Source organism: Talpa occidentalis, unplaced genomic scaffold, assembly GCF_014898055.3.
Source record: "Talpa occidentalis isolate TD23 unplaced genomic scaffold, MPIMG_talOcc4v2.1 talOcc4.4, whole genome shotgun sequence".
In the NCBI taxonomy this organism is placed as follows: Eukaryota; Metazoa; Chordata; class Mammalia; order Eulipotyphla; family Talpidae; genus Talpa; species Talpa occidentalis.
In genome coordinates this window covers 123,324,746-123,613,103 of record NW_023604295.1, presented here as the reverse complement: position 1 = coordinate 123,613,103, position 288,358 = coordinate 123,324,746, and the positions used below count along the sequence as shown (strand labels likewise).

The 288,358-nt window shown below is 41.7% G+C and overlaps 2 protein-coding genes across 16 annotated transcripts; both read right to left on the bottom strand.

The window, feature by feature from the left end:
* Positions 1–77,321: 77,321 nt before the first annotated feature.
* On the bottom strand, positions 77,322–260,210 carry PLCH1 (phospholipase C eta 1). 14 transcript variants are annotated; one of them, XM_037526246.2, is made up of 25 exons: positions 259,159–259,391; positions 257,371–257,467; positions 253,733–253,947; positions 240,926–241,044; positions 154,854–155,000; positions 152,798–153,041; positions 144,617–144,746; positions 140,689–140,859; positions 127,251–127,344; positions 125,496–125,699; positions 117,712–117,832; positions 114,128–114,299; positions 108,237–108,344; positions 100,286–100,447; positions 99,117–99,188; positions 96,747–96,838; positions 94,750–94,847; positions 90,825–91,004; positions 90,634–90,741; positions 89,481–89,605; positions 87,493–87,577; positions 85,236–85,382; positions 84,904–84,983; positions 82,705–83,059; positions 77,322–80,093 (listed from the first exon to the last, which is right to left on the bottom strand). In XM_037526246.2, the coding sequence occupies exons 4-25, from the start codon at positions 241,002–241,004 to the stop codon at positions 78,016–78,018; spliced, it is 5,052 nt and encodes a 1,683-aa protein (XP_037382143.1). In that variant the 5' UTR covers positions 241,005–241,044; positions 253,733–253,947; positions 257,371–257,467; positions 259,159–259,391; the 3' UTR covers positions 77,322–78,015. The 14 variants fall into 14 exon arrangements, with proteins under 14 accessions (XP_037382143.1, XP_054556974.1, XP_054556965.1 ...); XM_054700999.1 differs by having other exon boundaries at positions 77,322–80,090; XM_054700990.1 differs by having other exon boundaries at positions 253,733–253,856.
* Positions 260,211–273,163: 12,953 nt separating this feature from the next.
* Positions 273,164–286,434, bottom strand: CUNH3orf33 (chromosome unknown C3orf33 homolog). Of its 2 annotated transcripts, none has more exons than XM_037526244.2 (5): positions 286,324–286,434; positions 284,212–284,271; positions 281,005–281,152; positions 277,606–277,766; positions 273,164–273,879 (listed from the first exon to the last, which is right to left on the bottom strand). In XM_037526244.2, exons 1-5 carry the CDS (start codon positions 286,432–286,434, stop codon positions 273,478–273,480), a joined length of 882 nt encoding a protein of 293 aa, XP_037382141.1. In that variant the 3' UTR covers positions 273,164–273,477. The 2 variants fall into 2 exon arrangements, with proteins under 2 accessions (XP_037382141.1, XP_037382142.1); XM_037526245.2 differs by lacking the exon at positions 286,324–286,434 and adding an exon at positions 285,662–286,077 and having other exon boundaries at positions 273,165–273,879.
* Positions 286,435–288,358: the final 1,924 nt, after the last annotated feature.

Below are 288,358 nucleotides of genomic sequence, written 5' to 3'. Positions count from 1 at the left end.
GTATTACAACTTTTGAACATCAACTCCCCAATTTGTTCCTGAGCACTGAGAAAGATGGAATGTTGGACCATGAACCCCCAGCAACCATCATCTGAAACCTCTTTTCAGGAGCTTGGTCTTATCAGACATAACAAGTCAAAATGCCTTGTGGGCCCGGAGCAAGATGGAGATGATATATCTGGAGTGCAAAAACACGCAAGATCAGGGACATAAGCAAGTTGCCTGAGCAGGTATGCAGACCCCTTGTCCATCCCAGCCACCCCCTTAACTCAAATTTAGGCCATTTAGAACATCGTTTATGAGCAGCTGACAACCACCATTTAGGCTCCAGAAATCGTCCAAGCTGAGAATGGATGACAACTGCTTTTAGTCTCACTCTCATGTGGCCTTGAAAAAACAGTTTCAAGACCTCTGAACGCTCACACCAGAACCAGAAAATAATCTCATCTGTGGAAGTTAAACACCACCAACTTCTGACCCTGCCAAAATCATTTACTTTTCAGTTGGGCATTACCCAGGACACACTCACTGTCACATGTTTTCATTATCCAGCAGATGCCAACTATTTCGTGTCAACTGACATCCTGAAAGCCAGGGAGCCGAGCTACCCTCTTGTTAATAGCAAATCAAGTTTTCCTGAGTCCCAGATCTCTTCAGCTGCTAACATCATATTTACCTGTGGAGGGTATGAGGCTTTGATTCTGGGTCCCCTCAAATCAGAATTCAAAACAAATCAGAAGCCCACCACAGCTCACACGTGCACACAATTCAGAGAAAAAAAGCAAAGCTTCACCAAGTTAATTACTTAAGATCAAGGGAACCAAGTTGCCACTAGTAACAACAGACTCACAACAGAAAAGAGGCTGGCTCTTTGAGCAGTGGTAATTGAACAAAACTTTATTCCTTTTTGTATAACTTATTCAGAAAACGTATCATATTTTCCTTACAGGCAGCCAAATGCCAAAGTCATTTTAATGACATCATATACAGGAATCCAGCCTAGTGCCCACTTTTATAACATCCCAGCAATTTAACTAGCTTTCTGGTTATAATTTTGTTTTCTTCCCCATTCTGGTCTATCTACTTTTCAAACACAATCACACTGACATGTAACAGGTTGCTCTGAGACATGGTGTTGCTACATGGTGACGCTTTTGGCCAGATCGTCCCTGTGCTGCTGTCCCTGCCAATTTCTCTTATCTGAGCTTGACAGCAACTGTACAAAACCTTTTTGTTATCTGTCCAGGAGGCAGTACATGCCACCAGGCCAAATCATTCTGCTTTTTTAATCCTGTCTTTCCTTAGCATAGGGAAAGAAACTTGATAGCTTTTCTGAACTGACCCCAGGCAAAATTGTCTACTAGTTCAAGAGAAAGTTAGAGCTGGAAGAAAGCTTAGAATTCATCTAGGTTAATCCTCACATTTTGCAAACTGAAAATACATGTTCAAGTAGTAGATGAGACTTCTGCAAGGCCACTCAGCTCGTGAGCGGGAAAAGCCCATCAGAATATCATGATGCTCCCTGCCAGAAAGAAGTCATCAGCTGAATTAGTTGCATTGCCCTAGAAATCCACCCCAGTTCCTGCAGCCCGTGCAGCCTCAGCTCTTTCCTCTAGTTTCTGACACTTTGCAGTATCTTTTGCATCTCCCGCGTTGGTACCTGCTATTTCTGCTGGGGTACGGTATCAGTTGGGGGTCTACTCAAGAAAATAGTTAAACTAGGTATTAAAAACAAAGGGGATTTCATTCAGGGACCTGATTAGGTGGTGGTTGGAATCGACAGAGCAAAAATTGGCACATTGAACTAATCCAGAGATCAGAAAGTACAGGGAACAGCTACTACCACTGGTGGGGGAGCAACAGGAATGAACGGTGTCAAAGTGGTGAGGACTCACAGGAGGACCCTCCTCCCTCAGGATGCAGGGGTCCAAACAGTCAAGGTCTCAGCCTTCAGTTGGTACCTCACAGGCTGGATCTATGAAGGAATTGCCACGTGGTCGGTACTGGTCAAATCATTCCAGGAATTGTATTTGTGCTAAAGAAAACACTGTTCGATCCCCGGTCGGCCAGGGAGCTACCCACATGGCGCAGCTGACCTCGCCTGTCTCCCCACTGCTCCCCTCAGCAGTGTATTTCAGTCAATCTGTCTGTTCTGCTCCCCACTCTGTCTCTGGTGAATCCTTTCACCCCCCGGAATCTCTGGCCTATACCCCAGTTCTTGTATGCATAAATAAATAAAACTTATTTTAAAAAATGAGACTGTTTTACAGCAACTGAAGTTCTTGTTTTCTAATGAAAGATCATTTTATGTAATCATTAAAACCATCCCTAGCCTGGTTCTAATTACTGCATGTAGCCAAAAGTAATCAAACCCATTTCTTCAAAAATACACTGTAATTAAAACTGCTCATTCAGATTCGACTTTTTCCTCATCCCAACTTGTCTGAATTAGTAAAGTTCTGACCAAGAACAATAAATCAAAATCGCTATAATTATACTGATTGTATTCAGCTTCATCCATCACAGGGCTGCAGTAATTTGATCTGTAATTGCTTTTGTCATTGCTTGCATTTAATAACAATAATAATTACTACTATTTATTAAGTCAATTATGTACCAAGTAAGTTATAAAAATTCCATTTAATCATCACCACTTATCTCTAAGGTAGGTATTGGTATTTCCACTTCAGAGATGAGCAAGCAGTTCTAATAATTTCTGATAATCACTTTCACAGAAATTTTTTAAAGGGTTACTTTATAATTTATAATTTTTATCTCTGTCCTTTTTGCCATTACAGAATTAAATGGAATTACATTAAAAAAATCCAAAAGAACATATGGCCATTAAAAACTATCCAAAATGAAGCATATAGAGCATTTTTATTGAAACTGAGTTAGCACATAACAGAGTCACCCCAGGACTCCCAACTTTGCACACTCTAAAGGGATCTGGTCATCCATGTGCAAAAAAAGGCTAAGCAAACCCATAGCACAAAAGATCTTTAACAGAATTACTGTGCATAGAGAGAAAAGAGAAGAAAGGATATTTTTCCTAATAAAACCCCCCAAATTATCCATCCCCTGACGGGCAAATGCCTAGGTAGATTTGACCCAAAGCAGGACTGCTAAGCCTGAAAGCTTGCCGCAGGTCTAAGCCACCTTGTGGTGGGGAAGCACTGGAAAGGAATTCTGAACCAGGTCCCAGAAAGCTGGGGCAAAAAGGGGGATACCACATAAGATCTCGGCTGCCATTTGTCAGCCTCCCAAGTCTCACTCACCCACATGTGGCTTCCAAGTGTCTCCTCCCATCTGATTCCCAGCAGTACCAGGGTGCAAGTCGGGCCAGAGAAGCAAGAGCACTCTCTTCTTCCCCAGAGCCCACCTGTACTCTGTGTTACATGGCTTCACCTGGTGCATAGCTCCGCCCAGAGTTAAGTGGGGTAGGGAAGCTGGCATTTCCCCTAATAGTTGTAGCATCTGTGTCTGTTAATTCTGTTATCTCAGTTTCTACTTTGTTTCTATTGATGGACTTTTCTCCTAATTATAGGTCTTATTTTCCTGCTTTTTTGAGTCCATAGGGCTGTGGTTAAGTTTTGTCCCCCCAGGGCCTCCCTGGTGGCACAAGGGGTTAAGTCTCAGCATTATGAAGCTATCAGCAGCCACTGCAGCACAAGTTCAACTCCTGACCAGGGATCTGACTCACATGGCGCAGCAGACCTCTCCTGTCTCATCCGCTGCTCCCCTCAGCAGTGTGTTTCAGTAGATCTGCCTGTTCTGCTTCCCACTCTGTCTCTGGTGAATCTTCTCCGCCCCTACTCCCACCACAACTCTGGCCTACACCCCAGCTCTTGTACGATAAAGTAAACCTTTTTTAAAAAACGAGTCTTGTCCCCCCAAAAGATATGTTGATGTTGAAATACTAAGCTCCTGGGCCTCCCTGGTGGTGCACGGGGTTGAGATACAACCTATGAAGCTGTCTGCAGCCACGGCAGCAAGAGTTTGATCCCCGGCCAGGGAGCTACACACATGGCGCAGCAGACCTCTCCTGACTCGCCCGCTGCTCCCCTCAGCAGTGTATTTCAGTCAATCTGCCTGTTCTGTTCCCTACTCTGTCTCTGGTGAATCCTCTCACCCCCCGCATCTCTGGCCTATGCCCCAGTTCTTGTATACATAAATAAATCTTTAAGAAAAAAAAAAGAAAAAAAATACTAACCCAGGAATGTAGCCCTAACTAAAATAAGGGCATTAGAGATATAATTAAAATAAAGCCACACTGGAGGAAAATGGGCCCTTAATCCAGCGTGACTGGAGTCCTCATACAAAGAAGAAAGATCAGAGACACACAGGAGAGCACCGGGTGAGGACAGCAGCAGGGTTTGGAGTGATGTAGCTGTGAGCACAGGGACACGGCTGACATCCGCCACCACCAGAAGCAGGAAGAAGCAGAGGGAAAGCCGCAGAAGGAGCACAGCCCTGGGGCACCCTGACTTCTAGCCTTGAGACTGTGAAAATCGTTTCTGTTGTCTTAAACCACCTCATTTATGTTACTTGGTTTCAGCTGCCCTAGGAACTAAGCCTGATTTTGGATTGGAGGCAGCTACTATATTCTAGTAGCTAATTACCCCCGTAGCATGGAGGTAATTCTCTGCCCCTAGATATAAAACTTTAATTAAGCAGCACATACAGCAGTAAAGTAGACTCGAATTTTGTAACACATGGTAACGGAGTTAACCGGCACCTCCATGGACAAAGGTTCAGTGGTTCAGTGCCTACTATTTTCACTATAACAAGCACCAAAAGAGAGTGTGTTTCCTTTTTCTTTTTCTTCTTTGCACAGAACAACTATTGATTCATTCCTGGCCATGTAACCTGCCTGTAGCAGAAACTGAAAATCAATCATAAATCATAAAGAAAGAGTTAGAAGAGCATGTACTTTACATCAAAATTTCTTACGTTATCAGTAACTATCCCCTCCCCACCAAAAGCATTTTATGCCTGTAGGAAGACCAATAGGTAAGAAAAAAATAGTAGCACAAAATAGACTTGGGTTGAATTTTGCTAATGTTATACTTTATGTGGTTTGGGACAGGCTATCCTGGCTTAATTTCTTCATTTCTACAAATAAAAAAAAAATGTCCATCTTACAGTACTGCTCTTACTATTATTTTTTAAAAGATTTATTTATTTATACATACAAGAACTGGGGCACAGGCCAGAGGTGTGGAGGGGTGAGAGGATCCACAAGAGACAGAGCGGGGAACAGAACAGGCAGACTGACTGAAATACACTGCTGAGGGGAGCAGCGGGTGAGTCAGGAGAGGTCTGCTGCGCCATGTGGATTTCTCTCTGGCCGGGAATCGAACTATTGCTGCAGTGGCTGCGGATTGCCTCATAGATTGCGACTTTACCCCTTGTGCCACCAGGGAGGCCCCACTGCTCTTATTATTTAAAAAAGAAGAAAGGAAAACATGTATGCTACAGTGAGACACAAAATATTCCCACAAGATTCATGTACTTTTAATTCAGGCTGTCCTTTATACTCTGTATTGAAAAGACAGTGTAAAAAAAGCTCAATTTTGCCTTATCTAACTTAAAATCAATTGGTTTAATTTTACCTACCTTTAAAACCTAGATATACACCTAGATATAGAATTTACTATGACCAAGCTTCAGCATAACAGAGGTATTAAAGATTAAAATCTAAAAAAATTAAAAATAACACCTAGATATAATTTTGAAAAATGACCTTGTGTCACTAAAAAACATATTTAGGGAATAATCTGCTACGGGATTTTCTGTCTGATATTCTCCAGGGTGCAGAGACTATTCAAATTACACATTTAGCAATTTCCAAAAATGACAGGCAGTTCTCATTTTATGCCACTAGATGGAGCACCAACATATAAATGAACCAAAGATTTTGTCTAAGAGAGGACCTGAATCCCAGTTAAAGCAAACTTTGTCAAATCAATGTCACTGACATCTGAAATGGGGAAAGATGAAGAATGACTGAAAACCAATCTCTTTTTGAATATTAAGAAATATTTGGGAAGTTAACATTTCATCACAGTACTGTGTCTCAGTTTCCTAAAGCTCTCATCACAAAATATCACAAACTGGGAGGCTCAAAACAACAGAAATGTACTATCTCATAGTTGTGGAGGCTAGGAATCTAAAACCAAAGGGTCCACAAGGTTGGTTCTGCTTTGATGCTGATGGAGAATCTATTCCAAGTCCCTTCCTCCCTCCCCGTGGTTGGAAGCAAGTCAAGGTTCCTTGACTTACTGACACATCAGTCGAATCGCCTATGTGTCTTTGTCTTCAATTCTTAAATGGACGCAAGTCACTGGAGTTAGGGCTGCCCTAATCCTTACTGTGTGACCTCATCTCAAATAATTACATTCCCAAAGAACTTATTTCCAAATAAGCACATTTTGAGGTTCCAGGTGGACATAAATTGGGGGAGACAAAAGCAAATTATTCATACAGTAATGGAAAGTTGAGATAAAATGGGACATATTTGCTCATTTAATCTAAATTCTAGGCCTCAGTGACACCTACAATCTGGGTGGAATTCTTGCCTGCGTTCTCACATTCAGCCACCAGGGGTCGCGATTGAGCCGCTGTCGGAGGACAGAGCGAGGCTGTGACGGGAATGTCTAATGGGATTTTTCCTGGTGTCCCAGAATTCCCGCAAAGCCTGAAGCCAAAAACAAAGGTACTAAAAAAGACCCTTGCTCACAGAGCTGACAACATCTGCCTGCAGCTAGAGCGACAGTGGCCCTGAAACCTCACGAAGAAGCTCCTGAATTCTGAGCTCCCAGGGCATTCCACTTGCACTTCAGCTAGACAAGAGGGAGGGAGTCTGTCACTTGGGAGCCCGGGCCTCCAAGGAGAGAGCTTAGGTCTTCTGTGTGGGGACACAGGTAGCGCTTAACCCCCCAAAATCTAACAAAGGGATGGAGTTCAGAGAATTTCTCCTTAAGATGAGGTGTCTGCAAAAAATAAAGAGGGAAAGGCAGCTCAGACCTGGACGGCCAGTGCTGAGTTCCTGACTTGCTGATTGGCCCAGCAGAGGACAAGAGAAGTGAGGCCAGGGAGGGCAGAGAGCTGCAGAGGAGCAGCCACACAACTCTGATGGCCCCAGGGTGCGAGGTCTGCCGGGAGAGGTCATCTCAGATGGTGCCTGAGCTCATTCTGCCAACACCTCACCCTCACATCCCCTGCTAGGTGGGAACCCAGCACAGGGCCCTGCATAGGTGGCCTGGAGGGTTGAGATTGTAATTGCTGGAGGCCCAGGTGAGGCTGGTTCTATTGAGCAGGGAAGGGCACTCCAGGCTGGGAGGATGCACAGTGCCCACGGGAGAGGCATACTGCTGCCAGCCAGCAGCCAGGGGTGTGGGGGTGCAGGGGTGTGGGGGTGCAGCCCAGGCTGCCTCACTTCTGTGGTCTCCCTGTGCCCTGGCCTTACTCTGCCTGCCCTCCCTCTCCACTTGCCCCCAACTCTTCCAAACTTAACAAGAATATTCTTTGTTAAGCTAGATATTCTTTTCCTGAGAGCAAATCATCTGAATTCTACCATAATGTCTTGCTCTTAGGAACCAACCTCATTTTACAAACGGGGGCAGGGGGACCCTGAAAGGGGGACGAAGAACCTCCCAGGACAAGGCTGGTAAATGCTAGAAGTGAGAATGCATTCGGGTCTTTGCCCACCCATCTTCTATGGTTTTGTTCCATAACCTTGATCAGTGTCTCACACTTAGAGAGGGTTGAAGAACTATTAATGGAATGAGTGAATATACCAACAAGTATAAAAACCCAGTTTAGCCTCTTTGAGAGTTAGAAACGTAGTTGAAGGCATCCTCCTGTGTAAAGCAATTAGGTAAAAATATGAGTCTAATAGATTAAAACCTTTCAACCAAATGAGAATTTTGATTTTTGTTGAAAATCCTATTCTTTTATTTCCCCCTTCCCCAAGGCATTGCTAGGAGTGCCAAGGAGATGCCCCTCCTAATAGCAGTCTGAAGGAGAGGGGAGAACCTAGGAGTTTGTGAATGTTTCAGTGTGTGCATGCATGCGTGTTTCCCTTTGCACACATCATAAATTAGTGACAGAGAGAGAGAGACAGTGATAGATAAGCAAGAAAGGGGGGTGAGGACTCCAATAAATGGGCTTCCATCTCTTTGCCAGCTAAAGAAGTTGATAGGAAAGTAAATGCACTCAGAATATTTTACTTCCACCATCAGGGGGATGGATTCCAGGATGACAAGGAAGAATCTCAGAAGGTAGAACTCCGAGAAGCCACTGTCTGGATACTTGAATTTAACAAAAAGCTCTCATCTGGAACCACAGCCTCCAGTGTCTCTCTGCATATCACATAAGCAATTACTCTAAGGTTGTCACATAAATTGATTCAGGGGCAAAACTTCTCAGAGCATTGCATTGCTGATTCTTCATGAAGCTTAAACAAAAGCCTCTTGGCTTCAGAGATATTTACAAAAATCACTTCTATAGCATGGGGCTCAATGGACTGGAAATGAATGAAGCAGACTGAATTTTAAAATCATTTGATAAAAATAAATGGATTTCAATACAGCTGTGGTGTTCCACCCTAGTCATTCCTTTGTTGGGTATGATCTAATTTGGAAATGGGTTATTTATTTCCCATCCTTTTCCCCACCCATGCCAACTCTGGAGTTGAAGGACAATGATATGCAAGTGAAAAGAACACCTGGCTTCTGCCACCGGCTGACCAAGGGCACCCTGGGCTTGTCTCTTGGAACACATCCAACCCCTGGGCTAAGAGGTTGACACCACTGCCTACCAGAGGCTGCCTTCCAGCAAAGGTCACCTTGGAGACCTTAGCTGAGCTTTGGTAGAGTGGAATAATTCCCCATTTTTAAATCACTGAAAGGCATAGTTATAACGCAAAGAATTATTTTTGAAAAATATTGAAATAGCATTCATCATAAAATGTAGTATCTACATAGCACCTACCAGCCATTAGTCCAAATACCAAATTGGGCCAATTGCCAGGCTTTTTTTGAACCTATCCTGTGTGTTTGTTCACTGACTTTGTCATCACACTTAATATTTGGAAAATACTACATTAAAAGAATGGTTTTCCAATTTCTCTTAAGAAACAATAAAATCTGGGGCCTCCCCAGTGGCTCAAGGATTACGACGCAGCACTATAACACTATCAGCAGCCATTGCAGCACCGGTTCAATCCCTGGCTGGCCAGGGAGCTACCCACATGGCGCAGGAGACCTCTCCTGACTCGCCCGCTGCTCCCCTCAACAGTGTATTTCAGTAGATCTGCCTGTTCTGCTCCCCACTCTGTCTCTGGTGAATCCTCTCACCCCCTGCATCTCTGAGCTGTACCCCAGTTCTTGTATGCATAAATAAGTAAATCTTTAAAAAAAAATAAAATCTTCTGATTTAGGTAAAAATTTCATTAAAAAGAAGGCATGGGGTTGAGTGGCAGCTGTCTTTTTTAGACAGGACCTGGAATCTCTAGTTCACCATATTCCTCATTACTCCCTTTTGCTCACACACAACCCGTTTCCCCATATCCTTTACATCTGCTTAAACCACTTGAATTTACAACTTCTGCTTTTCACTCAATAAAGTGCTTTTAAAAAAATTTTATTGCTGATTAGAAATCTATGTGTACTTGTTATTAATTTGAGTCATTATATAACTATAATTTGTTGGTTAAAATATTTTCACAATAACATGTACCTGTAGTTTTGAGACTTATAGTAGAACATAGAATGTACTTTTCTGCTGGTCTCAGAATTTTTTATTTAAATCCTAGTGCTGAGGGTAACCCATGTTACCCTTCTCATGTCCCCACTGAAGACAAACTGCTGACACATTCCATGAGAATTACTGAAAGATACACAGGTCATTCCTGACTTTCATTTACCTTTGTCCTATAAAAAGAAATGAATAGGAATCCAGAAAGAAGTCATCAATGTAAAAGGGCCTGGGAAAGAACTTTGGCTACCCCGCCCTGAACCAAGGAAGAGGGACACCAAAGAGGCTTTCCTGCGGCATTTCAGGGTACTGGCCAGAGGCAGATCCTACCATCAATCTCCTCAATGGTGCAGCTGAGCGGCAGAACCTCACTGGCTCACACCTCTGAGAGGAGCATGGGGAGGGGGCATCTGGAGAACCTGCCCCTCTTCCTGTTAAGTTGGGGGCACCATAAACACAAAGATTGGGTTGCTTCTCACCTAGGGTTGCCTTCAGGCAGGGGGCAAAGGAGGTCAAGAAGGAAGAGCAGCAGGAGCCACCCACACTCTCCTCAAGAAGGCTCAAATCCCCAGGGAGTGTGAGAAGAGGTGGGCCTATAGCAGTTTGCCTTATAACTCAGCAGCTCATCAGGTCGTGAAGGTCTCAGGTTCTTTCTCTGTACTCTACTTTCTGAAGGAGTAGCTTCTCCCAAGACCAACACCCACCCTGGTGCCAAGATGCCCAAATTTCCTCTAGTTGCATCCGCCCAGCTCATCATGAAAATGTGTCTGGGCCTGAGCCTTCCAATAAAGGGTCCTGAGATGCACCTCAGTCTCCAGCTCATGCACACTCAGCCCTGCGGCCCCAATGGGGGGGAGGAGTGGACCTGGAAGGAGGCCATGGAAGAGGTCATGGAGGCAGCGTCTGTCTTTGGGGACACAGCTTTTGAGCTTGCAGGGGAGAGACGTCCAGCTGAATGAAAAGCAACGGAAGAAGGAAATAAATTGGGTGGACAACCGATATTTGTTCTCTCCAGAAGCAATTAAAGATATTTAAGCGGGGAATAAAGAAACCAGTCATGAGGTTGAGGTCATTTTGGGAGAGTGAAGTTTGAAAGGGAGGAAGGTCACACTACAATGGTGTCTTGTTTATTGTTGAAAGTAAAACCTTGGCCATCAATATGCATCATGGTCTATATATATCAAAATTTAGTACTTATATCAAAATTTGCTTTCAGTTAAGGAATGAAGACAAACATTTTCTTGAAATGTCAAACATCCTTAAATATTGTTGAGGTGCCCTCAACCTATTAAATTCAGTCTTCTGGAAATTGTACTGTCAACATGAACACAGCTTCCCACCTGACCAGCCCTGAGCATAAACAGGCGTGCACCACTGCTGGAGCTACAGGAGTTTGTCTTCTTTACAAAAGTAGAAAATAACTTGGCTTCTATCAGCACCTGAATGCATATATATTCACACCTACTCTCACACCCGCACATAGTTGTGCATGTACTTGAGACACACTCATTATCACACATGCATACACATCCACTCATACACATATACACACACTCACTCATTCACATGTGTTTTCACACCCTCATCATCACATAGAGTCACACACTCATATACACATAATCACAGGCACATTCTCACACACACTTATAATCATACACTCACTATACTGATACACACAACTACACATTCACAGTCTCACGTGCACACTCACACTCACACGGGTGCTCCCACATGGTTTCTCTCAAATACACACTTTGATATGTGACACACAATGCAAAGAGTACCATGAGGTCCTCTGTAGAACGCAGAACAGAAGTAGAAAAATGATGAATATTATTTGAGTTCAATTTTTAAATCTTTCCAGTTTACTTTCATTTTTCAAGGAGAGAGGGGAGATCAGTCTGGGTTTGGGGAAATGGGCCTTGGAAATTTCCTTCTTTATTAGATATTCTGTCTGGGGAGAAGCAGTTCGCCCCAGTTCACCTCCGCCTGCTCAGTTTGCAGCTGCTCTTGTCTCCCAGACAAAGGCCGTTGCCAGCTTGCTTGGATTCCAAACCGAAGAAAATCTTAAACCTACCTTGATGCCACTATATTAAAAGAGGAAAGGGTGAGAATGGTATCAAATTACAGAAGAAATAACAGAACTATGGTGAAGTAGAGGTGTCGGCATCTCAAGTTCATCAAGGGGGGAACTAAGGAAACCTTTTAGCCTTGACGGTGCTGCTGACTAGCTAATTATGAGACTAGGGCTTAGTCCCTTAAACTTTTTGAGTCCTGGTTTTTCATCTGGGGATAACAGAAGTTCTTTTCAGATAATCAAACTTCTGAAAATTTAATGGCCTAAGAGCAGGAGGGACCATTTTCTTTGCAGAGGCAACTCTCAGCAGCCCTGGCCAGTGGACTCTGGCTTCTCATGTGCGAAGCACATGGCTGGGGGGCTAGAGGCCCAGATCTGGTCTCTGACCACCAGTGAGAATCCAGACCTCCCTGCTGTGCAACAGATTTTTTTCTCAGGGAAGCTGGTGATTGTCCCCACAAGCCAAGGACAAGGTGGGGGTGAGGAAGTGTGGCCTCTTGGTTGGGATTTCCTGGAGTGGAAGCAAGAAGTTGCAGCCCACCTGTCCTCCCAGACTAACACATCCTGCCCTCCGCAGGTCATGAAAGGTTTTGTGTAAACAAAGAAGACACACTCTTCTCTCTGTCAGACAGAATTTGTTGTTTTGGGTCTTGTTTTTTGCCTTTTACCATTTTTTTGTGTTTTGCACTGGCTTGAATAAAATCTCACAGATTAGACATGCTGATGTCAAATAGCAAGGTAGCTTCCATTAGTGATCTAGAAAGCCTAGTTGGCAGTGTGTGTGTGTGTGTGTGTATGTGTGTGAAAAGGAGAGAGAGAGACAGAGGAGACAGAGAGAGGAGTCAGAGGTATGTATGTGAGAACAGGCATAATTTCTGAATGCTACAATTGAAGAGTCTAGAAAACCGACCTGTGGATTTAAAGACAGAATACCTAAAATTCATTAATTCAGCAAGTATTGCCCAGCACCTACTAAGTGCTAGGCGACATGGTTAGAAAGATAAAAAATAAATGAGCTCACATTCTGGTGGAAAAGATGCTCAGACATCTGAATATTACATACTGTCAGTGGCACTGTGCTAGAGTTATATACGAAGTGATGGAGAAATCCGGAATGGAAAGTCACCAGCACTGAGGAGTGAGTTACAGATGACACCCGAGCTGGGACTTGAAGGGTAAGTGGGAGTTGGCAGGCAGGGAACAGAGGAAGAGATGAGACAGGCAGGTGACAACATAATGACAGCAGAGATGCAGAAAGTGCATTTGAACAGCACATTTTCACAGTGAAAACCAGAAGCAATTTAGATGCCCCACACCCCAGGGGAATGCTAAGGACCTCACTAAGTATTCCCACACCAGGCTATCACCTAACCATTTTAAATTATGGTTACAAAGATATTTTGCTATCTTTGATATCAGGGTAAGTGTCTATTCTATAAATATTAAGAAAGGGCCTCCCTGGTGGTGCAAGAGGTAAAGATGCAACCTATGAGGCTATCCGCAGCCAATGAACATGAGTTCAATCCCTGGCCGGCCAGGAGAGACACACATGGCGAGGCAGACCTACCCTGACTCCCCCGCTGCTCTCCTCAGCAGTGTGTTTCGGTCCTTCTGCCTCTTCTGTTCCCTACTCTGTCTCTGGTGAACCCTTTCAACCCCCGCACCTCTGGCCTGTACCCCAGTTCTTATATGCATAAATAAATCTTTTTTTAAAAAAGTAAATGTTAAGAGAAAAGTAAGAGTATTCTAGATGGTGTCATCTTTTATGTACATAAGAAAGTATAGATGAAAACTGTTCATTACTGTGCTGATTTATATATTTTTTTACTGTCTTGTTTCTTTTTTTAAATTTTATTTTTATATTCCCCATACAATTGCAACCCCCTTATTTTCACCCCAATCGCTCCTTTCCCCGCCCCGCCCCCCCATAGAGTGTCTCTGGTTCATAGTTGTTTCTTGATTTTGATTTTTTCTTTCTTATAGTTATTCTTTTTCCTGGTCCCTTATTTAGGTTTTCTAGATTCCTGCTATGAGTGAGACCATCCGGTATTTTTCTTTTGCTCCCATATGATCCAGTAATTCCACTCCTAGGTATTTACTCAAAGGACACAGAAACATCAATTCCAAAGAGCACCTGCACCCCTATGTTTATAGCAGCACTATTTACAATAGCTAAGCTTTGGAAACAACCCAAATGCCCAAAAATAGATGACTGGATCAAGAAGATGTGGTACATATACACCATGGAATATTACTCAGCATTCAAAAAAGATAAACGCATGCAATTTGCAGCAATATGGATGGAGCTGGAAGGGATCATGCTCAGCGAAAAAAGCCTGATTTATATTTTTTTAACTCAACTTTTTGTGAGTTTGCATTGTTATGCTAGAAATACATGAAGTCAGAAGATTTTTTAAAAGGCAGGGTGACGTGTAAGAGGCTGACCTGAGACCTGGGGGTTGGGACTCACATTTCTGTCTGGGGCTTCCTGATCCTCCTGTGGGTAAGGGAAAGCACAGTAACTAGTATACCGAACGTGAGGAGCCTTGTTAAAGTAGAAAGATGATTCCTAAGAGGCAAAATATGACATTTTTATAGACCGTTATTTCTGTACCTTGGGTTACAGTGTCGCGGCTCACGGGCTAGATTTTCTGTGGATTCTGTTGTTTCTCGATAAGCCCACACTGCAGTTCCTTGCAAGCTGGAACAGGTGACAGCTTCTTTTATTGAACCCAAGGAGAAGGAGGAGTACTTGGCTTGTGCCTGTGTAAACATATATTCTATTTTGTTTTTCTGTGTATGCTTCAGTCTGCACAAGTTAAATATGCATACGTGCATGCTGTCACGGCTTTTCTGGCAAAGACCTGTGTACTAACAGAGGAGAACAGAGGATACTTAGATTTTGAAGAAAACTAAAGGGCTAAGCCTTTAGATGCTTTCTGCCATTATGGAGTAAAAGGGTGGAAACCCTGAGAATATGGGGGTCAGTGGGGAGACCTTCAGGTTGTGGTTGAAGGCTCAAGGAATAAAAGTGGAGGGACTGTAAGCTTGAATTTTGCTCTCTGAAGGTTTTTAATTGTGTTCTATTCATATTTTCCATGCTGTCACCCAAAGCTGATGTTTTACAGTCAATATTAATTGCCAATATTTACAAAATAATTATCTCTGACTTTAATGTGAATAATCCTAAATTCACTTGTTAGAAGTTCAGTATGGGAATTCTCACAAATAGAAAACTATCATTTTTACTTAAATCAGACACACTGTTTCCATATAAATTTTAGATATGCAGGGCCTCCCTGGTTAAGGGGTTAAGACATAACCAATGAAGGGCCTCCCCGGTGGCGCAGCGGTTGAACGCTGGGTTGCGAAGCTGCCCGCAGCCTCTGCAGCGCCGGTTCGATCCCCGGCTGCTCCCCGGCCACCGGAGGAGGGTCCCACATGGCGGCAGACCTCTCCTGCCGCCCGCTGCTCCCCTCAGCAGTGTACTTCGGTCCTTCTGCCTGCTCTGCTCCCCGCTCTGGCTCTGGTGAATTCTCTCACCCTCCCGCGCTTCTGACTGTACCCAGTGCATGTATAAACAAAACAAACAAATAAATAAATAAAATAAAACATGCCTCTATTAAAAAAAAAAAAAAGACATAACCTATGAAGCTGTTTGCAGCTACTGCACCATGAGTTTGATCCCCAGCCAGGGAGCTACCCACTTGGTGCAGCAGACCTCTCCTGACTCAGCAGTGTATTTCAGTCAATCCGCCTGCTCTGTTCCCCACTCTGTCTCTGGTGAATCCTCTCACCCCCTGCATCTCTTGCTTGTACCCCAGTTCTTGTATGAATAAATAAATAAATAAATCTTTAAATAAATAAATAGGGGCTTCCCTGGTGGTGCAAGGGGTTTAGCACCGCACTATGGAGCAGTCCGCAGCCTCTGCAGCATGAGTTCGATCCCCAGCCAGCTGGGAAGCAATCTACATGGCACAGTAGACCTCTCCTGACACTGAGGGGAGCAGTGTATTTCAGTCAACCTGCCTGTTCTGTTCCCCACTCTGTCTCTGGTGAATCCTCTCACCCCCACCCCGCATCTCTGGCCTGTACCCCAGCTCTTGTATGCATAAATAAATAAATCTTTTAAAATAAATAAATAAATAATTTTAGATATGCAGATAAATTTCCATTCTACTGATGAGAATAATGTATATACTTCTAGTTACAAGTGTTATGAGAGTAGCTTTTATACCATTTCTCTGATAGAAAGAAAAAGAGGTACAAACAATATAAATTACAACAAAAGGAAACAGAGGAAGGAAAAAGAGGCCCAAACTTCCCTCCCACCATAGTGGAGGGACATAAAACCAGCAGGTCTTTGCCCTTATGTTCAAACAAACCATCAGGGAACGTAGAATGTGGGACTGGCCAGTTTGAGAGAGAAGCAGGAAAGTGAAGATGGCATCTTATCTGTATTCCTGCTAAAAATCTCTTTTCCAGGGCCTCCCTGGTGGCGCAGAGGTTGAGCGCTGGGCTGCGAAGCTGCCCGCAGCCTCTGCAGCGCCGGTTCGATCCCCGGTCGCAGGGCAAGGGTCCCACATGGCGCGTAGACCTCCCCTGCTGCACCCACTGCTCCCCTCAGCAGTGCACCTTGGTCCTTCTGCCTGTTCTGCTCCCTGCTCTGGCTCTGGTGAATTCTCTCACCCTCCCGCGCTTCTGACTGTACCCAGTGCTTGTACAAATAAATACATAAATCTTTAAAAAAAAATCTCTTTTCCATACTATCTGCCTTAAAATTCCAAACCGCCTGATTCTCTCCTCTATGACAACTAGCTTTTATTTCAACAAGTTATTATAAACTGTTTTTCTCACTTTCACATTTTTTAGGTTACTTCTATCTTCCAATTCATTTTAATTTTCGAAAAAGACTCCAGTTCCTCCACTTGGGTCCCATATTGGAGCTAGCCAGATTCTGGACACACACATTATAGGAACTTAGAAAACTTTTAATGGACTGTCTAGCCACAGAGAATATGTATAATTTTAGAATTTCCAGGAAAAAAAAATCTCATGAAGATGAACTAAAATGTACACCCCCCAAGATTCATAAATTGAAGTCCAAGAATGCCACACATGAAAATCTAAGAAAATGACTGTAATTTGAAGACAGGCTTTTAATAGAAGTGATTTTGTTTAGATGAGAGGGTGGGGCCTAATCCAAATTGACTTGAATCCTTATTAGAAGAGACTGGGACACAGGCACCCAAAAGAAACACTACATGAAGATACCGGGAGAAAACAGCCATGTGCAAGCCAAGCAGGAGCCACCCTGCTGACATCTTGACCTTGGACTTCTAGCCTCCAAAACAGAGACAATAATCTCTGTTATTTCACAAGTCCATGGTACATTGTTACAGCAGCTCTAGCCAACTAATACAGACTTTCTCTGCCATTTATTTGATAGTGAGTTTTTAAATTTGTGATTAAGATAAACTGACAAGATGTGAAATTTCTTTTTTGCTTTATTTTTTCTTCCATATATAAAGAAAATGTTCTGAAATTCAAAATTTGCACCCCAAACCTCAGTCTGCCTAATGTTTAAGTATTAATTATACATAAAATCTCACTTGTTTTGGGGCCTCCCCAGTGGCGCAGCGGGTTGAGCACTGCACTGTGAAGCTGTCCGCGGCCTCTGCAGCCCGGGTTCGATTCCCGGCTGGCCAAGGAGAGACCTAGATGGCGCAGCAGACCTCTTCTGTCTCGTCCACTGCTCCCCTCAGCAGTGTCTTTGATCCATCTGCCTGTTCTGTGCCCCACTCTCTCTGGTGAATTCTCTCACCCTCCCGTGCCTCTGACCTGCACCCCAGTTCTTGTATAAATAAATAAATCTTTAAAAAAAAAATCTAACTTGTTTTAACATAGCTTTAGTTTTCATAATACTCTTCATTGTGTTTCTAAAAGCCAGACGACTCCCTGGTGGTGCAAGGGGTTAATCGTCAGCACTATGAAGCAATCCACAGCCACTGCAGCATGAGTTCGATCCCCGGCCAGGGACCCATGGCACACATGGCACAGGGGACCTCTCTTCTCTCCCCGCTGCTCCCCTCAGCAGTGTATTTCAGTCAGTCTACCCGTTCTGCTCCCCACTCTGTCTCTGGTGAATCCTCTCATCCTCCTGCACATCTGGTCTGTACCCCAGTTCTTGTATGCATAAATAAATAAATCTTAAAAAAAAAAAAAAAACAAAGCCAGAAGGTGAGGGACATGCAACGAAAGAGATAGAAAGTGAATCTTTTGTGAGAAAGGTGCCTCTTGGGGCTTTCAGCTTCTTTCCTCCAGATGGACAAAAGAAAGTTCAGAATCTATGAAGTTTTTATTGCCAGAGTGTTGGAGTGAGAAAGAAATTCCCTTGCCCCTCTGGGCTCTTTTCAGGCTGGATGAGTAATCAAAACAGCATCAGCTGAGTCAGAAAGGAAAGACAATAAATGCAGTAAGGTGCACAGGGGATAGACCATGATTCTGCATGGTTAGGGAGACAGGGGAGTCAATTCAATGTTGAGGGGCCCAAGGGGTCTAGAAGAAGGCAGAGGACTTCCTCCTTACACAAGACAAGGAGAAATGACCTCATCCTTACTCAAGTGAAAATGAGGTTCTCAGATGGAGAGGCTGCGTTTCAGAGATAAACCTACAACTGGATCAAACCCCTGATTACATTCTTCTAGTTGGTAAAAGGGGGGTAGTAACTGCTTCTTCAATTAGGAAAAGAACCAGAAGCCGCTTAGATTAGGGAAAGGCAAAGACGTGGCCAAGGACACTTGAAGAGTCCCCTCTGCAACAGGAATTCCGTTGCTCTTGGCCCAAAATGCTAGAGAGTCTGGGGTCTAAAGGAGACCCATTCTGAGGTCTTTGGGGAGATCTCATGGGAGCTCTTTCAAGAGCTAGGTGTGGCCCTACTGCAGTGGGGGAGGCGGGGGGCTAGTTTCTCAGGCAATGACTTCTTGGCTTTGCCAACACTTCTCCTGCTCTTGGGTTTTCCTGGAAACTCAGAACAGCTGCTGTTACCTTGACCTTGAGCTCACACTGTGTCTGCCCAGGGAACCTACAAAGAGATTGTCTGCACAGGCTTTGCCCTGTAAATTCAACACGATGATCAAGCAAATGACTTCACTCTGTGTTGTTATCTGAAGAGAAAATTGAATTTATCCCCAAACTTCTCTAAAACAACAGCACAGACAGCAAAGGGATCTGGCCAACCCATAGGGACTAAAGTAAATATCACACATAAAGACTCAAATGTGCTAAAGTAAATCCCAAGTTGCCTTATTTTCCAATCACATGATATTCTCCATGCTCACCTCTGTTTTCACAGAAACTCAACAAAAAGCCCCAAGAAGAGGACCCATGTCAGAGGTGTTCACCTCTCTGCCCTGACATACACACCTGGCAACGTGGAAAACAACGCCTCCTAGCTCCCACAACAAGGAAATATTTCAAGACTATCAGGTCCAGTCAGCTTTTGTCATGTCCCATTATCAATGAAACCTAGTAAAAGGCAAAATAAATTTAAATTCCTTGATTCGTAATCCCACTCATTTGATTTTAAACTTAAGAGTTAAGTTTCATTAATTAAGAAAAATAATCCAAGAGAAAAGACTACAAATGTTTATTTCAGCATTATTTGGGATGACAACACAACTATTCAATCATAGAAAAAAAACTAAACAGACTGATTTCTGGGCCATACAGATCAAATAAAATGAATACATTACCTTAGAGAAAATCAAATCATAAGAAGATTTGATAGAACTTTCCATGCACACACTAGGAAGAAGAGGCTGCTGCACCCCACACCACACTTACCCACCCCCACAAAAAAAAACCTCTAACATGTAAATAAGCAACCTTGTTAGATAAAAGCAGAACCTGGAACGCTTGGAGGTGGAAGTTGTCAGGATCCCATAAGATAAGGAATGCGGCCTTAAGTCCTCTAGGAAGAATGCTGAGACTATAAAGCGTTTTATAAATGGTGAAGGAGGGCTGTGGTGACAATGTGGGGCCAGCAGAGGCACATTAGGGCCAAATAACAGAGCTTTCAGGAACTGTCTCTGGTCCTTGCATGTGGAAAAGAGCTGGGATGAAACAGGGAACATAAAACAATTCACTTCTAAGCGTGATAAGATTATGGATAAGCTTTTCCTTTAGAATGTCTCTGTACACTCCCTTTAGACGATCACTGTATAATAAATATTTCAAACATTTTTCAGGCCTTTTTTTCAGACATATATTTCAATAGACTTTTAAAGAGTGACATGCAGCAGTTCATGGGAATACCCTGCATCTTATTTGTGAGAAGGATCAGAAAGAGATTCACTACAGCAGGGGTGTTCCAGATATTCCATGGGAAACAGGAAAGTCCTATTTTCACTTATCCTATTTTCATTATCCTGCCTCCCTTCCTTTCTGAAACATGAGGTAAGGGGAAATGTCGACCCACCTCCTACATCTTGTCCTCTTCTCCTGCTACTTTTTGTTGATTATCATCATCCTTCCTTCCTCCACTGCTACCCTCTCATTCTCCCCACACCTGACCCATCTCATATTAATGTTGCAAAGAGGTGAAAGGAAACTTCCCCCCACCCCTTTGGATTCTTCTCCAGCTGGCCAAACAATGAAATTAACATAAGGAAGATTAGTAGAAGAAAAGAAATTTAGTTTCATTACATATGTATGGAGATCTACATAGATGTAGATTCTAAAGCAATGGGGCAAAATGGGGTTATATATCCTGAGCTAAGGAACATGGGGCCTGGGGCTTCAATGAAAAAGCAGGAGTACTGACATGATGAGAAAAGGTGATTCATACGATGAATTAAATGTTTGCCCTGCATTAGACAGGTTGCTCCCATAGAAAGGTTATTTCTGCTGCAAACCTTAATTCTTCAAATCCTAATACCTCCAGTTTTCATTCTTCTAGGTAGTTAAGGGAATGGCAAAACTTTCTCATGGGGCTTCAAGACCTCAATTGACCTCAGATTGAAATAATTCACATTCCAAAATGCAAGTGATACATCTTGGGAAGGCTTGTTCTGAACTTCTTGGGAACGGCCATCCTTCATGGTCCCTTAGCAAATCCAAATGGCTGTCTCTGCACAGTCTTCAGGTCATCCTGAGAGGTAGAAGTTCTTTTTGATACCTTTCCTTTAGTGAAGTTCTTTGGTCATGTCCAAGTCATACCTAATGATGATGGCATCAAATGTTGGTTCTTACTAATTTACATGTCTCCCTCCCCTTTAAAAATATCTGGGGCCTCCCTGGTGGTGCAGGGGTTAAACTCTCAGCACTATCAAGCTATTGCCAGCCACTGTGGCATGAGTTTGATCCCCAGACTGGAAGCTGACCCACATGGCACAGCAGACCTCTCCTGTCTTGCCGGCTGCTCCCCTCAGCAGTGTATTTCAGTAGATCAAACTGTTCTGCTCCCCATTCTGTCTCTGTTGAATCCTCTCACCCCAGTTCTTGTATGCATAAATAAATAAAAATAAATCTTTGAAAAATAAAATAAAATAAATATATCTGACATGAAATGAGAAAAAATTCAGTTAGGTTCCTCCTGTATTTATGCTAATAAACCTGAGCTTCAGAAGAATGGTCATTCTGCTAGGACCTTCATTGCCTTAGAGCATTTAATAAAAACATTAATATTAATGAATTACATGCAAATTATTCTTTCAATAAGTATTCATTGAAACTTGCCATGGGTACCGAGAAGTGAAAGAGCTGGGGCATGGATGAAGTCACCTGCTCAGTAGATCCTGCTCTAGGTCAAGGTGCCCTTGTGAGCTGACTTGGAGCCATTCTGTCTTCTAAAAATAGAACAGCACTCTGCAAACTTACTGTCAATTTGGTTGCTTAAAATTTCCTGTTATTCTTCAAAACAGTAGCCTATACCCTTAAATCATACCCAGTGTTTGTTGTAAACCAATGTTACTGCAATAGAAAATTAATACAATTTAAAACAAAACATAACAAAAAGCCATTAGCCTCGCAACCCTCCCTGGGCACTGTACTTCCCACAACCATCATCTGCCCCCCCTTTCCTCACACGCGTACCCATACTTCCATTTCCTTTTTATTTCCATATTCTTAAATACATCCATAAAGCTATCTTTCTGAGAGAATGTTTTCAGCGATGTACTACCTACTTTGAACTTGTTTCTCCTAAGCCATCAGTCTCTTTCTCTTCCCCAGTGTGAAATTGACTAAAAACAGCATGATATTGACAGGTTTTTGTATAGAGACCAAACATACCATAAGAAAGTGTCTGAATTTTTTTCCTCTTTTAACACAGAACATCTTCCAGTGCATCTCTTTTTGTTATGATAATTATCATTATTTACCAAAAAGATCATTCAGAACTGGGGACTTTATTCAACCAATTGTTCTCCAGTAGAACTCTCCTGGGGAATGACTTAAGCCCTCAACACAACTCTAAAATGCATTGATAAAGAATAGAGTAAATAAAAGTGTTTTCTTCTGATTTTCTATGCTAGTTTACTCTTACTCAACCCCTAGTACTTTTCTTGGGGGGTAAGGCATGGCAGAATATTTACCCTTTTGCTCAGAGAGAAAGTAAAAGGAAGGTACGCAAAGCTATAAAAATAGCATCAACGACAGAAAAATATACATCCTTATTCAACCTCATATTGGCTAAGCTAAGCACAGAGTCTGGTACTCAAAAGATACTCAGTAAGTGTTTGTCAGATAAATAAATGAGTGAAAGGCTACTGAGCCCCAGCACCAGCTCCTTCATGGAAGAACGGCTGGACAGATGCACTCACCAATGTCCTCACCATTTCAGGGGGTTGGCCAGCTGACAATAAATAGCAGAAGGGTCATTTAAAAGGCATTTCACTGAAACCATGGGGCATCATGCAATTTAGCAAGAGAAAAGGATCAATTTATGTATGGAGACTCTACATAGGCTATATACCCAATTCAGGTATATTCTCTCATTTCAGTAAGGGAAATGAGGGCATATATGCTGAGCTAAGGAATGGGATAAGGCCCTGGGGCTTCAGTGGGAGAGGAGAGGGCCTTACATGATGAGGAGAGGGTGAAACATATGATGAAGACCAAATTTTTTGTAAGGGCATTTTGCCCTACCATTTAGTTTTCTCTATAGACAGGTTATTCTGCTGAAAATTCTATTTCTGGGAAGTAACTCCAATTTTCATTCTTCTAGATAGTAAAGAGTAGTGAAAACTTCTCATGAGCCTGAGAGTCTCAATTGTCCTTAGTTTGAAATAATTCCTGTTCCAAGATGAGATATCTTGGGGAGGACTATTCTGAACACCTTGGGGGTGCTGTTGTGAGCACCTGCAATACATTTCGCACCCACTGCAGAGTCAACTCTACCTAGACATAGAGAGTTTCTGTAGGTGCTATGTCCAAAGAGGGTTCCCAGGCCCCTCTAGAGTTTAGGAGGCCTGGGGTCACCAGAGCTAGCTCTGTGATCTGGGCTGGAGCCTGCACCGGCCCTGCAGCTCTCAGAGCTGCCCCCAGGGTTGCTGCACAGATGCCAGGCAGCTTCCTCTCTAACCAGATGCTTGGATTTCCAAAATTGTCCCAATCAGATCACTTCCCTAGATCTCAAACACCTTTCACATTTTCTCTTGAACAACACTCAGGGCGCCTTAGAGAAACTTCCAACTCAAGCCATTGACTTTGCCTTGAAACATGCTCTACCTCTCATGTGTCTCAATACCAGACATTACTTTGTGTCCCATGGATATCCCATCTTCAGCACTGAACAATCTCCTGAACACTTCAGTGCTTTTGTGAGTGTCATTTCCAGTGGTTGGAGTCTCTCTGCACCAACATTTTGTTGGGAAAATTACTCATCCTTCCAGAACCTGCCACCACATGCCCTCCTCTGATTACTTTTCCCCCACTCCTCCTGAATGGATTGAACTTTTAGGGAACTTTGTTCAGGCATCCACTTGTAATTTTTTGACTAGCATTTCTGTCACCTCTTAACTGTGACCACGTCCCCCCAAGCAGTTCTCAAACCCCAGTAAATGTCAGAATCACCTAGAAGCTTTAAAAACAAAGACTCAGGGGCCTCCCTGGAGGTGGGGGTTACAGAATGCTATCAGGCTACAACCGGCCACTGCAGCACAAGTTCCATCCCCCTACAGGGAGCTAACCCAAATGGCCTGGCAGACCTCTCCTGTCTCACCTGCTGCTCCCCTCAGCAGTGTATTTCAGTAGATCTACCTGTTCTGCTCCCCACTCTTTCTGGTGAATCCTCTCAACTATCCCCCTCGCACCTCTGGCTTATACCCCAGTTCTTATATGCATAAGTAAATACAATCTTAAAAAAAATAAAAACAGAGACTCTGGGCCTTGCACCTAAACATTCGGACTCCACAGGTCTGAAGTAGAAACAAGATCCTGAGTTTCTAAAAGCTGTTCATTGGAGAAGCAACACAGGATCCTCATCTTAGCTCAGGGCTACAGAGTTTTGTTCAGCCTCGTCATCCAGCGCAGCATTGATATTAATAGAAAATCCATCTGTTTGTGAGAGGAAGGGTAGGTGAGGGGATGGGATCCACTGGAGAGATGTCCATGGATGCTGAAGGAAAGTGAAATATGGGGAATGCCTACATGATGAGAGGAGTGGAGCCTGAAAGAGAAGATCCTTTTCATTCAGGTCCTCTGGGCACAGGCGTCAGCTCCAAAGAACAGCCAGCTCCAACCTGCCTCAACCACTGCTGGAGGCAGTCTGTCTGCCTTTCCTTTCTGGCAGTCTCCTCCCTCTGTGCATTTCCTTCTCATCAGCCCCTCCTCTGAAGCTTCCCTTTTTTTTAAAGATTTATTTATTTATGCATACAAGAACCGGGGTACAGGCCAGAGGTGTGGGGGGAGAGAGGATTCACCAGAGACAGAGTGGGGAACAGACAGGCAGATTGACTGAAAAACGCTGCTGAGGGGAACAGGGGGTGAATCAGGAGAGGTCTGCTGTGCCATGTGGGTAGCTCCCTGGTGGGGACCGAACTTGTGCTGCAGAGGCTGCAGACAGTGTCATAGTGCTGAGCCTTAACCTCTTGTACCACCAGGGAGGCCCCTCTTCCGAAGCTTTTCTAAGCCAGGAGCTTCTCTAGCCTTTCCGGGCTACTGGTCAGGTGTTTCCAAACTGGAGGTAAAGGGTAGCAGGAAGCAAGCCACAGACCTAAGTCACCTGATATGTGCCCCAAATAGTGTCCAGCTGCCCAAATGCCTCAGTAGATCTAAGCCAGTCCTGAGCAGAGATGCTGACCAAACGCAAAGGCCCAAAGGCCAGTGTTAGGGCGCTGAGGGAAGCCTTGCGCTGGGGGCTGTGCGCCTGGTTTTCTGCCCCTCCTGAGTATTATCCCTGTCAGCAGCAGCCTGAGCTTCCCTGGCTCCCCTCCGCACTTCCCTTGCCATCTGGCAGCATTTGGAGCCCCTGGGGTGCTCTCTTTAAGAGCCATTTGAATCCATAATTCAAAAACTCAAGAGCATTTTCAGTGTAGAAAGAGGAATGCTTGATTTAATTTTACTGCCTTGGGCTTTACTAGGAAGAGGGAAGTGGGAAGGAGAGGAGGCTGTCCTATTTCCCACAGGCTGACATCTGCTGCTGGTGGGGTGCAGGCCAGGGCTGCCTTTCCACGCAATTACTCCTGGGCACGGAAATAAAACAACCCACATTTTCTCCCCAATTTGCCAGCCTCTTTGCATGTCCGGAAATCAGCTCTTGGCCACTGTGCAACAGTTATCCTGCTACAAACATCGGTGTCAGACAAGTGCAAGGAGAAGGAATCGTGTCCAGCTCACCTGTGGCCCCCAAATGGACCCTCAGTATAAGCTCGAGAGAACATGTGGTAGATTCGTGCCCAGCAAATGGCCTCCGGGGTTTACCTTCGCTCCAGGATCTGTTTTCACAGAATTTATGGTCAATTTGTAGACACAAATCTCACCTCCTTTGAAAAACAATAAGATGTGGTTTAGGGCCTCCCCTGGTGGCGCAGCGGTTGAGCGCTGGGCTGCGAAGCTGCCCGCTGCTTGTGCAGCGCCGGTGCCATTCCCGGATGCCAGCGAGGGTCCCACATGGCGCGCAGACCTTTCCTGCTGCCCGCTGCTCCCCTCAGCAGTGTATTTCTTTGTCAGTCTGCCTGTTCTGTTCCCCGCTGTGGCTCTGGTGAATGCTCTCACCCTCCTGCGCTTCTGACTATAACCAGTGGCTTGTATAAATAAATAAATGAATGAATGAATGAATAAATAAATAAATCTTTAAAAAAAAAAAAAAGAACGTGGTTTAAGGGGCCTCCCTGGCAGCACAGGGGTTAAACACACAGAGCTTATCAAACTATCCCAGTTCTTGTGTGCATAAATAAATAAATAAGTAAATCTTAAAAAAAAAAAGAAAAGAATGTGGTTTAAAAAAGGCATCTAAACTGGTGCCATTGATATCTGTAATCAACATTAAGTTAAAGGGATCCCAGTACCCTCAAATTTTCAAGAGGAGGGCCTCCCCAGTGGCGCAGCGGGTTGAGCGCAGCGCTGTGAAACTGTCCACAGCCTCTGCAGCGCAGGTTCGATTCCCAGCCGGCCAGGGAGAATCCCCATGGCACACTGCTCCCCTCAGCAGTACTTTTGGTCTGTCTGCCTGTTCTGCTCCCTGCTCTGTCTCTGGTGAATCCTCTCGCCCTCCCGCGCCTCTGGCCTATACCCTGGTTTTTGTATAAATAAATAAAATCTTAAAAAAAAGGTTCGAGAAGAGCCCTGGGAGGATGCTGTCTCTGGAAAGTGGAGAGCCAGCTGGCTCCTCCCTGCCCCTTGCCACCTGCAGACCCAAAATGGTCTGGCCAATGCCAACTGGTCGGTGAAGACAGTATCCCCTAGCAAGGTTGGAGACATGACTCAGTTTGGACTTTGATGAGTGCATCACATTTCACGTGGAGGACTGAATCCGGGTGGAGAAGGTGCAGGGAGTCACACTTAGGCATCTGTACACATAAATGTAATGGCCATGGGATCCCCCTGCCATCACTTCTTCAGGATTTCAGCCACCATTACATTTGGTACCACAGAGCCCTGCAGCCTGGACACAGCTGGTTGAACCAAAGAGGCTTGCCTGATTGAAGAGCAGCCTCTGAAGTGGCCTGGCTCAGGAATCCTGACCAAGACGCACAATTGTCACCTAATAGAGCTGATCAGATCTCTTTGTTTAGAGCATTTGTGATCCCAGCATTAAAAAAAAATTATGATTAGCAGATGTTGGAAGGAATAACAACACTCTGCTTACTGAATAGGGAAAGTTCATAGCTATCACCAGCATCATCAACACCAGGTCTACCGGGGAGTAAAAAGTCAGAATTTGTTCTAGACTTATTTCTATTTCTCTTAAAACTTCATATGCTTTTGGGAGGAGAGGAAGAGGTAGGGAGGAGAGAGAGTTACCTACACATATCCTGTCTAAATGTTTTAACCTGGAATACCACACAAAGAAGGAGAAAGTTGTAGCCCCAAAGCCAGGAGTAGGGAGTGAGAATTACAAAAGGTGGAGAAGGCAGGAGGAAGGGATGCAAAGTGAGATATAAGCCAACCCTCACGTGCCTGGGTGGCAAAGATAGAAGAGACAAGAGCATGAACCCCCAAAATGTGCCACTTTTGCATGTGGATTGAGTTGAACATGATCCAGTCCCAACAGACTCAGGAAAAGCTTTTTATCACTCCCTTAACTACCTAAAAGAATTTAGATGGGGCCTGTACCAGAAAAAGCTATTACTGTTCAGGATTATTCCTTTCTCCTCCTTTATCAGGACCTGTGTGAATTTAAAAAGAATAAAGACATCCAGTCCCAAGAAGTATAATTGGAATTGGGCCATCACTTAGATAAGTATTTTGGAGGGTCCCGCATATGTCTGGCCTGTACAGACACAACAAACACAACAGAAGAAATCACTTGCTCCAGGAGCTGACATCGGTTAGGGAAGCAAATAGAGGGGTGGATGCGGGAAATAAACAGAGGCTGTGATGGTTGTTGGAGGGGCATGTCTGCATTGGCCTCCTTGGGAAGGGACAGGGTCTTTACTCCCTGGGAAAAGATCCAACAGCTAAAGCAAATCCTCATTACCACAAAAAAAAGGGAATTGAATATCTAATGTCCCAGGTGCTTTACTAAAAATCCAAAAAGGCTGGCCATTTTTTACAGGCAAGAGAAGCCATTGCAGTATGTTAGGCCTGTAGCCTCAATTTAATGGCTTTTATCTAGTCTATTTCTCTGCAGCCTCCTTAAAAATTAAATTTCTAACTTTTCTGATAGTCAATTCTGCTTCAGAGTAATAAGATCACATCGATAACTGAAACTAATACATAAACTGAAAATTTCATTTTAGCCCAAAATATCCAATTTCCTCAGCAAATCTTTAGCAGCCAGCATGTCTTCTGGTGACCTGGAATGAAAGGAAGCCAGAGATCAAAAGAGACATAAAGAGTCTGAATCACACCCCTCTTGGGCTTTTATATCCCACCTAATAAAGTCTTCTGGGTAGGTGGTTTATTAGTGAAAATAAGCCGGACCATTCTAACAAAGTATCACCAACTTCCAAATCTCGGTGGTTTAATACGACAGCAATTTTTTTTTTCTCATTAGAAGTCTAATATGGGGCCTCCCTGGTGGCACAAGGGGTTAAGATGCACCCTATGAAGCAATCCGCAGCCACTGCAGCATGAGTTCGATCCCGGCCAGAGAGCAGCCCATACAGCCCAGTAGACCTCTCCTGACTCACCTGCTGCTCCTCTCAGCAGTGTGTTTCAGTTGGTCTGCCTATTCTGTTCCCCACTCTGTCTCTGATGGATCCTCCTACCCCCCATGCCTCTGGCCTGTACCCCAGTTCTTGTATGCATAAATAAATAAATCTTTTTTTAAAAAAAAGAAGTCTAATGTGAAAAAAGACTGTGCCTTTTCTCTACATGGTAACTGAGAAATACAGGCTCCCTCCCTCTTGATTTCTGGACTGTATGTGGCAGGATGGGAGAGAGTGTGAAGGCTTCATACTTCCTCTTAAGAGCCTCCAATCAAAAAACAGAACCTGTTGGCCAAAACCAGGCACATGACTTCAACTTCCCTGCAAGAAGGCTGGGAAAAGTGGAGGAGCCCATGAAATATTTAGAGAGCTGGCAGATGCACTGCTTACCAAAATGAAAAGTAGGCTGAGGGTAGGTAGGTGCCTTGAAAGTTCAACTTCAGGAAGATTGTTTTACCCCAGCTTTGAAAATTTAAGAATTCCTGCTTAAAATAAATGTTAAATTTTTCCACAAGGAGAGAGCACCTTGGCACTTGAATAAAGTATAACAGAAAGCAAACCAAAGCTCACTTTTGCAGAAGATAGAACTTTAGATAGGCAGAAAATAACACTGTTCTTGTCACACTTAGTCCAAGATTTAATTTTTTCTGTAAAAAATTTCTCAGCTATTACAGTTTATTATATGTGTATTCATTATATGTGTATGTATACACACATAGATGTTTATATATTATATATAGATACATAGAAATATATATGATGTGATAGCTATATAATAGCTAGCATGTTATCTAAACCATAATCAATGTTATATAGTATATAATATATTGTATATATTAATGATTTTTATGTACATAATTATAGCCATAGACTATATGTTATATATCTCTATGTAAATATCTATATATATAAATATCATCATCTCAATTTTTGGCTTCTAAAACCCTTGGAATTTCCTAAGTAATAAAAGTGATCAGGTGTCTTAATATTTAGAACAAACCTCTATCAACCACACCTAAGTTTATATTAATGAGGTGACTTTAGAAGGGAAGGGGCAGGGGAGCCAACCAGGGTGATTGAAGGGTGCAGCTTTCTGTCCCACCCCTCCGACCTTGGAAGAAGGAAGAAGGACTGGAGACTTTGAATCAACAGCATTGGCCAATGAAATGAATCCTTTCTAAAAATCAAAAGGAAAGCGTTCAGAGAGCTTCTGGCTCGGGAAACGTGGAGATTTGGGGAGCATGATATGCAGAGAGCATGAAAGTGCCAGGTCCTTGTGTCCTATTTTGCCTTATACTTCTGTAAAATATTTCTCTGGTGTCTGTGAACCACTCTAGCAAATTAATAGAAGCCAAGGAGAGGGTTATTGGCACATAGATCCATAACCTATAGGCCAGAAGTCCAAACAACAACTAGCATGTAAAGTGAGAGACAAGGGGATTGAACCTTAATCTGTAGGTTCTGATGCTATCTCCAAGTAAATAGTCTCCAAATTGAGCTGAATTGTAGGGCACCCTGCTGGTGTCAGAGAATCACTTGATTGCATAGGAAAAATCCCTCTACACATTGTAAAATCAATTAAAGGATATTTTATGCATCAAGGAATGTCTCAGACTTTGATTACCAATTGATTCTAGAATGCTAGAGGAGAAATCCATGGACAATCTATTACGACCATCTAATTTTTTTTTCTTCTGGGAACTAAAGGATGTTAATAGACTGAAACTATTGTTTGTATGCAAATTGAAAGATCTATTTGCTTCTTTTCCAGAAGATAAATACATTAGAGAGGGAAAATATAATTGTGCTGTCTTGCTTTCTGTAGTTCTTCTAGAAGAGAAAGAATTTCATCTTCCTTTGTCCTGAGTGAGCTAAGACAACTACTATTGAGATACACAGTGGACCCAAAAGTCATGTTCTGAAGACAGTCTAAAAAAAGGCAGACATCTCCCCATTATTGCTATTTTCTACTGTAACCCATAACTTCATTTCTGTCAAAGACATGAGAATTTTAAGTAAAACCTTTCTACTCCAGCCCATCACCAAGCAATCTCTGCCACCTTGGTTCCAGGGCTGTTTAGGTCTTTAAATCTTACTTCTGGCAGAAAGCTGGAAGCACAGTAAACAACATAAGACTGTATCCTATCAATACATATGCTATCGGAGAAAGGGATGATAAAACCATTTGTCTGAAGTCTTGCTAGTTTCAAGGAAGAGTATCAACAACTAAACCCAGTTACAGAGACAGCCTCAAAATTTGAAACTGTCCTATGATATTTTATTCAAAAGTAGACTGGACAATTATTTCTTACAGCTCTAAAGTGTTAAGTGCATGTACATGTGGCCAGCTTTATATATTGTCACTGAAATATCTCATGCAAATATTCAAAGGATAGGGAAAGAAATGCAATGAGAACAGCTTTAGCATCTCCACAAAGGGATATTTATCATCTGATGTGCATTCAGATACTGAACTGAATTATTCCATTTATTAACTTTCCAGCAGGAATCCTAACTAAATGTTTAAGGGTCTCCTCCATTGTGGTGGTTTTATTTTTTTTTTTTTACAGATTTATTTATTTATGCATACAAGAGCTGGGGCACAAGCCAGAGATGCAGGGGGTGCAAGGATTCACCAGAGACAGAGTGGGGAACAGAAGAGGCAGATTGACCAAAGTACACTTTTGAGGGAGCAGTGGGCGAGTCAGGAGAGATCTACTGTGCCATGTGGGTTACTCCCTGGCCTGCGGCCCCGGTGAACAAACTCATGCTGTGGAGGCTGCAAATTGCTTCATAGTCTGCAAATTGCTTCATAAAGCGGTGCTTAACCCCTTGAGGCACCTGGGAGGACCCCATTGTGGTGGTTTTAGTCCATCTTTTAGGTAATTTAAAGTTGCAAACATTTGGAAAATAGTTGTTTGTATGTTTTGGAATATTAAGTAGATACAAAACTGTTCAAATGAAGTAGATAAGGGAGGTGTATCCAGCTCTTTATTCAGCCAATCCCCTGATGGTCAATAATTATTCAGAAAAATAATATAATACAAGACAAAAAACCAATTTGAAACTAATGTCACAGAAGGAAATGTTTCTAGCCCCTAAATAAGTTCGGTTTTAAAGGAAAATAATAAAACCACTACCTTAGAAGTAAAACAAAGATAGAAAAGCAGTAGGGACTCTTCTGCTAAAAATGATTGATTTATTTCATCTCATGCAAGTCAGGTATGTAAATCATTAGAAGTTGCTGGAATGTATGAAATTCCACATGCTGTGTGATAAATCATAGCACTTTTTTGAATATAAAATAACAGCAACAACACAAATTTGAGATTTGAAATTTTTAACAATGAGATTTGACATCTTTGATAGAAGCTCTTTTACTAATAATGACATTTTGAAATATATATTAAAAAGAAAATAAGCAAACCCATGTTCTTTTGGATAATATATGCCTATCCAAGAGAACCTAACAAGATGACTGCATCAAATGGTGTGTAAATGGTGATTGTCGAAAGCCAAGCTGGGAGGAATCTAGTGCTAATACTTCTTGGTCAGATACCAAACATTAAAATAAGAGATGTTCTTGGTGCCCTTTCACTTACCAGACTTACCAGCGTGTGAGGCATTCTGTGCCAGGAGTATTTGGCATTCTTCATCAATCAATATGCCAGAGAGGATTCACCAGAGACAGCGTGGGGAACAGAACAGGCAGACTGACTGAAATATACTGCTGAGGGGAGCAGTGGATATCTCCCTGGCCAGAGATCAAACTCTTGCTGCAGTGGCTGCACCGAGCATCATAGGTTGCATATGAATCTCTTGCACCACCAGGGAGGACCAGAGGTCATTGCTTATAAATATAAATAATCCATTAAAATAAATCCCTCTTTAAACAAGTAAGATTATCTCATTCTCTCTTTGCTTCCTCTCTATATTTGAATTTCAAACTGATATTAAAGACTAACTTGGTCTCATTGATCTGTCCACAGATATAAGTGGGGTGTTAAAATTCTCTACCATTATTGTGTTGTTTTCAATGCTACTCTAGTTTCATAAGTAATTGTTTAATGTATTTTGATCCTCCTTACATCATATATATTAATAAATGTTAAATCTTATTGTATTGAGCCTGTAATCATTATATGATGCCCATCCCTATATCTTTAACTTCAGACCCAACTGAAAATCTATTGTATCTAAATGTAGATTAACTTGCCTTTCTTTTAATTACTATTTGCTTATAGTGTTGTTTTTCAACCATTTACTTTAAGTTTATATGCGCCTTTAAAGCTAAGATTGGTTTTGTGTAGACAACACAAAACTAATTTTATTTTTGGATTTTATTTTTTGATCAGTAAGCCACTCCATGTATTATAATTAGTGAATTCAAATGAATTATATTGAAGGTAATTATTGAAATATAAATACTTATTGACCTTTTGCTATTTATTATCTTGGTGTTTTTATAGTTTATTTTGTTCTTTTCTTGTTCTCTCTTTTTTTTTTAAGATCCATCTACCCACACAAGAACCAGGGTACAGGCCAGATGTGTGGGAGGGTGAGAGGATTCACCAGAGACAGAGTGAGAAGCAGAACAGGTAGACCAACCAAAACACACCACTGAGGAGTGATCCCCGGCCAGCCAGGGAGTAACTCACATGGCACAGTAGATCTCTCCTGACTCACCCGCTGCTCCCTCAGCAGTGTACTTAGGTTGATCTGCCTGTTCTGTTCCCCACTCTGTCTCTGGTGAATCCTCTCACCCCCCACATCTCTGGCCTGTACCCCAGCTCTTGTATGCATAAATACATAAATCTTTTTTAAAAAGAAAGAAAAAAAGAAAATCGTTTTCTTTCAGCACTTTAAATACATTGTGCCATTTCCTTCTATCAGCAAGGTTTCTACTAAGAAATTCATGTATAATCTCATAGAGATTCCCTTAAGTATAACTTGCTTTTCTCTAGAAATTTTTCATATTCTGCCCTTATCATTAGTTTTTAGCAGTTTAATTATAGTAAGTTTTGAGGTGTATCTGTTTAAATTTACTTTATTTTAAACTTTTCATGCCTCTTTGACCAAGCTATCTGTTCTTTTGTCCCCCAAAGTTTCTACCCTTTTTCTCACTGTTGTCTTTCTGGGACCCCTATAATATGGATAACATTTCTCTTCATATTGCCCCATAAGCATCTTATACTGTTTTCATTGTTTTAAAATCTTTTTCAGATTTCCATTCCCATGTCTTCAACCTCACTGATTCTGTCAGCTGCTTCTTGTTCTCTACTAATAAATCCCTCTATTGTACTTTTTTACTTTCACAAGACAACACATTCAATAAAGGGGGAAAGTTATTTAATTCCACCCACAAAAGCTAAAAGCCAAGATATAGAGGACTATGCCTCAAACTATGGAGCAAAATTTCCTGGGAAAAGCTAAATTCATCAGAAATAGGTAACTTACTGAAGAGAAGTTCAAAGTAGTAGTCTCAAGTATGCTTATTAACATAAGAAAAACAATTGATGAATAAAATGAGAAATTTAAGAAGGATAAAGGAAATGTGAGAATGCTACAAATGGAAATAATGGACTTAAAGGACCCTATTACTGAAATTCACAGTTGGGAAGAATTCTACTTCAGAATGAACATACCTCAAGTCTCCCCTGATTTAGACTTTGAACCTTAGACTTTATAGTTAATACCGAAATGAGTTAAGAATTTGGGGGCTTACTGGGATGGAATGAATGTCTTTTGTATGCAAGAAGAACATGAAGAAGAGACACCAGAAAGCTTGTTCAGGGCCTGCCCTGGTGGTGCAGCAGTTGAGCGCTGGGCTGCAAAGCTGTCCTCAGCCTCTGCAGCACCGGTTTGATCCCTGGCCACCGGCAAGGATCCCACATGGCACGCAGACCTTTCCTGCCACGCCTGCTGCTTCCCTCAGCAGTGTGTTTCATTGATCTGTCTGCTCTGTTCCCCGCGCTGGCTCTGGTGAATTCTCTCACCCTCCCATGCTTCTGACTTGTATAAATAAATAAATAAATCCCAGTGCTTGTATAAATAAATAAATAAATCTTTAAAAAAAAAAGAAAGCTTGTTCATGTATACTCTTCTCCATTAGAGGACAAAAGGCAGCTACAAGATTCTCTGCAAGCAGAAAAAGAGTCTCATCAATAATTCAATCAGCTGGCATCTTGATCTTGGACTTTGAACCTCAAGAAATGTGGAAAAATAAATGTCTAATGTTTTAACCTCCCAGTTTATGGTATTTTGTTATAGCAGCCCACGGAGACTAATACAAGTACCAGCCGCAGACTTTTTAGATATGCAAATTCTTAGACCCCCCTCCCTTAGAAGAGTCTGATGTTTGCTTCTACTGCTCAAAGTACCATTTTTATGCTTTTATGTTCCTCCATCAAGAACAACTTGGAGAATATTTTTTTACAAAATTTCAGCTTTGGACTCTTTAGAACTGAAAGTTTCCTCGTTCCATTATCAGCAGGATCTCTGTTCCCCGTCAAGTTCATGAATACAAATAAGACACCTGATGGACTGTGTGTTGTTGTTGTACCTGGTTAAAAGTATCCAAAAGAAGCCCATAAATATATTCTCTCTTAAAGAATTTTCAGATATATCTTTTTGTCTCAAATAAAATTTTTTTTCATATTTTCATGTTCTTTAACATTATGCTGGTCAGGACTTAAACAATGGCTGCGAAAAAGCACATTTTTAGAAAGATATCTCTCTTTGGTTTATCAAATTTATATTCATATAGACATAAAAACATAGACTGTGTGAGGGCATAGGACACTACTTATTGCTTCAACTTCTTTCCTAAGCAGAAAAAGTCATGTTTCAAGAATCCTGCTTAAGTAGGAAGAGATGAGAAGGAATTTGATGTAAAAATAATAATAATAATTTTGGTGACCAAGGATTGTCAAGTTTTCATATGTGGCCCACCAGACAAGTAGGAAAGGAAGTCACAAGTCTTCATCTACTTGTGTTTGTTTGTTTTTGTTTCTGTTTTTTAGATTTATTTATTTATTTATACAAGAACCAGGGTACAGGCCAGATGTGTGGGCAGGTGAGAGCATTCACCAGAGACAGAGCAGGGAACAGAACAGGCAGACTGACGAAACACACCACTGAGGGGAACAGCAGGCGAGACAGGAGAGGTCTGCTGCATCATGTTTGACCCTCCCCGGCTGGCCGGGATCGAACCAATGCTGCAGAGGCTGCGGATGGCTTGACAGCTTCACAGCGTGGTACTCAACTGCCTGCGCCACCAGGGGAGGCTCTTCATCTACTTGTGAACAGCACTTTACACACCTCACAGCACCTTGAGATTGGTACCAAGATTCCCACTTTATAAATGGAGAAAATGAAGTCAGTCGCCTGGCATATGTGTCTTACTGAGGCAATTTGGTCAGTAAATGGAGGCCTTGGGATTTGAACCCAAGATAACTGTCCTCCTGCACACATAGGCTGGATGGCCTCTGAGACCACAGTCCAATCTGCAGCTTGTCCTTGATCGAAAAACTGTTAAGCTAAGCAGGAGCGTATTATACTCAACGCCTTCCCAGAAAGAAAAAATCCAGACCCACCAGAGCCCCTTTTTTTGGTAAGAAAAAAACCAAAAAACTCTGTTTGTTCATGGTTCTTCACAGACGTTGGCCCTAGCCTTGGCTTTCATCGATTGTCTTGCTTTTCCCGGCCAGGCAGTCCAGGCTGCAGAGGCACCGGATGATAATAGGGCTGAGAAAGTCATCTCTGAGCACTGTGAGGCACTGTGCTGGTCTGACAGGCTTAAACTTCTCAGGGGAACAAAGTTTTATACATAATCTGAGTTGGCCGGTAACCTCAAATAGCTAAAAATCCCTCTTAGACTGCTTACTTTTTAGCAGACTGATTTGGTTTCCTTGAAAAGACAGATGAGAATTTAGGTAATGGCTTTCAAATAAATCTGTTTTTTCAGAAAGGGATGTGTGTCATCAAATTCCTTTCTTCCCCTTCAGAAGTGGCATTTTGTGAGAAACAGGGCATCCTAGCCTGAGAGCGGCTACCTAGGGAAGTCCCAGCCCAAAAGGTCTACCTGTTGTATAAAGCCACAGTGTTTCTAGTACTTCCAATTGGAAGTACTCATTGTCAGGTAACCAGAGGTTAAAGTGAGGCTAGAGTGTTCTGGGGCAGGACTCAGGAAAGAGAAGGCTTATTTTCCCCAAAATTGGAAGACTAATGCCTGAGTCTTAGAAAAAAATAAAAAAGAATACATCCGTGGTGCTAGGAGAGTAGCCGTTGCCATGGCACCCTTCTGACCAAAGCTTCAGATGCCGCAGCTGCTCCACAGAGACCAGGTCGTCAATGCTGACAGCAACAGTAAGATGCAGAATTTATTCTTTATTAATGCAACGAGAAAACCCCTCTGACATGCTTCAGGTGGTGTCATGCTCTGAGGTAAGCTCTTGGCAAAAGCAGAGCAACTGTGGATAAATGCCTTGTATGCCCTTTATCAACAAGCACAATGCTGGGTCATGTCTTGGGCAACTAGAGCCAATCTGTGAATCACTGAGACTATATGCACTCTTTGACTCTATCCCAACAGTATGCACTGTAAACGTGCCCCTTTTATTTTTCTGTTATTTTGAGCACAATAGGATACCTTTTAAAATTATATTCACAACATGGTCTTAACATCCATTTTTTCTGATCCCTCATTGAATACCTGGGGAAATTCATGTTCCGAGACATCTATATTACCTTGCCTTTACGTAGTCGTAAATGATGAAGTCAGGATTTGAACCCAGTATGTGTGATTCCAAATCCACAGTTTTCCTCATCTATCCACATTGCTTGCCTAGATTGGTGGAAACTAACAATTAGGAATGATTTTGGTTGCAAGTAACAATAGCAACATTAACAAAATCCTGAGTATCTTAAATTATGAAGAGATTAAATCTGGACGTGAGTAGTTCTAAAACTGGTTCAAAAATAACACAAGGTCAGGATCCTGGGTCAGTGTCTCTACAGTTTTCACGACTCTTCGCATGATCACAGGAAGCTCATCCAGGCATCAGGTCCACACCAGCATGTCCAAAGCCAAGGTCAGTGGACAGCTATCTATTAGGAAGAAGTGGATGAAAGAGAACCATCACGATGGTCTCCTCTGCATTTATCAGATTTATCAAGCAGTAAAATCCTTTCCAGAATCCCTCCGGTGGACTTTCTCTCACATCATCTCTGGACAGAACCAGGTTATGTGGCAACTGTAGCTGCAAAAAAGGCTGGAGAGTAAGTTTTCTAAGCTATAGGGGAGATGGTTAATAGAAGTGCATTGGAGGGCCTCCCTGGTGGTGCAAAGGATTGAGCACCACACTGTGGGGCAGTCCACAGCCTCTGCAGCACGAGTTTAATCCCCGGCTGGCCAGGGGGCAACCCACATGGCGCAACAGACCTCTCCTGCCTCGCCCACTGCTCCCCTCAGCAGTGTGTTTCAGTCATTCTGACTGTTCCATTCCCCACTCTGTCTCTGGTGAATCCTCTCACCCCACACATCTCTGGCCTGTACCCCAGTTCTTGTATGCATAAATAAATATTTAGAAAAAAAAAAAAGAAGTGCATTGGAGTAGCCACTAAAGGGCCATCAAAGTTCAATCAGGTAGCATCAGAGCCTCCAGGGCACCCTAGCTGTATGGAAATTCCCTGGTTCAGTGCTCATAATCTTCTTCTCAGGTTATTCTATGAGTTTAACTCATGTTCCTATCCATGACTAACCCCTCTGATGGAAGGGTCTGACTGAGTCCCAAACTGTCTTATTCATAACTTGGTGCCATTTTTATCACAGGACCTAACCACCAACCACACACTAAATACTCAAGCACTTTGAGACAGTTGTTTAGATTTTCCATGCACATGTGGAATTATTTCCAACAAAAATATGGCAGAAGAGCCCACTCTCCTTCTCTTCCTTTCCATCACCCAACCTCACCCTGCTTAGTACCCGGGTCATTTCCACAGATTTTTCGCAAGATCCTAATCTCATATTTGAACATGTCTACAGGAAGAAAGAAACAGACACACACTCTGATGCTAAAACCAAGCCTAAAAATCCTTACAGACATACAAACTGGCCTCATGGAAACTGGGAGCTTTCTTTCTTTTTAATATAATCATTTCGGTCTGGTTTCTGGCTTTCAGATTTACTGACTTGGAAAATTAAGACACTCAATGGAGTATTTTTTTTTAACTTTGTCACTTAATAAAGTCACTGCCTGTTTGATTGAAAACCCCAGACTTGTACAGCTTCATCCTAAAAGTTACAGAGCAGCTTTAATCTATAAACAAGAGAGGGAATGACACAGCAATAAGAATGATAACAGGACTCCCTAAGCAGGCAGACGCCAGGAGTCACCATCACATTAGAGCCTAAATAAATGGGAACCATCCCTCCTCCCCAAGTTCCAAAGCTTTATTGCTGCAGCAGTCTTTTTTTTTTTAAGATTTATTTATTTATGCATATAAGAGCTGGCTTCAGGCCAGAGGTGTGGGGGGTGAGAGGACTCACCAGAGACAGAGTGGGGAACAGAACAGGCAGACTGACTGAAAAGCACTGCTGAGGGGAGAGCAGACAAGACAGGAGGGGTCTGACGCACCACGTGGGTTGCTCCTTGGCAGGCCGGGGATCGAACCTGTGCTGCAGAGGCTGTGGATTGCTTCATAGTGCTGTGCTTAACCCCTTGTACCACCAGGGAGGCCGCAGCAGCGTTCTTAACAGCAGCTTGCTCTGGGCAACAGCAAGCATTGCCCTATTGGCCTAGCTCATCATCAGCAACCAAACAAGTTTTTTCTGCCATTATCTGAAGGTAACATGTGAAATGCTTGTCCTCCTCAGAGCTCAGTTTGATTGCACCTAGACTGGGGCTGTGTCTGCTTCAGTCTTTATAAAGTCATACAGAGTTCCTGTTTTTAAATGACAAAAGGAAGGAAACTCTGGTGTTGGAAGTCCTACCTCTTCCTCTCAGTGAAGGTTGGGGGAGAGTCAGGGGCAAGGAGCTGTACTGAGGGTACTAGTGAATCTCAGAGAGAAATATGCAGGTTATTTTCTGGCAAAAAAGAAGGCTAATTTGAGGGAATTTGAATACAATGTGTTGGAACAGAGAAGAGAAAGGCAGGTAGATTAATCCATGGGGAATCAGATTTAGCAGAAAAGAGCAAGCACAGAATCTTTATTATGCTTGTCGATCATTTAATAAAGGCATTATATCAGACCCATTTCTAGGCCAGGAACTGGGGCTGGGGTTCAGTAGGAGAGGCAGACATGGTCCTTGCACACAGGAATCTTACAGCCAGTGGGTAATGAAGACATTGTGAATAATCACACGAATAAATAAGCAGGCAACTTGAATTATGATAACTGATAAGGTTTAGGACACACAGCCCCAAATACAGCATCTTCACACACTGAATGTCTCAAACGGAAAGGACTTGAAATAGCAGGTGCAGGCAAGACTTCCAGACTTTTCCCTAAAGCAGGACATGAAGCCCTCATGTTCTGAGGTACCTTCCCTCTATCAGAAGGAGAATTTTTATCTTCAAAGATAAACAAATCTGGGGCTTCCCTGGTGGCACAAGGGTTAAGGCGCAGCCTGTGACGCTGTTTTCAGCCTCTGCAGCATGAGATGGATCCCTGGCCGACCATAGAGCAACCCACATGGCGGACAGACCTCTCCTGACTCACCCGCCGCTCCCCTCAGCAGTGTACTTCAGTTGATCTGCCTGTTTTGTTCCCCACTCTGTCTCTGGTGAATCCTCTCACCCCCCCCATACCTCTGTCCTATACCCCAGCTCTTGTATGCATAATAAACAAATCTTAAAAAAAAAAAAGTAAACAAACCTAGAGAAATCTGAGCAACCAGGCCTTATGAAGTTTCCCACATTTTACTACATTAAAGTCACCTTTGTCTTGTCACCTCTTTCCACAACTTCCCACTTTTCATCAAATCTCACATAAAAACACTTCAATTTAACTGTTCCTTTGGGTCTTTCTGCCTTTAAGTCTCTGCCAGAACATATGTGACATTGAGGGACTCCTTGCTTAAGTAACTTGAATAAATAGCCTCTGTTTGTTTCATTTGCTTGGTCTTCACTTGTCTCCACAGGAATTTCCATCACTTGTTGCATGCCTGATACATCCCTGATCACCATCTCTGGACCTCAGTTTCCTTCTCTATAAAATGGAGTTTCATACTGCTAACGCTGGGTCACCCTGGTGGTACAAGGGGTTAAGACGCAACCTATGAAGCAATCCGCAGCCTCTGCAGCACGAGTTCGATCCCTGGCCGGCCAGGGAGCAACCCACACAGAGAGGCGGATCTCTCCTGTCTCACCCACTGCTCCCCTCAGCAGTGTATTTCAGTCAATCCGCCTGTTTGTTCTGTTCCCTGCTCTGTCTCTGGTGAATCCTCTCACCCCCTGCATCTCTGGCCTGTACCCCGGCTCTTGTATGCATAAATAAATAAATCTTAAAAAAAAAACATATTGTTAACCCTGCCTCCTCCATGAGATTGTGTGGAAGAGGTAAGTGTTTTTAAACTAAAGCTCTGGAAGAACAAATCTGCTATTTGGATGTCAAAACACTCTTTCCTTTCTCCTCTCATTCTTATATATCTCATGGTCTTAGTTCATTTTTCTATTTTTAATATATAAAACAGAGAGAAGTCTATGTTTTCTTTTCCTTTTTTCTCTTCTGTCCTCTATCCTTCATTTGGGTTTCTCTCCTCAAGTTACCCCATTTGTATTGTGAGCTTCTCTGCCTTTTCCTTTTTTGCTCCTTTTTGTTGATGGTTTCATTTGCTAATGCTAGATTCAAGGATTTTCAAAATCATAAAATCCTGCAAGTTTTCCCTATTTGAGGACAAATATCTGTCTGGTGGGCTCAGAGCATTTTAAAAGATGTACAGTTTCATTACTTCCAGGACAGAAAGATAATACTGGTTGAAAAGGGAATAAGAAAGCCTTATACACGAAAGGATCAGAGTTGTAATTAGCCTATTCATTGTTTGAATGCAAATTCAGGCTCACAAATAGATGAGCATTTCCCTGGTTTGTACTCAATTCCATTAGCAAATTCTATTCTCTTAGATGCATAAAATCCCAATACAGAGTAATATTCATAACAAAATTAATCCCAGAGTCTCCCATAATCACAACTATTAATCCCAGATTGGACCAGTGCTTTCTTCACATAATGACAAGAAATTTTCCACACATAATGACTTTGTACAATTGATGCTATCAAAATAGCTGGGCCTGCCTTGCTTATGTGGGTCAAGAGGTAATTTTCAGGACAGACATTCTCAAGCCTAAGGGTGACTCTATGTTGCTATCTCTCCCCCTTACCTTTTTTGAGTTTCTGAGTTAGTAGATCTGCTATGAAATAGATGTGAGTCTTTCTAAGAAGATCCTGAATCCTGTGGCTGCTGCTGATCCAGGGAACACACAATGACAGTTACTACTTTAAGTGCTTTGGGGATTGGGACAAACTTGAGCCCAGCCAAAGCAGCCTTATGTCAAATCCATTGACATATGACCAAGTTATGAAATTTCCAACTGATATGAAGTCTCTTGTCCTTAGGAAAGAAAAGATAAGCCAGGACTTCCACTCATGCCAAGGTACAAATGACTGCATCAGCTCTTACATCACCTCTCAAGTAGTTGAGAGGAGATTGGAAGGAGGGAGGGGACAGGGGGTCAACTGAAATGGCCAGAGAGAGAGATGGGGAGACGCTGTTCATGAGTATAAAGTGCAACATAATGAGTATATTTTAAACTAAGGTATAATGCACCAAAGAATTTGTTAAAGAAGTAGGTCTTGGGGCCTCCCTTGTAGTGCAGCAGGTTGAGCACAGCGCTGTGAAGCTGTCCGCAGCCTCCGCAGTGTTGGTTCAATTCCCAGCCAGCCAGAGAGATGACCACAAGGTGCAGCAGAACTCTCCTGTCTTGCCCACTGCTCCCCTCAGCAGTGTCTTCGGTCCGTGGGCCTGTTCTGCTCCCTGCTCTGTCTCTGGTGAATCCTCTCACCCTCCCACAACTCTGGTCTGTACCGCAGCTCTTGTATAAATAAAAATAAAATCTTTTAAAAAAAGAAGAAGAAGAAGAAGAAGAAGTAGATTTTGTGTTGTTTTCTTATCCCCAAAAAATGGAACATGAAATTCTTGGAGATGATAAATATGTTTATTACTTTAACTGTAATCTAAGTGCATATACATATGTTCAAACTCATCAAAGTTCATATTAATTATGTACAGTGTTTTCTTTTAAATACTAACTATGCTTCAGTAATATCATCTACTGCCACTGCCAAACAACAGCACCTAACTTAGGAAAATGCAGTTCATTCTGAGGAGAATCTAAAATTTGTCCCCAAAATTAGAGGGAGAGCTGGCAGGAGAAGTAGAATTAGAAATTCACAGAAACGTCCTCCCTGGTGGCTCAGGAGTTAAAGTCTCAGCACTATCAAGCTATTGCAGCCACAGCAGTATGAGTTCGATCCCGGGCCAGGGAGATGACCCACATGGCGCAGCAGACCTCTCCTCTCTTGCCCACTTTCTCCTCAGCAGTGTGTTTCAGTAGATCTGCCTTTTCTGCTCCCCACTCTGTCTCTGGTGAATCGTCTCAACCCCTACACCTCTGGCCTCCCTCCATACACCCCAGTGCTTGATTGTGTAAATAAAAATAAATCTTTTTAAAAAAAGAAATTTCAATATAGAGAAATATATGAGTAAATATAGTACAATTTTCTCGGCATTGGCTCATCAAGAACCAAAAATAATTCATCACTGCCTCCCTTTATGGTTAATCTTAATAGTAGATGGCATGACCCCTTGCATATTAATACTACTTATCTCCTTCGATTTTATATATATATTAAATAACTAATATATTATATATAATATGTGTATCATAGATTAAATAACTAATTAAATAAATAATAGATTATGTATATATGTTAAATAACTGATTTAAAATCTGCTCCAGATTTCCTAGGCAAATTCTCTGGGTTTTGGGCCTCCCCGGTGGCGCAGTGCTTGAGTGCTGGGCTGCGAAGCTCTGCAGCACTGGTTCGATCCTCGGCTGCCGGGCGAGGGTCCCACATGGCGCGCTGACCTCTCCTGCTGCCTGCTGCTCCCCTCAGCAGTGTACTTCGTCACTCTGCCTGTTCTGCTTCTGCTCTGGCTCTGGTTAATTCTCTCACCTTCCCGCCTTCTGACTGTACCCAGTGCTTGTATAAATAAATAAATAAATAAATATTTTAAAAAAAATTCTCTGGGTTTCATAGCTCTCAGGTGTCACTAGCTGTATTCATTGCTTTCTGCCACTACACAAAACATGCTAAGCATTAACAGAAATGAGAAGAGTTCCCTCCTATAGTCTCAACATAGTGTTATGACCAAGCACAGCTCTGTAAGACACACTAGGCTCAGAGACTTTCACAAGTTCAAAAGATTGTCAGTCTCTCCACTTATATAAATGGTCAGTGTTTACTCTAAAAAGAAAAAAATTTACTGAGAGCCAGCATATTAAATCTGTTCATAAGCACAACACAAAATGGAGAAGCTAAGAAGCTCTAATCTCCTTATCAAACACAAGCAAGAATGGACAGACTCAATGTTTCCCTGTGAGGAAAGACCTCTGAGCCAGCAACATTTTCAAAGGTTTTGTTTATCGCTGTTTCCTACTGGAGACTGAAAATTACAGTCTTCCAAACATACCAAATGGCACAATATCAACTCCATCATCCATAGCCATTGAATTTCAGTTTTAACTAAAGGCTATTTCATGTTCCTCCACCCCACCCCACCAAGACAGACCTGGTGCCTTCACAGCATTTTCTTTGTGCTTTGGTGTAATGAAATTAGTTGTTTCCCCAGTACTTTCCATGACTAGGAAGAAAGGGATTGAATAAAATATTATAATTTAAAAATCCCACTTCGAGGCTTCCCTGGTGGCGCAAGGGGTTAAGAGGTAACTTATGAAGCTATCCGCAGCCACTGCAGCACATGTTCGATCCCTGGCCAGGGAGCAACACACATGGCACAGCAGGCCTCTCCTGACTCGCCCACTGTTCCCCTTAGCAGTGTATTTCAGTAGATCTGCCTGTTCTGTTCCCCACTCTGTCTCTGGTGAATCCTCTCACCCCCCATACCTCTGGCCTGTACCCTAGTTCTTGTCTGCATAAATAAATAAATCTTAAATAATAAAAGGCATCATCAATAGATACTAATGATGTCATTTAAAAAGTTAATAAAAATCCCACTTAGTAAAATAGGTGCTTATAAATTACCATCTTAGTGAAAGCCTCAAATTCTTTTAGTCTCCCACTGAATTCACTCAGTGTTCCACATGTGAATACATTCAGAGAAATAATACATTTTGAAAGAGACTCACTTGGTAAACATGGTTAAAAAATAATTTAACTGGATGATTCCAGCCTTCAAGATGGGCCTCAGTCATAACTGCTTTGCCCTAAAGCTCCCAAGGAAAAGAACTAAGGAAGAAAGGCATGTAAGGAGTACATTTCTACTCCAAAAAAGGGACACTTTATACACATACACACACACACACATGCATGAACGTCCTTGGAGACAGTGTAGTAAAATGAACAGAACTGGAACAGGACTTAAGAGAAATCCACGAAACCATTCTTTGCCTTAAACAATTTAACTTTGTTGAGTTTCAAGTCCTTCACCTGGAAAATTAAGGTAATAATATCTACTTCCCAGAGTTTTGTGAGGATTAATAATGTATTATGTGACTAATAAATTGGCACATGGTGGTCACTCCCCCTTTTACCTCCCCACCCCCAGCTATAACAAGCTGGTAAGGCAAAATATAACAACTATAACTGAAGTAATGGTTCTCAAACTATACCTAGTTTTTAAAGCTGTATTTCCTCTACCTAGGAAAAAAAATCACTTTTATTCCTGAAACTCTAGTCTTATTGGCTTATCATGGTAGTGAAGTCTAGATCTAAGTCGTCTTACTATTAGCCAACCAGATGAATAAGTGTCCAAAAGAATAAATAAATAAAGCAGTTCATCTCCATAGATTTGAAATCTTACTACAATATATTGGAAACTTAGCTCTTAACCTTTAACACACCCACATAGCCACCACCCAGAGTGAGCAGAGACACTTCTCTCATATTCCACCATCGTCTTCCATAAGATTCCTAGGACACTAGAGATTCCTCTGTAATTTTGCACCTTTAGAATATTCTCTTTTTGTCTGCAGGAAACCATCCCTTCATTCCACCAAATGAATGTCATCTAGATGGTTCTTGAGCAGAGCATTCTGAGAACAGAGAAGCACGAAGCAAGGAAGGCATCATAGGAGCCTTAATCTAAAATATGAGCATCACAGAAGTGAGCCCTTGCGCACTGCCCAGAAAATCCTGTGGACATCTTTGTGTTCTCACCAATGAGAACAGTAATATAAGAAAAAGACCCATCCTGCTATGCCCCCTCCATGGAAACTACTCAGTCCTCTCAAAGGCGGACCACCCCACATGTAGATGAATAGGTGCTGAGGTTTCTCCATACCGACCTTGCCTACACCACTCAGTCTCTAGACTGGCTGCAGCTGGTCTCCCAGGACCTCCAGCTTAAGCAAAACTGCCCACTTTCAGCCCCCCAGTCATACCCGTACTCACTGTAGGTCATTCTGCCTCCAGTCCCCTTCTGGACACTGCTGGCTTCAGATTAAATTCTTTAGAAGACATGTAGTTTCTCCCTGTTGAGGAAATTTCCCGAGACACTTAAGGGGAGGAATCACCAAGCCCCTTGCCTTCAAGTGTCCCCTCCTACCCTACTTGTCTCTCTATCCCTAGACTAGGACTAGGGGGAGACTTCTTGACTTTGGAATCAAAGACGACTTATTAACTTCCCCAAGGGACTTAAGGTCACCATCCTGAGAAGCAGCAGTTTCTCTCTCCGCTGGCTCCCAGATAAGCAGACAAGCCCTGGGTAATCCAGACTTCAAATACACTTTATAAGCTTGAAGTCATCCTAGCTGGCCTTTTATTGACAGGGATGTTGGCCTCAAATGCTGTTCAGCCCTCCTCTATGAAGTGTCCCGGGCGGCTGATGCCTCTATTGGTAACTACAGATGAGTCCTAGACTTTTTTTTTTAAGATTTATTTATGCATACAAGAGCTGGAGTACAGACCAGAGATGCGGGGGATGAGAGGATTCACCAGAGACAGAGTGGGGAACAGCACATGCAGATCTACTGAAATACACTGCTGAGGGGAGCAGTGGGCAAGACAGGAGAGGTCTGCCTCGTCATGTGGGTTTCTCCCTGGCTGGCCGGGGATCGAACCTGTGCTGCAGAGGCTGCAGATTGCTTCACAGTGTGGTGCTTAACCCCTTGTGCCCCCAGGGAGGCTGAGTCCTAGACTTTTTAATTCTAACCCTTTGCACTCCGAACCATTTTACGATATTTTGATTTAATTTCTTGTGCTATTTCAAGATAAAACTTCAGGGAAACATGCATGTCTCAAAAAGTTGCGTTGAAGTAACTCAATTCCCCGTAATCACTAATAAATTGCAATGTCCCCTGAGAGGGGACATCCGAGTGATATGCTAGAATTCCGATGTCCCCTGAGAGGGGACAGCGGAGTGCAAAGGGCTAAATAATTGAAACACTTTTGATGATAAACAGTTATCAAAGTTTCTTCTGTGATAAGGACCAAAGAGAGAAACCTTTTTTGTTTAGTTTGGAACATTATAATGTGGCTAACCACAGACTGATTTTTTCACTTTCTCAAGGAGCTCTCTTTCTCTCGTACATGTACACCTACACACATATTCAGGAGTGCGTGGAAATTAAGGTGTCTGACCTCAGTGCTTGAAAGTATTTCGTCCAAGAGAGAATCTTTAAATTACTATTTTTTATCCTGAGCTCGTGCTGCACGTCTAGGAGAAATAAGTGGAAAACAGCCCACTGTCATCACTTTGTCACCAAGGATTCAGGTGTTTAGCCCACAAACAAAAGAGTTCATTCTAAGGGGTTGATGGTTGAATAACTTATCAATGGGCTAGAAGACACTCTTTTTGAATGCCCCCGCACTTGAATGTCACTCTTTGTCACCACGTTCTCCACCATTAGAGGCAGCAGTCCCGCCCTAAGGACCCTCAGGATTTCTTTCCTCTCCAAGTTGCTCGAGCCATCTGTGAAGATGCCCACAGCCCGTCCATGGCACACTCACTGACTTTGTGTGACACTCCATTTCTGGAACAGAGCCCCTGTGATTCTGGGAAAGCCACGCAACTTCCCTGCTACTAGGCAGGGAGACCCTCAAGCCCCCAGCTTTGAGGCTGCTCAGGGAAGGTTTACTGGATTTATCCCACATAGGCAGTGATGAGAAACCTCGTCTGACAAAACTTCACAGCAGGGCCTCCCCAGTGGCACAGCGGTTGAGCGCTGGGCTGTGAAGCTGCCCACAGCCTCTGCAGTGCCAGTTCGATCCCCAGCCACCGGGTAAGGGTCCCACATGGCGTGCAGACCTCTCCTGCTGCCCGCTGCTCCCCTCAGCAGTGTACTTCGTCAGTCTGCCTGCTCTGCTCTCCGCTCTGACTCTGGTGAATTCTCTCACCCTCCCGTGCTTCTGACTGTACCCAGTGCTTATATAAATTAAAAAAAAAAAAAAAAACTCCATAGCAGAATGTGGTCATATCTCCAGGGCTTACATTATCATAGTCAGGAGTCTTCAATAACAACCACTTGATCAACATGAAACTGAAAAATGACTCCTTTCTCTCTCAATTGTCTGAGGAATTCGGGATCTGCAGCACAGTGTGTTGATGCATTCTTGTTGGCATTATACATTATTATGCTTTCTTAAAGATTCTGTGTCCTTCGACTTACCTGGCCCTTTATATGATCAATGCTGAGGAAAGAGAAAGGAGGAAAAGTATGTCCTTCCACTCACAAACACACAAAGTCTTATACACAAGTTTAAGATACCCAGTAGCCACATGTATTAATTCACTAGGGCTGCCACACCTAATTACTACAAACTGGCTGATGTACACAACACAACCAAAGTGTAGAAGCTCACAGTTTCAGAAGCTATAAATCCAAAATCGGGTGTCAGATTTGGTACCTTCTGCTAGCTCTGAGGAAAGGATCTGTTTTTCAGAACTCTCTTCTTGGTTTGTGGATAGCCATCCTCTATGTCTATCCTGGGTCCAAATTCCCCTTTTTATCAACACAGCAGTCACGTTCAATTAAGATTCACCCTAATGATCTCATTTTAACTTGATTACCTCTGCAAAGCCCTTAGATAGATTGCTGAGGGGTGCAGAGTGAGAAGGGGTTAACACAATTCAACCAGCATGACAGCCCATTCACAGACTGTTCAAGAACCCCTGGAATAAAGCAAATCCTGGCCCAGGATTAAGATTCTAGTGGCAATCAGGAAAGAATTCTGGCCAGGTCTTATGCTAGTGCTCACTCAACAATACAACAGCACTCCCACCTGCTGATTGATCAATCTCTTCAATTACATAGAGTCTATAAACGTTTCTGTTCCAAGTTTGTTTATATTTGTAAACTAACATTGCATTATGACATTATATAAATTTCAGGTGTGCATCACTGAGAATTAACATGTACATATACTACATGAGCTTCACCACTAACAGTCCAATTCTATCCTTCACCTCATCACTGTACCCTTTGACTCAATTTATGTGTCTTCCTCCCCTCTCCTCTGGTAACCATTAATTGGTCTTAAAGTCTAAAAGTTTATTTTTGTTTTATTTAGTTCATTCATTTGTTACTTTTCTCTATATATTGCATATGAGTGAAATCCAATGGTGTTTGTCTTTCTCTGTCTGGCTTATTTCACTAAGCATAATACCTTCTAGGTCCATTCCTTCTGTTGCAAACAGAATATCATCTTTTTTGACTGCTAAATAGTATTCTGATGTGTGTGTATTTTTTTATCCACTCCTCAATTAATGAGCACTTAGGTTGTTTCAAGTTCTTCTCTATTGTAAATAATGCTACAACAAACATTCATCTCTCTCAGTAGAGTGTTCCTCTGTTAATTGCTAAATGTTTCTCTTGGGAGCAAAGCAAGGCAACTCTTCTATCACCTTCTTGGTGACATCATCAATCCCAAGTTTACATATTTGTTACAAACTCTGGCATCTTAAAACTCAACTTTCAAATTGGAAGTTTTTAAAGTGCTCTTGGTAATTTTTGATTAAGTTTGTTCATAACAGTGTGCATGATTATGTAAATTGCTTTTGAAATTTATTAATTCGAATGAATTAACAATATGCACTGAACATGTTGCCAAGTGAATAAAGCTGCATAGAAAATTAGTTGTCCTCTTGCCAGATTTTCTAGTTTTGCATTGCCTGGGCAATTGCCAGTGTGCTTGTGTACTCAAGCAAGACCAGGAAGTAAGCATTCACATATTTACCCATTTTAGTTCAGGGCACTTAAATGAAACAGTTGATGAAATTTGAAATTTTTCACTTACTTTAAAAGTTTATTCTTCATTATACTTACTCCAGCAAACATGAGTACCACATGACAAATTAACTCAGACAAGCAATAAAGCTTTTAGGAATACTGATTTTACAGATTTGAAATTTCAAAATTATACCTATTCCAGAGTCCATTTCAAAAACTAAAATCACTTTTTGCTTTCAACTTTCAAGTTTTGATAAAACCCAAATCCAATTTTTTCTCAAAAATCCCCTGTCTTAGAAGAATACTGTCATTTCATAAGGGTCAAATACTGTTCTATTTTCCCATACACACCCAAAAATAATTCTGCAGAATCTCTGAACTAAAACCCCAATGAGAAGAATCAATGTGAACTTTTTTCTATTATTATTCCTTTAACATTTAGGTGAAGACTTTGAAGCAATTAGTGAATCCAAGTTTCCAAGTACTGAGCCTTCAGTACTTGAATCAGGCCAATTCTAGATAATAAAACTGGGAATGGGGTAGAGTAATGTGAGGGGGGGAAGGCCATACTCTACTCAGATGAATGTCACGTTGAACATTCAATAACTGAGACAACTTGTTAATGTCCAATATTACTTATTGGTACAGATATTTAATACCCTCTACACTGTTGGGCTCACAGCAGGTATAACTATGCCTGCCATGTCAGGTGAAAGACAGAGAAACTGACAGTCCATCTCACCTGCTTCTTAAACAGTAACCCACAGTTCTGTCCCAAGATGCTAGTATCTCCTGTTAACCTTCCTGTGTTAACCCAGTTCACACACTACTAGCATCGCCAGAGTTTAGAATTTTTTTTAAAGATTTATTTATTTATTTATACAAGCGCTGGGTACAGTCAGAAGCACAGGAGGGTGAGAAAATTCACCAGAGCCAGAGCAGGGAGCAGAACAGGCAGACTGAAGAAATACACTGCTGAGGGGAGCAGCAGACACGGCAGGAGAGGTCTGCATGCCATGTGGGACCCTCACCAGCGGCCGGGGATCGAACTGGCGCTGCAGAGGCTGTGAGCAGCTATGCAGCCCAGCACTCAAACGCTGCGCCACCAGGGGAGGCCCAGAGTTTAGAATTTGTGAATGAATTTGCATCTCAGTCTTCTGGGAAATTGTGGGTGATTCATTAGTATTTAGCAGTTATATATTAATCACTTAGATTTGTGACTCCCTGTCAAGGAGTTTCAACAGGAAAAAAGATATCTCCTTTTGGATCATGGCTCAAATATTTTGGGCTCCCACTTCAGCTTCTGATTTAGTGAAAGATGGGAAATGAAATTGGATATTGGAGCATTTCCTAAATGAGCAGATTACTTTGGGCTTTTAGTCAAGTCGGTTATTAGAAATTGAGTATTGGTTCTCAGTGGCTCATGGATTAGAGTTCTTCAGTGAAACAGAATATCTATCTATCTGAGAGATTTGTTACGCTGTATTATTTCATATTATTATAGAGGCTGAGAAGTCCCATAATTTCCCATCTGTAAGCTGAAAACCCAACAAAGTTGGTGAGGTATTTCAAAGGATTGAGAGCTGGAGAGCCCTGGCATAATTTCTAGTCCAAGTCTGAATGCCTGAGGACCAGGAACTCTGAAGAGAAAGATATGCCAAAAGAAGAGAGATATCCCAGCTCACGCAGTGAGGCAGAGAGCAAATTCAACCTCCCGCCACCATTTTGTTTCATTCAGGCCCTCGATGGATTGGCTGAGACCCACCCTCATTGGGAGGACCACCTGCTATATTTCAACCACCAACTCAAATGTGAATGTCTACCAGAAGCACCCTCACAGACACACCCAGAAATATTTAATCAAGTATTTGGGCATCCTGTGATCCAGGAAACTTGACACATAAAATTAACCATCAAAAGCCATGTTCCCTGGGCTTGCTTCCCATTGACTTTCTCTTAGTAAATCATAAAAATGAGGGATTTATTTCTCGCTCTGTTTTTTAAAATACCCTTGTTCATTTTTTCATAATATAGTTTTTCTTCCCCCAGGTACAGTCACCATAGTTATCCCACTAGTAAAGTGGCCACAGTCCTCTACCACACTCCACCATGCTCTCCTCCCCCACCTATTCTCCACGTTCCCCCTAGGGGTTAAGTCTCAGCACTCAGCACTATGGCTATGAAGGCCTGAGTTTAGTCTCTGACCAAGGAGCTAACCCACATGGCGCAGCAGACCTCTCCTGTCTTGCCCACTTTTTCCTTTTATAAATTGGGAAGTTTTATAAAACCAACTTCTATGCTCCCAGAGTTTTATTTTATTTTTTTTTTTTTTAATAGAGGCATGTTTTTATTTATTTATTTGTTTGTTTTTTTTGTTTATACATGCACTGGGTACAGTCAGAAGCACGGGAGGGTGAGAGAATTCACCAGAGCCAGAGCAGGGAGCAGAGCAGGCAGAAGGACCGAAGTACACTGCTGAGGGGAGCAGCGGGCGGCAGGAGAGGTCTGCGCGCCATGTGGGACCCTCCTCCGGTGGCCGGGGAGCAGCCGGGGATCGAACCGGCGCCGCAGAGGCCGCGGGCTGCTTTGCAACCCAGCGCTCAACCGCTGCGCCACCGGGGAGGCCCACTCCCAGAGTTTTAAAATACAGAAGAGCTTACATTTTTCTATCATTGTTTCTGTCATTTTCTATCAGTGTTATTCTATCATTGTTACTATCAACAATTACTTAAAATCTAAAACCAAAAATAAATATAGGTATATTTCAAAGGATATTTGTTTCCCTTCGCACATTTACACCCCAAAGAAGAGACTAGAGAAAAGTAAAGGGTGGGAGAAGGCCTATCACTGATCTTCTGGTCTTGGCCTTAAGGGGTAGAGCACATACCACTGAGAGAATTCATTTTCCTACATTTCTTCACGGATGACAAATAGGGAAGCCCTTTAAAGAATTCTGAATTAGAAGCAGCCCATGAACGTTACTTCTTCTTGAAGTTGCTTACTTAAGACTGTATGCTATCAACTAGGTATAATCAAAGCAGGCATGGACAGAAGTGTGTCCACCAGCTACAGCGCTGCATTGTCTTTTACCCATGGTCTGTCTCGCCATCTGGGTCACCTCATTTATTTTTCTGTGTTTTCGGGCCCCTGCCTTTAAAAATGGATTTTCCTCATAATATATTGCTCCCACCTCCTCCTCCTTGCACCATATTATCACCAACTTACAAGAAAATTAATTTGTCATCATCTCGATCAATTGATGACCTATTCAAATACACACACTTATACAAATAACTTTTTTTTAAGATTTATTTATTTACACTACAAGAACTGGGGTACAGGCCAGATGTGGCGGGGGGAGGGTGGTGAGAGAATTCACCAGAGACAGCATGGAGAACAGAACACGCAGTCTGACTGAAATACACTGCTGAGGGGAGCAGCAGGCGAGTCAGGAGAGGTCTGCTGCGCCATATGGGTAGCTCCCTGGTCGGGGATCAAACTCATGCTGCAGTGGTCGCGGATTGCTTCATAGTGTGGTGCTTAACCACCTGCACCACCAGGGAGGCCCTAAGATTTATTTTATTTATTCAAGAGCTGGGGTACAGGCCAGAGACATGGAAGGGTGAGAGAATTCACCAGAGACAGAGTGGGGGGCAGAATAGGCAAATAGACTGAAGTACACTGCTGAGGAGAGCCCCAGGCAAGACAGGAGAAGTCTGCCACACCATGTGGAAATCTCCCTGGCCATCTGGGAATTGAACTGGCACTGGAGAGGCTGTGGACAGTTTCACAGCGCGGTGCTCAACCCGCTGCACCACCAGGGAGGCCCTTAGTGAGTTTCTACCCAACTTACTACAGTCATTTTTAAGTTTTAGTTTTTGATGGCATCACAACTTTTCTTTCCTTTTGCTGCCATCATAAGCAATTTAACTGGAAGCTACTAAATAATTGTCATATGAAACAGGAGTCTCTGCTATTCTCGCATCTATATTTTAACTGCTATTAAAGTCCCAGATAGTGTGTATAATTCTAAAACAGAAGTAACAGGTTATTTAGTGCTGCTCATTTATCTGCCTAGAGTCTGAGAAATTGATTCTTTGAAATATAAAGCAATAGAAGTTTGTCTTTCAGGAGGGAAAAGTTTCACAATCAAGCCATAGTTTCCGTCTCATTGTAGTCTACTATTTTGAGTCCTTTTAAACTCTGTGTAAGAAAACCTTCTTGTACATTGCTCTGAGTTATCAGTCAAGAATTCATTTCTCATCGGATCAATCAGACACACTTGTTCCCTGGAGGTTGTTTGATATTGGATCTCAAGAAATACACAATTTTCTAAGGAACAGTGGTGATTGAAGACAACTCTGCCATCAGCACCTGTGACTCTGAGTCCCACATGGCGACTTGAGTTTCTACAGTGCAATGATCTGGGGAAACACTTCAGAAGGGAGTCACTGTGCATGGCTGACACAGGGCATCCTGTAGACTTTGAACCCAACAGCCATTCCACAACCTCTTTCCTAAGCCAGCAGAGCCGATCTCTGATGATAGAGGCAGACAACGTCAGATACTTGCTTTCTCATCCTTCCCCACACAGCTGCAGCACTGTGGCCCGGTTCTGACGACAGGGACAGTGGGAAGTCTGCTGTGAGAAAGATTTCCTGCAGAAAGAAAGAGAAAGCAGAGCAGGAGGGAGAGGAAGAGAGACCCCATTCCACTCAGAAAAGAAACAAAGAGATTCAACTCTCTCTTCCTGCCTTTGGATATTGGCATTGGGGAATATTATTTAGAGGTGCTATGATCATCTGTGACAAATGTTCTGACAATCAGGGATAAAGACTGGAAATGCGGGAAGTGCCTGAGTCTTCAATGACAGTTGAGCCACTGACAAAACTGGGGACTACCTACCTCCAGATTTTTTTTTAAATTTATTTATTATGTATACAAGAGCTGGGATACAGGCCAGAGATGCAGGGGGTGACAGGATTCACCAGAGACAGAGTGGGGAGCAGAACAGGCAGGCAGACTGAAATACACTGCTGAGGGGAGCAGCAGGTGAGGCAGGAGAGTTCTGCTGTGCCATGTGAGTCACCTCCCTGGCTGGGGATCGAACTCGTGCTGCAGTGGCTGGCAATAGCTTGATAGTGCTGTCTTTAACCTCTGCGCCACCAGGGAGACCCCCCAGCCTCCAGGTTTTCTATTGGAAAACAAAATGCACCTTTGTGGATGCTTACTATATCTCACTGCGTGTTTTCACTTTCATGCCGTTTTCACTCTCGTTTCCTCAGAGCGTGGCTCTGTGATTTGCTTTGACCAGTGAAATGTGAGCAGCGGTGTAGTATGCTATGTTGGACTCCCTGCCAGCCTTCCTGCAGGTTGATTGTGGGAGCATGTAGAGCTATGGAGGTGCCATAATGTCCAAGCAGCCTGAGCGACAAGTCCATGTTTAACAACCGCTGCTGTGGAGAGCTGCCTGAAGCTCAGCTGACTACGTGAGGAACTTATGTTGTGTTAAGCCACAACGGAGGATGTTTATCACCACAGCATAATATAACCTTTGGTGCCTGATGCAGTCTCTACTCTTCAAGTCCCTTTTAACTTGATAGACTCCTGCTTGTATCAGAAAGCATCCTAACTGATACAACAGATACAGCAATTTCACCTAAAAATAACTGTTTCTGTAAAACGAGAGAGTTGCAGTTGTGGTGAATTAGATATCTACCATTTTCACCTGTCCAGCCTCTCATCTCGTAGTAACAACACCCCAGTTTTGCCTAAGGAAACCACGTAAGACAAATTCCACCCTGACCCGGTCTCATCAGCATTTGCTTCTACTCAGAGAAGGTTGCTCACTGCAAACTAGGATGAATCTGCTCATTACTTTTGTCTGGTTGTGACAGAATATTCAATTCAAATGCAGAACAAGGTAAAAGTATCCAGGAGGTAATGGCCCAGAAGCTCTCAACAAACCATATAAGGAGATCTAGCTTCTTCATCTCTTGGTTGACATACCTGTGATGTGTATTTTAATCTGTCTCGCTGTGAGATTAAGCTTCCATTGCCCAGAGTGGGAACTGAACTGCTTTGATAACATCTTTTATTGGCTTCTTTCCCTCCTCTGCCTCTCTTCCCCACTCCCAAATAAACCTCCCTGAGATCAGCTCCCAAGTGAACTACTGCTCTTAAATTGTTGTCTCAGAGTCAGATGCTGGGGAAACTACCAAGATACTCACCCCCAATTTGGGGGGAAGGTGAACTGTCAATCAAAGTATATTACTTGTTCTGCCTTTGCCATATGGACCTGGAATGGAATCACATAGACTATTTTCTGGGAAGTAGAGGCTCTTCATGTGTCTACTCATCAGCACTTTCTTTATGGATTCCAGCAGTTCCTCTGACACCTGTCTGTTTTGAGCCAGACTTCTTAGTTATTTCTCCCAATTCTGAGTTACCCCATATGCTTTCAATAAATTCATTTTGGGATGAGATAGCTGGAACTGCTTTCTGTGACTTGAAGTCAAAGAAACCAATGAATATAGATGATATATTAGGCCCCTAACAGCTATAAAGATTTTGTGATAAAAATGAGTCATAAGAAGCATAAGAGCACTACATGCTACAGATTTATTATTCATAAAATTAAATCCATAGAAGTCACTTTAAAATGTCAATGTTTTTGTGTTTCTTCACGTTTTACTTGAAATAGCATCTCTAGTTGGTGAAAATGTCTTTCTAACACTACAACCTGAACCGTTAATTGATCTGGAAGAGTAAAATTATTTGGTGGTAGAGAGGGGTCATTGTAGCAGCTGTAACAGGTTTGTTTTGATCTGGGGTGGCTATTAACTTGCCATTATTTAGTGTAGAACCTTTAATTAGATGTTTCTCAGAGTGAAACATTCTTAAGAGATTTTTTTTATGGTTAACTTTTAATTCTTTTTTTTAATTTTGGGGGTCTCATTTTTGCTTTCCCATATGGGCACATTCTATTCACCTTCCACCAAACCACCAGTGCCAATACCCCATCTGCCTCCCTCCCCCTCTTTAGAGATTTCTATACAAATCCATAATGCCATAAGCACAGAGAAACCTCTTTTACTTATGCAAATCTTACATAACTGAGCATGAGGATTCATAGAGCAAAGTATTTAATTATTAAAAATAGGGTCCTCATTATTAAAGATAGAGTCCTAATACCCAGAGGTAGGACAAGTTGAGAAACAAAATAAATGAGAGTAATAAATTATAACCTAGAATATAAAACATTTACATTCATGAGTACACAATTGATACGTTGGAAAATAAATGGGAGAGTAGAATTCAAATTAATAAATGTAGGAGGAATGATTGCACCATAAAGTCATCATTTGGTAACATTACAGTAGTAATTCAGCTAAGAATCGTTAATCGACACTAAAATTAGCAGATGAAAGTGTGATGAGAAACAGAATATTTACCTCATCTCAAGTATCTCTCCACAAGCTACTTAACAAATACAGAAACAGTAATGGAACAATGGAGAAACTTGGAAAAGTCTCTTATCCACATGACCTAAGTTAGTATCACTGGTAATGAGACAAAATGGTATCAGGTGCGCACAACTTGATGCGTCAACTTGACTGCACCATGGGGTTCCCAGATATTTGTTATTTTATTTTTTAAAATATAGTTTTTAAGATTTTTATTTATTTGTACAAGAACTGGGGTACAGGCCAGATGTGTGGGAGGGTGAGAAGATTCAGCAAAGATAGAGCAGGGAACAGAACAGGCAGATTGACTGAAATACATGTTGAGAGGAGCAGCAGGCGAGACAGGAGAGGTCTGCTCGCCATGTGGGTATCTCCAAGGCCATCGGGGATCGAACCGGCACTACAGAGGCTGCGGACAGCTTCACAGCACTGTGCTCAACCGCCTGTGCCATCAGGTAGGTCCATTCCCAGATATTTGGTTAAGCATTATTTAGGAGTGCATGACAGATAATGTTCCTGTATGAAATTAACATTTGAATTAATAAACTGAGTAAAGCAGACTGCCCTCCCTAATGTGGATGGACTTCATCAAATCTGTTGAAGGCCCTAGCAGAATAAACTGGTTAAGGAAGAATTCTCTCTGCCTTACTATCTTTAAACTGGGGCATCAGTCTTCTGCTCCCTTAGGGCTCAGACTTGGGCTGAAATTTGTATCATCAGTTCTTGGATTTAGACTGAAACTACATCATTGGCACTCCTGGGTCTGAGCCAATTCCTCTATACGCATGTGTCTCTGTGCATGTGTGTGTGGAGACACTATTGGTTCCATTTCTCTGGAAAACCTTAACACAGATATTTTGGTATTGAAAGTGGTTCTAAAGAAACAGAATTTTTGGGCCTCCCGGTGGTGCAGTGATTGAGCGCTGCGCTGCGAGGCTCTTCGCAGCCTCTGCAGAGCTGGTTCGATTCCCCACCGGCCAGGGAGAACCCCACATGGCAAAGCAGACCTCTCCTGTCTCGCCCGCTGCTCCCCTCAGCAGTGTCTTTGCTCCGTCTGCCTGTTCTGCTCCCCGCTCTGGCTCTGGTGAATTCTCTCACCCTCCCGCGCTTCTGACCTCAGTTCTTGTATAAAATAAATAAATCCTTTAAAAAAACACCAGAATTTTAAGGATGAATTTTATAAATTGTTTCTCTGATCTATTTAGACTCAAAGATACTAAGGACTATTTCCAGTAGTAAAGGGTGTGTTCATAATCCATGACATGATCTGGCAATCAAGTTATGCCAAGTACCTGAATTGGTTATGTATAAGAAGCAAAGAACTAGGCAACTGAGTCTGTCTAATATTCAAATATTTGTTTGAAAAATATTAAGTATGGGGCCTCCCTGGTGGTGCAAGGGGCTAAGACGCAACCTATGAAGCACTACGCAGCCACTGCATCGTGAGTTCGACCCCCGGACAGGGAGCAACCCACATGGCTTGCTGACTCACCCGCTGCTCCCCTTAGCAGTGTATTTCAGTCCATCTGTCTGTTCTGTTCCCCACTCTGTCTCTGGTGAATCCTCTCACCCACCATACCTCTGGCCTGTACCCCAGTTCTTGTATGCATAAATAGATAAAAAAAAAATCTTTAAAAAAAAGAAAAGAAAAATATCAAGTATATGAGGTTGGTTAGTTGCTCCTAGTGTTGCTGGAAACGGTGGTAAGAAAATAAAGTTATGAGTGCATGGATTTAAATTCCTAGGTAAGGAACCACATAAATGGCTCAAAAGCTCCCATGTGTACCTGAAGGGGCCTTACCTCCTATAACTACAGGACTGAGATTGCTAAAAAAACAAAGTAAAATGCCATCCTATGATTAACTGAATTACAAGGTAAGTTGAATTCTTCGCCTTAGAGAGTGTACAGTTTCAATGAGGGCACTGATAGGGAAAGAATGCGATCCTATATACTAGCATGGGGTTATGTGGGAAGACCCCAATTCAGCTGAAGATGTTGAGCTCCTAAATTCTGAGTCTTCTTTGCCAGTGGAAGAGAACTCCCTACCCCAGTGGAATTAGTATTGACCAGGCATGCTGTGTTTTTGCCAACAGTGCCTAACCTGAATTAATTCATGAGAAAATATCAGATAGACCAAACCAGAGAGACATTTTACAAAATTATTGGTATTCATCAAAAATTACTTTTCAGGGGCCTCCCTAGTGGTGCAAGGGTTTAAGATGCAGCCTATGAAGCTTCCACCGCCACTGCAGCATGAGTTCTATCCCCAGCCGGGGAGCAACCCACATGGCCCAGCAGACCTCTCCTGACTCACCTGCTGCTCCCCTCAGCAGTGCGTTTCAGTTGATCTGCCTGTTCTGTTCCCCACTCTGTCTCTGGTGAATCCTCTCACCCCCTGCACCTCTGTACCCCAGCTCTTGTATGCATATGTGAATAAATATTAAAAATTTAAAAGCTTAAAAAAAATTACTCTTCAGTAAAGACAAAGACTAAGGAAATTTTGCAGATTGGGGGAACCTAAAAGGCCATCTCAGCTACATGCAAAGTGGGATTCTGGGTTGGAATCTGGTCCAGAAAAAGGTCATTAGTGAGAAAATTGATAAAAGTTTAAATAAAGACTGTAGATTCGTCAGTAGTACTACATCAACATTGACTTCCTGTTCTGGTCTTTGTACTGTGGTTATGTAAGATGTTAACATTTGGGGCAGCTGGATAAAGGGTATACAGGAATTCTGTGTGCTATTTTTGTGACTACTTTAAGTCTTAAATGACCTAAAAATAAAACATTCAAAAATAAAGATGTTCAAAACATAAATTACATAGACATGCACTGAAATAGTAACTAGACGTGAAGGATAAATAGAGGGGAGATATTCAGAAAATTGATTAGGCCCTCTGAAATGATTCTCTGTTCAGAGCAAGCTGAGTTCTCACTGTGAAAAAAAGCAAAAATGGAAATAAGAAACTAGATGTAAAAGAAAATCACCCAACATCATGAAGAACAACATAAACTGGCCAGTTATTCAATGCATAAATGTCAAATGAATTCAGAGTAAAGAACTAATGGGAGAAAAAAGATCTGATGGCTAGAAGTATTGAGAAAAATGTGGAAACAAGGATTTTGACATATATAAGTGTTTTCCTTCCTTTGTTAGCCTCTTATAATTATGAACATGTATTTCTCTATAGATGACTCATTTGTTTTCTTATAAAGATGCAAGTGTTTATAAATTATAGAAAATTTTTCTATACATAAAAGAAGAGGGGCGGACTAGGGCCTGAGATGAGAAGTTGAAGGTAGGGAAGGGGTGTAGAGATGCACCCCATATGATACAAAGCCCACACTATTGCCCTGTCATTGAGGTCAGATGGGGCACCCTAGAGACCAGGGCCCAGGGCCAAAGTGTACTCTCCTGCCACACTGGCACTGCTGAATTCCCAAGACGGTCTCCTGCATGTGGTCTTTCAGGTTGAATTTGAACTGTCAATGTTGGGTCACTGCTCCATATTGGCAACTGACAAGGACGACAGCGAACAGATATTCTTAGCGTTCATTTAGACTTTAACATCTGTCATATATTCCCTGTTCAAAAAAAACAGACCAATAGGACTCACTGAGGTTAACTAAAAAGGAAAAACATGGTGAAAATGTTTGAGAAATATTTACAAATTACAGAATTTACAAATGAATTGAGAGTAAGGTTGACTCACAGATCAAAGAGATAATGGATTATAATCAAGTAACACAGAACTGTTGCTTTTGAAGTGGATTTTTTTTCCTCATTAAACACAAACTATTTCACAAAGAAATATGCTCTCTTCCATTTTGCTTTTCAACAAATGGTTCTTTTGGGCTATCTTTTGTTTCCCTGGCTTTGATGGAGAGACATATGCACAGAGAAATATTCGTCTCCTGCAGAACATTCCAATGGTGTGAACATGATAATAAATGAGAACTGACAAACCCTAATAATCAGGGAGAAAAGAAAGTGGGTGGGAGGATAGGAAGCTAGCCTGCCCCTGGCTTTCACCATGCATAATGTGGGCCCCAAGAATCCCGAACAGCTCCCGATTAAAAAAAGGGAGAAGGGCCTCCCTGGTGGTGCAAGGGGTTAAGCACCACACTATGAAGCAATCCGCAGTCACTGCAGCACGAGTTCAATTCCCAGCTGGCCAGGGAGCAGCCCACATGTTGCAGCAGACCTCTCCTGTCTCGCCCGCTGCTCCCCTCAGCAGTGTATTTCATCAGTCTGCCTGTTCTGTTCCCCACTTTCTCTGGTGAATCCTCTCACCTTCCCCCATCTCTGGCCTGTCCTCCAGCTCTTGTGTGCATAAATAAATCTATAAAAAATAAATAATAAGGGGCCTCCCCGGTGGCGCAGCGGTTGAGCGCTGGGTTGCAAAGCTGCCCGCAGCCTCTGCGGCGCCGGTTCGATCCCCGGCTGCTCCCCGGCCACCGGAGGAGGGTCCCACATGGCGTGCAGACCTCTCCTGCCGCCCGCTGCTCCCCTCAGCAGTGTACTTCGGTCCTTCTGCCTGCTCTGCTCCCCGCTCTGGCTCTGGTGAATTCTCTCACCCTCCCGCGCTTCTGACTGTACCCAGTGCATGTATAAACAAAACAAACAAACAAATAAATAAATAAATAAAACGTGCCTCTATTAAAAAAAAAAAAAATCTTAAAAAAAAAAATAAAAAAAAATAAATAATAAAAAAGGCTGAATATCTACATTTTTATATGAAATCTTGACCTTCTGATATTTACTTAAAACTATATGCAGTTTCCTTAAAACACTTTCCTCTTTTTCTCCTATGACACTGTCTTGATTTTTTTCCCACTTTATAGGATGTTTATCTCCTTTTCTGGATCTTCTGTCATCATCAGAACCAAGGTGCACAGATCCCCTTTCCTGCTCTATCTAGATCCTCTACCTGGGCATCATCTGAGCCCGTGGCTTTCGGCCACCTCTGCCAGAGAGTCCCAAAGTGTCATTCAGTCCTGACCTTCTGCCTGACAATCCACAGCCAACTGACTCTCCACATGAATGTCTAAGAGGAATCTCTACCATGGCCTAGGGGGACTCTCCCCTGACCCGCCCATACATTCTTCTCCCTCCTCTTCTCATATCAGGAACTGGAAATGCCATTTAAGAAAACAGTTTAAGAAGGCTATCGGCATTCATTCTGTTTAAGACAGAGAAAAAAGCAGTTTCTACACATACAGTGAAAATTTATACATCAAGGCTTGCCTCCTATTGTTCCCTCTTCCTGGGAGACCTCTTCAGCTTCTTCCCTACCGTTTTCACCTGGAAAAATCCTACTGATCCTTCAAGAATCAATTCCAGCATCGTCATCTCTCGGTAGAGTAGATGAGATAATTTTCTGGACCTGGCGCCAAATTAAAATGTACACAGGAAAGTATCTACCCATCACGTGGGCCGCCCATCCCGACCCAAGGGATCATAGCCTTGTGAGGACACATTTGGTACCTAAATTGAGGACGGTGGAGAAATTCCAAGTTGCCTATCAAAGCTGCCTGCAGCCTAGGCTGAGGAAAGTAGCCACCTGGCCCCACCGAGACATGCAGGACACAAGCCGACTTCCACTCTCTTTGCTTCCCAGCTCTGGTTTCTGCTGAGGAAGGAGGAGGATGGAAGATGCAGGATCCCCCTGCCAGGTTCACTGCTGGAAGGCTCCTGCAGACTGATGGAGCTGAGGAGCCTGGCAGAGATGACAGGGAGCAGTGGAAGGCAGGACAGCACTGTACTGAGTCCCCAAGTCCCTGGTGTTGCTCCATTGTCCCCCTGGCCAGTACTTGTGCATTCCCCAGCCTCCTTTGTTCTCGGGGTATTGTCTTAGCACCCACAGTTTCTGCTGGTCAAGCTAAAGTGTAGATTCAGGAAGGGGGCCTCTCACAGGGGAAAAAAAGCCTTGGTATGAGGAACATACTGGGAAGCCAGTATCCGCTGAAAACAATAGCAGACATTATGGCCAGATTAGCATAACCAGCTAGACTGCCTTGACAGAAAGCTAAGTGAGAATGGGAACTATGGATAGGATGTTTTGATCAGCTGGAACAAGGGAGCCACCCAGGCAATAGCCCCAATTCATTCCACCCTAGCTTGTGCCAGACAATTATTCACCCCCAATACACATCCCCACCACATACAGACTATTATGCATCCCCAATACACATCCCCAACCACTACATTCCTCCACATACTTTTCCCCTATTAGTCCCCCAAACTGAGCTATTTGTCCCTTTCTATGCTATTTATCCCATGTTTGCATTTATCACCACATTTAGCACATTATATTAATATTCCCAGCTATGTGCCACAAAATTTTTATAAACATCATTAGGTCAAAGATTTTGGCTATTTCTTATTTCTAGGTTTTGGTATTCAGACTGCATCTCAATAGGCCATAGATATGTGTTAAAATAACCTGATAGGTCAAATTAAAGAGCTTCTGCACAGCAAAAGAGACAATAACCAAAACAAAGAGAAACCCCACCAACTGGGAGAACATTTTTGCACACAACACTAATGAGAAAGGACTGATCACAAAAATCTGCAAAGAGCTGATGAGACTCAGCAACAACAAAGAAAATAATCCAGTCAAAAAATGGGCAGAAGAGCTAAAAAGAAACTTCTCTGAAGAGGAAATGCGAATGGCCAACAGGCATATGAAAAAATGTTCAACATCACTTGTCATCAGGGAAATGCAAATCAAAACTACCATGAGATACCATCTTACACCAGTGAGAATGGCACATATTAAAAAAACTAGCAACAGCAAATGTTGGTGAGGGTGTGGAGAAAAAGCAACTCTCCTGCACTGTTGGTGGGAGTGCAAACTGGTCCAACTGTAACAGGGTGGTCCCCAGGAAAGGGGGAGGTTCCCTGCCCCACCCAAGGGAGGGTGGAGCTGAGCAGGGAGAGGAGAAGCTGCAGAAGAGACTGAGGAAGGAAGGAAGCAGGATGGAGCCAGAAGGAGACCTGGAGGAGGCACATGGAGCCTAGAGACACGTGAAGAAACTGCGCTTGTCTTTTGGTCGTGGACGGGGTGACACAGATGTGGGTGAGACCCATGGGGAGGTGACAATGGCAGCTTTTATCTTGATGTTTGTGAGACTTAGCCACTATTCCTCCATCTTGTGTATAACCGCCATCTTAGTATTTCAAGTTTTGCTTACTCAAGACTAATTAGCCTGCATTCCAAAGAGGGTTTATGACCCCCACCCCACTGTGGTCTTATCTCTGATGGCCAGCCACAGTGGAGCCCAGTAATGGGTCTAATTGGCCATAAAATAGAACTGAGCAATGCAGGCCACTGATGGGGTCAAACTAGCCATAAAATAACTGTGTACCCACCATTATTAAGAAATGCACCTGTGTAATCAATGAATGATGAACCTATGTAACTAATGAATGACTGCCAACATGATTTAATTTTTAGAAATCTACTTGTATCCCTATATAAGATCCCTGTCTCCTTTGTTCAGGGCTCCCGACCTCCACCGTTACATCGGTGCGTGTCGAGGGCCCGGTCTCGAGCCCGTAATAAACTCCTTTGTGTTTTTACAGCGGTTGTCTGTGTGTCCTTGGGGGCTGCACTAGTCGACGCTGGGCACAACAATGTTGATTTTGCTCTTTTCCTTCTGGGCCTGTCTGGTTGTTTCTGACCCTTTTCTGTGGGTCCCCACTGGAAGATGCTTTAGACTTGTGGCAGGCTTTGGGGCCTTGCTCTGCACCATTCCCATATGGATGGACTTTTACCCACGAGGGGATGGGTAACTTTGGGTGCTTCATTTAGAAGCTAGACTCTTTGCCTCACCTTTATTATTTCCTAGTTTTATTAAAGTTCCTTCCCATTAAAGTCTCATATGTTTTGTGTTGATGCGGCGGATGGCAGAACCCATTTAGAATAGGCAGGTTTGCGGGGTTTGGGCTGCCCCTCTCCCTGTCCTATAACAGATTTGACGACCATGAAGATTTAGGACAGAGCCATCCGTGGTTAGTCAGCCCCATGGGGAAATTGGGCTTCCCTATGGCACTGGCTACCATAAGCGCAAATGTGATTTTTGGTTTCTCTAGTGTGTTTGTTTCATGTCGATTTGCTGTTGAAAAACTGGCTTGGGCTTTGTGAAGATTCTGTGTGTTTGTGTGTAATTTGTTTGTAGTGACTTGCTAAGAGATTTTAATTTGTGGAAATTTTTTCTGTGCCAGTTTTACTCAAAAGATTAGGCAGTACATTGGACCATGTGGCCAGATCAAAGATGGCGTCTGAGGCCACTTGGAGTGCTCTTGTAAAATTCAGAGGTTCTTGTTGCTAGGACTTTGGAACTTTTTTTTTCTTTCTTTTTGTAATCTCTGCTATCTCATTAGCATTTCTAAAGGCAATAATGGTTCTTCTGTGGTATGTTGCTTTGTCTTTGGCTACTTCCTGCTCTCTGCCTGATGGATTTTGCAAGCCAATTGTGGAGCAGTGGTGTTTAAATTAGCAAATGTATGCCTGGGTGTTAAGGAAAGAGTAGCCTTAAGCAGTAACTGGTAATTGCTGGTATCCTTGATGGATTCTTGGAGATAACTTGAATTTTTGCAAAGTCTGGATCAGAAAAATTAACAAGATTTTGTCTGAGTCTGAAAGGATTTGCTGCTGTGAATTTTGTCTACACAATTTGTTTTGGGCATGTTTGCCATTTTGACTCCTGGATTTGTTCAATTGCTGGTGTAAGACAAGATTCTAAGTTTCTGCTTCCTACTGAGGAAGATCTGTTATGGAAAGCACTCTTTAGGGTGCATCATGTAACTGTACCAGGTTTTCATACCTGTGTTGTTGTTGTCCCTCCCTAGTGTGGGGGAGGTGTAATCTGTGCTTAGATGTTTAATCTGCTCTTTCAGCTTCTGTCCCAGAGTGGCTAACAGAAGTAAGATGACTCCTTTTAATTGAAAGTTAATTACTGATATTTTGATTTTGCCTTTTCAGGTTCTATTCCAGGAAACCCAAGGAGTGCCTGCTTGGTGGCTAATGAGAGAGGACTCCTTTTGCTTAAAAGTTTACTTTTATTCTTTCAGTTGCTGTACATAATACCCCAGGATTGACTTCTAATAAAAAGTCTTCAACACTGAAAACCCTAAGGTGATAAACAAGGTCATGTAACTCTTGTGATTAATAAAACTTTTCCTTCCTATTTCCAAAGTCTTAAGTTTGTAGGATGACAACTGGAAATTAATTTCTGCCAGCAACACTCCACATTTTTTTTGGACTTTGACTTTTTTTTTCTGAGCCTATGGAGAAAAACTGCAGTTACATAACATATTCTACGTGGCATAACTAAAAAAAAACTGTCTTTGTCTATATGTTGTATGTCTGTATGTCCTTGTGTCTGTCTTGGCCTAGAGAGGTTGAAAAATTGGTATACGTGGTGCCCATAGACGTTGAAAAAAAAAAAGTCTCCGGTTATGACAAAAACAAAAAGTTATGGTTTGATTGTCAACATTGTGCTACTGAACTAAGCCGGTGCCTTCATAGAGATTGAATATTGTTGTTTCTGTTAATTTTCTGATATTTATGGCAAAGCTTCCCAGAAATCTAAATTCAAGTACAAATTTGGTAGCCTGTCATTTGACTGATACAAGGAAATTTTGTGGAACCTCAGTAGAGCTCCTGAGACAGGTTTGCGGGTTTTGGGCTGCCCCTCTCCCTGTCCTGTAACAAAAGGACTGATCACAAAAATCTACAAAGAGCTGATGAGACTCACCAAAAACAAAGAAAATCATCCAGTCAAAAAATGGGCAGAAGAGCTAAAAAGAAACTTCTCTGAAGAGGAAATGCAAATGGCCAACAGGCATATGAAAAAATGTTCAACATCACTTGTCATCAGGGAAATGCAAATCAAAACTACCATGAGATACCATCTTACACCAGTGAGAATGGCACATATTAAAAAAACTAGCAACAACAAATTTTGGCAAGGGTGTGGAGAAAAAGGAACTCCCCTGCACTGTTGGTGGGAGTGCAAACTGGTCCAACCACTATGGAGAGCTGTGTGGAGATTTCTGGACCTACTAAACATAGAGCTTCCATATGATCCAGCAATTCCACTCCTAGGTATTTACCCAAAGGACACAGAAACATCAATTCCAAAGAGCACCTGCACCCCTATGTTTATAGCAGCACTGTTTACAATAGCTAAGCTTTGGAAACAGCCCAAATGCCCAAAAATAGATGACTAGATCAAGAAGATGTGGTACATATACACCATGGAATATTACTCAGCATTCAAAAAGATAAACACATGCAACTTGCAGCAACATGGATGGCGCTGGAAGGGATCATGCTCAGCGAAATAAGCCAGAAAGAAAAAGAAAAATACTGGATGGTCTCACTCATAGCAGGAATCTAGAAAACTGAAATAAGGGACCAGGAAAAAGAATAACTATAAGAAAGTAAAAATCAAAATCAACAAACAACTATGAACCAGAGACACTCTATGGGGGGTGGGGCGCGGGGAGGGGAAGGATTGGGGTCAAAATAAGGGGGTCGCAATTGTATGGGGAATATAAAAATAAAAAATAAAATAAATAAATAACCTGATAGGGCCTCCCTGGTGGTGCAAGGGTTTAAGTCTCAGCACAATGAAGCTATCAGCAGCCACTATATCATTAGTTCAATCCCTGGCCAGGGAGCCTAACCAGCATGGAGCAGCAGACCTCTCCTTTTTCGCCCACTGCTCCCCTCAGCAGTGTATTTCAGTAGATCTGTCTGTTCTGTTCCCCACTCTCTCTGGTGGGTCCTCTCACCCCAACACCTCTGGCCTACACCCCAGCTCTTTTATGCATAATTAAATCTTTAAAGAAAAAATAACCTGATAAATATACTAAGTGGCTGCACAGGAACTATTTATGCACTGCCCCTTGGACTTGCTGCCACACCAGCACATGGCTATCCCCTGCGCCCAGCCAGGCGGCCCCAGCAGTGGAGCACACCCAGCCCACAGTATTATCCTCCAGCTGGGCTGCAGCAGCCACCACCACCACCTCTGACCAAGGAGTTCCCAAGTACAGCTCTGACAAGGAGAGATCACTGTGTCGAAACACTGGCTAGACAGGATTGTGGAGGCACTCGCTTCCTCAGGAGAGGCTGGGAACAGCTGGGAAACACAATGAAAAGATGGGAAAGTTAATACCCTATGGAGTCAGATTTCAATGATAAAAACAACAAAGGAATTAGGAGATATTTGTTCTTCCTTCTCCCTAATGGAATTTTCTAAAAATACAATTATTTTTATTTGACCACCCTAGAAATGTGCCACAAAAGTGAGCGATCAGCCATGCTTGTCCTGAAGCCATGGCAAGCTTGATAACTATTCTGTATTGTCTCTCCTGCACCTTCCTTCTTCCCTCCCTTGAGGTAAAGCACAAAAGCTCTCCCCTTGTACTGTCTTCTCTAAGAGTCCCAGCTGAGTCCACTGGATCAGACAGGGGTAGTAATAATGCCTGTGTGTGCTGTGGCATCAGAACTACTAAAGCTCTCCCTTGTGGTAGATTGGGTTAAGTGGAAGTCTGGGGGCTGCCTTGGGGCATCAAGCTGCCATTGCAATTGATCGGTATGGGGGTAATAATGGTCATGGGACTTTTGTCGTGGTTGGTTACTTAAGATGGCATTGAAATCCTCAACAGGCTTGGAGTAGCTAATTGCCACTGTATGGTACTCTATGAAAGCAAGAGTTGGCTCAAAGGTAGGTAGAAAAAGAAAATCATGAATATGTCAAGCAGCAACCAAAGAAACATCTGTGTGTTTGCTTATGAGTTTGTGTTTGGGGTTGAGGTGGGGGGAGGGCACAAAAGGGGGCATCTTAAAGACCAGAGAAGGGGCCTACCTGGTGGTGCAGGGGTTAAAGTCTCAGCATTATCAAGGTATATAGCCAGCCACTGCAACAAGAGTTCACTCCTCAGCCAGGGAGTTAACCCACATGGCACAGCAGACCTCTTCTGTCTCTCCCACTGCTCCCCTCAGCAGTGTATTTCTCTAGATTTGCCTGTTTTGCTCTCCATTCTATCTCTGGTGAATCCTCATCCCCCCCGCCCACCTCTAGCCTACATCCCAGTTCTTGTATACATGAATAAATTTAAAAAATAAAGTGAACCTTGAGGTTGAACGAGAGAGAATTCATTGAAATGTGCAACTCATCAATTACCTGGAATTTGATATCCAGCAAGGATTATCAGTCTTAGTATTACCTGGGAAGACTCCTTAAAGCCTGGAGTCATGATAGCTCAATAAATTGAGGTGAATATGTTCGAATTTACTTGACAGAGTAATGAGGGAGGTGTCAGAAGGCTCAGGAAAAAGGGATTTTAGAACAAAGCCATGAAAACCCACAACCTAAATACATTCCCCAGGAGGGCCCAGGGGTTGCCCTTTCACTAAGAAATGCATTGATGCTGGCAGCACCAGCATCACTAAGAAACTGCTGGTTGTCCTTTTCAGGCCAAGACTGACAGATAAAGGCCCTGGCAAAGACCCTGGTTTAATATCAATGAGGATATTGGACTTGGGAAAGACAGAGGTCAATCAATCCACAATTACCATAATGGCCAGAATGTTGTCAAAGTTTAGGCTTAGATCAGCAGCATTATCATCCTCTAATTCTAACACAGGAACTTGTTTGAAATGAAAATTCTCAGACCTACCAAGGCAGAAATTCTGAGGATAGAGTCCAGCAATTTGTTTTAACTAGTCCTTTAGGTGAACTGAATACATGCTAAGGTTTGAGAACCAGTGAACTAGGAATTTGCTTGATTTTTACAACCAAAAAGAAAACTGAAGAGCATGAGGCTAATGTTATGAACAGTGATGGAAACTGCAATCCAGTTACTATTGGAAAGTCACTGAAGGGAGAGCCCACAAAGCTATCATAAGCAAATATTTCTCAAACCCTTCCTCAAATTTCCCAGGGTGGTTATATACTGTAGAAGAGGGAATAACCAACTTTTTTTTTAAAAAAGATTTTATTTATTCATGCATACAAGAACTGGTTGGTTAAATGATGCCCCAGCTGATGTAATATCAGAGGACCCATGGTACTTCAGTAAAACAAAACTTTATACATAAAATTCTAAATGGGGTTTTGTTTCAAGTCTGACATTGGATCCAATAAACCCATTACTTTGCTATCTCTCTATCTTGAAAACTTAATAGAATCGCTGTAATTGGAAGTTAACCCTTGTTTTCCCAACCTATGAATTAAGGGACATTATTATAATACAAAGGTCCACTTTCCCAGGTAGTAAATCCCAAGATAGTAAATTAGAAGCAGTGTTCTCAGCAGGAATTGCAGAAACTAGTAGTAACAAGGATCTAGAGATAGAAGGGATACTGATTCCCCTAGTATTCCTAATCATTTCACCTATCTGGCCACTGTAAATAAGTCATAGAGATCACAGTGGGAACTAACGGACTACTATAAATTCAAAAGTGGTATCCCTAATTACAGTCTGTGCTAGATATTAGAGCAAAACACTCAACTTTTGGTACTAATTTGTGTTGTTTTGCTGAATGTTTTATTCCCAATTCTTCTCAATAAAGAAGATCAAAAGCAGCTCACTTTTACATCGCAAGGACAGCAGTGAGTCTGTCTTGCCTTAGGTCTTTGTTAATTTCCCAGCTGTCATGGCCCATTTTGGAATGATCTCAATCATCCTGATAGCCTGTAGTGCATCATGCTAGTCTTCTATACTGATTGATATTTCACTAATTGGACCTAATAAGGAGAATGTGTGGAGTGTTTTGAATGTGCTAATAAAATACATTGTTATGGGTAGCAGTAAGTTCCTTACAACAAAGAAGCCTACATCAGTGAAATTTTTAAAGTTTCAGTGGTCTGCTGCATCCAAGGACACATCTGCTGGAGTAAAACCTGAGAACCTCACTGTGGTATCAAATAAGTGCAACTGGAGCTGCCCATCATGAGCTTGATGTGAGCAGAAATTCCAAGAAGTTGAAAGGGATAGAAACAAACTATAGTATAAAAGACATGGACTATTTAGAAAAAGACTCAAGTAGCCCAGAATATGCAAAAACATGACTTGTTGACCTAGAGCTTTATCACCTACCTGTTGCACTGTTCTACTCCCTCAGCTACCGATGGCCTCATGGGAAATTCCCTATAACCAACTGATGGAAAAGAGATCTTCAATCCACCTCAAAGACAGTGTAATGTGATATATTGTGGTTGTATAGAAATGGACCACTGACACTATACATCACCCCAGAAGTAATGCAAAGAATAGGCAGAGCCATAAGTAGGCTTTTGACAGCCAGGTAGATAGCAGAACCTATTTTCTCGGTGTCAACCACCTCCTTTCTTTGTCAATCCACCTTTCTCCTTTGTCAATCCACTCCTTGCACAATGGGCTGGTAAACAGTGTCAGGCTCAGAACATGTTCAGGGATCCTAAAGTAGGATCTTTGGGTACCAAGGGGTGGGACTAGGATTAATCCTCTCACCCTCACTGTCAAGGACCCATTGGCAGAATTTCTACTTTTCTGTCCCTATAATCTTATTTATTATCTGCTCAGTCGGAGCTCCTGTTTCCCACGGTAGGATGGCTTTCTAGAAAACACATCATTTCCCTGAACTAGAAGTTCAGCTACTTTGAACTCTTCATTCAATGGATAAGCAAGAGAAATATTGTACTGATTGGTTTAACTGACCCTTGTTCTCATGAGAAATGAGTTCATTGCAAATGCAAGTGCATCTGGACTCAGGTCTCACCGAGGCACTTCTTAGTGATTAAATGCACAGTGACCAGTAAATGGTACTCATAGCAACCATTGCCTGACAAAGGAAAACAACCCAGGGTCACATCTATCAGGGGTGAGGAAGTGAGTCAACCTACCAGGCAAGCAACCTTAAGTAGTTAAAATGCTAGAGGTGAGAAAAATTAGACCACCAATAAACAAGGGAATTGATAAGTAGCAGCTATGACCCTGGGGCCCACTGCAGCTGTAAGGACTACAGCTTGGTTTGCTAATCCTCTTTAAATCTTGTTTAGGGGATTGAAACTGACCACTGCTTGGAAAGGTGTGCTTGCACTTCCTTTCCTGAAGTAGAGAGAAAATCTTCTTCTCATACAAAATCTAGGATATCACAGGATGCAAGTAAATCTGTTTGGTCCTAAAGGTGGCCCAGATTGTGTATCATCCTAGGCACACACATCCCCACCTGTCCTCCATTATACCCAAGTATCAATCATTTGCACTGCTTTTAGCTATTCTGAATATTCCTGCACTGGTTATGTCCCAGTCATTGCCATTATACATTGAGTTCTCCCCTGTAAAGGCAGGACTGGGCACAGTGCAGGTTTTCTGATCCCATGCAGACCGGGTAAAGGAGGAGTCAGAGTCCTCAATGGTTTTTTGCAGGTCTTTTATTGGGGTTCACCAGGCATATGGCAGGCAGGGGTGCTGGGGAGCCAGGAGGCTGGCAGACCTCCCAGCCCCCAGCAAGTCCTCACTCTATCTGGGCTCCCTGGCGTTCTCTGCTTCTGCTTCTTTGCTTCTCTCATCGGCTTCTTTCTCAGCTTCTCCTGGCGTCCCTGTGACACCGCCCTTAAAAGCACAGTCTTAGCTCAGCTGAATCTCATCTACCTATGCCCACACCCTATTCCAGGTGCCCGCCATCAGGCATGCATTCAGGACAAAGATCCATCATCTATCCTGATGGCAGGAGGGCAGAAAAGCCTGACATTTTCTTTACCCTACATCCCCCAAGCTCCACGCAGCACCAACAACCCAGGAAGACCACCACACTGCAGCCCAAAGGCTCTGGACCACACTACCTGGACACACAAGAAGCGAATGCTTTGAGGGGTAAACTTAAATACCGAATAGAAATAGGTGGGAAAAACACCAGGAAACACTTTACTCATGCTTCCTTCTCTACAGTGGACTGCTCTGAGATTCAGTCTTCCCCTGTGGTTTCTCTAGAGACAGTATGAAAATCTAGGCATCTGTTAAACTCTGGCTATCTTGATTACTCATCCCCTTGAATTTTTTTCCCTTCCTGTAGGGTAAGGAAAAATGTTAGACTTTTCTGCCCTCCCGCCATCAGGATAGATGATGGATCCTTGTGGTCCTGAATGCATGCCTTGTGGCGGGCACCTGGAGTAAGGTGTGAGCATATGTAGATGGGATTCACCTGGGCTAAGACTGGGCTTTTAAGGGCGGTGTCACGGGGACACCAGCAGAAGCCGAGAAAGAAGGCAAGAATAAACAGAAGCTGAGAGAAGAAGAAGAGAAGCAGAGAGAACGCCAGAGAGCCCAGATAGAGTGAGGATTTGCTGGGGGCTGGGAGGCCTGCCAGCCACCCAGCCCCCCAGCACTCCTGCCTGCCATGTGCCTGGTAAATCCCAATAAAAAGCCTGCAAAAGCCACTGAGAGCTCCAGGACTCCTCCTTTACCCGGTCTGCATGGGATCCTAGAAAACCTGCACTGTGTCCTGTCCTGCCCCTACACTTCCTTTATTGCCTCATTACCTCACTTTCATTATTGCTTCCCTGGGAATGCACCCAAATAAGCTGCCTTTTAAAATTTTGCTGTAGGTAATTTTCCAGTGATCCTGAGCTGACTAAGTGTAGGGTAAGGAAAAAGTATCAGGCTTTTCTGCCCTCCAGCCATTAGGATAGATGACAGAACGCTGTGGTCCCGAATGCATGCCTGATGGCGGGCACCTGGAGTAGGGTGTGGGCGTATGTAGATGGGATTCACCTGGGCTAAGACTGGGCTTTTAAGGGCGGCGTCACGGGGACGCCAGCAGAAGCTGATGAGAAGCAGAACGAGAAGCAGAGGAGAAGCCGAGAGAAGAAGAGAAGCAGAGAGCACGCCAGAGAGAGCCCAGATAGAGCCCAGATAGAGTGAAGACTTGCTGGGGGCTGGGAGGACTGCCAGCTTCCCGGCCCCCCAGCACCCTGCCTGCCATGTGCCTGGTAAATCTAAATAAAAAGACCTGCAAAAGCCACCGAGGTCTCCAGGACTCTTTCCTCCTTTACCCGGTCTGCATGGGATCTTAGAAAACCTGCTCAGTGCCCATTCCTGCCCCTTACACTAAGATAACTCACTTCAGTCAAAAAAAGAGTAGGAAACTTTCCAGTTCAATATGTAAGGAGTTTAGAAGTCACCACTCCATCCTAACAATGAGTAAAATACTGAACTGAAAAATCTACTTTTCTTAGCTCTTTCAGAGAAGTGAGGTCCCAGGACAAACTGCTGCCCCCCCAAAAATTGGAGACAGGGGAATAAAGGAAATCACATCAGAGCTGAAGTCCATGAGCAGAAACTTCCATGGAACCAATACCAGGATAAAAATATCTGAACTATAATTGGCAATTTGCTGGAATTCAGTGTGAACAAGCTAAATGTTAAAAACTCCAGGAGGACACAGTCATAGAGGGAGCCTACATGTTTGTGAGTTTTATCTCCAGGAACTCTACCAGGTCCTCAAAGTGAATACTGTAAGAAAATCTTCCTGAGCTTCCAGGAATGGCAGGGCAAAGGAATTATGTTGAAATGTCAGAGGATTCTGTTCTTAACAACATCTGCTCTCAGGAGCAATCATTTTACCAGAATTAACCTGCTGGGGGTTTTATCAGGAACTAAACCACCTGACACTGGGGAAATCCCCAACCCCAGGCCCATCTAACCATCCTGTTTCACCTAGAAAAAAAATACTGACAAGCATTGGTGAAGTGCATGGTTCAGGGGCATACACCAAGATGGAGATTAATCATAGGACCATAGAATGATTGCCCTCCCCTCCCTACTCATCACCACCACATGACTAAAGGTTTATGTACTGCAACTCCTTTCATCCTATAAGAAAAAATATATATAGTTTAAAAAGAAATTAACAAGAACCACAATCGTAGTCACACATAGCGAGGATATTAGATATACCAGAACAGATATCTTAAAATATACACATAATTAATATATGATAGGGTATGAGACCAACATCCCAGGTGCCAGCAGGTATCTGTTGACCCATCATTTGGCACCAACCATTTATGTTACTACTAGAGCACACAGAGGCAGGGTTGACATCCAAATGTAAATTGAATTTTTAAATAAGAATACATATTTAGGGCCTCCCGGGTGGTGCAGCAGGTTGAGCACCGTGCTGTGAAGCTGTCCACAGCCTCTGCAGCACGGGTTCGATTCCAGGCCGGCCAGGGAGCAACCCACATGGCGCAGCAGACCTCTCCTCTCTCGCCTGCTGCTCCCCTCAGCAGTGTATTTCAGTCAGTCTGCCTGTTCTGCTCCCCACTCTGTCTCTGGTAAATCCTCTCATCCTCCCGCGCCTCTGGCCTGTACCCCAGCTCTTGTGTAAAAATAAACAAATCTTAAAAAAAAAAATACGTATTCCATCGAATCATAAAAAGCAGCTGGATTTTACCCAATTGCAAATGAATTTCAACAGCATTACAGCATGTCAATCTCTTTTTAGACAAAGGTACTTTAAAAATAAGCAAAGATGGGCCTCCCTGGTGGCGCAAGGGGTTAAGATGCCATCTATAAAGCTATCCTCAGCCACTGCAGCACGAGTTCAGTCCCCAAGGGAGCTACCCACATGGCGCAGCAGACCTCTCCTGACTCACCTCCTGCTCCCCTCAGCAGCGTTTTTCAGTCAATCTGCCTGTCTGTTCCCCACTCTGTCTCTGGTGAATCCTCTCACCCCCACACCTCTTGTCTGTACCCCAGTTATTGCATGCATAAATAAGTCTTTTAAAAAAAAATAAGCCAAGGTGTAAGAATAAAACTTTTTGGTTTCAGAACACCCAAGAAGACAAAATGCTTTAGATTCACTAAGGGGATGAAAACAGATCTCTTTTCCTATTACCATTACGCTCCTACCCCAACCAGCAAGAAAAGGAAGCAGCAAAAAATAGAAAACACCTCAGTATTAAGGAAAAATTCAGAGTTGGGGACTGAGAGTAACTGGGATTTGAGCGCTTTCATCCCCACGTTGCCCCCACACAAGAAAGCCTCAGTCTTTGCCAAACACAACATCCTACCTATCTTTTCCAGCACATTCCTCCTCACTATCACCACCAAGACAGGAATTGGGATTTTAAATTAGAAATATACCAAAATGCAAAGAAACTCATTACAATGATTTCAAGTTACCTTACAAATATCTTTCGAGCATAAACACTCAGCCATAAATTGCTGCTGAAAACTAGAATGCTGTAGAACTCCTCTCTTCTGCTGTGAAAAGATGAAAAGAGAAATATTTCCAAAGGCTCTGAGTCCCTTACTCAATCATCATCTGATGCGCTTCAACTGAAAAAAATAATAAAAATCAGCCAGTGTTTAAAAATCTGCTTTAATTATATTTCCATGAATTCCAGAAGAACATCATTGCAGTTAATGTTACAAAAAAGCAAAGAGGGACATCTGAACATGCAATAAAAAGTGGATTTGCTGTGAAAATAATGCATGTTGATACTAAAATAGAGTTACTTATCTCCCTGAAAGGAAAGGGTTTCTTCTAATTATCTAGTCACTTGGATTTTATTATGAGAAAATATTTTTTTTCTTGAAAGCTCTGGGGAAGTTTCCAATTTGTGCTATTCTTACTGTTAGGGTCTGATGGAAGTCTCTCATTTTGAAAACCATCATTTGCAGTCTATCATTTGATCTGAAAATTCAAAAGCACAACAATAGCTTGGCAACTCTGTTCTTGTTACATACAAAGCCATTAGCAAAAATATGTAACAAAATGTATCTAAAACAAACAATTTTGTCCTTATATACAGAAGTTTGTTTTATTCCTTACAACCTCAGCCTACTCTAAAATTAATGGTGCAGAAGGATCAACTACCAATCTCCTTGGAAGTCTCATTCTGAATGGATTGGAAAAGTCTTAAGAGGTAAGGTACTTTAATCTTCATTTAACGGAGTTGTAAAAATGCATCTGGGCTTCTCAACAGAGAAGGCAAACTAGGAAAGGTGATAAAGGCTTTAAAGTAAATTCATCCCTTTGTTATTTGCAAAGTCTCTTAATTAGCTCAACAGAGAGTAGAAATGAATACATTTGTGACTATAATCTGAGGACAGAGTAAAGAGCATCCTGGCAAAACACATACATTATAACCCAAGCTGCTAGAAGTTTCACATCTAGGGCATGCACACATTTCATACCAGTAGGTTTACAACTCAGGAGAGAAAGGTGATAGTAGGTGGGAAATGTCACAGAATCTATATACAAATGCAGAAACACGTGGAACCAAAGGGAGACCAAAATCCAAGTTTAAAAATACATTTTAAAATCATTTCAAATCCAAGGGCCATAATTACTGAAAACTGACAATCTACAGGTTACCTGTAAACATTGAAAATGCAGCTTTTATGTAATTCACAGTCTCAAAAGAAAATAAATTTCTGGTTTATCATCACTACATGGCTCAGTCTGCAAAACCGAGTTATCGGAACAGAATTGGTCCAAGTGGCCGGAGCGCAGGGCGGCGCAGCCCTCGGGGATGCCACGGCCCTCCACACCTTTGGAGCCCAGGTAGCCCGCGATGTAGGAGCCGGTGGAGTGCCGAATGCCCAGGGGTGGGGGTGCGCTGGGCTTGCTCCGGAGAACCACTCCCCCTATATTGCTGGGGTTCACACCTTTTTGCTTGTTGGCTTCCTGCTTTTCCTTGGCACGGCTGGCAATATTGCGCACTCTGCTCTGACTTCTGGATGACAACTTTCTGACAAGCGCCCTGGGGAGCTGATTGGCATCCTGCTTTGAATACAGCATTGGGCAGCCCTCTTCCTGGTCAAAGGACACAAGCTTCCGCAGCTGCTCCGTGAGAGCATCTATAGGCTCCAATGAATCTGTCTTTACACTCATGGCCACCTTCTCTCGAATGCCAGGTGTAACAAAACTCTTACTAATACACTGGTACTTGCTTTCAAAATTGCAAGCGATGTCCTCTGAAGTTAAGTCTCCCAGACTTTTGGATTTGCAAGGACTGGGTAGCTTCAGAGCAGGTGGAGGCGGCCGTGGGGACCATGGGGACTGTGTGGGTGCAGGTACATGCATGTCTTTAGCACTAGACAGGGGCACACAGGTCTGGTTCATTTTTGCATCTGAGTTTGAGACACGATTATGCACAAAGTCAGCACCCTGATAGGCTAGGGGAGAAACACTTTGATTTTTGACATCTTCAACACTGTTGAACATTTCAGGGACAGAAGGGTGGAGAGTATCTTTACAGTAGCCATTTCTCAAACCTCTTGGATAATGTTCCAGCACATCCTGAGCATACTTCAGTTTTAAGGGAGAAGCCAGATGGCTGGTGCCCTCTCTCCGATATTCACAGGTTGTTAGGGACAGATTTTCTGAATCTCCATCCATCTCCACGAGGCTACTTTCCCCAGAATTTAAACAGAGAGTGGCACCAGCTATGACATCCTCCATTGTCAAGTTGGTGGAAGTGGCAGGGCTGTGCTTCCTCAGCCTTTCCCAGTCTTTTCCATTAGTGGGAGTTTTTGGTGACCAGCAGTGAGGAGCATGAGAAATCGGAGGCAGCTTATCTTCCACAGCCCCCGTCTTGGCCTTACCAGAATGTTCATCTTCTGGTTTCACTTTAGAGGCAGTAGTACAGGCAGTTTCTCGAACAACTGTATGTGTAGATTGTTCCAAGATCTCGGGACCTGAGAAAGCAGTCCGCTTAGGAGATAAACACAGCAGGGATGCCGTGGTTTTTCTCTGGGGAAAACTATGCTTGAGGGGTAGGTCTAGGTCCCTGGTGGGCAAGGGATGGTGTGGTAGCACTCCAGACTTTGGGAGAGGAGAAAGAACGGGGAGATCAGCCTGAGCACCTGTCTCATCAAACTGGCCAATCAACGCTGAGATGGAGCTACCCACCTCATTCTCCTGTGTTAAAGTGACATCATCAATTAGATGGGAAAGGTCACTCTCCTGCAGAATTGCAGTAGAATGCAAGTCAGGCACGTCAGGACAGAGCGCGGAGACGTCTGACAGCGAGAAGGATGTTGCAGCTCTGCCCTTACCCCAATTTCCTCCTAAGTTCTTGATCTCCAGGTTGCTTTGAGAAAGGATGCTCCCCGATGTGCTTTTCTCCTCCACAAAGCCTCCAGTATTCCCATTTTCTTTGGCTTTCATACCACAGAAGTCTTGGGTTGGGTTAGCTGCAGAATCAGGAGCCAAATGCTGCCTTGGTGGGACGGATTGGTTGGGGCTCTGGTTATCCTGGTAATCACTTGGTACATTTGATTTGGGTCCCCCGCCCTTAGCACCTGGCACTCCTGACTGTTCTCCCATGACTGACATTCTGGCAAGAGAAGTAGCAGAGTCCTGTTGGCTGGTGTCTTCATGGTGGAGCGCGCTTGAGGAAGAGAATAACTTTTTGCTGAAATTTGGAAAATGTTGGTCTTTTATACTTGCTTTCTCTTTTCTTCTGCCATCCTTATCTTCTGCTGAATGAAACAAACAACATTTTAGGAGACTTTATGGAGGACCTGCAACACTCATGTTTGTCTTGAGACAGACAAATGGAGAATGTAAAATCTGTTACACTGTGATAGCATATAATTATGGGCTGCATAGATTTGCAACGAAGTGTCTGAGTGATGAATAAATGGTAAAATATATTGATAGGAATTTCACTGAGCTTCTCTTTGAATATCTATTACATCAGCTAAGGATGTAATATTCATTGTCAAAAAAAATGTCAATGAGTCATCATACTTTTACAGTGAGGATTACCTTAAGTTGTTTCCTATTCAGATTTGTACTACACAGAAGCATGGCAATAAAAACAGAATAAAACAGCTCTGTTAAACAAAGCATTGTGGTACCTGTAAGCAAAATACTATAAGCTTTCAAAGTTACATGCGTATTAGCAAAAGAAAAACAAGACAAAAAAACCCCACACATATCATTTTAAAAAACATTTTGCCATAGGCTCTAATTTAACCAACAAATTTCTAAGACAAATTTGGAAGGCACAACAAATGCATTAAAAATATCATTATCTGTTGACTTAAAGATATAAAGAATGGTTCACCAACCTATGCCATTGCCATTAGCTTATTTTTTGTTAATCATATTTTTGCTTTATATGTACAAAGGTCATATTGCATTTCCCACTAGAAGAGGCAGTAAGTAAAAAAAACTATTTAAAAAACACAATTCACAGTCATCTGGGGCATTCCATCATGCTTTTGTACAGTGCCTACACAAATGTGGTGTTCAATTATTCACAATCAGGATAATGTAAGTCTTTAAGTGCTTTTAGGCATGATATAAAAAAAATTATCCTCTGATTAAATATCCTAACCTCTGATTAAATTTTTCCTGAAAAAATTTCTTCATCAGAAATAACTGATTAGCCCAAAAATTATAAAGAAAAAATTAAATATTCTCATTACTCAGAGATAGAAAGCTCTGTAAGCTTTCAAAGATAGAATTTTAGATGCTGCCTTTTCTCCACTTAATGTTTTTTCCTACATTATAACATAAATCAATGCAAGATTAAATATACTGCTCCTTGTGCACTATAAATATTTTATGATTTACTTATATGGCAGCTTTTTAAAGGGAGGAAAGAATCATCTCAGTAATGCTTTCTAACTCACCTTACTGGTATTAACATCTTAACTGTGGTTGGTATTAACAGAATTATTACCAATCCCTATTGATTATAGCTTTATTTTCTTCAGAACGGGATTTTAAAATAGATTTTAAAGCACATATTTCATCTCCTCTCTGACACTCTTAGCAGAATTTCAAACTTTATACTCCCTTCTTCAATGAGCCCTTCAAAATAGGTTTTTCTCTCAAGAATATCTTACAAAATCAGTATCAGCAAAATGACGTTTGTGAGAAAAATCACTGAAATCAGGTCACATGATAGAAAAGAATTGTGCTAAAGGAAACAACTATTACATTTTACTTGTCTGAAATCTGATTTAATGAAAACAGTATTAGTTGCTAAGGCATCAAATGCACAGTTTTGGTACTTAAGTCAACTGAATAAGGCAGGGGAAGGAGGCAACCACATTAGTCAAGAAGTTTTTGGTGGGCCTCCCCAGTGGCGCAGCGGTTGAGCGCTGGGTTGCGAAGTTGCCCGCAGCCTCTGTGGCGCCGGTTCGATCCCCGGCTGCTCCCCGGCCACCGGAGGAGGGTCCCACATGGCGTGCAGACCTCTCCTGCCACCCGCTGCTCCCCTCAGCAGTGTACTTCGGTCCTTCTGCCTGTTCTGCTCCCCGCTCTGGCTCTGGTGAATTCTCTCACCCTCCCTCGCTTCTGACTGTACCCAGTGCATGTATAAACAAAACAAACAAACAAACAAATAAATAAAACATGCCTTTATAAAAAAAAAAAAAAAGAAGTTTTTGGTACTCGGCAAAGTTGGTATAACTCTGCATCAAGTTCTTGGTATGAATGAAGCACTATGTTCCAATTGGGGGGAAAGGTTGGTATTGTTGTTCTCTATTTTTGAGGAGCCTATAACTAAACATGCTGCTTTCCCTGCCAACACTCAGGGATCACAGAATGAGGCCACAGGAAACATCACCTGAGCTACCTCTTGAGAATGCACAGATTTCTCAAGCAAGGAAGGTGACATGCTTTTACCATCTGACTTTTCCCCTTTCTCCAAAAACATATTCAATTGTGGAAATATATTTTATGACGGAGAAAGAAATACAACTATATTCAACCTCAGAACAATTTGGAAATGTGGTAAATGTGCAGAAAACAAAACTCTCAGCTTTTATGTTGTGAGTTTCAATTCCATGGGTTGTACCTTGTGGAATCACAGTCTCCATGCCATCTTACCTGAAGACTCCCTTTACTCTTCACTGTTCATTTCAGACTTGAGTCTGAAACCAAATGTTTTAAGTGACTAGGATATAGCTCTTTGGCCACCCTCCCTTCAAAATGTAAACTCTGATCTAAAAGATGACATTAACATTATTTTTCATTATATTTTACTCTGAGTACAAAATGTCAACCACATCATAATGTTAACCAGTGATGACTGGTTAGAAGGATTTAATCTTACAGAAACTGAAAGTGTCTTACCCAGGGAGTTTTCTTTGCCTTCAGTGTCTCTTTCTGTTACAGATATAGGCAGCGACAAAGCCCCTAGAAGACTTTTGTCCACAGGCATAGAGACAGGGCGTGCTTGCAAACTCCGTGGGGTCCTCCTCAGGACCCCATCTTGGTCTCTTGTGGCCTCTGACACTGAATCCTTTATCTCTACCATTTCCTGGAAGCCCATTTTGCTCTTCTTTCTGCCTTTGGCTGGAGCACTGGCAGTGCGTCTCAGAATTTTATCTCCAATTGACCGTTTCCGAATATAATGGGAATTGCTCTCTGAGGAACCATGCCTGGGATTCTTGTTGAACAGTCCCTTCAGACCTTGGAGTTGTCTGTTCTGAAGACACAAAAGAACCAACCACAAGTTAAGCAAATGCCCTTATGTCAACAACTTGCCTTTAAAATGACAGCTGCATGAAATATGGATACAAAACAAAAGTTTGCAGCCATTGGAGTGTATCCAAACCACAGCACCTTGGCACAAGGTCATGCACATCCTATCAGTCTTATTACTTCGTGAGGAAGGCAGTCTTCCACTTTTACCAACAAGCTTTCCCAGAACACTCCTACTCAGAGATGACAAAGTGGCAGGAAAAGTTTCCACAGTATATACACGGTTACAAACTTCAGCCACCTTGAAGCAACAGATGCATGTGTCAAAGTGGTAAGCAAGAACATGGAGTGATGGAGAGCATGCTGCCATGACCATTTAAAGAGGAAAATGCCAGCCAGAAGAAAGCACCATGCTGAGAAACTACCTTGGTAGCTCCTAGAAAGTGCAATATAGTATAACTGGGGTTGAGTATTAAGGGGCTCCACTGCAAGGGAAAAAACAAAACACAATTTGGGCTCATTCAAGAAAGTGACACAGATAAATACAAAAGAGAAAAACTGTATACATGTCTAGCAACCTTTTCTTTCATTGTGTATGATTTGTATGCATCCCAACCCAATACCCCTTTGAAAGCAACAGATTATATGATTTATATGTGGACATTTGTTTAGGAGAAAGAAGCCCTATAGAACCCTTTCTTTTACATATTTCATTGCCAGCTTAAGTTTTAATCTAATTCTGTATTGTTTCACTTAAGCATGATAAATGGCAGAGATATTAGTTAACTGACATTCCTAGAAATTCCAGAATCTTTTTTTTTAATCACTTATATTTGAATGTATTTAGAGGAAAGATCTCAACAAGTAGCAGAAACAGAAACTCAGGACTAAACATGGAAAGTCATGGGATAAACTTCGTAACTCTTAGAAATTAGGATCCTTACACCCCCACCCCTATAGAATGATGTCAGGATAAACACGTACCTCCGAATTCAGGTTGAATAGGGCTACTAACAACTGAACTGCAGTCAAAATGATATTAATATTTGCCACCATTTTTGCGCATTTTCTCTGTGCCAGGCAGCTTTCTAAATATTAATATTTATTTCTTTACTAAGCAGGTACTATTTTTATCCACATTTCCAGATGAGGAAGCTGAGTCAGAGGGAATGCATATACTCTAGGAGGGAAAGTCTCAGGTACACAGACTTTCTACTAAAGAACACTGGACCTTCCTTGACCCCATGCCATGCTCTTCCAAATCATATCTGGTCCTAAAAATTCATTCCAGTGACCCAGTCTCAATCACTTGGCATGAGCAGCGGAGAGCCTACTGATCTGTAATCCTCAAAGGAACTTTATAGAGAAGAGAGCATTAGGAGAGAACTAAAGCACATTTTTGTGGTCTCTTTCTTTTAAGTCCTGTGGCTGGTTTTAAATTCATTCATGAGTTTTAGGTTTGCGGTTAAACACAATGGCACAGACTGAATGCATCCTTCGAGAACTGGCTGGGCTCAAAGACTGGTGGGAACAGGTAATTCACAATGCAGCCAGCTGGGTCCTTTTAAGAATAGAAATAAAATTCATCATTTAACTCTATCTTCATTGCTTTACCAAACAAATGACTGCCAGGGAAAATAACAGTTCCTGCAATTCTCTTTAGCCCAGGGAAGGTAAAAGGAAGCAGTGCACAGCCCCACATGGGGAAGGCACACAAGGCGCCTGCTCACTTTGTAAAAAGACAGCTTGTCACAACTGATATTCCTTAATCACAGCTAGTCAGAAAATACCTTTGCTAAGGCCCATGTCATTGTTGTATGTAGCTTTAAGTCCTATAATCTTTCTCACCTTTCCATAGATTTCATTGATTGTTATGTGGACAAATATGGATGCTTCTGTCAATCCTTCCAAATAGACATGCCGGTAGCCTGATATAAGTAGAGAGAGCAGTTTCCTTTTAGTTGGAATTGCATTTGGCTTTCACATGGGTGCAACAAAATTAAGTATCTGACTTTTTTACTATAGTTCTTTACATTTTACATGGCACACTTTGTAAACAAACAAAAAAAAGCACATTTTTTATAACATTTTATAAATCATGTATTTGATATCTCCTATAGTAAGTCTTCCTAAGAAAAATAAATGATTGACTCTAGAGAGGAAAGCTCACCCATACCTACCTGGCACCAGGCTGCTAAAGGTCACCGTTCGTTGCCCAACAAAGTCTCGTCCAATAGGATCGTGATCCCACACAAGGAACCGAACCAAAGCTATTTCTGGCATGTGCACTGTAAATGTCAGGGTTTCTTCCCACACAGGGTTAAATCCTCAAAGAAACAGGAAAAGAAAAGCAAATGACTTGGCTAAAAATGAAATGACAGCAACATCTGCAAACCAGACAGTGAAAATTACTTGCAATGGTTATTAAACTTGCCAAGATGACCGAGCAATTCCAGGATGCCTTACTGAAATAAAGCTTTGGAATTTACCCCGATGCTAGAAAATAATTACTAAGAAAATTGCCTGTAAATTATAATATTGGTTCAAATAATCTTTGATGCCAAATTGCATTGCAGACTAACCTCTTTTAGATGATATCTGGGATGTTTCAGTGGGCTGGAAAATTATCTATAGTGGTGATCTAAGAATAATATTTAGCAAAAACCATACTCTCTCCCCACCTACAGAGTCATGCTTCTCACCCACCATATACCCCACTACTCTAATAATCACCAGCAGCCATTTTCTATGCTGCTTTGCAATCCTCTAATTAAGAAGTATATATTACTGGCTTTCAAGAGCATACCACTTTTAAAAATTACATAAGCCACACAAGCTCATTTTTAAGTAGAAAATATAAATATGTATAACTCATTTTATAGTTGAGGAAACTGGAGTTCAGAGAAAATAATATACCCAAATTCATGCAATTAGTCACCAAGCCAAATCAGCTACCACACTATTAATTTCCGGTAGCTTCTCATGAAGCAAAACCTTAAAATATGAAAGATGATACATTTTCATAGCTACTAAAAATAAATAGAAGAGATATATAATTCAACTCAAATTCTAAAAAGCACAAAATACATTTATTTCTTGTTTAACTTCTCTAAGATAAAGTGATTATATACAGTGATAAAAATGCAAGACTGTGAATTTGATTTTCCTTTCTAAAAATGAAAATGTTGTATTAAATGTATGCACTCAGAAAGTACTGGCCACTTAATCCTATTAAACAACTTAGCTAATGAAATAATTATGGACTGAAAATCACTGAGACACAATGGTGCCCCATGAGAAAAGAGATTATCTTTTAGTTAACTAAGTGATAACCTCTCTAATACTTCTGAGATTTAAAAAAAAAAATCTATTGTGCACTAGTGGGGACACATTATATTGGAGGGTACCTTCTTAAAGTATATTATTTCCTAAGTATCAGATTTGTGTTATTCACAAAATTACTTTCCAAGCACTTAGAAAAAGTCCTCTGCAGGTCTCTCTCTGAGCCTCACATTTCTCAAGGTCTGTGGTTTATGTTATTTTATAACATTAATGTCTAGAGAAAAATAAGTATGCAAGTATGCTTGTAGAAGGAATGAAAAAATACAGTTTTGAAAGATTACCAAGAAAAGGACCTGCGGACTTATGCAAAGAAAGTTTTCTTTACATTTTGGTCAAAAACAATTAAGAACACGGGCCTTCCTGGTGGCGCAAGGGGTTAAGCATCAGCACTATGAAGCTATCAGCAGCCACTGAAGCATTAGTTCAATCCCCGGCCAGGGAGGCGACCCACATGGCACAACAGACCTCTCCTACCTCGCCCACTGCTCCCCTCAGCAATGTATTTCAGTAGATCTGCCTGTCCTGCTCCCCATTCTGTCTCTGGTGAATGCTCTCACCCTCTGCATCTGGCCTGCAGCTCTTGTATGCATAAATAAATAAATCTTTTTAAAATAAAAAAGCAGTAAGAATGCTGCTGGTCTACCACATGTCCATGTAAAGAAGGAAACTAGCATGAGTGGGCTGCACTTGCCTTTAGAGTTTTACATGATCCAGGCAAAATGGAATCATTTTTAAGACATGAAAAGCTTTATGAATAAGCACCATGAGGGACTAGTGTCATGAAAACACATATGAAATTATAATGGAGGCATTTTCCTAAGTGGAGTTTTAACCCGGCTCCTTAAAATAACATTCATTCTTTTCACTAGAAAAAAAATGCGTCTCCGAAGGGAAAGTCTTGGAAGCCGACATTACCATGCCCATGAAAACATACCATGGATCAGTCTAATGTTTATTTCATTTTATGTGTTGAAAAAATCTTAACAAATTCAGATGGCAATTACAGACTTGAGGGATTTGTTTCTATTCTTTTCCAGTGGAAATACTATTTCCAGAGTGTCCTGATTAAAAAGCAAATTCAGATTGTCCCCTTACCATTGTCATCCACCACACGGGTTTGCTCTTTACAACAATCTACAGGCAATCCAATAATTTCAACTTCAACAAAAGGATCAATGATCTGTATACACAAAGGGAGAAAATTATTATAATGGATACATTTCTATACATGTGCTAATTAATTTGAGAATATTGGCCAAAATGCTCACACTTTAACAGCAACCCATTTATGACTTGCCTACTAAAGAAAGAGAAACTGTACAGGGTGCAACAGATTCAGATAGATGTGGCAAGAATAAAAGCTGAAATTTTTTCACCACTATCTACTATAGCTATGCAAACTTTACTCAGTGAACTTACAACTCCAGTTGAGGGTATACACCCAACAGAAATGAAAGCTGTTATCCACACATAAATGTTTAGTGCAACTGTATTCACAATTATCAAGCACTGGTTAAAAAACTGAATGTCTGTCATGAACATGATAGAGAAGTGATGGAATATTCATTTAATGAATATTGTACAACAATTCAAAGGAACAAAGCTCTGCTTCATAGCCATAATGTTGAGCTATCCAAATATAAGAGTCCAGACCTTAAAGTCAATTGATATAAAGTTTAAAAATAGACATATCACATTTATATGTACAGTTGTTGCAGAAATCTCAATATATCATCTATATTCATCATGACTTCAAAACACTAGTAATATTAGACCTTCCTCTAAATCTTGCTATTTCTGTGTTAATAGTAATGGGTATACATTTGTAAGTCACATTTGTTTTGAATATTTTGATAAGTGAACTTCAATATAATTAGTTCACTAAGTAGCCCATTTTATTTTATTTTAGGCACTTGAAAACATTAGGCTAAAAGGGTCCACAGGCCTTATCAGACACCAAAGAATCCATGGCTTAAAAAGTCATAATCTGATAGTAAATTTATAAGCCAAGATAGAGTTGGATTTTATTTTGATTATAAGACAGGCATTCCTTATACATTTAAAAGATCATTCTAACTTCACAGACTGTGTATTAATTACAAAAGTTGATAAATACCAATACAATGAAAACTATCTGGAAGAAAGCCCCTTGTCCATGATAAGTGACATGCAGCTCCTGAGGGGATCCCTGGGAAGGCCAGGACAGTTCCCCTGTAGGATTCCTACCAAGCACTTTTATTCTGATTTTAGTCATTTAGAGAAACACAAAGACAGGAAGCAAATGTCACAAAATTTTATAGTTTCATTGGTGAATTGAGGTACTAGGGATACGGTGTTTATTTTACTATTCTTAATAATTTTTCTGAGGTTTAAAAATTTTTTAAATATAAAGTTTGAGAGGAAAACTTAGTCTCCATTTTTTCAGGCCACAAAGATCCTTAATCAATTATTCTTGCTTCTGAGAGAACAGAATGGAGGTAGGGAGAATGGTTGGGAGGTCGCTGCAGCAGAACTGACCAGAGAGGCCGGTGGCTTAGCTTAGGCTGGAGGCAGAAATGTCAGAATCAGTCACGCCTGCAGCTCATGCTTGCAGAGGCACAGGACAGTGCCATGTATTGCAGATGAGAGAGGACACAGGTTTGAGGAGCAAAACTTGGAAATGGCCACTGCAGAGAAAGGCATGGAAGCTGACATGGGGTGGTCGTGAACACAACAGGTCAGTGAAGTGGTGAGACCAAGAGTTTCTGGTGGCACCAAACTGCAGACCTGCACAGTGCGCCCATCTACACTCATGATCTGGAAATGAATGTCTAACAGGTGGGGACAGCAAAGAGCCTGAAGTGAAATGGCCACTCTAGAGAAAGAGGTCAGGAACACAGGAGGGGCTGACAGGCAGGGTAAAAAGAAGCCAACACCTCAGTTCACACACCTGTCTCAAGTATCACAGGAATGATAGAATCAAAGCTCTGGCAAAGAGAGGAAGCTGTGGTCACAGGAGACATTTTAAAATCATGTTACAGAGTGGGGAGCAAGTGGTAACAACACATAATTACACAATTAACCAATTGTCACACACAGCTTACCTCGCCTCGATCTCCAAACATGGAATCTGGAGGTTTGGGGAGCTGTTGTCCACTGATCACTTTGAGGATGAGCTGCTTTTTGGGGTTGGCAGGAAGCGGATCACCAGAGAAAGGGTTGAAAGTACCTAAGCAGAGTAAAGCAGGGGTTAAATTCTAAGTTTGGGTAGCATGGGAAAACACACAGGTGCACAGTTTAAGCTTGTGGAATAAAGAAACAGCAAATGTTGAATACCCACAACGTTTCTTAGAACAAAGTAATTATCACATAACTATGGGCCTGGCTTTTGCCTAAAGGCACCACTAGCTGGCAACTCTGTAGCTGTGGTCTTCCTTAGAAACTATGGTTCCAAAGGCCAGGGGAAAAGGCTAATTTGAAGTGTCTGCAGTGTGATTATCAACCCTGGTAGGGAGAAGAGGAGCATTTGATTTTAATGCCAATCGTGTAGAGAAGCAGTGCTGTCAGATTCACGCACTTGTCTAACCTAATCCACCTCAGGTACTAAACAAATCTAACAGAAAGCTCAAGTGAAGGAAATGCAGAGCGAGAAAGACGCAAAGCACAAAATCATGAAGAACACATCCATCAACACTGTTTTTACCTGAATTGTCAAAAATCCAATTTGGAAGCTTTTTTGGAGAATTATAACGAGCAAAAGCAAAAGGAAGCATTTCTTTTGATCTAGCACTATATTTTCTTTGCTTTTTTTGTTATCACTCTTCTAACTGGAATACACTGACTAAGAGGACTTGATAAAGTTGTTACAGGTGACATTTTAAGTTTCCCAGCACATTTCAGACTCACACTCCCTAGGAGAGATTATATATTCCCTTTATATATATTCTGAAAGGCAGGGCTAGGAACTTAGAAGGCCCATTTTAAGTCATGCCCAGAAAATATCAACCAGGGCCTCTGGGTATCTGGTGTCAATTCATTGCTTTCCATGTCCCTCTATAATCACAATGCAATGAGAGAAAATTCTAAGCTACCCATGTATTAAACAGCAGCGACAAGAGTTCTAATTACCATTCCCACACCTTAACCTAGCTTTTATTTAAAAAGTCACAATACAAAACACAAAGGCATCACGCTTCCCGGAGAACCCCTTCAAGGCGGTCCCCTGCACTCGGAGACAACTGTGAATTGAACACGCACCTTTGCACATCGGCTGGGGTTTCAGGACGTAGCCACAATTGCCATTTGTCTTGAATTTGGCTCGATTTAACTGCATCATTCGCCCTTCAGACTGGTAGTTGAGCGCCACTGTGCCAATGCAAAGCTTGAGAATTAGGGAAAGCAACAACAGTCGGGACCCCCGAGCACCCTCCGAGGCGGGGCTTACGCACCCAGCTGGCAGCCTGCGTTCCAGTAGGGCAGGGGGTTGAAGTTACTGGAATCAATGCGGTAAGCGGAGGGGTAAATCCTCGTGAGCTGCCTTTGGTTATAAACCATGAACTGTTCCGATTTCTGCTGAACCACCTGATGTGCTCTGGTCTCACTGAATGATAACACATTGCCTGTGGTTCCTGGTAGTTAAAAATAAAATAGTGAGAAGTACAACAGCACCACTCACACAAGACTTTATCTCAGATTATAGCAAGGGTAAGAGAGAGCAAAAGAGTAAATGCAATCGGAGATCAGAGTAGGGGCAGCTCCTGGCCAAGAAAGACCCACAACATTCTTGGGACTCTTTTTGCCATTTTGAGGCCAAATCAGAGCTGTGTGTTTTGCTAGATAACTGCCTATTTCTGGGCCCCATGTTCTCCCAGGAATTCAATAATCTGACTAACTCATGTTTATCTGACTATAATGAAGAGGGGTGTTGGGGAAATTATTTTCTTTTTTTAAAGATTTAGTTATTTATGCACATAAGAGCTGGGGTACAGGCCAGAGATGTGGGGGTGGGGGTGTGTGTGAGAGGATTCACCAGAGACAGTGTGGGGAACAGAACAGGCAGACTGACTGAAATACACTGCTGAGGGGAGTAGCAGGTGAGAGAGGAAAGGTCTGCTGTGCCATGTGGGTTGCTCCCTGGCCAGCCGGGGTTCCAACTCATGCTACAGAGGCTGCGGATTTTTTCATAGTGTGGTACTTAACCCCTTGCACCACCAGGGAGGCCCTATTTTCTAAGGACATAATTCAAACAATACCTCTGCCAAAGATCTAGACAGCTATAGATAAGTAAAACTATCTTTGGGATTTATTCCATTCCTAGATGAATGGAAGTCATTCATCTAAAAGCACACATGAGGCACATTATCCAGTAGCATTCAAGGTCCAGGAAAATGAAGAGAAAAGATCAATTACTAAAAAAGAAAATTTGAGTTTTAAAGTTGACTTGAATAGAATTATAAGACTAGTCAAACCCTGTTTGGGAGAAAGAAGTAATAATGGAGAAAAAGAATTTTAAAAAAGAGTTTTTTTTCTGTTTTGTTTTGTTTTTAAGTTTTAGACACAGGTTAAGCATCCACCTAGCTAGGCTTATAAAAACGGAGGGAAATATAGAAAACTGAAAAAAGAAAATACGAACAGGAGCCTCTGCCAGAGTTTTTGTTTGGACCATCTTAAGGAGGGGTCAACCAAGGGTCAAGGAAACTGCATGTTTGGGGGTCATGATGGAGTAAACCTTCAAACATTTAATCTCCTACTCTCCTCTCCAAACCCAAACTACAATGCTCCTACCCATCCTGCTATTACACTAAACATCCATATACCACCCCCAAAACAACCAACCGTATGCCCCCTGGACCTGCTGGAAGATCCTTGCTGAAGACCCAAACTTCCCCCAGACCCTCACTCCCTCTCTGATGTGCACTCAGACAAACTGGGCACATCTGACCCCAAGGAGGTCGGCTATAGTCTCCAGACTGTGTATGCTTGTTAGTGCCCCCTGTCTCAACATCATATGCCTTCACTGTTAAATACTTGTCAAGTGACTAACAATTACAGTCCAGAGCTGGAATTAGAAAGTCATAAATCTAAGTGGAAGACAAAAAAAAAAATGAGAATTACAGGTTTTAATCTGATTATTTCCTTCACCTAGATGTGTTCCTTAACATATTTTATTGCCATAACTTATTAGCATAGTTTACTTATCTGAAGAATACTAAAAATTGTCTTATTTGCAGATTTCAATGCAGAATGCTTTGAATTATTTACAACAGCTAGGACAGGAAGCAGCTAAATGTCCATCAGCAAGTGACTGGATCATGATGGTGTGATATATATACACCATGGGATATTATATATCCTTAAAAAGGAAGAAACACAGCCATTTTCAACAAAATGAGGGAAATCTGAGAAATATGTGCAGAAAAGTTAGAAAGATAAAAACAAATATTGGACATTTACATAGCAGACAATTTGATAATGTAAAACACCCTCCAAAACTGTAGACATCAATAAACATCCTGAGGGCTGTTGGGTGGGTGGGGAGGGAAATATCTTAAAGATACTAGTAAAAAACTATAGATGACCTTGCTAATTAGACACATAGTTAGCATATTAATAGAATTGGTTTGCTTTGCATTAGGATAAGTCATGCATTATCTACTACTTATTTTACTTAAAAAAAAAAAAAAAAAAGACAGGGCCTCCCCTGGTGGCGCAGGGGTTGAGCAGCTGGGCTGCAAAGCTGCCCACAGCCTCTGCAGTGCCGGCTCGATCCCCGGCCTCCGCGACGGACGCACATGGCACCCAGACCTCTCCTGCCACCCACTGCTCTCCTCAGCAGTGTATTTCGTCAGTCTGTCTGTTCTGTTCCCCGCTCTGGCTCTGGTGAATTCTCTCACCCTCCCGTGCTTCTGACTGTACCAGTGCTTGTATAAATAAATAAATAAATCTTAAAAAAAAAAAAAAAAAAAAAAAAACCCGAAAGACAAACATCTGAAGTTCAAAAGCTAACCAGTACTCAATATTATTTTCCATTAATCTAATATGACTATGATTTCCCAAGGCATTTATTAGAATTTACATCCCTCTAAACCAAAAACAGTTTTAATGTCATTAAACACATTTCTGCTTTTATTTTCAAGCTGTGGACAGTTAATATAAGAATGCGTTGCTCATTTGCTATATGAATCCTACAGTTTCTTATATTCTCACTTGCAAAATAAGTTTAAATTTTTTATAATTGTTACCATTTGAAGAAGGAATCTGCACCAAAGGGAAGTAAATCTGCAGATATAAAGATACAAGTGTAAAATAAAAGAGAGATCTGAGGGAAGAATCTTGGCGGTTTGTGAGGACATAAGATTCACTATCATGTTGCTTTGTTTTCACTATACTTGTTGGAAAGAAAAAGAGATTTTGGTTTATATTTTGCTTCCACTAAAATTAAAATTAGGGCCTCCCCTGGTGGTGCAGCAGTTGAGCGCTGGGCTGCGAAGCTGCCCGCAGCCTCTGCAGCGCCAGTTTGATCCCCAGCCACTGGCGAGGGTCCCACATGGCGTGTAGACCTCTCCTGTAGTGCCCACTGCTCCCCTCAGCAGTGTATTTCGTCAGTCTGCCTGTTCTGTTCCCTGCTCTGGCTCTGGTAAATTCTCTCACCCTCCTGCGCTTCTGACTGTACCCAGTGCTTGTATAAATAAATAATCTTTAAAAAAAAAATTAAATTAAAATTAGATTGAAAAGCCACATGACCATAGTTTATTTCTTTAATAAGTCATCACTGAACAACAGAAATGAGGAGGGAAAAGGATAATGGGAGGAGGGAAAGCAACTAGCAGAAAAGTCCAGGATAAGAACAGTTGTGATGAGAATTTCTCAACCCAATATATGGCAATTGAGAGGTGAAAAATGAAGAAGGCGTCAATATTTCTGAAATCTCTGCTCTTTTTGTTAAAACTTCATTCTGCTCAATGACTTTCATCAAAGGTGACGTTTCCTTTTATGGATCATTTCAAGGTGTCTTTTGACCCAGTTAATTTCTTCTTTCTTCAGGGCATTTCCATTTGGATCAGCCATCTGTGACTCACCCATGTGGTCAGATGAGGTCTCCACAGCTAAGCATTGGGCAAGACTTCACACTGATACATTTGTCTTTCTGTGATAATCAAGCCCTCTGCCCCTTTGGAAATGTCACTGATCTCCACAGTGACAACCACAGTAATCAACAGAGTCCTCATGACCTAAGCATATACCACCAGTCAATTTCCTGACACTCGAGTTGTTTTCTACACAGTTCCAGAAATATGTGTTAGTGACCTGATTAACAAGAGACCATTTAACATTTGTCAAAGAAGAGGCCATTGAAAAGCACTCAGTGCTTACCATCATCCACAACATCCTGGGCTGCCACGGAGTTTGTGTACACAACCAAGTCAGACAGCTCCCGGCACAGCTTCATGGTTTTCCTTCTGCGACCCAACCTGTGGAGACACACCCAGACTTGTGACATTTTAGGGCTGCAAGAGACAGGTTTTGGTTATTCTCATTTCCCTACCTGCCTGCAATGAAGCCAGGATCAAAAACCCAAGGGTGATGTTCCACCATCACACCCTACTTATATGGTTTTATTCACTGCTCAGCCAGGAATCAGTCTCTTGACATGTACTTGTGAGCTCAGTTGTGAAGGGCTTGATTCTCAGTTACCCAGCAAAGAAGCTGCGCCAGAGTTCACCAGAGAACTACTCCCTTACAGCAAGAGAAAAACCGGGACTGAAATGGATCAGACACAAGGCCCTGTGAGTGAGGAGAATTACTGTATATCTGAAAGGAAATACACCAAAATGTCCACAGTGATTCTCTTTTAGAGGTATAATTTTTTAAAAAAATATTTTTATTTATACAAGAACTGGGGTACAGGCTAGAGGAACGGGAAGGTGAGAGGATTCACCAGAGACAGAGTGGGGAACAGAACAGGCAGATCGACTGAAATACACTGCTGAGGGGAGCAGCGGGCGAGACAGGAGAGGTTGGCTGCACCATGTGGGTATCTCCCCAGCCGGCCGGGAATCAAACTGGTGCTGCAGAGGCTGCGGACAGCTTCACAGCACGGTGCTCAACCCACTGCACCACCAGGGAGGCCCTTGAGGTATAATTAAAGTGATTTTTATTTTCTCCTTTATATTATTTCTATATTCAACTTTCTTAAACCACTCCTGAGATCCCTTCCACAACTTTATAAATTCTACCAAAGGCTTACCACAGTTAAATGTTCTATAGATAACTACATTCCTCTTACATGTGTACTTTTCTCCTCCAAGGCGACATCTATCTATCAAAATCTCCAATTCTCACCAAGGAAGACATATATTAAGAACAGGATAATGACGATAGATTTATTCCCTCAATGAATATTTATTCAGTGCCAATTGAAGATAAAACAGAGAACAAATCAGACAAAAATCCTTACCCTAATCATACTTAAATACATTCAATAAATGGAGTAAGGCCAAAATAAGACAAGTCATTTTCTCATGAATATGGACAGGTATAAAAAATTATGGGTAACAACTGGTGAGGGGGGTTGGAGGAAGGATGAGAGAGCACAACAGACTATGGTGGAGGACTGTGGGTGCTCTTGTGGAGGGAGAGCTATGGTGACCACAGCTGAAGGGAGAAATCCTATACTGTCAAAATATGAACAGGATGTAAAACAATAGTACTTCATAAATTAATTAATTTAGTGGGAAGATATGCATGTGCCTTCTTTACCGTATGGTTAGGAAATTCTATAACCCCTGGTGAAAATCAAATTTTGTGAAGGCGAATGATTATAAATCAGGGTGAGGTGAAGTGACAGTCATTTTACCATTCTAAATTCTATTGGCAATAATGGAAAAAACAGCAGCCAACATTTTTGAGCACTTAGTTAATTGGGGTAAGGTTTACCAGACTGAATAGATAAGTCCCTTTCATCCTTACAAAGACCCAAAGAAATTGACAGAAATGAGGTGTCTAACTTATTCCTTGTTAAAGGTGGTAAGTGGAGGAACAGGAGTTTAAAGTCTGGCTGATTTCTGATCCCTGGCTCTTAATATCATTAGCACATATTTTCTCCTTTAGTCTCCTGGGAGCATGCTCTGTACTAGCTCATGTGGCTCCTGCCTCTCTGAAGATGCCTTTACCTGACAACTGTTACAGCTGGCAGGTAAGAGCCCTTTAGCTGCATTATCATCTCACCTCCAGTTATCTGCACATGCCCCACTACACTGAACAAGACCTCGTGCTCTGAGTTTTTTGGCAGGGTCAACTGGAACAGCCACACTGGTGGAAATGGAGTGGTCCCAGGCATCTGAGCAAGAATCAAGGAGAGGCTTTCTTACCTGTAGAGCTGGCTGGTCTCCTTGCCATGATTCTGCTGCACCTCCTCCTCCTCATCAGTACTGTAAGATTTAGACCGTGATTTTGTGGTTTTCTGCAAGAAAAATCCCAGTAAAGAAAACAACAGAGTCAGTGCATCAAGTACATCTACAACATTCACAGAATGGACTGGACTTTGAATGAACACACACACACACATACATACATACATACACACACACACTAACTTGAAGAGGGGAAATTGACCAAATTTTATAGCTTGCCTCTTCAAAGATAACAGGTATCTAGGCATAATTATATTAAAATATAAAACATCTGAAGGCTTCATGCTCTAAAACAGATCTCTAAGTCACTAAATAAAGCAAGTCTTCATTAGTGAGCATTTAAGGTTTCTATGAAGGTTTGGTCAAAATTGTGATTATCTGTTTAAAAGATTATAAGGGATAAAATGTCCTCATATTGGAAGCTCACTAATCCTATTGACTTATATATAAAAGGTAGATTTAATTTAAAAAGTAGCAATTTTTTAATGAATATCTACCAGCCCTGCTTTTGATCAGTAAGCTCTCAAATGACTATGTAATTTAAAATGTTATTTTGAGATTTTGGCCTATGTTAATTTCTAGCAGCAGAATAAAAATTGTTTCCCATAGGATCAAGCTGAAAGCCTACCAGACAAACCTGCTATCTTCTGGAAGGATTAGCTGTTAGACAGAAAACCTTTTTGGAAAGATGTGATTTCATCCCCTCTATACTGGATATAATCCCAATATTTTGCAACTACATACTAACAGAAAACCTTACCATCAGAAATAAAGCTTTCACAAACAAAGGTAAGATCTTTAAACAGAGACCCCTGGACATTTGGGGAATGTGGCTTAGAAAAGGAAAAGGACCCATCCTCCCCACATTGCCACAGGTCATGTCACCCTCCACAAGTTCTCATACTTAGAAATAAAAAAAAAGTTACACTTTAAAAAGTGAGTCAACAGGAGCCTCCCTGGTGGTGCAAGGGGTTAAGTCTCAGCACTATGAAGCTATCCACAGCCACTGCAGCTACCCACATGGCACAGCAGACCTCTCCTGACTCGCCCACTGCTTCCCTCAGCAGTGTATTTCAGTCAACCCGACAGCGTTCTGTTTCCCACTCTGTCTCTGGTGAATCCTCTCACCCGCCCCCACACCTCTTGCCTATGCCCCAGTTCGTGTATGCATATAATATAAAATAAATCTTAAAAAAAATCAGTGGACATCAATAGACATCTTGAGAGCTTTGACATTAGGAGGTATGGGAGAGGAAAAAGACTAAGCAGCTATAATGGATATAAGGGATGATAAAAAACATATCAAATTATTACATGTCACTAAATTACATGTCACTACTCTCATTTTCTTGATCTCTCATGACATTTTATTCACTTATTTTATTGATCATCTTTATTTGTTAGGCAATGTATTTGGTTACTAGTATGCGATGGTTACCAAAATTATCTGTAATCTTACCCTAATTAAACTCACAGCTTAGAAACAAGGAAATACATTAATCAAGTGATCACAATGTTTAAATTTATCACAGAAATATTACAGATTAAATTATGAGTATAAAATAAGGTTAGGTAAAAGTCTAAGAGCTGATATCTGAAGAAGAATTAGGATCACAAGCAAAGAGGATAGTATTCCAGGCAGAGGAAAAACTGCTACAATAGCCAGGATGTTGGGAAAAAATAAAAATGTAACTCAAGAACTGCCATTGAGCAATGATTCAATTCAAAAATATATCTAACAGTTGTCACTTACCATTGAAAAGCAATTAATTAGCACATTAAAAACAAGAAAAACTTCCACCCAGATTGATGAAACACAATTACTGACAATAAACACTTTCTTTTTTAGATTTATTTATTTATACAAGAACCGGGGCACAGGCCAGATACACGGGAGGGTGAGAGGATTCACCAGAGACAGAGAGGGGAACAGAACAGGCAGACTGATGAAATACACTGCTGAGGGGAGCAGTGGGCAAGAGAGGAGAGGTCTGCTTTGCCATGTGGGATTCTCACCAGCTGGGATTGAACCCGCGCTGCAGAGGCTATGGTCAGCTTCACAGTGTGGGCTCAACTGCCTACGCCACTGGAGAGGCCCAATAAACCCTTTCTTAAGGCAAAAATTTTTTCACAGTATGCTACTTGCTTTCTGATACTTTGATGAACAGAAGTTCTTAAATTTTAAAACACAATTATCAACTATTTCCTTTCCTGGGGTCCTACTAAAGGCATCATTAGCTATTCAAGATCATGAAGATATTTTCTTTTGTTTCCTTCCAGAATCATTTCATCATTGAATTATGCACATTTATCATTCTTAATTCATACCTTATGTTTTCCAAAGTTGGTCATGAGGGATCGTCCATGTGATTTCTTTACACTTTCCTTCACATCCGGATGCTGAGTAAATAAAGAATAATTATTCTTCATTTGGGTTTTCCTTAGGTCTGGAGGAACAGCAGAGGGACATTATCCCCATCTGCTGCTAGGTGGGAACCAGGCTGATCCCACTCATTTCCTCCTATTTCACTCCACCATTGCCCCAAAGGTGGCTGAGACTACCTTGAGAGGTGGGAGGGAGGACACTGGCACAGAGAGATTTGGGTACCTGCCAGGAGACATAGCTGCCAACAGCTTCCCAAAGCTGGGGTCAGGTGCCTCTTGGTAAAGCCTGGCTGGGCAGGACCCTCTGTGCCTGCTCACAGGCTATCCACAGTACAGGTTGTATTAATTAGAAATTGCTGTAGTGATAGGCCATTTTCAGTTAAAGGTAGATTTAATTTAAAAATGGAAGGAATGTTGCGGGCAAAAGAAACAGAATGAGGCTTCTGTGATAACCACGGGAGTGGGCGTGTCAGGGTGTGTGGGGGAATTTGAGGGTAGAGGTGTAGCGAGAATGCAATGATTCAGATCCCTGAAAGTGTGGTCCAAGAGTATAATTTATCCCAAGTGTCATGGGAAGCCACTGAAGAATTTTCAATTGTGGAATGAAGTGGTCTGCTTTGCACTTTTAAAACATCATACTGATTTCAGAGCGGAGATTAGACTGAAGGAGGGCAGGAGAAGTGGAGGTAAGAATAACACTGGCCTAGACTAGGACACAGAGGTAGAGGGGGAAAGTGGACACATAGGAGCCGACACAGGAGCCATATGTAGGAAATATGGTCACCCCACGAGGCTGACTGAATATTGGGGGAGGGGCTCATGGTGGCTCTTCCCGTACCTGAGCTAACATGGGGAAGACAGGTGGTGGGGAGGGCACTGCATTTTGTCCTGGTGGTTCCCAGTAAAGCAGTATTTAAGTTATTTCTGCCCCCAACCATCACTTTTAACTATTTCTCACATTGTTTTGCTATAGATTTATCTTTCTCAATTAATACGAGAATAGAAATAGAAGAAACTTGGAGAAGCATTTCACAGTTGAAAAGTGATCAAAAACAAAGCATTAGGTGCTTTCCTCTCCTACCAAAGGACAACTACAAGAGAGAGTTGGATACCTGTTTCAGGTGTGCATTTAAGCCCTCATGTGTGGCCTTCAATAGCGCCCTCACTGTGAAACTATCAGGATCTTCTTTGTCTCGAATCTGAGATTCTTTTAACAGTGACTCCAGTTTTTTCCTTATGAAAGATTCCACCTGATGCTCAGTGGTCCCATTATTCTGCAAGGAATTAAACAAAGGAAGTCATTTCCCTAGAGAAACACAGAATCACTAGAACACATCATTTCTTTAAGTCAACATAGCTTCTATTTTTTTTTTTTTTTTCAAAACACCCTGACTATTTTTTATATATTTTTTACAAGAACTGCGGAACAAGGCCAGAGTTGTGTGTTGGGGGATGGGGGGGCGGGGAGAGGGGGAGTGAGAGGAATCATCAGAGACAGAGTAGGGAACAGAACAGGCAAACTGGCTGAAATACACTGCTGAGGGGAGCAGCAGGCAAGTCAGGAGAGGTCTGCTGTACCATGTGGGCAGCTCCCTGGCAGGGGACAGAACTTGTGCTGCAGCAGCTATGGATAGGTCCAAAGGCTGGAGCCACCAGGGAGGCCCTAGCTTCTATAATTTGATTATCTCTCAATTACTTGTAAGAAGTGTACTGTTTTGCATCCCCCAGGCACATTCCCCAAACCCATATGATGATCATGATCACTATACTGAGTTCAACCCTCAAGAACCTTGAAAAGTCTACATTATCTCTGCTTCAGAGATGCAGAAACTGAAGCTACAGAATTAAGTTGCTCAAGGTTAAAAAAAGCCAGAAAGTAACTGAAACTGGATTCAAACATCCTTCCCGCTGTGCCATTTGCCATTTCAACAAAAGGAAGGTCAGAGAAAGACTTTGGAGACTAAGTTTTCTAGAACTACAAAGGTAAATCTGGGCAAAAAATAAACTCTTTTATAAAACCACTTTCTTCACTAAGGGGAAAAGAAAGCTGTGGGGGAATAAAAAATGTGGGAATCTCTCTCTGGGCTGAGGCTCATTCTGAGATAAAATTTCTTTCTTGTCTCCAGCCCCACAGTGTAATTAGAGGGCACTCACTGCAGACCTGTGCCATGAGTTACCATTATCGTTACTTCAAGATCACAACTCATTTCAAATGTTTGGGATAACAAAGCTATGCCCTGATGAGATGATGACTTACGCAATTTTCAGATGATGAAGGGAGACAGATTTCCTTGCATTCTGGCTTAGCACAGCCTTTTGGCCACCATGTTCTGCCTGCAACAAAGTGGCCAAGCTCTGCACTGCCTCTCGGTTTCTCGACTTCATTTGCATCTCCCTGGGTCCAACCCTCTTCCAACATCCTTCCACCACTTGCAGAAGGCCTACCTCGCTCACAGATAGGGACAAAGGTATCTTCCACAATCACAGTTTCCATATACCTCCCGGAAAGTCTAAGCCCACTTTCTACTGATTGTTGCTGAGAGTTCTTTATATTTAAACCTTATAAACAGGGAGTTTTCCAGTAATGCATTCTCACCCTATTTTGTAAGAGCACAGCATATAAATGCCCAAAGGGAAATTTGAAGGAGGAAAAAGAAGCTACCACAAGCTAAGCTGTTGAATTTCCCTATGTTAATAGCCTGCACACAAACATCTTTACTCGCTTCACCAGAGCCCTCAGTCCTGGAGGAGCTACCAAGGTAGAAAAGACCCCATGCATGACATCGGGAGCAAATGCCCCATTATACTAATAAAGTTGTGGCTACACAGATTCCCACTGGCCACCGATGGCCAGTACAACAGGATTGGGAGGAATGTAGTCTTCCTGCCTAAGTGACCAGGAAAATGACAAGGTCTGCATGGGAAATTAAGGCTTAAGAAGCAATGAGAAAGGCTTTTCTGTCACTGTTAGGGGGAAAGGATGTCTTGAGCAAACTCCATACAGGCTTTGTGGACCCCATCCTCACTCTATCAAGACGCAGGGAACTACAAATCCCATGATCACCAAAGGGAGGGTTGCGAGGACCTGAGGGTGGAGTTAAGCAGTTATGTTCTCTGTTTGAGTATTTAACCGTCCATGTGGGTGGGGATGAGAGGGGGGTGGGGGGTTCTTTCTTTGGCCACACGGCGCGTGGTTTTTCACCAGCTCGGCGGGTCATTGGGATTCCAGGTCAGCGGAACAGGTAGGGTGCATTTACAAACTTATCTCCCTCTTTTTTTCCCTGAGTTATTCATTTCCCCATCTTCCCTTCCCTTGTAAATAAACCTTTTATTAACCTTTTTGTGTGAGTCTGCAGTTTAGCATTAATAAGTCCCCTTAAATGTATGGGTGAGGACCCACAGTCAGGCAACACGTTTTATATGGGGATTGCTCTGTAACATCACCACCATTTTGGCAAAGATTTTATATGAGCAAAGCATCTCTGCAAACAACAGCCACAGAATAACTTTCCTGAAGCAGAAGCCCATGGAGGAGGGGAGTGGCAATAAAACTGGAATACACTTGGTCACCTGGGCTGGAAAAGGGACTAGGGGAAGATCCTCCCTTGCTTCTTCCAATTTATGGTGGCTGTGAGCACTCTCTGTCTTTCTGCAGCAAAACTCAAGCCCTGTCTCTCTCTTCACATGGCCATCTCCTGTGTGTGCCCCTTCTTCTGTCTGCGTCTTTGCCTCTTCTATTGGGACGCTTGCTATTGGATTTGTATGGCCCACTTGGTTAACCAGTTCCAGGCTGGGAGACAGTGAGGAGATTAGCTGTGGCCATTAAACCCAGACACTTCCCTGGTCAGCTAAGCAGGACTGAAAATACCAGCCCAAGGCCAACTGGTGCTGCTGAAGGAATGAATGCTTAATACCAAGGCTCTAATTATTGACTTCACACCCTCTAAACTTGGGGTTGCTGAAGGAATGATAATTCTGCCTGTTGATCTTTTTCTCCTCTGTGATTTACAGCACAAGAAAATTAGCCGCTAAATAAATGGAGGTGGAGGTTACATTAATATATTATCATTCAGAGCTGGAATCCAATAACACTATGAAAGAAAGATGAGACAGACACTTGACCTTGCGACCTGCCAGCCACTGAGCAGCTGTGCAGGGGACGGCATTCGAAGGCCACCTGCGGGTGTTCTTTTGTTCCCTGAGCCAGTGGGAGAATAAGATGCTACTGCGGGTGGGGGAGGGCAGTGCAGCCTCTCCAAAGGTCAGGAAGTTTCCACCATAGAATAATCAGGATTCCCAATTCTTTTTCTGAGAGGTAAATATGATCTAGAAACATTTATGGCACAGAAAAATAAATTAACATGCAAGCACGTTCTTGACTTGTCTCCAACGTGCAGTGAAAGGCTGACTGCAAAGCCAGCCAGCCACCCAGAACAGAAGGGCCATGGCTCCCAGGTAGGAAGCAGCAGGAGGAGAGAGGACCTGGTCGGAGGGGCTATCCCTAAAAATGGGAGCCTCTCAAATAGTAGAGATATGCTCTGCCACACACTGAAATCACTGGAGAGTGTTAACTCTCATACCCCTGACCCACTATATGGGACTTTCTGGGTTGGGAGCCAGGGATGTTTGAGCGCCTTCCTGCCATTCTACGATGGAGGGAAAGTTGAAGACCTTAGTTTTAAAAAATAAACTTGGAGTATCTCACCATCTCAAAGCGTCTCTTTTTCCCTCAAGGTTATAGTCTGTCAACAGGAAGGATAATGTATAAGTTGCCGTTGGTGCATGGCATAGAGCTTTCCACACTTGTTACCTGAAGATTTTAGCTGACGAGCAGCTGCTTCTCAGTCTTCAAGTCCTGTATTTACTACTGTCCTCTTCTGTCTCCTGCCTGCAACCCTAGCTTTCTTAACTCCCAGTGCAGGAGTTAGACATGTGATAGTCATGTGGCTATCGGGGTGCTTCCATTGGTCGTCACTTTCCCCTCCCTGCACCCTGTTGCCAGGACACAACAGCACAACTAGCAGGTGAGCTTACTGTCTGAGTGAACACTCAGTAGCAAGACTTCACACCTGATCAGGTGAATCAACCAATCAATCAACGATTACTGACAAGTCTTAAACCAAGATTCATAATCCTTCTTGAAATGATTCATATCATAAAATGAGTACCTTAGGGAAAAAAAGATCAATCTGTAGTAAAGGTAGTTGGAAGGGAGGAAAACGATTAAAATATTTAGTGCAAGACACACAAATTAAATGACAGTCTTAGGGAATCAGCATAACAAAGACATTCCATGCTGCATGCTCCATGCTGCTCTACTAGAACTCATTAAAACTTGTTGGAAGCCTTGGTGTTTATGGACTGAAATTTGTGCAAGAGATAAAGAAATTTGTTCAAGAGATAAAAAAAATTGGTGCTGCTATTTTGCAAAAGAGGTTGGTTAAACACTGGCTTAGAGAGCACTGGAAAACGACAGTGACTAGCTGAACACAACAGGGGAAAAAACAGCGAAGTTGAAAATGGGGGTTGAAAGTCTGTAAGACCCACAGACATTAGAGGGTCCCATAAAAATGAATAATGGTGAGTTGACCTTACTGAATCAAATCTGTAAGATTACCCTACTGTAACTGAAAGGAAATTGTCTCCTCTGTCTTTGAACTATATGATTCTTGGTTAACTGAACACACCAGTTTTACCTTCTGCTCGATCCATCTAATCAGATTTTCTCTATGACCAAAGTCACAAAATGAGGCAAAAGTTAAAAGGATTTAATTAATTCAATAAAAGTAAGCACTTACTACATGAACAAAAATATTCAGTGTAATTAGAATCCCATAGTTAGAAGTAACAGCAGACTACTAGCAGTTAGAGGTCCTGGTGAGAATCTAGCCCCTATTCTGCTTTAACACCAGGGAACTGGGGGGTGTTCCTCAGATCTTAGCATTTTCTCTTCCCTCTGCCTGAAACATCCTTCCCCATAAGTCAGCATATCTAACTCCTTGTTTCTTTCACGTCTTTACTCAGATGTTAACTTTTCTGTGAAATCTTTCAATCCCATCTACAAGTTCAATAGACCCTTCGCACACCCATGCTTATATGTAGGCACATGCACATACTCACTCAAAAGTGTGCGCCCACACACACCCTTCTTCCCTTACTTCCCTTTTCTTTTAGCACTACCACTAGCACTCTAACTATGTTACTTATTTGCTTTGTTCCCTGCCTATCCTTCCCCTCTGTGACTGTATAAACTCCACAAAGGCAAAGATCTTTGCTGCTTTGACTACTGATATAGTCCCCAACACCTGTGGCATGGTGGTCACATCCCAACAGACAATGCTCAGTAATAGTTTGTTGTATGTGCAAATGATCTTCTAAAAGCTTCATGAGAATTACTGTTCCTGTGTTCATGAATGTGAAACAAAAATCTTTATTTAATGCAATAAACTTATAAATCTAACCACATTTTGTTAACTTAAAACTGAGATTAAGAATGTCCTCCAAATCAGCAAGATGAGAAAGCATACATTGTACAAAAACAGAATTATGATGTAAAAAATATATTAAAAATAATTAAAAAAAGAGGGCCTCGGGCCTCCCCTGGTGGCGCAGAGGTTGAGTGCTGGGCTGCAAGGCTGCCAGCAGCCTCTGCAGTGCCGGTTCGTTCCCCAGCTGCAGGCGAGGGTCCCACACACACACACAAAAAAAAGAGGGCCTCCCCTGATGGTGCAGGCAGTTGAGCACCACACTGTGAAGCTGTCCACAGCCTCTGCAGTGCTGGTTCGATCCCGGCTGGCCAGCGAGGGTCCCACATGGTGCGGCAGACCTCTCCTGTCTCGCCTGCTGCTCCCCTCAGCAGTGTATTTCGTCAGTCTGCCTGTTCTGTTCCCTGCTCCGTCACTGGTGAATCCTCTCATCCTCCCACGCATCTGGCCTGTACCCCAGTTCTTATATAAACAAATAAATCTTTAAAAAAAAAAGAAAAAAAAGAATGTCCTCCAAGGTAATTATTAGGTTGACTTAAACAATGTACTTTTGCAGAAACATGACCAGGGATTCGGGTGGGATCAGGCAATTTACCTTCAACACTGAGAAAAGGCATTTGAGCCCTCTGCTGACAATTACATTATAAACTGAGTGATCATAGGATAACACATTGTTTTCCTAAATACAGTATTGTCTTTTCTCAAAAAAAAAAAAAAAATAGAAAGTAGAGAAAAAAGGCCTGAGAAAGTTGAGTAAAACTTTTACATATTTCCATTAAATTTTGGTTCCTTTTTACACCTTCTCACCTATGTCCAACAAAGAGAGCACTACAACTTTACAATTAAAGTGCCCTCTACTTTCACTTAGGCCAGAATCCAAGAATTCAAGTGAAAGATCATTTCGATCTTTACAGAATAATGTTCTGAACTATCAGCCTGCATGAGTTCCTATTAATCAACGGAGACACTTTAAAGATGAGAAGAACTTGGTCGAATATTTTCACAGGCAAAGTGACTGTCAAGCTGTAGCTAACAAACCTTATAATTACAGAGATTTCACTGTGGAAGTTAGAAGGCTCACTGACCTTTGAAGAAAAATTATATAGGTGGATAGATTTAGAAAATTCTGGGTTTTTCTCAGAACAATAAATGAATCCATTGTGATAGTTAAATTTCCACCACTCCTTTGCACTAAAATCAGTCCCTAAACTCGTAACTTAGTCAAACCTCTCTGTTCCCTGCTTTCAAATGATAGACTCCTCTGAGGCTGACAACCAACAGATTTGGAAAGCAAGATGCAAAGAAAATAAAAGCCAGAGGCAAAAATCTGGTTTATAAAATAAAGTTAAAAATACAGAGCTAAATTATCCATAATCTCACACAATTATAAAAAATAGCAAGTATCTGGAAACACAGAAAGGAAACTACTTAAAATATTATGTTTTCACTTATAGGAATCTAATGAAATTAATTTTTTGCAAACCTGATTTGTTAGTGGTATTTGAGCTCCTATAAACTATTAAAAGGCAAAAGATTAATACACAATTAATTCAGTTCAAGCTGAATCTTATCCACTTCATTCCTTTTTGGTGCACTGAAGCCAAGATAGCAGTGTCTGCTGAGATTTCAGTTTTCGTTAAGCTCTTGGCCCTTTGAAAATAATGCTGGGTCCCTCTGGTATCTACAGGAGCCATCACTTAACCATTATCAAGAAGAAATAAGACCATTTTTAATAATGTGATGATTAAATTCAAGTTAATGATGTAAATTAGAAGATTTTATATAAAATGTTTGCTTTTTAGGGCACAGTAACAGTCCTAATGCCTAGAGGAATACCGTTTTTCTGTAAAAATGAAATTGCAAACCCTAAAACTGACATGAACAGTACCACTCTGGGGTTGTGAGGTATTTCTTGCAATCACGTGAGTTGTATTAGAGAGGCTAGGCAAGAAATCCTAGCCCCCACTCCCCTCACTCCCACAAAGGAGGGTGTCTCTTTAACTTGCATTTCCCTGGGATAACCTGGCTACAAAGCTCCTTGATTTGCAACAGGGGTTGAAGCATCAAGCAGGTAAACTATTCTATATCTTTTTAACTAAGGTATGGCAAATTAATGATTTATCCACGAGTCCAACATCTGGAAGAGCCTGGAAATGATGCACTGGTCCAGGTGCACTTTATTAGGGCAGGTGTGGGCATCCAACAGAAGAAGCCTGGGCAGGCAGCAGTGTTGGGGGCTACTAACACAGGCAAAGGAGACAATGCTAAAGCCAGCTTATTTCATCAAAGACAGTGACATTTCCTGCATTTTGAGTCTTGACTAATCTGTATTAGAAAGGACTTTATCCCTGATAAGGGGGTCAGGTGGGTTTATCACTAACATTCCTTCCAACCCTAAGACACAAGAATCCTTATCCCATTCTTTCAACAAATATCCCTGTGCCTGTGTGCTAGCAAACAGGTAATTTTCAATAAATGTTACTTTTTACTCTGCTGTCACCATATTCATAAAAATTCCAACGCATCAGCAACTTTTACTGCAGTACATTGACAGAAAAACTCATGCTTTGTAACTCACATAATGGAGTTTGAACTTGCACTCATCTTCAATTTCATCTGCACTGTCTTCATCAGAAACTTCCCCTTCCTCTGCATCATCCCCAAGGTGATAAGGCAACTTCTTGCCCTGAAATGAAACAAAACACCTGATTTTAAAATGACTATAAATTCATAATCAGAGGAGGAAGCAACCCAGACTATGCTGACAGATGAATGGATTAACAAAATGTGGTCCATGTGTATAATGGAATACTACACAGCCATAAAAGGGAAGGGCATGACACATGCTATAACATGGATGAACCTTGAGGACATTAGGGTAAGTGAAAAAAAGACAAATACCGTGCAATTCCAATATTATGAGGTCCCCTGGAGTCAAATGCACATAGACAGCAAATAGAATGGTAGTTTCCAGGGCATGGGCAGAGAGGACTATGAAGAGTGGGTATAGAGTTTTGGTTTCACAACACACAGAGTTCTGGAGGTGGGTCATGTGCAATGTCAATGTACTTACCAGCTCTGAACTGAAAACGTAAAGTAAGATGGTAGGCAAATTTTATCTTATGTGTATCTTATGTGTATAAAAACAGTGGAAACTGGAAATAAAATGCGATATCCCTTGACCAATCGTGACCTCAAACTAACTAGAAGGCATATAATTTGGGTTGGGGCAAAGTCAGGGAGAAGAGTCTGTCAAATGGCAGGTTTATTACTTTCAATAGAATATAATGACTGAGGGACAATATATTTACAAATAAACAATCAGATCAGGCTTCTTTTCAAGGCTAAATGATTCATCACAACAAGCATGGCCTATGCCCTGCCCTCCGAGCATAGCAGCTGTGCCCTGCCCTCCACTCCCTCTGCAGTGACAGGTCTCTCTTTCAGAGATAAGGCCAAAGACCCCAGATGGAGCGTGCCCTCACCACCACACCACATTTTAGGAATCAGGAACTTGATGACATCAGGAAACACAATAAAATAAGAAACTCAAGCTATATAATTACAGACACAAAATGACCCCAATGATGTGCAAAAATGCAGGCACCAAACATGGCCTTCAGAGTATCTCAGGGTAAACATCGCAATGGCTGATAGTTATGCTTTCCTTTTCCCAATTTATATTCAGGAAAAGTAAAAGTAAATAAAAAGCAGCCGCAGAGGGTAAGTTCAGGGCCTGATAAGGGCTCCCAGGGCAGCTAACCATCTGTATCAGTACGGCTTCTTATTTGCAGGCAGAAATAGTAATAGGAAATTGAATTGTTCCCAGAATCTTCTAAAGAAAGTGAGGGAGGGTGGAAGCCTCTAAAATAGCCCTAGCAGTTCCAGGCTCTGGGTGTTTGTGCCCTTCTGTACTCCCACCCCACGAGTGTGGACTGGACCCAGGGACCCACCTCTGACAAGTGAAATACAGCAGAAGTGATGGATGTCACTTCTGGACTGGATCACAGATGACCATCAGGCTCACCTGCCTTCACCCCTCTCCCCTCTAGAACACCTTGATTGCAGCCTCCTGAGACCTTGACAGAAGAGTGGACCTGCTCAGCCAAAGAAACTGTAGAATAATGTGTGTTGTCTTAAGATGCTAAGTTTGGGGATAAACTGACATGCAGCTACAGCTAACATGATCACCAACCAAGTCCTGGGGCAGAAGTAATCTTCAGAAGATGCTGTTTCCAACACAAATAAGCACAGAGCTCACTGCTTTTGATTCTATTATCCACATAATAGACACCAGGAACTACCACCAGAAATGCTGTCCTTAGGCCTAAATGCAGCTGCCACCGCCTCTGCCACCCCTCACCAGGATGGAGTTGGCTTGGGCTCATCTCCCCTACTTCCACTTTGATGGCTGAGTCACACTGACTCAAAATGGTGGCATCTGGACCATGTGCCCACACCACCTCTAAGAGAGGCAAGTGTCTGGCATTTTTAGTGCCAACGAGGGAATTCAATAGAACATTGGGAAGGGAAAGAATTCCTTCGACATAGGACATTCATATGCCTGACAACCAAAAATAGAGGTACATTTCTAAATAACCCAAATTGTTATGCAGTCCAGTTTTCTCTGAAGTCGAGCTCCTGTGTCATCCAATACTCCTACTCCCACACTATTACGGGCCCCTCTTCAGCATTCTGGATCTTCCCCTAAACTCACTTCCTCCCTCCACAGAACTACAGACTAGGAAATATTTTCTGAAAAATCCCACTCCCAGTGTTCCTGCACCTTTCTAATACACAAAGCTCTTGACCTTGGGTCCTTAGCACAGGGATGGTGTCAAGGTTGACTAAATCATGAATTTGATGAAAATAAAATCTACATTAAGAATGCAAACTCTTGGGGTTTGAAGGCTTAAACACTGTCTTAAGTTTTCAAAGGGCTGTTAATAGGATTAAAAAGGTGGGAATTCATTTGCATCTGTATTAGTATTATATTTATTCCTTATAGGTATCTGCTATCTGCAAAGTGAAAACTATACTCTTCCTTTTCAGGAAGAATATGTGTGTGTGTGTATGTGTGTGTATCCCATGTATATTATATAATATGATCTATGTATACATATATCACATGTGCATACATGAAACATATTCATTAATCTTATTTAAAAGGGCAAAACTTTTTTAACTTCCACCTGTGCATCATTAATTACAAGATAGTTCTGAATTGAGGCATTCATGTCCATATATTATTTTAAGTCTTATTGCCATAGAAGGCGCCAGTAGAATGAGCTTTGTTTTCTTCATTTTAGGGGTCATTGGAGAGTAGCGCTGATAAAATAGCAGCACCAGAAATAAGGTCATTTGGGCCTCCCCGGTGGCGCAGCGGTTGAGCGCTGGTCTGCGAAGCTATCTGCCGCCTCTGCAGAGCCGGTTCGATCCCCGGCCACTGGCGAGGGTTCCCACATGGCACGCAGACCTCTCCTGCTGCCCGCTGCTCCCCTCAGCAGTGTATTTCATCAGTCTGCCTGTTTCTCTTCCCCACTATGGCTCTGGTGAATTCTCTCACCCTCCCGCGCTTCTGACTGTACCCAGTGCTTGTATAAATAAATAAATAAATCTTAAAAAAAAAAAAAAGAAAAAAAATAAGGTCATTTAAGTAAGTGGTGACCAGACACATTCAGGAATGTAGAGACATCAAGATAAAATTTTCTTTACTTATTCACCACCAACTATTCTGAGTGAACTGTTTTTGGCCACAATGGCAGACAAGGACCTGAACACCAGATGGCGAGCACAATTCCCTCTTCTGAAATCCCATCAAAGTCAATATATTTTTTAAATGTCCAGCAGAACAAAGCTAACAAACATGAGAAAAAGCATCACCAAGTAAGCAATAAACCTGATACATATGACCAGCAGGTGGTAAAGGGAGGGGACAGCTGTACTAAGCACCAGTTCAGCTCTGGGTGTGCCAGGCAGTGGGTGAGAGCAGGGAGCAAAGGCTGCCTGCCCAGGGGGCGTCTACAAGGTGCCCTCCCTATCTTCAGTCCTTTTAAAATCTAATTAAAAGACATGATGGCATATTTTCTGCAGGTATTGTCTAAATTTTTGGTTCTCAAAAGAGACTCTATTCAGGGAAATATTAATAGTAAGAAAAGCAATGCAACAGAACATTGCTTCTTAATGCCTCTCGTCAACAGTGTTGTTCCTAAGGAAAACCATCAATTGAGGGAGACTACAATGTGACTTACAGAACTTAGATGGGATCCAATGTAGATGAAACCGAAGATCCACCCAGGGGGTTTCTAGCATTCCCTTTCTTTTTTTTTTTTTTTTTAAGATTTATTTATTTATGCATTCAAGAACTGGAGTACAGGCCAGAGGTCTGGGGCAGGGCTGGGGTGGGTGGATGGTGAGAGGATTCACCAGAGACAGAGCAGGGAGCAGAACAGGCAGACTGACTGAAATACACTGCTGAGGGGAGCAGTGAGCGAGTCAGGAGAGGTCTGCTGTACCATGTGGGAAGCTCCCTGGCCAGGGATCAAACTCGCACTGCAGTGGCTGCTGACAGCTTCATAGAGTGTATCCCAACCCCTTGTGCCACCAGGGAGGCCCTCTAGGGTTCCCTTTCTGATATACAGACTATTTTAGACAGGCATTACACTCCAAAATTAGATTAACTCGCCCATGGTGTATGGAAATATTGCTAGAAACTGGGACCACCACTACCCTCAATGTTACCTGCACAGTCTGATCCACAACTATAAACAGAGGAGAGTGAAGACATGTGGTTAAGGTTTCTTTCAGCAGAAAGAGCCTATGAAAAGTGACTAAGGTATTACTTTAGTTCAAAAGCAATTTTTTGCTTACTTTCCTAGATAGACTCATATATGCACACACCGTTGGAAAGTGTGTAGGATGTAGCTGTAATAAAAAACACCTCACCAATCTCCAAAATGGTAAATAGCCATTTAAATGCTGCCTCTGGGTAGAAACTGCTCTGATGCTAAAGGAACACAGGAAAATTAGTTCCCTTGTTTTTGCCTCAAATGGGAATGCACTAGTGATAAATCCAGGACATCTCCTTAAAGTCTGAAGAATGTTATTACTTGCAAATGGACCTCCGATGTCTTGGCTGTTCACAGTCCCCCAGCCCGTTTCTGATAGGCGGCTAACACCTTCTGGCTATGACTGGTCCATGCACATGCATGAGCCCTGGGACATTCTGCACAATGACCTAACATCTAGATACGCAGAAGGGCAAAATATGCAGTGTAAGTTCCACTGTCCAAAAGAGAAGATTTTCAATCAAAGTCACTTTTTCTGTATTTAACCTCCTGCCTGCTGGCTACAGACCATTTAAGAAACAAGAAAATATTTACACAGTTGTCACCGTGACATTTAGCTTTCTAACCCACAGGAGTTTGCTTTAGCAAAACTTAAAATCCACCTCTTGCATTATGTGAAGCTTTTATTCAAAATGCTTACACACACACAAATGTCTGACAATGCCTCTTGGATGGATTCAGTCTACAATTCTCATCGGATAGAAAAACAGGTTGAGACTAATTTCAAAGATGAAAGTTTTACAACTTTCCCACTTGTTGCCCTCCCTTCAAGCCTCCACCAAAGTCTTGCTATGAAATCACACGATTTCAATGACATTCCTATGTCTCCTATGTGATAATTGGGTTTATGCACACACCCCTTTTAAGATAAAATAGAATACAGCTTGAATGTTAATACCCTACTGCTCTTCCTAGAGCTTCTTTTCTCAAAACAATCCAACTACTTAAGTGGGTTTTAGTCCAAATGCACAAAATTAATTGGAATTAAGTAAAATTACAAAGCCAGTTACCTGAAATTTCAGGGAACAATCTTTCTGGCTATTCCTTGAATTAATAGTGTTCACAGCAGGTAGGAAGTTTCCTCTCTCAGAAAATCTGTTATGAAATACCATTCTGTTCACCTCCCCCTTCTTCACAGGCACAAAGTCCTGTGGGGCATTATGTCTGCACCTCTGCTCCTCTTTGAAGCCAGCTCTTCTCACTTACATAACCAAAGCTGCTCAACTGTGAAGATTTTTTTTTTTTTTTTGACAGACAGACAATTATTGGAGCTTGAAATGGGAGAGAAGACTCTGAAAGAAATGCTTTCAGATATGGACAATGGGACTTTTTCCTACTCTTGTACCCCAGGCTCCTATACACACATTTCTCCCCCCTGTGAACTATCACAGACTGAAATATTAAACATTGGGCTTATTGCACGTCATAACATCCAGCTGCAGAGTATGTGCTCAATCAAAAATAAGCTTTTTCTGAAGGTGTGACTATAAATAAACTGGAAAAACGTGCATACCTGAACCAAGGTAACCATCGGACACTAATAATTCTCCTTCTGATTCTTATAAGAGGGAGGGCTCAGAAGGTCATTAATACCTTTTATCGTGTTCCTTCAGTTAATTACCTTCACTAGGATTTTGCCTTTCAAGCTCTGAGGGCTTGGGAGCTGCTTGGTGTCTCCTGTGTCTACAGCTGACAGATCCAGCTTGTCTTGGAATATTCCTTTCAGGTACTTTGCAATCTTCCTCTGCTGCTGGACGCTGCAGTGATTCTCAATGGACAGGATAACCGGGTACCTGGGAGAACAAAAATACCCTCTGAAGGTGTCAAGCACAGTCAACTCAAACAGGGTTTTGAGAATCATTCTGTTCCATATTCATTACGCTTGTACTATCCTAGTGACAGAGATGTGGCAATTAAAATGCTTCTAACATGAGACAGAGGAGAGATATACTTTTGAAAAATTTCTCTGACCAAGAATACTTTGCCAGGTGTGATGGTTGAACAAAATACCAATCCATGTGGGGTGCCTTAGTGTAAAATTTCACATCACACACACACATACACACAGAGAGTACACAGGTTATGTCTCTTAAAAAAAAAAAAAAGACAACTTTAAGAGCAGTAAGAAACTTAAAGAAAACTCATACAATGTAAGTTTGTCTTATTTATCCAAAATCCTGGAGACATCTAAGAGACCAATGAATATTATTAAATATAGATATTTACACTAAAAATACATGCCCAGCCCCAAGTTTGAAAAGTACTATTGGGGATAACATAAAGGAATTTTTTTTAAGCTTTATTTATTTATTTATACAAGCACTGGGTACAGTCAGAAGCACAGGAGGGTGAGAGAATTCACCAGAGCCAGAGAGGGGAACAGAACAGGCAGACTGACGAAATACACTGCTGACAGGAGCAGCGGGCGTGGCAGGAGAGGTCTGTTGGGCCATGTGGGACCCTCGCCGGTGGCCAGGGATCGAACCAGCACTGCAGAGGCTGCAAGCAGCTTTGCAGCCCAGCACTCAACCACTGCGCCACCAGGGGAGGCCCTAACAAAAAGGAATTTTATTTCCATTATGCTTCAAATCATTTATGTAGAATTTTAGACTTGTCTTGATTTTCAGAAAGGGAAAAAAAAAGTTAAGCATTCACTCTGCCTCACTCATGTTTCTGCACAGAGAGTGAGACCCAAGTAAAGTGATTTCCCAAGACAGCCCAAGGAGGTAGGGGCCAGGCAGAAAGGGAGCCAGGACTGATGACATGATCCTACTTCTCTGACTTGGTTTTTCCCTCTGATTAAGAAAGTGTTTCAAATTCAGGTTTATTTTGAATTTTTTCTAATCTTCCATCACCTATCTTCCAAATTAAGAGAATATACAAACCATTATTTAAATTGCTTTAATCTATTCATGTGGAGAAAAAAATTGTTATTTCTGGGCTTGTACTTGTATGACAAGCACAAACTCCCCAATTCCGGGGGTCAGACAAGAGCTAAACCAACGCGACTGAAGCAGTTCTGTTTATCTGACTATAATCCATTTGCTCTTCTATCTTCATGTGGTTTTTACCCCGGAGTGTCAGAGAGAAAAACAACAACAAACTAGCAGACCTGAGTCGTCTATGTGATCACATCAGGGAGTGCTAACAATGAATTTTTAAATTATCCATCTGTTTATAAAAAGTCCCTATCTAAATGTTAGTTGTAACTCAATAAGAACACCTATCTGTGTCAAATGATGGTTAGTGTAAAGAAGAGCTTTTCAATAGGAGAGGGGGCAACTGTGTGCCCTACCCCAAAGGGCCATTTGTCAATATCTGAACACCTATTTGGTGGTCACAATATGAAGAGTGCTAATGGGTTGTAGGGGCAGAGTGAAGGCTGCTGCTAACCTCCTACAGTGCACAAGACAGTTCCAACACCAGTTATTTGACCCAAAATACCAATAGTACCAAGGCTGAGAAGCTGTGGCATAAGATGCAACTGAAGTTCAAGAAAGAAAAGGAAAAGCTGAACTCAAACTGTGCTAAACAAACTTAGCAAGTGTTTTGATTTGAAGTGCTTTTCTCCCAAGAATTCCCAAACTTGAAACTCTACCAAGTGACCAGAGGATCCTCCAAGGCACAGAGGAGGCAGGTCTTCTTAACACCCCACCTCACATACTGGGAAACAGTGGCCAAATTACTTCATCAGTTTGCTTAGACTAATAGCAATCGGGGTAGTAACAACCTATCAGAAACCAGGTCTTGAAATTCTCCCACATGGAAGACACCATAGACCTGATTGCTATACAGCAAATGTCTCATATTACAGCAATATATTTCATTTTCATGGTTAATTAATATGACCAAGTATTAAAAATTTTAAAAGCCGCTAATTTTTATAAAATTAATTTTATGAAATTGTCATTTAAATTTGCTCCTGTAATTCAAAATCACTTCAGTAATATCTGGTATAATAGAAGTACTTGTTGAGCAATAAAGAATGAATAAGTCATAGTCCATGTTTTCAATGAGTTCACAATCTCAAGGACTTACAAGGAGGCACACAGCCAACAATTTTAATAGGATACTATAAATGATATAGTAGAAATATGCTCAAGGTGCTAAGAACAAAGGGGGATTTAAATCAACTACCTGTGTCGATACATTTGCCAGAGTAACAATGCTCTAGCAGACTTGTAGACTGAGCAAGAATCAGCAACGAGGAATAATGGGATGTTCCAGGCAGAAAAATAGCATATGTGTGAGGAGGGAGTTGTGAACGAGCTGGGATCAATGAGGAACATGAAAGACAGATGATGAAGGCAGAAGGAGCAACAGTGGTAGAAGAAGGAAGAGGCCAGGCCTCGAAGGTCATGGAAGATATTTCCGCTCTACAAAGGGTTTGAAGGACTTAGGATTTCAACATCATGCTCATGTTTTCAGAAGGGAAAATACTCTATCAGTGCAGAATGAACCAAAGCAGGAGTGAAAATGGAGAGAAGGCATTAGTCAAAACATAATTTAAAAAGTAGAATTAACAGGGACTGAATCTAGAATGATTCCCAGCCTCTGGCTGAAGCCTCTGGTAGACAGTGCTGACAAAAAGGAAACACAGCAAGAAGAGGTGGCAGAATGAGGTGGCATGTTCAGTTTGGGGTGTAAGGCCCTGGTACCAGAGCTCGTATTTTTTGCTCAGAACTGTATCTCCCTGCACCTGTTACAATGTTTCTACTGGGAGTAGGCATCAAGAAATGTATGAATAATGACATTACTGATTTTGAGGTACTGAGGGGACACGCATAAGATTTTTTACCAAGAATTTTTCCATATAGGTCCAAACCTTAAGGGGAAAATTTGGACTTATAAATAGACAAATAATGAAAAAGTAGATCAAAGGCAACAAGTAAGGAAATAGTGACTATTAAAGGAGAAGAAAATGGAATAGAAGAATTTTATCTCGGGCTTAGAAATTTTGAGGTCACATTTTCAAGAACATGCTTCAGGGAGGCATGTCCTAAGAGATAAATTAAGAAATAAATGGAGCATGAGAAAGTACACACTTGGATTCCACATTATTTGTTCCCAGTGTTTCTTATTTGAGAAGGAAGGAGAGGACTAAGGAAATGCACACTCCAAGAGAGGGTGTGTGGTTGTGTGGCCTGGAGGCATCCGGAAACAGCCCTGCGCTCAGGCAGCTGAGCCCTGGTGCCGCTCACTTACTCGTTCTTCACAAAGGCGTGCTTGTTGATGGTCTCCACAACGTCTCTGAAGAGAATCTTGGAAGTGAGAGTGTAGCCATGGTGTACTACCGGCTCTCCATCTGGGCCATCCCAGCAGTCAACTGCCAAAAACAGAACTTCACATCAACAACCCAAAGGTCTCTTGGTGCTCACTAACATTTCTGGAAATATCAGACAAACATTATTTTAGGTTCATTATTTAAAATTATACATACTATGATCACAACAAAGATGTCAGACAGAGAAATGGATGCTCTGGCCTATTTGTCAGAAGATTTCAGAGTGCTTGTCAAGATGTCATATGACAAGCAGCCTAGCATTCATCAAAAGCTCTCATTAGAAACTGATCTAACACCAATCAAATGTACCCAAGAAGAGTGATATTTCTTAGCAGGTTGTTTCCCTACTAATTTCACTTCTTCAGTTATTAAGGTTTCAAGTCTCTAACGGGATTTCTCATTATTGCACACTTAAACTCATTATATTTTAATTAGGTATATTATATTAGTTCCACAGTAATATAAAATAACATTGACTTCATAAGTTCAAATTCTCTATCTCTGCCAAGACATATGTCTATAGGGTAATGATTTAATGATTTAAAACCTCGTATCCACTATCTATAAAAGGAAAATAGTACTTACATCACAGGTGTAAGTGATGATTAAAAAATGTAAGGTTGATAATTTTACAGTGTGAAACATAATTAACTATTGTTATTTTTGATAATATTGATGGACTATGTGTATAGATGACCCCACTGACTCTCAACAAGAGAAAAAACATCTTCCTCACCATCCTCCCTGACAGAGATTGCCTTCCCCCTTTTTGTACTCTGCCACCTGATTAATTTTTCAAAATTAGTCTATTTAAAATAACTTCTGTCATCATATTTCTCCTTTGTTTTCGAAGTTCTCTCAGAGCATAACACAGGACTCAACAGAGATGTATTTAGCAGATGTATGCTCAATTGACTAATAGACATCCCAGCATCTCTGCCCCCTCACCCCTGACATCCCAGGCTCTTATGCTAGAGACTTGGTGGCCATCCCTCAACCTGTCCCTCTTTTTCGCTGGCACATGGCTGGTCACCCCTGCAGAAGGACAGTCATTAAATGTGGGCAGAAATAACGCACTCCATTTCCAGGATGGTCTATGACAACCTACCCTACACCATCACCGTTGCTTTTTCCTGTCTGCTGTGACTTTAGAAGCCATGTGCTACTACCGATGCACAGCCACATGACAGAAAGAGCCTGGACCCCTACGACACTGTTTGACAGAGTCAACCATTATGTGTGGTGTGGTGACATACATCTGAGGAGGTGTGTATCTATTCCCCTAAATCATACAGTGCTGTAAGCCAATAAATAAAAAGTAAAAATAAAAAGATACACCCGTTAGTAACATCCATTTTTGACTTAAGAAAAACTTCAATTGTTTTAAGACAGAGATTTCAGGTTTTATCGTTAAAAGGACCTAGTGCTGCCTTAATTCATATCCCAGTTGCTATCTAATAAATTTACCTATTTTCTCCAACACCCAGCTCACAGACATCCAGGTAAGCAAGTCTCCTCACATACAATCTGACCTCCAATGCCTTTGCTTCTTTCTTTTAAGGACTGACATGCCCCATTCACTTTGCTTACATAAATCTCTCTGGAGGCTAAGCTAGGATCCCCCATAGAAACCTGCCAGCTCGAATGCAAACAAGAGTCTAGCAGGTAACAAATGATGCTTGAAAGGACCTTTGCTTTGGAGATACACAGTATATAGAGTTAAATTGCTCCCGTGGGCCTGCAAATGAGGTCAAATGTATCAAAAGCATCTTCTCAAAGAAGTTCCGGTCATCTTTTGATATGTCCTCGACATTCATTGTCTCTGGATATAGGTATAGAAAGTGTTAACAGATATTTCAAAAATAAGTAATTTCAGCCATTTATATCATTTTGTAGTCCCATATTGGAGGGAAAGGGCAGACAGGATTTCTCAAAATGAATTAGTAACTTTACAAGAAGATTGCCAAGTAGCAAAGATAATGTCACATATGATTTGATTATCACACACACAAACATGGTGCACTTCTGCTCGTATCACAACACAGGCAGAATACCCATGGTTGAGGATGGATCCCCTGATGTTTAGCTTTCAGGATTGATTCCATCATTTGTCTGTTAAATGAGTATAATAACAATGTCAAATACTACCAGCATTCACAGCCAAGTCTAAATGATAGTGAATTTTCCTGTAAGATTTAACGGTGTAATGGGAAAGCTGGCAAGGTAGAGATCCTCGAAACCAATTCCCCTCATTTCAAAAGAGCCCAGGTCTGTTTTTCAATCTGGTCATGCATTAATCATCCCCAAAAGCAATCTATAAAGAGTTGATCACTTCTAAGGGCCAACCAAGCAGCTAACATAACAGCTTTCCATAACGGAACTTAACAATGTTCCACCCTGACAGAGCTCCCAGATGTAACAGAAAAGGTTGTAAACCGATTAGAACTGTGATGCAACATCAATTCCATAATGAGAGTGAAAATCCCCTGGACAGAACAACCATATTTACTAAGCAACTCGGACTGAAAATCAAGGGAATGAAAGGTCTCGTAAAAAATGCCATCAAGATGGTTTCCTGACAAATCCACTTCACCGGAATAGACTTACTAGTCTTCCCAAGATATCTTGTACATCTCCTGACCAAGGGCATTACTGCAGCTGAACTAATAGAGACAGAAAACAAACACCATCAAAATAGAAGCTGCAAAGTGGAGAAATTCTTCGGGTCACAACACCATGAAGAAACTGTCCAGAGTCATTACTCTCCATCTCTAAGGCAGATACTTGGCAGGGCTGCTTCAGAAAAATATCTGTGGGACCTGCTACATCCTATAAATCATGTCTTTAAATCCTAACTGCAGCTATTTAAGAACAAAAACAACTTCATTGGACCCATGGTGGAGAGAGTATGGCGGATTGTCCATACATAGATGTCCCCAGGCCCAGGCTCCCAATGGGAACTAAGATTTCTAATCAGAGGGCTAACAAGTTGTTAGGAGACACAAAACATCATGTTATCGGACCTCCCCGGTGGCGCAGCAGTTGAGCGCTGGGTTGCGAGGCTGCCCGCGGCCTCTGCGGCGCCGGTTCGATCCCCGGCTGCTCCCCGGCCACCGGAGGAGGGTCCCACATGGCGTGCAGACCTCTCCTGCCGCCCGCTGCTCCCCTCAGCAGTGTACTTCGGTCCTTCTGCCTGCTCTGCTCCCCGCTCTGGCTCTGGTGAATTCTCTCACCCTCCCGCGCTTCTGACTGTACCCAGTGCTTGTATAAACAAAACAAACAAACAAGCAGACAAATAAATAAATGGAACATGCCTCTATTAAAAATAATAATAATAATAATAAAAAACATCATGTTATCAAATTTGAAGCACTCAGAACACCTAAATATTTACACATGAGGCCTAATCATGAGGTAAGCCAATTTCTCTTACTGCCACCCCGCACTCTGGGTTTCACCTCCCTTTCTCTAGTCTGTCTTATCTGACCCAGTGACCCTCATTTGCTGCCTCTGGGGGCTGGCCATGTCATTCAATCCTCTTTCCTCCTGGAGAACAGGAACACTGAAAAAGTTAAGACTAAAAATCATTTGTGGCCTTACTATAAACTGTCTTAATCAGACGACTTTCCTTCCAGTGAAATGAGGGAGTCATATCAACTTGGATTCAAATACCAGCTCCCAAGTTTTCCAGCTGCAGGACCTTGAGTCACTACCCCACTGACGGTTGGGGTGTCCGCTTAAGGAGATGATTTTTTTTCTCCTTTGATGTAAGAATTAAAAGAGAAAGGATGAAAAGCACTTAATTGGAACCTACACCACAAAAAGGACCAAAATTATGGTAGCCCCACCCCAGCCCATTCCTTCCTCCAGTTCATTCAAGGCCAGCGTGACAAGCACAATTTCAAAGAGGATATAGATCAAGTACAAAGCTGACCAAGTCTACCAGATAAATATTTTGCTTTAATAAAAAGCTTCCAGATAGTAACTTGCTATTCACTGTCCAGTTTGGGATTATTAAAATAGTTATAGGGGAGGTATTTGTTGATACAAACTGGTGATAGAGACAGTTGAGAGACTGCATTTTCTTTGAAAGTATACCATAGCTGTGTGTATTCTCAGTTTGTGTGAATATCTGGAGTGGGCAGCTTTTAGACAAGGCTAGCCAGGTAGGTTGTTCCTTTCTACTACTTCGTTGACTTTCAGGTAGGAAGGGAAAACGTACAAGAGAAGGTTCATGTTTAAGATCATCTACTGTATACAATTTCTAAAAGTTTGCATTTTTTTTAAATGAAATTTATTTCTTTTTAAAGATTTTATTTTATTTATTTATACAAGTACTGGGTACAGTCAGAAGCGCCAGAGTGTGAGAGAATTCACCAGAGTCAGAGCAGAGAGCAGAGCAGGCAGACTGACGAAGTACACTGCCTGGGGGAGCAGTGGGTGGCAGGAGAGGTCTGTGCGCCATGTGGGACCCTTGCCCGGTGGCCGGGGATCGAACTGGCACTGCAGAGGCTGCGGGCAGCTTCCCAACCCAGCGCTCAACCCCTGCGCCACTGGGGAGGCCCTAAAAGTTTGCATTTTAGAAGTACAAGACCACTGAAAAAGTTAAGACTAAAAATCATTTGTGGCCTTACTATAAACTGTCTTAATCAGACAACTTTCCTTCCTAATAACTCAAATAAAACTAGAGAATTAGAAGTTTCATTCAGTATAAATAGGTGATTATGGGAACATGGTTAACTTGAGTAGTACACTTTGAACAGAGAATCCAAAAAAGCAGAAGGCAGAGTGCCTGGAAGCCCGGAAAAGCAAAAGAAATCAAGCACAGGACACAGAACTCACAAACTGAAAAAGAGCCAAGAACAGAATATCACTTTTGAGAATCACTAACAGCCATTCTATACTTGGCCTTCAAGAAATGTTAACAGTTAAAATGATGGCCACCCATCACTGTGAATCCAGTGATAACGTGTCCCCAGGCATGAGTAAAAGTCAGACTGCAAAGTTTGTTGAGTGAACAAAGCCCTGAATAAAGGCTGGCAGCAGAATATCACCTCAAGACCTTTTGTCGTTTGTCAGGTTTTTCCTTAAGTTAATATTTTATAAACATCTTCATTATTTAGTTGCTGCAACTACTCAGCTGTCAGTCACTATTGTCCATAGGTGCTCTTGGCATCTACCAAAAAAATGCCATACATTAATGCATAAATTTCCAGAATGCTAAATTCCTAGGGGTCCCAGTAGTTCTGTATGCAGATAGCTTTTAAATCCTGCACATTTTTAAAATATATTAATTTACCTTTCTAACACTATTGTCACTTTTGTAGCAGAAAATTCTCCAAGTGAGAAACTCTGACAAAGAAAAGTTCAACTAGTTACCAGTTTTATCTCACACTCTTATAGTATCTCCAACCTGTTACCCACTGTTGACTCACAGGAGATCCCCACAAAAATGCAATTCCCTTTTGCTCCAAGGAATTGTATTCCATCAACAACGAACTTTTTTTAGCATCAAAATCTTTCTGGAGTTCTCCCTCAACCTTCTTACCTTGGTTAACAATCAGCTTACCTTGGAGGACACTACTTCCTTTTTTTACAGATGATTTTTGCAGAAATCATAGAACCAGGAGGTATTCTCCAGGTTTTTTGTTACTTCTAAGCAATTGTTCTTCTATAGTCATTAAAAAAAAATAAAAACCTGCTTTTTAAGACCTTATTTTATCCACGTCAACTTTTCTGGTATCTTCCAAGTGCCTATTCTATAGCATTCTTTTTAAGTGTCTGGTTTATTATTTTTAACAACCACTTTTAATTAAAACCTTCCCACCCCTGTACCAAGTCTTCTGATACATAAAAATGTGTAGTCACTAGCCCACAACAGACTAGCCACTCCTACCTTCCCATTAACATGCCACCAAAGCTACATAGCAAACAACACTAATAAACTCCCAGCTGCCAAACACAACCAAATTAGATGCTTATTTTGCTCTCCTTCTGTTGTATGGAATATTTTGACCATTTCATTCTTTGGTCAAAAGAGGCCAATTTGGGGGCTCCCTGGTGGCACAAGAGGTTGACACGCAACCTATGAAGCTGTCTGCAGCCACTGCAGCAAGGGTTCGATCCCCGGCCAGCCAGGGAGCTACCCACATGGTACAGCTGACCTCTCCTGACTCTCCCACTGCTCCCCTCGGCAGTGTATTTCAGTTGCTCTGCCTATTCTGTTCCCCACCCTGTCTCTGGTGAATCTTCTCACCCCCCATACCACTGGCCTGTACACCAGTTCTTGTATGCATAAATAAAAAAAAAAAAGAGGCCAATTTGTGTTAGATGTCCTCATTATACCCTCTTGCTTTTTGTGCTTCTAAATATTACATAACTTTAAGTCCTCTATCACTTTCCCACTCTCCTCTCAGTGACAGTGTACACTGTCTTGATTTTAACTGTTACATACAAAACTCAGAATTTTGGAATCTATATATTTTTTTAAAGATTTATTTATTTATACAAGCACTGGGTACAGTCAGAAGCACGGGAGGGTGAGAGAATTCACCAGAGCCAGAGCGGGGAGCAGAGCAGGCAGAAGGACCGAAGTACACTGCTGAGGGGAGCAGCGGGCGGCAGGAGAGGTCTGCGCGCCATGTGGGACCTCCTCCGGTGGCTGGGGAGCAGCCGGGGATGGAAGCAGCGCTGCAGAGGCTGTGGGCAGCTTTGCAACCCAGCGCTCAACCGCTGCGCCACCAGGGAGGCCCTTGGAATCTATATTTTGCCTGGATCCTTCTATTGAGTTCAGATACTGTTATCCAAATATTAACATGTCCATGTAAAAATTAAAAAGTCACTATAAACTCAAACAGAAGCAAAACTGAGCTCAATGCTCTTCCTCTCCGATTCCTTATAGCATTTGGGAGCACTGTCCCTTTGCTCCAGCTGTCGCCTCCATTTTGCACATCCTTTACTTATTTCACTAGGTTCTGTTAAGTTTATTTCTTTGAAATCTACATAACCCTCTCTCTCAGTCCTTTTTATGAATCATTTCAACAGTCTTCCCACCATTCTCCTTGCTCTGACATCACCTCCACTCCCTCTACAAACACATATTCTAAAAAAAAAAAATTATCTTCCTACACTGCTGTTTAAGCAATCTTTCTAAATTGCAAATCAGATCCTGTCGTTACATGTTTTAAAATACTTCAGTGGACCCTCATCACCAAACACTAAAACTGAAATTCATCCCCACAGCACTCAAAACCCTTTGTGACTGACACAAGTCTGTTTTCCCTGTGTACCGATTTCTCATCACATTTGACCTCACACCTCACTCCATACCACCACTTCTCTACCATATATAAGATTCAGCTGTGAAATTCTTACACCATACTATTACTTTTAATGTCCACCCCTCCTACTAGACTATAAGTTCCTTAAGATAAAAGCCAAGTCTTACATCTCCATCCTTACCCCCAGGAACTCACTAGAAATTTAATAAATGTTGACTAGTGGATGGAACATGAAGTTTCTTAAAAACAAAAGTTATCCTGAACTATTTTTTAATTTAATCAAAAATATCTTTATCATCCCAGTTTTTAGCAACTGAAGGTGTGTTTCCATCTTGACTGAGGAGTGAGGAGACGGACTGAGTAGACCTGACTGAGTGACTGGCTGAAGACATGTTCACAGCACACCTGGGAGCTCCAGCACATACCTTCCACACAGCGACAGCCCTCTTGCAGCACCCGTGCATACATGTCCACTTTGGACTGAGAAAGGAGCTGGTCCCCAGTCAGGTACGTGTTGTGGGAGGACGCAATGTAGTAGTTGCACAGGGGCTGGTCCATGTCCTGGTACACTTCATGGTGCAGTGGGTTAAATATGTCACATGCTGGACTGCGCATGAAGTTCGTGAAGCCTTTGGAAGAAAGAGTGAAATACCTGAGCCTTGAAAGTGTATGTACTCAAGTGACTATTCCAGGGACAAAAAAATTGGAGTGTGTTCTTAGTGATTATCTTATTTACCCTCAGGACAGCTTTCCTAGGAAAAACTGGGGCAATGAGAGATTTGCTTCAGATCAAATGATGTCAAAAACTGAAGTATGACTTTGGGGGAGTAACAGCTTAAACACAACCTGCAGAAATAAGGCTGAAGAATTTTCTCTGAGTGGAAGGGGCTTACTACAAAGCAGGTCAGTAACTACATTACTCAAACTGATCATGCAATGTGACCCACTAGGTGTCTGATTCAGGGCTACAGACATATTTCTACTACGTGGTACAATGATCAATTAGCAATTTCATAGGTTATTCGGGCAGTTTGAAATGTAGTATTGTCAGTGCCATAGTTGGGACATCAGGTCAAAAGTTAGACCTGGCCTAATTTTGAAAAGTGACTATTGGTTTGGGAGGTACTATGACTGGTACATTTCACACATGTGAAATTATGCTTGAAGATTAATGTTGAACACTCTGCTAGTTCTACAGTTTTTCAATTGTTTATGGTAAAAATTTACATTTCATGTTTAATTTCATCTTTAGGATCCTAATAAAAAAAGATTCATTTCTTAGTAAAGGTTCAAATGAGTTTATCTCCTCAAGTTGTTTTAACATGATTTTTTAATGATATAACTGTTAAATTATTCCTCTTTATTTAAATACCTTCCATCCCAGGAAGCAAACCCATGTTATCAAAGCCCCCTTGTCTACACTTGGTCTGGAAGTAGAGGAAATAAAGGGCCAACCATCTGAAATGAAAAGTGAAAGACGAGCTATGTCTTTGGATGGTCCTAAGGACAGCCAGAAGTTACCCTGGCGGTCTTTCCTAAAGATAATCTGTTCTGCCTGGGAGATCCTCCTCTTGGGTAGGAACCTACAGTTTATTTCCCCACATATTTAAATACTTATACTTACATGCAGCTATGTTTATATTATTTATGTATAACATCCTAGAAGTTAGATTCTAAGTATATAATTGTGGGCAACTCTAAGATGAGATAGTTACATTAGCAAAATTTGTGCTTCCAACAAAGCTCTCTAATACTGCCTCGGAGGTAAAATAAGTTCATTGCCAACTTTTTTAAGAAACATATATGCTTGCTAGTTTCATACATTACTAATTTTATGAGTTATTAATGTTACCACCAAATTCTCTTATATAAAATTAACAGTTTAACATATTTCCAAAACATAGCCATTTGAAAAAAGGCTAAATATTTCTTGCCATGTATCACAACTAGTGGCATCAAATTAACTTGCTAAAAGAAAACATTTAATATCATTGCAAAAACAAGAGAAATAGCAATGTCATGACATCTTCTTTGTAGGAAAATATGTTTGCCTGTCTTTGGATTTTAATTGAATCATCAATAATTAGTTATCTCCTGATTTGTTTTCCTAAAAATTTTGCTAGACTTTAACTCAGTGGACTGAATCAGGAAGTGATAACTAAGAATATTCTTTATTTTACCTTCTATGCCAAGAACATTTTTCGCCTTATTTTCTTCTGAAACTTCAAATTTCCTTATAATGTCAAGACAATAGTCTGTGGTCACGTTATTCATCTAAACAAAACATAACATGAAGAGAACATCTGTAATTTCATGAGTTGTGTTCCTTTACACCAAAAAGGCATGCTTACTATAAATGGGAGTAATTAAAATATGGCATTGGAAGAAAAATACTCATATGTATCAATGAAGAGAATTAAAAGCCCAGGAATGAATTCATGCATGTACCAATACCTAATTTTTGACAAAGAAGCCTGGACCATACATCGAGAAAAGAGATTCTCTTTAGCAAATGGTGCTGGGTAAACTGGGCAGATACATGTAAAAGAACGAAATTGGAACACCAACTTCATACACAAAGATAAAATCAAAATAGATTGAAGACTTATATAAAAGACTCACAACAATAAAATACATAGAAGAACACATTGGTAATACATTTCATAATATCAGTAGTAATAAAGAGTGTTTTAGAGACATAACCCCTGTAAGCGATATAAAATAAACAATTGGAATTACCTCAATTTAAAGTGCTTTTACCACAGCAAAATGTAAATAGATTAAAAAGACATCCCACTGAGAGAAAATATTCATACGTTACACACTCACAAAGGAGAATAGTCAAGATATGTAAAAAAAAACTTAATTTAACAATAATAGAAAAACCCAATTACTAAATGGCAACAGACCTGAATAACTATTCTCCAAATCTGATAACCAAAATGCTAATAGATGAAAAACTGTTCTTTATCACTTTTAATGTGGGATATGCAAGTCAAAACCACAAGCAGTTATCATCTCAAATCCACGAGAATGGGATTATTTTAAAGCCTATTTTTTTTTTAAAGATTTATTATTTATTTATTTATTTTATTTTTATTTGTACAAGCACTGGGTACAGTCAGAAGCACCGGAGGGTGAGAGAATTCACCAGAGCCAGAGCGGGGAGCAGAGCAGGCAGAAGGACCGAAGTACACTGCTGAAGGGAGCAGCGGGCGGCAGGAGAGGTCTGCGCGCCATGTGGGACCCTCCTCCGGTGGCCGGGGAGCAGCCGGGGATCGAACCGGCGCTGCAGAGACTGCGGTCAGCTTCGCAACCCAGCGCTCAACCGCTGCGCCACCGGGGAGGCAAGAATGGGATTGTTTTAAAAAGCTCTAACCACAAAAACTGGAAGCATTAAGAATTAATGAAAAGTAATCCACTTTCGGGCCTCCCCGGTGGCGCAGCGGTTGAGCACTGGGTTGCGAAGCTGCCCGCAGCCTCTGTGGCGCCGGTTCGATCCCAGGCTGCTCCCCGGCCACTGGAGGAGGGTCCCACATGGCGCGCAGACCTCTCCTGCCGCCCGCTGCTCCCCTCAGCAGTGTACTTCGGTCCTTCTGCCTGCTCTGCTCCCCGCTCTGGTTCTGGTGAATTCTCTCACCCTCCCGCGCTTCTGACTGTACCCAGTGCATGTATAAACAAAACAAACAAACAAATAAATAAATAAATAAAGCATGCCTCTATTAAAAAAAAAAAAAAAAGAAAAAAAAAAGTAATCCACTTTCTGTGAAAATTCAAGTGCTAAGGATTGACTCAGGGTAATGCAGTGAAACCTCATAATAAGGAGAATTGAAATGTAAAGAGTCAGTCATTCATCCTTCTTCACGCCCTTGTTTCATGTAATTAACCTCCCCACAGCAAATTCTACATTTAACACAAATTTTCTAGTCTTCACTTAAAAATGACAGTGTTTTACCATATGTATTAGAGGTTTTATTGTAAGAATGAAGGTTAACTATAGGTTAGTACTATTTATTGTCCTTTTTCTCCCATTGTGCTTCCTGTTTGACACTGCTAAGTAAAATAAAAAAACATATTCCCCTACTCTACCCCTCATTCTTTCGGACCTCACTTGAAAGTTATTTACTATCATTATCTGAGCCACCTGCTATCTCCCATGCTGACGATTGTTCTTTCCACATCAGGAAACTAGTACTAAAAGAGCTTCGGAACACTCTATTTTAATGATTCTTAACATATATATAATGGTCACCACTGCAATTATAATGAGCTTTTGCACATGTAATTTTCAATAGTCCTCATGACACTCTTGCTAATTTAGTGTTTTCTGTCTGTTTTAAAAATACCAAAACTAATACTAAGAAAGGTTAAAGACTATTTCAACCAGAGTCCCAAATCCAAGATTCAAATTTCTTCCTTCCGACTTCAAGTTCAAAGCTTTTTCTTCTACGTTATATCTCTTGTTTGGTTGTTTTTCTTTAAGTCTGCTGAAAAACTGAAATGTTTACCTTCTAAATGAAATGCTTCCTCAATATAGTTAAAACCTCTTAATCATCAGTGCTTATTTTTTGAGATTTTTGCAACTTTCAAATCAATTAATATAATTTGACATCTTCAATAATTCCATATTGGGCTATTGTTTGCTAGAGTGCTGTAACCTCATCCCAAAGAGAAAAGACCAACAGGTCCTCATTGTCAAGGACAATCTACTTCAGATGGATGAAATCATGTATCTGTAATTAGACATGGATCTGTAAAATACTCAGATGGTGACACTAAGTTTTATTCCCAGACTTTTTACTTTTCCAGCAAAACTTAAAGAGTGTAAATTTGGAAAAAAGGCAGGAAACAAATATTATTTCTTATAGCTAGGATTCCCAAAGCACACAAAACAATGTAATTTTCAGAAAATTTTAATATTACCATTGCTTTCAATTTATTTTTATGAATGTAATGTACCCATAATTAAGTCAATACTATAATGCTGATGACTAAAGCAGAATTCCCCCTTTCTCTACCCAGAACCACTTTTCAAAGGAAATAACAACACTTCTGGATTTTTTTAATGACTCAATATTCCTACTTATGTTAATATTACTTCTTTTTATATACTTTAAACATTAATTTTTATTGAATTAAAGATTTAGCTCATTTCGGCCTACAAAACTAACTTCCCCCCCCATCCATCCTCTCAGTTTAGTTATGGCTGTTTTTATTAAATTACTATTCAGTGTTTAAATTATTCTGATGGGCCTCCCTAGTGGCACAGCGGTTGAGCGCTGGGCTGCAAAGCTGCCCGCAGCCTCTGCAGCGCCGGTTTGATCCCTGGCCACTGGCGAGGGTCCCACATGGCGCGTAGACCTCTCCTGTAGTGCCCACTGCTCCCCTCAGCAGTGTACTTCATCAGTCTGCCTGTTCTGTTCCCCACTCTGGCTCTGGTGGAGTCTCTCACTCTCCCGCACTTCTGACTGTACCCAGTGCTTATATAAATAAATAAATCTTAAAATAAATAAATTATCCTGACTGCAAATATTGAACAATGAGTTTTTGCATAAATAATTGCAATTTTTTCTTGGAGCATTTTCCTGATTTGTTAATTGTTGCAATTCCCATTTATCTGTTTAATTTCAAATGTTTCCATCACAAACTCTTCCCTATCACTTTGATGGTCTCTCAGTTTCATCTTCCACAAAAATCAAAGAGAAGAGATAATCCATGAATTCTATTTTCCCAAAAAAGGTCATTCTCCTTCCAGACTGGTTGAGTTACAGAACTTCATTCAACTTTTCCTGACCCTATTTGTCTCTTGTCAGAGCACTTGAGAAGTAAATTGTTTCTTGCATGAGTTTTTGTACATATTCTTGTGGTTTGATTTTTTTTTTTTTTCCATTCCACACATATTTGGTTAGGCAGGAGATTTTAGGTCAGAAATTGTTCCTGTGATTTCTGGCTTCCAGCATTGCTGATGACATGTTTGATACTATTTTGATTCCAATTCTATTCATGGGACTTATTATTCATTACTTTGACTGGATTTTTTTCTTTCTGCAAGTTTTTACAGTTTCACTTTCTTCTTGGCATTGCAACATCCTACTGTGACTTGTCTCTGCTGGATCTTTTTACATTCACTGTCCTTGGCACAAAGCAGGCCCTGCCAATCCAGACATTCCTATCTTTGGTGCTAGTTGTGTTATAGTAATTATTTCCTCCCTTCATGTCTCCTTAGCTTTTCCTATAACTCCTATTTTTCAGACAGTGGACCTTCTGGATCAATCTACTTTTCTCCACTTTATTTTCTTTGCCATCTACTGAGTTTAGTTCTCGCCTCTTGTTTTCCTCTGAACTCTCTTTTCTCTTGCTACATGGCTGCATTATTTAATCACCCTAATATAAAAGGCAGGTTTTTAATTTTTTAAAGATTTATTTATTTATTTTATACAAGAACCAGGGTACAGGCCAGAGGCGCGGGAGGGTGAGAGGATTCACCAGAGACAGAGCAGGGAACAGAACAGGCAGACCGACGAAATACACTGCTGAGGGGAGCAGCAGGCGCGACCGCCATGTGGGACCCTCACCAGCTGGCCAGGATTGAACCATCGCTGCAGGCTGCTGACAGCATCACAGAGCAGCGCTCAACCACCTGCACCACCAGGGGAGGCCCCAGGTTTTTAATTTTCCTTCTCTCTGCATTACCTCAATTTCCTAAAGGTTTTTCATTCTACTGGTTGGTCTAGGTTTCTGCTTTTTATAATACAGAATTTTCTCAAATATGTGGGAAGCCTGGTCTAAGGCGGAGGACAATGGGCGCCTCAGTGGTGGGAGTGGGTGGTGACATACACTTAAGGAGTGTGTTCCTCTGAATCATACACAGTGAATCACACACAGTGCTGTAAAACAATGTGACCTCAGTAAAACAAATCACTTAAAAAATTTTATAAAACTCATTCTTTAAATTCTTTAAATATTTAGGACATATTTAAAGCCAAGTCAATAATAAATTGGTTGAAAGTGTAGTATTCATAAACACGGGTTATTTACTGGAGGGGGTCACTGTAGAATTCTCTGGCTGAACTATTTTACCAAATTTCTAACATAAACATGTTTAGGGTCTTTTCCCTTTTTGATTGGTATGTTAGTTTCCTAGGGCTACTGCAAGAAATTACCACAAATGTGGTCCATTAAAACAACAGAAGTTTATTCTATCAGAGTTCTGGAGGCCAGAAGTCTAAAATCAAGGTGTCCCAGGGTTGGTTGCCTCAGAAGACTCAGAGAATCTGTTCCATTCCTCTCTCCTTGCTTCTCGCAGCTGCTAGCAAACTTTGCCACTCCCCTGCTTAGGGTTCTATAATCACAGCCTACCTCTACAGAACCTTCTCTCTCTGTGTCTATCTTCTTTTCATTGTGTTTGGATTCCACCCTAAATTTAGAATTATCTAATCTCAACATTCTTAATTACATCTGCAAAGACCCTATCACCAAATAAGGTCATACCCACAAGTACTGGGAGTTAGGACTTGGACTTCTCTTTTGGGGTTAATATTCAACCCACTATAGTTTGCAATAGTCCCCTAAGAAAATTTTTCCAATTTCCTACCTGGAAGGGATAAACTTGGGAGCTGAGTATTAGAAAAGAGTTATGGTTCTCATACCCTAATGCATTAGAGCAAGGTATTCCTCAAACCTTATATTTATTATTATTTCTGTGAAACAAGATACTTAAAACTTAGAAGCTTAAAACAACCACCACTATTTTTTATCACAGTTAGGTAGAATGGCAAGTGAAATGGGGTTCTATTAGATAGTTGTTTCACTGTTCTCACACAGGAGTTATTCGTTGACTGGACATCTGGTCACCTTATTATAGCCCAATGGTCCAAGACAACCTCACTCACATGTCTGTGGTTGGTGTTGACTTGTCTGGGTCTTTGGTTTTTCTCATCATTAAAGAAACCAGCCTTCAAGATAACCCCACAACTCCAGTAGGGAAAAGAGTGGAATTATCAAGGCTCCCTAAAGCCTCGACATCATTTCTGCCATGATTTATAAGACATACCAAGTCACAAAGCCATTCAAGATTCAAGGGAAATAAAACAGACCCCACTTCTTGACAAGAAGAGAGGCAGTCACACAGGGATTGGGGGTTAGTACAGTCATCGCTACAACCACCAACCATGGTGCACGTTTTCTGTACAGCGTCCACACTAGGTGTGCCTGCTGTGCCTTAGCTAGAATATTGTGGTTCATCCTTCTCCAGCTCCTAAGTTCAGTTTTACATCAGGATGGAGGAGGGATAATTGCCCTGCTGGCTGCAGGCTGCTGGCTGCCCTGCTGGTAATGGGAGAGGATGCGGAGCCAAACGACACTACTCTAACTTCCAACTGATGCTTGTGTTTTCAATCCTCTGCCTCACCTATTTTTAAAATGATCATGTGACGTAATTCTTGAGTCTTTCAAGGGTTCTCTGGGCAAATGAGGTGGCTTTGTGGTCCCTGGCTCTGTGGGCTTGAGTTTTAAAGGACTTCTTTAGGTCAGACAAGTTTCAAGGTTCTGTTCTTCCTGTCTCCTCCTCCATTCTCCTTGTAGTTTTACATGGTGGAGAGGGATATCTATAGTGTATTTTGGGTAATTCCAGGAAGGACTAGTGGAACTCTCTAAATGAATGGTCAGTCAGTTTTCAATTGAAAGGTATCTACCAAAATAACTAGTTATCTCTCCCAAAAGGCTACATCTAACTCATTCTAAAATTAAACCACAAATTTCAAAGCTTTTTAATATGGGACTATTTCAAAGAATATGTCATTTGGGAACTATATTCAAGGCAGCAAAAATATTACAAGATGTAAGTACTCTGAAAATCCTCTCAAAGGGGCCTCCCCGATGGCACAGCAGGTTGAGCGCAGCGCTGTGAAGCTGTCCACAGCCTCAGCAACGTGGGTTCGATTCCCGGCCGGCCAGGGAGATTCCTACATGGCAAGGCAGACCTCTCCTGTCTCACTCACTGCTCCCCTTGGCAGTGTACTTCAGTCCTTTTGCCTCTATTCCTCCCTGCTCTGTCTCTGGTGAATTTTCTCACCCTCCCGCGCCTCTGGCCTGTACCCCAGTGCTTGTATAAATAAATAATAAAAATCTTTAAAAATGCCTCTCAAAGGCTGTAATTGTAATTAAGAAAAATGAAACAGAAATCCTGTAAAGACTCTTAAAAGAATGCTTTTGTAATAGAGGAAATGCTATTGAGAGAGAGACACAATAACCAGGAGAGGAAAGCTATAAGCAAAAACGAGTTTATCATTATTTCTCATAATAGATATGATTAGAATGACCAGGACTCTTACCAATACCTCTCTGGATTAAGTAAAGTAGGTAACAAGGAGAGAGACCACAACAGACACCTTGTAATTGCATCGGAAGAATCAAGGAAACATTTCAGCAGAAAAAAAAAAAAAAAAAAAAGCAGCAAAGGGGCAGCTGTTAGAACCATCACAAAGTGATATGGTATAAATCTGTGTCAGATAAACAAAGCTACAAGAAGAAGAAGAGGACCTTCTAGAAAAGGATGGAAAATCTACAGGAAAATTTACTTACTGGGGAGGTAGCCTTTACTCTTTACTCTAAACAAAAGTATTTCAAGCTGTAAAATTGCTTCCATATTCCTGTTTTTTTCTCTCTCAATCCATAAGAAACAAAAGGGAAAAGAGAGGTGGTAGAATATTGCTAGGAAGGGCCTCCCTGGTGGCACAAGGGGTTAAGATGCAGCCTACTAAGCTATCCACAACCACTGCAGCACGAGTTCCATCCCGGGCCAGGGAGCTACCTACATGGTGCAGCAGACCTCTCCTGACTTGCCCGCTGCTCCCCTCAGCAGTGTATTTCAGTCAGTCTGCCTGTTCTGCTCCCCACTCTGTCTCTGGTGAATCGCCTCACCCCCCACACCTCTGGCCTCTACCCCAGTTCTTGTATGCATAAATAAACAAATCTTTTTAAAAAAATTGCTAGGAAAGATTGCCAAGGGAGTTGGGGGGGGGGTGAAATAAAAATTTTACTTCTGAAGCAAAACTCTACACATTTGGACCCAGTACAAAGACATGGATAGAAATACCAAGAGTTATGGCTTGTTTTTTCGCAAACACAGGGCATAAAAATGAAGCAAAAACCCTCAGTCAACTTTAGTACTTTTTTTTTAATGAAAACACTTTTTAACTAATATCTAACATTGATTTACAACACAGTTTATGATTAAACTATGGGCTCATACCTCTTCAGACATTTGCTACCACACCATACCCATCACCAAAACACCCATAGTCCCCCTTTTCTAGTAGCCTCAATTCTGTAGTCATATTTCCAGGGTTTGTTTTGGTTTAGCTAGTATTGTCTATTTTGTTTCTTTCTGATCCCATATAAGTGAAATCATTTGGTATTTTGCTTAGCATAATCCCCTCCAATTCTATTCTTGCCTCAAATGACAAGAGTTCACCTTTTGCAATAACTAAGATTCCATTGTGTACATATTCTACATCTTCTTAATCCACTCATCTGTCCCCAGGCACTTACGTTGTCTGAATAACTTGGCTGTTGTAAATAGTGCTGCGGCCAGCATAGGAGTGCATAAGTTCCTCTGATATACTGTTTTTGCATTCTTTAGGTAGACACCTAGTCGTGGGCTTGCTGGATCATATGGTAGATTTGTTTTTAATATTTTGAGAAATCTCCAAACTGTTCTTCATAGGGTTGAAACTACATTCACTCTGTATTACCACCAACTGTGAATAAGGGTTCCTTTTTCTCCACATTGTCACCAACACTTGTTTCTAGTTTTTTGATAGCAGCCATTCTCATGGGGGTAAGTTGATATCTCACTGTGGTTTTGATTTGCTGGGTACCATGTGCTTAGTCAAACTGACATGTAAAATTCACATCACAAATATCAGAACGTACATGCAGCTTACACTAAAAAGCCGGGTGCCAAAATATAAATCAGACTGGACACCAGAAGCTACCCCTTAATGCCTGCTTTTCTCATCACAGGGACTTAGACTATCCACAATTAAGAAAGAGTTTACAGTTTCTCACTTCTATGATGCCAACATCATCTTCTTTTAACTACCAAAGCCACCATCCATGAGCCTCTGCTTGCCCCAAAGCCACATTAACACTGGGAGACCACCCTAGTACTTTGGAACCACGGACTGGGGGATGTCTGATCTTTATCTGTGGATTTAAGAGAGTGACAAAAGAGAAACTTCGGCCAGCTACTTCTTGCCTAACTAACATTTCTTCATGGATATAAACAACAGTGAGAATTTCCCTGAGCACATTCATATTTTAAGGATGAAAGTCCTAATCAAACAGCAACTGGACCTGTCAAAGGCGTAAATTCCACTTTTAGAGAGCTTCAGCAAAATAAAAAGTTGACCTGTGGCCAATGTTTGATTTCACATAATCCTTAACGCATATGTGACCAACAGTGATATTTCATTTCACAACTGAGTAAATCTCTAAAAGCCAAATCCTCTAGTGTTTACACCCATCTTATGCCATCAGAAATGAATGAATTACTGCCATATGGATCATCACATTGCCTCAAATTTGTTCCATTATGAAAATCCCATTTTAAAATTCAAAAGCCCATAAAACTCTTGATTAATGACACTATTGCTGCACATTTGAGATCATGGGCAATTTTTCTCTATTTTAGAGACTAACAAAATGCACAGCTTTATAACTTTTCTTCCTATGCACAATTATTTCCTTTGGAATAAATTACTAAAAGTAAAATGGATACATCAAAGTTTATCAATTATAGGAAATTTAATAACAAAATTATCTTAGAAAAACACTTTACCTTTCCATTACATCACCAAAACTATTTAAAAAATGAACCCTATGCTTGGTATATGTTTTGTGAACTTTTATTAACATGGCCTTTTGGTTCTAGCTCATATTTTTTAATTACTAATGAAAGTTGAACATTTTTAATAGGTTTTGTTGACTTTTTAGGTGACATTTTATATATTTCAAATGTTTTATCCAGCAATTCATCTATAACAAAGAAGCAAAGAATATGCACTGGAAGAAGGTGCATGTTCTTCAACAATTGGTGTTGGGAATTGCACATGCAAAAGAATAAAATGACTGCCACATGCAAAAGAATAAAATGAAATCAGTATCTCATACATGAAAATCAACTCAAAATGGATAAAAGACTTGGATGTAAGACCTGAAACCATATAATACATGGAAGAAAACATAGCCAAAACACTCTGCTACACAAACTCAGAAACATCTTTGGAGATTCATCTCCAGCAGCAAGGAAAACAAATGAGGATATAAAACAACTAGAACTGGGGGCCTCCCTGATGGCACAAGGGGTTAAGCACTGCACTATGAAGCAATCCACAGCCTCTGCAGCATGACTTCGATCCCCAGCCAGCCAGGGAGCAACCCACATGGCGCAGCAGACCTCTCGTCTCGCCCGCTGCTCCCCTCAGCAGTGTATTTCAGTCAGTCTGCCTATTCTGTTCCCCACTCTGTCTCTGGTGAATCCTCTCACCCCCGCATCTCTGGCCTGTACCCCAGCTCTTGTATACATAAATAAATATTTAAAAAATAAATAAAACAACTGGGACTACATCACACTAAAAAGCTTTAGCATACTATACAGTGAAAGAGACAGTAACCAAAATGAAGAGATGTAATACAGAATGGGAGGAAAAAATTTGCACACCATACATTGGAGAAGGGAGTAATATCAAAAGTCTACAAACAGGTAATACAACTCAACAAAAAGAAAACAACCTAATCAAAAAATGGGCAGAAGAGTTAATAGTCACTACTCCAATAAGACATTAGCCAATAGACATATGAAAAAATGGTCATCATCACTTATCATCAGGGAAATGATGATACCACTGCACATCTGTCCCATATCCCCCCCAAAAAAAACCCCAGAAACAAGTGCTGGCAAAGGTGTGGAGAAAAGAACCTCTTATACTATTGGTGGGAATGTAGACTGGTCCAGGCCCTATGGACTGTGGAGGTGCCTCAAAACACTAAAAAATGGATCTGCCATATGATCCAGCAATTCCACTCCTAGGAATCTGCTCAAAGAACAGAAAACACTAATTCAAGAGGAAAGCTGCATACCCATTTTTATAGCAGCACTATTTATAATAGCCACAATATGGGAACAACCTAAAATGCCCCAGAATGGATGAGATGATCAAGAAAATGTGGTATATATACACAGTGGAATACTACATAGTATAGTGATCAAAAAAAGATAGACTCATACCACTTATAGCAACATGGATAGAACTGGAAGGGATTATGTTAAGTGAAACAAGCCAGAGGGAGAAAGATAAAGTCCTGATGGTTTATTTCACTTTAGGTGGAATATAGAGAAACCAAACAAAGGATTAGGTAAACTACAACCTACCCTTGAAAGCTGCCCCTAGATATGAACCATTCAGGATGGGAGAAGGAAGGAAAAGGGGGTGGGACAGAGCACAGTGGACTATGGTGAAGGACTATCTGTGCTTATGCAGTGACAGAACTATGGTGACCATACCTGAGGGGACAAATGCCAGATTGTGGGAGGAAAACTAACAAGGATTAAAATAATGGTGCTTTTATTTAAAAAAATGTTTTGTCCATTTTTCTTTTGAGTATTTTTTCTTGAATAGTCTGTAAGAGCACTTTTCCTATTAAGGAAATTCACTATTTTTTTCTTTTTTGTTTGTTGTAAATACTTGTTTGTTTGCAGTTGACATGAAATTTATAGTATTTGATATACTGCACCACCTAAAATTTAAAGTCATTAACATCTTCCTTTATAATTTATGCCCCTTGATGTATCATAATTTCTTTTAATTTATTTCAGTTTATGCCCACATGTAGCTTCAAACTAATTTAGAAAATTAAACTGGGTATAGGGTAATCATCTTCCAGTGGCTGATGTCACAGAATATTGACTTCTGTCTTGCCCCACTAGCTGGTGGAATGTCAATATAACCCAAGGAGGAAAGAACACTTACCCCCAAGCAAATGATATCCACTATCACTATTCAAATGGATTGGGTTGGTTCCACCAGTCCAAATGAATTTGATTAGTAGCTTTAAATATTTTAACTCCTCACATTGCCATGCTTCCCAATTTTTCTGTCAAAGGGTTTCACATTAATCATTACAACCTTCCATTGGACATAATCAGAAAGGAAAGGTATGCATCTCCTCCCCTTCGTACAGATCAGGAAGCTGAGACTGGGAAGCAATAATGATTGAGCCACCTAAGACTGTTCAATAAACAAGCTTGCAGGGTGTAGAATGCAGGTCTCCTGGGCGCCTGTTCTAATTTCTTTCCACCAAACTATGAAAAGTTCTCCCAGTGAGAATGAGGAATTAAAAGAACGGGAATTAGAGAAGTAGAGATATAGAAAGGATCTAGTCTCAGGGCAGGGCATTTCTTCTATTACCTCATTTCCAAACCCCATAGTTTAGGTGCTTTTATAGAAGATGAACATAAATTACACAAATATGCCTGATAAAATTGTTTCTGCCATTTGTGACAATATATAAACCTAGAGGAACTTACGCAAAGTGAAATAATTCAGACGCAGAAAGACAAATGCCACATGATCTCACCCATATGTGGAATAGAAAATCATCAATACCATAAAGGCAGAGAGAAGAATGATGGTTGCCATTACAAAGGAGGGGGAGAATATTAATCAAAGATTCAATCATGTGGGATGATTAAGTTCTGGACATGTAATGCAAAGCACAGTGACTGCAGCTTATAATGCTGTATTATATTGATATATTTGAAATTTGCTAACAGAATTGATCTGAAGTGTTCTCACCACACACAAAAAAAGTAACCATATGAGGTGATGGATGTGTTCCTTGTCTGTGGTAATCATTTCACAATGTACATGTATCAAAACCACATGGCGTACACCATAAATATGTGCAATTTTATTTCAAGGATACTTCAATAAAATTAGAAAAAAAAACAAAACTGAAATATTCATTTATTCTTCTACTTTAGTGATAAGCAGCAAGAAACAAATGGGGTTTAAGGCAATATTTAAAAAGGGACGATGACAATACCACAATTGTTGACCACAATTCAGCCTACAGAGTATCAAAATTTAAAATTTTTCTTTTATCTATATTTAGGTATACCTTTTGCTAATCAGGATTTAATTTACTAAGCCTTCTCACATGACCAAATGCCAATTTCCTCTCAGAATTATCAATGAGTTACTATATTGTTAGTTAAGGATTATGTCAGCTAATACCTAGCTGTATTTCTAGTATAAAGAAAACATTACCATTGTTTCTAAAACAAAACACAAGCTAACATTCAATAATTTGTGGGAAAACAGGCATATCCATTAATACCCGACACATTTAAATTAAAAAATTTTATGTGTTCAAATTATCACTACCTCTTAAAAGTCCCTGGAAACACATAAATTACTCGGGTAAGATTTTTGTGGAATTGTGAAATTTACCCCCCCCACCCGTCTTAAATTTAAAGTATAACTATATCCAGCCCCAAGAGAAACCCATACATCTTTTTCAAATATTTTTCAGAAAACATTCAATATCTAATACCTTTTGTTCCACCTTCAAAAATTGAGCCAGTTCTTCCACAGTTAGGTGATCTTTCTTGTCACTGTAGCTCAAAAGCAACAAATAAAGGTCCCGTCTCAATGACATCATTTTATAAAAAACACAGAACTCTTCAAATGTCAAAGTTCCCTGATTCTCATCTGTATCTGCTTCCTGAAAGAGAAACACAAGGAGAAAAAAAAAGCAGACAGTGAGACTCTGGAATAGAAAATCTAGTCCTGGGAAAATTATTTACTCTAAAAAGGCTAGCTAGCACTCATTTTACAAATAGTAAACATACATTCTTTTCAAACATAGGAACCAATTTTAAAATGAACTATATATCATCAGACCACAAACCTTCAACAAATTATAAAGAATCAACCTTATAAAAACCAATTTTTTTATCACAAGAAGTTACAAATCAACAAAGAAAGCTTTTTAAAAAACAATTAGGAAGCAGTAATTTCTAAATAGGAAAGGAGGCAGTTCTTGTCTTTTAAGACTGCCCTCCTGTGTCTATGGAGGTGTCTCTCTCTCTCCCCTTTTATCTTTCCCCAATAAATTTGCCATGTACGGCTGAAAAAAAAAATAGGAAAAGACATGTAACACAGTGAATATGCACACTAGATATTGAAACTCAGTGATGAAGTTAAAGCAGTACTTAGAAGGAAATTTGGAGTTTTAAATTTATTAGGAAAAAATAAAAATAAATAAGCTAATAAGTCAACTCAAAAAGCTACAAAATAAAGCAGAGCTAGAAAATATTAAGTTGAACAAAATCGGAGGTAATAAATTATACAGACAAAAGCAGAAAGCAATGAAATAGAAAATACAAATAGGCATAACACCAAAGGTTAACAGTTAAACCAAAGGCTGATCTTTTGAAGAAAATAATGAAAAAGAGGAATCTTGAACAAAACTAATCAAGAACAAAAGAGACATTTAGCACATAATGAAAACACCAGTCTCTCATCAGCTTCTGTGCTATAATTCAATCAAAAGCAATTTTTACCTATAGTGATTCCTTCTCATTTCTGCATAGAAAGCTCTTATAGTCATCAGCATCTTGGTTCCCCCCTTGCTTTCCCTCCATAGAAATCTAAAAAATCCCTCTGGACTGATTTCTAGTTGAAAGTATTTGTTTCTAGTAATTAGTAAGATACTTTTACAAAGTATCTTCCTTCTGATTAACTCAATTTGTCATAAAGCCATAAAACTCTTGGGGAAGTAGAATGAGCAACCAATCCATTCACCTGATCTTCATTCTAACCGGACAGATGTAACTGAACAAAAATGGACAAGGAAAGGATGACATTTTGAAATGCATGATTTTGTAATGTATACTTGTCACTTATGTGGTTTTAAACAAAACTTTGAAAGCCAATGTGCTCATAAAAAAAAATACTTTTAAAACCTTTGTTAATCTTGGGTCAATTCTGGACACTCACTTTGACCAGAATTTAAGCCATACCATTTCCCTGTGAGAAACAGGTTAGGTAGGTTAAAACGGAGATAGGTTAAGCTATAGAATATCATACTTTTGGTGTGTAAGGTTCTTGGTTGCAGAATCTTTGCAACCTAAAAAACTGGATCAAATGTTCACATTCTGTAATAACTTTGTCTCAAAATACTGAACCCTGTGTACAGAAATAAAACATTTTTAAGACTTTCTTGTAAATGCCTTATCAATTAAGAACAGTAAAATTAGGATGTTTAGTCATGATAGCATCTAACATCTCAAAAGTATACCATACCTTAAAGGATTACTTTAAGAAAAAAACAATCAGTTGGATCTGACACTACAACAAAAAAAGCAAAAAATATTCATGTCTCTACCAGCGACGTGTCAAAAGCAATAGAATGGTTCAGAAATAATACTAAGAACCTTAGTCAGCCCGCTCCCATCATGGGCACTGACAGAACTCTGTTAGATGCCAGGCCTACATGTGAGTGTAGGAAATGCTCTGCACACAGAGGCCCATCTGTTTTCCAGGTCACTTCTGGCTTGACAGTTTTGTTGTTGTTGTTTTTTCTGCATAGAAGAACTAGGGTGTAAGCCAGAGGTGCAGGAGGTTGAGGAGATTTACCAGAGACAGAGTGGGGAGCAGAACAGGCAGATTTACTGAAATACACTGAGGGGAGCAGTGGTGAGACAGGAGCAATCTGCAGCACCATATGTGGATGAGCTCCTTGGGCAGGGATCAAACTCAGGCCATAGTGGATGATAGTGCTGAGACTTAACCCTAGGCCACCAAGGAGGCTCCCTTGATAAATCTTTAAACCTAAAGTCCTACAGAGAGACGCTTAATGTTTTCTTCAAACTTGTCGAAAAGATTAACTTTGAACTTACAAGATATTTGACATAAACACTTTCTGGTTCACCCTCTAAAATATTTGGTGTATTGGAGATAACAGTGTCTGAATGGGAGAAAAATATAATAAAAAAAATAGTTCAATATCTTATATGTTTCTGCCTTATCACGCACAAAGTACCCAAAAATTATTTTTGTAGGGCCTCCCGGTGGCGCAGCGGTTGAGCGCTGGGTTGTGAAGTTGCCCGCAGCCTCTGCTGCGCCAGTTTGATCCCCGGCCACTGGGCGAGGGTCCCACATGGTGCGCAGACCTCTCCTGCCCGCTGCTCCCCTCAGCAGTGTATTTCGTCACTCTGCCTGTTGTGTTCCCCGCTCTGGCTCTGGTGAATTCTCTCACCCTCCCGCGCTTCTGACTGTACCCAGTGCTTGTATAAATAAATAAATAAATAAGCCTTTGGAAAAAAAAATTATTTTGTAGGTATAAATTTTACCCTTCTCTTTAAGTTTGGACTACCTGATTTAATCAGAATCTGCCACTTAGGACCCACAAATAGCTCCTGCAGAAGGGAATAGATGGGAGCTGGAGCTCAGGACAGGACAATGTCAGCTGTCACAGACAGTGCCAAGGGCATGGCAAATTCTTCCATATAGTTCAAGGACAATTCACTGTGATAAGTCATTTCCCTTCCAAAGTCCCCTCTCACTGCAGTTTCTTCTCTACATATCTCATTTCTTCCCCTTCTTTCATGTTCTCTAGGGCAAGGGTCCAAGTTTACCATAATACAAACCATCTCCAGCCAAGAACTTCCCAACAGACAGCACCACTGGACAAGGTCAGAGGAAGGAGCCAGCTCCCATCTTCTATTCACTGCTGAAACTAAATATACCTCTGTCATTTCTGCCCTGACCACCTCTAAATACAAGTGATTCAAAAATAAGGGTCTTTCATAAATGAATATTCTGCAATTACTAACAAACCAGCATTGTGTTTGAACCAATTTAAATTTCATTGGTTCACTTCTGCACCTTAGACTGAGAATGGACTACAATCCCAGCTAGAAGCCAGAGTACGTTTGGGCCCAAGGACTCTCCTCAAGGACTTACCAACCGGAAAAGAACATCCTACAAGCAGGCAAGCAAACAGGAGTGTGCCCTAAGCAGCAGCAACGCAGCACGTCCGCGCCTCATGGATTCTAACTCAAACTCCACTGAAACAAAATCGAGGGCTCTTGAGGACCTGGACAAGTGCTGTGTTTTACAAATCACTTAGTCTTTATTCTGATCCTCACAATAGCCTGTGAGGGAGGGAGATGAGATATTATCCTCTCTAAGAGATTTGATTGTGCTCACTCCATTATGTGTCAGAAAAAGTACTTATAATTACTTTCTGAAAACAGCAACAACAAAAAAAGCATTTTAGGAAGTGAAAGTTCGTGTTAAGTTAGGAAGTTTTTCTCCTTGATGAAACAAAACACCTCTCTCTTGATCAAAGGGAAATGAAGACACTGAGCAGGTAACATGAGCTTCCCGCATAACGAAACAGCTTTGAATATCTAAGCACATTCATAATCTCTGAATTTTTTACCAAAGTTCCAACCCAATAGTGAAAAACGTACCTGAAACATTTGTCTGACTTTTCTTCGGGGCAGATTGACATTTAGTTTATGCATCAACTGGTGTATCTCTTCAATATTCAATAAGCCATCGCCATTTTTATCAGCTTCTTCAAAGGTCTGCTTCACCCATGTGCAGAAAGGTCAAGAAAAACACTTGTGATCTCATCAAAATAAAAACTGCTCCCTCACGGAATGCTCACAAGGATATTTAGCATTAACACTGAACTTGAGAAGAAAGTCTTTGGAGACCTGCAATTCACCGACGCAGATGCAGGAGAGCTATGGGGGTGATACAACAAAAGGCAATGAGGAGGCGGGCTCCTATGGGGCTCCCTTTATTGTGAAATCATGGTCCAACCATGTTATTATGAGAGCTTCTGAAACTCAAACATTGTTATCCAGTTTATTAAAGAATCTCTATGATGTGACAAAACTCCAAATATCAGTTTATTTCCCCTGTGATGTTTTATCTTTTCACCTTTACGGAATTCCATGTTACATGATTTTTCCAACTCCCTTTCTCATTCTCACCCCCTAGTTCTAGATATTTTAACCATGTAGTTCAATCTCCTCATTGATGATCTTCAGATAAGGATGTAAAACCAGGAGAGGGGGATATTTGGTACAGATTACAAAGATGTAGGTCTCCTGCGACCCAGACCAGCCCTCCTTTCTCTGCAGTGTTCCTCTTCACCATTACGAGCTTTGATGGCTCTTACCTAACAGCCCTGAAGTTCTAAATCAAAGGCCATAATATGAACTATAGATAGGCTGGAGCTTGCCCTCAAAGCTCAGAAATGATACTAAGAAAGTGAAGATAGGAGCTGAGTTTGGATACAAAGGACTCAGAGCACACGAACTGAGATTTTAAAAGGCATTTAGGGTGATGAGTCTTAGGTGGCTTAATATTCTGGGGAAGCAGAATTAATGGTAACAAATGGGTGAGTTGAAAACTTTAAATTACAGCAAAGGAATTTTAAAAAATGATGATTCATAGTTGTTGGGGGGGGCGTAAATTACAGAAGACAGGAATTGCATAAATCCTTAGAAAACTAAAATGTGCTTCAAAATTCAAAGGTAATGAAAAGGAAAGATAGGAAGGTGACGGGAATAAAACAGAGAACCACAGCAAAGGAAAAGGATAGGTTTAAAGTCCAGAAGTGGGAAAAGGGAACAGGTCAGAGAAAAGGGACAATGGATAATATAAGCTTATTAAGGGGAAATCAAACAGAGATTTTCATTTTAAGTCAAAATATTAACTAACCCTGCCCCTAGTTGTAACACAGCACATCTACATTTCTTTTGGTGATTCAAATCATGATATAGGAAATTGTGCCTTAGAAAGTAAAAACAACCAAGCATTTAGTTTTACTCTTCTAAAGTGAAACAGAAGTGATTTTCTGATTGTAAACGCTTTCTTTCACATTTTGTTCCCTTTATAGCATACAAAAATAACCAGCAAACTCTTTCAAATGCAATAGTTCAGGCAGGATCTCATTATATATATGACACATGGAAGTTAAAGGGTAACCCCACGACTAGATGGAAAAATTCAAGACTGAAGTATTTGAGCCAATTAGTAAAAAGTTCCTGAATCTCACCTTTTTCTGTTTTCTGGGCACAGTGTCCATTCCATAAGCTTCATTTCTTTGGACTGTGGACACTGCTCTGAACCCCACAAAGTACTTAGCCAAAATTCAATGAAATGAGTCCAATGACATTTTTTTTCATCTTTGTCATTTCATCCTTCTTTACCAAAGTCTTTCAAAGACTTCTCCAGAAAAGAGATAGGAACAAGTAAACACTAAAGTTGAATATTCTGCAGATAAAAACCCTTTAGGGCAGGCCTAAGTCTGCAAGGCCTTAAGTGTCAACTGACAATTGATTTAAGGGAAGTGGGGTTTGTAAGATGGAAATAGACCAAGAAATATACACCAGTTCTGATTTAATACGGATGTAGCCCTATGACAGTTGAGTCACTTCTTGAGGCTTCTACTTCATCTACAATGTCTGTGCACACATTAGATTAGTCCCTTCCACTCTTAAGTCTGTGAAAGGAAAAACCATTCCTTCCCAGTAACTATACACGTGGAATAAGATACTATTGCAGGTGAAAGTATTCTGATTATCTTAAAGACATGAGTGACCCAGAAAGCCCTAAATTAATGATTCATAGTCATATACATGATTAATTTAAAAATAGAAGTCTTTATGCAAAGAAAAACTGAGAAAGTGAAAACTGAATGCAAAGTTTTGCCGAATATTTTCCATCAGAAATAGGAGAATGTCAAGTATTAAATGATATTTAGAACAGAGGTCAACAAACTATCTGCAAAGGACATGATAGTAAATATTTTAGGATTTGCAGGCCATTTGGTTTCCACTGCAACTCAACTCTGTTTTTTGTTACACAAAACAGACTGCTTTTCATTAATGAAATGGCAATAAAACTTTAATATCAACACTAAAACTTGAATTTTATATAATTTTCAGTGATCACAAAATGCTTTGCATTTTTTCAGCCATTAAAAATCTATTTTTGGCTCAGGATCCCATACAAAAATAAGTGGTGCCCCAAATTTGCCCTACAAGCTGAATTTTGCAGAACCCTGATTCACAGGGAAGGTGCGAGGTTTCAGTACAGAACATCCTTAAGGGACTACCTAACGAGTTCTAGGGGGAGTAATTTGCTTCATAGATGCATGAAATAAGATGGGAAAATCGTTAAAAGAATGGTCAGATGGAGAAAAATGCTGAGGCTGGAGCCAGCACCATCATCCTGGCTGCAGGGGCTGCTGAGATTTCAGACTTTATCAGAATAGCAACACAAAAGGTTTGCTAACCCTTATAAATCTTATCAATCACAATGATGTCTATTATTTATAATGATTATTATCTATACAAGCCAGATAGATAGTAGTCTAAGCACTTTGTGTATATCAACTTATTTCATCTTTATGCAACTACACAGGGTGGGCACTATGATTAATACATTACAGATAAAAACTCTGAGGCAAGAAAATAACAAATAACTCATCCAAAGTACACAGCATGTGGCAGGGTTGGGGCTGGACCATGGCAGTCAGCACCAGTTTGATTCTTTAACCAAGATACTCCATTGCTTCTTATAGATAAGAGTACTATCTACCTCCATTCAATGTGGTTTACATGAAATACCTTGAATTACACTCCACACATAAAGCTTTTTATACTGTACTTATGATTCATTATTCTCATTATTCATTCACAGGTCTAACTGAAATGCAATAATAATGAACATCCCAAATTTGTTCCCCTCAATTAATATAATTAAATGCATGTCCAATGAAGGATGTCATTCTGTTATTAAGATAGTATCTAAAATGCTATCAAATTCTAACAAATCTGTGTGAGAATGATTCCCTGACTCAAATAACTTTATGATTTTGTCTGTATCTATATTGTTCATTAATTTCATTTTTCCTTTTCTCTACTTAATTGCATAAACATTAGTTGCTTAAAAATTTCTTGTATAAGTATTCTTCTGGGCAGTTCTGGGGCACTTACTTTTAGATAGCACATTTTCAGAATATGAACTCCCTCAAATGTCAACCTGGTTAAATAGAAACATGAAAGTTTTCTACTGCCAGAAAACATGAACAAACAAACCAGATTCAAAAAAACTATTGACCTAAACTGGTACAAATTCAAATTACAATTTATAACTTTTAACATCTTAAATATAATCTTCATGGCATCCACAATGATATAACTACAAAAGGAAATGAGAAAAGAATTAACATTTCACTACCAAAAAAAAAAAAAAATCAACTGAACACAAAAGAAAACAGCAATGCAGAAAATGAGGTATAAAAATCTATGTGAGACATAATAAATAACATGAAGACAGGAATCAGTAGCCCCTTGTAAGTGATTCCCTTAAATAGAAATTGATTAAACTCTCCAATACCATATTAATATTTATTCCTGGAATACAAGAACAGTACAACATATGAGAATCAATTAATATTAAACACCAAATCAAGTTTAATGAAGGTGAAAAAATGATCATCTCATCAAAACAGAAAAAGCACTTGAAAAATTTTAATATAATCTCATAATAAAAATACTCAAAATAGGAATAGAAAATTACTTCAACATAAAAAAGCTGATTATGAAAAAAATGCTAAATATTATTTTTAATAGTCAACAACCAAAAGTGTTTTCTCTAAAATCAGGAATAAGGGCCTCCCCGGTGGCGCAGCGGTTGAGCACGGGGTTGCGAAGCTGCCCGTGGCCTCTGTGGCGCTGGTTCGATCCCTGTCTGCTCCCCGGCCACTGGAGGAGGGTCCCACACGGTGCGCAGACCTCTCCTGCCGCCCGCTGCTCCCCTCAGCAGTGTACCTCGGTCCTTCTGCCTGCTCTGCTCCCCGCTCTGGCTCTGGTGAATTCTCTCACCCTCCCCGCGCGCTTCTGACTGTATCCAGTGCGTGCATAAATAAATAAATAAATAAATCTTTTTAAAAATAAATAAATAATAAAATCAGGAATAAGGTAAGGATGCCCACTTTCACCACTTCTATCCAACTTACTGCTAGAAGTACTAGCCAGAAAAATTGGCAAGGAAAAGAAGCAAGGCATCAAGTTAAAGAGAAATTTGTCAAATTATCTCTGCTTTCAGATGATATATGATCTTATATGTAGAAAACCTTAAAGACCAAACAAAAGAGTTGGTGAAACAGGGCCTCCCCGGTGGCGCAGTGGTTGAGCGCTGGGTTGCGAAGCCAGTGTACTTCGGTGCTTCTGCCTGCTCTGCTCCCCGCTCTGGCTCTGGTGAATTCTCTCACCCTCCCGCGCTTCTGACTGTACCCAGTGCATGTATAAACAAAACAAACAAACAAACAAATAAATAAATAAATAAAACATGCCTCTATAAAAAATTTAAAAAAAAAAGAAACAAATAAATGATTTCAGCAAACGAGCAGGCTACAAAGTCAATATACAAAATTCAGTTGCATTTCTTTGCATGAATAGCAAACAACCTAGAAGGAAATTGTAAGAATGAGTTCATTTACAATAACATCAAAAAAGAATAAAGTATCAGGAAGTAAATTAACCAAGGAAGTAAAAGATTTGTACAATTAAAAATGATAAAACACTACTAAAAGAAAATAAAGAAGACATAATAAATGGAATCAAGACAGCGTTGTATTAACATAGAAACAAACAGACAAACAAATGCAATATAATCGAGCCCCAAAACAAACCCTCACCAATATGGGCCTTTTTTGACATGGCTACCAAGGTTATTTAAAGGAAAAACCACACTCTTTTAAACCAATGATACCAGAAAAATTGAGTATCAAGATGCATAGGAATAAAGCTGGACCATTAACTAACACCATATACAAAATTAACTCAAAAATGATCAAGAAATAAGTCTTAGAAAATAAATAAAACTTAAAAGAATCTAGGACTAATACTTCTTTGTGCAACTCTGTAGTCTCTGGCTTACAGCAATGAGCATGTAATTTTCATGTAACCAGTAAAATCTAATAAAATGGAGAAATTTTGGCACCATTCAAAACTAATAACCAAAGGGTTACTTTAACATTTACCCATTACTCTTACTGGTCTATTTCAAAGATGATGAAAGGGATTTATTTAAGTATCTAAAGGCTCTGGAATACTATGGATTTGTCCCAGTTAACTAATGAAGATATTTGCTTCTGGAACTGTTTCTCCTATGCCACTGCCTTCCTTTCTTCTTTGTTGAAATAATTTGGATTTTGTTCGGCTGTCCAAGAACATGTTCTTCAAAGGAGGTGAATCTTAGTTTACCTTAATAAAGCTGTCCTCAAGGTATAGTTCTATAGATGCCCATAGTAACCATAAGCTTCCCCTCTCTTTCAACTCTACATTCAACTACATGTGTAAGGCTAGATTTTTCTTCATTTACCTCAACCAAAACAACTCATTTCAAAACAATGCAGAAGCAGCTGAGAGAATCCACGTGCCCTGTTCAGACAGGCATTTCAGGAAATGTACAGAAGAGTAAAAAGTACTACCACTCTTCTCACCAATTTGCTTTGCTTTGACAAATAGCTCCTTCTCATAAAGATGTTTTAACACATAATTATTTTCTTAAATAATTTATTATCTTGTTTTAACACATAATTATTTTCTTAAATAATTATTATCTTAAATAACAAAGTGATAAATTCTCAAATTTAACTTCCAATATGACAAACACGGGTAGTGAAAACTCACATAAAACTCTTTTCGGAGTCTTAACAAAACTCTTCAGAGTCTTTAGTTTTTAAGGATTATATATAAAAAGGTCCTAACACCCAAGTACAACTATTTTCATTATTTTCTCTCATCAGAGATTGGTTTGGGAATGAACGTGCAAAATCATTCTGGGCAGTGATGAGAGGCAGTCTTCTGGGGATTCCTGGGGAGTTTTTCTTTACTTTTATGATTGTGATGGAGCTGGAGGGGATTATGCTAAGTGAAATAAGTCAGAAGGGAAAAGAGAAACACTGGATGGTTTCATTTATATGTCACATATAGAGAAACTGAATGAAGTGTTAGGAACAAGACAAAACTTGTAAGCTGACCACAGACCTGAGGCACAAAGCAGGGGATGAGGAGAGAGAGGAGTCACAACAGGGTGGGGAAGAGCACAGGTTTCTATGGTGACAGATGACAGATGCTATGGTGGTGAGAGAACTATGGGGACCACACCTGAGGGGAGAAATCAAATGCTGTCCAAAAGTGAACAACAATGTAAGAAAATAAATTTTTTTAAAAAGGAAATAAAGAAAAAGATTTGTGAGAAGAAACTTTGTCCCCTCTGGGCAGGACTGTGTTGGGACTGGTTGTGCTCCCACCCAAGAGCGGTCAGCTGAGGGGCCCAGCCAGCACACTGAGCATGAGTGTCAGTGACACCACTAACCCTGAGACCGCCTATCTTAGCCCTCGTCCTCATGACACGTTAATATCCTCTGTCCAGGCCCTCTTAGTATGATTCTGTGGCTTGTGCCAGCAAACATTCTTACTGGTCTTTTTTTTCTATCAAATAGAACAATTGAGGAGCAAACTAACAGAATAAATCACAGAAAGTTTGTGTTTTGTTCTTTTATGACTCTTGCTCGCATTTATCGGCATGCTGTGAATATTGATGAAAAATCATGGCTCATTAGCTCAGACCTCCACATGGTCAGAACGCTTTCCATTGGCTGAACATTTCTAGACTGCTCAGCAATACCCAGGGTGAGAGAGTATAGCTGGAGCAGCACTCCAGGAATTTATCACCACTCCAGGAAAAAAAGCAGGGCACACACTCCAATGACGGTAAGGGTGCTGACTACTCCCGCCCTAGACAGGGGCCCAAGTATTTTAGGCCATTCAAAGGTGAAGGGAACAAAGAAGTCAAGAGTGTAACCCCCTCACTTTACATAGAGGGAAACTGAGGCCACGCCTGCTCCACCCCAGCAGGAGCGGTGGACTCTCAGACCAAACACATTCTTCATCTGTCATGTCAGCACTGTGGGACCGTAAGAATTGCCTTAGTCAAGAATGAGATTCACACTCCAGTTTTCTGAGCAATTAAGGGCAGTACATTTAAAAAAAAAAGAAGAAGAAGAAGAAAAGGAAAAATTTCCCTTGAGTATCACTCAGTTCAGTTTCCAAACTCAAAGTTAAAAATAGAGAGAAAGGAGGAAGGAGTTTAGTACCTGGTACCTAATTGGAATTTTAAAAGTATTTGTTAAACTAAATTGACTTTGTAACAAAGTCAGATTTTCTCTAATCCAAATAAACACTTTTCCAGTTACTTCATCTCTCTTAGGAAACTCTAGGCTGCATTTGGAGACCTCTTAAATTGTAGAGCTACATTCAGTCTCCTCGGAAATCTGTTGCCAAGTTCACACAAGATGAAATTTCTCTATGTGCTAGGCATTCATTTACCTGGGGTAAAAGAGGGGAGAGGACAGAGAGGGCTAGGGGAAAGAGACAGAAAAGAGAGTGGTTTCATGCCTCCAGTGTGGGAAAACAAAGCCTAATCTAACCCTCATTTCACACAAGCATCGCATACACACAAACCACATACACACACCACATATACAGCACACACCCCTTGCACCCCACACTTAGTCCTGACACACACAAAGCTCAAAAATAAATTTTTAGAGAGGATATTGGTCATGGGTCCTCTGCCGTTTTGCAAGGGAGTCTTCATCACTGATGCCAGCCATGAGGTACTTGAGGCCTGTGATCCAGGTGCGGGCCTCCTCTGGGTTGGAGGTGATGAGGTCCAGGGACTCCATGTGATTTCCATGGTAGATGGTGAAGCAACAGCTGGGGTCAAAGTTCCCCTCAGCTTGTCTGTGGAATATTTCAGACTGCCGACCCTCGGTGACTTTGTAAATGGAGTCAATGAGTACTGTGAGGATGGGGAGACAGACAGGGCAGGTGAAGATGAAGAAAAAAGAAAAGCAAAATTGTAATCTGAAAAACAAGTAAAAACAAATTCATTGTCTGTGAGTTGTGGTATTAAGTCCATGTGTGAAATACGAATTCCATCACTTTCGGCTAAGAACCTTCTCCATGCTCCACCACTCATGATCCCGGGAAGCCTAGACAATGCCCTCCCAGGCAGTAAATCAGCATGTGTTGAAATCTATGACTGAAGGATAGATATGCCCTTCAGCACAAGAAGACTGGTAGTAAAGGGTAACTATGTTGAATTTATAGTTTATATTCTTACGCAGGAAGACATGAAAGACCTACAACCTAGGTGGGTGTTTCACAATATGTGTGCAAAGATAGTTGAAAATTGAAGGGGAAAAAATTAATGGTGACCATATAGTGTAGCTAACTGTGACTGGCATTTAGAGAGAGAAGGAATAACTACACTTAGAGGGTGGAGAGGAAAAAGGGTGGGGGGAGAGGCACACCCCAGGGGAAAAAGCAGAAAGAAACACTCAGTCCACTTGAGATGCTGAATAGATTACAAAGCCTGAAGAGACCAGAGATTAGCATAACTTAGTAGTGAAACAGTACTGAGGAGAGGCATTGATAAGGATGCACACTTTAAAACACTGTTTTTTGTTTGTTTGCTTGTTTTTAACCATGAATCAGATGTGCTGCATGTCTTAATTGACAGCCCATAAATATGTAAATTCCTCCCCTCTACCTTATAGCAGAGATCCAATTTTCTTCCAGTATTCATTTAGTCCCCACATGACTCATGGGGAATGGAACCCAACTCAGCCTCAGTGGTGACTGCACTGGCCCCATTCCTGTTTCCTGAATCGATAAGGTGTGGGGATGCAACTCAGTTTTAACCAAGCAGTCACAGAGCAGTGAGTCCTGCTTGCAGGAAAAGGTCTGGAAAGGGAATCTTCGCTCCTAAAAAAGGAAGCACCAGCAGAGAAAGCCCTTTTCTGCATCTTCACTGTCATATCAGTTAAGAGTCCCATGATAGCTGAAACCGTGTTTCTTCTGCCTTGGTTACAACATGAACACAGAAAAGACAGAGCCAAGAGCACAGAGGGCAGAAAACCAGAACTCAAATTCCTATGCCTGGATCTGTCCATCTCTGAGTTTCTTGTGTGAGATAATGAATTTGATTATTAGCATGTAAGTCGAAGGTCTTCTCCTATGATTACTTGCAGAGGAAAGCATCTTAACTGATAAAGGAAGAAGAACTGATTAGTCAGGAGACTTCACAACAGGCCACAGAACAGCTTCCTGTGCAAACGGGAAGGAAGAGCAGATGAGAAAGACATTACAGGGGACTCAGCAAGGATTTGGTGCTGAGTGTAGAAGGCATGAGATTTTTAACTAGGAGTAGAAGGTATTATATTTGAAATCATTAAAACAACTTCATCAATACACTTTAAAGTCCACTATATATGAAGTTCTCCATGTTTTATCAGAAAATAAAATACCTCAGGCTATAAAATCTCATACCCCAACTAAATTTTACATATATCAAGTTCCCAACGTAGGAAAAATATTAGCATTTACAACAATCCAGGCAAGAAGTCTTTTATTGGATTTAGTCTCCAAAAAATCTAAAAACAAAAATAGTCATTGCTTACTCTTGTTTTTCCACATAATTTAACAACTGACCCCAAAACCTACAAAAAATATGAAAGTTCCACATATCTGAAGTTTCCAAACATTCCATCCAAAAAACCCCATGAGTTACTGTCTCAAACCAACCAAACAACTCAAAAGTTGGTCTTACTTTTTGCCTTCTCGCTTTTTCTGGAGGGTCTCCATCGGAGGCGGGTCCGGTGCTCGTCTAGGTAAAACAGCCGGACGAGCCCTTTGGTCCCACGCTTCAGCTTGATCATCTGTGTCCCCGACTGCATTACACTCATGCATCTTTCAACTGCAAGAGAGATTAGAGTACATTCAGCTCTCACGCAATGCACATAACCATTGGTGCTCACAAGACTTACTATCAAATAAAATCTCTGATTCGCCCCTAAAGACTGTAGGAGTTAGAAAACAATTTGGTAGAAGAACTCTAAAAAGAGTTGTTTGGAAACTGAATAATTAGAATGAAGCCAGTAAAAACTTCACTGACCACTGACTGAAATAAAATCCTTCTTCCAGGTAAGCAAAGCATTACTACTATACCAAGTCATCTTTTGTTCTAACTGCAACATATTTTTGGAATAAGACCAATGATCATTTAGCCTTTGGGTTTATATTCATAAATCATGTACTGTGACTTCAGTTAAATCTTGGGAATTTTTATATACTCAGTTGTAAAAACACCATAAGATAATATCTTAAAATGCAATCAACAGAAATTCAATTGGCAAAATGTTTCAAAAACTGTTGAAGTTAGCTGGTGGCTGGCTATGTCTTCATATTGTATTTTTGTGTATGTCTGAGAAAGACTAACTGTCTTTCAAATGTAATTAGAAAAAACAATTTTCACAATTAAACATAAAACATGTGTTGATGAATTAAAACTGCTGGTATTTTCCATCTAGGAAGCATAACTTGATGATTACATTCAGGCAACGCCCAAGTCACTTATTAGCCTACTTATTTGAATTTTCTCTGCCTTTAAATGAATCTTGTTAGAAACGTTCATCTACTGGGGTTGCATGTCTCCCCTTTATTGGTAATTGGAAATACTTTCTTTCCATTTCAAGTGCTATAGGTGGCATGTCAATCACCCCACCTAAGAAATGGGCACCTGACTTCAATTTGAACAAACCTGATTCCCTCCAATTCTGAGCACAGCCCTGATGACAATGGAACTGAGCCACTGCAATGGCCAAGACTTAAACGCTGTCAGTTGGCCACCCCAAGATGCCAGAGTTGTCACACTTACTCTTCCTGAGGACAATAAATTATTCCATTTTCCCTTGATTCTGTGATTTATTCACCAGTCTTCCAAATACACATTTATTATATCAGCCAGAAACAGCCTTTATTTCACCAACTGAAAGTTAAGCACATAAATAACCTCTAGAGCACAACTGGCTCTGAGTACCTACCTTTATCAAGCAGCCTGCTGTTAGAAACAGATAAGAGAATACAGTAAATAAACATCAATAACATCACATTTTGGCTTTTTTGGCTAAGTGTACTGGTCTTCACCAGGAAAGATAATTTGATCCCAAAGTTTAATATTGCATGTTCAAAGCACTCATTAAAGATAACTTCAACATAACCAGCTTTCACTATTTCCTCTACGAAGAGCTTTTTCTTCAAAGAAATCAAGGGAAAACTGTGCTAATTACAGCATGGTTTAGGATATGATACTGGAAGGAAAACGATATATAGGCTGTTCTTACTCATTTTATCTGATATATCAAATATATAATAAAAACATTGCTGAAGAAAAATGTTCCCTTTGAATCAGAGAGTCAGAAATGTGACTTCTGGACAGTCACACTGTCCCTCTCACACCAGTAATTAGAGAATAGAAGAGTGTCAGTACCGCAAGATAAAATCATCAAGTTCAATGGTGATGGGACACAGGTGCTTATGGTGTTGGGGGGAGAACTCTAGGGACTACATCTGAGGGGAGAAATCAAATACTGCCCAAAAATGAACAACAATGTAAGAAGACAAATTTTAAAAATTAAATTAAAAAAAAAAATCAAGTCCAACCAACCAGACCAGAAATTCCCAAAAATTCTATTAGGACTTCATTGGCCACTGACAATAGGTCACATTAAGAAACACGTTCATGGAGGGACAACTTTCTCCAGGGACAGGACTGTGTAGTGAGGGAAGGCAGATCACACAGAGACACTGCCTTTGACTTGAAAGAGTAGATTCCGGGCCTCCCCGGTGGCGCAGCGGTTGAGTGCTGGGTTGCGAAGCTGCCCGCGGCCTCTGCGGCGCCGGTTCGATCCCCGGCTGCTCCCCGGTCACTGGAGGAGGATCCCACATGGCGCGCAGACCTCTCCTGCTGCCCGCTGCTCCCCTCAGCAGTGTACTTCGGTCCTTCTGCCTGCTCTGCTCCCCACTCTGGCTCTGGTGAATTCTCTCACCCTCCCGCGCTTCTGACTGTACCCAGTGCATGTATAAAACAAAAACCAAAAAAAAAAAAAAACCATGAAAGAGTAGATTCCATAAAATAGAACAAGAAACAAAGGAACCAGGAGGTGTTCCAGTGATGTAGGGTGACAGCACCTCCTCACACACATCTCAGTAATGCAGGTATCTCAGGAAATCTGCAACACAGGTGACAAATTCAAACAGCTACCAACATTGACCCCCATTCTCCTCATGATAGCCTCAATATTTTAGGACACAATGCAGTGACCTTCAAGAATATTAAGGGAGAAATGCCCACCAGCTCATTATAAAACACACATGAATTTTTGTCTGTTATGATCCAGACCTCACTATGTACACAAACTTGACATACTGGTTGGAATCATGATATTTAAGCCATTTGGCACTCAGCTGCTGTTCATTTGTAATATAAACAGCTTTCTATGTTTCTACACATTCTTACTAATTATTTTAATGGCTGCCTAACAGATAGCATAAATATTTAAAGAGCAGAACAGATGAGTGGAGGATTATATTTCTCACTTTATTACACAGAGTTTTAAACTCTTAACAGAGTCTCAGCTGTAAAATGAAAGGCATAACAAAGTGGTCTACAAGGTCCTTTAGAATTCAACTCTTTAAAAGGATCAAATCTATTGTTTCTGTCACAGTCCATTGAAAATAAGTAAATTTCCTTTGGGGTTATCAGTTCACTAAATCCTTGAAGCAGAAATTGCTATAAAGAACTACAGTTCTGATTTGAAGTAACATAATAGAAAGTATATACTATGTGGGAGCAGATTCCCAAAATTTCCACTAACTGTGATATCTCGGAGGACTTGTTTGAATACATGTTTGAATGTATTAATACATGTTTGAATCAGAGGGAATCACATTCTGTGGGACTGTCATACACACCAAATGATGCAAATATTTTTAACAGTTCATATATTAAAATCCATATGTTTTAAATGTAGGATCCAATGTCCTTCATATACTTAGAGTTCTGTGATGAGCTTATTTTACATTTCCATCACTCCCAAATCTCACACCAAATGGAAGTCACGCCCACACTTATATCCATAGTCCTAGAAATCACTAAGTTACATTCTATCTCTAGAGGTGAGCCTCTTCTGGATATTTCATGGATATTTCACACAAAATATGACCCTTTGTGTCTGAAGCCTGTCACTCAGCACAATGTTTCTGAGGCTCCTATGATGATGTGTTTGATTGGGTTTTTTCTTCTCTTCCCCGCTCCTTCACAAGCTCTTCCACTGCCACTTAGGGTAGAAATGACCATAAGAGTAGATGGTTGAATAAAATGATATGTAACTATGAAAGATAATATGGAAGATCTCATGAACTGCTATGGAATAATTTTCAGGATATATTAGTAAGTGAAAAAAGCAAGGTATAAATAAGCATATACACAGAGTTTGTGTAAGCAAAAGATGGGAATTTTTTACCATGTACAAATATCTTTTTCATTATAAAAAGAAACACAATCAGGATAACCCAGAAAACAATAAAGCTGGTTACCTAAAAGCATGGGAAATATTCAAGTGGAAAGGACAAGAGTGACTCTCATATCCTATCTGCTCGAAATTACAATTAAATCAGCAAGAATGGGGAGGTAAAACACAGAAAGTAAACATACACACACATGTGTTTGTATTTGTATATACACACGCTTGGCTGTGTGCATGTGTGTATGCATATATTTCCTACCTCTGTCTCTGAGAAGGCCTAAAGGAAAAATTTCCAACATTCATAAGCACGTGAGCTGCCCTACCCATACTGTTTTAAAGGTCACCATGAAAGCCATAAGAAAGTGTCAGTTGTGCTCTTCTGTAAACACATCTATTCTAGGGCACTAATCATCAAACTATGCATAAAATAGCCAAAAAAATTTCCAGATCCTCTTAGAATCAGCAAAATGTCACATTAAAAACGTGCAGCTTCCTTAGAGTAAATCTAAATGACTGAAAGGGATTCACTTCAGATAACAACTTAGTTTCTATATGGAAAAAATGCCAAAATACTGCAGGTAATGTTTCAAAGGAAGGAAAGGGGGGTCTCCTAAAATATCAGAGCAGGAGCAATGCATATGTGCTTACCTCTCAACACAGAACAAACCATATTTGGGACCCAGTGTGTAGTGAGGACTGACCCGTTGTGGATGGGGACACAGTAGGGTGACAGTCAGTGCACAGGGTCATAGCAGGAGAGGGACCAAAGAGAGCTTTGGGTCTATCACAACTGGTCATGTGGACTTCAGAAAAGTCACTGAACATCTGGACACTTCATTTCCCTCAATCAAAACACATGCATTTTCCTGTAAGGTCTTTGAGTCCATAAAACATTGATCTTTATAAATAATACTTTATCTTCAGTATAACACACTTCCAGTTCATCCAAAAACATTTTAGAATAAATTTAGAGAAAATAAAAAGGTGATTAAGATGCGCATCTCTTACATTAAAAATAATTTTAGTGATATTTATACAATTGTTCTTTCTCAGTGAATGGCTTGACATAAACAACTCTTTCCTGCCCATGGTTGGCCTTGAAGCCAAATTCTATTCTTATGAACTGAAGTGCTTACAGACAACCATGGAGAGCTCTGCTTTTATTAAGTCATGATTCCCCCCAGTGAAGAGCAAACAATGTGGAGTTCATTGATTTTTTTTTTTTTTTTGGTTCCTCCTTGACTAAATCACTCCTGGGGAGAAGATAAGACTATTTGAAAGACTTTTAGAAACTAATTGTTTCACAGTAACATTTTGGAATTTGTTTGTAAACCTTAGATACACATAGTCAATATGTTTACCAAATTAATAAAAATGCATGAGGGGATTTAGGTCAAAGAAAGAGTGAAAGGAACTAATCAGTAATTTTTTTTTTTCTTAATGTCAGAAACTTCTTCTGTTGTATTAAAGCCTGTCACATAATACTTTCATTTTAGTGAGACCTATTTTATATTCAACAATTGCTTCTACTCCATAATTGTTAGCCTCGGGAAACAAATAAAATACAGGTAAGAATTCAGAACAATATAGTTTTATTGGTTTTATTTAGTGTTATCCCATAGGGGGGATGTGGGAGTTGAACTTTAAAATTCAAAATTTAGCTCCATCTGATATGTAGATTTCTAGTTCAACATAAGATGAAAAACATTACTTTTCTTTTTTTTTTAAGATTTATTTATTTATTTATACAAGCACTAGGTCAGAAGCACGGGAGGTTGAGAGAATTCACCAGAGCCAGAGCAGGGAGCAGAACAGGCAGAAGGACCGAAGTACACTGCTGAGGGGAGCAGCAGGTGGCAGGAGAAGTCTGCGCGCCATGTGGGACCCTCGCCCACAGCTGGGGATCGAATTGGCACTGCAGAGGCTGAGGGCAGCTTCGCAGCCCAGCGCTCAACCACTGCGCCACCAGGGGAGGCCCGAAAAACATTACTTTTCTACTTAATATAGATCAGTGTCACCATATTCCACAAAGTGGATTGTTATTAAAAAAAAAAAAAAAAAAAAGACCGCTGGAACCAAGTATGTATTGGCAAGGGTGTGGCAAAAGGATCTCTTGCTCAATGTTGTGGGAAAGTAAATTGGTGCAGCCCCTTGGAAAATAGTTTGGAGATTCCTTAAAAAAACTAAAACTGGAAATACCATATGACCCAACATTCCCCCTCCTGGGTATGTATCTGAAGAAAAGGAAAACACTAATTCAAAAAGATTTTTGTGCCCCTATGTTCACAGCAGCATTATTCATCATAGCTAAGACATGGAAACAACTTAAATGCCCTTCTACAGATAACTGGATGAATATGTGTGTATGTATGTATGTGCATATATGTAAGGGGCTGCACCAGTTTACTTCCCCACAACATTGAGCAAGAGATCCTTTTTGCCACACCTTTGCCTATATATATTTGGTTTTCCAGTGGTCTTTTTTATAACAATCCACTTCACGGATTACGGTGACACTGATCTATAATAAGTAGAAAATTAATGTTTTTGATCTTATGTTGAACTAGAAGTCTACATATTAGATGGAGCTAAATTTTGAATTTGAATTTGAATTTTCATACTCCCATCTCCTCCTATAGGATAACACTAAACTATATATATATATAAAATCCGTAGAATACTATCAGCTCTTAAAAGAGATGAAATATTGCTTTTTGGGACATGAATGATTATATTAAGGGAAATAAGTCAGAAAGTGAAGATAATTATTGAGTGGATTCTCTCAAATGTGGAATATTAAAAAATCAAAGCAGAAGCTGCAACAATCACAACAAAACAACTATTACTCTGAAAAATACAGTGGCTACTGAGGAATAGGAAGGGGGTGAGAGACAAGGGGTAGAGGGAGGCACACTAGACCTTGGCTTATACACACACAGACATGAAAATGTACCCTCAACTTTTATATTGTTTTGAAAATCAATTTTTTTAACAAATGAATAAATCGGGGAGGGAAAAAAAGGCCACAGACCCTGTTCCAACATGTGTCCAGTGATAATGATGCTGTACTAGATAAGTGAAGGCAAAATTCCCAAGTCACAATAAATACTGGCTTTCATTTTTTAGAGACATTGCCATCTAACAAGCCTTTTAAATGGTTATCCAGCCTGCTAAACATTAAAGGTACTGGGGACCTTCTTACAAGTTTTGAGCACAAAGCCTACAACATATCAATTAAATCAGCATCTCCCAGGGTAGGGTCAGGTATCTGTTACTCTTCCCAGGGAGTCTACTGTGTCCAGAGTTAAGATGATTGACCTATATTATCTCACCTATTCCTCTTAGTATCTCTGAAGTAAGTAGAGATAACTAATTGCCCTTCACTGTAGAGTAGATGAAACAGATTAAAAGAAGTGAAGGATTTGTCTGAAGTCATAAAGCTAATGAATGGCAGCGCCAAGGCTTGAAATCAGGTGCCCTTGAAACCCAGGGCAGCTTGTGTTCCATTTCACCAAGTGGAACATCTTTCTCCAAGCCCCAGTTAGGTTACAAAGTCAGTGATCACGGGTCTTTTAACCCATGATCTTGGGGTTAAAAGTGATCATGAATCTTTCTCTAAATGTCTGAGCTATAAAAATAAAAACCCAGATTTGCTGGCTCTAAGACCCCCTTCTACCACACAGTAATCAATAATATACCAAGTCTAGCTTTCGGACATTTTATGTAAGACTATTTCATGGGATGACAAGACTGGTATATAGCATGTAAAAATTAACAGTAAAGTAGGAGACAGGATGCTAAAACCAAGGATAATAAGGAATGGGGTTGGGGGAGGTTAAAAATGGAGAAATTCAGAAGAGACAGAGTTTGAGTCTAACCCGTAAAGATCAAAATAAGAGCACTTGGTGCACTTTTTTTGTTTTTTGTTTGTTTTTGTTTTTGTTTTGTGGGACCCTCGCCGGTGGCCAGGGATCAAACTGGCGCTGCGGAGGCTGCAGGCAGCCTCGCAAGCCAGTGCTCAACTGCTGCACCACCAGGGGAGGCCCCACTTGGTGCACTTTTTAAGAGTTTAAAAAGTCTAGGTCTTTGCCCATTTCTTCCCTCCAAACCAAAAGTATGGAAATAGCACCTACGAATATTTAAGTGAATTATCCTTTCTCTACCACATGAAAAAACATCTGACCTTAATACTTGTTATTAAAGCTGGAAAGTCAGTTTCACTTATTGCTTACTCCTAATTTTAACTGTTTTGTGAGTGACAGTAGGCAAGGGGCAATTTATTCAGCTCTATCAGAAGTCTTAACATTCCCTAAAGCTAGTAAAATATTTTTTCTTAGGTTTAGAAGACCTGTTATATCAGAGCATAAATGTATCTCTAATGGAGCATGTTAAAAGGAATCAAAAGTTTACCATGTCACACTTTAATTTCTAGGTGTTGCTTTATTCTTTGACTGGTAGTCAGGTCAAAATGACATGCTGTTAAGTGGAAGAATGCCTGGATGTTAGGAGACAGAAGTGCAGCCCTTAGACAAATCTCATTTGCTCCCCAATCCTGGCTTGTTTTCAAATACAGACTCTTAGACTATCTCCAGAGAGCCCTGTTGCCTGAGAATCTGCATTTTAAAAGCTCTCACAGGCAATTCTAAAGCCCATTTAAACTTCAGTCACTATGACTGCTACTACTGCTTAGCATGTAGTCAGAGGGAGCCAATCAGCTCCCCAGACACCAGCCCTAGACTAAATTTAAGGTCACTTTCATTAGAGAAGCAGACTTAGTGTTCAGTTGTATATTTGAACATTACCATAAGATTTCACACCCACTAATTATTAACTAGATAATAAATATTCTAGTTAAAACAAGATGAAAATATATGAACTTCTTATTTTTAAATAAACAGTATTGCTTCACTATAGTCTCTTGTCCCCTTGAGGGTGTTCACTACTTCACATTTTCAGATCTGTTCTAACTTGTACGTAGCCGTTAAGTGAGCGCTCTCTTAGGTTTGTTACATTTGAGCCTTAACAACATCAGCATTTCACCTGATCCTCATTTCATCTAACCTGTCCAGAGTCATCTCTGAGAAAAGGAAGATAACTCCGCAGGATACCTACACAGTGCACTACGTGCACTAAACAGAGAAAAAAGTTTGTTGTGGTTTTTATTACCTAAATTATTTCTTAAAGTCACTATGCATACTTTCCATCTACTCCTGCATTTATTGTAGCTGCATTGTGTACTCTATAGTCTAACAAATTCATACACCCCAGTGGTTGTCAATTCTTACATTCAAATTCCTATTTCCTTTACCAACTATTGGTTTATGAGTTAATCTTTTGTTAAAAAGGCGGGGGGTGGGGGTCAAGAAAGTAATTCATTTCATGAAAACTATCCTGATTTTGTCCACAAAGGTCCTACTTCTGTGTGCCCTGAAGCTCTCCTTCTAAGTGTTAAATAATTGAAATGGAAGAGGTGATTGATTACCTGTTCTCTAGAAAACAAAGTGCCCCTCCTCCCAATCTTTATTGCTCTCAGGTAAGTGGTTCCCCAGGAGCCACAGGTTTCAGAGACACCCACTGAGCTAAAACCTGCCAGCCACAGCCAGTCGGAAATAAACTTGTACGGTATTTAGAATAAGTGCCTTATCTCTGTGGCAGATTTGGGGCGGAGGGAACAGGGGGAGAAGGATCCATGCTTTAAAAAAAAAAAAAAACAGGTCAACGGATGGTAAGGAAAATGCCTGGGAGAATCTCCTCAGGTTTATTTTTCAAAAGTCATTTATCCTCATCCAAACCTTCATCCTAATATCACAAGCTTCCCTCTTTTAATTAAATACCACATAAACATCCGTGAGTGTTTATCACAGCCTATCTGTGGCATTTTGATTAGAGTCAATATTCCAAATCACTGCACTCCAGATCTTAAAATCCTTTTTTCAATCTAAAATGGGAAAAGATGAAGAAAACTGAAAAATTCTTTGAAGCAAAGTTCGCATATATAATCAGAGCAGATGTGCTGTAAAGTTTTCTAAATAGCCAATTCCAGGGAAAAAAGGCTAGCACTAAAACCTTGATTAACTGGATACAAAATTGGAGTCTATGTTCAGAAATAATTATGCACGCTAACACACGCACATGCACAAACATTCACACCTTTAGAGCTGTACAAGGCTGACCACCAAGCAAGAATAAACAGGGCTTAGAAGTGCCCACGATTATCTTATAGTGAGAGTGTGTTCTGTGCAAAAACATGGTCACCTATAAGAACCAACAAGGGACAGAGAAAGCCAGAGGCAGAGGGAGTACCAGGAGTGGATCCATGAGTAGATAATACTAAACACAAGGGTGGCAATGATCTGGAGCAGCAATTGAGCAAACTTTCAATGGTGAGGAACAGAGTTACCAGGAGAGGACTAAAAGCTAAAAAGAGACAGTAGGGCCTCCCCGGTGGCGCAGCGGTTGAGCGCTGGGTTGCAAAGCTGCCCGCAGCCTCTGCAGCACCGGTTCGATCCCCAGCTGCTCCCCAGCCACTGGAGGAGGGTCCTGCATGGCGTGCAGATCTCTCCTGCTGCCCGCTGCTCCCCTCAGCAGTGTACTTCGGTCCTTCTGCCTGCTCTGCTCCCCGTTCTGGCTCTGGTGAATTCTCTCACCCTCCGGCGCTTCTGACTGTACCCAGTGCTTGTATAAATAAAGAAATCTTTAAAAAAAAAAAAAAAAAAGTTCCTCATTAAAAATAAATAAATAAATAAAATAAAAAGAGACAGTAGTCCAGGAAAGGAGGAGGTGGGAAGGAGAGATGACCAACACCCAACTGTTCTTTTTAATGTCAGAAGCAGAAAACACAGGCAGGGTCACATGTGACACTACTTTTCAGGTCAGCAAAATGTAGGACGCATATTTCAATCACTATGGACTTTGCAATTTTAACCACATACACAATGTTATATAACTGAGTCTGTTGTCCTAGAAATTTTTCCAGAGTGAGGATTCCACAATTCCTATAATGTAGGCAAAGAATAGTGGAAAAGGATAATAGTCCTAGTGGAAAAGGATGATAAAAGTAACTCCATGTAAAAAATATCCATATAACCTATTAGCAAGATTCAAAATAAGCACTAGATCAAGAGAAAATATTTGCAAAGATACAGAACAGAAAAAGAATTAATAGGGGGTCGCCCTGGTGGCGCAAGGGGTTAAGCACGACACTCCAAAGCAATCCGCAGCCTCTGTAGCACAAGTTCCATCCCCAGGCCGCCAGGGAGCAACCCACATGGTGCGGTAGACCTCTCCCATCTCATCTGCTGCTCCCCTCAGCAGTGTATTTCGGTCAATCTGCCTGTTCTGTGCCCCACTCAGTCTCTGGTGAATCCTCTCACCCCCTGCATTTCTGATCTGTACCCCAGCTCTTGTATGCATAAATAAATAAATCTTTTTTTTAAAAAAAAGCATTGAGAGATCCAGAAATAAAGAAAAACTTTTAAAAAAAGAAAAAGAATACTTGTGATATAAGGGGTTCCTACAAATCAGTAAGAAAAAGAAAATAATCCAATTAAAAGTAGGCAAGATGATATGAAGAGACAAATCACAGAAGTAGAGACCAATGTAAATATAGAAGAAAATGTTTAACTTTGCTCATGGAAAGAAGTTTAAGGAGTGAAATAATATTTCACCTGATATGCAAAAATGTGAATGTTAACAAAGCCACTGAGGATGAAGTTGGGGGACTCATGATTTCCTGTTCCTAGAACACAGAGTGCCTGGCACACAATAGTGACGCTAACATTTCAATTCACTGGATTAAGGAATTTGCTTCTCCCAGTGAAGAGATCCCAACTCTTGTCTATTGTCATGGGGGGAAAAAAACTAAAGAGTAATTTATGAATAAAAGCTAGGGATAGATTTTTGTTTATCTCAGGAACAGTAATTTCCATAACTAAGAGTCAATGTTAACGATGTAAAATAACTATTAGCTGAAATGGTAATCAATGTGTTGTCACTTCCAGAGGTGGGAAGAAGAGAACATGATTTGAGGATAATAAGGATGTCCTTAATAATAAAGAACATGATTTGAGGATGTTTTGTTAGCCCTCACAGATTGTTGTGGAATCACCCAAATAGGTGGAGCACTTTCCCAATCAAAATATTTCATTCTCCCAGAACCCCAAGTGCAATATAGGTAGATTTCCCCAGAGGGTCTTTGGCCTGTCCCTGAGATTTCACCCTGTTATCCATGAGGCAGCATTCCTGCATTCCCTCTAGCTCTGGGGCCATTTACATGGTATCTACCATCTCCACTTGCTTCTCGTGACTCCTGCACTGTGATGAATCACTCAATGGTAAGACTTTCATATCACTTTGGTATATTTTACATGATGGAAAACGGACAAAAACCTAGAAAAACTTTATACCCAAACACTGCATCAAAAGATTCCAGATGAGGGCCTCCCCAGTGGCGCAGTGGGTTGAGAACAGTGCTGTGAAGCTGTCTGCAGCCTCTGCAGCACCGGTTCGATTCCCAGCCGGCTAGGGAGAATCCCACATGGTGAGGCAGACCTCTCCTGTCTTGCCCGCTGCTCCTCTCAGCAGTGCTTTCAGTCCATCTGCCTGTTCTGCTCTCCACTCTGTCTCTGGTGAATCCTCCCACCCTCCCGCAACTCTGGACTGTACCCCAGCTCTTGTATAAATAAAAATAAATCTTTAAAAAAAAAATTCCAGATGATTCATATTCTTTTTTCTTCTCTTTCGTCTTTTCCTCTTTTCTAGTTAACAAATAATGTTTAAATGAAAAAAAAAAAACCTTTTAACTACATAATATGCTATTTGTTCATAAATACTTAGAATAAGTACTAGAAAAGGCATCTGAAAATTAAAATAAAAACTAAAATGTAATTCTATAATGGAAGAAATTTTTCTAATTTAAAATATTCTGTATCACGTATCACACCCACAAAACTTTCTGATTTTTAAGGGAAAAAATATTTCAAGTAATCATATAACCCTAAAAGTTAGTTCCATAATCCTAAAAATTTGTCATTAAAACATTATACTGGGGGCCTCCCCGGTGGCGCAGCGGTTGAGCGCTGGGTTGCGAAGCTGCCCGCGGCCTCTGCAGCGCCGGTTCGATCCCCGGCTGCTCCCCGGCCACCGGAGGAGGGTCCCACATGGCGTGCAGACCTCTCCTGCTGCCCGCTGCTCCCCTCAGCAGTGTACTTCGGTCCTTCTGCCTGCTCTGCTCCCCGCTCTGGCTCTGGTGAATTCTCTCACCCTCCAGCGCTTCTGACTGTACCCAGTGCATGTATAAAACAAAAACAAACAAATAAATTAATAAAGCATGCCTCTAAAAAAAAAAAAAAAAAAAAAAAACATTATACTGGTTAACATTTTAGTCTGACTTGGAGCCACAGCAAAGCAAAATACAGAAAATGATCCTGGTAATTGTTGTAAACTCACAAGAGCATAGTAGACCCAAAGTATATACCCAACAAACAATAGGTGGTAAGCCTTAAAAATGGAATGTACTCTTGTATAAAAATGACTATATCATGGGCTTCCCCGGTGGCGCAGCGGTTGAGCGCTGGGTTGAGAAGCTGCCCGCAGCCTCTGCGGCGCCGGTTCGATCCCTGGCTGCTCCCCGGCCACTGGAGGAGGGTCCCGCATGGCGTGCAGACCTCTCCTGCCTCCCGCTGCTCCCCTCAGCAGAAAGACTTCAGTCCTTCTGCTTGCTCTGCTACCTGCTCTGGCTCTGGTGAATTCTCTCACCCTCCTGTGCTTCTGACTGTACCCAGTGCTTGTATAAATAAATAAATCTTTTTTTAAAAAAAATGACTATCAGTTCCCATCTAATGCTAGGCCTGTTGCCAAATTCAATGTATGCTGTGTTTGAACATGATGACTGCACTTGAAACAACAGGACTTCAAATGCATAAAGCTGGAGGCACAGTACAAAACAAGACCCAGGAGATGTCCCTGCCTTTCGGGACAGAAGCTCACCCTACCCAAGGTCACAACACTCAGCGAAGAAGCAAACATACAGACCCTCATTAATCCAGGCTGCTTCCTTACATTTCTGTTCACAGGACAATTACATTCCAGTCTGCCTGCTATTTAAAAATTTTGCAACTGATTCAGCACTCCAATTGCTGATAAGTACTGTAATCAGAAATTATTCTCCTCTAGCAGAACAGGGGTAATTCAAACATCAAGAGTTTATCCCCACATTCCAGATCTGAAGGATAAAGAAGTAACAGCAAGGCCTACATTTCTTTAAATCTCAGAAAACATTTGCAGTACTGTGCAAAGCAGTGTTATTCCAATGATAGAAGAAACTTTCCATGAATAATGCAAAAGCATCTGCAAATAATAATGTAAACATTTAGAAAATAATTACCACCACTGGCCATTTAAATGAGTCCATCTAGGTGAGCAAGTGACCAGAAGGGCTCTTTTTTAAGGAACATAATCAACAAAATTCATTGAACAGAAATCACATTTCCAACCAATGCACCTATCCCTCTTCCCCTTCTGTTTTGAAACATGGGGAACCTCGGTTTTAGCCACTCTGGCCAACTAGACTCATCTGAAGCACTTTTAAGAAGTCACACAGTGACCATCAGCTCTGTGAATATGGCTTCACACAGTGACACCAGCAAATGATAATCATTGTGTTAGAAAAGTCCTGTTCTTAGTGGCAGAAATAGTCTAGCTACTAAAAAAATCTACAAGTGAGAACCCCACAAAACCAGCCTATTTGTAGTCACGAAGTTCCCTACTCCAACCCACTTTGGCACATACGTATCCCTGTCTCCATCACTACCAAAAAAAAGTCATCCCTTCTTTAAATCAATTATCATGCTTTCATAAAGAATTTAGAAGTATTGAAGACAACTGAATCAAGTATCTATTTCCTTCTAGAGACATCATCAGCTGAGCAAATCAGCTGCAGAGCCGTGTTTTACTGGGAATTAAATATATCCCAACCAAAAAATATTGTGTTTTAGGGCCGCCCTAGTGGCGCAAAGGGTTAAGCGCCACACTACGAAGCAATCTGCAGCCTCTGCAGCATGAGTTCGATCCCCGGGCCAGCCAGGGAGCAACCCACATGGCACAGCAGACCTCTCCTGCCTCGCCCGCTGCTCCCCTCAGCAGTGTGTTTCAGTCAGTCTGCCTGTTCTGTTCCCCACTCTGTCTCTGGTGGATCCTCTCGCCCCACCCTTCCCCCCACATCTCTGGCCTGTACCCCAGCTCTGTATGCATAAATATTTTCTAAAAATATATAGTGTTTTAAACAATTTTCTGCCTTCTCTTCTGTGTTGTGAGACAAGGCCTCTGTCAATTTGTATCTGTCTGAAGCCATGCCCAGCAGGCACTTTAAAATATTTGATCACAAAATATTTTGAGGGGCTCTGCTTGAAGGAAGATGTTACAAAAGAAAAAATAATGCTGCTATGGTTTATATAAAATTAAAAGAGGAAGGAGAAAAGGAGGCAAAAGTGGGGGGGAAGGAAAGAAAGAGGGAGGGAGAGAGGGACCCCAGGCAGGAGATGAGGTCCTACATGATGATGTGCACCCTTGGGGATGAAGAGTGGTCCACGCTGCTGCATGAGCCAGGAGAGCTCTGCTGTTCAGTTGCCACCTTCTCAAATACATCATAGTATAAAAATGCCAACCAATGCCCTCTGAGGCAATGTATTTTAGGTGTCATATACGATCTTGTCATTTTTTTTTTAAAGATTTCTTTATTTATTTATACATGCACTGGGTACAGTCAGAAGCGCGGGAGGGCGAGAGGATTCACCAGAGCCAGAGCAGGAAACAGAACTGTCAGATTGACGGAATACACTGCTGAGGGGAGTAGCAGGTGCGGCAGGAAAGGTCTGTCGCACCCAATCTTGTTATTTATTGTCTGTCTCTCCCACTAGAATATAAGTTCCATGAAGTTAATGTTTATGTTTGTACTACCGTTAAATCTCCCAATACCTGCCAGTGGACACTCAGCGTATATTGATGAATAAATCAAAGGGTAACCCAGGCAGAGTCACCATGCTGTTGCAGTCCTGACTCCATTATTGCTCTTACTTATAAGATAAATATTTAGAGGGTTATGGGTTCAAATTTCTGTCTTCTCTAAATATCAGTGAGTGTTTTAACAGTTTCAATAACTTAGCCCAAAGCAGACCTAGACTCTATGAACTCTCCACTGCTTATTAACTAGGGTGGTAGGAAATTTTACCATGCAGTACAAAATTAACTGTTAATTTTACATATCCTTACAAAATGATCTAATTGTTTAAAGTCAAAACAGCTCACAGTACATAGGATGTCCACCACTAACACAGGGATGTATCGTACACCTCAGGGGCTGGCTGTTGCTCCCCCAAACAGGAACACACAGTGTGCAGCACTAGTGTGGTATGCCTGAGCATAAGCAAGGTGGGGAGTGGGGTAGGAGGCGGGAACAGTCCTTAGTTGCACCACCTAGTGATGGCCGGAAAACAAAGAATAAGGGCTGTCCAAGGCAGGTCCGGCAACATAACCCTCTGTGCCCCCCAAATCACAAAGCCAATAGTAGCATTGCCCTTTTGTTTTCCCACAAGCTCACGATGGTGAAAGGTGCCCAAGCTGGGCGCTGGAGGTCACCAGGACCAACAACGGACAATTGGGGCTAGTTCCTGAGTAATGATAAGGAGATAAGGAATAAAGACTAAAGGAATCCACTTTGTATAGAGCCAGAGTAAGACTCAGGTCTAGGATGCAGAGTGTAAGCTCTGGCTCCAGAAAGGAGGCTAATGAAATCTACTTCCAATAGGGTTCAAACCTGCCACTTAAATAAACAGGGTCCAGGAAATATAGGAAAGCAGTTCCTCTACCCAAAACTGAACCAAAAATCATGCCAGAGAAAAAGATCACAGAAAATAAGGGAGACATGGGAGCAGGGAGAGGCATTCAGGGACCCACTGTGAAGTAATGCTCTATCTTCTTTAAGGACAGAGTCCAGTGTTGGGTACCTATGTGATTCTGAAGCTATTCTCTCTACTTCTCCATACAGTTAAAATATTCCATATGAAAAGAGAGTAGCTCAATGTTAAGAGCATGGACTGTGAAGGCTATGGACTTTGGTCAAGTCACTAACTCCCTTCATTGTAACAGTATGATACTGATAGCTACTGCATGGACTTTATGAGAATTAAATGAGAAAATGTAAGAAAAGTGCTGGCCTCCCTGGTGATGCAAGGGGTTAAGACAACCTATGAAGCTGACCACAGCCACTGCAGCACAAGTTCAATCCCTGGCCAGGGAGCAACCCACATGGCACAGCAGACCTCTCCTGACTCGCCCACTGCTCACCTCAGCAGTGTATTTCAGTCAACCTGCCTATTCTGTTCCCCACTTTGTCTATGGTGAATCCTCTCACCCCCTACATCTCTGGCCTATACCCCCATTCTTGTATGCATAAATAAATAAATCTTTTTTTATATATATTTTTTAAAGAGGCATGTATTTTTTTATTTATTTATTTGTTTGTTTATTTGTTTGTTTGTTTGTTTGTTTATACATGCACTGGGTACAGTCAGAAGCGCGGGAGGGTGAGAGAATTCACCAGAGCCAGAGCGGGGAGCAGAGCAGGCAGAAGGACCGAAGTACACTGCTGGGGGGAGCAGCAGGCGGCAGGAGAGGTCTGCGCGCCATGTGGGACCCTCCTCCAGTGGCCGGGGAGCAGCCGGGGATCGAACCGGTGCCGCAGAGGCCGCGGGGAGCTTCGCAACCCAGAGCTCAACCGCTGCGCCACCGGGGAGGCCCAATAAATAAATCTTTAAAAAAAAAAAAAAGTGCTTAGAACAATAACTGACACAGAGTGTCAAGCTATTATCAGTGCCATTTATTTAATAAATAAAAAAATTAAAATCTGTCAGCTCTATTACCAGCTACATTTATATGGCCTCCTTTGACATCCATCTCCTTTTTCCTACTCATACATTTCTCAAACATTCCAACTCCAAAATGTCTACTAATAGTTCTTCTTATACCTCTGAGTATTTCTCAAGCCCTGAAACGTCTTTCTTCCTCTATCTGGGCATTTCAGTAAACTTTTTTTTTTAAAGTTTTATTTATTTAAACATATAAGAACTGGGGTAAAAGCCAGAGGTGTGGTGTGTGAGAGGATTCACCAAAGACAGGGTGGGGAACAGAACAGGCAGAATGACTGAAATACACTGCTGAGGGGACCAGTGGGCGAGTCAGGAGAGGTCTGCTGCACCATGTGGGTCACTCCCTCATCGGGGATTGAACTCGTGCTGCAGTGGCTACAGACAACTTCATAGGTTGTGTCTCAACCCCTTGAGCCACCAGGGAGGCCCATTTCAGTGAACTTTAAAGGATGGGAGCAAAGTGCCAGGGTTTAAGGATGGTGGTGAAGTAGGGAACAAGCAATCTCTCAGTCAGAGCTGCAGCAGTTATTGACAATGTAAATCCTACAGTCTGCTGACAGTATTACATATGCAGTGCACTTTCCTCAACACTCAAAAGATTTACACTTGATTTTAACCTACCCCACTCTCAAAGATTAGAAATATCCTGTATCTCAAAATAAAAAGTCTTTACAGCTGCAGTACAGCTACATTTTTGACATGTGCTGCTGTTTAAATGTCTGACTTTCAGAGCGAGTTGTAGAGATCCATTTAATCCTTAGAGGCCTTTACCTGCAAGTCTAGGAGTTGTCCTCAGATGAAGAGTCAAGCTTTGGGGTAGACTGTCAAATGGATAATTGATTTTTAAGCATCTAATCAATTATTGCTTTGCCTTAAAAATTGAACATATTATTAAATGTATGTATTGAACTATCCCTAAATTACAATTTAGATGCTTTAAGTAAGAGAAAGCAAATGCAAATCTCTTAAAACAGGTTTTTTTTTTTTAATCCCACCTAAATTTGAAAGGTAATAATGTTACATAATAATAGGAATAACATTATTTAGCAGTTCATTAATTCATTCAAAATCCAAGTATCTTTCTAAGCTGTAAGTTTCCAGGTGACTGTTAGTTCAAGGCATCATGCCCTTGTATCTTTTATTATCTTGTATAATTTTATTTCCTAGTATCTTTTTTAAGAGAAAATGAAACTTTCTCAATTCCTCCCCCACATCTCTCCCTGGTCAGTGTTATGTTATGTATTTGTAAATACAGCCTTCATTCATCAAGAAATTGGAATAACTGATCTGATCAAGATTCCCCAAAATTGGGTAGATGGTCAAATTTCCCTTGAATAGAATTAACCTAGTTGAGGATCTGTCATAAAAAAGCAAGTTGTAAGAAAAGAGGAAACTGTTGTTAATCAACAATATAACATATGTAAATCAATTTACACTTCTTGGAAACTTTTTAAATGGAAACTTCTAAGATTTAGTCTTTACAAATTCAACTAAATAATTAAATGTGATGTCCCAAAGCATAATCCAGGAACCAAGTCAATCTGCAAACTGAGTTCAAAATGAGGTTAATTGCAGAAATCGAAAGATTTTAGACAATTTTTTAACTCTGGCAGATTAATTTTGTTTCTGATAAATCTATTAAAAATCTGGACCTTGCATTTTATATCTTGGTTTTTAATTTTTAGTTATTGGTTTTTTATTGGATTATACAAAATTATCAATCCATGATGCCTGAAAATGGTTTAGAAAGCCCAAAACAGTCATTCACCAAAGACAAATCATTCTGTACAATTGGTATAACTTTAATTTAAACGTTATACACAGAACTTATATCCTCAACTGTCCTAGCAAATCTCAGTAGTTTTTCTCTCCTAAACTGACGAGGTCCAGGACTTTCAGAGGTAAATGTGTGGTCTGAACTTTGGAAAATTTGAATGTAAAAATTTCTATTAAAAATTAAAACTAGTGGGCCTCCCTGGTGGCGCAGGGATTAAAGACACAGCGATATCAAGCTATCGCCAGCCACTGCAGCAAGAGTTTGGTCCCCAGCTGGCCAGGGAGCAACCCACAAGGTGCAGCAGACCTCTTCTGTCTCCCCACTTCTCCCCTCAGCAGTGTATTTCAGTCAGTCTGCCTGTTCTACTATCCATTCTCTCTGGTGAATTCTCTCACCCCCTGCACCTCTAGTCTGCACCCCAGTTCTTGTATGCATAAATAAATAAATCCTTTAAAAAAAATTAAAACTAGCTAGGACTAATATGCACTATGTCAGAGGACCATTACCCTGTGGGCTGGTGAGTTTCAGAAGAGGCCAGACCTTTGACTTTGGCAAGTTCCTGGACATCACCAAGTTAAAAGGGAGTAAGAAAAAGCTATAGATGAATTTGAAGAGGCCAGCTTCCTTGAACAAACACTTTTAGTCCTGTCCTAACACAAGACAAGAAAAGTTAAAAGATGAGCAAAATGTCATTGTGTTAAGGACTAGATTCAAAGCTAATGTTACTTTCTTCTTCAAATACAAAAATTACCTACATTCAATTAGCAGTTTAGCTCATCTTCTATGGGAAATGTGTTCTGAATATAGTCCCACATCTTATATTTACTTTCTCAGGCAGAAATCATGAATTCTTGCACGTCTCCTTAAAGGACAGGACAGATCTGAAGTTAATACCGAGGACTAGGAGATTACCTTTGTGGTTATTAGCATATATCAACAGTACATTTTCATAACCAAATAAAAAACCTCCCATCTCTTCGGGTATGTTTATTCAGTGGATTAAAGTAACCTTTGAAATCATCAACTGCAGAGATAACATTCCATCTCATATTGTATTCAAATTGGGCTCTTTATGGGACTTTTATGAAATTATTAACATAGTATCTTTTTATGAAAAGCTCTCTTGACATCTCTGAGAGCACTAACTGGGGTAAAAAAGAAACAAGGGACTCAATTCTAAATTGAGTCCCAGGTTGAAGTTTGACAGTAAAGTCATTATGAGTTTTACTGAAAACATCTACTGATGCCATTTGTTAGGAGAGTATGCTTTCTTCTCCTTATTTATTTCCCCTGGTTACAATGGCACAGCTCTCCAAATGATTTTCTTAAGGCAGCCAGTTTTAAGAATGCAAGTTCAAGTATGTTCCCTCCCTCACTACAGGAGAATGCAATTTTAAATATTTAACAAATAGGTTCATTTGCAGGTCTCCCTGTAGGGGTCTCCTACTTTTCATCCACTATCACTCTAAGAAATACTTTCATGATAAAGCCCCTTTAAAAGTTCCCATTATTGAACTTTAAAAATACATGCTATATACTGTCAACCATGCACAGGTCCTCTCCAGTACCAGTTTCTACAATGAGCTAAATTTAAGCCTGGTAGAAGAGAGAAACAAACTCTTTTTCTTTCAGACACTGTGATCTGCACTTCAGACACGCAGAATAGCTGACTTTGACATCAAAACTCATTCTCCTTTTCCCAGAGAAGCCAGCTATGACTTCTTTTTTGGATGCAGGTTATGGTTTCACTGATTTTTCTCTTTGTGTGTAAATGTTATTTGTGAAGTCTTGAACTTCCAACTCTAGAAATGATTTGGGTGAGTTGCCATTTTCATAACCTTAAGGTCTCCAGCTTCCTAGATTATACAAAATCGATCTCGTTATTTAATTAGTGTCAAACTCATAATGTCATACAATATTGCTATTGGAAAATTTCTGCTTTTCCAAAATGTCTATTCTGCTGAATACAACTTCTGAGGAAGTCAGAGTTATCTATAGGCAAATGATTAAAGAGTTTGTCTACATAATACTGAAACAAGATATGGGGGTAAATATTAAAGGAATACAATCCTAAGAAAGCAAGTAAATGCAGTTTAAATGTATAACATAAGTTTCCTCAAAAAGTAAATGAGACTTTAAATATGTATTTCATGCATCTCTATAGTATAGCACCTTAAATAACCTAGACAATAAATATGTGCTAACCAAATGAATGTATAGATTAAAATGATCCACAAGCTACAATTTTGATGGAAAGGTAAAGTCTTGGCTGCATTAAACTTCTCTTAAACTTGCCATCTACCTGAGATCAAAGTCCTTAATACCAAAAACAAAGCCCAAGTCTACTTGAGGACATCTGAGATCACTGGTTGGGAGGGGCGGGGGTATCAAAGTGAAATATCTAAGAGTTCTCTGTGTTTTTATCTGGGAGCCCTTGGTATACCTCACCCTGAAACATGGCAGCCTATTTTCATAGCCAAACTCCCCATGTGACTGCTGCCCAGACTCAGGGAAGCATGGAGTCTTACTCTAGCCCAGCAAGAACTTATAATAGAGCCTGACAACACAGTATCTAATCTTTGCTGATCACTCTTAGGAAAGAGATCTAACAGGGAAATGAGGGTGGCCATTTCAAAGCCTGCCAAAGCAGAGTAGCAGTCTGTGGAGGAGGAGGTGGCAGAGATGGAGGTCAGAGTTCGGCAGTAAGAATTGTCTGTGCTCCCATTTTCTGTCTCTGGTCATCCTTGAATTCCTTGAGATGCCTCAATATTCAAAATTCCTGGATAACAAAATGTGGGTAAAAATTATTTTAAAGATTTATTTTTATTTATTTATAAGAACTGGGGTGTGGGCCAGAGGTGCCAGGGGTGAGAGGATTCACCAGAGACAGAGTGAGGAGTAGAACAAGTAGATCTGAAATACACTGCTGAGGGGAGCAGCGGGTGAGACAGGAGAGGTCTGCTGTGCCATGTGGGTTAGTTGCCTGGCTGGGGATCAATCTCATGCTGTGGTAGCTGATGATAGCTTGATAGTGCTGAGACTTTAACCCCTGTGCCACCAGGGAGGCCCATAAATAAAAATTTAAATTGAAGAGAAAGGATGCAGTGACAATCTAGACTTCCCTGAAAGGTTCTGGGATTCACTGAAGGGTTTTGAGCAAAAAGAGACCCACCACTGGGATCACCTTTATAAACACCAATCTGGCTGAGAATGGAGAGCAGGTTTAATGGAACAAGTTTACAATGAAGGGGCTTTTGTGATTGTTTGACAGCCATGGTCCAAGGAAGGATCTAACGCTTATGTGCAGTGCTGCCTGGTGCCAAAATTTAAATAGATGGGCTATGTCTCTTGAAAAGAGCATATGTTATGGAAAAATCTCTAGATATTACATCAAAATTTAGTCTTTGTCACCCCAGCATCAATGAATTATTAGGTTGTTAGTCTAAAATGCCCATAATTATGTAATTAAATCACCAGGAAGTCTCTATTATTTAACTACACTGTATCTTAGAATCTCCCAGGGGTGATATCCTTCTACTGCTTTTGTAGCATGGTCTTTAACTATTCTTGCTGAATATTACATATCCTTTCCTAAGCCTCTGAAAGTAAATGGCAATAAATGAATTCACAAGGTAACACTGAGTAGTAGATACTTTTGCTAACTTCACAAATATCTTTCTTAAATCCCTTAAGATTTGGAACTCTATGTATTAATTTAAATATAAATGAATATTAAAGTGGAGTATAAATCAGCTATTGAAATGGGAGTCATGGACCTCCCTTGTGGTGCAGGGGTTAAAGTCTCAGGGCTATCAAGCTATCACCAGTCACTGCAGCATGAGTTCGATCATCCTCTCATCCCCCATACCTCTGGCCTACACCCCAGTTCTTGTATGCATAAATAAAAATAAATCTTAAAAAAAAAATCACTGCTCCAAAGCTCTTAATATCCCTTACCCCTAACAATTCCTTCTAAATAACTATCTTCCAAACTAACTAGCAGAGAATTTTGCCTTTTTGCTCATCTCTGCTAGATATTAAATTAACATTTGGGCTTTTTAAGCAAGCAGGGAATTTAGAACTAAATGTAGAACTAAAACCAAACTTCCCCATTTTCTGGTTCGGGGAGATTAGGCTTTAGGCAAACAACCAAAAAAAAAAAAAAAGCCATGATAATTAGCTGACCCAATTACAAAATACAGGGCAGAACACACGTACCACCTCTATGCATTTTGGATGGTGTCAGGCACTTGATTAAACAATGGGAGAAAATTCACACAGAGAATTGCTCATATGCGGAAACTCTGTATTATTTTAATTAATATTTAAGGAAAACAAATTGTCCAGCTAAAATGGCCCTCAAATATTGGGACCCTAGAAATAAAATCATTTCATGCAAGGAAATACATACACATTTTGGTTTATTTGGTGTTATATTTTCTTAAAAATTATGAACCATTCATTAGAAATGCACATTTGCAGTTTTGCTTGTTATTAAAAACAAAGGTAGGTTCAGTAGCCCCTAATCTATCTACACAAAAAGCAAAAGGACATAAGGTGGTGAGTTTGTTTATTTGTGGTGGATATTGCTCATTCCTTATACTAGGACACTGTGGCCATCTGCCTACCCTTAAAATATTTTTTAGCCTTCTTTGCCCAAATGTGACTTAATTCTGACTGACGTGATAATAAGTACAACTCATGAGAGGATTTCAATGAAAGGCAGTTTAAGAGGTGGCTGGTTTACTTAACAAGTGCCCTTTTGTTCTCAGTCCTTCCTGCCTTGTGAACATAGACTTGTTGGCTACAGCAGTCATCTTGTAATCACAACGTTTCCTTCAACATGGAAGCTGGCTCTTTTCCTTATACCACCATCCTTCTCCCTATATACCCAGTCTGATACTTACAGAAGTTCTAATGAGAATGGAAGGGAAATATAGAAAAAGTCTGAGACCCAGAAGTATGCAGAGCTTCCACCAGTCTTGAAACTGCCTAACCTCAGGATTTTTACACCTAAGACAATGAATTATCTTGTTTATGTCATTGTTACATGGATTTTACATTATATGTACCTAAGCTTAATCCTGAAACAATACCTGTAAGAGCCAGCCTCCAGGAGAGCCCATCTTGCCAGACAGTCAAGCTATGACTGATTCTTACATGTATGTCTTATGTCATATCTCCTCCCATGTTAAATCAAGGAGCCACTACAGAGTCTAATAAAAAGTGACCGTGCAATTTCCAAAGCTAAGTAAAAAAGGACCTTGCAGTTTCCTACTTGGCTCTTTGGGCTACTATACTCAGGGGTCAGCCAGGCCATTGTCAAAAGGACAATTAAGACAGCTGTGGAGACTCCACACGAAGAAGAACTGAGGCCTCCCGCCCCCGGCAAGAACTTGACAGCCATGTTAAAAAAAGTGGGCCTGGGCCTCCCCGGTGGTGCAGTGGTTGAGCGCTGGGCTGCGAAGCTGCCTGCAGCCTCCGCAGCACCGGTTTAATCCCCGGCCACCAGTGAGGGTCCCACATGGCGCACAGACCTCTCCTGCCGCGCCTGCTGCTCCCTTCAGCAGTGTACTTCATCGGTCTGCCTGCTCTGCTCCCTGCTCTGACTCTGGTGAATTCTCTCACCCTCCTGCGCTTCTGACTGTACCCAGTGCTTGTATAAATAAATAAATAAATCTTAAAAAAAAAAAAAAAAGAAAGAAAGAAAAGTGGACCCTCTGACCCCAGTCAGACCTCTGGGTGACAGCACTATCTGACCACATTCTCATGAGACACCCCAAACCAGAACTACTCCAGACAGCTCTGTATTTCTGACTCAGAAAAAGTACAAAAGGTCATAAACGGTTATATTGTCAGTGATAATGAAGTGTATGTGTGCCAGTTGGCATTAATTCTTCATATTGCCCTGACATAATGATGTAGCTCCCACAAAATTAATTTAAATGGCTCATAATCCTTCCAATTAGTAATATTCTGCATGAGCGTTCCTTCAACCTGCCCACACGATGCTTGAACACATGTCAGATCCACAGGAACAGAGCTCATACCTGGGCTTGTTCATCCCTGTTATTTCCCTGATGTATACAACAATACTGTCATGGACATGTGCAGCAAATATGTGTTAAAAAATTGAATAAGTGTGTGACAGAAGAATGAAGAAGTAAATGGCAATCCGATATTGAGATCTATTTAATTAAGCAATTTTTCCTTTCTTCTCTGTTGACCAGTCCTGCAAGTACAGTGGCACATTTAGGAGGTCCAGAGTAGTAAATTGAGGTCACATCCTGAACTGGTTTCCATTGCTGGACTACACACTTGTGATTTGGATTCCAAAGAAAGACTTAAGTCACCGGAATGAAAAGTCCCAATGATGTGACAGGTAGGTGTAATCAGAGAGATAGTGCCTGGTGACACAGAAGCGACAAAGCAACAGGACGGTAAAGGGACATGAGGGAAGTAGCTGCAGCTCCAATCATGCTCTCAAACTTCATCCCCAATTTGAGAAATACTTGACGAGAATTTAGTAAGTCTCAAAGTACTGATTCTAAAAAGTATACCATAAAGGAAACAATATTTTTTAGAGACGAATTTCCAAGAAAGGAAATTTAAATCTTGATTTCATGCTAACTCATATTTAAGTAGTTCTTATTTTACACTTCCAATTACTATCTCTGGATCAGAACAAAAGCAAATATCCCACTTCCTAAGATTTCCCCCTTTAGTTGGCAGGACAGAATGTCCTTTTTAGGGGCCTCCCTGGTAGTGCAAGGGGTTAAGACATAGCACTATGAAGCTATCCACAGCCACCACAGCACAGGTTCAATCCCCAGCCAAGGAGCTACCCACATGGTGCAGCAGACCTCTCCTCTCTCATCCACTGCTCCCCTCAACAGTGTATTTCAATAGATCTTCCTGTTCTGCTCCTCACTTTGTCTCTGGTGAATCCTCTCACCCTCTCCCCCACATCTCTGGCCTGCACCTCAGCTCTCATATGCATAAATAAATAAATCTTTTTTTAAAAACTGCCCTTTTTAGAAATCAAACCCAAGCCAACATGTAGCAACATTCAGTCAGTCGAACTCCTGAAAGTTTCTGTCTGAATAGAGACCAGTTAATAAAAGGTAGAGCAAATTTTCTTTTTCTCTTATTCTCAGCAACAGCTACTTCACCAGTATATAGCCCTAGACTGTAAAAGAAAATAAATAAGAATACTTTTCACTGGCAAAGCTCTTCACAAGATCCAAAGCCCTTCTCCTACATACTTCCCACAACAACCTTGTAAGAGAGGATAGAGAGGGAATACTGAGACCTTTCTTAAGGCACCAAATCCTTATGTCCGATTGCCCCTAGATATTTCCAACCAGATATCCCAAGACCCCAAACAATTCAAGCTCAACATGTATAACACCTAAATCTCCATAAGCCCCACTATTTTAAGAATACCTGGGATTTGCTTTAAAACCCCTGTATGTATGCTGAGACACGCAGACACAAAAATATCCATATTTCATCATAAGTGCTCAGTTCTCTAGAAATGGGAAGACTTGCAGTGCAATGGGGGGCACCTGGGAACCATGAGGGTGGGTCAGAAGGCAGAGGGATTGGGGTGGGGTCTGGTAAATTGCAGCAAGAGCTGCAGGTTAAGATGGTGGTTTCTGCTGGAATGAGTAGGCAAGGCAGGGTAAGCAGGCTTAGGACTGGCTGATCTGAATATGTCTAGCAAGTCCTGGGGCATAGGGGTTGTCCTGAGATATCTGGCACATGGTCTTGAGGTGAGGAGGGCAACTGGATTTAATCTGGGTATGAGAGACTGATTTAGAAGGTGGTTAGGTATGGACTTGGATTGCGTGGTTTATACATGAAAAGTATATTCCCAGGGGAGTTGTCTCCATGAATGAGCTAACCCTGGGAGGGGTATTCCCTCCAGAGTCAGTGAGACCCCAGATGTAAAAGCATCAGGAAGCAGAAAGGGCTGGCGCACCCCCTACCCCTTATGCCTGCCTCTGGTTTTATTCTCAAGAGTGGGCAGCCTCACCATCCACCCTGACTAAGCCAGAAACCTGGCCACACCGACGCCTCCATCTCCTGCACTGCAGGCCCTCACTTCCCCCCTCCTGCTATCTCCCTCTCTCCCCTACCTGTCATCTCCAATCTTGGCTATCTCCACAACCTTTTACATGACATCCTAGAGGCTCACTAGTGTCACAGAATCACCTTACCCCTCACTCTGCCTCAACAGGAACACAGACAGCGACCGACCGTCTCAATGCACAGCTCTAACCTCCCAATTCCCATGCTCAAATCCCTTAAAGACTTTCTTTTAAAAGTATGTAAATTGGGCTTCCCCTGGTGGCGCAGTGGTTGAGTGCTGAGCTGTGAAGCTGCCCTCAGCCTCTGCAGCGCAGGTTCGATCCCCGGCCACCGGTGAGGGTCCCACATGGAGTGCAGACCTCTTCCTGTTGCTCCCACTGCTCCCCTCAACAGTGTATTTCGTCGGTCTGCCTGTTCTGTTCCCCGCTCTGGCTCTGGTGAATCCTCTCGCCCTCCCGCACTTCTGACTGTACCCAGTGCTTGAATGAATGAATGAATGAATGAATAAATAAATAAATAAATCTTTTAAAAAAAAAAAAGGTATATAAATTGTACTCAAGTCAAACTAACTTTCTAGGAATAGCTCCCTTTGTATCTTCACATTCCTCCAGGGAGCCCAGAGGGTAAGATCACAGTGCGAGACACACAGGACTAAGCAGAAAACCCAAACCAAGCCTATTCTAGAAGACCTGGCTACAGCCCCAGGCTCATGCCCTTGACACTCCACTAATTCTAATAATGTAAACCTCTTGCGCCTGCAATAGCAGGTCAGTGAAGTACAAAGGACATTGCTGTATGTGGATGGTAGTTGTAAAATATTTCCACAAAGTCCTCCAGTCCTTGGATGTGCACCAGCTGTAGTGAATCAGATCTAACACACAGAAGGACTCACCTGAATACAGATATAAAGCCAAAATGTGTTACAAATATACAATATTAGCCACCTTCATTCTTGATTCCCAGGTCTCTTCCCAAAGTGAAACAATTTTGTGTAAATTGCAGTATCATGCAGGGCCAACCCCATTTGCTTTTCTAGTTAGCACGCTGAGGATGTAAGACTTTAGCTAATAAAAAATGCATGTATTCTTAACCTGAGAGTCAATAAGGAAAATGAATGTGCTCTCCCACCAGCATAAAAGCAAGCATTTGTATTCCTAACAATTTAAATAACTCCCGACATACACTTTAACAGTCCCAGGATGAAAGATGCTTGCCTGCTTTGTTCAAAGATACTTTCATAAGAATGTTCCTAGAGACAGGCCATCAAATCAGGTACATTTCCTAAACTATTTTGTCCCCAACTTGCAAAATCTTTTAGATAGATCAAAGGATACAATTAACAGGAAATTGCATTTTCTTTACAGAACAACACAGCAACCAATTTAGAAGATCAGGAAGAAAAAAAAAGTGTATATAGAGCTTTAAGGAAAAATACAGTGCAAAGGTTCCTTGTAAAGCAATGCCCAGATGGTCTCTGACATGCAAAAGGCTTTAATGATGACTAGCAAACACTTAAATTATCCTATACTCTCACTCTAAAGCTTAATGAGAACATCAAAGGGTTTTTTAAAAAAAATTAAAATGAAAAAACTTTTCAAGCCCCTGAGATAAGAGGAAAAAGAAACGACTGAAGATAAGACAAAGTAAACATTAATTCTTTTATTCACTCAACGAGTAGTGTGAAGCATCTAGAGAAATCTAATCCAGCATTATCTAAGCATTTCTGAGCCTTTGGCACAGCTAGATTCTTGAATCCTGAGCACTTGTCTCTTCCCTCTCCTTAGGATTGACTGCCCTCACTATATGTAGTAGAGGAATTCCAATAGGGTTATGGGAAAGATCAATTTGTGTCTTCAACCTGCTGAGTTTAGTTGAAGGCAGTAGAAGAAGAATTGGTACGTGTTTTCAAATGGAAACTTCCAAAGACTTGAAAATCTGACTAAGCTCAAATGAGAGGGAAAAGCATAATTCAGCTAGTGATAGAGTTATCTGAAAATTCCCCAGCCCTAGGAGGAGCGAGATTGTGTCCAAGATGTCAGAACTCAGGAATTTAACTTGCTTCCCAATCTCAGGGGCAAGGATGGAAGTACTGGAGATTTCCTGATGATCAGCTTCATCAAGTAAGATTAAAAACAAACAAAACCAGGCAGAACCAGTACTATTAGCTATCATAAAAAGACAGGTGGGAACATTAATAGTCAGTATGTTTAGGGGTTTCAGGTCTTAATGTCCTTCCCAGCAAAAGGAGGCTCTTCCTGTGCAAGGGCTCCACTTCCCTGGTGAATGTCCAGCTTCCAATAGGGAGACAAGTCTGCCACATAATTTATATAGTCATCCAATCTACATTTCACAAAGAGGCATGGGTGAGGATTATTACATTAAGCTCCCCGGCCAGGGAGCTAACCCACATGGTGCAGCAGACCTCTCCTGCATTGCCCACTGCTCCCCTCAGCAGAGTATTTCAGTCAATCCTCCTGTTCTGCTCCCTACTTTGTCTCTGGTGAATCCTCTCACCCCCCACACCTCTGGCCTACACCCCAGCTCTTGTGTGCATAAATAAATAAAATAAATTTTTTAAAAATTAAAAAACAACGTCTTCAGAGTTCTTTATTAGCATCCCCAAAGTCCCCCAAAATAAAAAGGTGTCACATAATAAAAATATGTACAGTGCCTTTATTACCTATACCATTTGCATTCATTCTATCATGTGACTACCATACAGTCCTATAAGATGTGACAGGTATAATCCTTGTTTCAAAAGTGAAACTTTGCAAAGATCACACCATTAGTTCACAGAAGAAAAAGCAAACCAAGTACTTATAATTGCAAAGCCATGTTCTTGCAACTAGAGCACATTGCCTATAAGTGGAAGAATGACCTTATAGTGCCACAAATGGGCATTCAGTGAGCCCCTATTACCATCACTCTGCAGCAGAGATAACCCCGCTGACTGGGGCTAATGGGGTATCTCTAATCAGATGTTATTTGGGAACCTGGAATTAGTCTTACATTGTCAAACCCTAGTATTTCTTTTAAAAGGCAGAAGAAAAGGCACAGTATGAATTAAATGAGAAATTAAACGTGGCTGAATATATTTGCAATTAGTGCAGGTACCTCACATTCAATGAGCTATTACAACTCAGTAAAACAGTCAACATGAAAATGGTTACAGGACAAAGGTAATATATAGAAGAGGAAATTACCAATGATTATGAAAAAGATGTTCAACAATGCTCATGATTCTAGAAATGGGCATTAAAACAATGATATTCCGAACTATAAGAAAGAAAATATCAAAATCAACAAACAACTATGAACCAGAGACACTCTATGGGGGCTGGGGGGGGGCAGGGAAAGGAGGGATTGGGGTCAAAATAAGGGGGTTGTAATTGTATGGGGAATATAAACATAAAATTTAAATAATAAATAAATAAATAATGATATTCCGTTGTGGCTGGATTTAAAAGGCTGACATAATTCCCTTTTAGGTCTGATATTGTGATTTATAATAAAAATATTTGCTCTTCATTTTCATTCCTCCCATGTAGCTCATAAAATCCTTGAAATGTCTTAAGTGTTCAGAGCAATCGAGGTGTTTGTTTTGTTAATGAAGTGAATTTTGAGCAGCCCCTTGGAAACTAAGGGATGTTGCCAGGGGAGCCAATCATGTGACTAGAGCTTAGAACTTTCACCCTCAACTCCTAGACCTCCAAAGGGGACAGGGGCTGGAGTTCAAGCTCAATCAATAGCCAGTGATTTATTCAACCCTACCTAAGTAATGAATCCTCCATAAAAACCCAAAAGGACAGAATTCAGAGCGCTTCCGGTTTGGTGAAGAGATGGAGATTTGAAGAGACCGGTGGAAGCATCTGGTCCTTTTCTCCAGACCAGGCCCTTAACATGGCATCCATGGCTGTTCCCTGAGTTATACACTTTAAAAAACTGGAAAACTAGTAAATTAAATTCTGAATTCTGTGTGCTTCTTTAGCAAATTAATTGGACCCAAGGAGTGGATCATGGGAACCTCTGATTGATAGCCAGTGAGGATTTGTGATTGGCATCTGAAGTGGAGACAGTCTTGTGGGACTTAACCTGTGGAATCTGAAGCTACCTCCAGGTAGATAATGCCAGAATTGAGTTGCAACCCAGCTGGTGTCAGAGAATTACTTGGCAGTGTGGGGAAGAAACTGACACGTGGGAATTGGGAGAACTGAAGTAGATAAACAGGCGTGCTCATAGACTGGGGAAATTTAGCAACACCTATCAAAATTTTTCCTTTCTTCAAACCTGCAACTTCAATTTTTGGAGCTGACATACTGCACAAGGGTATAAAGGCATATATAAATGAACGTCTATTATAGCATTATTTGTAAAAGGAAAAAGCTTATACATCCATCAATAGAGAATTGGTTTTTGGCACAGCCATGATATTTAAAGCAATACAGTTTGTGAAAGGAATGAGGCAGATATGTATCTGCCAATGAATATATGGCATGTATTTGATATAAAAAAAATCAAAACCAACTAATATCCATTTCTCCTTCTACTTTTATTGACAGACAGATTTTGATGTTCCAATTATCTTCTCTGACATGCTATTTCTGTCAGTCCTTGGATGTGATTAATCCTTAGCAGGAATAAACTAAAAGGAAACCTGAATATCTACTGACCTCCATCTTTCAAATCCTAACTTCCTAGGCTTTCCTCCCTCCAGGAATCTCTAAAAATATGTAAGTTGTGCCTCACAGCCGTCAGACCCATGCAGTTAACCATACAAAACGACCCTATTAATTGAACTCTCTGAGAAAGTAATGATCAAATCATTCTAAACGAGCAGAAGGACACAGCAAAATCCATCCTGGATATCAGCATTCATTTGACTCTCCACCTAACCCAACCTCTCATTTTTCCAAATCTTCCAGGAGATTTGGGGCAACAGGGAGGTGGTTAGCTTTAATCACTCTAATCACTCACACTGCTAGGTGCCTCAAACAGCTACAACATTTAAAGTAAAAAGCACCAAGTCCAACCTATTAGGTCTAATCACCTAATTTGCTAATAATCTACACTTCTCTAATGCACCCAAAGAAGGGAGCATGCATGGACTAAGATCATCAACCAGCCTTCTCCAGAGCCAGTAGGACAAATCCACCCTTTACTTACAGGAGGCCCTGACGTTCCTTTTCAGGCTAGCAACATAAGAAAGAGCTGTTGCTTGTGACACTATTGAACACATTCACATTTTCTGAGCCCACAGTGAACACAGTACACAACACTACCATGTGTGCAATGCTTATTCTATGCAGGGAGAGCTTTAGGTGTTTCAACTCATTGACTTCTCCCCCTACTACTGCTTTCAGACACCTGAAGACAAAGCACATACCTCGGCTTAAAACACCTTTTATCCCTACCTCCCTCTCTCTCTCTCTCTCTCACACACACACACACACACACAGAAGTTGCACACTACCCTCTTGGACACACTTCCTCATCTTCAAGGATTTCTGTTCTCCCTGTCATCATTCCTGGGGACACTGACTTAAATTGGATGGTACACTCAACTCTCTGGCATTTTTATTGCTAGCTCTTCTCACAAAAATCTTGTCCTCCACCTACTGCAGAATCCCACTGTAATTGTCTCACCCAAGACCTCAAATTCAACAGTTACCACTAATCGTGTAATTCCTAAGTCTCCACAAGTTTCCCACTACACCATCACCATCACCACTGATTTAGTGGTATATTTTCCCCTTCCTTTGGTAACTCAATTATTTAACTCCATCAGGAATTCCTAATCAGTGGTTTTTAAAGATTTATTTTTATTTATGCGTACAAGAACTGGGGTACAAACCAAAGGTGCAGGGGTTGAGAGGATTCACCAGAGATAGTAGGGAGAAGCACAGGCAGACTGACTGAAATACACTGCTGAGGGGAGCAGCAAGTGAGACAGGAGAGGTCTGCTGCACCATGTGGGTAGCTCCCTGGCTGGTGGGGGATGGAACCCTGCTGCAGAGGATAGCTTCGTAGTGTAGTACCTAACCCCTTGCACCACCAGGAAGGCCCAGTGGCTTTTTTTTTTTTTAAGTCATGGGGTCCTTATGCCTTCCTTATGGCCCTTTTTGCCCAGGTTGACTTTACAGCCTTGCATATACACACAATTTCTTCACCTGACTCCCCTCACCCAGATGAGCTCACACCCTCCACTTCCCTGTGCCTGCACTCAATGGGTGTAACCAAACACAGGCCATTTCTACATGCATGTGCTCACTTTTCAAATGGGTCCTCAGGGGAGGTGGAGGGGGAGGAGAGAAAAAATGGTAGAATAGCACAATGAAGATTATGGCTGATGTGGTGGTAAAGAACTATGTCACCACACCTGAGGGGAGAAAATCTTTATCGTGAAGAAAATAAGGATGTAGAATAATGATGGGTCAATAAAAAATGTATTTTTAAAAAAACAGATCCTCGCGTCCCTTGTCTGTTCATTCCATCACACTCTAAAACAATGTCTATGAAACTTTTAAATTGAAATCATCTCCCCATTCTCAGCTACTGACTTTGCTTTTAACAGTACCAAAAGGACAAATAGAGTCTTTATTCCACCAACCACCTTTATCTGATTCTGCATCCACACACTCTGTTCTCTCTCTTGCACCCTCAATTTGTTTTCTTGTCACAGGTCATTCTTAACAGTTTTCAAATGTTATAAAAATTCCCTTTAAAAACTCCAACCTTGACCCCACACCCCTCTTAAGGAACCACCCATGTCTACTGGAGGGTGGAGGAAATGGGAGATGGTAAAATAGTATAAACTTCCAAGTATAAGATGAGTAAGCTCCAGATATGTGGCTTTTTCTTAAAAAAAAAAAAAAAAGTATTTATTTATGCATACAAGAGCTGGGTACAGGCCAGAGGCATGGGGGGGTTAGAGGATTCACCAGAGACAGAGCAGGGAACAGAGCAGGTGGATCGACTGAAATACACTGCTGAGGGGAGCAGCGGGCGAGACCAGAGAGGTCTGCTGCACCATGTGGGCATCTCCCTGGCCGGGGATCAAACTCATGCTGCAGTGGCTGCGGATAGCTTCATAGGTTGCGTCTTAACACTTGCGCCACTAGGGAGGCCCTGTGCCTTTATTTTTCAATTGGACTGAACAAAGCAATCACCTTGGAGCTGAGAACACACAGCTGGGAGACCAATGTAGCTAGAGTCCACAGGACGGGTTACTAGAGAAGAGGGGTGCACAGAGGGAACCTGGAGATCCACTAGCCCATGTATTTGAGAAAACTACCCAATCTCAGGAAGGAGCCGCCCCCTAAAGAATATGAAACATATTTGGGGCTCACATTTTAACTTTAAGATAATATGGTTCAGAATACACCCCCCCAAAAAATGGAACACTGCCTTATTAAATATTTGAAGCCAAAGGACTTTGAGAAATGGCAGGTACAGATGTCCTTCTCCCCTAAAGCAGGTTATAACTTCTCATGAGGTGTTTTCCCTAAACTTCCCTGTAAGAAGCAAATTGCTCTCAGGAGACAAAGGATGCCAAGGGGGATCAAAACAAATGGGTGGTGTTAAGGCCCACCCTCAACCCCATTCCCTACCCTAAGCTCAAGGGCTTTTTTTTTTTTTCTTAAGCTCATAGGCTTTTGTCCTAACATTTTCCACTCTTTATCAAAAATAATACTAAACACTCAGCCTGAGTCATTTCTTTAGGTCTTCATTTTCATTTAAAGGTTCCTGTGTCATGAAAAGTTAAATAACCTTATACGGTCTTTCTCATTATTCTGCCTTTTGTCATCCAAATTTATAGGGCCTGAGCCAGAGAAACTATATGGGTAGTTGGAAAAAGAATTTTTCCCTCCTCTACAATATCCTCACTTCAAAAAAATTTATTGAGTTGTGGTAGTCTAAAACCAAACTTTTGAGAAAACTAAGATATTCGCAATCATTTCCCACTGTTTGCTCCTTAAACTTTCTTAGTAAAGTACAAAATAATTTAGTAAAGAATAATCCTTAAAAAATAAAAATTGCTGGGCCTCACCGGTGGCACAGCGGTTGAGCACTGGGCTGCGAAGCTGCCCGCAGCCTCTGCAGCACCGGTTAGATTCCGGGCCACCGGGGAGGGTCCCACATGGCGCGCAGACCTCTCCTGCCACGCCTGCTGCTCCCCTTAGCAGTGTGTTTCGTCAGTCTGTCTGTTCTGCTCCCCGGTCTGGAGAATTCTCTCTCGCCCTCCGGCACTTCTGACTGTACCCAGTGCTTGTGTAAACAAATAAATAAATATTTTTTGAAATAAATAAATAATTGCTTTTAAAGAAGTTTTTTCATGGTTAGTATCTATTCATCTTTAATGCAATTCAATATGTCTTGACCCGGTGGTGAAATAATCCTACCCAGAAGAATGCTTTTCATAGTTGGAAAGTAGTCACACATTTAATGGTGCTCTTCCTCCCTGGCTGCCTGCCAAAGGCAATCACAGTTTGATATTACAGCTTCTCCTTCAGAAGTAATTAAGAAGTTAATCTTACTTAGAAAACATAATTACCCAGCAGACCATAAAACCAACGTATCTACTTATCATTTCAAGCTCAGTCAGAGAAGCAGTACCCATTCTGAGAGACAAACCCAAATGTGTCTCTCTTATCCCATCACTTCTATGTGGGATGTGTGGAGCCCATCACAACCATTCAGTCACTGGGAGCCAAACCTCCCCAGCTTTCTTGACAGCATCAAAAAGCAATGGAGCTGAGGGCCATGAAAGACACTGGGCATGGTCATTTAAGTCCCTAGTCCGTCATGATAAGGAATCTTGTGTCAACAACCAAGATGCCTTCTGCAGCTTGAAATTGCAGAAGATTCCTTTACTGCCTGGCAGGCGGTGAGATTTTCACTCACTCCTAATCTTCCATATCAGTCAATCATAAGATAAAAGAGTCCTGTGTCTCCATTAGGCACTGAGACAGCAATTGTCCTCGTGTGATTTCTCTTACTCAACAAGGAAATCATTTCTATCATCAAATTCATTACCTTTATCTATGAATGGAGTGATGAGATGTCTTCCAGAATAAATCTTTTGAGAAGACATCAACACCTGCATTATAAAGACACTGCACACTGTATAGGGGTCCTCAGTGCCTCAGTTGGACACATTTGAAAGACCTTTCTGAAAACAGAAGAACTGTGGCCATCTGAACACATCATCTTCAGGAAAACTGTATTCCTTTCAGAAGTCAGCAGCTACTTTTACCAGCCTATTTATTCTTTGTCCAGCCTGGGTCTCAGAGCAAATTCGGAAATTCTTAAGAATGCTGCAGAAACTGAAAATATTTAAAATTGAGAGTGTAACAACAGACCAACTCCAAGGCTATTTCCAGACAGCTACAGTAGATCTTGCACAATAAAAACTTTTCAATAGTTAATAGGCCTTGGGACCCTGCTGTGTGCACAGCACTACACTAAAGAGTACAGGGATTTACAAAAGAAAACAGCACGGCTTCTGTCCCTAAGAAACATATACAATATCCTAATATCCTAATATGAGAAGTGATACAACTACAGCTGAACTTCAGCTAAATTATTTCCATTATTGCAGGATGGGGAAGGGAGGTCCTGAAATTATTCTACCCATTTGCCCATCAGTCTTGTGAGTTTTGCTTCACCTTTTGTGCATTTGGATTTTACATTATTAAAAGAAAAATCAACATGCTCCTTTTTTTTTCCCAAAAAAAAAAAATGTCGTTAGAAAAGAAATTGACAATTTTTCTTTTCCTATGTACCTTAGGATGAGTGTCTCCCTGAGGGTGACTTACAGGTAATTGAATTTCATATGAAATTTACCAAATATCAAAGGTCTACTGTGCTTTGCAGAACAATTCGTACAGCTCAAATCCCTACCTGCCTGCAGCTTTCAAACATAATGCCATATGAAGAACTGGCATATAGAAGACTAGGAGAGTACTGTCCCTTAGTGAATCAGCAGAGTCCAAATGGAAAATCTAGCAACTAGCCCTATTTGGAGCTGTCTTCCTCCACAACATGGCTGAGGGTCCCCTCGCCTACATAGTTAAAAGTAAAAGGCCTCAAAGGTACAGCTTGGACAAGCTTATCATGGCACACTCACTAGAATTAGAGCTGCTACCAATCAATCTTTCTTACTATCTTAAGCCTTGAACTAGCAAGATATGACAGCAGAAAGAACAGAGAAAGAATTACAACCAAACCCCAGCCACAATGAGAATTCTGAGTTGTTGATAGATCTTTGCATTCTATGTTTATACAGAGTAGTTAAAAGTGGCATTAAATCTTGGGTATCAAGGGCCTCCCTGGCAGTGCAAGGGGTTAAGACATAACCTATGAAACTAACCTGCAGCCTCTGCAGCACGAGTTCGATCCCCAGCCAGCCAGGGAGCAACCCGCATGGTGCAGCAGACCTCTCCTGACTCACTTACTGCTTCCCTCAGCAGTGTACTTTGATCAATCTGCCTGTTCTTTTCCCCACTCTGTCTCTAGTGAATCCTCTCACCCCCCACACCTCTTGCCTGTACCCCAGCTCTTGTATGCATAAATAAATCTTTAAAAAATAAATAAATAAATCTTGGGTATCAATAACAAAACACCCAACATTTTATCAATAAACAATTACTGAGGGGCCTCCCTGGTGCCACAAGGGGTTAATATACAGCACTGTGAAGCTGTCCACAGCCACTGTAGCATGAGTTCGATCCCTCCCGGCCAGGGAGGTGACCCACATGGCACAGCAGACCTCTCCTGTCTTGCCCACTGCTCCCCTCAGCAATGTATTTCAGTAGAACTGCCTGTTCTGCTCCCCACTCTGTCTCTGGTGAATCCTCTCACCCCTGGCATCTCTGGCCTACACCCCAGCTCTTGTATGCATAAACAAATAAATCTTTAAAAAAAAAAAAAAACAATTATTGAGCACCAACTCTAACAGGGTCTAAGGAAGCCAAGTGGAATGGGTCACTGTCTCCGTTCTGCTAATTGCCTAGAAATAACAAACTGTTGTCTTTTCAATGGTTAAATTCTAGAAAGATTGTCTGAGCTCTTCCAATCCTAGGTACTTGGGGAGCTACAGGCTTCAATCAAGGCAACAGAGATCCCAGCCCTGATCTCTCCTGCAGATGCAGTCATGGCCTAGTTCATTAGCCACACCACACATAACCAACTCCCAAAATGGCACAGAAATGGCATCAATAAACCTGATCACAAATACATGAATCTCTTAAGGAGATTGACCCCAAGTTCCAACAGAACATATCCTTTGCCAGGAAGCATAACCAGAAGGGCCTGAAGAAGATCCATGCCAACACCAAGGCCATGAGTGCATATGCCAAGGTTATCAAGGCCCTTGTAAAGCCCAAGGAGGTCAAGGCCAACATCCCACAGGCAGCCAACACTTGCTTACATTGCTCACCCCGAGCTCAGTAAACGAGCTTCTGCCCGCATTGCCAAGGGTCTCAAGCTCTGCCTGCGAAAGCATCATACCAAGCATCATACCAAGGCCCAGTCTGCACCGCACACTCCCAAAGGTGCCCAGGCCCCCATAGCCTCCAGAACAGAGAATCCTGTCAGCTAAAATGAGGACAGAGGACTGGAAAGACACCTGGGCTGCTGCCTGCAGGGTGCTAATGCCCTCCTGTACTGTTTGCACAAAAAACCTGAAGCAGGACTTGTCAGTCAAAAAAAGATTTTCTGAGAAAGCACGAACTTGTGTTTTTGCATCCTTTTAAATTCTAACTGCCCCCCAAAAAGAAAGAAAACATACAAATTGCGTACTAATCACAGTTGTAAAAACACCTCAAGTACCATCGGTTCCCCATATTGAACCACTGCTCCTCTGTGTGCTGCTGCCGCCGCAACATGACAATGCAGATCTCCGTGATGACCAAGACTTTGACAGGTAAGATCATCACCCTCGGGGCAGAGTGCAGCCATACCATCGAAAACGTCATGGCCAAGATCTAAGACAGGGAAAGAGCACTTTGCCAGGAAATGGGTGGAAGATGGGCACACACTGTGACCACAACATCCAGAAAGAGTCCAATGTGCTCCTGATCTGGGATACAAATCCTTGTGAAGACCCTGACAGGTTAGACCAGCACTATCACCGTCAAGGTAAAACCCAGTGACACCACTGAGTATGTCAAGGCCAAGACCCAAGACAAGGAGGCATGTTCTCTGACGCGAGAGATTGATCTTTTCTGCCAAACTGATGGAAGATGGATACAGTTGGCTTAGTAGGACACCCACAAGGAGTCATTTTCCATTTTGTCCTGCACTGGAGTGGAGGTGTCTAAGAGCCCCCTTTAAAGCTTTCAACAAAGTTCATTGCACTTCTCTTTCAATAAAGCTGTTGCATTTCCCCCACCCCACGCCCCAAAAAAACTACCCCTTTTGTAAGATGATTTAATCAAGTTGGACAAATGCCTTTGGTTAAACTTGGGTAGCTAAGAACATGCATGGGAAAGTAAATCTTGACCCAGTTCTATCATTAGCTAACTGCTAAAAGATTTTACTTTTTTTCTTTTTCTTTCCCCTTCTGGCCTCTCCTCCACTTTCCATGAGTCAGAGTATTCAATCCCTTGATTATTCCCGTTGAAGAGATTGCTACTGCAGATATTAATGTCTATAAAAATATCTCCCAGCAAAATTCTCCCTATTTCTCAAAGGTGAAGGGGATCTAACTATTCCTTTTGTATCTTTTCCCGCTAAGTTTTGTGTGCCTCAAGCAAGGACTCTGGCTTATTTATCCTACTTTAGTCTTGGCACCTACTATATTTCATGATGCAGAACAGCCGCTAGACTGTTAATAAATATTAGTTCAAAGAATTTCCCCTCCATCAGTTAGCTCAATATCTCTAAGTGATGAATTTGTATCATCTGGCATAAACTCTTAATTTCCCAATCATTAGAGAAAAGAATTATTATCAAGTCTGCACCACTGCTGTTCAAGCTGTTACGTCTTCAAGCTAGCAAAAGTCAGGACATAGAACATAGAACATATAAAAACAAACACTCATGAGACAGTGCTCTTTTAATATCAAAGCATTCCTGGTCAACTGTTACTCCACCTTTTTACTCCCTGCAATCATCATTCACTTCATATTTGCCAACAATAACGAGTTGAATAGTGATGCACCATAATCAGTTTGATGACTGCACCAATTATAATGATGAGTAGGGGCATCTGCCTATATTCAGAAAAGAACTTGGCAAAGACAACACTGTCGGAGGAGATTCAGCTGGAAACTGAACTCAGGGTGCCTGATTATCTTGGCTATTTGGCTATTTAAAGAATTCAAAGGAACCCACGGTGCCCATCCACTCTAGTGGAGAGGCATCTTTCCTACCTAATTGCTTTCCAGATGCCCAGTTTCTGAACTACTGGGCTCTAAAAAGAAATTTCAGCCACTCAGTAGAGATTGTCTGAGCAGCTGCTACACTCCAGCCACTGCCCTAAATATCAAATAAGACCTCAGACAACCACAGTCTAATTCAAAGGATAAAAATCTTTTTTCTATAAAAAGTCAGATAGGAAATGTTTTAGGCTTTGCAACCTTTGCATAATGTCTGGGTGGCAATCATTTTACTTCACATGTGCAAAAACAGTCTAGAAAATATGCAAACTATTGAACATGTCTGTGATTTAATAAAGTTTTACTTACAAAAATCAGGCAGCTGGCCAGGATTGGCCCACTGGGTGCAGTTTGCCAATTCCTAGTCTAATCCATAAGCCAGTACACTTTTTCACACAAAATGGTAAAATCTGTGTTGATAAAATTTCCCTCCCTTATATACACATAACATTTCAAAAATAATGGAGTTATTTCATGTTCAAAATTTAATCTTTATACCAACCTCTTGTAGTAGGGTGGTCTTATCCTCATTTTATAAGTGAGAGAACTGACATCAAGTAAATTACTTTCTTGAAGTCACCGAACAGCTCAGATTTGAGCTTCTGACTATAGGCTGAGATTACTGTGTGTTCATCAAAAGTTGTTTTCCTCTTCCTCCAGGGCCAACACTGGGCTATGTTCCCAAAGGCATCTTTGCAGTTGTTCATGGCCGTGGACTTGGGTTCTGGTCAGTAAAGTATTAACTCTTGCCCATTAAAACTTCCTCACTAAAATCTACATGAGATTCTCTATTTTCTCTTCCCCTTTCAGTTGGTAACCTACGGTAACCTTTCGTACCTCTAAATCATCACCTAGAAGAAATATACCCAACCAGGTCACCTGTATTAGACTGCAAACACAGAAAAAAATCATGCATGAAGCTCCTAGGATATAAACCTTACCTGTTATAGCCTCTAACATCACCTTAGCTAAAGCAGCCTGTGCCCAAGCTCAGTGTTGTTTACATGCAACTATAGCAAAGATGTAAAGCAGGAGTTTACCAGGCTGATGAGGCAGAAGAGATCATATTTCAGAGAGAGGATGTATCAGGATAAACAAGGGGACCTTCAAGAAAGAACAAGTTTTTGTAAATGGCTAGATAGTCAACTAGCAAAGCAGTGGCAGGAAAGGCAGCAAAGATAAGCCTTGGGAAAGGACTTATGGACAACACTCAAGAAAAATGACTTGGAAAAAAGCAGTAGCGATCAGACCTGCCATTAGCATACTCGACTGCAGGAGAAGGGAAGAGCATGCAGGAGCCCACCTCAAGCATCTCAGGATAGCACCAGCCTAATTAGAGCAGAGCTGTGAGCCAGCCAAGATTGTTCTGTATAAAACCCGATTTTTAAATGCATTTGATTTTGTTCTGACTATAAATGTAATGTACGCTCATTAAAAATGTATAAAGAATTATGTAGAAGAAAATAAGTTATATATAATCCCATAGCAAAAGATAACTGGAATTAATGTTTTGAGGCATGAACTCCTGAGCTTATTTTACTTTTTTTATCACAAACATTAAGGAAAATGGGAACATAGAGTTTTCCATTGAATATAAGCAAGGATATCTCACAACAACACAGACTTTGACAACAGTGTTATAGTTGCAATGTAGATATTCTATCACTTAAAAAATCAGTATGAACCAGATTACAATTAGCTTGTTCCCCCTTTTTGGCTATTACAAAAAAATTATGCAGTGAACACCCCTATCACTGTATCTTTGTGCAAAAAGGCAAGTACTTTTAAAGCTGCTGAGCAGCTATCAGGCGTATGTCTACTGTCCAACTGCCCCCCAGAAACGTTAATGCAAATTCCCATAGCAGACACAAAAGTACACGTTTCATATACCTTTGCTGACACTTTTTTACCCTTCGTCTATCAGGTAAGGAAAAAAACTCATTTTAATTTTTGAAAACAAGTTTTTAGCCTTCTCCCTTGTATTGTTTTTTTAAGCATCTGTTTGGTCTATGGAAGATCCTAGACACATAACATGTATAAGTTATCTTTGGCAATGTTCTTGGGTGTTTAATTTGTACAAGTGGCCTAAGTGTTTGGAATTGAAAGACTTGGCAATGAAAAAAGTCAGCAAACATGATGAACATCAGTTGTGTTCAGGGAACATGGAGGATTGTAGTGTTGTGATCAGAATCAAGTGGACAATTTGTTTCTGCAGGTATTTATCTAAATCAGCTGTTTTGCGAATTAAAATTCACTAAGGGATTGTTTAACTTACTGCTTTCTTGGGTTTTTTTTTTCCACACCCTTATCATATATTTGACTTAATTTTTGGTTTACGTTATAGGGAAGCTAGGTGAAAAGGTAAGTACACAATGGAAGCTGAGAGAGGGAAATACCAACAGAAAACAGATGTGGGTTTCAACCTTGAGAAAAAGGAAGAGACAGGCAAGGCAAGTGGGGGAGACAGATGCTGAAAGTTGCAAGAATGTGGGTTCCAGGCCTCCCGAGTGGTACAAGGGGTTAAGCACCGCACTATGGAGCAATCCACAGCCTCTGCAGCACAAGTTCGAGCCCAGCCGGCCAGGAAGAAACCCACATGGCAAGGCAGACCTCTCCTGTCTCGCCTGCTGCTCCCCTCAGCAGTGTATTTCAGTCAATCTGCCTGCTTTGTTCCCCACTCTGTCTCTGGTGAATCCGCTCACCCCCCGCATCTCTGGCCTATACCCCAACTCTTGTATGCATAAATAAATAAATCCTTAAAAAAAAAAAAAAGAATGTGGGTTCCTATGAGCTGGCTACTAGCTGGCCACTCATGGGCAATTGACGTATTTGCTATCTCAAATCACAGCAGAGAAGAGAATTCCTTGACTACCTTCGGAGCAGTATCACCAGGCAGGTCCAGGGATGCCTAAGCCACTATTGACCTGATTACGTGACTATCTCTATAGCGGTCTTGGGATAACTCTGCCTGTGTTAACATCATACTTTGCTGACACAAATGTCTCTTGATGTATGGTTACCATGTCCCCTTCCGTGTCCCTCATAAAACTTTACCACCCACCCTCCAGACGTCACATGATCAGCTTTTACTAGCCTGCAAGCTTTCAATAAATGGCACAAGAATTTCTGGTCAAGCTGTAGAGTCTTGCCTTGCAAACCTTGCAAACCACAACTCCTGTGTCCCTCATCGAGTTCCCACCGGCAAAGCAACAACAAAGTTCCTGTGCCAGCACAGGAGTACCTGATTAGGAGATACATGTAGCATTTACTGAAGGCCAAGCATCATGCCCTGGCAAGGCTCATTTAACCCTCACATCTGTGAAATGCACAGAACTCCTACGTAAGTGACGAAAATGAGTGCCATAGAAACAGACATAGGCGATTATCCAAAATGCTACGCTGTCATTAGGATTTTTGTTCCTCTTTTATTCCAAATCCCAAATTCTCCCCCAGTGCACCAGAAAAAGCCCACATTATGACTTCCAGTGACCTCTTTCTTCCTTCTTTGAGGACACAAAGAAATGACTGAGTAAAAAGAAAACAGGTTGCGTGTGAGAATAGGAACAGGTCCAGCATCATGAATGAAAGAAGAAAATAAGTTATGAAGTAAATGAAAAATTAAATTGGAAAAAAAGGAGTCTAAACCTAGAATTGTATCCAGAAGACACAATAAATGAGTACCAGATAAAGAAGAACCAAATTAAACAAAGATATGGGGGAGAAAGCACACATATTAATCAATTGGATAAAGAAAAAGTTAGAAACCACAGAATTTTAAAATGATTCAATCAACAAATGCTATGTCCAGCTCCTGGACTCTGACTTGTCCTTAAAGGAAACCACTTTACAATGTATTTCTGCTCGTTATCATGTGCCAGTTGCCACCATACACACCCTTTAGAACTTCAGTGACCAAAACTGAGCCCTCTTTTCAAGCAAGGGTCACACCACCCCAGTGAATACAAAGGGGATTTCACCAGGGCCTGGACATTATTTGCCTTGCCCATCAATAACGTTAGAACGTCCATCTGTTGCTGTCTGTGACCCTTGGAGCTTTTGTCAGGCCTGCCAGTATCTGTTGGTTTGGTTTTCTTCCTCATGTCACTTCTCTGAGATGAGAATAATAAAACAGAAAACGTCTTAGAAAGACCTCCAAGCCCAAAGCTAAGGGGATTGCTCCTGCTGAAGTATATACCAACCACTGCTACTGTCTACAAGAACTTGAACATGGCTTTCTAAATCAAATATACTCTAGATTTTATTTCCATTAAAAAAGGGAAATGAGAAAACTAGGGCAAGGAAATCTAAAAACAAAAAGATTATAATGGGGCCTCCCTGGGAGCACAAGGGGTTAAGACACAACCTATGAAGCTATCCACAGCCACAAGTTTGATCCCCAGCCAAGGAGCTACCCACATGGCACAGCAGACCTCTCCTGATTCGACTGCTGCTCCCCTCAGCAGTAATTTCAGTCAATCTGCCTTTTCTGCTCCCCACTCTGTCTCTGATGAATCCTCTCACCCTCCATACCTCTGGCCTATACCCCAGTTCTTATATGCATAAATAAATAAATCTTAAAAAAAAAAGATGAAAATGGCTAAATTTAATAAGATGAAAATTAACAGGAAAGCAAGACACTTGTAATATGATGCTCTTCCTCTCCCCCACCATTAAAATTTGTATATTCATTTATTATTTATGAATTGTATATGCATTTATTATTTATTATGCTCCCTAAGCATACCTTCTCTCATTTGCCTAGGTGATGTTCTGGGCCTTTCATTTTTCAAAACATCAATGAGAATCCGAGATAAGAAATGAGAAAGTAAAGATACAAAAATGAGAGAACAAGGAAAGTAGAATGGAAATTAACCTTAAAACCTCAGTATCAGGAGACTGCTCGCTGCAGGAGAGGCATTTAGTGAGTTCAGCTGAGACAGTCACATGTGTAGACTGGGGCTCAACCAGTTGAAATAGAAAGGTGAGGTCACAGCAACCCCTGAACAATTTATATCCTTCATTCTTTCTGATCACATGAAAAGTTAACATCCTATAAGACTTGCAACATGGATGTGACTCCTTTTTATACACGTGGGCACACACACATATACACAGGTGCACAGATGCAGACCCACGTGCCAAATATCACCCGAGGTTCTATCTGGGGTGTAGAAAGGCAAGGAGAAGATTCATTTAGTCCTTAATATAACTCAAGAGTGCTTGTGTATTTTTAACAGTCACTGAGTAAATCTTTGGACATTCAAAAAGTTAAAGAAAAGGGCAAATGATAACAGAGCTTAGAGGGAGAAAAATGCAGAAAGAAATCATGAAGAATGAAACTGTCCCTTAGTGCTGTCTTTTATTCCATCCCTTCTTTTTCCATTCCCCTGATTTTGAATCTACATGGTGGGGTCTCAGACCCCTTCCTCATGTCCTCAAGTTTTATCTCTTCACCCCCTCCCTGGAAAAACAATTAACTCTGACATCAATTTTAAAGAAAAGCAAGAAGCAACAGGTTACAAGGTTAGATGAAAACCTGATGTTACACAAATCTACAACCACGACTTATTCTTTCAACAGATCAATAAAAGCAATCATTCACCTTTCTTCGAAAAGGCAGAAGTAAGTTCAGCTCACTCATGGTAGCTTCTGTTCTGGTGACAAGTAATTAGAGACAGTGATGGGGTCATTTGTCAAAACCTCAGTGACTACAGTTCATGGCTTTGATAAGCCTTAGCCAATTTTTCAAGTAGATTGCAGAATGCTTTATCTTTGGCTGTCAGATCTATCCTGCATAGCACTTTTTTTCCTAAATGTCACTTTTTTTCTCGATAATCCAATTTTTTCCTAAAATACAATTTCTATCACCTACCCACTACAAAGCTTACCATTCCCTCTTCATTAGATCCAGCCCAAAATCCTCAGGGGACATCAAAATCCTAGCAGGATCTGGTCCCACCCCAACCATACTTATCCCATTGCTTCCTTCCAGCAAACTGCAATCTGCCGCTCCATTTTTCCTGTCTGTCACTCCAGAAGTGCTCATTTGCAAGTCCATTTACTCAAGGCACCATCAGGCCAAACCATGCACAGGGAAAGGCTTGTGCAGATACCAGAAGTCAAACTGAGGTATCTTTAGCGAGATGGTAGAGGACCTTTTTATAGACAAGGCAACAGACAAGGCAATGGGTTGCTTCCTGACTTACCACCTCCAAGAAAGAAACAACGTCAGAGAAGGAATGTGAGAGCAAATGCAGGCTCCAGAGTCCATCAACAGCATTCACATGTCCTCTCTACTAGTTACAGCATCACCTAGAACAACCTACTTTCTCTCCACCTCAGAATCATCATCCCCAAAATGGAGATAACAACTATACTCGCCTCACTGAGTTATGAACATGGCTGGTGATCAAAATTATCAATAGGTCTCAGCTTTTTCTAATGAATTTGAAGCCATCATCTATGCAGAATTCTTTAGAATGTGTCCTTTTCCTCAGACACCATCATCCAGAGTTAAAATTAAGTTTACTCTTTATGACTTTAAAGTCATAATAATGTAATTTATGTACTCACAGTGCATAAACTTTGCTCATTGATATTACATTTTAAAAATCCACCTATGATCAAAACCTGAAAGGAATAATTATGACTACAGAAAAATCACTACATGTGAGGGAAGCAAGAGCAAGGGTTTCTGGAAACAGTATTTCTACTTGGAACAGCAAGAACAAAAAGTGAATTATTAAAGTGACAAAGATAACCCATAGAATAAATAAAAGGGGCATGGAGTCATGTAGGTGAGTTAATTTTTCATCTATCACTGAAAAAAATCAATGGGAATATCAAAAATTGAAAAAAAATCAACAGTCAAATGTAGATAAATTATTTAAAGATACAAAGCTAATGCTAGAATCCTGCAAAAAGGATGTTAACAGCAGTTTATTTAGAGAGAGGTGAAGAGACCTGAGAGGGAACCATATTTTTAGTTCTTCTATATTACTGTTCAAATTTTTTAAGTTTTTAAAAATAAAATATAATTGAAAAAAATCTATTCATAATAGGAAATAAAACACAAGAATATGCCTAATAAAAAAAATGTGGACAATGTAAATGAAGAACTCTCAAAATCTCTGACATAAAAGAAACCTGAAAGTCTAGTAAATCCTACTTTGTTTCTCAAAGGGAGGACTCAGTGTCTTAGAGCTGGTGGTCCTCCTCGGTTAATCTAGAGATGCAGTACAATGCATTTCCAATCAAAAGTACCAACAGGGTTATTCTGGGGACTAGGCTAGATTATTTCTAAAATTCATCTGGAACAGAAAATACCTGAAAAGAGAGAAAAATAATTATAAATAAGAACAATCCTAGAGAACTTTCCCTAACAGTTCAGAAATACACTAACAGATTGGTGGAAGAGAACATGCACCACAACATCAGGAGCATCTTATCTTTTTTAAGATTTATTTATTTATACAAGTGCTGGGGTACAGGCCAGAGGAGTGGGAGGGTGAGAGGATTCACCAGAGACAGAACAGGGAGCAGACAGGGAGAAGGACCAAAATACACTGCTGAGAGGAGCAGCGGGCGAGGCAGGAGAGGTCTGCTGCGCCATGTGGGCATCTCCCTGGCTGGCCAGGAATCGAACCTGTGCTACAGAGGCTGCAGACGGCTTCACAGCTCTGCACTCAACCTGCTATGCCACCAGGGAGGCCCAGGAGCATCTTATCTTCATTTAAAAGACAAACAAGCCATTTTCAAAGCTAGATACCAAGAAATGGTCACTGACATTACTCTATGTCTCATTTCAATAGATTAGGTAAGTGACGTGACAACTTTCAAACTAACATCCTACGAGCTAAAAGATTGGCATTGGCGTGCAGTTTGCGGCAACATGGATGGAGCTGGAAGGGACTATGTTAAGCAAAACAAGTCAGGAGGAAAAGATGGATGGTTTCACTTATATGCAGAACAGAGAACCCAAACAAAGTGTCAGGGAATAAAAAGACAAAACTTGCAAGCTGAACATAGACCAGAGGCACACAGCAGGGGAGGGGGAGAAAGGGATCAAAACAGGGGAGGGAAGAGCGCAAGGGACTGTGGTTATGGTGCCGTGGTGCTGGGAGAATTTCAGGGACCACACCAGAGGGGAGAAATCAAATACTGCCCCAAAATTAACAATATGTAAGAAAAATAAAGCATTCTTTTAAAATAAAATTTGAAGGCCCTCCCTGGTGGTGCAAGGGATTAAGATGCAACCTATGAAGCAATCCATAGCCGCTGCAGCATGAGTTCAATCCCTGGCCAGAGAGCAAACCACATGGTGCAGCAGACCTCTCCTGACTCGCCCGCTGCTCCCCTCAGCAGTGTGTTTCAGTCAATGTACCTTTTCTGTTCCTCACTCTGTCTCTAGTGAATCCTCTCACCTCGCACACCCCTGGCCTGTACCCCAGTTCTTACATGCATAAATAAATAAATCTTTAAAAAAATAAAATAAAATAAAATTTGAGTTGGGATTTTCTGAGCTTCTTGTGGAAATAATTTTCTGTTCTCCATAAAAGAATAATAGAGATACTTGTGATTAGGCATAAATCTGTCTTATGGACAAGCAGTCACTAACTTCGTAGGAATAGAAATGTTAAATTTCTTATCAGGCAATTACCTACTTGTAACTAATTTATCTCCATTACAAGACAGTAACTGATGAGAAAAGGAACAAGCAGAGGAAGAAGCCCTGAGAATCCTCAGCTAGCACTGATTATGGACAAAGAACACCAATGAGAAATTTGATCGTTCGGTGTTTTCTCATGACAGATCATCTAAGCTGAGAAACATGAGCTGAGACCACTGTATTCTCATCTACTCACTGCAATAGTTTTCTAATCTCCCTTGCTTCAGCCTCATCCTCCCACTGGTCTAAGTCATTGTCAGAGAAATCATTCTAAAATTCACATCGAGGGCCTCCCTGGTGGCGCAGGCAGTTGAGCGCAGCGCTGTGAAGCTGTCCTCTGCAGTGCCGGTTCAATCCCCACCAGCTGAGGAGCTACCCACATGGCACAGCAGACCTCTCCTGTCTCGCCCGCTGCTCCCCTCAGCAGTATATTTTGGTCGGTCTGCCTGTTCTATTCCCCACTCTATCTCTGGTGAATCCTCTCACCCTCCCACACATCTGGCCTGTACCCCGTTCTTGTATAAATCTTTTTTAAAAATAAATAAAATTCACATCTAATTAATTTCTCCTAACCTTAAAACCTTTTAAGATATTTGGTGGGCAGGGAAGCATGGGGGCAGGGGAAAGTTGGAAGATGGGGGAGGGGCGGAGGGGCGGAGTCCATATTTCTTAACCTGGATTAGGCGGGCTTTATTGTAACATATGACTCTTGCACCTACTTCTTCCTCTTCAATCTTTGCTTATCTATCCAATATATTCCTTCTCATCCCGCAAGGCTCAGTTCAAATGTTACCTCCAGAAATCCTTTGCAGACTTCTCCACACTCAAGGTACCTTGAATATAGTGGTGCCAAAATTACAGTATTATATGCAAGTTTTTGCACTAAACCATGAGTTATTAGAAGAGCAATTAATGTTTATTCATCTTCATATCCGTAACTAGCACCCTTTACATAAAGCATTCAATATGTATTTGTACCAGCTATTAGCAGTTAAGGATTTCACAATAAACTCTCAATATTCCTCCCAAAAAATGGCCTTATCCTAAGAATTCAAATGACATAACATGAGAGAAATCACAAGTGTCTAAACGCCTGGCACGTCCTAAAAGCAAAAACTTGTGTGATGGGAAAAGACTAGGCCCAGCCATCATGATCTGGGAATCAGAAGGCTAGATTGCAGCCACAGGTCTGCTCCCAGTCTTGGAGAAAACTCTGCAGTCAATGTTTTTTCTCCTTAAAAAACAGTGAGGTGGCCATGGCTTTTTCCTCCTTTAGAAATCTAGGACTCTCCTACACAGACATCAGGCCTCCCATAAGGCATTCAAAGAGAACACACACACTGCAGGATATAGGTTATCCTAAGCCAAGAGGGAAATTAGTGGCAGATGGTACCAAGGCTATAGGTCAACGTGCTTCCTATTGATATTTGTACCCCACAAAACAAATACAATTTCTTTTCAATTCAAGTAGATGAAATGTGCAGGGCCCTTATATCTATGACTTAATACCATTTTACATTTCTGTGGTTCTTTTTCACCTTCCAAGTGCTTTCAGTGACATTAAACCAGTAATTCTTATAACAATCTTGTGAAGTAAGCAAAAAAATAGCATTATCTCTTGTTACTAAAAAGGATGTTGGGGTTCAGACATAACAAGATTATAAAAACACTTGCCTTACATGCCTGAAGCTTGCTCTGACTTCTGTTTTTATGTTGTGATTCAAGTGCCTTACTATTCAGTGTTGATGTAAGAATCACTGAAATTCCTTCTAACTTGGAGGTTTAGTACACTGCATTAAATTATGAGGCAAAAGATAATTAAAAGTAATAAGTATATGCATATTTTTTAAAGTGGGAGCAAATAAGTTTTACAATTAAAATACAGTTTTAAGACAAAGCTTACACCATTAAAACTCAGGTTTCTTCTTGCTCTTCCCAGCTCTGAATGAGGACTTTTCAACTTTGTATTCCTGACAAATGAAACCACTTCCACTAATGTGACTATTTAACAACCCAACTCAGGTTGCATGAGAATTCAGAATCTATAATTTAAGATGTTCTACTTTAAAATTGATCTGGAATTCAGAAGAAAGATTTCTTTGAAAGTTGTTTGCTCCCCACTCAGACAAGTTTAATACCAAGAGGAATATTCAGCAAAATAAATCATTAAAATATATTGAAAATCTATTATGTAAACTGTGAAATATCTGCTCATTACAAAAATCTCTAGTTTGAGCATCTATAGTGGAGACAACACAAACGACACTTTACATTAGTGAACTTTAAAAGCTTCTCTGACTACCAAAATTCATTCAGATTTCCATGTTCATGAATTAAAGCTTCATCTTTTATTATTAAAGATAGCTTGATGTGGCAAAAGTCATTTTCATCATTACTTCCAAAATGTGTCAGGTAAGACAAACTTGAATGTATGCTATGTAATTCAGTTTACACCCACATTCAGCACACAGAAGTTTCCAAACACAATAAAGACAAAACTCTAAATGGAAAATCCTTCCAACAAGCTGCCTTATTGAGTAAACCAAGCCCTACCATGCTTCTGTATAAAAGGTTCTTCCAAGACTTAGAAAACTCAGTTCTACAGAGGAATGCTCAACCACGGTCTCGTTTATATTTTGAATAAAAAAACAGGCGTCAGTTCTAGACTGTGAGCCTGGCACATTCAAGTTGACAGCAAAGACAAGCAACAACCTTAAGACAGGCTCTCAGACAGACACTGACGTGATGAAGTTACATGCAAGTACACGTACACCAGCAGTCTGAAATGACAAATTTCAGGTGGAAGGTAAGTCTAGAAGATGTTTCTTGACATGTCATTTATTTTGTCTGACCAGGCAGGAACATTTCTTATGATTCAGAAACAATCTCCATATATTTTAAATGTTTGATCTCCATACTCATACTTTAAAATGTTTCTCTTCTACTGCTGGGGCTGACAGGCTCCAAGAACATGATACATGGACCCTGCCTCCATTTTATCTATGCCCATTCATATTGTAAAGCTAATTATTGTCATCATTCATGACTCTCCTTAATTAATATGAATTGGGACTTATTCTGTCCCGACTATTGTAACAAGTTAAAATATAGCTTCATGCATCTTAATTTGAACTAAGACTTGACACCATTTAAATTAAAACCCACTGTTTATAACTGTCAAGAGAAAATTTTAAACATGTCTATATCCTTGCCTAATAAGAACACAAATAGTTTTGTCACTGACCACTTTATTATAAGGATGCACTTCTATCAGCATGCAAATCCAACCATTATGAAAGTATACATTTGCAAGACAAAAAAAAAACCACTTGTCTCATCACAGACTGCTATCTTTTCATCTCATACAGAAATAATTATCTCAACTATGTCATCAACAGTTCAAAGACATCTTTAACTTAACTACACATGAAATGAAATAAATACAGATCATCTTTTTACTAAGATTATTACATTACCTTAAAATTAGTAGTATGACTCTTACCTTTTTCTGGACTCAAGTTTTTATACACTTCAAGGTCTGCCATTAAATTTAATATTGCCACACATTATTGGCAAGAGCAGTAAAATTTCTCTTTAGAGGCAAAGCCTTTTCCTGATACACATCTCCAAAAAAGGAAGGGGTGGGGGAAAGGCAAGGAATCCTTAGCAGCCCCAAGAACTTGACTCACTGCTGCCCTTCATGACATGAGGTCTTCACAGTTCAGGCTTGACAATGCGGAAGAAATAAATCCATGAGCTATAATTACAGAACTTTGTCCCAAAGTGAAAAGCACAGGCAGATAAGAGCACTGGAAGCATCTGCTCAGGGCTGCCGCTATTGTGGGAATGCAGGCGCTGTGGCTACTTTGGGTATGAGACATGCATGCTCAGTGCAGCGCTCGGAGCCTTCCAGGCATTATGCACATTTAATGTCTGGGAAGTGTCGGTCTTTAACCATCAGAGAACCTTCCTCACCTACAGAGGCCACAGAGCAACACTGATTGCCAGGATAGTGACGCAGACTGAATGCAGAATATGAACATGCACACACACGCAGTCACACACATGCTGCTGGTAGCAAGCGTCCTCTCATTGGAGGCAAAAACAATCCTTTCTAAATGAAGCTGCACGTAGCCCTGCAGCCTACCCACTACTTTTGTGCCATTCAGGTTAAGTGCAGGTTTATTGAAAGTGTTGCAGCTTTTTCTCGATTTTTGTCTTTATCTAACACACAAATACAGCATTGATCACAGAAAAGACTGAAATGTTTCCAACTTGAACAAAAGGGATTATAGCCTCCAATCCTTAAGCAGTAAGAGCTACTTCTCAGGTAAAAGTCACATCCCAGTGGCAAGGAAAGTAGCATGAATGAGACTGGGAAAAAGTCCAGTTTTTAGTGAATGAACCAGCCCATTAATAGAGTACGATTTTCCCCGAAGGAAATGTTAGCATTATGTGTGTGTTTTAATCAACTTCTTTATAGAGACAGGGAAACAGACAGGCAAATATGCCACAAGCAATTTACTGTAGTCTAGAGTTGTAACTAGATCGCTCCTTCATGATATTAACTCCCCGACTCCCAGAATTCTTTCTAGCATCAACTCCTATTCCCTGTTCTCCCCCCATTCTGTATACACTCATATATAAACCCCCTTATTCCATTTCCATTAGGACCACCTGGTCCAAATTGCTGACCCACCTCTCCCTCATTCCTACCCACTGTTTCCAACTGCAATGGCCCTCGCCCAATTCACAAGTTCCACTATTAATTCTTGAATACTACTGAAAAATCTGAATTTCAAGGTGGATGTGATAATCAGACTACCTATCATGCAAGATTGTATTAACATTCACAAATACACAAAATAGCAGTTAGGAGTTTAGAAACCCATGTGTCTGGGTTCAAATTCTGAGATCCTTCACCAACCAGCTGTGTGATCTTGAGGATGTTATTTAAATTCTCTCTGCTCCTTGGTGTCCTTATTAGCCACTTCAGTGTTATTGCAAGAATACATACAAAGTACTTAGAATCACAATTGTTTTATATTATTATACTGTTGGTCTTGAAAACGCTTTACATTGACCCAGAAAGGCAGAGGATTTCTATGCTTAACTGAAACCAAGCAGTATTTTGAACACACAGTAGCACCGCAAAATTTGAGACGTCTCAAAAATACCCACTCCTGTTCATCTTATACAAAAAGACATTACTATTTTCCTAACACAAAAGAGGTGCCACATAATGGATTTCTAGAATCTTTGACTTCTGAGAACCAAGGCTACCTGAAAAGCAAAAGGCATCATTAGGCTGATTTTCCATTCAACCTACAAAAGAGAGCAAAGTGCTCCTACAGAAGGCTTGGAAAACATCCCTTTTCCTTCCAAAAATCCCCCTCTTCAATTTATGATGCCAACACAGGGGAGGGTTGTCACAGGGAAGGGTAGTCAAACCACCAAGAAACACTCAAGGCTTTTTGAGAGCTATCCATTATTAAATGTCCAATTCTTCAGCAGCAGCAAAGAACTTTCTATGCAGCACACCCAGGAAGAAGGAGACTTGCTAAGGTGGGCAGGCAGGGACTGGACACACAACACCTGGTGGTCCTTGATTACTTCCCAGTATCCTCTAAGAAAAAGGTCCTTAGAGCATCAAATCTAGGCCAAGAGGCTTTGGGAGACAGTGGTGCTTCCTCTGAGGCTCACCTCAATAACCACACAACTTTAACATCCTTTACTTATCCGAAGCCCTCATTTGAAATGGTTGTGCTCTTTCTGGATTAGTTCTAGCACAGTACTTGGCACATATAATAGGTATCTTCATCATTCTCAGTTTCCTCCATTTTTAATCATTAGAATTAACATGGACTTATCTTTCACTACATTTACAGTGAGTAAAATGGCCATTAAGCCTCAGTTGACAGGATTTTTCCTCTTCTTTCACATCTGACTTCAATTTCTGATTTCTTAAAGAGAAACCCCAAGGTGACAGGTCAAAATATGAGTTTCAGTATCAGATGGAGCCAAGCCCAAGTCTCCACTTTCCCCTTCACTTGCTGTGTGATCTCAGGAATTAATCAAGGTAACAAGATATGACAGGACCCCACTCAAAGTTGAATTTCAGATAATTTTCAAATAATATTTTTGTGCAAGTATGTTTGTGCAAATTTCCTGTGCATTTGTAAAATCTGACAAATCAATTGAGGAGGCCTCTCTAAAACCAGAATAACCTCATCTGGCGGCTGCAGTTCCCACCCCACAGGTCTTTCTAAAAAGCAAAGGAGGGCCTCCCTAGAGGCACAAGGAGTTAAGTAACAGCACTATGAAGCAATCCACAGCCACTGCAGCACGAGTTTGATCCCTGGCCAGGGAGGTCACCCACATGGCACAGCAGACCTCTCCTGTCTCACCCGCTGCTCCCCTCAGCAGTATATTTTAATGGATCTGCCTGTTCTATTCCCCAATGTCTCTAGTGAACCCTCTCACACCGCTCACCTCTGGCCTGAACCCCAGTTTTTGTATGCACAAATAAATCTTTTAAAAAAATAAAATAAAAAATAAAAAGCAAGGGAGCTAGTATACGCCAAGGGCCACCTGCCACTGCCTGGCAAACAGTACTCAATTACTAGAGGTTAAATGAATGGCCACTCCAATCATCAGTTTGAAATAAATTAACTCAGGGCCTCCCTTCGTGGGGCAGCGGCTTAGCGCTGGGTTGGGAGGCTGCCTGCAGCCTCTGCAGCGCCAGTTCGATCCTCTGCCACCGGCAAGGGTCTCACAAAAAAAAAAAAAAAAAAAAAAGAAAGAAAGAAATTAACTCAGTCAAATCTCACACTATGTAAGTTCTACAACAAAATCACCCCACAACTCAGTCTCACCCGTCATATTACTCTGAACAGAGACCCAACTCAGGACAAGGGCACAGTACATATCTACTCCCAGACTCTTAAGTGCAACTGAAAGCCTACTGACACAAACACAGGAACCGAGTCATTTCATGAGTCCATTACTATAAAAGCTACCACTTGCCAAACACCACTACACAATCATGTCCTTCTCTAATCTTTTTTTTTTTTTTTTTTTTTTTTGTTCTTTTATAGAGGCATGTTTTATTTATTTATTTGTTTGTTTGTTCGTTTGTTTCGTTTATACATGCACTGGGTACAGTCAGAAGCGCGGGAGGGTGAGAGAATTCACCAGAGCCAGAGCGGGGAGCAGAGCAGGCAGAAGGACTGAAGTACACTGCTGAGGGGAGCAGCGGGCGGCAGGAGAGGTCTGCGCGCCATGTGGGACCCTCCTCTGGTGGCCGGGGAGCAGCCGGGGATCGAACCAGCGCTGCAGAGGCTGCGGGCAGCTTCGCAACCCAGCACTCAACCGCTGCGCCACCGGGGAGGCCCTCCTTCTCTAATCTTAATGGAAATTCCCCAAGTAAAACAGAGCTCTAGCAGAGGCTTTCGCATCAGAAAGACAGTGCCAAATAGAGGACAGGTATAGGGTAAATGATTTTCAGGTTTTTCTGCCCTATGCCATTAGGATTGCCCTGTCAGACAGAGGCAACTACATTTTGTTACATTGTTATAAATTATGTTGTTTACTTCTGTGGGCCATGACTGTAGTATTGAGATAGTCACCAAGAGAAGCAGAGGCAGGAGAGAGAAGGGGAGAAACAAGGTCAAGTTGCCCAGAGTGAAGAGTTGCTGGAGGCTCGGAGGCCTTACGGCCTCCTGGCACCCCAGCATCCCTGCCAGCCATGTACTTGGTTGCTGTACTACACGTAAAAGTTCAATAAAAGCCTGAGAAAGCCACCAAGGGCTCCAGGACTCTCCTTGACCCATGTGGTATGCTCAAATCATGGGAAATTTGCTTAGTGGCCTTCCTGCCGCTACAACAGGTCATTGTCTGAGGGTTCTCACCTGCTAGCACAATTGCAAGACCCAAAGGCTCAGGGAACAACAATAATGGGGTTTATTTAACAAACAGGGGAAACAACGCATTACCAAGGCCACAAGTGGCCAGCTACCTCACCCCACATAGTGTCCACACAGTGTCCAGAAGTCCTAAACAAAAGGCCGTTCATCCAAGATGGTGCCATGCCACCAACAAGGGCCTGCAGCATGTGGCAGCCAGCAAGGAGCAGGCCAGGACCCAACTCATTGCAGCTGGGGGTGCCCACAGGTGGGGCTGCTGAGATGACACTGCAGCAGCCTCAGCAATAGTCTGAAGGTCAGTATGGATAGCACCAGAAACTGTACCAAACAGCAACAGAGGCAGCAGCACTGGGAGGTGGCGCTGGACAATCAGAAGTGGTTAACAGCTCTCAGAGGTGACCCGTACACAGAGTGCTGGTCACTCATCAACAGTGCTGGGTAGCACTGGCCAGTAGTGCCAGTCACCACAGGTCACCAGGAGGCAGTATAAGATATTCCAGCGTCATAGCTCTTTGTGTGTTGTTGGTCCTCACCAACAACAAACAGCTCTTTGAGACACCAGGCCCAGGACCTTTGGTGCTCCTCTAGGGTGATGTCAGAGGTAGGGCTGGAGGGCAGCAGCCCCTAGCCTCTCCAAAGTTTTTCAGCTTCTCATCTTCCTTTGAGATCAGGAGCTAAGTCTTCTTACCTCAAAGGTCAGAAGCAATGCTCTAGTGCCAGCAAGCACAGGGCGGCTTCACTATGGATTCAGGTAGATGGATAAAGAGTCCTGGAGCCCTCAGTGGATTTTACAGGCTTTAGTGCTCTCCCAGGAACCAGGTACACAGGCACACCAGGCAGGAAGGCTGGCATGCAAGGAGACAAGCACAGGCCAGGCAGGAGTTGAGGGGGTGCTGGAAGGTTTAGCAGGCAACCGAGCCTCCCAGCCTCCCCACGAATCTCATGCTCTTTCTCTCTGGCTTTCTCTGCCTTTGTCTCGTGGTCTCACCCCTTCCGTAGTGATGCCGATCGACCCTTCTCACTGCTGCTGCAGCTTTTAGCCTCACCTCTAGGTTCAGGTGTGCATGTTTATGCATGCCCACACCCATGTTCCACGTGCCCACACTCCCAAGTGCCTTCTGCATTAGCACCATCAAGGCTACTGGTGATAGCCACAGACACCAGTGGCGAAAAATGTCTGATTAATCAATTTACCCTACAAATGCCCGTCAAAGAGTGAGAATCCCAAGCTGGCCGCTTCCCTGCCTTCTTTCCTCTTCCAGGATTCCTCCACCTCCCCGCCCACACCAGTCCAAATGGACCATTTTCAGTCCTATGGCTGATTCGCCAATTTCCCCAACAGCTCATAGCTTGCACCTAATCGGTGCATTCTACAATGCAGGCACCTGATCCACTGGCCTCTCTATTGCCTGCAGCTGAAGGCAGCCACAGCACTGGAGCTGGCCTGCAGGACCCATACTCCCCGCTGCAGCCCTGAACCAGGCGACATAGTAGGGGAACCACTGCCACCGACCTTTACTGCTGGCCTCGGCCTGTAGCCTGAGCCCCAGTGGGGCCCCTCGTGGCAGGCAGTAAAATGCTGGTCATCCACTGCCATCTGCACTGCCCACAAGCAGCTTCTGGGGCTGATGCCCATCTTACCCCACAGCCAGAAGACAAGGCTCAAGTTTCACAGAGAGACATTAGGATGCATGTTTTAAAAGAACAGATTCAAGTTAGAGAAGATGTAAAACATGATCTGGGTGCTAGAGCCAAGATTCAAACCCAAGCCAGCTCCATGTCTGAGTCCTTCCTACTGAGTCCCACCTCAGGTCACAGGACCCATCCACAAAAATCTAGGCCTAACTTGTGAATTTCTCGGGTTTCCCAGTTAGGGATGCTTCCCACACAATGTCAGAGCGCCTCTGGCACAGAAACACAGAGATGCTTAATGAGAAAAATTGTCTGTAAAACCATAATCTCAAATTATCCATTTAATTGTGACATCATCTTCACAAGTAGAACAAAAGCAATTGGAGAGTCAGTTTTTTCGTGGTGAAAAAGCTGATGCCCAGTCACACCTTCCACAGCCCCTGACCGCCACCCTTTATTCAAAACACCTGGGTAACTAGATGAGGCATGGATTTCACAGGAATTTTCACACAATGCTGATAAACTGCAAACCGAAAGCACAAATTATGACAGTAAAAAGTCATCAGGCCAGATGGGTAAAATAGGCAGCTCCCCTGCCCACCTGTGTCTATGCAGGCATCTCAACAAATCTGTCCCTTTCAGGGGCAGCTCTTTCTGCCCGCTTGTGTCTGTGTAAACATTCTTTCTTTCTTTCTTTCTTTTTTTTTGTGGGACCCTCGCAGCGGCTGAGGAATGAACCCAGGCTGCAGAGGCTGCGGGCAGCCTCTCAGCCCAGCGCTCTACCACTGCGCCACCAGGGGAGGCCCAAACATTCTTTCCCTTTTTATAGTAAACCTGCCCTTTGGATTTAAAAAAAAAAAAAGGGTGAAATGGCTATGCTTATTTTAGTCCATAATCATTACTGCTACAAAGTTATAAAATAATCATCAGAAATATGTCCAAAAGTATCTGTCCAAAAGATATAGCCTCAAGACCTCCCTGGTGGTGCAAGGAGCACTCTCAAGCTATCCACAGCCACTACAGCACGAGTTTGATCCCCCGGCAGGGAGCTAACCCACATGGTGCAGCAGACCTCTTCTGTCTCACTCACTGCTTCCCTCAGCAGTGTATTTCAGTAGATCTGCCTGTTCTGCTTCCCACTCTGTCTCTGTTTAATCCTCTCACCCCACCCCACCCCTGCATCTCTGGCCTGCACCCCAGATCTTGTATGCATAAATAAATCTTTTAAATATATATATCCTTACTATTATTTATGTCAATGAATAACTGCCAAGAAGCTAAATGTCTATCAACAGGTAAGTATTAAATAAAATATACATTCATAATTCAGAATACTATTTAACTATGAACAATGTTTTAGATATTACAATTATTGGAGAGAGTTTCACATATACTTTTGGAAAAAATGATACAAACTAGTTTTATAGTATGATTTGAATTATGTAAAATGTTTTAGGAACAGAATAAAGGCCTAGGAAATATATATGAAAAAGATTAACAATGAAATCTCTGGGTGTTATCTTCCTCTGAAATTTAACTACAGGTTAATTTTTTTTTGAACCACTGTCTTTCTTTTATTGAGAAAAAAATAACTTCTTTTAAAGTATATAGCCAGTTTAGTAACACTCAACAGTCTCTCCAACTATATCACAACAATGGAGAACTTTCTTCAAGATTATGAACACTTAGGAATCACTTCCCCTATTTCAAATGCTACTCCTAGCACTGTACATACTTAATCCTTAAAAGGTCCCTAAGAGTGAATTAGGTATAAATCCTCTAGTTTCAAAAGTAGAAACTGAGGCAGAGAGAATTTAAGTCACCTCCCTGAGCTGACACAGCAAATGAGTCATAGACCTGGGCTTTGAGTCCCCACAGTCTAACTGGACAGCCGGTGACCTATACCAGATAAGACAGCGTGGAGATCTCAGTATGTCACTTATATCCTATTGTCTGTTCTCCCCTAAAAGTCATGTAAAATAATAAACAGTATAGTTTAATTCTTCACTGGCCATTACTCAGCCAGTAAGAATCAGGCATTTTTTTGAAGTGAAGGGATAGAGTTTATCCTCAGAGTGTCTGTCAATCATCTATGGGCTAGCACTGGAAATCTGTTCTCAGCGCATACTTATAGTGGACTCAAATCACTAGACTCAAGCTCCTGCCTAAGTAGCTTGCAAATTTGGGTTTAAGTGGATTAAAAGGAGTAGGGATCACATATCCATTCAAACAAAGTCTATGGTCTATTCATCACCAGTGCATTTAAGGAAATTGCTAATTGCTAGAACTTTTGCATTAAGCCTTAAGGAACAAAATGAAACACTAACATGAGTTCCTTTTCAAAGGAAGTTAATGCTCTGCATGGACAAGGCTGTTTGCAAGATGGCCAAATGCTCAAGGGCAGTAGCTTAGCTAGATCATCTCAGCACTCCTGCTGTCCTAACAAAGTCCATTCAGGAACAGTACCTAAGGAATCTGACAACACCATGAAGTAAACAGAGGCACCATGAACACTGTGCTTTCACATGTGAGAAAGATGAATCTCAACCTCTCTTGTGACTGGTCCAAGATCACAAAGCTAACAAGCAGGGAAGGGAAATGACCCAAAATCAGGCTGCCTAATCCAAAATTTAAAAATCAGTAGAGGGCCTAGAAATAGAATCTTGCCCATGGGGCAAGGTCTGCTTTGCAAACACGCTTGCTATCTATTGCCGGCAAAAATTAATCACCGGACAACAGTAAACTGAAATTGCAAACCTGGGTACTACAAATATAATTGTCATATTTAGGGTACTACAAAAATTTCAGCTAAGTAGAAGACTATAAGGCGACAGGTTTCCAGCCAATTCCTGCTAAACAAATGCTGAGAATGGGAGATATGGCTGCTTATTCATCCCTGGGGAGATAGAACTCTATATTCTAATGATACAGAACGTCATACAGATTGTACATAACGACCTGTCAAGTAAACCAGTTTGGACATGCCCTATATTAAAAAACCTGACACACATCAATGCACAGTAATTGCTACACATTTTTAAGCATCTGAATCCCAAAACAAACTATTACCCATATCTCATTTTGCTATGTCCCACAGGACCGAGATGAGCCACATGTTAGCCTGACTGCCTCTTTGAAACGATGCCTTCTTGATGATTCACTGATCTCCACTCCAAGAATCCTGGCTTTAAAAATAAAGTTTCCTACTATATTTTTTAAAGATTTGTCTATTTATTGGCCTTACCATTTTAAATTTTATAGGTCAACATGAAAAGTTATAGGCATATCACTGTCAATTTGACTAACATGTCAATAAAATTCAAAATAAAATCCTTGGTAAGCTCAGAGCCCAGTTTCAGCTTGAGCCATCTACAAAAACAAAGCAGACCTCACGGGCAAGATTCTATTCCCAGGCCCTCTAAGGAAGCAGAAGCTTCCAGCTGGTGAACACATACAACACTTGAACTGCTTTTGGTAGTGACTAGGGAAACATGAAAATTCAATTGCTATTTGGGTTTCATGAAGTCATGTTCAGGTATAAATAAAGATGCCCAGGTTTTATAAATCAGCATCAACTGTCTGGATATCTACCATCAGTTTCATCAGTATTAATTATAAAATTAACAGAAGGGAATTAACCAGAGATACAGGTAGGCCTAAGGGAATTTCTAATGGATGTTGACAGTGGCATAGATTAAAACAAATATCTACTCTTCAGGGTTGACACTTTAATTAAATCCTCAAAACTGAAATAGTGACATGTTCAGACTCCCCCACAGCTCTCAGGAGGCACTTGTCCCTCGAACAGAAAGCCCCTTTACCTGCCCCCTTGGGAGGAGCAGGACAGGAATCGAACCTAAGTGCTTCTACTCACCAGCACTCTAGCTAGAGGACTGTTTGCTTGCATAACAATCATGCTTGCATATATCTGATAGAGAGGACACTTTACTAGGCCTTCATCTGACATTTCTGAATCTAATAAAAGGTATTGATATTACCAATCCAGGCATGGCTTAACTTGCAGTCCAACAAGGATTGCAATATGATACTCCAATGGGAAGTACACATGATCATCACAATGCAAACCTCTCATTTTTCAATACTGACCCCCAAACACTACATATACAGGCTGCTCCCATGAGGAATGCAACATAATTGGAAAGGAAAATCTTGATTATTGAACAACCTCCTTTCGAACAAAGCTCTTTCAAGTACAAAGGGGGTTGAGAGCAAATCTAATGCCCTGGATCCAGAGTCAACAAAGCTCAAGACAAAGAGACAGCACCATTCTCTGCAAAGTATCTTAGGTCAGCCAAAGTCAAGGCCAACCCCCAAGCTCCCTCATCACAGAGAGATCACCCCACCCAGAGGATTTACAGGCTGGTCTGACAGCCTTCTGAGCACTGGACACCAGTGTTCAAGGGCAGGATGACCATAATCCCGAAGGACCAGGAAGGAGATGTACTCCTCAGAAAACCTGTATCTATAATTTCTGGGTAGGACATTTTAGTAACAATACCTTTAGTGGAAGAACGAGTTCACATGACCTAGGCAGAGAGACCTAGGAAGAAAACCAAGGAAAGATGTTGTACCAATTGCCCTGGTACAATATCTTCTTTTTTTGATGAGAGAAAAAATGAAAAAGAAGTTTCAGTAATAACATGTATAACCTCCTGAATTCATGGCCAAAAATGAGCAAAACTGAGTGGCCCACAATGCTTTAGGAGTCCTCTAAATATCAACAGTTAGCTAAGGCAAAGATGGGATTTTGGGGAGAGGGTGGAGAGAAGGGCCATAGAACAATCTTCAATATGTCACGGCATGCAGAGTTATCACAAGAGTCTAAATTCCCAACCAAATTACTCTACAAAAACAAGAAACTGATTCATGTCGCTTTCTAAAAAGCAAAATAAACAGTGGTTGTACTGTACAACTTCCACTATGCATTATAGGTAATTTGAGTAAAAGGGATCAACTGTAGGGCCTCCCCGGTGGCACAGCAGTTGAGCGCTGGGTTGCGAAGCTGCCCGCAGCCTTTGCAGCGCTGGTTCGATCCCCAGCTGCTCCCCGGCCACCAGAGGAGGGTTCCACATGGCGCGCAGATCTCTCCTGCCGCCCGCTGCTCCCCTCAGCAGTGTACTTCGGTCCTTCTGCCTGCTCTGCTCCCACTCTGGCTCTGGTGAATTCTCTCACCCTCCCGCACTTCTGACTGTACCCAGTGCTTGTATAAATAAATGAATAATAAATAAATAAATAAATAAATAAATATTTAAAAAAAAGGGATCAACTGTATATGAAACTCCAGTGGGAAGCACACATGGTCATCACAATGGAAACCTCTTATTTTGCAATACTGACCCCCAAACACTACATATACAGGCTGCTCCCATGAGGAATGCAACATAATAGGAAAGAGGGATTGAACTCTTGGTGGTGAATTTAATGTGGTATATACAGATTGATCTATAATGACACACACGTGAAATTTACATAATGTTATTATGCAATGTCACTTCAATTTAAAAGAAAAGATGTTAAGGATTTTTTTTTAAAGGGCCTTATTGTTAATTTACTTAAATTGATAACTGACATTAATGTATAAGGGAATATCCCTATTCTCAGGAAATGCACACTGAGGTATTTAAGGACAGAAGGCTATGAGGGATGCAATTTCTTCTTAAATTATTCAGAAAAAATAGAGAGAGAGAAGTGTACACAAGCACATAAAGATAATGCACTGGGGTGAAGATGAACAATAAGTAAATTTGGGTAAGTGATATGTGGAAGGTCTTCACCGTACTATTATTCTTGTAACTTTTCTGTGGGATGAACATATTGCCAAATCAAAAGCTGACATAGCATGAAGGGCCAGCGTGAGCCTGGACATGGAAAAGAGCAGCAGCAAGGAGAGGTGACACTGTGAGCTCCATGCAGAAGTCATCCCCACTTCAACTGTTAACTCCCGCACAGCACCAAGACCAACAAGTACTTAAAACAGTAAGGAGGAAGAGGTGGCAACATCTCGTGTGCAAACTATCAACAGCTTGGCAAAGAAGGCAAGGGCAGGGAAAAATTATTGGCAGTCACGCCAGTGCACAGGAATCAGCAGGCTGCCTGTGTTTTGAATGAAAGCAAGGAATCTTGGGAACATGGCACCCAAAAAGGCCATGTGTCCCCACACCTCACCCCTCACTGCCCAGAGCCTTGCTTTCCACCCTTACTAAGGGCTGGGTCAGACCCCGTTTATGCTACCAGTAAACCTCCGGCCTAAGGTTCAGGTTAGGCAGTTCTACCATATAATGAATTGACTATGAGGCAATTATGCCATAAAAGAGAAAAGAATTGGTTGACAGTTTGGTTTTATTTCTCTGAATTTACACACTCTGATTTCACACTTCCAACAAGTTTAATCACCACAAAAATACCCAAAAAAATTGTATGATAGTAGGAAGACACAAAACTTGGAAGATAAGTGCTTAGGTACAATCCACAAAAAAAAAAAGACACATAAAAAAAATAGACAGCTGCTTGCACCATATTGCCATGAACCTATACACAGTTACAAATATAGCGCCCTCCTTGGTGGCGCAAGGGGTTAAGCACCGCACTATGAAGCAATCCGCAGCCTCTGCAGCACAAATTCAATCCCTGGCCAGCCAGGGAGCAACCCACATGGCGCAGCAGACCTCTCCTGACTCACCTGCTGCTCCCCTCAGCAATGTACCTCAGTCAATCTGCCCATTCTGTTCCCCACGCTGTCTCTGGTGAATTCTCTCACCCCCTGCATCTCTGGCCTGTACCCCAGCTCTTGTATGCATAAATAAATCTTTAAAAAATTTTGCAAATATATTAGGATATTTCGTATTTTGCCATTTTAATTTTTATTACTCTCTCATGTTCCATGAGGTCCTATTTTTCATTCTTTTTTCCTTTATAGGAAAACTATCTTACAGTCAATTAGTTATGTAGCAACAACAGCAACAAAAGGCTTATAGCAAAGGTACCTGCAATGAAACTCCTAGACACACCCAGGGGGTCCTCACTATTTGGCACCTACATCATTCACCAAACACTGGATGTCTTGCTTATGCTAGGCCCTAGAGACATGTCCCAGGTCTCTAGAGCTTACATTCTAAAGGGCACTCACAAACTGGCAACATTAAATAATTTCATGAGGTCCTTGGGATGGTTTCCTGAAAAGTCTAGTCAAAAATTCCAGGGCGGACCTCCCTGGTGGCTCAGGGGTTAAAGACAGAGCGATCAAGCTATTGGCAGCCACTGTAGCATGAGTTCGATCCCTGGCCAGGGAGCTGACCCACATGGCACAGCAGACCTCCCCTGACTCACCCGTTGCTCCCCTCAGCAGTATATTTCAGTAGATCTGCCTGTTCTGCTCCCCACTCCCTCTGGTGAATCCTCTCATACCCTGTACCTCTGGCTTACACCCCCGTCCTTGTACACATAAATAAATAAATCTTTTTTAAAAAACAAATAAAATTTAAAAAATTCTGGGCATTTTTCTTTGAAAATAAGCATGGATGTTATTTTATGACCATTCTCCAAAGTACTCATAACAAATGCACACTCTAATCTTAAAGGTGAAAATATATTCAAGATACCCTGTGTTTCTTAAAAAAACAAATATGTACACACAGGCAGTGAAATGCTCAAGGATATATGTAATGAAGTTGTCAATAATCAGGTCGATTTTAGCTGCCAAAATCCTCATTCCTTGAAAGTTATACAAATAGCAAGCATTTCAAGAATCTAACAAAGCTCTGTATGTCAGGAAAAAAATAAATGATGGAAATATTTTTAAAGCAATAAATTTATCAAATATAAGATAACTTTGAAGTGCAGATTAATGATTAATATTAAAATTAAAACATCAAAAGTATTTTAATTTTCTGCTTCATTAGTCCTCCTCATTCACAGTCAACTAGTACAAGGCTAATTTTGTTAAGGACCTTGGAGAAAAGAGGAAAGAATAGCTCCTTCATGAATACAAAAGATGATAGAAAAGGAAACCAATAACATTTTACCACTTAATATAAATTAATCTAATTTAGAAATAATTTAATACTATGATTTATGCAAAACTTATTACCTGGCCAAGAAAAATTTTATATTACGAGTATCAGAACCATGGTGCCCATGGATGTCAGATATTAAATATCAACACCAATTTATATAATTTAGGAGAAATGGTAAGAGAGAGGGGATCAAAAATATAATTAGAGATCAAAATAAAAGGCACAGAGAAGATTATTTCCCAGATGGCTCTCAGGAACTAAAACAGCAGACAGAATACATCTCTGAAACATGCCTCAAACACAGACTTCAAGTTAGGATATTAAGACTAAGTTATTTGCCCTTGAAAAACCACCATCCTCCTGATGCTGATATAACTCATGAGGGTCTGACACTTACTTTCTAGTAGATGCAAAGAGGAACCACTTGAAAGAGTTAACTTCTACAACTAAAGGCCATTCATCCCAGCAACTTTTTTTTTTAAAGATTTATTTATTTATACAAGCACTGGGTACAGTCAGAAGCGCGGGAGGGTGAGAGAATTCACCAGAGCCAGAGCAGGTAACAGAACAGGCAGACTGACGAAGTACACTGCTGAGGGGAGCAGCGGGAGGCAGGAGAGGCCTGCGCACCATGTGGGACCCTGGCCAGTGGCTGGGGATCGAACCGGCGCTGCAGAGGCTGCAGGCAGCTTCGCAGCCCAGCGCTTAACGGCTGTGCCACCAGGGGAGGCCCATCATCCCAGCAACTTTAAAAGCCTTATCCCTCCCTCAAAATGAAAAATGTTCTAAATGTCCTTTGGATTCATGGAGTCACTATTTTACCAGAGAGTAAATTACCAGATAGTGCAATCATTCCTTGATCTAAATGCTACATGGATTATATTACTCTATTCATAAAGTTCAGCACCTGGCTCCCCACCAAGTTAATAATTATTTATTAGCTATGGGAGACACAAAAAAAAGCCAACTGAATGCCACCAAGTGCAGAGAGCCCATCTCAGAGCGTGATGCCTCCAGGGGTAGCAAAGCAGGGACCCTCACCCTCTAGCAGATCTGCAGGGAAAGCACTCACACTCACCTGGTATTTCACAAAGAGTATGAAATAAAAACTGTGAAATACTTTCACATAAATATCCTTTTATGTCACAATATTATAAAGATCTAGCTAGTTTCAATAATCAGAAAATGCAGTGATTTGCAAGATTTATCCCAGAGATAATCCACTTAGCATTTCATAATACTTAGCTCAGATCACAGAGGCCAGTTGAGTTAGAATGGCAGGATGTTGCCTTTTAGAATTAACCCCGGCGCTAGCTGGTTGGCATGAATATGTACCAGTCACTCACCTTCTCAGCTATTAAAGGAGAGTGGGTTCTGTCAGAGATTTATAACATTTGGAAGGGGCAAGGAGTAACAGATTACTTTGAAATATAATGAAAGTCAAGGACTTTATTCATTGGAGGGGGATGCTAAAATATACATGTGTATACACACAATGCTCAGAATCATGTTTTCAAAAGTTGCACAAATGTACTGAGACCAGCTCCAGGTTCTGTTCAGAATCCCACACAGCTTCTCAAGTCCTTGCTGGTTCTGATACCATGCCTCTTTGCAGATCTCACATGCCATTAATTGTGTTTTCCAGTGTTCCACACATAGGATGTTCAAACTGTTCTACACAGGAATTACTTGGGTATCTGTAATCTTCATGTCTCCTGTGTGGGATGTGAGCATTGAGATGACATTTGGGGCTTTTTGTCGTTAGCCATAGCATTCTCTGACCTCTAAAGTTTCTGACCTCTAAATTAATCATTTGGTGAGAAACAGTTCTCTTCCTCCCAAACTCAATCTACCCACCTGTTCCTTACAGAATAGGAACTAACCCCTGACTCTGGAGGACTCCCCCCAGCCCACTTGGATTTTCAGAGCAGGGTTGCAGATACTTTTGTTTTTTTTTTTTAAGAAACTTTTTTTTTTTTTTAAAGAGGCATGTATTTTTATTTATGTATTTATTTATTTGTTTGTTTGTTTATACATGCATTGGGTACAGTCAGAAGCGCGGGAGGGTGAGAGAATTCACCAGAGCCAGAGCGGGGAGCAGAGCAGGCAGAAGGACCGAAGTACACTGCTGAGGGGAGCAGCGGGCGGCAGGAGAGGTCTGCGCGCCATGTGGGACCCTCCTCTGGTGGCCGGGGAGCAGCCGGGGATCGAACGGGCGCCGCAGAGGCCGCGGGCAGCTTCGCAACCCAGCGCTCAACCGCTGCGCCACCGGGGAGGCCCTGCAGATACTTTTGTATACACACACAATCTTAGCTGATCTTGTTAAAATGCAGATTCCAATTCAGTAGGTCCTTGTGGGGCTGTGAGCCCACATTTCTAACAAGCTCCCAGGAACCACTGCTGCACTAATCCAACAGTACAAGGGTATTCCCTAAGCACCTCCTTGTCGGTCTGAGGATCACTCACTACGATGTCTCTATAGGGTCCTCCAGTGCCTCTAAAACATCTTGAAGCTCTTTTAAACACTTGAGGCCCATCACCTCAGTTGCTTTATAAAAACAAATTTGTGTAACACATCACAATGTCACAAGAGTGTAAAGACCCTGGGTGTTAAAGGCTGACAGATCTAGTTTTGAACACAAACAATTTGATTTGTGGCAAACTGTTTACCTCTCTGATTTCATCTGCAAAACTGTCTTGTTGAAAGCTTTAGAAGGGATAACATTAGTAAATGATGATGCTGATAAAGCAGGTACCATTACCAGTTCTAATGATAACCTTGGTCCCATCTAGCATTTCCTAAAGATGTCCCAAGAATATTTGAATCTAGAAGCCACAGATTCCTCCTAACAATGTCTAAATTTAATTCTTAACATCAGCCCCAAATTCCTCTTTGTGTCTCCCATAGGATCCCATGTGCAAAGGAGGAGGAATCAGGCAAAACAAGATGTCTCCTTCACCACTATGAAACCTCTAGGAATAACACAGGGACCTAAGCCTCCGTTTCCATGCATGTAATGGAGGTGAAGTCTACATGGGGGCCTCCCTGGTGGCGCAGGCGGTTGAGCGCAGCGCTGTGAAGCTGTCCGCAGCCTCTTCAGCGCGGGTTTGATCCTAGCCGGCCAGGGAGAATCCCACATGGCGAGACAGACCTCTCCTGTCTCACCTGCTGCTCCCCTCAGCAGTGTATTTAGTCAGTCTGCCTGTTCTGTTCCCCGCTCTGTCTCTGGTGAATCCTCTCACCCTCCCGCACATCTGGCCTGTACCCTGAATCTTATATAAAAATAAATAAATCTTTAAATAAAATAAAAGAAGTCTACATGGACTCACAATGTTTGCTTTCCACAATAATATGTGCATGCTTCTCTAAGCCCCTGGTTACCCCTCAGTTTTCCAAGGTAGATAGACAAACACAATTCTAATAATACTCAAGGTTTATTTAATGTCCTCCAAATGATGGTACTAGCTCCCAATTCCTTCATTTCATATTTATTTCTGTATCAATCCTTAAAAGTATCCTGCTGGGAACTTTGATGTTCTCATCATGGCTTAATCAAACAAAATTATTAATACATTCTTTATTCCCTATTGTTAAGAACCTTTCCAGAGTATTTCTGTTTACCATCAAGAGACCATGCAACATTGTGAGGTCAGTTAACATTCAAAGATACAGCTCTGGATCATGTAACATATACATCTATGAAGTTAAGACAAGTCACATTTTAAGGGCACTAAGAAAACAGGATATTGGGGCCTCCCCTGGTGGCCCAGCAGTTGAGCGCTGGGTTGCGAGGCTGCCCACAGCCTATGCAGCACCAGTTCGATCCCAGGCCTCTGGCAAGGGTCCCACATGGCGCAACAGACCTTTCTTGCCACATCTGCTGCTCCCCTCAGCAGTGTATTTCGTCGGTCTGCCTGTTCTGTTCCCTGATCTGGCTCCAGTGAATTCTCTCACCCTCCCGCACTTCTGACTGTACCCAGTGCTTGTATAAATAAATAAATAAATCTTTAAAAAAAAAAACCAGGATATTAAAAGGAATATGAAATAAATCTTTTGGTAAAGAAAATCACTATGAAGATGAGCTTATCACTTGCCCACCCAATCCTCCACACACAATTAAGATTTTCATGTATCACTTTTGTCTAAACTAGATAATTACATACTCTATTAAAACAGTAAGCTAATACCTGGTTTTGTTTACTTCAAATCAATGCCTTAGCCAATCAATGTTTAGTCCAATGATTCTAATCCTTACCAGTACATCAAAATTACCTGATGAAAAAAGAGAACAAAAAGATATAAGGAATGAATGAACAAAAAGATATAAGGAATGAATGAATGAATGACTATGAAGATATCTGGGTCCCAACCCCAGAGATAATTTAATATGACTTGAAAAGAATCCAACCATCAGTATTTTTATAGATCCCAGCAGATTCTAATGTACACCACGAGTTGAAAATCACTGCTTAGTCTTTGGTCTTTAAATCATTTTCTTTAAATGCAGAATTAAAAACATACAAATTAGGGCCTCCCTGGTAGAGCAGGGGTTAAAGACAGGGTTAGCAAGCTGTCAGTAGCCACTGTAGCACAATTCTATTCCCTAGCCAGCCAGGAAGCAACCCACATGGCGCAGCAGACCTTTCCTGTCTTGCCTGCTGCTCCCCTCAGCAATGCATTGCAGTCAATCTGTCTGTTCTGCTCCCCACTCTGTCTCTGGTGAATCCTTTCACCGCCACCCCTCACCCTACACCTCTGGCCTGTATCCCAGCTCTTGTATGCATAAATAAATAAATTTTAAAAACAAATAAATAAAAGCATAATACCTTGAAATTCTGATACTGGAATAACTTCAAGGAATGACAATTTGTGGATACACATTAATGCTAAAATTCAAGTTAGCAAACAGTGAAAATGGGGCACTAACGAATGTGTTCACCGTCCTCACTTGTAACTGAGCATCTATGTTTAAACATAAGATTCTGAAAACACTGTTCTGAAAACACTGCCCAATAGATGAATATGGGCAAAACAAAACTGAACGAAAAATAAGTTCACGAATTCTACACTTTCCCCAGCCAGTTAGGTGTTATTTCAGAGTGACTGTGCTACCTGAACCTCAGAATTACCGTCCCAGGTTGGTAAGATCTTAGATGAAAGGCCTAGAAGATGCTGATCATTTTTCCGGTTTGTAAATCTGAAATAAAAATGCATCTTCTTAACTTTCAGAGCAGTCAGATGCTGTTTGATTATTCTCCTCACACACCCCAGGTCTCCTTCCTCCTCTCTGTTGCTTTTGTTTTAGTGCAGGCCTATCTGATGCTCTTAGGGGTCAGAATTACCCCCACAGACAATACTCACTTCCATGAGTAGAGATTTTCAGACACAAGCAGCAGAGAATTTTAATAGTAAGCAGAATGCTGCAATTAAATAGATTTTGCTAACAACTGTTATTTTAATGAGTAATACCTCCATTTTCAGAGACAAGTAAGCAAGCATGTATAGAATTCAAAAAAATCTAAGAAATTCTTTTAAAGAAATGGGTTTGTCCCTTTCCATTTCAAGGCCTTATACATTTGTAATGATCTTTTCTAAAACACACTAGGATTCTCGGCAGAAGTGGCTGTTTCCTCCTCAGTTTGAGAAGGCCTGGTTTAGAGTATTCTTTTGTTCTCTAAGGCAGAAGCATGAGGGAAGGAATAAAAGGGTGAGCAGCCAGAGAGCTGACACATTCCAGCACACAAAGATAAAAACCAATTTAACAAAGAGCAAAAATATCGATAAAGCAGGTGGCTCCCTCCTCTTCTAAATAAAGTAAATTCATTCAGCCAATATTTAACCAGGCTTTCTTCTATGTATTAGCGATATTAGTCAGAATGGTCTCTGCACTTGGGCCTCCCTGGTGGTGCAGGGGTTTCAGACAGAATTATCAAGATATCGCCAGCCACTGCTGCATGAGTTCAATTCCCAGCTGGCCAAGTTGCTAACCCACATGGAGCAACAGACCTCTCCTGCCTCACCCACTGCTCCCCTCAGCAGTGTATTTCAGTAGATCTGCCTTTTCAGCTCCCCACTCTCTGGTGAAGCCTCTCACCCCCCTCACCTCTGGCTTACACCCCAGTTCTTGTATGCACAAATAAATAAATCTTTTTTAAAAATGGGGCCTCCCTGGTGGCACAAGGGGTTGAGATGCAACCTATGAAGCTATCCGCAGCCACTGCAGCATGAGTTTGATCCCCTGCCAGGGAGCAACCCCACATGGCACAGCAGAGTTCTCCTGATTTACCCACTGCTCCCCTCAGCAGTATATTTCAGACAATCTGCCTGTTCTGCTCCCCACTCTGTCTCTGGTGAATCCTCTCACCCCCCTGCACCTCTGCCCTGTACCCCAGCTCTTGTATGCATAAATTAAATAAATCTTTAAAAAAAAAAAAAGAACTGTCTCTGTTCTCCTGCAACTTAGAAGGCAGTAGGTAGAAATTAAACAGGTTATAACGAGATGGATGACAATAGTAATACTGCAGTGAGGCTGCAATGCAGGGTGACAGGATAGCAGAAGAGAAGCCTGGCCTGGTCTAGACATCAGAAACAGCTTCTCTGCAGAACGGGTCTTCATTCACTTGAAGGACGATCTAAAGGTTGCTAGGTGAGGAAGGGCTAAGTTTTGTGAGCAGGGAATGCAAAAGTCAGTGTAGCTAGGGCGCATGCTGCCTTCCCAAAGAGGGAAGCTAGAGGCAAACAGTGCATAGGAAAGATGATTTCCGTTCCAGACAAGTTGAGTCTGATGACCTAAAGGCCTCAGTGGGGTTGGCAGGTAGGTATAGCCTAATCCCAGAACGCACTAAGACAATCAACATACAGGGGGGAGCTGAAGCTGTAAAAGTGGGTGAAGCCACCTCACATGAGGCTATGTGCTTTCAATAAAAAATCTGAACATTCCTTTGAAACCAACAGTTTCCACTTATAACAGCCTCAAACATATTTGCTGAATGGAATGAGCCCCAAGCAAATATAAACTATCACAGGTCTATTGGGATAACTTCTCGTTTACACAGTGTAAAGGTACAAATTGCAGTTTTTAATCCTTGTTTTGATAGACGAGGAGTAGGAGGGTTTTATGATCACAAATGCAATCACTAATAATTATTACTCTGGTCTAAGAAAGAAACTTTCCGTATGACTAATTAAATAATTATGTTGCCCTAGAAGAACCCTGAGTCTACTCATGGAAAGACATCTCATCCTCCCATCAATCTCTATGCATATATTAGGTACAGAGTTGGAAAAGACAATTGGGGAAATGAGGGAGCAAGGGAAAATTAATTATAATTATGGAAATGCAGCTTAAAGAACAAAGGCTTAAATTTGTAACACAGATCTAGGGGGAAATAATCCTCTTAAGTAACCACTTAACGTGAGAAGTCTGCAAATCTGAAGGAAAAAAATTGACTGCTTATTAGACATATTTCTTCTCTCTAGTTTAGTAATTGGAAAATCGGTACCCCTGAGCATAAAAGAATAAAATAATAAGGGGGGTCTTCCTGCTTGGCTGGACCCCAATGGCCACAGGTTTAAGAGAAAGAATATGCTTGTTTCAGACAATTCTTCAAAATTGATCTTATCTCCCTGAAGTTATTCAGGCCTTCAATTTGCCCTTTTGTCTGCACTCAGCCCAATTTTTTCACCCTTTCCACTATTATGGACTGAAAAGGGCCTTGACATGGAAAGCTTGACAGAAGAAATAAGAGGGTTTAGTTTCCCAGGAAAATTCCCACAACAGGGCCTCCCCTGGTGGTGCAGCAGTTGAGCACTGGGCTGCAAAGCTGCCCACAGCCTCTGCAGCGCCGGTTCGATCCCCAGCCACAGGCAAGGGTCCCACATGGTGCAACAGACCTCTCCTGCAGCGCCCGCTGCTCCCCTCAGCAGTGTGTTTTGTCAGTCTGCCTGTTCTGTTTCTCACTCTGACTCTGGTGAATTTTCCCACCCTCCCGCGCTTCTGACTATACCCAGTGCTTATATAAATAAATAAATAAATAAATCTTTAAAAAAAAATCCCACAACAAATTAGATTCCCAATGGAAAAAGAGGTTAAGATATCTCAACATGGATTTTTATGAATCTAGATTGTTGTTTGGTTCAGATCAATCTAGCTACACAATAATGCAAGAAGAAATATAATAAAGAACACCAGTATCTTTGGGGAAATGAAGTCACTGTAATTCAAAATGGCAGGGAACAAGTACTAGGCTGTATTGGCTCTGGAGGCGTCCAAGATTGCCAGGGGTTGGGTGGGCAGGATTCAATTCAGTCAATATCATATGACCTGAGCTCCTAATACATGTATAGCCTAGAGCCTGAAGTAACAGAGACAGCCTCATCTCAGGAGACAACCAGGGAGAAAAACTATAGAAGAATGATTCCAAGATTTCTTTAGGACAATATTCAAGGGAGTAGCTCCCATTCCAGTGTGAGAAGAGACTTTCATCAGCAGATCTGGGAAGAAAGGGGGCAACTCTATACCCACCCAATCCTCCATAGATGCAGCAACAATCACTGAAGATGTATGGAGGTTAGAGAAAGGGGCTTAAGTGTTCTCAGAGCAAGGGAGTCCTTCCTCAGCCAAAAGGAATAAGAAGGAACAATGGTAGAGCTGAAAGGAGACAGACAACAGGTGCCTTCTCAAGAGCCTTTGATGACAGAAGGGGCCAGGTGAAACTAAACATCTGCAGAAAGAGAAACCAACAATGATACACAAATAGAAGGCCAGGTATAGGTTCGAGATCATTGCTCTCCCCATTACTCTTCCTTGTACCATAATCTGAAAAGCTAAGCCTTAAATCCTTCTTCAAGAGGAAGCAGCGTTAGCACAGCCAGATAAATCCCTACTCTTGATCCCCAACAATCAGATTATCCCTGTGGCATCACACTCCCAGACTTCAAACTATATTACAAAGTCATAATAATCAAAACAATACAGTATTGGCACAAGAACAGGCACACAGATGGAACAGAACTGAGAGCGCAGAAATAAACCAACACATACATGAACTAATTTACAAAGGAACCAAGAACATACAATAGAGAAAGGAATGCCTTCAACAAATGATGTTGGGGAAACTAGACAGCCACATAAAAAGAATGAAATTAGATCACTATCTTACACTACACGAAAAGTTAATTCAAATGTCTTAAAGTCTTGATGTAAGATCTGAAATCATAAAGTATATGGAAGAAAATAGAGGTGACAAGCTGTTCAACTTGGGCTTTAGTGAGGTCTTTGTGGCTTCACCTCCAATGGCATGGAAAGAAATGCAAAAATAAACAAATGGGACAACATCAAGGTAAAAGCTTCTGTACAACATAAACAAAATGCTTAAAATGAAAAGTCAACCTACTGAATAGGAGAGGATGTTTGCAAATCATACATCAGACAAGGGAGTGATATCTAAAATATAAAACTATGCATACAACTCAACAATTTAAAAATTTTGATTAAAAATAAATAATCTAAATAGCCATTTCAGTAAAGAAGACAAATAGATGGCCAGCAGACACACAGAATGATGTTCTGTGTGTTTATCATTAGCAAGTTGGTCACTATCATTAGAGATGATCACTTATCATCAGAGAAATACAAATGAAAGCCAAATGGTAAGTGTTGGAGAGGATGTGGGAAAAATGGGAACCCTCACATAGTGTTGGTAAGAATGTAAACTGGTATGGTCACTATGAAAATGTTTATGGAAGTTCCTGGAAAAAATTGAAAATAGAAATGCCATATAATCACCAATTCCACTTCTTGGCATATATCAAAAAAATGTGAAAACATTGGGTCTCCCTGGTGGCACAAGGGGTTAAGATGCAAACCTATAAAGCTGTCTGCAGCCACTGCAACATGAGTTCGATCCCCCAGCCAGCCAGGGAACAATCCAAATGGCACAGCAGACCTCTCCTGTCTCGCCTGCTGCTTCCCTTAGCAGTGTACTTTGGTCAATCTGCCTGTTCTGTTCCCCACTCTGTTTCTGGTGAATCCTCTCACCCCCCACCCCCCACATCTCTGGCCTATACTCCAGCTCTTGTATGCATAAATAAATAAATCTTAAAAAAAGACCCCAGCCGCCGGTGAGGGTCCCACAAAAAAAAAAAAAAAATGAAAACATTAATTCAAAGAGATATCTGCACCTTCATGTCCTTTGCAGCATTGTTTTTAATAGCCAAATCATGGAAACAATTTAAGTGCCCATCAACAGATGAATGGGAAAAGAAGATGTGATTTATACACATAATAGATTACTCCTGAGTTGTCTTAAAAAAAAAAAAAGTGAAATATTGCCTTTGTAACATGAATAGGAAAGGCATTATCCTGAGTGAAATAAATTAGAGAAAGACATATTATCCATGTGGTTCCATGTGTAGAAGATAAAGAATCAAAGCAAACAAACAAACCAAAAAAAACCTCTCAAATCTGAAAACAGAATGATGGTTGCCAGAGGGGAAGGAGAAGGAGAGGCAGGTAAAACTGGCAGAGAGTAGTGGATGGAAACTAGACCTGGTGGGCATAGTGTATGTATATACCGGAGTCGGTGTGAAGCTGTTTCCTGAAACTTATATTGTGTGTGAGCCAATAAACAATAAATAAAAGCATAAATTGAAGAAAAATATAACAATTTACATGGCTAGAGTGAATTGAGAATGTACAATAAACAGAATACCCATGATGGAGAAAGACCAATAAAAAGTTTAAATTTTAAAATATAAATAAATAGAACTTCACTGAAGTTGCCATCAAGAATTTTCTATATTTCTATGAAGGAAAAGCACAAGTTCCCATAATATTAAAAACCAACTTTTTCCTTTTTTTAATATAAATTATATTATTTTATATTCTTACATCATTTTTCATTTTTGCATAATGTATGCATTTTCATTTTGGTTATAGTCCCCATACAATTCCCACCCCCCTTATTCTGACCCTAATCCCTCTTCTCCTCCCCCCATCCTCCACTGTAGTGTGTCTTTGGTCTATAGTTGCTTGTTGATTTTGATTTTTACTTTACTGCAATTAGCCTTTTTCTAAATTCCTGCTATGAGTGAGACCATCCGGTATTTTTCGTAAAAACCAATTTTTTTCATACCAGTTCACATTAAAGGTGTGTTCACATTACCTTTGTGTTATAACTAGACCTAACTATCCACTTCTATAAGATCGGAATGGCTGCCTGATTTGTCTCAGACACAAGAAGAAAGTACATGAATCAATAGTTCTGTTAACTCACAGCAAACTCTTCAATTAGCCTCCATTTAAAACTGGGATGAGGAAGTGAGATAGAGAAACAAGTCATTTCTTGAAATTTTAGCACTTGGAAGTTTAGAGGTATTTTGTTCTAATACATAGCATTTTGCTGGGATGGAAATATAGTCCCATAGGAAACAAGTCTCCCAAAGCAGCCCATCTGGAAGGCAGCACCTGGAAGTTTCCAACTCGGGGCCAGGCAAAGCCTCCCTACACCCCTGGCAGCCCAGCCCTAACAGGACACCTGCTTTCTGCCTAGTGACAGGGGCTGGGGGATGAGGAAACTCAACGGTGGGGCTCAAGAGGAAACTACTAGGCAAGGCTGCTTCCAGAAGAGGAAAGTACTGGGCAAGGCTGCTTCCAGAATCCGTTCTTTGTGCGTAACATTTAAATGACTCAAGTACATTTTCTCCCTTAAGACCTCTCTTCTTTTTTTACCTTTTCTCTCAACTTGTCTTTGACAATTTTTTCTTGCAGTGTTCCTCTCCAAGAGATAATAATTTTGATCGTAATGATACTCATAAAATCTTGACTGTCATTGCAGTTACAGGAATTGTAAGTGCACTGGTATTTTCCAGTCAATGACTGCATTAACAGTCATTGGCTAGAAAAGTCAGCTTTGACTCAGTAGAGAAATGACACTCTAATATATAGTAATGTCCCTAATCCCTAAAGCAGGCAGACTGCCCAAATGAGAACTGGCTAGGCCTAAATGAATTACAACCATAATTCACTCCTTCATAATTCCTTCCTCCTTTGATATTTACCAGACAGGACCTGGCATTTTTCTTTCTTTTTCCAGAGAAGATGGAATTCCAGTGAGGGAAACCTCTTCACTCTTTTTTCTTTAATACAATGACATTTATTCTGCAATCTTGTCAGTTCTAGCTACTGGTGTCTCCGTGGTCAGTCAGGAGGAACTCATGATCACACACACACACATACACACACACAGAACAGACACACACCTCTCTCCCTTCAGAGGAAGGTGGTAGCTTTTTGCTAGTGCAAAACTATAAAGTTTACAGTCAAAAAGAATTCTTGAGGCCTCCCTGGTGGCACAAGGGGTTAAGATGCAACCTATGAAGCTATCCGCAGCCACTGCAGCAATAGTTCGATCCCCAGCCAGGGAGTTACCCACAAGGCACAGCAGACCTCTCCTGACTTGCCCACTGCTCCCCTCAGCAGTGTATTTCAGTCAATCCTTCTGTTCTGCTCCACACTTTGCTGAATCCTCTCACCCCCCACACCTCTGGCCTGTACCCCAGTTCTTGTATGCATAAACAAATCTTTTTTTAAAAAAATTCTTAGCTCCTCTTTATCTTCCTCTCACTAGTCTTCCCTTCCCACACTCTGATCTATAAGACACTCCCATTCACCATACCCCCCATGCTGATTTTTGACTACTTAGAGACCTCAAACCTTGTTGCTACTAGAGAAACTTGGAATCTGGAAAAAGCCTCACTTCAGAGATCGGGAACCTGAGATGCCCCTGGTAACAAAAACTATAGGCGCAAAACTGGGATAGAACTAGTCTCTAGGGCCCAATTTACCTACTTTCTTTCACAAACTAGCAGTGAAGTCTCTATCCTCACATCACCAAATAGGACTTTGATCAGGAAGGGCAGGATGAATAAAAATCCATTACATTAATTCAATTAATTAGTTTCATTAAAGGGCTGCTCTGATGTAGCAGGAGAGGTCTGCTGTGCCCTATGTGTGTTAGCTCTCAAGCTGGGGATCGAACTCAGGCTGAGACTTAACCACTAGGCCACTAGGGAGGCCCCCAAGATGATATTTTATACTCTCATAAATACTTAAAGTTGTTGCTTTATTATAAATGAATAGAAGCTTAATTCTAATTGGCTTTAATCTTGGGAAGATTTGATAACTCTAAATCCTTTCAAAACCATAATTCTTAATGTCAGATGGAACCAACTCATATTTTAGGTATTCTACTGCCCCCTTGTGTACCTAATGTTTAGTGAAAAAGTAATTCACAAAAGAGTAATTGTAATTCTCAGAAACATTTCAATGGCACATCTCAAAATTTAAAACCAGAAAGAACTTCAAAATTCATCAAGACTGGCATGTTTATTTCACAGAGGGAAAAAATAAGATCGAGAAGGATTATCTAACAATTTAATCAATATCATACACTACTACTAATAGCAGAGCAAATATTATTGAATAGAACTTAACCTCCCAAGTGTTTATTTCTCCATTGAAATGGAAATGGCAGTCTGGGAGAAAAGAAATAATGAGGTTTTGGAGTAAGGCAGATCAAAGTTTGAGTTTTAGGTCACTACTACACAAACCTTTGGCAAGACTCCATTTTCCCATTCATAAAATAAGGTGAATAACAACTATTGCAAAGGTGTTGAAAGATTCAATATGACAATGTTTGTCAAGTCCTCAGCATAAGTATCTGTAATATAGCAATACACTAAGTAGTAATGCAGCCATTAAAATACATAGAAAATGTTTTGAAATTTTTATAGCCAGCAGTTCTCTGCCAGCGTGTGTCCATGGAGGTGTCTCTTTTCCTAATAAAGCTGACTTTTTTTTTTAAAGACTTCCTCATCCATGCATAAGAGCCAGAGACGTGGGCGGGGGGTGAGAGGACTCACCAGAGACAGAGTGAGGAACAGAACAGGCAGACTGACTGAAATACACTGCTGAGGGGAGCAGTGGGCGAGTCAGGAGAGGTCTGCTACGCCATGTGGGTTGCTCCCTGGCGGGCCGGGGATAAAACTCATGCTGCAGAGGCTGCAGACAGCTCCATAGGCTGCATCTCAACTCCCTGTGCCAACAGGGCGGCCCTAAACCTGACTTTTAAATAAATAAATTGTTACATGATAGTTTTTTATATCACTGGACAAGGACATTCTAAAATAATATATAAGACATTTGAATTTGAACTTTTTCAAAATTGGCACAAAATAATATAAGTCTATTCCATTCCTATATGAAAATAGTGAACTAGAAGATAAAGAAATCAAGAAAACATTTATCGTGACACCAAAATTTATTAAATATCTAGAAATAAACCTAACAAAGGAGGTGGAAGACCTAGTCAATGAAAACTGTAAGATGGGCCTCCCTGGAGGCACAAGGGGTTAAACATCCACAGCCTCTGCAGCACGAGTTCGATCCCCAGCCGGCCAGGGAGAAACCCACATGGCAAGGCATATCTCTCCTATCTCATCCGCTGCTCCCCTCAGCACTGTACTTCAGTCAATCTGCCTGCTCTTTTCCCCACTCTGTCTCTGGTGGATCCTCTTACACCCCTGCATCTCTGGCCTGTACCCCAGCTCTTGTATGCATAAATAAATAAATCTTTAAAAAAAGAAAGAAAGAAAATTGTAAGAAACTGCTAAAAGAAACAGAAGACACAAGGAAATGGAAAGATATTTCATGCTCATGAATAGGAAGAAATAGCATTGCTAAAACATGTATCTTACACAAAGCAATATACAGATTTGATACAGTCTTTATCAGATTTCAATGGAATTCTTCAAAGAAATAGAGCAAATATTAGTGAAATTTATACGGAGTCATAAAAAAAAAAAAAAAAAACCTGAATAGCTAAGGCAATCGTGACAATAAGAGGAATGGAGATACCATGCGCCAAGATTTCAAACTATACTACAAAGCTATAGTAATAAAAAGAGTATGGTATTGAAATAAAAACATAAACACAAACCAATGGAATAGAATTGAGAACCCAGAAATAAACCCACATTTATATGGACAGTTCATCTACAACAAAGGCACTGAGAGTATACAATGAAGAAAGGAAAGCCTCTTCAACTGATGGTGCTGGAAAAACTGGACAGCCACATGCAGAATAATGAAACTAGATCACTCTCTCATACAATACATAAAAATTAACTCAAAATGGATTTAAAAATTAGATGTAAGACTAGAAACCACAAAATGCATGTAAGAATAAATAGGCAAAACACGCCATGACATCGTCATCAGGGATGTCCTTTGAGGACTTGACTCCAAGGCCAAGGAAAACAAAAGCAAAAATGATTGGGACTATGTCAAGCTAAGAAGCTTCCATGCAGTTAAAGAAACTATCATTGAAACAAAAATACACCCTACTGAGTGGGAGAAAATATTTGCACATCATACAACTAATAAAAGGCTAGTATCCAAGAACTACAAAAAAACTTGTGCAACATAAAAACAAAGAAATCAACCAAAAAATACAGATGGCCAACAGTCACATGCAAAAAATGTTCAACATCACTTATCAGGGAAATGAAAATCAAAACAACAATGAGATACCACCTCACTCCAGTGAGAACAGCTCAAATCAAAAGCATAAAGAAAGAAAATAAAGAAAAACAAAACAGAAACAACATATATTGGTGAGGATGTGGAGAAAGAGGAACCCTGTTGTAGAAGACCTTTCCTGTCTCATCCCCTGCTCCTCTTAGCAACGGATCTCAATAAAACTGCCTCTTCTATTCTCAAAAAAGAAAAGGAACCCATATACACTCTTTTTTATTTTTTTTTTAAAGATTTATTTATTTATACAAGCACTGGGTACAGTCAGAAGCGCGGGAGGGTGAGAAAATTCACCAGAGCCAGAGCAGGGAGCAGAGCAGTCAGACTGACGAAATACACTGCTGAGGGGAGCAGCGGGCGGCAGGAGAGGTCTGTCGCGCCATGTGGGACCCTGGTCGGTGGCCGGGGATCGAACCAGTGCTGCAGAGGCTGCAGGCAGCAGCATCGCAGCCCAGCGCTCAACCCCTGCGCCACCAGGGGAGGCCCCCATATACACTCTTGGTGGGAAGGTAGACTGATTCAGCTCATATAGAAAACAATATGGATGGTCCTCAAAATATTAAAAATAGATCTGCCATATGACCCAGGAATTCCACTCCTATATACAAAATCGCTAGTTCAAAGGGATATGAGCACTGCTTTGCTCACTGCAGCAATATTTTAACAGCCAAGGTATGGAAACAACCTAAGGCCCATTGACAGACCAGTGGATTAAGAAGATGTGGTATATAGGGGCCTCCCCAGTGGCGTAGCGGTTGAGCGCTGGGTTGCAAAGCTGCCCGCAGCCTCTGCAGCGCCGGTTTGATCCCCGGCCACTGGGTAAGGATCCCACATGGCGCGCAGACCTCTCCTGCCGCCCGCTGCTCCCCTCAGCAGTGTACTTCATCAGTCTGCCTGCTCTGCTCTCCGCTCTGACTCTGGTGGATTCTCTCGCCCTCCAAGCACTTCTGACTGTACCCAGTGCTTGTATAAATAAATAAATAAATCTTTAAAAAAAAAAAGGAAGAAGAAGAAGATGTGGCATATAAAGAGGGCTCCCTGGTGGCACAAGGGGTTAAGACACAACCTATGAAGCTATCTGTAGCCACTGAAGCACAAGTTCGATCCCCAGCCAGGGAGGTGACACACATGGCACAGCAGACCTCTCCTGTCTCGCCTGCTGCTCCCCTCAGCAGTGTATTTCATTCAGTCTGCCTGTTCTGTTCCCCACTCTGTCTCTAGTGAATCCTCTCACCCCCACACCTCTGGTCTGTACCCCAGTTCTTTTATGCATAAATAAATAAATCTTAAAAAAAAAAAAGATGTGGTATATATATATATATACACACACAATGGAATACTCAGCTGTTAAAAAAAAAAAAAATGAGCTCTTGCCATTTGTGACAACATGGATAGAACTGGAGAGAATTATTTAAGCCAGAAGAAAGACAAATACCAGCTGATTTCTATATCCACCTCAAATGTGAAATATAGAGAAGATTTTTAAAAGGAAGTAACAAAACTAAACTTAACAAACTCTTAAGTATGATTGTGGAACTGAGGCTACTAGAGGAAGAAGGAAGGGGGAGACAGGGGACAAGGTGGGGAGGGGGCCCAATGGCCTATGGTAAAGGACTGTGGGTGCTTTGATGGTGGGAGTGGGGTGGTAACATACATCTTTGATTGTGTGACCCTTTTCCCCTAAATTATATACAGTGTGTAAACTTGTGTTACCTAATAAAGGGAAAAAAGACTAGCTCAAAATAAAACTTGGGAAAATAAAGCTGTTTTCTAGCTCCTGTGTTTCTTTTCATATTTACTCTTTTTTAATACAAATAGACTTGTAACAGAAAACACCATGGAGCACATGTCAAGAGACAAAACAATGAGCAAGACCCCTAGATGAAATTCACAGAAGAAAAAAGCAGAACCTCAAAGGCAGTGTCAGGCCATGGTTTCAAGTCCCTATGTGAGGGGACCCTCCACGATGCAATGCCTAGACTGCCCGTCTGGAAGGTGAGTGGCAGGAATTAGTTCTGACCTTGCTAACGATTAGCTATGTTCACTTGGGCCTGGCATTTATCTCTGCTTCCTCTTCCTCACCTGTAACATGACATCACCTTCTACCTAGTCAAGTCCTACAGGGTGTTGGTAAAACAAATACAAAAAAACACTGCAGACCCTAAAGAGATACAATAAAGTATACAAGGTTAAATCTGTTGTCTTAAACTTAATTTAAAACAAGAATAAACTTTAAGTCTATTCACCAAATTGGGTAAGAAAAACCTAACTGGGGCCTCCCCGTTGGCGCAGCGGGTTGAGCACGGCGCTGTGAAGCTGTCCACAGCCTCTGCAGCGCTGGTTTGATCCCGGCCAGCCAGCGAGAATCCCACATGGTGCGCAGATCTCTCCTGTCGCACCAGCTGCTCCCCTCAGCAGTGTATTTCATCAGTCTGCCTGTTCTGCTCCCCGCTCTGTCTCTGGTGAATCCTCTCACCCTCCCGCGCCTCTGGCCTGTACCCCAGCTCTTGTATAAAAATAAATAAATCTTAAAAAAAAAATTAAAAAAAAAAAGAAAAACCCAACTTAGAAAGCTGAAGGCAGCTTCTATTACAGGGTTCTGTAAAAGAGATTTCCACTCCCTCAGAAATCTCTCTTCCTTGTAAAATTGCACCAGCTTTTGATGATGATTACTCCAAAAATTGTAGGAACACATAAATCTTGAACTCTTAAATAAATTTCACTCAAGGATATCCTGGTAGCAGAACCAACAGAGCTTATCCCTGACTGTATTCCATAAACCAACACACCAGCAGGGCAAGGGCAATTTGTCTTAGTTTGCCATGAAAATGACTAATATTGATCACTCTCTGATGGATGGCTGCAGTAGGCCACCCTGATGGTAATAAGTGCTGAGTTTCTGTTCTGTTTTTCTATGTGGTCTGATAGAAGGTTCAGGTCCTGCAGTAATAAACACAGATTGGTGAGTCACAGATATTAACGGACTGTTGTGGGCCTACACCCCCAACAGTTCAAACCTCAGCAAGGGACATTCCTGGAATTGAGAGCATAGTGAAAGGGGGTCAGAACTGACACGCACTAATCACCAACATGGTTACGAGGTGGGCAGTTGCTTACCACTGTGGGGGGTGAATCCAGTGAGGCTACTGAGTAATTATCCAAAAACAAATCAATCCAAACCCTTGGTTTAACCCAACAAAGACCATATTTGCATCCAGAGTGCTAGAATAAAAGTGCTGTCAGAAACAAACTAAAAGACCCAACTACATCAACACAAAAGGCAGCTCACCATGAAACACGCTGTTGTCCACCAGAAAATGCCTGCGGTACTGCACACAGCTCCTCTTCTCCAAGTTCCAGTAACTCATTGTCGGAAGATGTCTGGCACAGCATCAAAACCAAATTGCCCTGTCAAGGGAAACAGTGAGACCAAATGAAGAAACAGCAGCCACACCATCACACTGGCAGCACAAAGCCATCAGTTGCCACCATTAGGGCGACACATAACGCACACAACTTTTCACAAGTGGCGCTGGAATGGCCCAGGCACTGGAAAATTTCCCACAAGTCTTTCCAGTGGGTAGAACGTCATTCAACATACCAAAACAGCAGCTTTTTCAAATAGCATCTTTCAGGACTTAAAGTTATTGCTGCCCGCAGGGGAAATAAATCTACCATCAGAAAACAAGTCTCGGATGGGTTTGTATACTCGAGGGCTCACCTCTATGCAGGCAGGACCCAAACCGCCCAAAGCCAGTAACTTTGGGGAACCTCCCGTTGCAGGAGCTAATGGAAAGGTGCAATCATTCCCAGCTCCCGAACCATGTGTATTAGCCACTGTGGTGGACCGTAATCAGTCCATGGGCATCTTAGAAATGATAACAGCGTCCATGTGGCTGTAGACAAGCCAATACATAAAATGCCTCCCTCCTCAGGATTCATCACAGGTGTCCACATAGGACCATGAGCATCTGTATCTGCACGGCTGAACTCATTGGTGTAACTGGAACCAGGTGCAGGCCCCAAGCAGTGAGTCAGAAGCCCTGCCTGCCCCTCAGAGACAGAAACACAACACTAACTAAAGCAAGAACTTACAAAGCAGAGACCCGAGCTGATGAATTAAATGCCTCCCAAGCTGATGTGCATAACCCTGCACAAAGTCCCCTTTGTTCACAGAATTTGGCTGAAGCAACTTTTCAGAATTCCTGAAGAAACTTCTTTTCTTTTCTTGGTTTAAAGCCAGCCTAAACCAAGCAAAGGTTGCCATGAAGGAAGCCCCACAGGTGGGAAAGGATTTGTCACTTGTCCTATTAAAGTCATGTACAGTGTTTTGTAAAGGTACTTCAAAATGGAGTCACTGCCTAGTGAAAAAAAATTTGCAGAACTCTTGTCTATGGCTCTGCTGCTTGTGAAGGGGCCCCCACCCCCTGACATCGTGTAGGGTAAGGAAAAAGTATCAGGTTTTTCTGCCCTCCCGCCATTAGGATAGATGAGGGAACCCTGTGGTCCTGAATGCATGCCTGATGGCGGGCACCTGAAGTGGGTACACCTGGGCTGAGAGACTGAGTTTATAAGGTTGGAGTCACGGGGAAGCCGAGAGAAGAAGAGAAGCAGAGAGAACGCCAGAGAGAGCCCAGATAGAGTGAGGATTTTGCTGGGGGCTGGGAGGCCTGCCAGCCTCCCGGCCCCCCAGCACCCCAGCCTGCCATGTGCCTGGTAAATCTAAATAAAAGACCTGCAAAAGCCACTGAAGACTCTGACTCCTCCTTTACCAGGTCTGCTGGATCAGAAAGCCTGCTCAGTGGTCTTCCTGCCCCCACACATTGCCACCGCTTCTCCTTGGCCCCTCAAGGCTCATGCTTAATTAACCCTCCCCAGCAGTGATCTTACCTGACCCCAACCTCCCCTACCCTTCCTTGGGCTCTGGGTCTCACTCCCCGCTGCTTCTTGCCACATCCCCACCTGACTGGTCTGGCTGCTTCTCCACTCCCGCAGGCTCAAGGATCCCAGAACTCAAAGATAAAATCACCTACAGAACCAATTGTAAAATGATAGGAAACAGCTGATTTTTCAGAGACAACCACTCTCTACCTTCTCCCTACCCCGTACTGCATACTACAAAGGTATCTTCAGAGACGTATCTTGAGTTTTATAAATATAGGGGTTATGCAATTATATATGTTCATTAGTTTTATAAACCTTAAATGCTGGAATTCATCAATTTAAGGAATAAACTCAAAGTCTTCATGCCCCTCTCATTTCATGCCCCTCTCCTGAAATAACCACTTTTGTTTGGAGGGTATCATTTCAGCTCATCTCTACATCGATATAGATATAGATATATGTAAAGTCAGGAATGGACCACTGAGCAGGTTTTCTGATCCCATGCAGACCGGGTGAAGGAGGAGTCAGAGTTCTCAGTGGTTTTGCAGGTCTTTTATTTGGGGTTCACCAGGCATATGGCAGGCAGGGGTGCTGGCTGGGGGGCTGGGAGGCTGGCAGGCCTCCCAGCCCCCAGCAAGTCTTCACTCTATCTGGGCTCTCTAGCGTTCGTTCTGCTGCTTCTCGGCTTCTCTTTCGGCTTCTGCTTCGGCTTCTACTGCTGCTCCTGGCGTCCCCGTGACGCCGCCCTTAAAAAAAAGCACAGTCTTAGCCCAGGTGAATCCCATCTACCTATGCCCACACCCTATTCCAGGTGCCCGCCATCAGGCATGCATTCAGGACAAGGATCCATCATCTATCCTGATGGCGGGAGGGCAGAAAAGCCTGACATTTTCTTTACCCTACAATATAGATATAGCATCTCCCCACCCCTCCCTAACCTCCCTCCTTTATTTTCCTCTTCCCCTCTTATCTTCCCTCTCACTCCTCTGTCTCACCTCCCATTCTCTCATTTCTTCTCTCTCTACTCTCTCTTCTATCATATATCTATTACATACATAAAATACTCATGTGCATAGTTTTGAAGACTTCCATATCTTCCAATAGCTTTCTCCAAAAACTGAAAATAATTTTCAGTAATATCAGTAGTAACTGTTTCCTACAAAAAAGCATGGTTATGATTTCACTAAAAAGAAGTTACAGAGTTAAAGAGAAGCCTGTCAGTTTTCATGCTCATTTTTCCTTACTACCTCAATCTTCTGGTTTCACATGTCATTCTTTATTTTTGCCCTCGCTATTCATCCTCAATTCAAAGAAGGCTAGTGAAATCAGAAGGAAATGAAAGAATAACATGCAAGTTAACATGTAAGTAGCAAAACACATGCACAAGCATGTCCTTCATTTGGTTTCCTTTTGCCAGAAGAAAAGAGAGGGTGTTAGGATAAATGATTCACCCATGCCGCTAGGAAAAGGCAGCACAGTGGGATTTGAAATCAAATCTTTGGAGCCTAAACACAGGTTCTAATCATGACAGGATAGTAGGAATTAGACTGTTAAGTGATATATGGTTTCTAAGTGTGTGCTACAAATTCTTGTACAATTGTCTCTTCTTATGATGGAATCTGATTCATCTTTTCTATATGTGCTTATTTCCAATTCTAGCTCGTTTCATCTGGAATTTATTCTAGGAATCTTCTAAGACTAGATTCATAAAAAGATTTGGCTTCTGCCTGGCTGCCTGTCTCTCTCAGGATGCACACCCTGGGATCCCCACCACCAAGGTGGGAGAAAGCCCAGGTTATGGGTGCTCGAGCTGATGGTCCAGGTAGGTCTTCAGCCAACACCAACCACAGACACTCCAACCCCCAGACTTCTAACCTTCCCTGAGACCCCAGATCATATAGGAGCTGAGACAAGTCGTTCCCTCTGTACCGCACGCATTTGTATTTCTGCCCCACAGAAACAGAAATGTCATTTTAAGACAATAAGATTGGGGCTAGCCTGTTACAGAGCAATAGACATTGAGTACAGGTTACATACCCAGGCACATCCAGCGGAAGGTTGGGCCCTTCAGCTCTGGGAGAAACACAAACCCACAGACTTACATAATACTGAGATATTTGAACAATGGTTCACAGCAATGGATCAGGCTTCCCAACTTCCAGCCCTTTCTACTCTCACTGTAATCACGATCCTTTTAAAACTATGTAAAATGTCATTACCTTCCTGAAATGTCCCCAGGAATCTCTCCAAATTACCTAAAATTTTCGCATGCACTACACACCCATAGTCTTATCTACCAATCACTGAGTATCTACGAACTATCAGGAATTGCTTGACATCACTGGACCTCAGCTTTGACGACACAATGTAACCAAATACCTGGAAGCCTTAGGGTCCTGAGTCCAAAGTCACACCCAAGACCAATTGCACCAATATGTCTGGGGGGTAGGGCTCAGGCATCAGCGGATTTTAAAGCTCCACAGGCAATTCCAAAGCACAGCCCAAGATTCAAAGTAGGGCCTCCCTGGTGGCACAGGGGTTAAAGACAGCGCTATCAAGTTATCGCCAGCCACTACAGCACAAGTTTGATCCCCAGCCGACCAGGGAGCTACCCACATGGCACAGCAGACATCTCCTGTCTCACACACTGCTCCCCTCAGCAGTGTAGTTCAGTAGATCTGCCTGTTCTGCTCCCTACTCTCTCTGGTGAATCCTCTCACCCCACCCTACCCCATCCCCCGCACCTCTGGCTTACACCCTGGTTCTTGTATGCATAAATAAATAAATCTTAAAAAAAAAAATCCAAAGTGGATCTTATGTAATTCTACATGTTATCTACGCCTTGAAGAAACTCTGCCAGGTAGGTGCTCCTGGAAAGAAAAGACTGAGACATCAAAAGGTTGAGCTGTAATAATAACTGAACCCTGGGGCCTCCTAGTGGTATGCCTCCTTAGCTGCTTGCAAGTCTTGCCTCTCCTAGCAGCTGGTCTGCCACTAAAGGGTAGGAGCAGGCTGTAAGTGGCTCCAAGTGCCAGGTGTGGACCCTGCACACACAACTGGCCCTCCATAAACACCAGAGAGACCTTCTCAAGATGCCCCATTTCCTGGGTTCCTGTCAGTGAGAGACTGAAGACAGAAACCCTCATTCTGGCCTCCAGAATCAGAGCATATGATTTCAAAGCTTAAAGATGGAGGTAGAGATAATGGAGTTAGGAGGGTTAGGACAATGGGGAAGAAAGCTTTAAAACAATTAACCAGTGTTAGCTGGATCAGATTTAGATGAGCTAGGGGCCTAAGGGTCACTAAAGAGAAGTAACTAAAAGACACTTTTGAAAACAGTTATGCCAAACAGTAGTGGCATAGCCAGAAGGAAATTGAGGCTTGGAAAGACTGTGTAACTTGAAAGAAAGCACTTCTAGTTGTTAGATAAAGCTGATGGGAAACCCAGCCTCACAGGCTAAAGGCCCTGCACTCTTTTGAGTGTTTCATGGTGTCATCTGTGTAAACAGAATAAGTGAAAATCACTACTAAAACATACTCATTTTATCAGAGATTTACTTCTTTTACACCCTGTATTCAATCTGAAGTTGTTTGGTCAATACTGAGGCAAAAGCAAAAATGTTTTCAAACTGATTTTTAAAATATTCTTTTGGGGTTTACAAAATGCTTATTACTTTACCTCGCATGAGGTCTATGTAATATACATATTAAAAACTTTCTTTTTTTTAAAGATTTATTTATACAAGAACCGGGGTACAGCCCAGATGCACCGCAGAGTGAGAGGATTCACCAGAGACAGAGTGGGGAAAAGAACAGGCAGACTGACGAAATACACTGCTAAGGGGAGCAGTGGGTGGGACAGGAGAGGTCAGCTTCGCAATGTGGATTTCTCCCCAGCTGGCCGGGATCGAACCCACGCTGCAGAGGCTGCAGACAGCTCCACAGCATGGTGCTTAACCACCTGCGCCACCAGGGAGGCCCTCTTTCTAGATCATATAGATCCACAGTCCTTGTAGTGAGTCACATAACTCAGTGACAGAAGAACATCATGTAGGGAAACTATTAATAAAACCAGTTTTGAATTCCACCTCCAGAACAGGTTAAGATAAAATTTTTTATGGATAGTAAAATAATAGAAGTGCTGTGCCTGTGGTTTGTTTATCTTTAATAATTTTTCATCCATTTTTGGAGAGATCATCACTAACACATTTCTGATAGGTGGAAAAGTCATACATACTCTAAGAAGGCCAGTTTGGCAAAATTTATCTGTACTACAAATGCACAAGCTTTAACTTAGCAACTCCACTTCCAATAAATCTTAGAGCTGGGCCTCCCTGGTGGTGCAAGGGGTTAAGTCTCAGCACTATCCCGCAGCCACTGCAGCACAAGTTCAATCCCTGGTCAGGGAGGTGACCCAAATGGCACAGCAGACTCTCCTGTCTCACCCATTGCTCCCCTCAGCAGTGTTATCTTATCTCAGTCAATCCGCCTGTTCTGTTCCCCACTCTGTCTCTGGTGAATCCTCTTACCCCCTGAGTCTCTGGCCTACAACCCATCTTTTGTGTGCATAAATAAATAAATAAATCTTTTTAAAAAATAAAATGAAATTCCCTAAGCTGTTTTCTAGTGTAAGGCAAATCTACATCACTGTTTTAACATGAATTTTATGAAATACAACATAGTTACGAAACAGAACTACATATCTGCTCAACTCACTTAAGTCACCTAATAATAAAAGACCAACTACTCAAATTCATGTATGAACATCAGAATACTAACATGGTGCTAAAGGGAAAAAAATGGAAAAACTTTAAAACTGTGTGGGGAGGACATAATAGTGGTGGGGGGAGGGTGTGTTTTTACTAGGTGCTGCCTACTATCTCCACTTTTTATCTGTTATAACTACCACTATCACAGCCCCTTCTCCTCAGGCACCCCCCTTCCATGAAAACTAACTCCAGCCCCCTTCCTTTACACTCTTCCATAATAAAAACATATTATTTGTACTTTATGACTTATACAATATTTCTACTTCTATGTTGTCTTTTCCTTAAGGACATTCCTATAGCCCCATGAGTCATGTATTAATAAATATATGTTCAAAGAGGCTAACAGGGAAGTGCAGGTTGCAAATCCCTGTCTTCTGACTCCAAATCCATTGTCCCCAGACCAAGGCTACACTCTGTCCAGCAGCGTCCTCCCTGTGACTCTGCTTCCCTGTGGAAAGAGGCTAGATTTGGACAAGACTAACTCTTCCAATCCACCATTCAATCCAACTCTGAGAAGAGACACGAGGAGAAATCTAAATGAAGCACTGCTTATTCACAAAATGCATACTTGTCCCTCCAGCCAGAAGCCATTAAATATACATATTGGAGGGAATTCAAGCAAAATGTCAGTCCTGAGGTCTCAAACGATGGAAGGTTTCCTTGCAATGAAATCTGAGTGAACAAAGTTCAGAAACACCAACGCCAGGTTTTATAGCCAGACATCATTGAGAAAAGTTCAAGGCTTGCGTGTTCCCCAAATTGCCAAAAAGAGAAGGTAGTTATAGCCAGAAAATTAAAACATAATGCATAACTCACCCTGTATTGCAAACAATAATAATAATAGTAATAATAACCAGTCATGGGAAGTCAAGAGGCCAAAGGCGCAGCCTGCAGCCAACTAATCTGGGTCAAGTATCCCCTCCACTGCCTCATCTACACAACAGCAAGCCAGTGGAAGCTCTCTCAGTGTTTCCCACCTTAGTACTCCACATTCTATTAATAGAGATTACAGGCAACCCCTCCCTAACATCCCAATCCATTCATCTTTAATTATAAATTAAAATAGTCCTGAGAAACCAGACTTAATTCCCATTAGTATAGCATTTAACTGATATGGAGAAGTGCTGATTTCCTTCTCTTTAAGCCTTGCTGAGAGATAAAAGACCTAATTAATAGGCTCTGACAGTAATATTCATAAAACAATGAGAGCTTAGAAACCGGAAGACAGAAAAAAAGGCCCCAAAACTAAGTCCTGCACTTCACAGCCTCTGGCAACACGTTTAGGAATTTCTGCTCCCAGATATCCCTAAAGGTGGAGAATTCAAACTAAATCCAGTTTGAATAAAAGCTAAGATTCAAAGAAAGACGGTCCTTTCTCATTTCTGCACTAATTTTAAGACTAGTCAGCGGAGATGGGGTTAGGGGCCACGGTTCCCATTCCGGGGGGTGAGGTCCCTTCTAAATCAGTTGGGATGCCTGGGTTGGTGCTAGAAGACCCTTGTTAGAGGGACCCCACCCACCCACTCCACAGAAGAGATGACTGTCCTCTCCACCCTCTCTCCCCACCCCCACCCCCAGGTCTGCAATCACTGCCAAACCGGTTGCTAAAGGACTCTGCATACAGCCTAATTCCATCACTAGCCTCCTCACACAAAGAAAAAGAAATAAAAGCCTATTTTCTTCGATGTTTTTAAGGCTCACAGGAGATGCCACTTCCCCCAAAGTTTCTGGTATGCTTCACATATTTTCATTGGCCCTAAAATTTCTAGTCTCTTTAAATGTTTCCTCCTCCCATTTTCCTCATATCAAACAAAAATGAAACTTATATTGAATCTGAATTTTCTATCGTCCACACTGATCGACATTTCATTTGGGCTTTGCATGGCTAAGCCTGTGTTGCCATTTGAACATTTCTTTTAGGAATATCATTCAGTTGACAATTTCCTGGTTCAGCTTTGATTAACCTGTTAACTCCATTCATGGCATTGCTGTTTTTAATTACTTTTTCAAATTCTATTGAGTTCTTTCTCATATGAGCTTGGTTAGACTTTGCGGTATCTTAGTTTCTGCTCATATCTGTCTTTGGAGAATTTTTTTTCACTATGAGATACTTCTAACTTTACTGGTGTCAATTCCTGAAATTTGGGGTAAAAAAAGACTCCTCTAAAAGGGGGAAGGGGAGAAATTTGGCTTCTGCTCAGTACCAGGGGCACTTCCAATATGGTAAATCTTTTTTTTAAAAAATATTTATTTGTTCATACAAGAGCTGGAGTACAGGGCAGAAATGCGGGGGGTGAGAGGATTCACCAGAGACAGAGTGGGGAACAGAACAGGCAGACTGACTGAAATATACTGCTGAGGGGAGCAGCAGTGATTCAGGAGAGGTCTGCTGTGCCATGTGGGTTACTCCCTGCCCATGGATCGAACTCATGCTGCAGAGGCTGAGGATTGCTTCACAGTGCGGAGCTTAACACATGACACAGCAGACCTCTCCTGACTCACCCACTGCTCCCCTCAGCCGTGTATTTCAGTCAGTCTGCCTGTTGTGCTCCCCACTGTCTGATGAATCCCCTTACCCACCCACCCCCGCACCTGTGGCCTGTACCCCAGTTCTTTTATGCATAAATAAATCTTTTTAAAAAACTGCTTTGTGAATGACCAAAAAAAGAATTTAAATATATATATACACACACATAATTTTTTTTAAAAGACTTACTTTTCTTTTTCCTTTTTTTTTTTTTTTTTTTTTAAGATTTATGTATTTATTTATACAAGCACTGGGTACAGTCAGAAGTGCAGGAGGGTGAGAGAATTCACCAGAGCCAGAGCGGGGAGCAGAGCAGGCAGAAGGACCGAAGTACACTGCTGGAGAAGTCTGCGCCCCATGTGGGACCCTCCTCCGGTGGCCCGGGAGCAGCTGGCGCTGCAGAGGCTGCGGGCAGCTTTGCAACCCAGCGCTCAACCGCTGTGCCACCGGGGAGGCCCCCACACACAAAATTCTTAAAACTCAAGAAAAAAATTCAATTTATAAAACAAACACCTTAATAGACACCTCATAATGTACATATACAGATAGCAAATAAGCATATGACAAGATACTTAATGTCACAGATTATCAAAGAAATGAAAATTAACAATGAGATGCCACTATACCTACTAGAATAGCCAATATCCAGAACACTGACACCACCAAATGCTGAAAAGGACCTGGAAAAACAGGAACTCTTTTTCATTGCTGGTGGGAATGCAAAATGGTACAGCCACTTTGGAAGAGAGTTTGGCCTTATCTTTATAACATTAAACATACTCTTAACACACAGTCCAGCAATCATGCTTCCTGGTATTTGAAAGCCTATGCCCACATATATATCTTTACACGAATGTTCATAGCAGCTTATTTAATGCCAGAACTTAGGAGCACTCAAGATGTAAGTGAATGGAGCTATCAAACCATGAAAACATGAAGGAATTTAAATGCATATTACTAAGCAAAATAAGGCAATCTGGAAAATCTACATACTGTATAATCCCAACTACATGACATTTTGCAAAAGCAAAACTATGGAGACTGTGAAAACATCAATGCCATGACTGAGAGATGTATAAACAGAGCACAATTTTTGGACAGCGAAAATACTCTGTATTATACCATAATGATGGATACATGTCATTATACATATCTCCAAGCCCACAGAACACACAACACCAAGAGTGAACTGTTATGTAAAGCATGGATTTTGGGTGATGTGTTGATGTAGGTTCATCAGTTATAATATGTGTCCCACTCTGGTGGGGATGTTGGTAATGGGGAGGCTGTGCATGTGTGAAGGGAGGAAGTATATAGGAAATCTCTGTAATTGCTGCTCAATTTTGCTGTGAACTTAAAACTCATCTAAAAGATTAAAATCAAGAGACATATGGAGGACACACCGAGAGGAGAGACAAGTAAGTGAGAGACACATAGACATGTTATTCCTGGGGCTTTAGTGTTTGGACAGAGACAATGGCAGCCATTATCTTGACCTTGAGGTGGATTCCATGATACATTTTAAATTTCATGTCTGGCCTCCCTGGTGGTGCAAGGGGTTAAGCACAGCACTATGAAGCAATCCGCAGACTCTGCAACAAGAGTTTGATCCCCAGCCAGGGAGCTACCCACATGGCACAGCAGGCCTCTCCTGACTTCCCTGCTGCTCCCCTCAGCAGTATATTTTGGTCAGTCTGCCTGTTCTGTTTCCCACTCTGTCTCTGGTGAGTCCTCTCACCCCCAACATCACTGGCCTGTACCCCAGCTCTTGTCTGCATTAATAAATAAATAAATAAATTTCATGTCTCTCCTTCAGTCCCAGCTCTCTCAGAGACCTACCTATCCCCTAAGCCTTTTCTTATGGTTCCCACTGGAAAGTACCTTAGACTTCTGGCAAGCTTTTGACCCTAGCCACCCAGCTTTGGGCCAAGCCTCTCTGGATGGGCATTTGCCCTGAGGGGCTAGGTAATGTTGTGGGTTTTTCTTTTTTTTGTGAATCTGTTATTTGAAATCCTTTCATCCTTCTCCATCTCTCTTTCTCTCCCTACACACACCAATTAAAGATCTTTCACACTAAGAAAAACTAAAGTCAGTTAAAAGAAGAGTTAAAAAAGCTCTACATGTAATGATATACAAAATATATTGTTACAAGAAAAAATGCAGAATTATGTGGCTGATACATTATCATCTGAATTTTAAAAGGACATAAAAAGACATTCTTTTTTCATATAAATTCACTATCGTTTTGAAAAATACACAAAAAGACAATACTGTTGAACTCTTAAAGAACTGGATGACTAACGGACAGAGGTGTGAGAAAATTTTCACTGACTTTTGAAGGTTTAAAAACTTTAAGCATGAGAATGTATAATCTATTTATTCTTTTCCAACAAATAAAAAGTAATATACAATAAGAATTCTGTGAGGAAAAATATTTTTTAATTTCACCAAACTGGAGATGATAAATTTTCAAGAATGTGTTAAAAACTAGTCTTCACTTCACTTTTTGCTTTTGACTGAAACTTGATACAAAATAGATTTCATGGGCCTCCCTGGTGGCGCAAGGGGTTAAGACGCAACCTATGAAGCTGTCCTGTGACGCTGTCCACAGCCTCTGCAGCACGAGTTCGATCCCCCCGCCGCTGGCCAGGGAGCAACCCACACTGTGCAGCAAACCTCTCCTGACTGGCCAACTGCTCCCCTCTACAGTGTACTTCTGTCAAACTGCCTGTTCTGTTCCCCACTGTCTCTGCTGAATCCTCTCCCCACAACACACACACTTCTGGCCTGTACCCCAGCTCTTGTATGCAAAAATAAATAAATCTTCAAAAAAAAAATAGATTTCACATTTTCCCCTTATGTCAAGTAAAAAAGAAGTAGGTGCACAGTTTGTGTCCACTCTTTCTAGACTGTATTTTAATGCTTTACCCAGCACACAGAAAAATGCTTCCAATTCACACTCTATTTAAAACAGGAAAAGTTGTGCTTCAGAATAAAACACTTGTATGGAAGTTCTTTCTCCTCCCCTCCCCCTTTCTTTTTCAATTTGAGAAGAAAAGATTCCTCTGACATTCATGTTCAGACACAGCTCAGGAAAATAAAATAATCACATTACAGGGATTCCCCCATGGGGGGAAAGAAGAAACTTTCTAGCCTTCACTCAGCAAACACTGCCAGATTAGGCAGGTCTAAGTCACAGAGAACATGAGGAAGGATTCCCATTGGGCCACTGAGTCGTGCTGCAGCCAATTGCTGACAATTCATGAGAAGGAAAAAAGTATGAAAATTCAAAACGTCCTCCCAGCCCTCTCTGAAACTAGCTTAAAGAACCATACTTTAAAAAATTACTAAAATGTCAACTTTGATGAAAAGAGAGTAAGAAAGAATTATTTTCCTTTAAAATCGCTTCCCAGTCTCCTACTTCTGCTCCTTAGGAGCCAGGAAGTAGTTACTTATTTGTTTTTATTATTGAAATTCAAGTATTCATTTTTCCCCCTTAATTCTATTTATTAAGCTGAAGCTTCAAAGTTCAAAAGGCACAAAAGGGTATACAATGAATAGTTTACCTCTGGTATCTGTCTCCCAGCAACCAGCATTATTAGTTATCTTGTGTATCCTTCCAGATATCTATGTGCATACAAGAAAAGATGTATTTTTTTCCCCTCAACCTATGGTTTCTCCTTTTTTGCACAAATGGTTGCTGGAACTGGTGATCTTTACATTGAAATACAAATAAAAGGATCTTAATATAATTCTAACTCCTTATATGAACACAGTACTCTTTTCTATAAATAAATCTTTTAAAAAATAAATTTCTTTTCAATATCTCCCACCTCACAGTTAAAAAGAGTTGCTTAGCAAAAATAGGCAGTCTAGAGAACTACAGTGTACATAGTAACACAGAAAATCAACTCACTTAACTTCTGGTTCAGGATTGTAACCCCTGAAAAAATTTCTATAGATCTTCAAAGTTCCACCAGGGGTAGTTTGCAAAGATTTCATTAGCACTCCATGGATGCCTGTTCCAAGGTCCAGTAGTCCTTTCAATTAAATTGAAGAGCGAGAGAAGAGGGAAGTTGAAAGTAGAATTCAAATGTTTGGTTCTGATGGAATAGCAACAGGAAGTGAAGGCTGATAAAAGAGAAACCAAGATTGCCTTCCATCAGTTAATCAGTAACTCACATTTGCATTGCACTAAACTGAGTGCTTGTGCCTTTCAGTGGCAATTTAACTGATAATGCACAGGCACCTCCATGGCTAGATAGGTTCGTAGTCCCTGCTAAATTCAGAAGAACTAGCCACAGAGAAAAGCAGCATAAGCCAAAAAAAAACAAACTCAAGAAGAGGATAATCCAGAGACTATATTGAGTCCTGCATGCGTGCGTGCGTGCATGCACGCATGCACACACACACACCCCCTACACACACAGCATCCTTTGCAGTACCTGAAACAAGCTGAATTCTAAAGAGTGCAGCATCTAATTTTTTTAAATCTTCAGTCTTATCCTTTCCCCTGGAGTCAGTAGCATGGGATTCCCATCCCAGCGTGTCCATGAGGGAGTAGACAGTCCTTAGCCTCAGTTCTCCATGGTACAATTTACAGTCTAATTTCCTACGGCAGGTTAAGAGGCACCAAATGCCAGCTCTGGGAATAAGCAGAAAAATTTTACTAGTGTCCAAGGTAATTCTGATCCCCAATTTGAAAAACATTATAGGAGGACACTATCTGGTTCATTCCAGCAGTACGTCTGAAAATACAGTTCTTCTTCAAGAAAATTAAGTAGACATGGTTTACATAAGATAGAGTCCATATTTAAGTCCTGAATGCCTACAAATACACAATCATGAGATGTCCTCATGATTTTAGACAACAAATCTGAAGCGATAAGTGGGCCACTTTGATGCGTAAAAAGGTTCTGCAGAAGAAACCCTACACACCACTCACTTCTAAACAAATCTCCAACACAGTTTATAAACAAAGTCTTGAATGTTCTTCTGGCACCAAGCCTGAATCTGTAATCTCTTAAAATTCACACTGGGAATGTTGTTTCTCCACTTACCAAAAACTAATCAGAAACACTTACCTGACTGTATTTGGGCCAGAATGATGAATTTGAAAAGAGAAAGCCAACTCATCAATTCAGTCCTGCTTTCCTGAGTGGCAAACTGATGTAATGGAGCATAGAGGCAGACAGACCTGGAGTCTCAGCATGGAGTCTCAGACACACTGACCTAGTTCCTGGGCAAGAAACTAACCTCCCTGAACATCAATAACATGGGATAGTAATTCCTGCATCTTGATTATGAGTATTAAAGTGATATAATGTAAATGTCCAAGCATATCATTAGAATACATTAATGTTCATTCTTCCATTTCTATAGAATCCCTTGTCTAAGATATTTACTAGACAATAAATAACCAGAAAAACTGTCCCATGTTAAATCCTAATCAGACCTCCCTGGTGGCCTAGGGATTAAGTCTCAGGCTATCACCAGTAAGGCCTGAGTTCTATCCCTGGCCAGGGAGCTAACCGACATGTGGTACAGCAGACCTCTCCTGTCTCACCCCCTGCTCTCCTTATCAGTGTATTTCAGTAAATCTGCCTATTCTGCTCCCCATTCTTTATCTCTGGTAAATCCTCTTACCCCACCCCACCCTCACCCCCCCACACACCTTTGGCCTACACCCCAGTTCTTCTGTGGGAAAAAAAAAAAAAAAAGAATCCTAATCATGCCAAAATTCCTAAGGTCAAAAATAGATAACAACTGAAAAACGACTCTGCCTTTATGTGTTTGCAGCAACTATGTTCTCATGATATACATATGCTTAAAAGCAAATATAAAATCAGAAGGAGCCTGTTGTCAACACCACTCAATGACATTAGGTTAAATCAAAAGGCACTGCTGGTATTTGACCACTTAACTATATCAAGTTTATATAGTTGGAAATGACAATTCAGGAGTGTAGGGTAAAGAAAATATCAGGCTTTTCTGCCCTTCCGCCATCAGGATAGATGATGGATCCTTGTCCTGAATGCATGCCTGATGGCGGGCACCTGGAATAGGGTGTGGGCATAGGTAGATGGGATTCAGCTGAGCTAAGACTGTGCTTTTAAGGGCGGCGTTGCGGGGGGGACGCCAGCAGTAGAAGCAGCAGCAGCAGCAGCAGCAGCAGCAGCAGCAGCAGCAGCAGCAGCAGCACCAGCAGCAGCAGCACCAGCAGCAGCAGCACCAGCAGCAGCAGGAGAAGCCGAAGCAGAAGCCAAGACGCAGCAGAACGAACTCCAGAGAGCTCAGATAGAGTGAAGACTTGCTGGGGGCTGGGAGGCCTGCCAGCCTCCCAGCCAGCACCCCTGCCTGCCATATGCCTGGTGAACCCCAAATAAAAAACCTGCAAAACTACTGAGGACTCTGACTCCTCCTTTACCCAGTCTGCATGGGATCAGAAAACCTGCACTGTGGCCAGTCCTGCCCTTACAAGGAGCAAGGATTTCATACCTGCTCTCCTGGAGTCCTGGAAACAGCAGGGTCATTAGAAAGCAAAACACAGCATGGTCATCCCAGTTCTGCCACTTAATAGCTGTGTGACTTAAAGGAAATTATTTTTGCAGGCTTGGTCCCTGATTTCCATGTTTGTATAATAAACATGGTAGATTTTTTTTCTGCTGTCATTTAATGACTGCAACAAGGCACAGACTCTTTAGTGCATTCAAAATGCAGGATTGGTGAGAACATTCTTTAACTTTGTTTCTTTAGTAGTCCCATAGGCACCATCCCAAAATTTCACTTTGAGGCACAGGAGACAGAGACCTTGATGATAATAACACAAAGCTGTGTAAACTCCTTCAGAGACTTCTTAAAGAGCACTTCTAATGCGGCACACCTACCACAGCAGTACTGGATTTCTCCTTAAACAGAAATGGTCACGGGTGTCAAAGAGAAGTGAGTGAATGTCCACTGAACTGTGTCTAAATGATTTTCCTTGTGAGCAAAGCCCGCCTGGAATCAGCCCCTGCTAGTAAGAAGAGAGAACATGCTTCCCAGGCCGAGGGGGCTTTGTTCCAAGTAATGAGTTCTGCACCACTTGGTCCACAATTCACAGCTGAGTGGATGTTCCTGAACAAAGAACAAGAGCCAAATGGGGATGCTCTTCAGCAAGCTTCTCTGAGCTGATCTTTGTTATTAGATTCAGGAGATGGTAAAGGAACCTCTCTCCGGTACCTTCTGTATCCTAGCAGTGGCAAAAGGAGATGTTTGTCAATCTCGGGCAGTATTATGTCAGAGGTCTGTCATGGCAGTAATGGATTTCATTAGCGCCTAAATGCACAAAAAATGCCTAGAAATTATTTCATCACGAAATTTTAAGTGCCAAATTGTATTGCTTTTAACCTCGATCATAATTTTATACCCTCCCACCCTTTTTTATTTTCTCAGAGAAATAATAGTCATGATCCTTCAAGCATGCAGACCAACACCATTCTTGGAAGGGAGCTGCAGGAGGTTTATTATGTCATGAAACAGGGAACCAGAACAAAGAACTACTGAACCACTCACCTTATCTTCATCTAAGAAACCTGAGAATTACAGGGTTTCTCTGTTCCTTCTGAATTCAGAGCTGCACTTGCCAAGGCTGTAAGTTTTAGGGCAGAGTCTGTACGTGAGAGAGGCACACAATGCACCTTACCAGACAGCTACATCCTTATCTAAAATTCTCAAAGACATTGTTCAGAGGTTTTATATCAAAGTTTAGTGATTGTTTTTGAATCTAGAAGCCTGATTGCTCAGTACTAAATCAACTTTCTCCTTAAAAAGAGTCCTCAACATCTTTACCCTGAAAACCTGGTATGGCATTAGAATTATTTCAGAATTCACAACTCTTAGTTCATTAAGATGTATTTATCTTGCTTTATGTATAATTAGCTTTTAAGGAATACTTGTTGACTAAATGAATAAATTAAGTAGAAAAGAGTTTTCAGTTACATTGTAGCAACCCTAAGAAAACACCTTTAACATTCTGTTTTTATAATTATAGCTTTATAATTATTTAGAAGATCAAGTCTAGAAATACATGTAATTGAGGTTGATGTGGGAAAATGTATTAGACAGAAGCAGTGACTTTAACTGCTTTTATGAAGAATCTGGTGCAGCTATAAATCCTGGCTCTGCCCATCAACCTTCACTCCCTTTGTCTCATTCCCATTCTCTCTAACCCTCCCCCAAGCTCGCCAATCTCATTATCCCAGGATCTGCTAAACTGCAGTTTACCTCCTGGAACCAGCAGAAACACATGTCACTGAGAATTAGGGAGTTGGAGCCAGTTACAAGCCACCAAATAGGGTCACAACATATATCTGAAGATGAAAATTAAAGAGTTCTTCTACTTTTTTAATTATGTGAAAGGGGAAAATATAATTAAACATTTTTTAAACATTTGAGCTGGATAGACCACACAACTGTCCAAGCATTCATAATGAATGGAATGGGAGTGAAAACTTTAACAGCACTGTATTTGTTAATCATCTGAAAAGTAATATGCTGACTTTATTTGCTGAGGTTGGGAAAATAGTCTTAAAATTCCCACCACTAATTAACATTTGCTATTCTTGAAGGCAAATTGTTTAAAAGTAGGATACAGCAAGGTAGTACCATATGTATATGGCTTCATACAAGGTAGCTCTGTGACACACTTTATCACAGGAAGAGTAACTCCATTTTAAACTTTTATTAGCAGTTGTCCTAATATTTATTTTAACAGCATCTAGGTCTATCCATCACGCTGCCTAGGAAAAACTAGCAACAAAAAGGAGCAGATCTTCATACCCCTTAAGATTTGTACCCCTGCCGAATGCTAACCTGTTTGTAAACAAATGGAATTTTTAAAGGGGATGGAGGTGTCAAGACTCATAATTTTAAGAAAAGGACAATTACTCTCTTAACAAGAGACTTGATGGAAATCTGACTGGTCTGAGTAAAGGCTTCTTGAAACTTTTCCTGCAGAAGATTAACTCGAGATGTGAGCAAAACACAAGAGCAACTGGAAAAACAATCACTTCTGCGAAAGTCTTTGTTTCTTTTACATCGGCATTTTACTTTGGCCCATTTCGAAGCGCAACTCATAGTCATTAAAAAGCCAAGAAAGCCCAGTTCCAGCGGGTTTGTACACGCCCCGTCCCCACCTGCGGAAGGAAACACAGCTCTGTCCCTTAATACTCGGCAGCAAGCACCTGACCGCATTTTTAAAAAAATGCAGCTACACCAGGAAGTAAATATATATATTTAATCTCCACTGTTTGGAAGAGCTGGGGAAAAGCTCAATTATTGCCCCAATAAACAATCTCTCACCGTTTTCTTGGTCTATAATCAAAATGATAAACGAGAGAGGGGTAATTTTCTTCTTCAATTTAGTTGGTGATTAAATCGATTAGCAGAGCTACCACATCAAGTTAGTTGGTTATCTTTCCGCAGCTGAACAAATAACGTGAAAATGAGACCATAAACAGACCCTGACGTACAAACAACAAAGGAAAAGTCCGCTGGAGAAGGCGCAGGAGACCAGGGCTGCTGCTCCCGGTGGCGTCCCGGCCGCGGCGCCGTCGCCTAGGGAACCCGGCGCAGGCGCAGACCGCGCCGCGAGTCCGGGACCGTGTGCACGGCTGGTAGCCGCGCCGCTCAGGTACCCCCAGTTTATTTCAGGAAAGGGCAATGGAGCAGATCCTCCCAGTGCCCTGAGCATCCGATCCTCCACCGCAGGGTCCGGAGAGAAGTAACCGGCGCAGAAGAATGTGAGATTCCCCGAGTGTGCTGCACACGCACTCCCCTTTCGGGGACCGGCTTTGGCTTGGGGGTCAGCGGTCCCCCCGGGTACCCCGCCTGGAGTGGACAGGGCGTGAAACATCTCGCAGCAACGCTTCATCCTTCACCGGCAGAAACCCCACCGACCACCCCAAGAGACCCCAGAATTGAGTTCTGGTGCAAGCAGACACAAACACCCCTTTTGAATTACAAGACCCCAAAACTGAAGACGGCCCAAACTCCGCAGCCGGGTTGGGGGTCCCCACAAACAACACCACTCCACAGGCTTAGCCGGACTGCAGCGAGGAAAGCGAGCCACCTGCACACCTGGACTGAGGTGGTGGTCCTCTTTTTCCCGTCCTCCTTGGTCCCCCCAAAGCACTGACCTGCTCAACTTTGAGTGTTCGGCGGATGAAGGGTTCCTGGGAGTCCTGGGCACTGGGGCAACCTCCAAAGGGATGAGGTGCTGTCCCCTGGGCCTCTAACTCCAAAAGCCAGCAAGGGGCAGAAAAGCCCCCGGGAGAGTACCGCTCCCCCCTAGTCAGCAGAACCCCCAAGTCGCCTGGAAGCGCGGGGCGCCACTGCCTAGACTGCTTTCTCATTCAAATCCTCAGCCTGCAATGCAGCCCCCTCCCCGTCTCGCAGCTCCCGGGAAATCAGGACTGGAGCAGGAGAGCGGACCGGAGTCCGCCTGCACCGCCTGTGTGGGTGGGTGGGTGGGTGCGCGCGTCGGGGCACCTGGACCCGGCGCTAGCAGCCCCGGTGGGGTTCGCTGGGCCAGGCGCAACCGAGTCTTATCTTTCCCCAGGATCCGAAGGTCCACAAACCCAGGCACAACCCTTCACGTGCAACTGGGGGTTGTGTTTCGAAGCCCCTCGGAAGTGGGAGGGGAAAGTTTGGCAAAACAAAGTTGGAGGTGAAGGACTCGGGGAATGGGAGGTGTGTGCAGCTAGCACCAGAATAAAAAGTGTCAAAACCGCACCTTAAGAAAAATTCCGAACCCCTCTTCTTAACTCCCAGCACATTTGTTGCCCTTTTAAGCAAACACTATCTCTAATGCTCTTCGGAGATCTGCTTTGAGTAAAGCGCAGCTAATACTTAGGAAGTGAGTGTAAGTAAAATTCTGCTTTTATTCCCCCACCCCCCACCCCACCTACCCCCGTGTTTTATTCCAGATGCTTCTTCTAAACGTTAACAGGTCATTGATTCAACTAGTCAGCTTAGCGACTCAAATGGCCGAGCTGTGGTTAATAAGAGCACAGCATTGGCAGAGGAAATCTTGCACACAGTGGGCGCTCAACTTTGCGATGAAACGAACAAATCTGCGCTGCCTGAACGGTTTGTGATCAATAATAGGTGCGGTGCTGGAATCTGGCCTTCGCCGGCCCAGGCTGCCCGCGGGATCCGGCTTCGAGATTCCAGGATTTGCATTTATCAGCTTCATTCAACCTGCCCTATTGTTAGTTCAAAGCCGGGCTGGGAGGGACTGCAAGACTGTTCTTCACTCACCTTCAATTTAAAATTCTCCACCAATAAGAAGGTCCTAGAAAAGCTGGCAGTTAGGGGTTGGCAGGGATTTTGTGGGCTTAGTGACAACATAAACTAAAGTCATTTTGGTTTTCATGCGTGAATTTGCTCAGGAAGTTACAAGTAAGAGCCTGAGGCAAGACTGTGGCCCCGCAGTAGGTCCGCAGTGATGGACAGTTCATGTGGGGGGTGGTAGCGCCGTGACCTCTGCGAGCAAGATCTAGGGTTTCACCTTTTCATCCCACTTAGCTGATACCATAGAAACAACCCATTTGTATTATTCAATTCTACCGAGCCAATTACAATGTCACAGCAAAGCACCCTGGGCAAGAAGAAACTTTATCCTGAAAGCACACCAGGACTCTCAGAAAAAAGGGAAAAGCCAGCAGAATAGACACCTAAATTTCTTCCTGATGGTGTACCAGCAAGAAATCAGTTTGGAAGAAGATATAGAAGATCCTCTGGCACCATAAAAAGGAATTTGCCCCAAATTCCCTTTTTTTTTAACATGCGGACAAACAAGTCCACAATTTATAAGAAACAGATCAGTCTTCTACCCCAAGTTAATTTTTGTTTTGCAACTGTTTGCTTTGTGGGGTTTTGCAAGCAGAGAGAGAGAGACTATCCCTGACACAACCACGGAAGTGATCCTTTCCCCAACCTCCTGTGTTTGTCTTTCTCATAAATGAAAAACCGCAGATGCACATGTTGAAATAAGCTGAGTCACAAAATTCATAACAAGGGCACTTGTTTGCTATGGGTTATTTTGATAGTTTTATTCAATTTCCATAACTGTATGAACTTTGACATTTTTAAATTATGCAATATTTCAAACCTACCAAAAACAAGGCACTCATATAACACTCATTCAAGATCCCCCATACCTTCTTTTGCAAATAAAACTTTACACACACAGTTAAAACCCATCCTCTGGCCTTTCTCCTTCATTTCTTCCCCAAAAACAATCATTCTGAAATTGGAGTGAATCATATAAGTAAGTAAAGTCTTAAGGTTTGGGACATAGGTATAGATGTCCTTAAATCGTTTAATGTAGGTTTTCCATGAGGATTCTTTTTAAGCCATTAATCAGAGGAAAAAATCAATAACTAAAACCAAGAAAATATTGTTACATTACTAAGTTTTTGGAAGCAGGGCAGAACTATTGCTCCCTGTGACAATGAGCAGGAATAATAACAAAAGGATTAGACAGTGGGTAGTATCCAGCTCTCAGGGTTACACAGATCCTCCCATGGTTACCAAAGGTCAATAGAAAAACAAAACAATACCCCCTTCCTTTACTGGTTACAGGGGAAATGGAGAAAATGGGACCTAGGTTAACACTTCTTTGAGCAGGTAACACAAATGGACCATATGGTGGTGAAAGCACTTTTTCGCATGGTCTCTAGGCTATGTATGATCTTTCTGTAATTTACCACTTTTCCAAGTGTAAGGGACTCCAGGGATAGCTCTCTTTCAGGTTGAAATCAGCTGTGTTGAAAATTGTGGGGTTGAATCCTCCCTGTTTCCCCTACATGGGGACCTTCATTTATGCAGAGAGTCACGGAAAGCAGTTTACAGGGCTTTGACTTAACCTCCTCCAGCAGTAAAAGGGCTCTGAAAGCACCAATTTTTCTTAAATGCCATTGACTGGTGAAAGACATCCTTCCCCACCCCCACTTTCCTCCAGCTTCTAGCAGGATGCCTCTCATTAATTATACTGGCACAGCGCTGCCTGGCCTCTTCCACAGAGCTTCCAGATTTCCACATATCACCGCTGCCTTGATGCAGAATGTGTACTGACACCAGGATTACAGAAAATCCTGTAAAAGGGGCCTGATACCCGGTAAGATGATTGATGTGCCTTTGTGGGAGGCCCCCCACTGTGCTGCAGTTATAGGGGGATTCAAAGAAAACTACACTAGGAAACTGTGTTGGAAGCAAATTTTTCCAGCTGTATGAAAATGGTGCTTTCTGTTGCAAGAATAGTCATACTCAAATTTAACCAATAATTTAAACAAGTACCACAAAGCAAAAAAATGAGGAAAATGAATATTATCCTGATTTTAATCAATATTACAAGAAGTAAAGAGAATGATAAAAGGACTTACCATGAAGAGGTTATCCCTCCTTCAACACATTTCTTAAGGAGTTGCCAGGTAACACACACTACCCCCATGGTAAATCTTAGCTGAAATATAGATTTTTTTTAAGATTTATTTATTTATGCATATAAGAAATGGGGTACAGGCCAGAGGTGTGGGGGTGAGAGGATTCACCAGAGACAGAGTGGGGAGCAGAACAGGCAGATCGACTGAAATACCCTGCTGAGGGGAGCAGTGGGGAAGACAGGAGAGGCCTGCTGCGCCATATGGGTAGCTCCCTGGCCGGAGATTGAGCTCCTGCTGCAGTGGCTTGAGCCACCAGGGAGGCCCTGGAATATAGATATTACTCCAGAAGTAGAAGGCAACAGCTGCCTTATCGCTCTCCTCCATGTATTGGTCAATCCTCTATGTATTGCATGTACTTTTTTTTTTTTTTTGTATTTTATTTATTTATTTATTCATTCATTTATACAAGCACTGGGTACAGTCAGAAGCGCGGGAGGGTGAGAGAATTCACCAGAGCCAGAGCGGGGAGCAGAGCAGGCAGAAGGACCGAAGTACACTGCTGAGGGGAGCAGCGGGCGGCAGGAGAGGTCTGCGCGCCATGTGGGACCCTCCTCCGGAGGCCCGGGAGCAGCCGGGGATCGAACCGGCGCTGCAGAGGCTGCGGGCGGCTTCGCAACCCAGTGCTCAACCGCTGCGCCACCGGGGAGGCCCGTATTGCATGTACTTTTACATGCAAATAACAAAACCCTAAATCAAATTTGCTTGAGAAAGAAGTCAAAGTACCAACTCCAGGAATTCAGAATCATTTCTTTCTCACTTTTTTTTTTTTTTAAAGATTTATTTATACAGTCAGAAGCGCGGGAGGGTGAGAGAATTCACCAGAGCTAGAGCGGGGAGCAGAATAGGCAGACTGATGAAATACACTGCTGAGGGGAGCAGCGGGCGGCAGGAGAGGTTTGTGCGCCATGTGGGACCCTCCTCCTCCAGTGGCCAGGGAGCAGCCGGGGATCGAACAGGGCGCTTCAGAGGCTGCGGGCAGCATCGCAACCCAGCGCTCAACCACTGCGCCACCAGGGAGGCCCTTTTTCTCACTTTTTACTCCTTCTCGTTCTTTCTCTCCTTTTCTCAGCCTTCTGGTGTTATTCTCTCCTGTTACTTATAAACTTCCTCTATAGACTTGTGGGCTTGAGTAAAGCATGATGAACAGTTCCAGGTTATAGTCATCTCAGCTTGTGATCCCAGAGGAAAAAGAAGCCCTTTTGTTTTTATTGTCTCCAAATAAGATCATAGGAAGGATTCTAAACAGGTTCATTAATATGGTCAACAGTTATGTGTGGCCAGTCCCTGATTATATGCCCATCCCTTTAGTCAGAGAGGAAGGATTCTATGAGTAATAGCCCTCCCAGAACTAGTGGAGTCAGGGAGGATAATGTCGCCCATCAAAAGATTGCTCTTGGGCCTCCTTGGTGGCTCAAGGGGTTAAGCATCGGCACTGTGAAGCTATCCACAGTCTCTGCAGCACGAGTTTGATCCCCAGCTGGCCAGGGAGCTACCCACATGGCACAGCAGACCTTTCCTGTCTCACCCACTGCTCCCCTCAGCAGTGTATTTCAGTCAGTCTCCCTGTTCTGCTCCCCACTCTGTCTCTGGTGAATCGTCTCACCCCCTGCACCTCTGGTCTGTACCACAGTTCTTGCATGCATAAATAAATCAATCCTTAAAAAAAAAAGAGAGGTGATGGTGCACGGGTGCATTGGTGAAGGAAACTCTATAGGGAGTACACCTGAGGGGTTGGGGGAAGCAAATATTGTTTAAAAATGAACAATGATGGGGCCTCTCCGGTGGCGCAGCGGTTGAGCGCTGGGTTGCGAAGCTGCCCGCAGCCTCTGCAGCACCAGTTTGATCCCTGGCCGCCAGGTGAGGGTCCCACATGACGCGCAGACCTCTCCTGGGCCCGCTGCTCCCCTCAGCAGTGTACCTCGGTCCTTCTGCCTGCTCTGCTCCCTGCTCTGACTCTGGTGAATTCTCTCACCCTTCCGCGCTTCAGACTACCCAGTGCTTGTATAAATAAATAAATAAATCTTTTTAAAAAAAAAAAAGCTACTTAAAAAAAAATGAACAATGATGTAAAAAAAATTAACATAAAGAAAAAAAAGATTGCTCTTACCAAATGATGTAGGAAGGGATCCTAGCAGATAAAAAGGACAGATGTCCCCCTCCATGGCCCCTCCCAAATCTGCCACAAACATCTTGTACAGACTCAAGTGTGTATGACATAGAAACTAGGATCAGAGGAGACACTTCTGAGTCCATTAGAAAAGACTGGGGAGGGTGGGGAGAGAAGTAGGGGGTAGGTGTAGGTGGGCCAGTGTAAGTAAGCACCATTCTCTCCTTGATGGGGCGAAAGCATGTCCTGAACAAACTTCACAAATAGGTTTTATGGACCCCCCACCCCAGACCAAAGAGATCCAAGACCAGAAGGGCTACAAATCCCATAATATTATCACCACCGAAGGGAGGCTTGCTGGGAACTGAGGGTGGTGTTAAGCAGCCAGGTTTGGTACATACCCAGACACCCTAGACACATGGGTCTTGGGGGTGCTTGGTTTTTCACCTGCTTTCAACACGCCATTGGAGTTCCAGATCCACAGAACAGGTAGGACACATTCACCAGTTTCTTTCTCTTTCTCCCTGAGTTATTCATTTCTTCATTTCTCCTTTTTTGTGTGTACTGTGGTTGAGTCTCAATTATAAGTCCCTTTTAAGCTTGCAGGTGAGTACCCACAGTCAGGCCAACCTATTTCACATTGGGGTTGCCCTGTAAAATCCTCACCAGCTAAAAAGGTTCTGGTCCCCATAGGTGACAATTCAAGCTGAACTGAAGAAGAAGAGAAAGGAATATAAACAGCAAGCATTGTTTTCAGTTTTTATTTTCTATCACATAAATTTTTATATATGCACAGAAATGGAATAGTATAATGAAGTCCTAGTAGTTAGCCAGTTTCACCCATTCAACAATTATTTTGACAATCTTTACTCAAAATAATATGAGAAACTCACTGAAATACTTGATAAATTAAAACATATTTTGCAGTGTTAGGCTCTTGGTTAATGAAAGAAATACATGCCACCAAACCTAAGTCCAAAATTAAATAAGATCAATATGTGTGAATTCTCAGCAAAATGCCTGGTACAGATGGAGCCCTCAAAAATGTTCATTTATATTATTATTAGCAACTTGTTTCAACCTCTTAAATGCTAACCAAGTCTACATGTCGAAATGAATTTGGACTACAGAGAAAAAAAATGTTTAAGACTAAATTCCTTACCACCAGACTATCACCGTTTTTAAATAATCTCTTTTTAAATGGGCTGGTCATATTTTTTCTATAACAAGCCGAAATAATTGTTTCCCCCTTCATATGGAAATATCAAAAGATATTACAAGAAAATGCACTTTTCGGGCCTCCCCAGTGGTGCAGCGGGTTGAGCTCAGCGCTATGAAGCTGTCTGCAGCCTTTGCAGCGCGGGTTTGATTCCCGATTCCGGCCTGGCCAGGGAGATTCCCACATGGTTCAGCAGACCTCTCCTGCCTCACCCGCTGCTCCCCTCAGCAGTGTTCTTGGTCCATCTGCCTATTCTGCAACACGCTCTGTCTCACCCTCCTGTGCCTCTGGCCTGTACCCCAAGTTCTTGTATAAATAAATCTTTTAAAAAATGCACTTTTCACCTTACAAATAAATAGAAGATATAGGATAAATTGTCACATTCAGGAATGAGTTTAGACTAAACTTTAGGTTCTCTACATTAACATTTTAGCAAAATACTTCAGCCTGTGAATGTGGGAGCAAGAGGAAAGAGAGACTTGTGCCTAGGTTAAGTCTTCGGTTCAACTGAGATTTCTTTCTTATACACAGTTATGCTTAAGAGATTTTTAGTTTCAGTGTAGAATGAATACTTTTTTAAAGACATAAAGTATGCTAATTAATGTGAACTTTCCCCATTTCTACTTTTCTTTAATTTTTTTTTTGGGGGAGGGTGATGGGGAATGAAGTATTTTAGAGAAAACAATAGTGTCTGAGATATGCTGAGCCCATTTTGCTTTCTGCTAAGAACTTACTTAGCTCTGTGTGTTTTGTTTCCAGAAAGAACTCCCACAGAGCCAGTGTCTACAACTACCAAGATAGTGGAGCTTGATTGGGACAGCCATTAGCTGAAGTACTTTCTTCAGCCTAGGAAATAATTCTGAATCTTTGAGATCACGGTATTTCCATTAAACAATATACTGGGTTCCCTCTCACATGCCACCATTAATAATTCCATAATATGATTATAAGAGGGGCCTTCCTGGTGGTGCAAGGGGTTAAGTCTCAGTACTCTGAAGCTACAGGCAGCCACTGCAGCCAGGGAGCTGACCCATATGGCACAGCAGACATTTCCTGTCTCACCTACTGCTCCCCTCAGCAGTGTATTTCAGTGGATCTACCTGTTCTGCTCCCCACTCTGGTGAATCCTCTCACACACCCAACCCCCGCAGCTCTGACCTACACCCCAGCTCTTATATGCATAAATAAATCTTTAAAATATATATGTATATAATTAAAAGAAAAACATACCTTCATAACCTCTCCAATTGCAGACCAGTCATCTAATAAAGCAATCATCATTATAGATATTGAACAAAAGTTTAGAAAAATAAGAAAATGAAGAAACTGGTAAAAAAAAAAAAAAAAAAGGAATTCTTAGATTTGAGAAGTGAAGGGGGAGGAGGCAAAGGCAATTTACACTACAAGGAAAATCCTATTTAGAACCCTAAGTGCGACCTCCCCGGTGGCGCAGCGGTTGAGCACTGGGTTGCGAAGCTGCCATCAGCTTCTGCAGGGCCGGTTCGATCCCCAGCTGCCCCCGGGCCACCAGAGGAGGGTCCCACATGGCGCGCAGACCTCTCCTGCCGCCCGCTGCTCCCCTCAGCAGTGTATTTCATCCATCTGCCTGCTCTGCTCCCCGCTCTGGCTCTGGTGAATTCTCTCACCCTCCCGCGCTTCTGACTCTCCCCAATGCTTGTATAAATAAATAAATAAATCTTTTAAAAAATAATAAAATAGAACCCTAAGTGGGCATGCATATTCTCTATTAACCACCTGGGTTTTTAAAAACAGATGATTATATTTTCCATACAAACATAACACAAGGGGGAAATTACATTTTAAAAACTATGTTCATTTTGGGCCTCCCCGGTGGCGCAGCGGTTGAGCGCTGGGTTGCGAAGCTACCCGCGGCCTCTGCGGCGCCGGTTCGATCCCCGGTTGCTCCCCGGCCACCGGAGGAGGGTCCCACATGGCGCGTAGACCTCTCCTGCCGCCCGCTGCTCCCTCAGCAGTGTACCTCGGTCCTTCTGCCTGCTCTGCTCCCTGCTCTGGCTCTGGTGAATTCTCTCACCCTCCCGCGCTTCTGACTGTACCCAGTGCATGTATAAACCAAACAATAATAAATAAATAAATAAGACATGCCTCTAGAAAATTAAAAAAAAAAAAAAAAAAAAAAAACTGTTCATTTTGTTTCATTTATTTGCATACATATGTGGGACTTGATTTGTCCAAAATATTTTCAAATTTGACAAGTTTTTAAAAATGATTTTTCAGTCCATTTAAGGCAAATTAATCTTTTTTTTAAAGAGGTATGTATTTTTATTTATTTGTTTGTTTGTTTGTTTATGTATACATGCACTGGGTAGTCAGAAGTGCGGGAGGGTGAGAGGATTCACCAGAGCCAGAGAGGGGAGCAGAGCAGGCAGAGGGACCGAAGTACACTGCCGAGGGGAGCAGCGGGCGGCAGGAGAGGTCTGCGCGCCATGTGGGACCCTCCTCCGGTGGCCGGAGAGCAGCCGGGGATCGAACTGGTGCTGCAGAGGCCGCGGGCAGCTTCGCAACCCAGCGCTCAACCGCTGCGCCACCGGGGAGGCCCAAGGCAAATTAATCTTCATGGTGTAGGTTCATGAGATGTGTGGGAGAAATGACTGGGAAAAAAGCTCTCGAAATGAAAAAGCAAGGGGCATCCCGGGTGGTGCAGTGGGTTGAGCGCTGCACTGTGAAGCTGTCCGCAGACTCTGCAGCACAGGTTCAATTCCCGGCCAGCCAGGGAGAAACCCACATGTTGCAGCAGACCTCTCCTGTCGCGGCCGCTGCTCCCCTCAGCAGTATATTTCAGTCAGTCTCCCTGTTCTGTTCCCTGCTCTGTCTCTGGTGGATCCTCTCACCCTCCCACGCCTCTGACCGGTACCCCAGTTCTTTTTTTTTTTTTAATTTTTTTAAAGATTTATTTATTTATTTATTTATTTATTTATACAAGCACTGTGTACAGTCAGAAGCGCGGGAGGGTGAGAGAATTCACCAGAGCCAGAGCGGGGAGCAGAGCAGGCAGAAGGACCGAAGTACACTGCTGAGGGGAGCAGCGGGCGGCAGGAGAGGTCTGCGCGCCATGTGGGACCCTCCTCCGGTGGCCGGGGAGCAGCTGGGGATCGAACCGGTGCTGCTGAGGCTGCGGGCAGCTTCGCAACCCAGCGCTCAACCGCTGCGCCACTGGGGAGGCCCTGTACCCCAGTTCTTGTATAAATAAATCAATCTTTAAAAAAAAAGCAAGTCTTTATTGATCCATTTCTTTATCTCCATGTCTAACAAATATTTAGAGCATCCCCAATATGAACAAGAAACTGGGCTGAATGTTTAAGGGGAACAGAAATAATCCAAAATCAAATAAGACATGGTTTGACCCTCTATACCTTGACACACAACAGGGGTAGATAATTACAATGTCACAAGTGCTAAAACAGGTATAGTACAGTGTTGTGGAAGAACAGAAGAGGGCGCTAAATACTCAATGTCATTCCTTGTTAAGGTATCTACAAGCGGTGTTCTTTAGTTATTTAAGATTTATTTATGCATACGAGAACTGGGGCACAGGCCAGAGGTGCGGGTGGTGAGTTGAGAGAATTCACCAGAAACAGAGTGGGGAACAGAACAGGCGGATTGACTTCTCCTGTCTCGCCCACTGCTCCCCTCAGCAGTGTATTTCAGTTAATCTGCCTGTTCTGTTCCCCACTCTGTCTCTGGTGAATCTTCCACCTCTGGCCTGTACCCTAGTTCTTTTATTCATAAATAAATAAATATTTTTTAAAAAAAGAAATATAGTAAGAACTGAATTAATTTGCTAGAATATATTTAAGAAGCAAAGGGTGGGGAGTGGATAAATCAGGAAAAAAGGGACAATGGTAGGGTAAAGGATAGATTTGAACTTGCAGCAGTGAACTTATTGTAGTATATACACATGGTGAGTCTCAGCAATAAGCACCTAAGTCTTATATAATGTTACAATGCAATGTTACTTCAATTAAAAAAAAATTGTAAAGGATTCTAGATACCAAAGACACCAAAGAGAAAGAAAGGCCAAGGGGAAACATAAATCCTGTTTCTTTGAAGACAGGAGATAAAAAAAGTAATAAATCCTCTACTTTCAAGTTAGGTCTGCAACTCAGCATGAAAGGGACCATTTCACTTTTTCAGGTTGTTGCTATCAACCATCTCCAGTGACAAAGATTTAGCCTCTTGCATTAACTCACCCTGCCCTTAGACTGACAACAGGCTGATCCACAAGAGATCAGAGACAAAAACTTGGAAAGCAGGTGTTGGCCCAGAAGAAATGCCAATGAAGCTAACCTTCAGCAGGAGTTAATGCTGCTCCCACCTAAGTGGAGAGCAAGAACATTCCCAAGCAAAGACTACGCCTGTGTCCTCTTGATCTATTTTCCTTCTTGCTTACTTTTTCATGGGTCTGGGTTGCCTACATCATCAAAGGAAAGGTCAAACTAGTCATCCAGTCCACAGAAAGAGCCGCCCCAGCCTGCTTCACACTTTTAACTGGAAGCCCACTGGCTAAGCTGGTAACTATACTGCTAACTAGAATGCCAAAACCAGCTTATTTATAAAAAATTGCTGGCCTGACTTCTCTGGGAGGCAAATTGGAAAAAGAAAAGGTTCAAGAGATTCTTACAAAAGTAATTTAAATGCACTTCTGTAAAGGCAGGACAGGACACAGTGCAGGTTTTCTGATCCCATGCAGACCGGGTAAAGGAGGAGTCAGAGTCCTCAGTGGTTTTGCAGGTTTTTATTGGGGTTCACCAGGCATATGGCAGGCAGGGGTGCTGGGGGGCTGGGAGGCTGGCAGTCCTCCCAGCCCCCAGCAAATCTTCACTCTATCTGGGTTCTCTGGCGTTCTCTGCTTCTGCTTCGGGCTTCTTCTCTTTCGGCTTCTACTGGCGTTCCCGTGACACCACCCTTAAAAGCACAGTCGTACCCACTTCAGGTGCCCGCCATCAGGCATGCATTCAGGATCACAGAGTTCCCTCATCTATTCTGATGGTGGGAGGGCAGAAAAGCCTGATTTTTTACCTTACCCTACAACTTCCCTAAAACTAAAAACAAAACACTCCCCTAAAACAAAATAAAAAATTATTAAGGCAGGGCCTCCCTGGTAGCTCAAGGGGTTAAATCTCAGCACTATCAAGCTATACTTTGTTATATGTAACCAGGAGTCAGGTGGCAAGTAAAGTTTTCATTCTGTACTATTGATTCTAATAGGAGTCAACTCTTTGGAGCAGGTGATCCCTATGAATTCTGTCAGTATTACACGTCATTAAGAAAATCATCTGCAGGGGCCTCCCTAGTAGTGGAAGAATAAAACCCAAAAAAGACAATGTGAATCTAAGAGTAGATGCATCAAAAAGGGACAGAATTACTTAATCCATTAGAAGTACAGTAAGAACTAGGCCTCCTTGGTGGCGCAAGGTTGGTTAAGCACAGCACTGTGAAGCCTTCTGCAGCCTCTGCAGCAGGAGTTCCATCTCCCCAGCCAGGGAGCTACCCACATGGTGCAGCAGACCTCTCCTGTCTCACCTGGGCGCCCCTCAACAGTATATTTCAATGGATCCACCTGTTGTGCTCCACACGCTCTCTCTGGTGAATCCTCTCCCTCTCCCCCAGGCCCCCCGCCATGCCATACCTCTGAACTACACCCCAGCTCTTTTATGCATAAATAAATAAATCTTTAAAAAAAGAAAGAAAGAATGAAAGAAAATCCTTCGCAGGCCCTATGCATGCTAGTGGACAAGACATTGTTAAAGAAGCTTGCACCCCCAGGATGATTTTATTTTTTTTTTATTTTTTTTTTAATTTATATTATTTTTTAATAGAGGCATTTTTTTATTTATTTACTTGTTTGTTTGTTTGTTTATACATGCACTGGGTACAGTCAGAAGCGCGGGAGGGTGAGAGAATTCACCAGAGCCAGAGCGGGGAGCAGAGCAGGCAGAAGGACCGAAGTACACTGCTGAGGGGAGCAGCGGGCGGCAGGAGAGGTCTGCGCGCCATGTGGGACCCTCCTCTGGTGGCCGGGGAGCAGCCGGGGATCGAACCGGTGCTGCTGAGGCTGCGGGCAGTTTCGCAACCCAGCGCTCAACCGCTGCGCCACCAGGGAGGCCCCCCCAGGATGATTTTAGAAACAAGCATGTGAATATGTCAAATTCTCACACCAACTCAATCTAGCCTTAAAAAGAAATTTACTGTCTCACATACTGAGAAACTAGAAAGCAAGAGACTTCAAGGACTGGCTATTTTAGGGGTGTGGCAATGTCATAAGGTGTCCCTGTTCTTTCTCACTTCTGTGGTGCCATCTTCAGCACAATGTTTTGTCCTCGGGCTTACCCCCTCAGGGAAAAACATGGAGAAATGTGCCATTCTTCTCTTGTAGCACTGCCCCCAATTCACAAGCAGCCAGAAAGCAGCTGGGAAAAAAGAGTAGCCTCCAATAGAACTCCTAATAGAATCCCTTTATTATAAATAATCAAAGTTGATAAAATGGAAAAATAAATATTCCCATTAAGCAAAAATTGAATGCCCAAAATAACTAAAATAACACAAAAGCCAATCGATAAACTCTTTTGTCAAACTGTATTTTTCATCCTTTTTATAGTGTTTCATTTTTCCAAAAGGTACATTTCATTAATCACAATTTGCTTAAATGATTCTGATATTACACTTATAACAATCATCTCTTAAATACCTAAATCTATTGGACTATAGCTTTGATGGATGGGGCAAATTTCCAGTTCAATTCAATAAAAAAAATCCATATATTTACATATTTTCCTTGGAGTAGACACTTCCAGAACTCTTGCAATATTTTACCCTTTTCTACGAAAGCGTATGCTACTCATAAGTTCTCTAAACTTCAGTATTAAGGAGTAGTTATTCATGTTGTCTTTCCAAGTTTCATAAGTCCTTCTAAATTTGTCATAATAACTTTCTTTTTTCAAGTTGAAATCCAATCCCTTTTTTTTTAAATAACTGTCTTTTTTCCACATTTCTCTCCAGGAGTCTTTGAAATTTTCCAAATAGTTTTCTTTTTCAGATTCTTCCTTCCATATTCCTTCTCCTTTCTTTAAAGCTGTTAATTCGGCTTTAAGTAAGTTTCTGTGAATTGTCCAGTAGATTTTCGAATCATGATTTAGACTTTTAACAAGAACAGTTTTGCCAAGGCCTCTTCTCAAAATTTCTTCGTTCAGACTCACACTAAAATATCTACCCTTGAATAAAAAAAAAATTATTTAAGAAAATTATTGATTTACCCAAAATTTCTTACTTTAAAATCATTCAGCAATTTCAATCTCTCAGAGAAAAGTCAAAGACAAAAAGTAAGAGGGACCCAAAGAATATAAACAGCAAGAATTTCATTACATAGACAGGCTTGCTCAAAGTCAACTGACTCTTTTATTTATTTATGTATTTATGTATTTATTTATTTACGCATAAAAGAGCTTGGGTACAGGCCAGAGATGCAGGGAGTGAGAGGATTCACCAGAGAAACAGTGGGGAACAGAACAGGCAGACTGACTGAAATACACTGCTGAGGGGAGCAGCGGGAGAGTCAGGAAAGGTCTGCCTTGCCATGTGGGTTGCTCCCTGGCCGGCCAGGGATCGAACTCGTGCTGCAGAGGCTGCGGATTGCTTCATAGTGTGGTGATAACCCCTTGTACCACCAGGGAGGCCCCTCAATTGTCTCTTTTATAACACAGAGTTCCCCACAAGTAATCAAGTATAAACAGCATTTTTGGAATTGTTTGTTGTTGTTTGGATGGGATTGGAGCACTGGAGAGAGCGAATGACAGAGTCCATAGCAAAAGAAACTAATGGAATGGAAAAAAACTAAAAGTAGACAAATGCAAAATGAACTGAATCATCACTGAACTGTTAAATTAGGTTCAGAATTCCAGTGTTTAGGAAAGCACTGGCATGTCAATACATTTTTAAAATACTTCCCACAAAATAATTAACATAAAAATAGTCCTGGCTCTTTAATCCTCTTGCTCCAGGAAATTTCATTCACAGACTACCTCACTTCCTAATGAAACTAGATAAACAGGATTTCTTTCCCACTAATTTACAGTATAAAGGAGATCCTGCTTAGCTATTTCTATAGTCCTTGTGGGGTTTAACGTATTAAGACTAATTTTATCAAAGTATTAAAAATTTGATAGTTTTATTACACAATTAATTCACAGTTAAGTCTTAAAAATTTGAAAACTCCAGGTTTAAAGTAGAAACCATTTTTTAAAAAAGATTTATTTATTTATGCATACAAGAACTGGGGTACAGTGTGGGTGGGGTAGGTGAGAGGATTCACCAGAGACACAGTGGGGAGCAGAACAGGTGGAGTGACTGAAATATATTCCTGAAGGGAGCAGTAGGCGAGACAGGAAAGGTCTGCTGTGCCATGTGGGTTAGCTCCCTGGCAGGGGATTGAACTCGTGCTGCAGTGGCTGTGGATAGCTTCATCTTGCTACCACTTAAGCCCCTGCACCACCAGGGAAGCCCTATTCAACTTACTTTTAAATGTAAGATGCGTCAAACAATCAGTGTTGAATTTCTTATTTTGAATATGATACGTACATGCAAAAATTAATGGATTTCATTAGGCTTTCTATTAATAATTCAAAAGCCTTAAATATTAAAATGAGGGCCTCCCTGGTGGCCTAGGAATTAAGTCTCAGCCATCAGCTCCTGGCCAGGGAACTAATCCACATGGCACAGCAGGCCTCTCCTGTCTTGCCCACCGCTCCCCTTAGCAGCGTAGTTTCAGTAGATCTTTCTGCTCTCCTCCCCACTCTGTCTCTGGTGAATCCTCTCTCTCTCTCTCTCACACACACACACACACACACACACACACCTCCCCCCACACACACCTCTTCTAAGCAACCCAGCTTAGAACAACCCAGCTCTTCTAAGCAAAACAAATAAAATCTTTAAGTAAAAAAAAAAAAAAAAATTACAATGGTCACAAGTCTAATCACAGTTAAGTCTTAAAAATTTGAAAACTCCAGGTTTAAAGTAGTTTAATGTGAGGTTATTTTTCTCTTCAAATTATTCTTGTTTGGGCCTCCCTGGTGGTGCAAGGGGTTAAGATGCAACCTATGAAGCTATCTGCAGTCACTGCAGCACTAGCTCGATCCCCAGTCAGGGAGCTATCCACATAGCGCAGCAGACCTCTCCTGACTCACCCGCTGCTCCCCTCAGCAGTGTACTTCAGTCAATCAGCCTGCTCTGTCCCCTGTTTTGTCTCTGGTGAATCCTCTCACCCCCCACACCTCTGGCCTGTACCCCAGTTTTTGTATGCATAAATAAGTCTTTTAAAAAATTATTCTTGGGCCTCCCTGGTGGCACAGGCATTTGAGTGCTGCGCTGTGAAGCTGTCCACAGCCTCTGCAGTGCAGGTTCAATCCCGGCTGGCTGGTGAGACTCCCACATGGCACGGCAGACCTCTCCTGTCTCACCCGCTGCTCCCCTCAGCAGTGTATTTAGTCAGTCTGCCTGTTCTGTTCTGTTCTGTTCCCCGCTCTGTCTCTGGTAAATCCTCTCACCCTCCCACACATCTGGCCTGTACCCCAGTTCTTGTATAAATAAATAAATCTTAAATAAATAAATAAATAAATAATTCTTGTTTGTTATATAAAAGGAAATTTAAAAATAAGAAAAACTGTATTTCAACTATTTTACTTTTCCATGGCCTTTCTCCAATGATTGCCCAACAGAAGAATTTAGATTAAGCACATCCAAGGACTCAAGGCAGTGATATGGCAATACTAAGGGAGCTGAGCAACATCCGGTGACATAAAGGGATATGTGGGGGTCGAACTCCCCAAAAGGGTGAGGTCGGCTTTTCTCAATATGTCTCTTCCAATGTCATCTTGATGTGAACTAAAGAAACTGTAAGCTTCAGGAAGATCTATTGCCATGACTTAAAGACTGCAGACTGTTTTGAGTTGAGAGCAGAGATGATTTGAGGAGCTTCTGTCCATTGTCCTTTCTCTGAATCTGAGAAACAATCACTGCTACCCCTTTAATGACTTAGAAGAATATAGTTTGGAGGGACTAACGTCTGGGTACAGGTCCATCAGTGAACATGTCCTCTCTGTCAGACAGACAGTTACCTTTACTCTCACAGTGAAGATAAGGTCATCCCCTTCTTACCTATCACGGGACAACCCAGGTCCCAAAACACAAGATAATTATCTCTGGTCCACTCCATTCTTCTTTAGAAATTTACAGTCACATGCATTATCCACACATAGATTACTGAAATCTGGCCTTTTCTCCTACTAATCTGTCTGACATTAATTTATTCATCTGTCAAACCTTGGGAAAACCCAAATGGGGTGAGGGCATTTTCCCTTGTACCCTAACCAACACATGGCAACCTCTTCAGATGGCCAGCTACTGATCGTAACATTATTTAAGTGCGTTTAATTTAAATAAGCTAAAAATATAAAATATGCTCAATATTTTTAGAATTCAGATTTACATGTTAAGATATATCTATCTACAAGGTACTGGACCATACTTAGCAATATTTACCATCAGAAAACACCCTTACTCCCTATAGTTTCCAGTCGATAAGTCTCTTTCAACAAGTGATTCTAATAACTAGTGTGATAAAATATTCTCATGCATAAATAATGTATTTTATACATTTTTATAAATGCATTAAAAATGCACCTTAGATTAGCAATGTCAGGCTCATTAATCATTTAAATCTTTTTCCTTTTTTGTAATTTTTAACTTTTTTCTATAATAAATATATATAAAATGAAAACATTATAACAAAATTTATATATAAAACACATGGGTTTGTATACATAATCACTGTAAGAGCAGTTTTTTTTAAGAATTATATATTAAAGGTTCTAATTAATGGCATATTTCTATATAAGTGCTAAGAATAAAAATATTGCTCATAATTTCTTTATACGACTTACCTTCTTCACTAAAAGGTAGCAAAAGAGTGCTGAATTCTCTTTTCCAAGAAGCTGAAACCATAGTACTTGGGAAGGTTTTAGCTCCTCTTGTAACCACACCTTCCCAGTTTCTGTGAGTTCTACTCCAGCCAGCTTAACAAGCAAAGCACCACATGGTTCTTCTAAAAAAGTTAGGAAGAAGAGAGTTTAATTTTAGTACCATGTTGCAAAAGCAAATTCCAAAGTCACTTGGCATCCTAAAACAACCGAATATATTGTTTATTTGTAAATACCTAGACTCTCCACATATAGGCTCATTTATTTCTATATTGAAGTTTCCTTTTATTTATTTTTAAGTTAAACTTTTTTTCATGATTTATTTTAATTTATGCATACAAGAACTGGGATGTAGGCCAGAGGTACAGGGTATGTGTGTGTGTGTGTGTGTGTGTGTGTGTGTGTGTGTGTGTGTGTGTGTATTCACCAGAGACAGAGTGGGGAGCAGAATAGACAGATCTACTGAAATACATTGCTGAGGGCAGCAGCGGGCAAGACAGGAGAGGTCAGCTGCACCATGTGGGTCACCTCCCTGGGTGGGGGTGGGGGGTGGAATCAAACTCAGGCCATAGCAATGACAGTGCTGCTGAAACTTAACTCCTAGGCCACCAGAGAGGCCCTGAAGTTTCCTTTTAAAACAATATAAGTATATAACAGATACAGTAAATTGATTTGTACCCTAGATTTACATAACATTATGAGAGGATTCATGACAATGGACAGCTTCCTTAGAAGCTGTATTACATATTAAAAACATTATTTTGTACCACCAGGGGTAGAAGCTTTGAATAATTTCTCAGATCCATTTTATTTGACATTACCTACTGAGACTGTAGCAAAAGAGCAGACCTTCAGTAATTACCTACTAAAGAAAGGAAGCATTCTAAATTTCACTTTATAATTTTTTTTAAAGATTTATTTATTTATACAAGCACTGGGTACATTCAGAAGCGCAGGAGGTGAGAGAATTCACCAGAGCCAGAGAGGGAACAGAACAGGCAGAAGGACCGAAGTACACTGCTGAAGGGAGCAGCAAGCGCGGCAGGAGAGGTCTGTACACCATGTGGGACCCTCACCCGGCGGCCGGGGATTGAACAGGTGCTGCAGAGGCTGTGGGCAGCTTCGCAACCCAGCGCTCAACCGCTGTGCCACCTGGGAGGCCCTATAATTTTTTTTAAGATTTATTTACTTATGCATACAAGAACTGGGGTGTAAGCCAGAGGTACGGGGTGGTGAGAGAATTCACCAGAGAAAGTGGGCAACAGAACAGGCGGATTGACTGAAATACACGGCTGAGGGGAGCAGCAGGCGAGTCAGGAGAGGTCTGCTGTGCCATGTGGGTAGCTCCCTGGCCCAGGATCAAACTCATGCTGCAGTGGCTTTGTCTTAACCTCTTGTGCCACCAGGGAGGCCCTGGTTTGACTTGTTAAAGAAATCAATTATATCAGGTATACTGGTTGGGGTGGGGGAAATCAATCTATTCCTTTCTAGTCACATCTTAGTGAAAAAGTAGTATTCACTCATCTGAGGGCAAAAAAGTGAGAGATCATTTCTTGATAAAGTTAATAATTGATAATATTAGTTGATAATTATAATATTCAATTAATGATAATATCAATTGATAATGATAATATTAATTGATCTTGATAATATTAAGATCTTAAAATTCTAGGAATGTGAATAATAAGATAGAGAGGGAAAGGTTCCTGGCCTCCAGGGGCTCACAGTTGGGTGGGAGGATATAAACCTAAATACATAATTATAGGAAAATGTATCTAAGTGCTATAATTGCCCTGTGTATGAACTGCTGAGGGGCACAGACTGATTCTGCCTGGGAGTAAGGAAAGCTTCACAAAAGAGCTGACAGTGGAGCTAGATCCTGAAGAATCAATGGCAGTTCAACAGCAGCCATGGCACCCTGGGGCAGGAGAACACCTGTAGGAGGCAGGAAGGTGTGTGTGGCTGGGCACTCTGACAAGAAGTAGGGAGAAATGGGACTGGAGCAGAAAAGATCTGGCCTCTGCCAGCTCTCCAACCCCCTTCAGTGCCTCTTGTCCACCTCTTCCCCATGTCCACATGAGCCTTTGGATGGCTCATCAACAGAGCCATGCTCGTATGTGCTTCCAGGCAACCCCTCTCGTTCTTTGAGTCTCTGATTAAAAACTAATTCCTCAATGAGGCCTTCTCCAACTACTCTTTTTTTTTTTGTGGGACCCTCCCCGGCGGCCAGGGAACGAACCGGCGCTGCAGAGGCTGCGGGCAGCCTCCCCAGCACTCAACCGCTGCACCACCAGGGGAGGCCCCCTCCAACTACTCTTCATGTGTAAGTTCCTGCTTCGTGTGACCAACCCCTCATCCTACCAACCTGCTACATTTCTTCAAAGCTCTTGGACAATTTTTCATTTGTTTGTTGCCTGTCTTCCACCTAGGGCTGGAGTGGTTTTGTATGTTTCACTCAATGCTGTATATGAGCCTAAACTTAATAGATGCTCAATACTGGTGGAATGAACGAATGCCTGAATGAAATACCGCATGGTTGAATGAAAAATAAGGTGGGGAGGAAAAAGGAAATCTGTAACTGAAAGGTCGATGCAGGGGCCAGGAATGAGGAAGCCCACATAGAAAAAGACAAGATGACCCTGACACCAGGACCACTGATACCATCAAACCTAAACTGAAGCCATAAGCAGGAGAAAACAACTTGGCTCCACTTTGTTCCGCCTAAACCTGCTTCACCCCTGCCAAACCAGTTTTCCTTTCCTAACCTCTCCTCACCCTATAAAAGAGACATTTCTCCTCACAACGGGCGTGGCTTCACGGACCCCCAACTTGGGTCCCTGAGGTCCACCCAGGGCACAATAAATTTTCCCTTCCTTTGAGAAATTTAGCCTGGCTCTCCTTTTCTTTACTGCTCCGAACCTTTCAGTAACCAAATAGGTCTTGGTATGTAATATGTAAGGTCAAGAACTGGGACTTTCTCTCATAGACAGTGAGAGAAAAAAATTTTAAAAATTAATTAAAAATTAAAATGCCTTATAAACCAGAGACAGACTGCAGGGGAGGAAGAGGGAGAGGGGTGAGAGGGAGGGAGGGAAGCACACAGGGGACTGTGGTGATGGTGCATGGGTGCCTTGGGGAAGGAGATTCTATGGGGACTCAATCTGAGGGGGTGGGGGGAAGTAAATATTGTCTAAAGAAATATAAATAATGATAAATGTTAAAATAAAAAAATCTAAAAATAATAAATAAAGAGGTTTAGGATCAAAAAAAATTAAAATGCCATCTTTTCCCACTTTAAAAATAACTTCTGATTAAGAAAGAACACTATAATAATTACTCTCATTATTATTGTATCTTACTTACTTCTCCATGAAGATACAATAGGTAAAGTAATGGGAATATGTTCAATTTCTAAACCATTCTCCGTTACTCGGCGTAAACGTCCACGTAATTTAACATTCTTTCTTATAAATTCTACTGGAATATCAGAAGAACTTGTAAATTTCGTTGTCTGTTGATTTAAAAGGAGAACAAGATAACATTTTATTACTATTTTCATTTTCAAATTAAGTCAAATTAAACATTTAACAACAAAATTTTCTATTTGATTTTTAATTTTATATTAATATTTTAATATGATTTAATAAAAAGTTTTTATAGGAACATTAGAAATCTTTGGTTACTCTTACTGTTTCAAGCTATTATGTAAAATTCATTAAACAGACCCTTAACTTGTAAAAGTTTATACCCTCAACATATGACCAAATTCATCAAAAAGCAGTCAATATTGGGCCTCCCCGGTGGCGCAGCGGGTTGACTGCAGTGCTGTGAAGCTGTCCACAGCCTCCGCAGCGCAGGTTTGATTCCCAGCCAACCAGGGAGAATCCCACATGGCGAGGCAGACCTCTCCTGTCTTGCCCGCTGCTCCCCTCAGCAGTGTACTTGGGTCAATCTGCCTGTTCTGTTCCCCACTCGGTTTCTAGTGAATCCTCTCACCCTCCCACGACTCTGGCCTGTACCCCAGCTCTTGTATAAATAAAAAATAAAAAATCTTAAAAAAAAAAAGCAGTCAGTATTGGCACAACACACATTTGCTTAAACAGTCATTATCCAAATCTATAGGTATACAATCTCTTCATCCAGTTACAGCTGAAAGAATCTAAAGCTGAGTCGAATTAAATTAGAACTCTTATTTAATCAACAAGAATTTTTTTCCTTACTTTTTTTTAAGATTTATGTATGTATGCATACAAGAACTGGGGTACAAGCCAGAGGTGTGGGAGGTGAGAGGATTCACCAGAGACAGAGTGGGGAACAGAACAGGCAGACTGACTGAAATACACTGCTGAGGGGAGCAGCGGGCAAGTCAGGAGAGGTCTGCTGCGCCATGGGGTAGCTCCCTGCCTGGCCTGTGATGGAACTCATACTGCAGAGGCTGCAGATAGCTTTATAGTGCTGTGCTTAACCCCTTGCACCACCAGGGAGGCCCCTTATTCTTTATCTCCACATTAGGCAATCATTTAAACAGCAAACACCTAATACCCTGGTAATGCCCTGGGTATTTTATACCAGCCCACATTTTATACCAGTCTTCCACATTAACCACACACAGGGACAAGTTTCATTCATTATCATGGCATGGTACAGAGAAGGATATACAGAAGGGCAAATTAGTACACAATTTCCAAAGTAAAGTTGAACTCAAAAATTTAAAATATAAATTCCAGGCCCCTGTGGTGCAAGGGTTAAAGTCTCAGTGCTGTCAAGGTATCGCCAGCCTCTGCAGCATGAGTTCCATCCAACCAGGGAGCTAACCCACATGGCGCAGCAGAGCTCTTCTGTCTGCCCTGCTGCTCCTCCCCTCAGCAGTGTATTTCAGTAGATCTGCCTGCAGTAGATCTGCTCCCCATTCTGTCTCTGGTGAAGCCTCTCACCTCCCCCACCCCCGCACCTCTGACCTACACTCCAGTTGTTCTATGCATACATAAAAATAAATCTTTAAAAAATAGATACAATATAGGGATCTCCCCGGTGGCGCAGCAGTTGAGCGCTGGGCTGCGAAGCTGCCTGCAGCCTCTACAGCGCCAGTTGGATCCCTGGCTGCCAGGGGAGGGTCCCACATGGCGCACAGACCTCTCTTGCTGCCCGCTGCTCCCCTCGGCAGTGTTCTTCGTCAGTCTGCCTCCTCTGCTCTCCCCTCTGGCTCTGGTGAATTCCCTCACCCTCCCGCGCTTCTGACTGTACCCAGTGCTTGTATAAATAAATAAATAAATCTTTAAAAAAAAATAGATACAATATAAATGCCACACAAGGAATATTCAAAGGGATAAGAGACTTGGTTGCTCTGCTAAACCAAAAGCTTAAGGAAAAAGGAAGGGGATGGGGGTAGATTGTTATAAATGAGACTTGAGAGGTACAATTACAATATATGGTTCTATTTCCCTTTATTCCCCCAGTTCCTTAATAATTTCCAATACTATGAAAGTCAAGGGGCTCTTATAAAAGTCTCTATGTCACTGAATGAGAACATCTCAGAATTAAAAGGGATGGACTCTTAGTCGTGATCACATCTTTATTATTTATTTTATATATTTTTTACATCATTGTTCGTTTTTATTTATTTTTTAAAATTTTTTTCAAAGATTTATTTATTTATGCACACAAGAACTGGGGTGCAGGCCAGAGGTGCGGGGGGTGAGAGGATTCGCCAGAGACAGAGTGGGGAACAGAACAGGCAGATTGACTGAAACACACTGCTGAGGGGAGCAGCGGGCGAGTCAGGAGAGGTCTGTGCACCATATACGTAGCTTCCTGGCTGGGCATCGAACTCGTGCTGCAGTGGCTGCGGAGAGCTTCCAAGGCTGTGCCTTAACCCCTTGTGCCACCAGGGAGGCCCCACTGTTCATTTTTAAACAATGTCAATGTTTGCTCCCCTACCCTATCCCCCATCTCACAAGTCCTTCCTACTCCAGATTCTGTGACAAGAGGAAAGGCCAAGAGAATCCTCCTGGTTTAAACACTATGTTATTGAGGCAGGAAACAAAGCAGTAGCCTCCTGCCTCTGGACTTACTGTGAAATGAGAAAAATAAACTTCCTTGATTAAGTCACTATTGGTTGGCGGTTTTTTTATAGACTAACTCCTCCCAATGTTATACAACTGTTTTGTTTTTTTAAAGATTTATTTATTTATTTATACATACATACAAGAACTGGGGTGCAGGCCAGCGGTGTGGGCAGTGAGAGGATTCACCAGAGACAGAGTGCTGCAGTGGCTGTGGATGGCTTCACAGGGCTGAGGTTTAACCCCTTGTGCCACCAGGGAGGCCCCCTTTTCAGATTCCTTTTTAAGCATGAAGAAAAGTGATTATGGAAATATAGGCTATGTAATTACTTTCCATAGAGTCCTGTGGACTTAGATCAAGACCTGAAAATATGTTCATTGTTCTAAAATACTATTTAAAAGCTTCTAATATGAGTAACAAAACGATACACTGCTTGAGATAAAAACTGAAATGAGAAAAAATTGTCTATTGCTTATCATAAAATGAGTTCATTAATTTTCAGCTTACCAGTCGAACACTTCTTAGAAGTAACGTTAGTCCAGCTATGGCCATTATAGTGCTGATGTTCTTCAGAGAAAGGTTTAATCATTAATTCTCACAATTAATTATTCACAATATCAAAGTACTAAAGGGTGGGGGTGAGGGACTGTCCTTATCTTCCTGGCCAGGCACATTTCTTCTAAAAACCTTCAACTGTCCACCCATGCATGACTCCTCACCTGTCTCCTAAATAAACTGGCATGCAAAGTAATTATATTCATAACACTGTTCTCGATTGATTGTATTACTTTAGCCATAAGTTCCTTGAATGAGTCAGTCTACTACCTCTTTTGTGGTGCCCACAGGAACTCACAGTAAAGCATGACCCTGAGCCTACAGTAGGAATTAAGATAGAAAACTTTATTATCATATCTTAAAAATATGTGGCAGCTTAGGAAATACATGTGCGTGTTGTAAACAGTTGGGGAAAGTTTGATGTTTTGAAAGTGCTTCTTTTAAACTGAAATAGACCTAAAGGAGTTTTCTTTTAAACAACACGTGTCCTGCAGCTGCCTGGACAAGAGTAATAATCTAACATACTTCCATTCCATAAATACAATCAGATAGGTAAGAAATGAAGTTGAAAATAAAAACAAGGGTACAGTTATGAAAGGTCCATGCAGGAAGCCAGAATGCAGGAGCCAGCCAGGAAGCCCACCTGGGGGGCAGGAATGCAGATACCTGCCTGGAGGACTCAGACAATGAGCCTCCCCCCTCCCACTACGAGTCTCGTCTCAGACAAAGAACCTCTACCTGCCCTACAAACTTTTCCCGCCATACGAGCCCAACTACCCACCTGACCTCTCCTCGCCCTATAAAACCCTGCTTCCCCCTAACAACGTGCGCGACTCCACTGGCCCCCGCCTTGGGTCTGTGAGGTCCGCCTGGGGCGCAATAAACTTTCCCTCCCTTTGAGAAATGTAGCCTGGCTCTCCTTGTCTTTACCGTGCCGAACCTTTCAAGTCTATGTTTGGGTTATGTGGAATATGCCCACGTGCTACCTTAAAAACTTTTTCCTCTCTCAATCCTGCTGAGGACATTTTTTAAAATTTGAAATAACCCGTGCATCTCTTCCTGCTCAGCTGGAAGGCTCCAGGCCTTGTCAATGTACACCATACAGCTTACCCTGCATTGCCTACAAACAGATAATGAGGATTTCGAAGTGGTAAGCTCTATGCTAGGGACTGCACACAGGTGGGTAAAAACCAACCTGCTCCAGGCTTCATGATCTTGGCTGCTGAATATATCAAAGCTGCTGCTCCCACTCAAATTCTTAGTTAATTATGGCAATAATTAACCTCTCAGTTAATTAATAAAGTTAACTCCTTCTGCAAATACTGTTCGCTAGGTTTGTTAAGACACTGGTTTCCCCTTGTTCTGACGGTTCCTTCCTAAACTTTACTGACTTCCTACTTACACTCCAATCTATTGTAAATACAAGTCTTCAGGGGGCAGTTCTGGCACGTCTTCAGTAGCTTTTCTTACTCCTCCAAGAGTCATCCAAACTTAAACACGACTTCAAGGCATGTAGCTCCTTCCCAAAGTTACTACTGTCTGGTTCTGATCTCTGGCCAGAAAAATGCCCATCCTAAAGCTCACACACCTGCAGCCTCGTCTAGACTGGGCTAACGTGCAGCTGCGCCCACAGGTGCAGAGTCCTCCACGTGTTCCCAACCTCACGTGCCCCAACTGTCCGCATCCTTGTCTTTTATCCCCACCCCCGGCAGCCCTGGGGGTCCTTTCTCTCCACCCCCCAAACCGTCCCCATCTCAAGGGGCTTGCTCTGTCCAGTCGTCGGGGGGCCCAGGACGGTCAGGGGCCTCTACGCTTGAAAAAACGGTCCCTCCCCCCGGGCCTGCCCGCTCTCCACCCTCCCGCCGCCCCGCGCTGCCGGCTTCCCCCGACCCGGGGCCCAGGCCCCGGCGGTGCCCGGCGCCCGCGCCCGGGAGGCGCCCGGCAGAGGGAGGCCCCGGCCCGCCCGCCGCGTCCCCGGAGCCCGAGGCGCTGCGGCCTCCGAATGCGGCCCTGAGGCGCCGCCGGCGTCCGCTCCCGGGGGGCGTCCCCGTCCCGGCCCTGTACCCGGACGAGGCGCAGGTGATCGTCCGCCCACTGCGAGACCCGCGCCACCGCATTGGGCGCCGCTGCATCCCCGTCCCGCGGCGCGGCGGAGGCCCCGGGCGGCCCCGCCATGTTCCCGGCCTCCCCGAGCCCCACCGAGGCCTGCCGCGGCCTCCCGAGGCCGGCAGGGGGCGCTGCCTCCGCCCACTGCGGGGGCCCTGCGGGTCAGAGGGTTCTCCGCAGCCCGCCGTGGCCCAAGGGGCCAGTCTCCCCGGAAAGTCTGCATCATCCGAACAGTCACCCCCAGAATTTTTGCGGGTCTCACCGGACCCAAGAGCTCTGCGAGGCAGGGGAGGGGCTGGTAGGCCGGTAGTACTTTTGGCAACCCAGCCCCAAGGGGAACCCCGAGAAAGGCAAGGAAATTGAACTGCTTCATGTCTCCACCTGCGTCCAAATACAGTATGCACCTGTCGAGCGCTTCAGTTGTGCTTTCAGCTTTTCACAGCTGCTTGTAAGCTTGAAGTAAGACATGCTAAATCTTCGAATTGTTAGTTGATTAAATAGAGAAATCGATGCATGAATGTTAACTACTTTTTTGTAATCACTTATAATACATTCACATATCAAATTTTATTTTTTTAAGATTTATTTATTTATGCATACAAGAGCTGGGGTACAGGCCAGAGATGCGGGGGGTGAGAGGACTCACCAGAGACAGAGTGGGGAGCAGAACAGGCAGATTGACTGAAATGCACTGCTGAGGGGAGCAGCGGGTGAGACAGGAGAGGTCTGCTGCGCCATGTGGGTAGCTCCCTGGCCGGCTGGGGTTTGAACTCGTGCTGCAGAGGCTGGGGACAGCTTCATAGTGCGGTGCTTAACCTCTTGCGCCACCAGGGTGGCCCCCTCAAATCTTTATATTGTATCCCTCAAGTCAACAAAGTGTTACATGGTGATTATATCTCAATTTTTAAAAAGAAATCAATAGGGCCTCCCCGGTGCGCAGCGGTTGACCGCGTTGCGAAGCTGCGCGCGGCCTCTGCGGCGCCGGTTCGATCCCCGGCTGCTCCCCGGCCACCAGAGGAGGGTCCCACATGGCGCGCAGACCTCTCCTGCCGCCCGCTGCTCCCCTCAGCAGTGTGCTTCGGTCCTTCTGCCTGCTCTGCTCCCCGCTCTGGCTCTGGTGAATTCTCTCGCCCTCCCGCGCTTCTGACTGTACCCAGTGCATGTATAAACAAAACAACAAACAAACCAGCAAACAAATAAATAAAGCATGCCTCTATAAAAAAAAAAATAAATAAAAATAAAAATAAAAGAAATCAATAGATTTCAAAGCAAACAAATCTAAACATTTATATAACATCGTCCTATTTTGAAATTAAGGGCTCTTGGCAGCACAATGCTGGGAAAAGAATGTCTTGCGGCAGAGCCTGACTTTCCATTTATTACCTCTGCTTTATTAACTCCATTATGCTTCAAGTAATGTCAAAGCTACCTTAGGTTCACCTACAGGATGCTGTTAATCAGGTCCCCGCCTCTTTCTCCGAGTTTTTCTTTCCTTCTCACCACCTCATTCATGCCCCCAACAGAAAAACGCTGCTTTCTCCCTGTTCGCACACCAAGTTCATCCCTACCTTAGGACCTTTGTACTTACTGCTCCCTGGGAGTGGGGAGTCCAGTCCCTGTTCCCTTTGACCCTCTCAGCCCCACCCCAATCCTATCATCAAGCTGGTGTCCTATCCTTCAGATCTCAATTTAAGTATTATATCCACAGAGGTCTTTTTTTTTTCCCCAAAAAAAACCACAGTCTCAGGGCCTCCCTAAGTCACAGCACTCTGAAGCTATCTGCAGCCACTGCAGCACAAGTTCAATCCCTACCCAAGGAGCTAACCCACACGGCACAGCAGACCTCTCCTGACTGGCCCCCTGCTCCCCTCAGCAGTTTATTTAAGTAGGTCTGCCTGTTCTGCTCCCTCCTCTGTCTCTGGTGAATCAATCCTCTTGCCCCACCACCACACCTCTGCCCTGCACCCCAGCTCTTGTATGCATAAATAAATAA

Excerpts from the sequence above, each read along its gene's own strand:
- PLCH1 (XM_037526247.1), bottom strand. The coding sequence starts at position 241,004 with ATGAGTTACTGGAACTTGGAGAAGAGGAGCTGTGTGCAGTACCGCAGG. Across the intron at positions 85,383-87,492 it reads CCGTGTGGTGGATGACAATG|GATTTAACCCTGTGTGGGAA; the intron begins GTAAGGGGACAA and ends TGTTTCTTTGAG. Across the intron at positions 80,094-82,704 it reads AGGCAAAGAAAACTCCCTGG|CAGAAGATAAGGATGGCAGA; the intron begins GTAAGACACTTT and ends TGTTTCATTCAG.
- CUNH3orf33 (XM_037526244.2), bottom strand. The coding sequence starts at position 286,434 with ATGGCGGGGCCGCCCGGGGCCTCCGCCGCGCCGCGGGACGGGGATGCA. Across the intron at positions 277,767-281,004 it reads TATTGTATCTTCATGGAGAA|AAGAACCATGTGGTGCTTTG; the intron begins GTAAGTAAGATA and ends TAACTTTTTTAG. Across the intron at positions 273,880-277,605 it reads GCTACCTTTTAGTGAAGAAG|GGTAGATATTTTAGTGTGAG; the intron begins GTAAGTCGTATA and ends TTTTTATTCAAG.